Genomic DNA, 288358 nt, shown 5'->3' with positions numbered 1-288358 from the left:
TTGAAATTAAAACTTCCGATGGCCGACTTTGTTGTTAGAGTGACACGTCCAAACACGTATCCAGGCTTTCAGTGTCCAGATGTGACCTGATCCTGGGTCTTCCCACCCTGATCTCCAGCTGCCCACCCTCCTGCTCCTAAACATGCTGGTCATTCGCCCTCTGTGCCTTTATCCTGCTCTTGTCTCCACGCAGACTCTCTTCCCTGCTCTGAATCACTTCCTTCCCAGGGCCCCTCCAGCTGCACTGCTCTGAGGTAGAATGGATCCTTCCCTCCCCTGTCTTCTCCTGGGTCTGCCTCGCTGGGTTACACATAGTTGCTTACCTGTCTGTCTCCCGCACGAAACCATGCGCCTGTAAGGAGAGACACTGACTCACCCTAGTCGTCAGCCCCTGGCACATTTTAGCAGTTGGAGAAAGGCCTGGTGTTTTACTATCTAGGACACCCCAATTATAAGCCAGGGATACATGTAAAGAGTTTCTATGTTGTCAGATTCAAAGTGCCATCCTATAACCTAAAGCCATTAAAATACATGCTCCATCTTGGCTGGTACTCCTCAAATAATATTAAAGGGACCAAGTAACAAGCTGGGCAACTCTTCAGAAAGCTCTCTCTGGTTTTCTCTCCAGTGTTCTCTAATCCACAGCTGTTCCAGAACCCCCTCCTCCAGATCCCTTCCTCTCAAGGCTCTCTGAAGCCTCAGCCCATTCATCTTTTCTGTTCTGTTTCCTGCTTTTCTCTACTCATTGTCCCAATTTGGTGTCTCACAAGCCCAGAAAAGACAGAATGCTTTCAAGAAGGTGAAGGAGAAGGAAAATCTGAGCAGGCAAAGACACAGTTTAGCTCATGGGCCGTGGAGGTGGGAAGGGACTGGTTCCTCTGTAGTTCTTATTCCTTGAACCCCACCACCTCCCTGCTCATGCCCCACCTTCATGTACCTGTTCCTAGCAAGCCTGGTCAGTGCAGACTGCACTTTCTTACTTTCTTTTCTAAACCGTATGGATGTTAGTTTTAACCATCCCTCCCCGAAGCACCCCTCTTCATCTCTGGGCATCACTAATCCTTAGGAATCATGGTGCTATTTCCCTCCCACTTTCATCAGTTCGCGCTTTCTTGTTTTCCGGCTGAGTTCAAATTGGATTTTTTCTAACGTTGTATGAGGCTAGACAATTAGTCTCTCCTGCTAACCTGTTTCCTCGCCTCACACACAATATTTCAATAACACCCTCTTCTCAAGTTTGCTGCAAGGATTAGATGGGATAACATCTGTGAAGTTCGTGGTAAATTCTAAAATGCTTCACAAATACAAGGTCCTCTTTCTCCCAAGCCTCTGAAGACCATGATATGATACATCCATCCTTCACTCAAATGTGCAAGAGCAGAAAAGTTTGATACACCTGTTTTCCACTGAGAATGTTCTCTTCCTGGGATGGCATGGAAAATAGATGAGTTCTGAGTTCTTTGTGGATTGGTGAGAGGGTGCTTTTGTGGAAATCCTACTGTCACCAAACCAGGTTCATTTTGCCTGCCACACAATTATGCCAATCACCAAGATGATGAAAGCAGCAGAGAAAGGGTTTATTCACAAAGCAGCCAAGTGAGGAGATGGGAGAACAAATCTCAAATCTGCCTCCCTGAAAAGTAGGGATTAGGGATGTTTATGGGATAGACGGGTAGGGTGGTCCTAAGTATAGGAATAGATGACTGGAGTTAAGGAAGAGTGAGGTAATTGATGATCTGCGCAATCGTAGTCAAACTTTATGGCTCTTCATAGGACACGTATTTACAAAATGGCAGAGTTAGCATGATCCGAGGGTGGAGTTTTTGGCTCCCTGACATCAGAAGGTCACCTATTGGTCATCCACGCAGGCCCAGTTGAGGCCTGAAATGGACAAGGAGTCAACTCTCAGTTTCTGAAAAACATAAGCACCCATTACCGTGGTGACGCAAGTGGCAGAAATGTTATCTATAGGGTGGGCTTCAGTAATGCCTTATATAACTACTTTTGCAAACAGACAACTGGGTATAGTTAAAGCAAGCTGGCCCTCGCTTTCACTACCAGATTACTTACCCAGAAGATTATGTGCTTCTTTTGACAAGCATACTAGGAACCCATAGGTTATTTGGGTGCCAAGATGTTTTATATTCAGAATTTTCTGCAATGTACTCTAAACAGGTGTCATTTTATTTACTCATTTAAACATCAAACGATTTGGTTCCCCAGTTGAACTCTGGGAGGCAAAGAGATTTGAAGAATGTACAGTAGACTGGTTTTCTGAGTGGGGATAATGAACTCATTTCAACTAGAAGATGGAAATAAATTGAACCAATTCTGAGTAAGAAGTCTCTGTCTCAATTTATCCTACTTTTTCCATGAAGTGCCAACACCCTTAGCGTCAATGCTGCCAGCGTTCTATTTCCAGGTCTTGATGATAATTTATGATAGCTCTAGTGGGATTGTCACATTTGAGAGAATCTTTGAAGTACTTTACCCAATTAAGTTGGGCCCTATCATGCTAGATATGTGTTTAACCAGTGATGTGCTCATAAATGCTTAACCATCTGGCTCTCTAGAGAAAACATATTCCAATATATATGTGCATAAATAAGTAAAAATTTTGCTGACATAAAGGATGTATAGCACACAATTTACAACTAACAATAAATATACAATACCTTTTATTGTAAATTCCATATAGCCAACTGATTCTCACAAAATGTTTTCACTGACTTTTGTAGAACTCTTGATCTGTGGCAAACCTATGCTTGCAGTTCAGCTATGATGTGGCAAAATCAGACAGTGAATAACTGCGTGATCACTATCTGACTCAGCAACAAAGTTGCTTCATTGACTATCAAGTGTAGTTCCAACATGAATATTATTGATCTCTTCATTTGCATTAATGAGTAAGATACAAGTAAAACAACGAAGATATATATTGAAACTTCATTCATGATGCGAGCAACTACTTTACTGAATCAGGCAACAGTTTTCAAATACTAGAATATTTCCTCAATTTTTTACACTGGTCTCAATATAATAGCCACAGACACAACACACTTTTTATTTTATTTTTCTGTGAGGAAGATCAGCCCTGAGCTAACATCCATGCTAATCCTCCTCTTTTTGCTGAGGAAGACTGGCTCTGAGCTAACATCTATTGCCAATCCTCCTCCTTTTTTTCCCCAAAGCCCCAGTAGACAGTTGTATGTCATAGTTGCACATCCTTCTAGTTGCTGTATGTGGGACGCATGGCCGGGATCCGAACCCGGGCAGCCAGTAGAGGAGCTTGTGCACTTAACCGCTGAGCCACTGGGCCGGCCCCAACACACACTTTTCATTTTAATATGCGTTATTAACGTGTTCCCATCACTTTCTTAAGTCTATACAATTTTTTTTTTAAAGCCAACAAATTAAGCCCTGATTTGTAGTGTTCACCAGTTTCTGCGGTGTAAATACTTGGGCCTGAACACACGAGCTAGTCGCTCCAAGCAGATACCAGCAGCTGTTTTGCTGGGGCTTCTGAGAATGAGAAGCATCCTCTCCATCCACTGAGACGCTGTGCTGTAGGGTGTGGTGCTTGCAGCTGCTGGGACCATTTTGTGGCCACAGTAAGCATTTATTAAGCACCTCCTGTGTGCGTGCAGGGCCCTCAACCAGTGTGGATCTTGTGGACAAATCGACGAGAAGCAGAGTGGAGGGCCAGCGAGAAGCTGTGCGGTCTCTCTGGGCCTCTCAGTTACACAAGCCAATAAAGTCTTGCTTTTGCTTGAGCCACTTTCAAGTCTGAGTTGGGTTTCCGGTCTCATGAAACTGGAAAAACAACAGCAATAACAGCCAACAATGGATACCACCTCCATGAGAACCAGCAGCTTCACTACCGTTTCAATCTCAGACCAGTAGTTATGCCTCTGACATGAAGTGGTCTTGGGGAAACAGTGGCAACACTTAAAAAACCATCCCAAGTGTAAGTGCGCTGATGGAGGCTGGAAGGGTCCTCTTTGGATATTGTGGTATAAAAAACATGTATTTGGTCTTTGTTCCCCGTTCCTGGCACAGAGCTCCTAAAACCCTTGGAATTTCCTGAGTGATGGGAACGTCTTTTGTCATTCATAAGGAGCCCCTTTAGACCACACCTGAGTTTGCGCTAATGCGATGATTTAGGGTGAGGCCCCTAGATAACCGCAGGATGGGGCTGGTCACCAGAAAGACAGAGTGATTAGAGGGGTGGGAACTTTCAGCCCCACCCCCACCTCCAGGGAAGAGAGAGAAGCTGGAGATTGAACTTTATAAAAACTCTTGAACAATTTGATTCAGAGAGCTTGTGGGTTGGTGAGCACACAGAGGTGCTGGGAGGGTGGCGCTCCCAGAGAGTTTCCCATGGAAGCTCTGCGCACCCCCTTCCCATGCCCTGCCCTATGCATCTCTTCCACTTGGCTATTTCTGAGTTCTGTCCTTTATAATAAACTGGTAAACATAAGTGGAGTATTTTTCTAAGTTCTGTGAGCTGTCCTAGCAAATTATCAAACCCGGGGAGGGACTCATGGGAACCCCTGATTTATAGCCGGTCAGTCAGAAGTTCAGGTGGCCCGAGACTTGCAACGGGCATCTGAAGTGGGGGCAGTCTGTGGGACTGAGCCCTTAATCAGTGCTATCTGACACTACCTCCGGGTAGACGGTGTCAGAATTGAGTTGAATTGTTGGGCACGCAGTTGTCCAAAGAATTGGAGAACTGTTTGGTGTCAGAGAAAACACACCAGAGATACAAAAGAGGGTTCATTGCCATCTTTCCCCTGATTAATTTCTAATTCTTAGTAAAATTAACTAAGTAAAGAAAACAAAATTAACAACTAGCAGTTTACAATCTACTTGTGATATCAGAAATTGGATTCAAGGATGTCCAGGAAGCACACTCACCTCTCCTTCCCCTCCCCAGAGATCACGAAGGTGAACGTACCCAGAAATCCTGAAGTTTGTGGGGTAAGGCAGACCTGGTTCTCATTCCTGCCTCCACTCCTTGAGACTTGGGCAACCCAACCTCCCTATGTTCCCACTCTCTCCTCTGTACAATGGGGACAATATATTCCTCAGAGAAGCATTGTGAAGAGGATTTAACTCAACAAAGCCTTGTTTTTGTGTCAATGGTACCTTCTTTTCTCCCCAAACCCCTATCATCTGCCTTGCAGGGGAGGAAGACTATCCTCTACCCACTCTGGGTCCTTTCTGGCTGGGCTACAAATTAAATTGACATGAGACTGAATAGCAGGAGAAAATCAAACAAAGCTTTATAACATGTATACATGGGAGAGACCTGGAAAAATTAAGTAACTCGACAAAATGTTGGAGGTTCTCATCTTAAATAGCATATTCAGGTAAAGACAAAGGAGGATTTTGGGGGTGGGGGAAGTCAGCTAGGGGAGATTACCAGAAAAGCACAGTAAACAAGAGTAAGTTTATTATGCAGATTTAAGGCCTGCCTTCTGCATTGATAAGTTTCTAGAGATGAGGTCATCCCTTCTTCCCGCTAGGGAGAGGGAGATACCTTTACAAATGGAGATTTCCCTTACAAATGTAAATGTTTGGTAAACAGAACTTTGATAAGAATGGGTTTAGCAAGGGCCCTCCCAGTCTATCCATACCCAGAGTTATCTATGGTGATGGCCTGTCTTAGCGACAGGTCTTCTATCTTAAACTCTTTTAGGCAGTTAATGGGGGGGAGGACAAAGTTTCTTTCAAAGTCTTCTGAACCTTTATTGTCTTCAGCTCGAAATAATCTGCCTACCAGAGTGGCACATCTTGGAGTGGCCTGCCCTGAACCCTGTCAGCCTCATTCCAGACTCGTGCACTTGCCTGGCCCTTTTTTGAAGTAGATAAGCTTATCAGAGCTTGGAAGGAAACAGTATTTTGTGGCTTCTCCTGTGGTCACAAGACTAGCTCTCTCGCTAGTAGTTTATGGATGAGATACATTTGGGCCTGTTGATGAATGAGGTGGAACAGACCTCAGAAGTGACCAGGCAGCAGAATGGAAAAGTGAGTGGGCACAGGAAAGCCTAAAATCACTCAAGGAAAGGAGCAGATTAAGCTAAATGAGCTCATTATGTGTGTAAAGAACCATGTCAGTCAGTAAGCATTTATTGAGCACCTCCTGTGTGCAGCAGAGCCCTCAACTAGCCCTGGACCAGTCCTGCCCAGGAGGAGAGGAAGGCACGATTCTGAGCCACAGGTGTGAGAACTTGGTTCTCAGCAGTCATTAAACTCGAGTCTTCTCATGGCCAGCTCATCATGGAAATGCTCTTAATCATCACTGGGTTTAAGGGGGAAGCACTTAGGCAAAGCCACTCAAATCAGATTGGAGATGCTGAATTTGGAAACTCCAGTGTCTATTAGGAGGCCAGCCGTCTGCTTCTTTAGGGAGCAGATGACGTCAGGAGAGGGTGGATTTCATCACCTGAGAGGATGGGAAGAGGAGAGGGAGGAATGCCTCATAGGAAGTGACACCTAATTACCAATTTCCTAGCCTGTTCCCAGGCCCTACAGGCAAAGTCCCTCTGGGCGTCTGGTCTACCCTCCACCAGCAAGTGCAAGTCACACACACAGAGGGTGAATCAAGGCCTTTTCCTCAGCTTAATCACAAGCCCTGTAAGAGCAGAAAATGAGTTCCACACTGATGCTCCATCTCCCACTCCTGATTAGTAATTCGGGAGCTGTTGATGGGTGACACTTGCCTTGGTTTGTGGCGACTTTCAATATCCTGAAGTTAGAACTTAGGGAGGGAGTCCTCTGCACAGAATGACAATGCATACTGAAAAAAGAAAAAAGGAAAATTGCTGCCTTGAAAATAGGAATGTATCTTTGATGAGAAAGCAGGTTGCAGATGAGACTCTCAGAAGTTTTGAGGTAATTGTTTCTGAGAAATTGTACTTGTAGACAGGCGGCTATTTTGCCAAAGGACACTCATTGTCTGATTATGAAGGAATGAATGAACAGAAAGGGGACAAGGGGACTTTTCATCTCCTCTGGGATCTGCATGCCCCTCACTTTAGGGAAGAGATGTGTTCTTGAAAAGTTAACTGCAAATTGGAATTTTTATAGCCTCAATCATTTTTTTCCATTACCTTCCTTGCAAAGATGGGTCCACAGAATATTCTTAAGCTCTAGAATGTAATAAAACCACAGCTAAGACTGCAGCAAACCTTTCAACATTATCACTTTCATAGCTGGAACTGACCGTTTTCTTATATTAAAAAAATTACATTTCAAAAAAGCTGAAAAACATGACATAAAATAGCTAGGGTAATTTCTCTCTAGAGTACAATAGTTTCAACGCCAACCACCATTTCCTGGGTAGTTTCTAAGATCGGGGCACCAGGCGAGGCATTTTCATGGTATCTAATTTAATTCCCACAACAATCCTGTGAGCTAGATGTTATTACAGGAGTCCCCCCCCATTCTCGGTTTTCCCTTCCGTAGTTTCGGTTACACGCGGTCAACCAAGGAAGCAGACGATCCTCTTTCTGACATATTGTCAGAAGGTCAACAGCAGCCTAACACTACGTCCCAGATTCACCTCACTTCATCTGATCACATAGGCCTTTTATCATCTCCCATCATCACAAGAGGAAGAAGGGTGAGTACAGAACATATTTTGAGAGAGGGATCGAGACCACATTCACATAGCTTTTATTACAGTGTATTGTTATAATTGTTCTATTTTATAATTAGTTATTGTTGTGCCTAATTTATAAATTCAACTTTGTCATAGGCACGTGTGTGTAGGAAAAAGCATAGTATCCACAGGGTTCGGTACTATCCACTGTTTCAGGCACCCACTGGGGTCTTGGAATGTATCCCCTGCAGATCAGGGGGAACTACTGTATTTCCATTTTTTTGGATGCAATCATCAAGTTTAGGGAGATTCAGTAACCGACCCGTGTTCATGAATGGAAGCGGAAAAGCTGGCATTCAAACCAGGTCCGGATGACTCTGGGTTCAATATACTTTCCCTTCCACCTACCTGGTTTCAAGGTCTAAAGTGAGAAACCAAACAGACAGTGACCGCAACCAAAACAACCTTAGCTGCAACATGAAACTGAACGCAGTCCCGGGTTCTAGTAGGTTCCTTTCTCGAGAGTCCTTTAGGAAGGTGAGAAACCAGTCACACCTCTGCTGTTCAGATCTTGAGTCCAAAGAATTTAGGAAACCTGGGCTTTCAGAAGAGCTTGGGGGAGGCCGAGTGGGCGATAAGACAAAGACCCCACCACTCAAAGCTCCACTGGAAAGGAACAAGAGGGGGGCACATCTGAAGAGTGAAACGACAAACTGCTGAAGCCCCCCAGGGCCCGCAGATCCAGTGACTGGCTTCAGAATTGGATGTTCTAGGGATGCCAGCATTTCTGGTTTGAGGTTGTATGGCAGCCAGCCTCCAAGATGGCCCCTAGTGGTCCTCCCTCCTGGTATTCACACCCTGTGTAGCCCCCTCCCACACTATATGGACGTGGTCCCTCAGTACACCTTACGGCATGTCAGTTCTCGCATCAGGTTATGAAAAGACTACAGTTTCCCTCTCGAGCACGCACTCTTACTCTCTCTTCTCTCAAAACACTCTCTCTGGGGCCGGCCCCGTGGCTTAGCGGTTAAGTGTGCACGCTCTGCTGCTGGCGGCCCGGGTTCGGATCCCGGGCGCGCACTGACGCACCGCTTCTCTGGCCATGCTGAGGCCGCGTCCCACATACAGCAACTAGAAGGATGTGCAGCTATGACATACAACTATCTACTGGGGCTTTGGGGAAAAAAAAAAGGAGGAGGACTGGCAATAGATGTTAGCTCAGATCCGGTCTTCCTCAGCAAAAAGAAGAGGATTAGCATGGATGTTAGCTCAGGGCTGATCTTCCTCACAAAAAAAAAAAACAAAAGAAAAACACTCTCTCTGGGGGAAGCCAGCTGCCCCGTGAAGAGGACGCTCAGGCGGTCTAGAGCGAAGCCAAGGTGTCCTGCCAACAGTCAGCAAGAAACCGAGGGCCTCCTGCCACAACAACTTAAGTGAGCTTGGAAGTGAATTCTCCAGCTCCAGACGACTGTAGCCCCATCAGACGTCTTGACTGCAACCTCCAGAGAGATCTTGAGTCAGAACCACCCAGCTAAGCCACTCCCAGATTCCTGACCCAAAGAACCTGTGAGATGATAAATGTTTGTCATTTTAAGCTGCTAAGTTTCCGGGTAATTTGGTATGCAGAAATAGAAAACTAACACAAGTTTTCTTTTCAAAGCTCCCCCATTGTTGGCATTGAACCTACCTGGCCAGGTGGTACCCATCCTTGACAATTTCTCCCCTCCTTCCTCCTGCTCATTTTACCTTCTCACCGCCTTGATTTTGAATAACCTCCTTAAGGCAATGAATCTCAACTCAGGGCCACTGCATACAAGAGCACCACTGTACTGCGTCAGGGGACAGCAGTTTATGTGAATGGTGCCCCCTGGAGGTGTGAGGTACACAGCCTGCTCAGCTCTATGTGGCAGCCCTGCCAGCACTACACCAGAAAAAGAGCCCGATGCCAGGTTTTTCTGTTGGATGGAGCAAATGGGGCAATTCCTCCAAGGATTACAGATGAGAGGCGCGGTGGTAAGGAAATTCATTTTCACAGGGGCTGGTGGACCCATCTTGAGGTTGCAAGCAAAGCCCAGGGATTTAGGTCATCATCTTTCTTCCTGTCTCAGGAAAGCACTTTCGAGGCATGATGGGGTGGTAGTCATGAGCTTGGGACTGGAGTGGCACAGGCAGGTCCAGTCCCAACTGTCCATGTCATTAGCTGGGCGACAGCATGTGGCTTTGCCTCTCTCTAGGACTCGGATTCCTCAGCTGTCAAATGGGAATGCTAATAACACCCCGCTATGGAGTGGCAGAAGTTACAGTGAGATCACACACGTAGTGTACCTAGTTCAGTGTCTGCCACCTAAACAACAGCAATTGTTAGTGCACAAAATTGGGGTTCTCTGCCTGATGTGCATAAACAAGCCAATTAATTATGGCACCAGCCTTTGGGGGAGAGATCAGCTTTTATTCTGTGAGATCGATCTGTAGGGAGACAGGGGGCATGTGCCCTCAGATCTGTCTCCCGGATTCAGAATTTGGGACAAAATTTAAGAGATTAGGGAGAACAGCTTGGCATGAGGAAATGCTGGTGGGACAGGTGTTGATTGGTGGGCTTCAGGCATTTTTGGTAAGGTTTTAAACAATTATGGTGAAGTTTGAAGGGGAGGAAGACTATCCTCTACCCACTCTGGGTCCTTACAGCTGGGCTACAAATTAAATTGACATGAGACCGAATAACAGGAGAAAATCAAACAAAGCTTTATAATATGTATACATGGGAGAGAACAGGGAAACTGAGTATCTTGACAAAATGGCAGAGGTTATCTTCTTAAATAGATTTAAGTAAAGACAAAGGGGTGAGGGAGTCAGTTATGGGAGATTACCAGAAAAGCACAGTAAGGTTACTATGCAGCCTCACCTTCCACATTGATAAGTGTCTAGAGATGAGGTCATCCCCCTCTCTTCCCAGTACAGAGAGGGAGATACCTTTACAAATGGAGATTTCCCTTACAAATGTAAATGTTTGGTAAACAGAACTTTGATAAGAATGGGCTTAGCAAGGACCCTCCCAGTCTATCCATACCCAGAGTTAAATTCGTCTAGGCAGTTAGTGGGGGAGGTCAAATGTCCATCAGAGAAAATAATCAAGGTAAAGAGACATATTTTGAGGTGGCCAATTTTGATCTCCCACAGCTTCCACACATTTATGATGGGCTTCAAAACATTTATGATGGGGTTCTAAACATTTTTGCTTGAGGTGGGGAAGGAATTTTGACACTGGTTCTTCCCAAATGAGGGACCTCTCACTTCTGATAGGAGTCTGGCTTTCCAGTTCCGGTTGTGTCCTGGTCCTTGGGTTCTGTGGAAGGAGGATCTTTGGTTCCAATGTAGTTTCAGGTCACAATTTCTTCTTTTGTGCACGCCCTGGTTATGTGACTTTGCAGTTTTTCTGAAAAACAATCCTTAACCACTTTGTTGATAAAGATGGGGTCTGTTTGAACTAGCTCTAAATGGGCCCGTGGTTACACAATTATTATTATCTTGTGGTTCTCCCCAGGCGAGACCCACACCCTGCTTGTTACAGAGCAAATACTCGACAAGGATTTCTTCAATTAATTGAATGAAAATCTCCTTTTGTCCAAGAGGGAGACAGCCCTCTAGTTCTGGGTCCATCAACAACCAGCCATAATAATAATGATGATAACAAAGTCACACTTTTAACAGAACAATACAAAGCATACAGTGCAATATGAAGTCTCACAAGCCACAGCCTTAATTCAGTCATTTTTTCCACTCTGGAGAAATTTCAGAAGGAAAGAGACCTCATCCATTGGCAAAAATACGGACTTGGAGGCAGCAGCTGTGCGGTTCCAGATGCCCTGGGAGGGCTCCAGATAATTCTGAGCTGAAGACTCACACACAAACATTCAGTCAATAACTGAAGCCTGGCTTAGCATGAATCAAGCTGCCGAGCACCCAGAAGCTGTAGACAGCCCTGCCTGCGTGGTGGGCCTCCCTCTGTCTCCCGGATTGCCTTGGAAAGTCTCCAAGTGGGAGAGAAGGTGCCAGTTGTTTCTTCTCTGGCTTCAGGACACAGGTCCATCAACGGCTGACGTCAGAGGGGACTTCACTCCCCTGTTCTGGTCTAGAATGTCACAGCTCCTCTGTGCCAGGAAGGACTGTGCCATGTAACGGACACACAGACAGCAGGGCTCGGTGGCAGAGGGAGCTGCCTGGCCCAGACCCACACACCTCTGTTTAGTGAAGATTTAAAAAGAAAAGAGAACTACCCACCTCTTTGCACAGCGGAGGTCCAGTGTCCATACCCGCCTCCCCGCCCCCCCACCCCATCGGGCTCACACCCACCCACCACCCTCCCACCAGCTCCTGCACTGGTCCCAGGCTCCCACAGGCCAGCTCTGTGCTCTGAGTGGGGGCAAGCCATGGGCAGGCGGCGTGAACAAGAGGAGACAGACAACAAGCAGGGATGGTGTTGTGAGGAAAATAAACCAGTTCCATGACCGAGGGAGACCGAGTGTGGCTCCTTTGGACAGATGACCACAGAAAGCCCCTCTGAGGAGGTGACATCTGAGCCGAAAAGGCCTGGGTGACTGAAGGAGCCAGACGTGTCAAGAGCAGAATGTTCCAGGTAGAGGCAGGAGCCGCCACACGATTTGCAGGGTCCCAGGCAAAATGAAAATGTGGGGCCTTGTTCAAAACTTATTAAGAATTTCAAGACGGCGACAGCAGAACATTAAACCAAGCGTGGGGTCCATCTAAGCTCAGGGCCCTGTGTGACTGCATGGGTTGTAGGCCCAAGAAGCGGGCCCCGGTAGAAGGAATAGTCAGTCTGAGAGCCCTAAGGCTTAGAGGGGCTCGGAAAGTTCCAGAATTAGAAAGAAGGCCAGTGTGCCTGGAGAGCAGAGGGCATGAGAGGTGGTCAGAAAGGTGTGTGTGAGGGGCTGGCCCCGTGGCATAGCGGTTAAGTTGGGCGTGCTCTGCTTCAGCAGCCTGGGTTTGGTTCCCCGGCGCAGACCTACACCACTCATTGGAGACCACGCTGTGGTGGTGTTCCACATACAAAATAAAGGAAGATTGGCACAGATGTTAGCTCAGGGACAATCTTTCTCAGCAAAAAAGAAAAAAAAAGTGTGTGTGTAAGGGACACAGATCAGGCCCACGTGAGAGGTGTGACTGGGGCTTTGCACGAGGGAGGGACTTGCTCTGGGTAGAGACTGGTGTGCAGTGGGGTCCGAAGGGAAGCAGGGAGCCAGGCTAGAAGGCAGAGATGGTGGTGCAGATGGGTGGGCTCAAACTGCCTGCAGTGTCTCACGGTCACATCTCAGGGTCTTCAGGCACCCCCTCCCCTCTGTCTGAAAGTTCTGCCCGCCTTCCATCCTCAGGGCATTCGCTTTGCACACTCATACTCGTCACTCAGCTCCACCTCAAAAGCCACCCCTCAGTGAAGCCTGGCTTCAGGCTGGCCCCACCTGTGCCCCACAGTAGCACCCACCCCTAGACAGCACCCACCTCCCCTGCACCGGGAAATACTTTGTGTTTCTAGTGTCCAGCAGAGTGCCCAGCACATAGTGGTTCGTGCTCAATAGCTAGTTGTGAGTGAGTGCACGAATTTATTAATTCGTGTTATAAGAAACAGGGCCCGGCTCCAACCAGGCCAGTCTGAGCCTGGACCTTGACCTGGAAAAGGAGGCTTCTATTTCCAAACCCAGCCCAGTTCCCTCTCATTAGTTGTTTACCAAAAAAAAAAAAGTCAGAAAAAGAAAGGGAAGATGGCATCCAAGGCTGTGGCACCAAAATTGCAGGCTCCCAATTATTGTTTACACTATATTTGTCCTGTCTCTGGGCGTCGTGCTGGAGGACAGGAAGGGACATGCCAAACCGTCCCTCCCAGCTGCAGCACCCCAGGAGGAATGTTGCCCTCCTGCGCCCTCTCGTGGCCAGGATGGACACTGCATATGCCCCAAAGATGAAAGTAGTGGACGGTTTTGATGGTGACTGACTTAGTCGGAAGGAGGGGTGAGCTACCAGAAAGGCTCTGGGAGCTGGGGCCTCTTGGGCTGGTGGCCTCCATTAACCTGGGCTGTTATTTATCCTGGGTCGTCCCACAATCCAGGAGTGCCAAACTGCACAGGAGTTGGATGACAGCTCTCCTGGACAGATGACTTGCAGCCCTCGCAGAGGAAGACAGAACAATTGAGCTTTTACATGGCTTTTTCTGGTCCTTTCACAGAGCTGTTTTATTTACCTGCTGCATGGATGAAGTCTAAGAAAAACCCAGATCTACCATATAATTTGGAGCTAAGTACATGATGGATGCCCAGAAATTTAAAATTAGCCAAGTAAATTTCATACCAGGGCATTATGCTTGCTTTCAAGCGCCTGGATGTCTGTTAGGGAGGCATCACTAGGGAAGGACTCTTGATCAAATAATCAGACTCTATCCTCCCCAGAAATTAAAAAAAAGGACCCTTTCTGAAGGGGACCAGTCGTTCTGAATGTCCTCCAACCAAATCGGCGAGTAGAGCTGGTTGTCCATGTGCATTCATGTCCCACGTGTGGGATTATTTTGTGGTTTCCACAAATTAAAGTGGAGTTTTGGGTGATTTCCAAAAGGTAAATATGTATTTGCTATTTTATAAACACATACCACTTAGCTTTCAAAACTGAGGTTCTCCTCTCTCCCCCGCTCTACGGTAGGGGGAGTGGTAGGTGGGCGGGGGCAAGGAAGAGGCTGGTCCCTCGGCACCTCTTGCAAGTTCACGATAAGAAAAGAGATGAATTCACAGTAATAACTAGCACAGGAGGGAACACTTACCCTTGTGCTCTTTAAATGCATTATTTTATTTAATTCTTACAACAGCTTGACGAGGTAGATGTTATTATCTCCATTTCCTAAATGAAGAGGCTGAGGCTTAGAGTGGTTAAATGACTTGCCCACGGTCATGCACAAGGATGAACGGCAGAGCCAGGATCCAAACTCAGGTTTGCCTGGTGGGTGCTCAAGCATCCTTCGCTACTTTCTCCCAAAGCGGAGTGGAGTCCACCAGGTGTCACACCTCAGATCCTGTCATCTGTTGGAAGTGTAGGGAGCCAATCAATAACACCCTTTCCTCCCCTTTGGAGTGTGCAAACAATTGAGAAATGGAGTGTATTAATTATCTGTTGCTGCATAATAAAATTTCCCAAAATTTAGCAGCTTCAAACAACAATAAACACAGTTTCTGAGGGTCAGGAATCTCAGAGTGGATTAGCTGGGTGATTATGAGACAGGGTCTCTTAGGAGGTTGCGGTCAAGAGGTCAGCCGGGGCCGTGGTCAGCTCAAAGCTCAGTTGAGGCTGGCAGATTTCCTTCTAAGCTCACTCGTCTTACAGTTGGCAGGAGGCCTCACTCCTTGACATGTGGGCTTCTCCCTAGGGGTGCTCATGATATGGATGCTGGCTCCCCCCAGAGCACGTGATGAGGGAGGGAGAGAGAACTCAGAAGGGACATACTATCATTTTTACCACATGCTAGTGGTCACACAGACCACCTCTGACACAAGGCAGCGCTAGATGAGAGCACAAATACCAGCAGGTAAGGAGTATTGGGTGCCATCTGGGAGGCTGCCTACCACATAGAGAGAGAAGTTGGAAAGATGGAGAACAAAATGATAGCTTTAAAACTGAAAAAGCTGTATTGAAGGATGTGGCATAGATGTGTGGCCACAAGGGACTTCTTAATACTTTGTCCCTGAAGTAGACACACTTAGCCACCTGGTCACAGGTGGGGCTGGGGAACCACAGATCCCCCTGCAGGAGCACAGCAGGCCAGGTAGGCTTAACACGTGCAGGAGCAGAGAACACGCACCGCCGATAAGACGTTCTGCAAAGAGAGTGGGCTGAGCTGGGCAGGCTCAGCCACATCTCCCAGCTGCCCAACCCAGGTCATTCCTCCTCTCTCAGGAGGCTGGGAATGCTCCTCTAGTGGACTTGCCCTCAGATGAACGTATGGCCAGGGTGTGGATTTCTCACTGACACCACCCCTGGTCCAATCGACTTCCTGTTCCACCACTGCCTGCTACATCTAATGGAAGTTTTATGGACCCCTGTAGGCAAGGGATGTTTCTCATTGATGTTGGTGTCCCCAGAACCTAACATGGTGTGTGACATGTACCACCATCATCATCACCATCATCACCATCCATCATTGAGTGCCTAGCATGTGCCAAGCAGTGTACTAATTCCTTCACAGGCATGATCTCATTCCATCACCATAACCCTCTGCAGCAGGAACTATTACTGTCTGCATTTAATGGAGAAGACAAGTCAGCCTTAGAAAAGTTAATGTGCCCACGGTCACACAGTTAGCAGGTGGCAGAGGTGGGATTTGAAGCCAGCCAGTCTGACTCCACATCCTTGCTCTTAAACTCTACACTAGAGGGGCTGCTCAGTAAATACTTGTTGAAATAGATTAATGAAAAAATAACTATTGACTTAAGAAAAGGAAACAAAGCCTGAATAAGTAAAGTTGTTGAACCATAGCACGTTTTAGAGAAAACCTAATCCCTACAGTGCTTTTACCAGATCTCAGGAATAAACTTAAGGCTGAAAAAGGAACAACATCTTGCAAAATAAATAATTAGTTTCCAAAAGGCAGAGGCCTGGGCCGGGAAGTGGCTTCCTTTTTGGTGTAGAACTGTTTCTTCTCACTCCCGTTCACTTCTGGAGATGCTGCCTCCATGGTTAAAACGAGGGCTGTCCATGAGATCTTAGCAAAGCAGGAGTGGGTGAGAACTCTGCTCCCCTAAACGTCCACTGGAGGCCAGCACAGTGGTCAGTGCAGGTGGCTTGTTGGCTATAAGGAACAGGAAGTGGGGATGGGTCATATTGTACTTCCCGGGAAACAGGAGCCCAGTGTTTGTTTGTTTATGAGACAAACAAATGAAAAGCCAAGATACAAGATGCTTAGAGTCTTAACGCCTCCACTCAAATTGTTGGTCTGCCTGGGAGCGACAGCCCATTTGCTGTTACTCACCAGTGTCTTGCCTGCTTCTTACGCCCACGCTGCCCCTCCCCTCTGCCAGCTGTGTCCCTCTGGTTGTGCCAACTCATTTTAATGTCCAAACCAAGCAGAGTTCACCAACTGCCATGAAAGCACCAGTTATGAGTAAGACACAGGGCGAGGCTTATGGGGAGATGAGGTCTCACCGGGAGACAAAGAGGTGCAAGGGAACACTTACCCTGTGGGGAGTTGGGTTTGGGTTTTGATTTGGCTGTCCTCAAGGAGCTTGCTTCAGTCTCGGGATGAGTTAGGGGGCATGGCACAGAGTGGAGGGGGGATTAGCAGGAGACAGGCTGTGAGGCACTGGCCACAATGCTTTAGTCACTCAGAGGAGCGAGAGCACATGGGGCTGGGCTGAGGAGGGAAGCTTTTAGGGAGGACATGGGATCTGAGGAATTGGGGAGATCCAGGCCAGTGTTTCCCAAGCTCTATTCTCATATGATTTTTGGAATATTTGGCTACTGCGTGTACTGTGGTATTAAATTCTAGCCAGATATTATTGCTGGTGAAGTCTCTGATCTTAACAGGTGTTACAGAGGTGTTAAAGACACAAGAACACTTAATGCAGACTTTCTCCTTGATATAATCCAAAGATTAAAAGTGAACTGAATTCCTCTTGCAGGAGTATGGCAAATCCGTTCCCCTGAAGGCCCCTCCCACTATACCATAACTAGACCCTTGGAAGATTACAGTAAACATACTTCTATGATTGCTAAGCTTGTATGAAAATAAGGACAATCTCTAAGGTTGGTGCGGGGATGGGAGAGAATACTAAAATGACAGTCGAAGGGGAGTAGTCAGCAAATGTGACAGTGGGAGATGGCGTGAGTACTAGCCCTGGGATCAGGGCACAAAGCCTTGGGCTCTTTGGAAGATGGGAGAGCTAAACCTCCAACTACCATCAGCCCTGATTCTCTGAATGGAGCCCAAGTGTGCCCAGTGTGGTAGCAGCCTCCGGCTCTTGAGAAAAGCAAACATAAATCCTCCCCGGAAGAAAGCATCACCAGCTTAGGCTCTCAGGATCCCTAGAGATTATGTCCAACCAAATATAAGCTCACAATAAAAAATTACCAAATACGCAAGGAAGTAAGCTTCATTGAGTGACATCAGCAGAATGAACAAGATACAGATATAGAATCACATGAATTTCTTTCTTTTTTTGTGAGGAAGATCAGCCCTGTGCTAACTATCTGCCAATCCTCCTCTTTTTTTTTTTTTTTTTTTTTTGCTGAGGAAGACTGGCCCTGGGCTAACATCCGTGCCCATCTTTCTCCACTTTATATAGGATGCCGCCACAGCATGGCTTGCCAAGCGGTGCGTTGGTGCGCGCCCAGGATCCAAACCAGCGAACCTTGGGCCACCGCAGTGGAGCACATGCACCTAGCCCCTTGCACCACTGGGCCGGCCCTCACGTGAATTTCTGATATTGAAATTGTAAAATACAAAATATAAAGTATGAAATGTTTATAGAAAAAATAGGTAATTGAAAAGTGAACAAAGACAAAAAGATTATAAAAATTGACCAGGTAGACTGGAAAAAGAACCAAATAGAACTTTTATTTTTATTTTTATTTTTTTTGTTAATTTTCTTTTTTTTTTGTGAGGAAGATCAGCCCTGAGCTAACATCCATGCTAATCCTCCTCTTTTTGCTGAGGAAGACTGGCTCTGAGCTAACATCTATTGCCAATCCTCCTCCTTTTTTTTTTTCCCCCCAAAGCCCCAGTAGATAGTTGTATGTCATAGTTGCACATCCTTCTAGTTGCTGTATGTGGGATGCGGCCTCAGCATGGCCAGAGAAGCGGTACGTCGGTGCATGCCCGGGGTTCCGAACCCGGGCTGCCAGCAGCAGAGCGCGTGCACTTAACCATTCAAGCCACGGGGCGGCCCCCAAATAGAACTTTTAGAAATGAAAAATATAATTATTGAAACTCAGTGGATGTGTTAAGCAGCAGATTAGATAGAGTATGGGTCAACTAAGAAATAGATGTGAAGAAAGGATGCAAAACAGAGACAAGGAGACAGAAAATATCAAAGATAAGGAAGTTATAATGAGAAAGTTTTATATACATCCAATTAAATACAGGTAAAGCACTCAGAATAGTGCCTGGCAACTAGTATCAGCAGAGCCAAGTGTCGGTTCTTCAAAAAGACTTATAAAAAATTTTAAAACCTCTGGCAAGATGAATCAGGGAAAAAAGAGACGACCCAAATAAACACGATCTGGCATAGAAAAAGAAATGCAGATGTAGCTGAGATTACGATCATAAAAATGTACTATAAACATTATGCCAACTAATTGGAAAATATAGATGAAATAGATAAGTTTAAGAGAAAATATAACTTATCAAAACTGACTAAAGGAGAAATAGAAAATCTGAACAATCATATAATCATTAAGGATATAGAAGTTTGAAATAATAGTTAAAATGGACCCTAAAAGAATACACAAGTCCCAGAGAGATTTATAGGTGAATCCTATCAAATTTTCCAAAAACGGATTATTGGAGGAAACATTTCTCAATTTATTTTATAAGACAAACAAAACTTTGATATTAAAGCCAGACAAGAATAACACTAGAAAGGAAAATTATAAGTCAATTTCACTTAGGAATACTGATGCAAAAATTATAAACCAAATATTACCAAACTAATCAACAATCTATAAGAAAAGTAAGAAAGACTAAATTGGGTGTGATTAAAAATACAAGGGTAGGGGCCAGCCTGGTAGCGCAAACAGTTAAGTGCGTGTGCTCCACTGTGGCGGCCCGGGGTTTGCCGGTTCGGATCCTGGGTGCGCACTGACGCACTGCTTGGCAAGCCATGCTATGGCAGTGTCCCATGTAAAGTGGAGGAAGATGGGCACGGATGTTAGCCCAGGGCTGGTCTTCCTCACAAAACAATATAAATCAATCAATAAATAAATAAATAAAATAAAAGTACCAGAGTAGTTTAACATAAGAAAAATTTATAAGCACAATTTGTCACCTTAACAAATTAAAGGATGGAATCATGATCATCTTAATAGACTGCAAAAAATCATTTGTAAAAGTTAATACCTTTTCATTATTAGAAACTCTCAGCAGATTAGGAATGAAGGAAATTGCCTACAGCAATCATATTTCTAAATGGAGAAACATTGGAAGCATTCCTTTTGAAATAAAGAACCAGACAAGGAGGCCAACCATCCCTGTTTCTATTTAACATTGTACTGGAGGTACTAGCCAGTGCAGTAAGACAAGAAAAAGAAACAAGAACTTAAGGATTAGAAAAAAAAAGTGTCAGTATTTCTAGATAACTAGTTATCTGCAAAGAGATAGCCCAAAAGATTTTCAGACCTAATTATTAGAATTAATAAAAGAGTTTAGCAAAGTGGCTGAAAATGAGATCAATATACAAAAGTCAATTGTATTTTCTTTTCTTTTTTTTTTTTTTTGGTGATGAAGATTGGCCCTAAGCTAACATCTGCTGCTAATCCTCCCATTTTTGCTTGAGGAAGATTATCTCTGAGCTAACATCTGTGCCAATCTTCCTCTATTTTGTATGTGGGAAGCCTCCACAGCATGGCTTGATGAGTGGTATGTAGGTCTGCATCCAGGATCCGAACCTGTGAACCCTGGGCCGCTGAAGCAGAGCATGTGAACTTAACCACTGTGCCGCCGGGCCAGCCCTGTCAATTGTATTTTCATACACAGGTAATGAATGAAAATATCAATTTTTACAAAGATGTCATTTACAACAGCAACAAAATAGAAAGTACCTAGGAATAAATATAACAAAAGACAAGCAAGAAGTTGATAGAGAAAAATTTTAAATTTTTTTGAAAGACATTTTTTAAACCCTAAATAAATATTGTATTATGGTTAGGAATCACACAGTATGAAGATATCAATTGTCTCCAAATTGATCTGTAGCGTCAATGTAATTTCAATCATAATCACAACAGGTTTGTTGGGTTTTTTTTTTTTTTTTTGAGAAATTTGGGGAGCTGATTCCAAAATGTCCATGAAAGAAGGGCAATGGACCCAAAATAATCTAAAGCTTTTCTCAACTGAGTTACTCCCCTGAACCCCAGAACACAGAAAATGATTTTAGTGATTATTGTCTGAATCCTCCCAAGGATGGGAGTAACTAGTACCATCCTAGATGCCTGGGAGAGAAGTAATTCTTTACATACAAGGCGTGCTTTAGGGCATTAGGGTGAAGAAAGGCTGGACAGAAGGTGAAGGTGTAGGAATTTGCCTAATCTCACACCAAGAGTTATTATGAAGTTTATAGTAATTAAGATACTGCGATATTGATGCAATTACAGGCATAATAATCAACGCAACAGAACAAACCCCCAATTATTTGCAATTTGATACATGAAGAGGAGATACAGCAGTTCTGTGAGTAAAGGATGGACCATGTAACAAATCCTGAGACAACTGATTATCCACCTGGGGTGGGTGGGGGAGGAGTCGAACCCTTACCTCATACCTTATATAAAATCAGTTCCAAGTGGATTAAGAACTTAAATGTGAAAGGAAAAAATTTTAAACTTCAGAAGAAAATATGAAAGAATATTTTTATGACCTTGAAATAAGGAAAGATTCTTTTTTCTTTTGGTGAGGAAGATTAGCCCTGAGCCAACATCTGTTGCCAATCCTCCTCTTTTTGCTGAGGAAGATTGGCACAGGGCTAATATCCGTGCCCATCTTCTTCTACTTTTATATGTGGGACGCCTGCCATAGCATGGCTTGATAAGTGGTGAGTGGGTCCACGCCTGGGATCCGAACCTGCAAACCCCGGGCCGCCAAAGCGGAGAGCGCGAACTTAACCACAACGCCACCAGGCCAGCCCCAAAGATTTTTTTTTTATATAGACTTAAAAGACAAACTTGACACATTGCACTACATTAAAATTAATAGTTTCTGTCGATCAAAAGACACCATAAAGAAAAAACAAGCCATGAATTGGGGGATATATTTGCACACATATAACCACAAAGGATTGGTAGCATATAAAGAATTTATATACATATATTAAATTCCTGCAAATCAATAAGAAAAAGACAAAACAACCTAATAATAAAATAGGCAAAAGATGTGAGCAAGTCTTTCATAGAAGAGAAAATATATATGGTGAATAAACATATGAAATGATAGCCAGCCTTGTTAGTAATCAGGTACTAATTTGCATATAGCACCCTAACGGACTGTATTATTTTACACCCTCTAGATCTCCATTTGCAGGAGTGAAGAGCACAGACTCCAGAACTGGACTGGCTGGGTGCCATCCTTGCTCCTCCAAGACTTGGGTAGGCAACAATTCTCCACACCTCAGTTTCCCCTATGTAAAAAGGGACGTGAACCCAGTAAAACCTTATTGAAAATTGGTTGCCATCATCCACCCAGCTTCTGTTTTCATTCCATCAACTCTGTAGTAATACCACACAATTTCTTAAATAATTGGGTTTTGGGATCTCATTTATAGGACTACTGCAGGGTTTTATTGTAGTATCTAATTTATAAGGTTGTTGTGAGGATTGCATGAGAATTAGTATATGTAAAATACAGAACAGTGCCTGATACATAATAAGTATTACATAACAATTAGCTATAGTATTATTGAAAAGTCCGACACTAACATGTGATGACAGCATGTGGAGTACTAGAAATTGTCAGTTGCTGCTGGGGGTAAGGGGTAGGGGTGTCAGTTAGAACAATAAACTACTCTGGAAAACAATTTAGCATTATCTTGCAAAATTAGTGTCTTAGTTCGTTCTGGCTGCTATAACAGAATACCATAGACTTGGTGGCTTATAAACAACAGAAGTTTATTTCTCACAGTTCTGGAGGCTGGGAAGTTCAAGATTAAGGCATAGGCAGATTCAGTGTCTAGTGAGACAGCTGTCTTTTCACTTGTCCTCACATGGCAGATGTGACAAGGCAGCTCTCAGGGGTGTCTTTACAAGGGTACTAATGCTATTCATGACCTAATCACCTCCCACAGGCCCCACCTCCAAACATAGGGGAAATAGGTTTCAACATATGAATTTGGGGAGACACACATTCAGTTTATGACAGTTAGACACACACACGCATATGCATATTCCCTATAATCTAGTAATTCCACTGTTAAATTTATCCTAGTGGTTCTCAAACTTTAGTGGGTATCACAATTGCCTGGAGGGCTTGTTAAAACACAGATTACTGGGCCCCATTCCCAGAGTTCCTAATTCAATAGGTCTGGAGTGGGACCCGAGAATTTGCATTACTAACAAGTTCCCAGGTGATGTCGTGATGCTGGTCCAGTGCAAATGGACTTTGAAAATGATTGATTTAAAGAAATTCTTGAAGGTGGGCACCATGAGACTTGTACACAAATGTGCATAGTAGCACTGTTCATGACAGCAAAAAACTAAAAACCCAACCCAAACATCCATCAACAGCAAATGAAAAATAAACTGTGATATGTCCACACAATGGAATATTACGCAACAGTGAAAATGGATGAACTATGCCGTGAGCAACAACAGGGATGAATAACAGCAACTTAATGTTGAATGAAGAAAAGAAACAAGTTGCAGAAACTATATAATTTAGGAATCTTTTTTTTCATTCAAAAACAAGCAAATTAACTAATCATTGTTTATATAGATATACATATGTGGTAAACCTATTTTAAGAAAATCAAGGGAAGGATAAATAAAAAATTTGTAATAGTGTTAGCTCTGAAGGTTGGCAGAGAGGCTTGGGGGAAGATCCTATAGTATTGGTGATTTTTGTTCTTAAGTGACATGGTGAATTCACAGATGTTCATTTTATTCTAGTGCTTTATAATTTTATTATGGTGCATATAACATATGTTTATGTTATATATTTTTTGCATGTATCAATTATTAAATAATTTTTTATAAAAGAGAATTGAAAAGAGAATAACTTTCTCACCATGTGATTCATTATTATTTAATGGAATGGAAAACACTTTGTGCAGAGGTCAAAAATTAAACACTTCTTTGGGAATAGGTGGAGAATGAAGTTTTCTTCATTTTTTAATAGATGTCTACACGTTGGTCCAGATATTGGATATTAGAGGAATTTAAACACTCTAGTTATTGCTAACTCGATCTCTTCTGGTTTAGAGCAGTCCCCTAACAACATCTATCCATTCTCTTTTGCGGAAATGCTCCGTTTCTCAGAGTTTCTCTCCCTAAATGATATCTGGGTGCAGGGGAAGTTTTCACATCTCATGGGGACAAGGGCGAGTGGCCGTGCTTCTTAAGTATGCTGTGACTGGTCTGGCTTTGTCTTTGGGTGTCTTGCTAGCCTTTGGGCATTGGCCTCTGCCATTGCTGAATTGGCTGATGATGTCACTGGTCCTGCCTGCTCCTAAGCCATGAGCTGGCATCTGCTATTGCTGCTGATTCTCGGCTCTGTCATTTGTTCTGGTCATCAGGTCACTGCTCTCTGAGGTTTGTCCTAAACTGGTCTTCTGTCAGGACACTGGTCCTCTTCTCTTTCCCCCAGGGGGACATGCGGGACTTCTCACGGAGGCGAGCCAGCAGTGCCTTTTCAGGATCACCGATTTGGAACCTATCTGGCGTCAGCACAAATAATCCATAATTAAGCTATAAATCAAAATTGGGGTGAGTTTATTATATGAGCCAATTTGAGGACTATAGCCTGGGAGAACTTTTCCCCCAAGGAAGGAAGCTCTCCAAAGACATGGGGTGTACAGAGTGATTCTATGCCCACCTTGGAACAAAGAACATATATCACATATGACAGGAATGTCTCTTTTGCTGCTGTCACAAGATGCCTTGCTAGCACAGCAGGTCGGTGGTCACAAGGTGAGCACAGCAGGTCTGTGGCCAGCAGGTCAGAGGTCGCGAGATGAGTTAAAGCAGGTTAGTAATTAATCCTTAGCTTCTGGGAAGAAATGCTTATCCTTAAAGAAATGCTGACAGGGGAAGGCAACACCCCTATCTTTAAGGGCATCATTCTCGGCTTTGGGAGCTCGTGAATGTTTAAAGCAGATGTACAAAGCATGCTCAACAGGCCATGTCAGGCCTGTCTGTGAAAACAAGGTCAGGCCGAATTAGTTTAAACCAAATGACTTCCTCCAATACTCCAGTACATCCTATTCCTTCTCATGTATTCACCACTGGACACCTCCCTCCACTATGCACATGATTTCCTTCTTGCCGTATTAGCAGTTTCTGGGAACAGAACCTCGGCCCACATATTCTTGGGAGGGGCCCTTAATCTGTCTGGGGTTTCTGTCTTCTTCCCATCACTTCCTGCCTTCAGTAGAGCCCCACGGGATCCAGGGAGCATCTGCTCTCTCCTTCTGCTCCCTTCTGAAGGTCTTCTTTACTCTTCCCTCTCACTTCAGAAACATCATCACTTCCTCTTTAGGACAGAGCAGCCCAGCAGGCAGCTGGGCACGTGGGTCTGGAACTTAAGTAGAGATCTGGCAGGAGACATCAATTTGGGAGCTGTCAGTACTTAAAAACCGTAATTCTGATCAGAGTAGTTTGCAAAAATATATGCCACTGAGTCATTGGAGCCATTTTGTGCTTCTGGCAAGCACACCAAAAACACATTACCAACACTTATTTATCTATTTTTTGTGTGAGGAAGATCAGCCCTGAGCTAACATCCATGCCAATCCTCCTCTTTTTGCTGAGGAAGCCCGGCCCTGAGCTAACATCTATTGCCAGTCCTCCTCCTTTTTTTTTTTTCCTTTTTCTCCCCAAAGCCCCAGTAGATAGTTGTATGTCATAGTTGCACATCCTTCTAGTTGCTGTATGTGGGACGTCGCCTCAGCACGGCCGGAGAAACGGTGTGCGGGTGCGCGCCCGGGATCGGGACCCGGGACGCCAGTAGCGGAGTGCGCACACTTAACCGCTAAGCCACGGGGCCAGTGCCATACCAACACTTATTAAACGACCCTAATTTGCCTGTCATTCTTTCACTTAAAGGCACTTTAATTGGTTACACTCAACAATCAGTTGAGAAAAATAAAAACATTTCTCATTTCAAAACACCTTTGCCAACATATCTACATAAATTAATTTTATCTTATCACAAGCTTTACATTAGTTTTCACAAAAACCCAAAGAGCTGCAAATTTTGCTCATTGAATTAATGGGAAATCTCTGCCGTGAAACCTAGTTGTCAAAGCTGGTGTTCTTTGTCAAATCAATCAACCAAATCAGATTTTCCTTCTGTCCAGAGACTATCTTTATTCCAATTCAAATGTGTTATTATACATCTTCCTGAGAACTGAATCTTCTGAACTCTAATTCTGACCCGGCTACATGGACACGGCGGGAGCCTTGGCCATGAGTTTGGCTCCTGTTTGAAAGAAGATGCTGCAGCCTCCGTTGGTCCTTTGTGTCCTCTCTTTGCTTTGGTTTCTCCTCGGAGCCATGCATCTGGGTCAAGAGGGTATGGAAGAGGCCAGGTCATAAAATAAAATTGTCATCACTTTCGCCACCTGAATTCAGAATAACCCAACAATCTGGGTCAAAATACCTCAATTCTAAAGCTAGACTTCACACTTAGAAATATCCACACGCCAGGAGAAGATATAAAGCTCTCCTGTGGGCTTATGAAGCTTTGTTTAAAGAAGGCTCTGCACACACCAACATTTCAGCCTGTCCCTTATTTGCCCTTAGAGGGTTTTTACATCCCTTAGGCAAAGCACCGCTGTGGATTAGGGATGATTAAGAGGTTTGTCTTTCTACAGCAAAGTGGAAGACAAACAATTGTGAAAGGGGAGGTAGATCCACCTTAGCAAGAGAACACATGTTCATTGAGAATCTGAAAATTGATGGCCTTTAAACTTTCCTGTCTGTGTGTGTCCACTGGGAGGGTCACCGCTCTGCAACCCCACTTGGAAGACTGCTACTCTGCTCCACTGGCTTATTTATTTTATAACACTCAGCACAACCTCTACTTACCTTATTTATTTCTGTCCCAATCATCTGTCCCCGCCACAGAATGTAAGAGGCTCAGAAACAGCACCTGGATGCCTTGTTCCCTGCTCGTTCCTGGAGCCTAGGACACTGCCTGGCACACAGTCAATGTTCACTAGGTAGCTGTTGAACGAAAGAACAAATCTTCTGTATTGTAGCTCCCTGCTGGTAGTGCCAGAAATAAAAAGGCGATATGGTTCCCTGGCTCTGCTAAGGAAAACAGTTAAATCCCTCCAATGACATCTCCCAGGAATGCCCCTGTGCCTCTCGCCCATCTCCAGGAACCTTACACATGCTGCTCCAGTGCAAGCACGGCTGGGGATCCGGGTGGGGGCTTGGGCTCTGGATTTTGGACTGCTAATATAAAAGCTGTTTTCTTCCAGCGTTATTAACTTCTAAGCCTCTTCCTGTTTTCCTATCATGGCCAAACCCACCTCTTGGCAGACATTAAAGTCTGAACTTTTGAATTAGATTCCTGAACAGCGATTAAACAGATTTGGGATCTCAACAAAAGAGATTGCAAAATACCAACAAAATCCAGACTATTCCATAGGGATTGCACCCAGCGGAGGGAGGCAGGGCAGGCTCAGTCTGTGGGCCTCCTGGCAGCATCTCTGGGGAAGGCACTGTCTGCTCTGGGCAGGGAATTCCAGGCTGGGACGGGACGGGGTCTGCGCTGGTGGTTTGCTGTCATCGCCCTCAGTGTGCGGGCAGGAGCTGGTGGAACACAGGGTGAGGTTGCTCCAGCCTTCAGCTCACAGTCATGCCTCGTGGGTCAGTGTTCTCACTGACACGCAGAGGCCTTACTACCAGCATTTTCACAAGCCCAGTTTCCGCCCAGGGAAACTGAGGGGGAGAAAGGCTGGTATTATGTCTTCAGGGCCACCACCCTTCAACAGAGCAGTAAGATAAACACCAGCCTCCCACCCTGTCCCCACTCGACTTCCCAGCCTCCCACACTGAGACGCATTCATTCAGACTGTTTTCCAAGCAGTGCTGAGTCTTCATAATGAAGGGCTCTCTGAACACACCACTGAAAGGAGCTTTCTGTGTATTGGTCTGATTTATAAAAAAAATCAACGTCTCCCAATGCTTGCCTGTCCATTAAAAACTCAGTGTTGATCAAAAAAAAAGAAAGAAAAATCCAAACAAACAAAACAAACAAAAAACTGACTCTATGCTCCCAACCCATTAATCAGTGACCTTTTCCTCCCCGACAATTCAATACACCTGAATTCAAATCTTCTGGCGGATTCTGCCAACTTTTTCTTTTGTGGGGGAGGGCACCACAATTTGTTGTGGTGAAAAAAAACTACCAGTGGCCTGAGTGAGTTCCTTTTGCGTTTCTTTGGCGCAGTGGGAGCTGACATCAGAGTTAGAGGGTATACAATGGAGCATGTCACCTCCCCGGGGAAGGGGATGTCCACACCCTCGGCCAGGTCAGAGCTCTCTGTTCTAGCATCTGTGGATCTCGCTCTGCGTCTCCCAGAGAGGCCCAAGGCTTCCCCAGAACGACAGAAGCCTGTTGATCCACAGAGTTGAATGTTTTCCTTATTGCTTTAAGCACAAGCCTGATGCTTTTAATAGGCCAGTGAAAACCTGAACATCACACCTTGTTCCTGGTTCCAAGAGCCACAGGGCCCCGCCTCGGCAACCAAGACTCAACCTTCCTCCACCAAAATGAGGGGGAGAGTGGAGCTGTTGACCGAGGGCTCGTGGCATGTAGAAGACGATGAGAGGGTGACCAGCCAGACCCAGGAGGTGTCAGAGCTGCCAGAGCATCCCAAGCGCCTGCAGCAGCTCTGGGCGCCCGTCGGTAAGGAGTTATAACAGCAAATGAACAACCGCGTGAACCCTGAGCTGCTGGGGACCACACAAAAAGATGAAATGGTTACAATGTGTCTTTAGAATCCTGGGGCTTTCTCTTGTGTGTGCTTTTTCCTTGGCAGTATCCAAGAAACTAGTCTCCTCCACACCTTATCAAAACCTGCTCTTGGGAAAGAGAGAAACCCACCCACATCAAACTCTGCAAGACTGTAAGTGCCATCCTTCCCGGGCAATCTTGCATTTTAAAAGGGATCAAGTCTTTATGCTAAGGAGTGAATATCTATGTGTGGAATTTTAGCCATCAGCCTGTTTGCAGTGCGGGAGGGGGATGTACAAAGATTTGGAGAGGTGCCCACAGAGCTTTCCCAGAATTGCAGAAATCTTGGAAGCCACCCGTTCATTTTGACTTTGCATAGTCAGGCTGGACAGTATATCACGTGTCAGTGACTCAATCTCCGGGCTGGGCTTGGCCAGATATGAGTGTGTGGGGGTCCTTGATGGTGAGGATCTTCTAGCAGGCCAGATGAAATCACAAGCTTTCCTTTCACAGGTGTTTATGGAGCATGTGCCAGAGGCAGGGGCTACAAAGATGAAAGTGTCAGTAAGCTCCCGGCTTCAGGGAGCTCACGATAGCCTCAAAGGAGGCGGGGAGACACCAGAGCTTGGAACTCATTGGGCGCAATCCTTTAATGACAGCGGGATGGGGTGAGGTGGCCCTAATACTGGGAGGGGGGTCCAGCCAGGCAGGGGGACGGGGCAGGGGTCTTCAAACCACACACAGAGTTCCCCAGGGGAACGTGCCAGCAACGGATCAATTTCTCAAATCCTCAATGTTTGTCAGTTTTCCTCTAAAACTGCCTGGAGAATGCAACACCTTCACAATAACCCTCCTCCCATTTACAAAAGAAAGCCAGCTCCTTATCCACCCCAAATCTTATTATGGAGCATTTTTCTGGGGCGTAAAAACCTCTGTAGCCCCCAGGTGCCAAGGTGAAACACTGTCTTTGCCTGTTTTGCATACACACTGTTATGGGTGGAGTTGGGGTGTTCCGAATTCAGGATCAGAACGCCTTGACCAAGGGACCAAAGCTCACACTTGCGTGCCCTGGGAACTGACATCCTGACCTCCTCAGGGGACGCACCGAGAAAACACAACATCACTTCTGGGGTCGTCCAGCCACAAACGCATACCTCAATCTAATCACGAGGAAAGCAGAGACGAAACCAAACTGAAGGACATTCTACAAAATAAATAGAGCCTGTGGTCTTCAAAAAGCAAGTTCAAGAAAGACAAAGAAAGGCTGCAGCAGAGTTCCAGTATCTTCCGGAGATGTGACAGCCCAGTGCAATGTGTGGTCCGGGATTAGATCCTGGAAAAAAAAATCATAAAGGACATTATTGGGACAGTTGTCAAAATTTGAATACGGACTGTGGATTGGACAATAGTATTGTTTTAATATTAAATTTTGTGATTTTGCTAATTCTACTGTGGTTACGAAAGAGAATGTCTTTGTTCTTAGGAAATTCACATCCAGTGTTTAAGGATAGAGGGCAGATATTTCCATGACTCTCGAGCGATTCATTACAAAGCCAGTGTGCACATGTACATCAATACAGAGTAAGTGATGAGGCAAATGGAATAAAACCACAAATTGGTGAATCTGGGCGAAGGGTGGACGGGAGTTCCTGGGTTATTCTTCCCGCTTTTCCGTAAATTTGAAATTATGTCACAAGAAGTTGCAAATAAATACACAAGGAACTCTGGGCATATGATAACTTTTCTACATTCCTGTTTTCCACATTTTCCTTAAGGAATGCATATTTTTATAATGAAACATTAATAAATGCACATCATTTTTTAAAAGAATATGGTAGTGATGCTGACTCTTAAGTATAACTGGAAAGTTTTCCAGATCTATCAAAAAATATCCAGATGTGTGGATTTAAATTCAGAGATAAAAATTTTACACAATTTTTTTCATGCTTATTCAGGTGGCATTATCAAATGGTGTCATGAAATATATTTTCCAATTATGGTCAGTCTTCATCTTATTTCTTTTTAGGAAGTCTTTAATATGTTCTACCTCCCACTGAACATATATTTATTTAACTCTATGATGAAAAATAATTGGTACTTAGTTTTTCAAAATTCTTTTAGGGGGTCCGCAAGCAAAATCGTGTGCATCCCACTGGAATAAGGCGTGTGATGGTTTGACTCTGACAATAGGAGGGGGGAGTCAGCATTGGGGAGACCCCTGGGAGAACAATGGGGTGCTCTGGCAAATAGAGGCAGCCCAGTGGGTCAGAAATCAAAGCCAGCTCTCTATGCTTGGAACGGCAGCAGCCAGCCCCCAGGTCCCCGTGCAGAACACAAGTTCCTGGGTGGAACCAGGAGATAATCTGGTTTCCCTGGGCGGACTTGGGCCCAGAGAGCAGGACAGGGATGGGCGGGGGGCGCCTCTCAGGAATAAGGCCAAGGTGAGGGCTGCACTAGCAGAGAGGATGAGTTGATGCTGAGTCCCTGTGTGCTGGTCCAGCTGGGTGTCCTGAGATTGAAAGGAACCAGTACTGTTGGGCCCATGTCAAGAACCTCCGCCCTAGAGGCTGGGGCTGGCCGTGTTCAGGTGGGCACAGGGGGGCACCAGAGGACTAAAGGGGCTGAGAACCAGGCAGGGCCTGGCGGAAACAGCCATCATGGTAGTCATAGCAGTTAGACTTCTTTGTGTGCATAGACCTCTCCAAAGTAGGAATAACACGCCCATTTTAGAGAAGCACAGGCTGAGGCTCGTGTCGCCAGAGACCACCATGGAGCTGAATTTGGATTCCTCAACACTGAGGCTCTTTCCAGCAAACCAAGCTGCCGTAGGTTCCTTCTGTCCCAATGCTACTCCCCACCCACCATCCCCATCCCCAGCCTCACTCCATTCCTGCTGAATACCTTTTGGGCCCAGCTCGTACCCCTAAATGCACGATTTATTACTGAGTCATAGAGGTGCCCTTGATATCAGCGGTCCATCAGACGGTAGCTCAGCTCTGGAGCAGTGCGCATTGAGCAGCAGGAGAAGACGCTGAGAAGTCTTCCCGGGCAGCCTGGGGAAGCACGGCCTGCCGCTCTCAGCCTGCGCAGAGGCCTCAGAGAACGCAGGGAGCCTGAGAGATCCTAACATCCCCCCTCCAGCATTCCTCGGGGTGGCGGGTCCCAGGCAGGGTGCTCTGGCTCCGCTCCTTTTGCTTCTGGACCCTCAGGAGGCCTCCTGCTCCCTAAAAGTGACTTACAGACCTCTTTCCAGATCCTTACCAAGACAGCACTACAGCAGGCTCAAGCCCTGTCACAGAGGGACGGTGGCTCCACGTCTCAGCCTGGACGACCCCGTATGATCCGCGTGGCCTCTAAAGCAGTGGTCCCCAAAGTGGGGCCCCAGGACCGGCAGCAGCACCCCCTGGAAACTTGTTAGAAATGCAAAAATCTCCCCTGACCTGCTGAGTCAGAAACTCCGGAGGAACCACCCAGCCCTCCAGGCGAATCTGATGTACTCAGCTTTGGAAACCACACATTTCCTTGCGCGTAAAATGGGTATTATCTGTTCTTAACCCAAGTATGGTTTTGGGGATTAAATAAAATAGCGCAGGGTAAATGTCCCTGTTATCTTACCAGTCACCGCTTTAGGAGCACAAGCTGTTTCACAAGAATGGAGGAATCTTCTGGCATGTTCCCTACTTGTTTTCTTCTTCCCCTCATCTAGGCTGCTTGACTGCCGCTTCTCTATCCCACCCCTGAGTCACTCAGGTCACCGCTGCTCCAACCCCGGTGCCCAAGGCCGGAGTGCCCTCTCTCCGCTGCTGTTTGCATTGTTGAGGAAAGTCCCCCCAGTAGGCTCAGCCACTCTCCGCAGTTACCCAACCCAGCAGCACCTGGACCCTGTCCATAGACACCCCCCCCATCACCTCCCCTCCTCCATCATGTACCCGAAGGTCAGGTGACCAACCTTGCAGATTCTGGACACATGCCTGGGGCGGTTGGGGAGGAGGGTGGGTAGAGGGGCCTCCCCTTCATTAATAACCTGGCCCCAAGCACTCTCTATATTAGCTGCATTTACCCCATTCTCCCACCTAGGCTTCATTTTGTCTCCTCTTGCAACTGAAGGTGGTCTATCTTTTTCTTTTTCATTTTTGACTTTGGAGTGGATTCGCATCTCTTCTCCACCAGCAGGCTTGACAGACAATATGTGCACCATTCAGTCTGTCGACAAACATTACTGATAATGCAGTAACGTTTAGAAGGTGGGAAGTCAGTTCAGATGATCTTCTCTTTAGTTTTCTCTTTACATTTCCAACCCTTCGACTCACAGGGCCCCTTCCTCCCCCTACTTTGGGTGTCAGCTCCTCTCTTGAACCCCAGGACAAGGCAGCACCTGGGAGATCTTTAGACATTCAGAATCTCCCCACCCCAGACCCAGAGAAGCTGTCCTTGCATTTTAACACCTCCTCCCGGAAATTCACATGATTCATCTGCTCCAGGGTGCCATTGGCTTGAAACACGAACTCCCAAAGGGTCTGAGGAATGAGTTGGGGGTAGACCCCAGGAATCCGAGTTTTTCAAGCAATCTTCTCAGGTGATTCTTATGATAAAGTAAATTTGGAATCAGGGTCCAGGAAAAGGATCAGAAAACAACCCATTTTCACCCCAAGGTGGACCTTTGGGGCATTAGTCTTCAGGTTTTTTTTGCTGAATGGAATTTGTGGCATCCGGAGTGCGGCAGAGGCCACCTCCCCAACTCCTCTTCTTTTAAAAAATGTTTCTTTTTAAATTCCAGCAATTCAAAAGGAAATAAAGTAAAAAATATAAATTCTTTTCCTGTTCTTAACATCCAGTACCTGAGATCAGAACAAGATTGCTTAAATCAGTAAAGTGGGGATCTGGGTGCCAAACTCCAGGGTTAAAAGGGCTGAGCCCCAGCTGGAAGCGGACACGTGTTTGGTGGCCAGGTCGGTCCTCGGACATCCTCGGGCTGCAGCGCCTCACCGGCCGCCCGTGTCGGTCCGTGGGCCCCAGCATCACAGCGCTGCATCCAGTCGGGAGAGGCGGATCTCCAGCTCAGGCTTTTTTCCCAAACTGCCAAAGCCACCGAGTCCGCCAAGCTCCCGGCCGGCTCTCGGGCAGTCCCCTGGAGACCGCCCGCTCGGGTCCTCTGGACAAGGGCGCAATTTACCAGCGCGAGCCGCCCCTGCCCACCCAGATGAGGACGCCCGCTTTTTTTTTATTAAGCCATCAGATTCAATGTTTACAAGAACAATCCCATGCTTAGTTCTAAAATTACCGGCCACACAAGGAACAGTTTACTTCTCACAACAAGAAAAACCTAGGCTTGTGCCTCACTCTTAAAAATCAGAATAATAAATAAAGTAAAATATTAAACAAAATAAATTGCTTATTGCATGCGCCCCCTTTCCCTCCTGCTGGAGAACGGAATAAAAGCCAATTTTGCGGCGCTCCGGGCCCTCCGCGCGCCCTGGCGGCCCCCGCAGCTGCAGCCCTGTAACTTTAAACCTGGCCTGAGGTCATCGTTTTCGCGCGGGCCAAACAGAGCGAGGGGGCGGTCCTAGTGAGCCCCGGACTGGGACCACCTTACAGCGGACCTCTCTCCGCCCTCCTCGGGAGAGATAAATGCTGACTCCCATCCAAAAGTTGCCAGCTGCAAAGTTTGGTGCTCCGGCTGCTTGCGCGGGTGAAGGAAGCTTGGGAACCCATCACGCGCGGGGACTTTCGCTCCTTGCATCTCCACTCGCGCTCCGCCGGGCCTGTGGCTGCAGAGATTTTGATTTTTAATCTTCCTCTAGTTCAGAAACCAGCGGCTCGGCCCCCGAAGAGAACGAGTCAACTAAGAAGATGTGGAAGGTGCCGGTTCTGCTCTTGGTTTTGGGAAGCGCGTGGCTCTGGGTCCTGGCAGAAGGAGGTAAGACTCAGCAGGAGTCTGCAGCTGCTGGTGGGGACTGGCGAGCTGGGGCTTGCTGGAACGCCTGGGCCTGGCATTTGAGGTTGCCGGGGAGAGCAGAGGGGAGCCGGGAGTGCGTGTGTGCGAGTCTGGAGGACCCGGGAGAAGGAGAGACAGAGGCTTAGCTGGTGCCAGGTCCCAAAGAAACAGCTGAGCGGAGTGCGAGGAGGAGCCCCCGAATCCACAGGCAGCAAGGGTGGGGAGCAGAGGGGCCTCCCTCCAGGGCAGCCCACCTCCTTCCACCCCCTGCTCGGGGCACGAGCGCTAGGGCGAAGGGGTAACAGCAAAGAGCCTTCCACTGGCAGGTCTGGGCTTTCCTGCAGGGCTGCGTTCTGGGGGAACGCCCAGGGCCTCAGAAGAAACTGGCCCCATGGAATCGGGAGGGACATTCAGGAGTGCTGGGGTTGGGGGAGGTTTTCCTCTGTATAGTGATCGTCTCCCTCCCGGGGCTGCCAGGTCTTACACCCTGTGCCCCGGCATGTTGGACACACTCAGGCCCCATCAGTGGGGACCAGCTAGCTGGAAGAGGCCTCGGTTCTCCTCTGTAGAGAGGACGGTGTGTGCGGAGAGGACTGAGGTGGAGAGGGCTCGTGAGTGGCTGAAGGAACAGAGGATGACTGTGAACACTGAGGGTTAAGGTGGTTTGGGGCCGTGTGTTGAGCTTGGTCAACAGCATCAATAACTGAGTGAAGGTGACTCCTTAGACTTTTAACTGTCTTAGATCTGATGCTGCGGGCCCTGCCTGCCATCACCTACATCTTCCCTTATCCTTTCCCTCTTCTTCCTCTTCTTACCTCTTTCTGCCCAGTGTGCTGTGTTGGAGGCATCCATGCACGTGTGTGAATATTTTATTTCTTTTCCTGGGGGTTTATTTTGTATCTGTTTTTCCAATAGAATATAAGCTCCCAAGGACACAGCTATGTCATAGCCTTGATCCCCAGGGCCAAAACAATGTCCAGCACGTAGTAGTTGCTCACTAAATATTGATTGAAGGAATTATAAGCTCACTACTGATCCTTGGAGTTGGAGGTTGCTGAGCCAAGCTCTGAAAGGTGAACTTTTACATTCTCCAAATTGAGGATTGTAGTCCCGGTGCCAGAGGACTCCTTCTTGGAGGGAGTGGTTTGAGGGAGGAGTGGACCTGACCTAGGCTTCTATGATTCCCTGCGAAGACAAAAATACCCAGCCCTAGGGAAATAACACAGGGTGTAGTGCTCTGTGCCGGGTGTCTGCTTCGGAGAGACCCAGCAACTCTCTGCAGGGCCGTGGGCTATTTGTGATGGTCCTATCTTTGGAACTTCTCGTTCCTCTAGAATATACACAGCTCTGCATTTCAGTTACATTTCCCTTTTGGCGAGACAGTGTGCAGATGACACCATTTTGTGCTCACCAGGGCAAGGTGTGGGAGGCCCCCGAACTGAGCCGCATCCCAGCTCCGCTCAAGACAGACGGCAGCTGGGCAGCATCCCCTGTTTTCTCTCTGGGGAGGGTTGGCTGTAATTATCTTTAAGCCAGTTCCTGAATGTCAAAGGTACTCCTACAGGGTGGCAGTAAACCTTGTCTGAAAAAGCAGCCACCATTGGTACTAGAAACTAGACTGCTCAAGGCAGAGGCCCCTCCTCCCCTGGCTGTGTTGGGAGCTGGCTGTGTGTGGATGCTGTGTTGTTGGGCTGCTGGCAAGGAGCTGAGGCCCAAGAGGGGTTTTGTCTGAGGATAATGAGTGAGGCGACTTGAATATGGATGAATAACTTCATTGAACTGGCTATTGTTGGCTCTTGTTGGGGAGCTGGGCTGGGGGTAATTATGGTGATGATTTTTATTATCCTTCTCTTAGGTTCCTACTCCCCACTGTGCTTCCCTCATCTAGTGTTATAATCTGGTTCGGTTTTATAATCTGGTCCCGTGTGTTGTCTCTTTGGATGTGAGTGGATTCAGAGGAGCTCTGTTGTCCACACATCTGGCACTTTCCTCTACTGTGAGGCCCCACCCTCACTCTGAACTTGCATCCAAAATACGTACTTCAGGGCCTCTCCGTTAGAAAATCTATCTTGTGAAATTCTGCAGGCTGCTGCTTGCTGCAAACCCACGTGTGCTTTTCCGGGACCAATCTACCCAGGATTAATCATGCGGTGCACAAATTTCCCCGGAACTCTTGCCAGTTTCGGATGCCCTGAAATCTTCATGAGTTGCTAAGTTTTGGTTGCCCTTAAGGCATCTATCAAGCATTTAGTAAAGATCAGGTCTGTTAGAGCCTTTGTGAGGGAGGCCTATCCATTACACTGGAGTACACACACATTTTTAAAAAGTATCCAAGCATGAGAAGGCTAAGTCGGGACATGGCGAATAGGGAGGAACCTGGCTGAACGGAGGTACGCGGCTCTTCTCTTTCTCTGAAAGGAGTGGCCCATGAATGACTCTATACCACAGAGTTATAAAGACCCCAAACCTTGGCGTGACAGTGGATAGGCTGGCCAAGTAGGAAGGGCACTGCTTCCCTCCCATTCCCATCCCCTGCCGCGTGTGAGGAACGTCCGTTATCTCATTTCATCATGACAACTCCTTAAATTATACACTATTATCTTCAGAATGTGCCAGAACTGGGATTAGAAAATGGGTCTAATTCCAAACCCCAAGCTTTTTTCACTACATTACATTGCTGCAAAAAAAAAAGAAGTTGAACTTGAAATTAAAGGTTAACCTCACTTTAAGTTCCTTAAACATGAAAACAAAATATTTTAAGGTATAAAAAGTCCTTTACATCAAATACCATGATACTCCTTTAAGAATAAAAATGTCACAGTACATTAAAAGAAGATTCATAAATTCGTTCCCCAAATATTAATTAAGCGTCTCCCAAGAGCTTGGGCTGGTGCTCAATGCAGGATTTGAACCATATGCATGTTTGAGGGGGCACACCTGACATTATAAAGCGTACTCAGGAGTCTTCACCAGCAAAGCAGTGGACTTGTGCTTTAAATTCCACTGGCTTATCTGAATATTTGTCATATTTCTGGCTTCTAAGAGCAGGCATGCCAGGTTACAACTTGTGGAAATATGACGGGGGAGGGCGTGGGGAGAGAGAAGACTCGAATACCTAGCAGTGTCCTGTGAAACTCATGGGAGGAATGTAAATATGCTCCTGCCAGGCTCTCCAAGGCAGCCTTGTCATTCCTGCCACTCCGAAACCTCTCAAGGAAATACCCAGTGTGAGCGTTTTGTTGGAAGAGAATCATATGATTGGGGTGAACAGGGGTGAGGTGGTACTTCTAAAGCCAAGTGAACAGTTACTGAGTCTTAGGATTTCCGCAGGGGTGGACAGGAGAGAAAGAAACTTTTTTTTTTTTTTTAATGTGTTGTAGAGGAGGAAGACACTTTCCTCTACATTTCTAGGTTCTTCTGGATGGTCTAAGAATTAAATTGACATGAGATAGACTAACAGGAGAAAATCAAACAAGGTTTAATAACGCGTACGTGGGAGAAACCCAGGAAAATTGAGTAACTTGAGAAAGAAACTCTTGATTGGACTTTTGAATTCTTTCCTTACCGATTTCTTGAAACTTTTGTGGGAAGGAAAGTGATTAGGCATTTTATCTCAGGGCTATGTGATGGAGCCAGGTTAGGGGACAACTGGAATTCTGCCAGCTTCGCCCACGGCAGGAAGACAAGGTGTCTGTTTCTTTCCCTCATGTCCCATCCCGCCTGCTGATCGAAGCTCCGAGCTTCGACAGATAGAGTGAGCAGCCTCTCCTGCCTTTTTGTCTGGTCCAGTGCCTTCTCCTTGAGAATTGCTCAGAGGAGATGGGTTTGTCCTTTGTGGGGAATCATGCTAAGTCCAGAAGGAAACCTGCAGACCTGGGCACCTCATTAACCTTGTTGTTTGAGGAGCTACAAACTAAAATTGATAAGGCAACAGTAAATTTCATGGAGGATTAAAAAAACAAATAAACAAAAAAAAAACCCCGAAAACCAACAAACCTACCGAAAGGATAATCACCTTTCCAGAGGAGGATGTGCTCTGGACCTCTGTCCAGAGGGACAGAGCAGCCAGTGCTCCAGGCAGTGGAGAGAGCCTTGCACTGAGCTGCACTGGGGGAAGTGTTGCTGTTGTTACATTTGTAGCAGGCAGGGGAATGCCGGTTCCGTAGAATACAGATGGGAAGCAGGGAAGGGGCATGCAGGAATATGTGGAAACACATTACGGATGAGAATGGCGTGTTTCCTGCAATTCATCAAGGTATCTCCATCCAGGAGAATAAAACAACAAATAGAAGCAAAGCTGTGATCCAGTAAATAGGATCTTGCCCAAAGGTGGAGGGAGTCAGTTTGCCTAGAATCTGGAAGGGGAGAAAAAGGGAACAAGGATTTGATGACGTAAAACCTGCCTTGCCCAAGGAACACATTTATTTAATAAATATTTATTGAGTAACTGCTTTTGTGAGTCAGGCAAAGCGGACGTTATTCCTGCTTGGAGCTACTCTGCGAGCTGTCATATCTGGGAGCTGTGGGATTCTGATCTCTGTCAAGGTGGTTCTATGATGAATCAGGGGTCCCTGTCCTGTCACAGTCTGGAAATGTATTCCACCCCGGAGCCCCACCCTTTGTCTTGTACCTACACGAAACAGTGTCTCAGGTATTTTGTTATTGAGAAGGGCGTGAGTTAGATAGCAAATATGTGTATAAAGCATTGGAAAACTGTTTCCTGTTCTAAATAAACTATTTGGTTTCCTGTCCTCTTGTGAGTTTGGCTAATGTGAAACAGTTTCATCTGAGTTGGATCACCCCATAACAAGATTAAATTTCTGAGTCTGTAAAGCTAAGGGAACTAGAGTCTGGATGGATGGGGTTAATAGCAGTAACTATGTAATAACAGCTGGCATTTACCGAGCGCTTAGCATGTGTCAAGCACTTTCCAAGCCTTGTTTCATTTAATCTGCACAACAGACCTACAAGGTAGGAGCTATTTGTATTTTATAGATGAGTAAAGAGGCTCAGAGAGGTTCAGTAACCTACACATAGACAGAGCAAACAGCGGTGGTGAGACTCAAATCTAGGCAGCCCAACCCCAGAGCCCACGTCCCTAACCACTTAGCACAATAGCCAGCTAGGCTTGGGGTCAGGTCCACCAAAGACACCCAGAAAAGTCAGCCAGTTGATTTCTTCAAGCATCTCTTACAGCAGCAACACCGCTTATTGTTTGTTAGATACATAATTCAGATTGAAGAAGTGAATTGGTGTTAGGGTACTGAATTGAAGGACACTTTCCCAGCCCCCTTAAACGTTTACAGAGCACACGTGTTATTAAGAACTTTGAGAGTTAGAGAGGAAGCATAAAGTGGGACTGCAGCTCACAGAGGCCAGACAGATGTGTATGTGGTGTTTACATAAAAGAACATACGAGGCAGCATAAAATGACACGTCCTGAGCAGCGCACACCATTATCTGCTGCCCGGAGTTTGGAGAGAAGATTCTTGTGGCTGGTGGGAGCTGGTGGGAGCCTTGTGGGGAAGATGGGACTTGATCTTGGCTGTGAAAAATGGTGGGGTTGGTTGGACAAGGTGGCAGAGGATGGCAGTCCAGGCAGGAGAGTCTGCTTGAACAAATGCACGGAAATTAGAACAATCTGGAGGTTCTATGGGAAGAGCCATGAAGGCTGCCTGGAGTCAGGGGGGTTGAGTTGGGGAGTGGCAGGAAATTGGGGAGAAGGATGAGTCCATGTTGAGTAAGAGAGGAGGACCTTTTTCCGTAGGTAATAGGCAATGATAGCAAATGGGAGCAGGGCGGGCCGTGAATAGTGGTTTTCAGAAGAAAAAAATGACGAGGGAGCCATATGGGATTGAATCTAGTTTATGGGACGAAGGTTGGGGGGGCGAGTAGAGACTGAGTGTGGTGACAACAGAAGGCAGGGGTGAGATCAGATTTTGGGGAATAAGAGCCAGCAAAATTCGCAGCTCAGTATTTCCTGATTTCTTATTATTCTTTCCTCATTTCCTGATTTCTTATTATTCACCTCTTACAACACTCATGCCTGTATTAAAATTTTTTTGTTGGTATGTAGTTCACATATGAAATTAACCCTTTTAAATTGAACACTCCAGTGGTTTTTAGTCTATTCACAGAATTGTGCAACCATCCCACTGTCAATTTTAGAACATTTTCATCACTCACCTCCCCCAAAGCCCCAAACCAGTAGCAATCACTCCCATTCCCCCTCCCCACATCCCATGGCAACCACTACTTTGCTTTCTGTTTCTATGGGTTTGCATTCTAGGTATTTCATATAAACAGAAACCTACAACATGTGGCCTTTTGTGTCTGGCTTCTTTCACTGAACATGATGTTTTCAAGGTTCATCTGTGTTGTAGCATGTGTCAGAATTTCATTCCTTTTTATGGCTGAACAATATTGCATTGTATGGATATACCACATTTTGCTTATTCATTCACCAATTTTACATTCCTACCAACAATGCAAACGAGTTTCAATTTCCCCACATCTTCACCAACAAATCTTGTTATTTTCTGTTTGTTTTTTTTAATAGTAGCCATCTTAATCGGTATGAAGTGGTATCTCATTGTAGTTTTGATGTGCATTTCCTTAATGACTAATGATGTTAGCGTCTTTTCATGTGCTTGTTGGCCATTTATTTATCTTTGGAGAAATGTCTATCAAATCCTTTTCTCATTTTAGAGTTGGGTTGTCTTTTTATGGTTAAGTTCTTTATATATTCTGGATACTAGGCCCTTATCAGACATATGAATTGCAAATATTCCTCCCATTCTGTGGGTTGTCTTGTCAATTTCTTGATAGTCCGTTGAAGCACAAATTTAAAAAACTTTAATGAAGTCCGGTTTCTCTTTTGTTGTTGCCTGTACTGTTGGTGCCATGTCTAGGAAGCCATTGCCTAATCCAAGGTCACAAAGATTTACTCTTATGTTTTCTTCCAACAGCTGTGTAGTTTTAGCTCTTACATTTAGGTCTTTGATTTATTTGGAGTTAATTTTTATTTGGAGGTAATTTTTATTTATAGTGTGAAGTAGAGGTCCAGCTCCATTCTCTGGCATATGAGAAATCCAGTTGTCTTTAGCACTCAGACAATTCTTTTCTCATTGAATTATCTTGGTACCTTTGTCAAAAATCAACTGCCCATAAATATATGTGTTTATTTCTGAACTCTCAGTTCTACTCCATTGATCTCTACATCTGTCCTTACACCAGTACCACACTGTCTTGATCACTGTAGCTTTGTAGTAAGTTTTGAAATCAGGACGTGTGAATTCTCTTACTTCATTCTTTTTCGAGATTTTTTTGGCTATTCTTACCACTATATTGTAATTATTTGTATATGTCGTTTGCCCCTTAGAGAAGAGAGCAGGACCTATGTCTAATTTAGCACTTAAAAGAACATGTGGTTGGTACATAGTAAACATTTGGCAGGAGGAAGAGGGAGGATGCCCAGTGGCCCAAGCCTTTTGGCAGGAATGACAGGAAGGCAGGTGATGGAAATATAAAAATCAGGTAGGAGGGATGAGAGGTTAGGAACCAATTTGGTGAGAAGAGTGGGAGTTGATGCACTCTGTTATAGACACAGTGAGTTGGGGGTCATAATGAGACATGCAATTTGATGTGTCTGATGGGTACCTGGGGAGATATTCAACTAAAATGGCATCAGCAGTAGGCCCTGGGGACATCAGGAGTAAGCCCTGGGGACATCAGGGGTAGGCCCTGGGGACATCAGGGATAGGCCCTGGGGACATCAGGAGTAGGCCCTGGGGACATCAGGGGTAGGCCCAGGGGACATCAGAAGTAGGCCCTGAGGACATCAGGATTAAGCCCTGGGGACATCAGGAGTAGGCCCTGGGGACATCAGAAGTAGGCCCTGGGGACATCAGGAGTAAGCCCTGGGGACATCAGGGGTAGGCCCTGGGGACATTGGGATTAAGCCCTGGGGACATCAGGAGTAGGCCATGGGGCCATCAGGAGTAGGCCCTGGGGACATCAGCAGTGGGCCCTGGGGACATCAAGGGTAGGCCCTGGGGACATCAGGGGTAGACCCTGGGGACATCAGGAGTAAGCCCTGGGACATCAGCAGTAAGCCCTGGAAACATCAGCAGTAAGCCCTGGAGACAAAGTTTGCTGCCTAAACTCCCCATTCATCAGAACAAGAGGAGAAAGACGGCAAGGAAGGTCAGAAGAGATCCCCTTAGCTAAGAACAATTATTTTTTAAAAACCTACCGAAGCACACTTCAAACTCCCAAACCAGGCTTAGGATCAAGGCCAAGGGCAGCTAGTGGAAACACAGCCACATTCTGCACATTCCTGCAGGGCCTCATCCTCCTGGGCTCACAGCTGGCCTGTCTGCGAGCTGCATGGGTAGATGGTGAGGTCGGAGCCAAAGGAGCTTCTCTTTTCATTCTTGCAAAATCGGAGTCCGCTGTGCTGACGGCCCCGAGTGAATCAGAGGCTCAGTTTCCGAGCAGATGGAGAGTGTTTCCCAAACACTCCACCACCCCGTCAAGATGCTCTGCTCCGGGAAGCACTTCTAAAGCAGGCTGTGGTGGTTTGGTTCTTTATGTGCTAAGCAGTCCTCCCTATGAGGTGGCTTTTCGAACAGGACTGCGGCCCCAGCTGGGTTCCAGAAAAGTCATTACAGAGGTGTTGATTCCAGTCCACAAAACTGTGAACTCATTTCCTCTATTACTGAGAGCATCCTGCTCTTGGTTGAGAGAGAAACCGCTCCCTGGGTTGAGTAATCTTGGTTGAGGTTGTAATCAACAATCTCTAGTTTTGACACGTGAGGAGTTCTGAGCGCTGTTTGTCATTGGGGGTGAGCAGGTAAGTTGATTCACTCCCCTGAACCATGAAAAGTGGGAATCGTCATCCATCCATTCAGCTGTCAGAGACCGTGCTAGTGGCTGGGCCATAATTTACAGCAGAATGGGCCATTGCCCTCAAGAAGCTTCTAGATGCTAGTAGGGAGAGTGAATGCCAGTGTTGTCAAGTCCTGTGCTAATTTAGAGGAGATGACTTTCTCCTGGCACCTTGGGAGGGCTCTGAAGGAAGAGGTATTTTACCCAGGCCATGAAGAGTGGGTGGGGTTTGGATGGACAGTGATGTTGAGAGATGAACCTGCAGGTGCCCTTGGCATCCAGAAGCCCACAATCAGAGCAGCTTCCATCCTTCTCCAGCCTTTCTGTGTGGAGTCTAGAGGCATATGAGTGGGAGCTGCGGAAAGTGACCAACACACGCGAAGGCTGTGTGACACAGTGGTTAGAGTGGGGCTTTTAGAGCCTGACAGATCCCAGTGTCACCACTTGCTGGCTACATGGGCAGTTTACTCTGAGCCCCATCATCCTCATCTACAAAAGAGGATGATGTTGGTTTGCGAGGCTTTTGTAGAGGTCAACATTTTCCTATAAATTCAATAAGTGGTCGCCATTATTAAAATACCTACCTCGTAGATGGTCATGGAGATTAACTGTGAAGGTTTGTGAAGGGTGTGCAGTAGAACTCAGTTCCTTTTCCGCCATCAAAGGGGAGGGAGAATGGATGTGGTTGGGAGGCCTGCTGTCACATCTTGTGGACTGTATGTCCTGCTCCTTCCACCTGCCAGTAACTCTGTGAGTCCTCGCTATTGAAATGAAAGTAGGTCCTCAGCCATCATGGGCCCCTCTCCATTCTTTATTGCCTTAGTTCAGCTGCAGAGACCTTCAGAACGCTGTATCCTGGGGCGCTGTGCATAACCCCACCCTCATCTCTGAAGTCAGGGTATGCTGTTCCAAATCTTAATGTGTAGCATTTCTTCTGATTTCTCTAGAGGGACCGGTCACACTTGTCTGATCTCCTCGGCCTTGACACGCTTCTCTTGGATTTTATGGGAGAAGCCACGTCCCCAATGCCAACAGCGGGCAGTCAAGTCTCATCATTGGCCTTGGCCTGCAGGGGCTGATGGGACCTGACGCAGTCAGTGGACAGGCTGCTGCTCATTAAACATCAAACGGCAGGGCAGGAAAGTTCATCCTCGTAGGATGCTGTGCTGTCTCTTTCATCAGGGGAATATATTGAACAGCTCTTGGGTGAAGCACAGTGGACAGTGGCAGGAATATTATCATATAAGGGATAATTCAAAAGAAATTTCCTACTTGGCTATACGTGTACTCTTTGTCAGTCACTCAACAAACATCTGCTAAATACTTACCATGATGCCAGACACTGGAATATGGGACAGTGTGGACTTTAGATGGCATGATGCATGCCTGGAGGAAAATTAAGAGAGAGTGCATTTCTGTGGGATGCTGAGTGGCAGGGCTAAGCCTCCTAGGCGTTGCCTAGATTGTCCATGGCCAAATTTTTGATCCAGTAAGCACTTTTCCAAGGTTCCGTGGAAAGAATGGGTGTGTGCGGAGGGGGAGCCCATTGGCCACATCAGTGATTATATGGACCACAACCCAGTGTCTGCCAGGAGCTGGGAGTCTGACACAGAGCACTAAGTCAAGGATGGCTTTCAGTATTGCAAAGAAAGATTTCTACACAAAGTCAGAAGAGGGGCCAGCCTATAGGATGTGAGGAGTAACTCAAAAGATGTGGTAAATAAAAGCAGAGTTTTTTTAACACCTTTATTCCGGTTGCAGAAACCCACTTCATGGGAACTAAGGAAGCACCATCAAATAGCTAAATTTGGGGTGTTTTGAATTGAGATGAAGGATGTACAAAGATCAGAGAACCTCAGTGATCACAGTGGGTGGTCTGCAGCGCACTAGAAAATGTTGAAAGTTGGCACCTTCCTATAGCTCTGGGTGTATTTATTTTCATGCTTCTGAGCACAGTATTGAGACATGATAGAAAAATAATTTGCCAAAGCCGGTGTCTGAGCAAAGGAACAGAAGCGAGCATTTTTATTTTTGTTTTCCAAATAGACGTTTTGACCTCCTTCTAAAAGCATTACTTCATCCCAAATGTCATTGGGGGGGATGTTAGACTCAATTGTTTATTAATTATCCCATAGTTTCTCCTAAGGGGAAAACCAGAACTTCCTAAGATGTCGTAAGAAAAAAAAAAAGAGCGTTCTACTTCTCAGTGGCCACAAAAATCCTTCCAAGGCCACGTAGTCAACCGTCTTCAAAGGCTCATTTGTGCATTTAGATGCTGGAGCAGCTCAGGATGCTAGAAAACACCAGCCAACATGAGATGCCTTAATCTCTTGGCTAACACCACAAGTTTTCTTTGAAAACCCCAAGGGTGACTCAGCTTGTGACTTCTTTATTTTGAAAATCAACTTTCCTGTTTCAAGATAAAATGCTGTCAGAGCTGCTTCTCCAGCTGTCCGATTCTGAAGCTTCAGGTCGGCAGAAAGAGGGCTGCGAGGAACTTCTCCCTCACGTGGGATAGAAGCGGGGCAGAGGCTCTTTGTCTAACCTTAGGTAGGGGACCTCTGTCGCTACCCTGATAAATCAACGTGAACCCAGTAAAGGGCTCAGCCTCATAGAGGAACATCCTACTTTACTCAGTCCATCCATTCATACTCTAAATGTTGTTATCAGCAGAGCTGTAACAGATGATAAAATGAATCCACGGCTCTGAGGTTTCGTATTTATTTCTGATTGTTGGTGGGTAACGACTTCAGACGCTTCCTGGCGATTACCTGTCCAGCTGTTTCACCTCCCTACAGCCGCTGTCCTGGTGCAGGCATCACCCACTCCTGCCTGGACGATAAATAGCCTAAGCGATCTCCCTGCTTCAGGGTGATCCCGGCACCTTCCCCGATACACACACACCATCACACGGCACACGTCATGGTTTCTTGGACTCAGTGATGTCAGTCCCCTTCTCAGAGCATCCGCTGGCTTCCTTCCTTCCTCCTTACAGTGTGCCGCTGGACTGGCCTTCCACACCTCCCCAATCTCATCTCTGACCGTCCAGCCACACTGACCACCCTGTTTCTCGAGTGTGTAGTGCCCCAAGCTCATTCTGGGCTTCGGGGTTAGTTAGCCTGGCTCTTCACCCGTCTGGAGTTCACTCAGTCATTCAACAAATACTTACTGAGTGCCTACTTGGAGCCAGGGATTTTAGGCAAGGGGACATTGAGATAAAACAGCCTTGTTGAGCTTATGTTCTAGTGGGACAGCCAATTAGTGAATATATAGCATGGTGGGTGGTAAGTGTGTGAGTGCAGGGGGGTACTGATTTCAATGGGTGGCTGGAGAAGGCCTCCCAGAGAAAGTGCCCTGTGAGCAGAGATCTGGTGGGGATGAAGGAGCAGCACCTTGAGACTTTCTTGTTTGTCTGCTTGTTACTGATACCAGCTCAAGACAAGGTTGACATAAGGGAAGCCATATTGTAGAAAAGAAAAACTCTATCGTAACTTTGAATGACCTCTGACAAACTAACCCAGCTGGATATGCACCCTCCAGGAGATCTAACTGCTCTGTAGATTTTATGACCCCTGCTTGTGCAGGTACCTCCCAGCTGCGATAAGATGATAACTTTGGTTTTTTGAGTTCCTTAGGAATGTGATGACCCCCGAACAGAGAGTCTATGCTGATAGCCATCATCAGTGAAAACTGAAAGACCTGGTGTGGTGCTCCCAGTCTGTAACACCAGAAGGTCAATATTCCCAACCCCTTCCCCAATAACCCAATGGCCTATATAACTGCTGTAAGATTTCATGCCCCCTTAAGATGGTTCTTTTAGACATGAGTCAGCCATCTTCCCTCTTGCTAGCAAGCTGTAATAAAAAAAGTCCTTTTTCTCCTACCACTTTGCCTCTTCACTATTGGCAAGGCTTGTGGCGAGCAGAAGGCCCCCCACATTGGGCGGTAACATTATAACCCCCCTACGCCACCCCACCAATACCCGAATCTATAGAATAGAGACTTTGCCTTGTTCTCTCCTGTCTCCAGTGCCCAGGACGGAGCCCAGCACATAGCAGGTGTGCAGTAAGTGTTTGGGGTGTCAACACAAATAATCTGTAATCAACCTATGAATCAAAATTGGGATGAGTTTATTATGAGCCAAGCCTAAGGACCACATAGCTGGGGAGAGTACCTTTACAAAAGAAGGAAGCACTCCAAAGAAGTAGGGTGTTCAGAGTGGTTCTATACCGTCTTGGAACAAAGAGCATACATCACATATGACAGGATCATCCCTTTTACAACAGTCATGAAATGCTCTGCTGGCACAGCAGGTCAGTGGTCACAAGGTGAACTCAGCAAGTCAGTAAGTAATCCTTAGTTTCTGGGAAGAGATGCTTATCCTTAAAGAAATGCTGATATGGCGGGGGGAGCCACATGTCTATCTTTAAGGGCATCATTCTTGGCTTTGGGACACTGTAGATGTTTAAAGCAGATGTACAATGCATGCTCAACAGGCCACGTCAAGCCTTTCTGGAAAAATAAGGTCAGGCCGAATTAGTTCTGAACCAAATGGGTTCCTCATGTACTCCAGTATATCCTATTGCTTGTCATTTATTCATCCGGGGATATAGACGTTTACCTGGAAGGTTCCAGTGTTGATCATTACTGCTGCCTTAATTTTTAAAGCCAAGAGGAGAGCGGCTGCTCAAAGAGATACAGACTTTTGTAAAGCAAATTACACCTTCCTTCTAATCTACCACTTCTGAAAGCTTAGTCCTAGAAGGGGATGCATTTGAGGAAGTCAAGATTGTGGTCACTAAATAATTAGATTGGAAGATTCTAGCCAGATGGGATTTCATGAGAGGAGGTGAGATGCCAGAGGAAGCAGTTGCTTCTGACAACCAGGATTATAATTTATGAGAGGATGAGGGTGGGGGGTGAAAAGGAAGAATGTCAGAACCAGGGAGGGGGCAGCAGGCTTTCCAGCCCACGGCTGCCATGACGGCTGCCATGACGGCACAAAGGTGCTTTTTGGGCCCATGTTGGTGAATATATGGATGAGCAGTCAAAACACTTGGCTTTGCATCTGCTCACCAACCAGAGAGCTTGGTAAATCATTTAACTTCTGATCTTGTTAAAGAAAAACTATTCTGACGCTTGTTAAAACAGTTGGAAGACTTTATTCAAGACTATTGCAATAGAGAAGATAGGGCTCAACTCTGAATACAGCAAAGACAGCTGGGGATTTATAGCCAAGGAACAGGGCTGGGGCTAGGGTTAGGGGAGTGTCGGTGGGTGGAAACCTACGAAGAGGAGACATCAAGGGGAGGGGAATTCTTGCCAGACTGGACTAATGGGATTCTTGCTAAAAGCTGGCCAAGGGCTTAGACATCAAAGGTGGGGGATGGGGAACTTGATCAGGTATCATGGGTGGGGGATTCTCTCTAAACTGTCTTAGCAGGATTCTTGCTGAAACTGGACTCTGCAAGGATGGACACAGAAGCTTAAGGTCAGGGCTCAAAGGAGCCTAACTGAAGTTTGGTCAGGGAGAGGCCTTCGTCAGCCTCACTTTCCTCATCTGATAAATGGGGACAGTAATGCCAGTGCAACCCACCCACAGGGCTATTGTGAAATAAAGTCAGTGGAACACACCACATAAACCCTACGTTGCTGAACAAATGTGAGGGAGGGTGTTGTTATAATGCCGTGCCCTCCCACGTTAGGTAGAACCTACAGCTCGGAAAGACCTCAGCGCACTTCTGTTCAATTAGCCCTCCCTTCCTCCTCGCTATCTACACCCCATTTTATTCTAGCTGCATCCTTGGCAGTGATTTAACTTGGCAGCAGTCAGCTGATGTGAGGAGGAAGAGGAAGCTGATGGTGAGGGGAGCGTAGATTTAGGAATTGGCTCTGGAAAGAGTCTGCAGATAGACGGTGGTATATAATGGGGCACAGAGGCAGTGCCCAGGCCATTTAAGCTGGTCCTTGAGCTGAAGGGTTTTTCCCGTGATTATGACACAGTATTTCAAATGAGACATTTGTCTCAATGAGAGCTAGTTTTGAGGTAGTGGGGAAAAGAGGATTTATTGGAACGACAGCCTAATCTTTTGGGGGAAACCACAATATATTCCCATTTTACCTCATACTTCAAAACAAACATGAGATAAATAGAAATATTAAGTGTAAGAACAAAACCATAAGGAAAATAAAGGGGGTGAATATTTATATAATCTTGAGGTAGAGTTTGTAAGTGTGACATCAAAGGAACAAAACAGGCTTAATAAGTTTGATTAGTGACAGAGCTGCAACTTTAAAAAGAGGGATAGAAATGCCAACTGGTAAAAAAAAAAATGTTTGTAGCATCTATTCCAAGGAATATGTTCTTAAGGCATAAATAGCACTTACAAAACTAGAAAAAAGATGAACACCGTAAAAGAAAAATGGTAACAAAAGAAGACATTTCTAATGGCCAAATAGATGAAACAACTCACCACCGCTAATCAAAGAAATGTAGATAAAACCAAAAATTGAGAACACGTATTCAAAAGATGTTTATCAAGGATTTGGGACTGTTACAATACAATTACAATAACAGCATTATTTAACCTTGTATCTAAATTCTAAAGTATTTTTAAAGTAATGCCATCCCATTTAATGTATGTAAATTAGAATAAATTCTTTAGAGATATTAAGCTTTGATGCAAAGATAAAAATGATTCGTAATTAGTGCTTTCACGCCAATAAGCGTGTCTTCCGTTCTTATTTGTTCTGGAACTTAAGAGGCTGTTGACACAAACAATCCATAATCAATCTATAAGTCAGAATTGGTGTGAGTTTATTATATGAGCCAGGTCTGAGGACGATAGCCCGGGGGCTCCCTTCCCAAGGAAGGAAGCTCTCCAAAGACACGGGGTGTACAGAGTGGTTCTATACCATCTTGGAACAAAGAACATAGATCACACATGACAGGAATATCTGTTTTGCTGCTGTCACAAGATGCCTTGCTAGCACAGCAGGTCGGTGGTCACAAGGTGAACACAGCAGGTCCGTGGTCAGCAGGTCAGAGGTCGCGAGATGAGTTAAAGCAGGTCAGAAACTAATCCTGAGTTTCTGGGAAGAAATGCTTATCCTTAAAGAAATGCTGATATGGGGAAGGCAACACCCCTATCTTTAAGGGCATCATTCTCGGCTTTGGGACCTTGTGAATGTTTAAGGCAGATTTACAATACACGCTCAACAGGCCACGTCAGGCCCTTCTGGAAAAAGAGTCAGGCCGAATTAGTTTTAAACCAGATATCTTCCTCGTATACTCCAATACATCCTATTCTTTCTCATGTATTCATCAGGCCTTAAGGTAAAATGCTTTGTCACATCACCTTCTCATAGGTAGTATAAACTTTGGCCTAGCTTTTTTAAGAAAAACACACAAACAAAAAAATTCCAAAGTAAAATGATGGGTTGCTGCCGTATTTGGAAACTTCCATTGGTTCTGACCCACCGCTGGGTGAGGCTGGGTGTGTCAGGAAAAGGTGTTCATGTGAGCGTGAGGGGACACTGCCTCAGTACTGACACTGTTATTGTAGGTTCGTCACCGGGCTTGTATAAACAGTTGTGTGTGTTGCCTGCGCACGCACGTGTCTTAGGAGGAAAAAACCATTGCAGAGCAAAGGTCTCAGTATTTGATGTGAATTTCACCATTCAAAGGAAAAGGACTTCAGCCGCTGGCTGGAAACCCGGCAGCTGGGCGCGGAGGAACTCTTCACCCAGGAAAGCCTTCAGCCAAAATAATAAGAGGGACAATTGAGGATCTCTTGTTCAAGATCTGCTTTCCCAGGGAGCAAAAAGAATGCCGGGGCAGTGAGACAAAGACACGCATCTTAATCATGAGTGTCATTCATAAAACCCCCTTTGTCTATTCAGAGCGATTTTACTACTTGGCTCTGTGAGCCCAGCATAGAAAAGAACAAGAAGGAATTTTTATCAAGTTACGCTTTCAATGAACTGAACCTTCTATGAAAGAATTCAAACCAACTTCATTCAGTACTTGATTTGTTTTTAAGCAATGGTGGGTTTTGTTTTTTAAAGTTAGAGGATGCCATGTAGTAAGTAATTTTGCTGAACAGCTCCAGAAAATATTTCTAAAACTGATGGTTTGTTAACTGTGCTCAGTCCAGGAGAAGAAGAAAAGAAAATGGGATACTTAGTGTTTTTAATAAGGATAACTTGCCTGGCAAAGCGATATTTCCCCTTGCGCTCGATGAATACATTCAACATTTGCCTGCACCGCAGAGTCATAAATTCTTGTGGGAGCTAATCGAGACCTCCACCCCCACCCCAGCAAATGGCCAGGAGGGGAGGCAAACCATTTGCATGCACTGAGGCATTCAGTTATTGCTAACTGGTGAAAGCTTTTTCTCCTGAGATGAAAAATAAATGCATATTCTTAAGAGGCTCATCCAAAGCCATTGATTGGCAGCCTTGGATTAGGACTCTAGATGCAAAGAGAGGGCTCAAGCGAATTTACTTTAGAGGTTTTCTCCCTCTATGCATCAGCAAAGAAGTTGTGATCATATATTTATTAGCTGTGTCTTCGGCTGAGCTGTCGAAGCATAGAGAGAAATAATGTATCTTAAGGCAGGAACGGGCTGCTGACTTGAGCTCTGCCTCCATACAAACATCTGCTCTTTAATTACACAAAGAAGTCTCCAGGCACCCCCTCCCTCTTGCTCCTGGGATGTGTATGCTTGCTTATTTTGCAACTGTATTTAGTCATGGAATTTCCAGAGCCACTCAGCCTGGGGAGGGAGCCCGTGGCCAATGAGTCAGGTTTTTAACTTGTGAAAAGGATTATTTGATGAGTTGAGATGATGCTCCAGCTTGGTGATTAGTTCAGATCATTGCAACAGAGGTTGGAGAAGAGGCCACTGTTGTTATCTGCTTTCTCCCCTGGTGGTGGAATTCAACCTGCTAATCCACCCAACCCATCCCCTGCTCCTCCCGAAAACTTTCTCATGGGCACCACAGGGTCATTCGTCCAGTGTTAATGCAGAAGAGCCAGGGCCGAGGCTGTGAGGTCTCTTGTTAGCATGGCTCTGGGGGCACTAAGAGTTCTATTGGTTATCTAGGCAGCCTTAAGTATACTACTGACCTTCACCTGTAGACATTACCCCCGACTGCAACAACAGAGGTTGAGCTCTGTGTTATCTCTGAGGTCTGTGGTCAGAGCCAATGGTTCTAATCATTCAGGTAGACAGCAGTCTCAAAATTAAATGGGGAGCGAGCTTGATTTTAAAAAGATGGAGGGCCGGCTCCGTGGCTTAGCGGTTAAGTGCGCGCGCTCTGATGCTGGCGGCCCGGGTTCGGATCCCGGGCAAGCCCCAAGGCGCCACTTCTCCGTCCAACGCGAGGCCGAGTCCCACGTGCAGCAACTAGAAGGATGTGAACCTATGACATACAGCTATCTACTGGGGCTTTGGGGGGAAAAAATGAATAAATAAAATCTTTAAAAAAATAAAAAATAAAAAAAATAAAAAGATGGAGACCCCACTTTTGGACATTCTGATTCAGTGGCTTTGAGATAGAGTCTGCAAATTGGTATTTTTAGGAATCTTTCCAGTTGACGTTAATTAAGAATTTTTCCAGGTCTAAATGATGTTCTGTTAACCTTTTTTTTTTTTTTAGGTGAGGAAGATTAGCTCTGAGGTAACATCCATGCCAGTCCTCCTCTTGTTGCTGAGGAAGACTGGCCCTGGGCTAACATCCGTGCCCGTCTTCCTCTTTATATGGGAGGCCGCCACAGCATGGCCTGACAAGCGGTGCGTCGGTGTGCGCCCAGGATCTGAACCCGGGCCACCAGCAGCAGAGTGTGCGCACTTAACTGCTACACCACGGGGCCAGCCCCAATGTTCTGTTAACCTGAATATATTATATATATATATATTTTTTTATAATTTTATTTATTTATTTATTTATTTTCCCCCAAAGCCCCAGTAGATAGTTGTATGCCATAGTTGCACATCCTTCTAGTTGCTGTATGCGGGACGCGGCTTCAGCACGGCCGGAGAAGCGGTGCGTCGGTGCGCGCCTGGGATCCGAACCCTGGCCGCCAGCAGCAGAGTGTGCGCACTTAACTGCTACACCACGGGGCCAGCCCCAATGTTCTGTTAACCTGAATATACTAATTCATCGTATGACACGGCACCAGGAAGAATCTGGGTCTTTACTGAAAAGAAAAGGCGTGCATCCCCCTGTTCAGCCTGCCTCGGGGATAGCAGGGAGGGGCTAGCTGCCTTACCTCTTTGTATTTCCACCTTCCTTTGTTTTGCAACAGAGATAAGCAGGCCATTGTATGTGCCAGAGGTGCAGCAAGGAGAATGGTTTGTGGTAAGCAGGAAAGATGAACCCCACCCCCTAGAAAAATCCTCAAAAGAAATGAGAAAGAAGATAATGTGATTGTAGCTGCCCATTAGGTCTGCCCACACTATTTCCACCTTCAGTCCTGACTCAGTCTTTCTTTTTCAGCTAGCACAGTCGGGCCAGAAGATGCCATTGTGACTACAGGTGTGGAAGATGGCGTGGTGACCCACAGTGTGAAAGATACAACAGTGACCCCAGGTGCCAATGAAGACCATGTGTCTACTGGCTTGCCACCTCTGGTGAGTGTCACTAGGAAGAGAGGAATTTGCTCCATAGGCGTGCAATTACATGCAAGGGTATAATAAATATATATATATATATATATATCGATAGAATCCTCAGTAGCCACCATACAAAGGAATTGTTATGTGGCATGCAAGAAAAGCTGCTTCCCAGTTTCATCCAGCTAGCCACTGGCTGGTGTGCTGATCTCAGGGGATTTGAGAGTATACACCAGGTTTCTCAGACTGATGAGGAAGTAGGTTGATAGATCTGTTAGAGCCCAATTTTCAATACAATAAAAATCTTGGATGTTGCGGCACTGTCTTTGCTATAAAAGTTTCTGAATACGTTATTTGCAGTTTCTTGTCTTATTGTAGACTGGTAATAAACACAGACTAGAACCCATCCACAGACCACACTGGAATAGACTATGTGGAATCTCAATCAACAAATTCCTAACCTAATGAATTGTCATCAATTCATATGTGTCTTAAGCACCTGCCATGGGCAAGACAGGATACCAGGCTCTCGGAGGCACTGAGGAGGCATAGAAGCCACACCTTTGACCCTTGAGGTGCTTATAATTCAGTTAATAACATTAATAATAATTTAGCCTAATAACCGAGGCTCCTGCCCACCCATCTGGCCTTGTTGCACTGGGTTCTCACTTTCTCTCTTTCAGCCATGTTGGCCCTTCTGACCTTTGAACTTATTCCACCCTAGACTTCTGTTTTCTCTGCTTAGAACGCTCCCCAGATCTTTCCATGGCTGACTTTTTCTCATGATTCTCAAGTTCAAATGTTATCTCAAAGAGGCCTAAAGTAATCCTGCCCCCTCCACCCTCTGTTCCCCCTGGGAGGTACCCTCTAGCCCTGACGTCAGCAAACTACCCACCAGATTTGGCCCACTGCCTGTTTTTGTAAATAAAGTTTTATTGGAACACAGCAATGCCTGTTCGGTTGAGAATTACCTGAGGCTGCTTTCCTACTGTAAGAGCAGAGTGGAGTAGCTGGTTGCAACAGAGGCTGAATGGCCTGCAAGGCTGAAAACATTTCCCATGTGGCCCTCTACAGAAAAAGTTTGCCAATCCCTGTCCTAGTCTGTTACCTAGCTTACGTTTTCTTCAAAGCACTTAAAATCATGTGAAATTACCTTTTGTATTTGTTTCTTGTTATATGTTCATACCTTGCCACCCCATCTCAGAATGTAAGTTTCAAGAGGGCAGGGAATTTATATTACTTGTGTTATATCTTCAGGGCTTAGAACCATGCTGAGCACGTAGCAGGTACTCCTTAGCATATTTTTTATTGTGTTAAAAAAACACGTAACAAAATTTTACCATCTTAACCATTTTTAAGTTCAGTAATGTTAAGTAGATTTACCTTGTTGTGAAACAGATCTCCAGAATGTCTTCATCTTGCAAATCTGAAATTCTATACCCATTAAACAACTCCCCTTTTCCTCGTCCCTCCAGCCCCTGGTATCCACCATTCTACTTTTTATCTCTATGATTTTGACTACTCTAAGTACCTCATATAAATGGAATCATACAGTATTTGTCTTTTGGTGACTGGCTTATTTCACTTAGCATCATGTCCTCAAGGTTCATCCGTGTTATAGCATGTGACAGGATTTCCTTCCTTTTTAAGGCTAAATAATATTGTGTTGTATGTATATACCACATTTTGTTTATCTGTCAATAGACATTTGGGTTGCTTCCGACTCTTGGTTATTGTGACTAGTGCTGCCGTGAACATGGGTATGGAAATATCTCAAGACCTTGCTTTCAATTCTTTTGGGTATATACCCAGAAGTGGGATTTTTGGATCATGTGGTAGTTCTATTTTTAATTTTTTTGAGGAATGTTCATCCTGTTTTCCATAACAATTGCACCATTTTACATTCTAACCAACAGTCACAATGGCTCCAGTTTCTCCACATCCTCACCAACACATGATTTTCTGCTCTTGTGATAGTAGCCATTCTAATGGGTGTGATGTGATAATCTCATTGTGATATTTATTTGCATTTTTCTGATGATAAGTGATATTGAGAATCTTTTCATATGCTTGTTGGTCATTGTGTATTATCTCTGGAGAAATGTCTATTCAAGTCCTTTGCCCATTTTTTAATTGGGCTATTTGGCTTTTTGTTGTTGAGTTGTACAAGTTCTTTATACCTTTATCACACATATGATTTGCAAATATTCCTCCCATTCCATAGGTTGCCTTTTCACCCTGTTGATTGTGTCCTTTGATGCACAAAGTTTTTAAGTTTGACGTGGACCCATTTATCTATTTTTGTTTGTGTTGCCTGTGCTCACTAGCTTATTTGTTGAATGTTACATTGGTGTGACCTTTGAAGTCAACAGAACCACTTCCGAGTCTTGTGCTGTCACTTGTCGGCTATGTGATTGTCTAATCTCTCTAAGCTTTGTTAATACTGTAGGACTAATAATAGGATCTACTTCATAGGGCTTCTTGTGGAGTAAATGAGATCCATCCACGCACTGCAAAATGACATTTCAGTTAACATCAGACTGTGTATACAATGGTGGTCCCATAAGATTAGTACCACATAGCCTAGGTGTGTAGTAGGCTATGCCATCTAGTTTTTTGTATAAGTACACTCTGTGATGTTCACACAACGATGAGATCACCTAACGACATATTTCTCAACATGTATCCCCGTCGTTAAGCGACATGTGACTGTATTTAAAAGGCCTGGCACATAGAAAGCCCTCAATAAAGGCTAACTATTATTCTAATTGGGGGAGGGAAGGCATTGAAGGATGATACAACATAATACGTGCCAGGGAAATGTTACAGGGAAAAAGTGCCATTCAAGTTTAAGGGAGAGAAAGAATTAAAGCCTGGTGATCTGGTATTTTCCAAAGAATTAAGACCCTAGGAAGTCATGCTAAACATTTGGCATTCGTTTCTGGAGGAGACTTGGTTTTATTCCTGTCCCTACGCTTGTTGTTTCTTTTTCTTTATTTATTTTCTTGTTTCCACTTTAAATTTATGTCATCATATATTTTATACATTTACCCCACTTTAAATCCTTTTCTTTTATAAGGCAGAGTATATATTTTAAAACATTATGTTTTATTTCTGTTTTGCCTCACTTACACCTCTTAATAGGTGCCAAGAAGTACAAAGAGTCCAGGCGGTCAGATAGAGGATCTGCCAACTGCAGGAAACACAGTCTATTACCCAAAAGAAAGCCGGAGCACCAGAACCCCAGATGTGGTGACCAGCCACACCGTGGGTAAGAAAACCAGTCGCCCCAATAGGGAACGAACTTCTTTTGCATAATCCATGCATTCCAAAGACCATGAACAAATGTAATAATCAGTAGGGCACATGTTGGAATGCAAGAGCGAATTCTGAACCAAGCTTTATGTGGTAGGTTCAGAACTCAGTTTATTAGCTCGCTGAACACAGCTCTCTGCCTTGAATGACAACTAGTGATAATGCCCCTACGAGGGCAAGTTAAGTAGCTACTGGTGTCCTGTTGCTGACCCTAAGCTGATATCATGCTACACTCAGAACTTTGTGTTGACACCCGAGAGCATGAAACTCAGCCAACTTATGTAAATCTTAACCAGTTCTATACTGATATTTGCCGTCTTATATTGAGTTCATGTCGGTCTACATGGAGCAAGGATCTTTTCTAAACCAGCCTTCCCAGGATTGGGGTTGTACTTGTGATTCATAGTTGGCACCTGCAGGAGTGTGACTAGAACACCTTGGAGAGAAAGTTTGGAGGAGGACTTTGGGTCTTTGCCATGTTGTGAAGTGTAGACCATCACTGATGAGAATAAGGAAAGATATTTGGCGTTACAACTTAGCAATAGAAAGAGGTAACTTTCTATTTCTAGAACTTTATTAAGAGAATTCAGTTGTTTGGGATTTTTAAAAAATATGCCTTATTTTTTTAGTAGAGAGGGGTGGGAGAGCAAAGGAACCAACTCTCCAATAACTGCAATGAGTGCTTGCTATCTTGAGCAACTTTATATAAATCATTGAATCCAGATAGGTATATCCATCTTTAAATGAAACTAAACATAAAGACGTTGCCTAAAGCAGTGGTTCCTTACACCAGTTGCACATCTGAACACCTAGAAAGTCATTCTTTATTGTTTGATATACATTTCCAGACCCAATAGCCAATCTGGTTTTAAAAACTCTATAGCACTTCTGAAGATTTAAAAAGTGCTTTATATTTGTACATCCTTCTTCATAGCAGCATTATTCACAATAGCTAAAATGTGGAATTCATCGATAGATGAATGGATGAACAAAATGTGGTATGTACATACAATGGAATATTACTCAGCCTTTAGAAGGAAGAAAATTCTGACACATACTACAACATGGATAAACCTTAATGACATTATGCTAAATGGAATAAGCCCATCACCAAAAGACAAATACTGTTGGTGTCTACTTAGATGAAATACATAAAGTAGTCAAAATCGTAGAGACAGAAAGTGGAAGGGTGGTTGCCCAGGGCTGGGGGGAGGAGAGAGTGGGAGTTATTGTTTTATGGATATAGAGTGTCAGTTTTGCAAGATGAAAAGAGCTCTGGAGATGATGGTGGTGATGGTTGCGCAACAATGTGAATGTACTTAATACCACTGAACTGTACACTTAAAAATGGTGAAGATGGTGAATTTTGTGTTGTGTATTTTACCACAATAGAAAAAAAAAACCTTGGGCCGGCCCGGTGGCTTAGCCGTTAAGTGCGCGCGCTCCGCTGCTGGCGGCCTGGGTTCGGATCCCGGGCATGCACCGACGCACCGCTTCTCCGGCCATGCTGAGGCCGCGTCCCACATACAGCAACTAGAAGGATGTGCAACTATGACATACAACTATCTACTGGGGCTTTGGGGGAAAAAATAATAAATAAATAAAATTATTAAAAAAGAAAAAAAAAAGCTTCATAAAGTGCTTTGAAAATAAAGCCTAAAGGTCACTCCAAGATGCTAAAGAAATAGTTAACATTTAAACACCAGAGAAGACCAAATAGGGCTAAGCAGGGAAAGAATCATCAATATAAGCGGTCATTGGGAAGCATTTCAAAATTTTGGAGAAGTATTGATCATTTGTAACCTGAGTTGACAGCGAATTAGCAGCAGAAAATGGAGCCTTCCAGGCTGAGTATTCTTTCTATCATACCAGGATACCTCTCCTAGTCCTTAAAAAAAAAAAAATCTCAATTGCCTGGAAAATAGTCATGGTTATTTTCTTGTCCTGTCCCCTGCCCCACCATGTCACAAAAAGTGTGACATGTGGCACATTCCCACTTCATACATCAGTGTCCCAAGAAATTTTCACATATGAGTTAAAATTTAATTATAAGCACTTATTTTTTTTTAAGAGGTAATTTTATTAGGGCAGCAGATGTCTTTTCCATGAAACGTCCAAGTTTGATGATGTTCACATGGATGACGCAGTCTCATGATTACAGTCAGTGTAATTGGGAGGGAGCTAGGGAGTATAGACCTAATAAGCTCTAATTTAGTAAGGAATATTCCGCAAACTTTATTTTTGGTAATACGTTTTCTAACCAATGGTGCATTGATGTTGATAATGGTGTTTTAGGAGGCCAGAATTGGCAGTCACCATGTTAAGACCTGATAAACAAATGATTGACCTGTCTCTTCTGGTAGTTGACAGCCAGGGATGACACTTTGGGAGTTGATTTGATGACACCTTTGTTCTGGGCAGGCCTCAAACCCAGCAGTCTCCCCATACTTGTTTTATGACGAGATAGGTCAGTCAGCTTGAGCTCCATTTAAATGCTCCAGAGCCATGGGTTCAGCTCATGAAGGAGAGTAGAGTTCAGGGATGCCTATCCTGGGGCCATCTTGGAAAGGTAAAGACAGCCTTGGTACAAAGGGGATGACTTCTTTCAAACCCAATCATTAGTAAAAGCCAGCATCCTGTAGATGATGATTGGCTGGTTCCACCTTTGATTAGGAAAGCTATTGGACATCTGTGGTATTTTGCAAGTTGTGAACAAAGGTTCTAGGGAAGGGCCTGACTGATTCACTTCTCTCCATTGTGTCATTAAGTCAAGGAATCTTGACTTTTTCTCTATCTGCAAACTAGATAAACAACTACCACCTACAGGAGTTAAGGACTCATTTAAGAGTTTGATCGGAGAAACAAAACGAAACAAAAAAAACCTTTATTTCTAAATAGGAAGTGTGTAAAATTATCTGAAAAAAATAATTTTATTACTTACTTATGGGAAGGCACTCGTAAATAAATGACTTACACCCATACAATAGGTAAGTGAGAATATTCACATTGTAATTATTGGACTAGGTTTGGCTGCAGATAGAAATCCTAAAATATCAGAAGCATAAACACAAAGGATGTATTCTCTCATTCAGCTTTGCCGGGCTTATTGCTGCCCTGTAAGATCTAGATTTTGCTACTCAAGAAAAGGCAAGGAATTGATATCACAAAGTGAATCACAATCTTGGCCACATCTTCTAAAACTAGAGTTGCTCTCAAAATGAAAATCCCTCAAAACAGCCCTCATCACAGTGGAAGAGTTTTCCATGATTTTGACATTGGACCAAGAATCAACAGCCTTGGATTCTTTTGTTACCCAGCCTCTGAAACTTTCTGACCATTTATTTACGATCTCTGTGGGTCAGTTTCTTTGACTCTGCTCTCTAAACTGCATGAGAAAAAAGTAATGTACGCAAAAGTACTGTGGCCCCATAGGTCTGAAGAAGCGTTCATAAATTCAATAATAATAGTTTTGAAGACCAGGTCATGTCAGAGCTTGCTTAAAAACCCACTGATACAATTTATTTAAGAAATTATCCTCTGTTTGTGTTCTGCTACCTTCCACGTAGGGTAAATTCGTCTTTTGCCAATTGTTAAATTATAGTTATTAAATCCTAATAATTCTATATCATTACATCTCTCTCTTACAGGGAAAGCGGGTGGAAACACAAAGACAACTGTTGAGAAAGGTAGGCTAGATTTTGGTATCAAAATATTCTTATGAGAGTTAAAAAAAACAGGTTTCTTTGAACCTAATCTTTGTGATGAATCACATTTTTTCCTGGATTGTAGTCAACAAGAGCAAAACACAGAACCTTCTGAGAACAGGTTTCAAACCTCTTTTAAGACAGAAAAGGGAATTGCCTGTATTTGAAAATAAACCACAAATGAGTCTATTCACTTAATGACAGCTATGGAGAATGGTATCATATCACAACTTATTGTGACTAAGAATGAAAATAGGGGCTAATTTAATAGCCGTACACAAATGCTACCCAATATTTAACAGTGAAGCCACCCAGTATGAATGGTATGCTTGATAGATCCTGAAACCCAGAAATCTTTCCATTCATAAGATGAGATCAGAATAGCCCAAAGTTTCTCCTCTTCTAAGTCAGCTTCCACTGCATACAGGAGAAGTGACATAGAACATTATTTTCTATCTGTAGTGGGGCAGTGGCATTGTTTATCGCAGGTATGTTGTTTATCTGGGGCTCATGCTTTTTTTCCCCTCTCATTCAGATGGCTTGTCGACAGTGACTCTGGTTGGAATCATAGTTGGGGTCTTACTAGCCATTGGATTCATTGGTGGGATCATCATGGTGGTCACTCGAAAAATGTCAGGAAGGTTCTCGTAAGTAAATAACTTACCCCCACGTGGTAGGTAAATGAGGGTGGTCATTTCTAGAACTCCAACCTTTGAACTAATAGAAACCTCTAAATCAAGGTCATGTTCAGAAGCCCCCTACCTTCATAAGTACTACATGTAAAGTTTCCCCAGAAGAGCTGGTGTCTACTTGGGCGTTATAAGTTTCCAAGGAAAGGGTCAGAGCCAGAGGTGGCTCTTGAGTTGACTTCTGTTGAGCTCTGACCAAATTTGACCTCTTTTCTTAATTTTCCAACTAACTGGACTTGAAAGAAAACCCAAACCAGGTTTCAATTTGATATACCCAATCACCTGCTCCCGATCATCAGAGGGAGGTGGTTTCCAGAAGAGCACGTGTTACAGAGGCAGGGCTCCATTCTGATGAGGAATTCTACTGGTGATGGGGTCTCTTTCATCTGGATCCCTCCCTCCACTCCTGCCCTGCACACACCCACACATGCTAGTGTCCTCCTAGCATTGACTGTTGATGAGGGGAAGGAATTCTTTGTCTTTACTAAAATTCCTTAAGAGTTCAGAACATTCAAATTCATAGCCAGAGGAGGACTTTTTCTTATTTCTGTTGGGGAGATGACCTATGACTGGGGGGATGGGGAGAGGAGAAATGCTATACAACAGAGGGGTTGAGGGACGCGATTAACAATTAAGTTGCAGATTTATGTGTTTGGAAGTGCCTGGGAATCTGACCCTGGCTGTGTAAGGACCGGGCATGGAGGAGGAATGAGCGGGGAAAGGAGAAGAGGTTTCAGAACTGGAAGACTTAGACAAAAGGACAATAGGAACGATGACTCACAGATTACTATTCACAGTTCCAGTAAAAGAAGTGACGGTCACCTTTCTCTTTGTTTTCACAGACCGTAAAGAGCTGAAGCATTGTGCCCTTCTGCCAACATGTTGAAAAAGAGAGTTTCCGACTTCCCCATCCCTGCGCATATGGAGAAGATGACCCATGGCAATGCTTCGCCATCCCACTCAAAATCCATGGTGATCCCTCCACTTGCCAAAAGTAACCGAAAAAAAAGATAATTCACAAGACTTACTCCTCTAAGCACTTGTCTTTTCAAAATTTTTTCAAATATAAATTTTGTAAAAGGTGATTTAAAAGACAAAATGCATAGAAAATGGAGCAAAATTATGTAAACTGATTTGTAATTAAGATGGACAATATAATTCAATCAATGTTAGCAACTGTAACCATGTCTTTGTTCTGACCATTCTCTATTATTGTTAAAATGCAAAGGAATCTGAAAATATTTATACCAGTGGAGTCCTTGGGTCTAGTGCTATGTCAGTAAATGGCATAAGCATTTTGCAATTTCTGTTAAAATGTACACCTTGCAATCTAGTTGGGTCTATTTCGAAAGCCTGATTTGATGTGAATAACCAAGTAGAAAATCTAAATTTGGATAATATGTAATGAGCAACTGCCTTTCATTGGTCCAGATAAATCATTTCAAAGGCATCCATTTTAGATCATAAACAGGAATCTATACTTTGGAGAAGGTATTTTGTTTCTCACAACAAGGCCACTGGGCAGCTTCTAATCTTGCTTTACCACCTTCTCCAGCGATGACTTGACGACTCAAAGGTTTGCTCCTACCTGCCCCCTCTGCGTCCCTCAGATGCTGGGGAGCCAGAGCTAAGGGGGCCGCCTTTTCTCTTTCCTATGACGAAAGTCTTCCGATTGGCTGCTTTGTTCTGGAATATGGAGATCTCAGCTCTGGATGCTGAGGGGGCTCCTGGGGGCCCAGTGGTGCCAGAGGCTCAAGTGTTCCAGAAACCAAGAACCATGGTGGTCCTCAAACAGAAAGAAACCCTGTGTGTGCCTCTGGCATGGGAAATAGAACCTACCATTTTCTAACCTTTATTTTCTGCCTCAGAGGAAAGACATGGGAAGCAAAAATAATCTTGTAAAATATCGAGTTCTCAAAAGCAGCTGGATTTAAAGACTTGATTTAAAAATGAAAGATGTTCCCAGTCTTCATGACACCACATATTTCTGTGGGGTCATAATTGAAAAGCTCAAAATGAAGGAGCCCAGGGGCCGGCCTGGTGGCGTAGTGGTTAAGTTTGCGCGCTCCGCTTCGGCAGCCCGGGGTTCGCAGTTTCGGACCTACACACTGCTCATCAAGCCATGCTGTGGTAGGTGTCCTACATATAAAAAAGTAGAGGAAGATGGGCATGAGTATTAGCCCAGAGCCAGTCTTTCTCAGCAAGAAGAGGAGGATTGGCAACAGATGTTAGCTCAGGGCTAATCTTCCTCACCAAATAAATAAATAAAGGAACCCAAGCTGCCATTCTGAATTGGCACCATTCAACTCAGTTCTTCCCATAGGCCAATTGAGTTCTTTTTCCTAAACAAAAAATGTTTATAGTGGGCAGATGCTCTATCATGATTGTGGTTGTGCAATTCTGACATGCTCTAAACATGTAAGAGTCCATAAAACAGGAAAAAGTAAACGATCGGTCAGAAAACACAGCCCATTCCTCCCAATTTTTGCAGTAATATGTGGATGTTGTTTTAAACAGTGTGCCCTTCTGTTGCCCAAATCCAGCTGGTCCACTAGCCCCGGGTCCATATTGAACATCAACTGATTAAGAGAAGCGGCTTTAGAAAAGCTTTATGAGCTTAAATATCCTTCTGTTTCATCACTCAAATTCCTGGACAGGAGTTGGGAATAGTGTCAATTTCGTCTTTCCTATCCTTGCTTTTTTTTCTCACTGTGAAAAGTAACATTCGACCCCAAGTCATACACTGGACCCATCCCCTGCTGGGACAGGACTGTGGGTTTCTTGGTCACATCTGTGTTGGGGGCTCAATGCAGTGTAGACATGTTTTAAAATAAAACAGATGATTGTGCGTAACAATGAGTCAGACCTTTCATTGGAAATCTTGATCAAGTCTGGGTCACACTTAAGAACATCTCCAGATACAATCATAAACGGTGTAAACATCTGCCTCCTGACTTGATTGGGAGTGGATTATAAAAGGTCGTAGGACTTACATCCTTGGGAAAGAAAGGTAACTACACCTTTCACCCAGGGCTCTGCCAAAGCAGAGAGGTTGTCAAGCCGGGGATGGGATGAGAAGACAAGTAGCATCTTGGGACTTCTGCCCTCTGGTCACAAAGGGTTAACAAGGTTTTGCCTGGCTCCTGATTTCTCTTCGCTGAAGGGAGGAGCCAGATGAGGGAGCAGTTACACCTTGTTCCTGCCTCCTCCCTGGGAACCTGACCTCAGGTGTGTAGGGCTTGGCTCCACAAGAACCTGTGAGGGTGTTTCAACTGCCCGTGGGTCAGGGCAGCGTGTCGCTCCAGAATTCCTGTTCCTGGGACATCTCACTGCTCCTTGGCCCGCAGCTGCAAATGCTCTGCCAGGTCTGGAGACTGCAATGGCCAGGTGGCTCTCCTTCTGGCCCTTTGTGCCTCTCTGTCAGTCGATCTGCTCATCTGCATCCCTACTGACACTGCTCCGTATGGATTCCGGGCCACACCTGGGTCTCTGCCCTGCCAACCCTATCACCACCCACAAAGGTTGGATGCCAGGAGCAGGAGAGCTGTTACATCACGCCTTCCTCATAATAGCCAGTTTTTGTTAAATCAAGATTGTTGAATTTGCCAGATCGGGTGCCCGTGTCATAATTGGTGACGCAGTGGAAAAGATCAGGGTTCGAATCCCATTCGGCTACTTTACAGCTATAATCCCTCAGAGGAGTCATTTAACTTCCTTGATTACAGTTTTCTTCGTGAGAACTTCCATGAGATGGTTCAGAGAGCATCCCTTTTCTAGCATAAAACTAACCACGTCCGCCTCGTCCCACAGACTCTGAAAGAGAATGGGGCCCTCGGTTCTGTCAAGTGTAAGTTTATATTCCCTTACATGCTACCCGCAGGAGATGACTGGAAGCTAGGGCTGCCAAGGGTGCTGTAAGTTTAAGGAAACAACTCCATCCACTCTTCCCACAGAGACATCTGGGGAGCAGGCCGTGCTGCCATTAACTGTTGGCCCCATATTAAAGCTCTGTTTGAACCCCTGTTATTATTATTCTTTCTTTTAACCTGGGAGAACCAATTGAGAACCAGGACTTAGTTCTGCTTCATGTGCCGCCTTTAAGGAACAGGGAAAGAGCCAGTCACTTAATCCCTTGCTGTCTCCATCTTTATTTTAATTCTTGTTTATTTAGTATTCAGGGCATGGGGCTGCTTGTGACAAATGCTTCGATGAGGAATAATGCATATTCTGACATTAAAGCTTTTTTTTTTGCTGATTAAAAGTCCAGTGACAGTGGAAGAAGAATTTTCCTGAAATACAGCCGAATATTGGCACACACACTTGGAACACACAGCCATCCACTGAGCATCAGAGGACTGAGCATTCCTTGAAGGACTGTGTTTCTCTTTGCTCTTTCTGAAGCTTAAAATCAGGTTAGAATGCATAGTGGAGCCTAGGTTTGTAAATTCAATGAATATAAATTATGTGACCACAGTTAATGGGCAACAATGCAGAATAAATTTAAAATCTTGGAGTAGAAGAATGAAGACTGTCCCACTGGTGTGAAGAATGTGAGTTCTTTGGCCCATTGGCCCCGCAGATAAGTATCGGCCTGATACAGGCAAAGGGTCAGCCCGGATTCCCTTGTCCTCAACACTTTCACTCTCCCTGGGGGTCATTCATCAGACTGACTCAGAGCCCCGCGTGTTCTGCTTCTGCATCCAAGAGCTCAGGGCCGTAATCCAGACAGTTCCATCCGTGATCCTGAGACCTTGTTCCTCCATTTGTTTCTTTCCTACCCCCTTCTCTCTCTGCCTCTAACGTCCCACTGATGCCAATCTTTCAGAAAACAATCACATGCCGGTCACAGGGGGGATGTTTCTGAAGGATGGTTACCCTCTGATGCTATTGTCTGAAATATGTGCTTAAACAACCAAAACCACTCAGAGCGCCTGTGTGTCACCTCAGGAAGGAGTAAATGTTCCCACTGAAGGGAAAGGTTGACACTTCCTGTTAACCGCCCCCCGCAACCCTGTGGATGAGGACGGGGCTGTGGAGGGCACAGGGCCAGCTGGAAAGGGAATGTATGGTGTGGATGTTTGTCTAGCAAGACCCAGGGGCAAAAGACACTCACGGGTTGACAAGGCATTTGGGGTTGCTGGAGAGAGACTCTCTTGTAGGATAGGAATAATCTGTGTGTTCATTCGTTCATTCAATAGACATTTATTGTCAGGTCCTGTTCTAGGTACTGGGGATTCATAGTGAATGAGACCAACCAAAATCCCTGTCCATGTGGGAGACAGATTGCACCCAAAATAAGCAAGTAAATCATAGAATATGTGGAAAATTAGAGGATAGTAGAGGCCATGGAGAAAACCCCAGCAGGGGAGGAGAAGAGGAAGTGCAGGGTTAAGGGACTGCAGCGTTGACTCTGGTGGGTGGGGAAGGCCCCACTGAGGTTGAGCAAAGTTCTTGAAGAGGCCCTGAGGGAGGGAGCCGAACGGGCATCTGGGGAAGCATTCCAGCAGAGGAACATCTGAGGCAGGAGCGCATGTGGCGTGTTTCAGGGGAACGCAGGGAAGCTCAGAGGGCTGGAGCAGAGCGAGCTCGGGGGGAAAGGTAGGAGATGAAGCGAGAGAGGTGGGAGCCCGTGCAAACGGGAGCCATCGGAAGGTTTTGAGCAGAAGAGTGACATTTCAAAAAAAAAGGTCTGACTTCCATTTCCAGAAAAATCACTCTTGCTCTGGTTGGGAAGTGGCCAGTTAAAAAGCCAGTGTGATAATCCAAGCAAGAGATGGCTGGTGGCTCAGACCAGGATGATAGCAGTGGAGATGGCAGGAGGTGGTTTGGTTCTGGTTATAATTTGAATAAAGTCAACAGAATTATCCGATGGGTTGAACATGGGATACGAGAAATACTGAGAAGTCAAGATGAGTCCAAGGATTTTGACCTAAGCAACTGGAAAATGGAGCTGCCATCAACTCGCCAGGGACGGCTGTGGATGTTGCAGGTTTGAGAAGGAAGATCAGGAGTCCTGTGCTGAACATCTGTGAGTAATCCAGGTGGAGATGTCAAGCGGGCAGCTGGGCATATGAGTCTGGAGCTTAAGGGAGAGATCTGGCTGGAGACATAATTTGAGGTCTCTCAAGCTCTCCAAGTTGCTTAATGCTGGGATGGGGGTGTCCTTGATAGCGGACACAAGTATTCCCCTCACTGGAACAGAATTTCACTCATTGGTAATTGCCTACCTCACATGTGGGCTTATAAATCAGTTTCTTATGAATTTGATTGGCGTGAGTGAGGCCCTAGAGCCTGTTCAGCTCTTATGCAACAATGATTTCAGAATTATAAATCTGAGGACCAGGTCTTTAGAGAATGACAACCACATCAAGTTACCACTGCTGTATTGGGCATCCAACTCTCCTCCCTACACAGCATTTCTGTTGTAAGTGCCGACTGTAGTGGGGCCTGCATGACCTCCCGCAATTTAGCTTCTACCCACTCCATTGAATTACTCTGACCAAGCTGCCAAATGACCTCCCACTTGTCAGTGGGAGGAGGTTGACGCTGCCACCTCTTTTGGTCTTGTCCTCGGTAATCATGGGCAGCAGTCAGCCTCATTGACCCCTTCTTGAAGCCATCTTCTCTGCCTTGGTTTGCGTGCCAGGCTACCATGCTGGTTGCCCCTCCTGGCTCTCAGATTGCTGCTCCACTGGCCTTTTGCTTGTCTTCGCTTCACCCTCTCTCCTCGCAGGCATATCTAGGGCCCAATTCTCACTTCTCTATAGTCTCTCCTTTGGGGAGCTCATCTACTCTCACAGCTCAACAAGCAGAAGCTCCGGGAGGGTGGGAGTCTGTTGGGTTCATTGCCACATCTTTAGCCCCTGGAGCAGTGCCTGGCACATAGCAAGTGAGCAATCTCTCAGCCTTTACATATACACCACCACCCTTCTGGTTCAGATCCTCAACCAAAACCTTCCCCGCTCCAATCTTATCTGTATTCTACCAGTGAGATCTTCCTAAAACCTCTTATTGCACATGTTACCACCATATTCTAAAAATTCCCCAATGGCTTCCTACAAAATAACTTGATGTTCAGGGCTTCTAGACTTTATCTTGAGACCTACATCACATTTGTACATACAGTGTATTAGAGTGGAAAGAGCATGGCTCTAGACCCAGTTGCTGTGACTTTGATTCCAGGCTCTCCCTCTTCCAATGTGGAGGAAATGACTTAACATTTTTGTATCATTAGGCTCTTTTGATTGCAAGGAACAGAGACTTATGCAGGTGGCCTCATGCAGTGCTATGTATTCTTTGGATGTGTGTGAAAACATGGGAGACAAATCCCGTGGGAACCCCTAAGCAGCAGCATACCTCAGCCACAAGGAATTGAGAGTTCTGTAAACAGTGCTGGATTCTGGATTATCTTGACATCTCTATCTCTGTGCTGGAGAGTTTTTATTTGTCCCTCTGGGTTTATTTTCCACCTCTCCCCACCTAGCTCTGTGAAGCGGGAGGCAGACCTGAATGGACTACATCAACCAAGTCCTCTTGCCTTCTGGGTTCTGGTTGGGCTTGCACCATGGGAAGCACTAAGAGGTGATCAGAAGAGACAGGCTGGGGTATTTATTCCTCCAGCTCCTTCCCTGACAGGCCAATGTGTTGCTGGTGGTTTTCCTCCTCTACCAAAAGCCACAGCTCCTGTTGGATGGCCTTTTCCTACAGCCATAGGCCTGGCTGGGTTCGTTGGTTGGGAATTTCTCTGCATATCATTTTATCAGCATCACTTTCAGAAAGCAACTGGCGCCAACCCCGCCTATCGTGAGTTGAACTGTGGACCCCCGAAGAGATATGTCCAAGTCCCGACCCTGGTCCCTGTGAAGATGACCTTATTTGGAAAAAGGGTCTTTTCAGATGTAATGAAGTTAAAGATCTCAAGATGAGATCATCCTGGATTACCTGAGTGGGCCCTAAATCCAATAACAAATGTTTTTATAAGAAGAGGAGGCACAGACAGAAGAGGAGAAACACAGAGGAGAGGCCACTTGAGGATGGAGGCCAAGACGGGAGGGATGCCGCCACAAGCCAACGAACACCCGGAAGCACCAGACGCTGGAAGAGGCGGGACTGCTCCCCTAGAGCCTTCAGAGGGAGATGCGCCTGCCGACGCCTTGAGTTCAGACTTGTGGCTTCCAGAACTGTGAGAGAATAAATTTCTGTTGTTTTAAGCCCTGCAGTTTGTGGTAATTTGTTACAGCTGCCCTAGGAAACTCATACACCCCCTGAGTCACTCATCTGTGAGGGCAGCTCCCCGCTGGCCATCCAGCCCATCCCAGAGGGAAAGCATCACTGATCTCTTGCACTTCGACCTTGGATCATTCCCTGATTCCTCCAAACAATGGATTGGCAGCCACCGCGCTTCCTTTTGACAGACAGATGTTACTAGACCTTCCCATACTGTCATCCCCATTTTTCGCTCATGTTGGAGGAACCCATGATGAAAGAAATGTGGCCTATAACAATAGGCGAAGCCAAGCCTGGCATAACAAACGGAATACAAAGGCAGACGCAGCTGGGTTAATTCCTCCACCCTTCATGGTGACTAACCCTGACATGCCTTCCTCACTCCACACTCACCTTGAATGGTCAGAAATGCTTTAATGAAACTAAAATCCCCGTTGATTGAGTGAGCGTTGAACAAATACGCATCGAGTGCCTCCTGTGAGTCAGGCACTGCCGTCGATGTTAACAGTGACATGACATTATTCTAATAATTTGTAAAGCGTGCCAATGAAAATATTCCTTTGGGTTTGTGGTTAAAGGAGAAACTACTTCTTTGGGGTTTGAGGAGCATTCTTCAGTCATTGATGAGATCTCCATTGGGACCAGCTTCCAACAGTGATGGTGTTTACAGATTGCTGTCGAAAGCCAAATATACAGGAAGACAGTTTCAGAGATGGTTGTGGTAAAATGAAGAACTTCTTTGGCGCCCTGTCACCTCTCCTTTGTTCGCTTCTGTCTGTCAGGCTCCTGGTCTGTGCCCCATCGCCATGGGCCTGCCCTTGGCAGGCTGCCAGCTGCTCCACCTAAGCCAAAAAACCATGGAGAAGAAGGAGTGTGGAGTCAAGGGTGGGAAGACCTAGCTTGCAGGTCATATGCAGCGCGTTACCTGTCTGTTTCCTCATCTGTAAAAACAGAAATAATGACACAGTCCAGCCAGCTCATAAGACTGCATTGGAGCAAATAGATAGTATGTGTGAAAGCATCTTATAAATTATAAAGCAATATACAAGAGCAAGAGGAATTGCTGTTTATTTGGCAACTATCACATCCGGGCACGTGCTAGATTCTCTACATGCGTTGTATCTAACCCTTACAACCCTGAAACGTGGGTATTGCTGTTGCTCTTTTTTAGGTGAAGAAGCCAAAAGTTGGAGTGGTTAAATTGCCCAAGGCCACTCAATAATAGGTGAAGGAGCTGTGGTCCCAAATCCACAGCACTTCCGCCATGCGCTGTACCCCAAATATGAGGTATTACATCTGTAGAGGCTCACTCAGACGGATTTTTATGCCTGGTCTAGAGATATAAATTGTTTTAAAAATCTAAGAATCAGGGGCCGGCCCGGTGGTGCAATGGTTAAGTGCGCACACTCCACTTCGGCAGCCTGGGGCTCGCAGGTTCGGATCCCAGGCATGCACCGACACACCGCTTGTCAAGCCATGCTGTGGCGGCGTCCCATATAAAGTAGAGGAAGATGGGCACAGATGTTAGCCCAGGGCCAATCTTCCTCAGCAAAAACAAAAGAGGAGGATTGGCATCAGATGTTAGCTCAGGGCTGATCTTCCTCATACACACACAAAAAAATCTAAGAATCAAAGGAATATTTCCAATGGTGGAAGTTCAGGAGCTGGGACAGGTAGTAAAAGATCTTTTGGAAAGAGACCCTGCTGGAGTCCCCAAAATTATGCCATGAAAGTGGCCGCCTGCTCCCTGCATGCACTTTGATGTGTACGTCACACACCCGGGACGCTGTTTAACGAGGTCTCACTCCTTCTTGGAGCCCAGCTCACGCTGCCACCTCTCCTATTTAGTAAGGTCAAGTCATTGCTACTGTGAATGCAGCAGCCATAGAGCCCTGAGTGCCGTGACAGGAGCACACAGCCCAGCGGCCCTGCTCGTCATGCACACGCCAGCACACAGGGCTACCCCCTGTGAGCTCAGACGCAAGGGCAGGTGGAGAGTTGGGTGCCTTTGACATGATCCCGTTTTCCTTATTTGGTGGGTGGGGTGTGGCTCCTCCAGGGAAGGACCTGACAGAAGGAGGTGGGGAATCGGGGCAGGAGGGGAGGGGTAGAGGGAGGTTTTGGGGAGGAGAGCTCACTTTGCTAGGTTCAGGCTCAGGTTCCGTTCACACTTCACAGCCCAGTGTCCCAAATTATGACACTCGTATCTCCCAAGGCTCCAAGAGGCATGCAAGGAGCGAAACGCAAACTTACAAGCTTCTGCATTGTCCAGGGCTCTACTAACCTGGAGTCGAGGTCAGGTGTGTGAGGGACACTAGAGACATTAAAGGCTTGATTCCTTACTTTCCAGTCTTAGGGTCTGGTTCGGGGAAGCGACAAGGTAAGGCAGCACTGATTTGATTATACTGACCCAAAACTTTTGCTCCCTAGCAGTAAAAACTCCGTGTGCTGTCATTCCCAATGTAGGATTATGTCGAACCACATGAAATGGCCGTTTTTGTAGAACAAAAAAATAGTCCAATAATGACAATTGCACATTGTACAACCCAATAGTTGTACAATTGTTTACAAATTGTATAGGCGTGGACCTCTGCCAATTTGCATATTGACTATTAGAAAGGCTTCATTTCTTTCCTCTTTGAAGATGCAGTCTAAATATAAAGAAGAGTTCTCGAATCTTCTTCTTGTATCCCAAATGATCATTGTGTGCCCCCCAACTCAGGAGATCGCTACTATAGATGAAGTCCGTATGCACTCTGACATGAAAGAAGGGATATTTGAGCGGAGCCTGAAGAATGGTCTGAATTGCTGAGGCAGAGGGTCCAGTGGAGAGTCTTCCTGAGGAGGAGAACAGCACAACTAAATCATGACGTTGGGGGGCTTGCGGGTTGAGGGATGGGGGAACCGCCTGTAAATGCGCTCAGGCCAGCCAGCAAGCCCACCAGCAGAAACACGGCCAGGACTGAGCCTTCTCCTTCAGCTCAACAAGATAGTTAACCTTTTCTGAAAAACTTCATCTTGTAGGATAGATAGCAATTAGATTTGTTATCCCATATCCTGTTCTCTAACCTTCTTTAAGGGAGAAAAGGTATTGGGAATAGAACCTGTGTCTAGGTGTAGTGGGTTCAATGGTGGCCCCCAAAAAGATATGTCCATGTCCAAGTCCCTAGAACCTGTGAATGTGACCTTATTTGGTAAAAGGATCTTTGCAGATGTAGTTAATTTAAGGATCTTGAGATGAGATCCTCCTGGATATCCACTTGGGCCCTAAATCCAACAAGTGTCCTTATAAGACACAGGAGACAAGAAGACACAGACAGAAGAAGAGGAGGCAATGTTGCTACCAATGTTACCTCACTCCAGTGGGACTCTGACCCACACTTGGAGGAGCTCCGGCCTCGTACCCACAATCTGTCCCTTCCTCAGAGGATTCTTTCCTGTGCAGTGTCACGGATTTGAAATGAAACCAGAGCTGAGCGTTCAACAGCATGAGCTTTTATTCAATGGCCAAAGAATGGAGAAGTGGGAACTATGTCCACAAATCAACTTCTCAGCTCCTGGGGTGATTAGGCAGCTGTTATAAGGGGTCTAGGTAAAGAAAGGGAGGAATATTCATAGCTATTCAGGGAAATGGGCAGGCTTTTCTGGGGACCAAGGCTGCCACCTCTTTTCTTTCCTCATTTAGTTATATCCTGCAATTGCCGTGGCAGTTGTAAACCGTCATGGTGCAGATGGGTGTGTTATGTGGCATGGTGATGTATTACAATGAGTGTACAATGAGCAGAGGGGTCTATGTCAGGTCAAGTCAGACGGCCGTGTTGCCTTCACCTGGTTTTAACTGATTTCGACTATATGTCTCAGCCACCTCCTCCTTCCTCTGTTGTGGTTTCCTGTAAGCTAAAGAGAATGTGTTAGGTTTATTCTGAGCAGGGTTGTGGTTAATGAGTTATGGGGCCAGAGGCCAGGGTAACAACGTGACCACAGAGGCAGAGATTGGAGTGATGCAGCCACAAGCCACAGAACACTGGCAGCCACCAGAAGCTGGAAGAGGCAAAGAACAGATTCTCCCCGAGAGCTTCTGGAGGCAGTGCAGTCCTGCAACAACTTGATTTTGGACTTCTGGCCTCCAGAACTGTGAGAGAAGAGATTTCTATTGTTGTAAGCCACCCCAGTTTGTGGTACCTTGTTACGGCAGCCATAGGGAAGTAAACACCAGGCAAATGCACTTGGACTCCCTGTGCTGGGCTATCTGCTGATGCTACAGTAAAGTAAAACTGGTGGGGGAAAGACCCATTGTTGAAGAGACCCCAAACCATCCCCCAGAGGGCCCTCCAAATGTGATCTTCTTAGCATGACACAGCAGCCTCTAAATGAGGCTGTCCCTCTCCCCCAGCGCCCCACACGCAGAGCGTGACTATTTACGTGGGAAAGATTTGCTCACCCAGGTCAGGCCGTCCTCAGTGACTCAAGCCCTGAAATCAGCTCCCGGATAATCCCAGCCCACCCCGGGTCATCAACCTGTGGGTTATGAAGGGCTCCACAGTGAGCAACAAGATGGGGAACATGCAACCTGGGGGACCACCCAGAGGAGGTGCTGGCAGTGACAAGGGTCTGAGTCACAGCCTTGTGCTGCCCTCCAGCCGTGGCCAGAGCCCACTCAGTAAATAAACCCGAGTCGCACCGGCTATGCGTCTCTTTGTCTGCATCTGTAGATCTAGGCATCAGACCAAACCCACAGACACCCCTCGGTAACAAACACTTGGGGGAATGTACAAAGATCTCCATTCAACCTCCTTGCTTGTTAATTTCTGCACCCTGAGGAGAGCAACACTTAAAACCTGTGTAAATCAAACCTGAGGGCATTTTAACAGGCTGGGCCCTTTCCATTTCATACATTTCCTGGTGTAAGTATCCAATGTCCAGGGGGTTTATTCCCCACACTTCTGGCTGAGAGGGTCTCAGTCCTGATGACTGAGTGTCCTGGGCACTAGGAATGAGCACAGGCAGAGAGGAGCCGGGGACTGCTATTTAATCAGCGGGTTCCTCTGCATTCAGTAAAGAGGTAACATGTTTAGAACCCCAAGCCCCTGCGATTCTTGAAACCCAAACATCTCATCACATTGAATGTGTCTCTGAGAGAGCTATGGAAACCAAAGATATTCTGGAAAGAAAGCCCCAATGTCCTTTGAGAATTCCAGGATCATCTCACAGTAACTGGAGGGAAGCCCCACCAGCTGCCACCACGGGCCTCGGTTTCAGGAAAGGAAGTAAGAGGAACAAGTGGGGCCGGGACCAAGTAGACTCACATGCCCGTTCCTGGATTAAAATTCTCATCGGTTAACCTGGAGCTACCAGAGCAATGGAAGCCAGTGGAAACGATCCTTATAATCAGAGGGTGATTATTAGGATCACCAAGCCAACTGTATGACAGATTTTCTGAAATACTTAGAAGGCCACAGGAGCTTACATTTCTCTCTTCAGTCACCTCCTCCTCCCACAAGCACATGATCATGCCCATCACAATTCCAGGTCCTGGCCCAGGCCTTGGGCAAGACTCTGTATTTCTCAGATAGAAATAAGAGTGTGACAAAGCCTGGGCCTCATGCATCTTTCTTCTCCTTGTCTAGAGCTCCACCCCACATCTCCTCAACCAGCCCCCTTTGTCTAGTCAGCTTCTCCTGTTCACCCTGCTGGTCTCAACTTAATGGCAAATAATAACAGCAAACACACATACAGCCCTTGCTGTGTGCCAGGCATCCTTCTACGTGCTTTACACATCCTCACAACAACCCAGGAGGGGAATACTATTATTATCGTTGTTTTATAGAAGGGAAACTGAGGCATAGAGAGGTCAAATAGCTTGCCTAAGAAAGCACTCAGCACTAAGTGGCAAAGCTGACATTTGAACCCAAATACCATAGCTCTCAGCCTCTGGATCTACTGCCTCTCAGTGTCACTTGCCTAAGGAAGCCTTCCCTGCACCTTTGGACTAGGTCAGGTCCCCCTTTCATAGGTCATCAACGCACCTCCTCCTTCCCAGCATTCATTTCTGCTGTGCACCAATAATGATCTGTGTGATTTATTACTTAACGTCCATCTCCTCTGCTGGGCTGCAAACTCCTGCACTAGTTTTCTAGGGCTGAAGGAACAGATTACCCCAATCTGGAGGCTAGAAGCCCGAGATCAAGTCTTGGCAGGGCTGCTCCACCCCTGCAAGATCTAGTGGTGGCTGTTGGCGCTCCTTGGCTTGTGGCTGCCTCACTCTCATCTCTGCCTCTGTCTCCACATGGCCTTCTCCTCTGTGTGTCTCTCCTCTTTGTGTCCGTCCCCAAACTCCCTCTGCCTCTCTCTTGTTAGGATACATGTGGTTGCCTTTAGGGCCCACCTGGATAACCCAGGATAAATTCCTCCTCTCAAGATCCTTAACTGAATCACATCTTTCGGCAGATAAGGTAATATCCATAGGTTCTGGGGATTAGGACGTGGACAAATATTTTGGCGGTGGAAGGGGCTACCATCTAGCCCACTATAATTCGTAAAGAGCAGGGACTGTGTGCCTCATTCCCAGCCATAGCCCAGTGAGGACGGGGCTCCCTCAGGGCTCTGAGTGCCTACAGTGCATTTCCGTGAGTCTACGGAAAGTTAGGGCCACAGCGTGTATGAATTCTCCTTTTCTACCTCTTTGGTGCCATTATCATTGCCCCCATGGGCTGAATCTCCAGCAGTTATTTCTACATGGAGGGGCAGTGGGGAAAATCCCTCCACTCCAGGACTCACTTCTTGCTGAACCCCACCGGTCAGTGTGTATTTGTGAAGAGCCCAGATCCCCAGGAGGGGTGTCTGGAGAATGAATTGGTTCAGAACTACTATCTCCCAGGCTCATTGACCATCTCTGCAGGGAGCGAGGTAGTGTGTCTTCTGAACAGCCTCTGTCCCCAAGCTTCTCAGGGATTACATGATTGGGGATGCACTGACGCGGTTGAGCTGCCGGCTTCTGGATTCGATGTGCAGTTGGGGTGATTGGAACCCCTGCGCCTGATCAGGTATACACAATGCCTTCAGAGACATGGGGTTGTCCCCCACTTCCCTCATAGCACCCACCTTCCAAAAGCACACAGAGCATCTCGTCTCTTCCTCAATCCCAACTCCCTTCAACAGAACCCTCCAGGCTAATCCATTTCCTTCTTTAAAGCTTCAGTGAGTCTTGCAGAGGAAGTTCACTGTGAAGACTTGTCATGGAAACTAAAACCCCAGCGTACGAGCCAGACTCCCACCCAAGGGGAGACAGTATTTCGGTTCCTTAAGGCTCTGAATGCTTAGGAACAGAGAAGCACGAAGCAGAGCATCGAGCATCCACAAGGCGAAGGAGCAGCCATGAGGAGGAATGAAGAGTCCATTCACTGTTTTATGGACTTCAGGCAGGAGCCCCCACATGAATAGCTCATTTCATACTGATGACGATTTCTAAAAGGATAAACACCGTCCAGTCCTAACTTATGGATGGAAGAAATTCAATACAAGCCAATGATTGCAAGATACAGAGTAGACTCTCTGATGGCTTCAAAAGACTTAAAATTATGTTTAAAACATTATATACACATAGCAAAATCTCATTTTAAGTAGCAACTTGAGAAAACACAATTTTGCATCCAAATACTATATAGTCCAAGAAGGCATCTCAAAACCTCTTCTGATGGCATATGATCCATTCTTGCACGTCATTGAAGCTTGGAGTTTATTTTCTGGGCTCTTTGGCTAATATTTTTATGCCAGCGTTATACTACCTTATTATTTGAGAAGAAAAATAAAATCTTGACCTAAACCTTGAAAGTCAGGGTATGCGTTGCAAAGCCCTGCAGAGGACACAATTTTGTGTGAGGATACAAGCTCAGGGTACTTGTTTTATTTAAAATAAAGCTAGTGATGCTCTATTTTCAGAATTTATCTTCAATCCTTCATCAGTCGCCATTTATCTTGAAAAGCTATAATTGCATTTAAATAATTTTTCAATAGAAGAAATGAAATCTGAATTTTATATGTATTTGGATCAGAGCTGACAAACTAACTTTGAAATAGCCTCCATTTTAAAGTGGCCTGACTGTAGACGACTAGTTTGCAGCATGCGCCACACACAGTTCACCAAGTAAGTTCAACAACACCCAAAGCGGTCATAGCAGAGACTTCCTACTTTCTATAGGCCCTGATTGTGAGCTTGGATGTCACAACAATGTCATGTTGCCATAGAAGTTTCTCAGTGTTTACTCTCATTTTCCGCACTTCCTGGTCATGAACCAGTAGCAAACAGCTCTCAGACTAGCACCATCCACGGATCTCATCCAACTCCCTCTTTTTACAGATGTATTCATTCAATCATTCATTTATTCAGCAGTTGAGTGTCAAGCATGTACGAGTCACTGGAGCTAAAGTGGTGAGCAGTCCAGGGAGGGTCCTACCCTCATGGTGCTTACACTGTTGTGGGGGAGACAAATCAAAGACAAATATGCAATATAACTTCGGGTTGTGACACTCGCTATTCAGAGACACAATGCAGAGGAAAGGCATAGAGAGTGAAGGAGTGGAGAGGGTGCTAGTCCAAAATACAGCCGCCATGGAAGGCCTCTCTGAGGAGGTGGAAGAGGTGACCATCTGAGCCGAGAAATGAAATGAAATGTGGGAGGGAGACGTGCAGGGTTCTGGGAGAAGCTTCCAGATAAAACAGAAAATGCAAAAGAGGTCTTGGGAAGGGAAAGAGTTTGGTGTTTTTGAGAAAGAGAAGAGGGTCCATGTGGCTGGAACAGAGCGAGTGAAAGAGAGATGAAATGGGAAACGAGGATGGAGAGGTAGGGACGGGCTAGATCCTGTGGGGCCTTGAGGGAAGACGTTCGGTAAGGACTTTAGATTTTGTGCTATGTGTACGGAAGCTCTTGAAGGGTCTTGAGCTGGAGAGTGAGTTGGATATGCAGAAAAGGGGCCAGGTCCAGTTAAAGTTGAATAAGTCTATAGCAATGGTTTCCAATGATCCTCACCTTGTGATATTCACACCCTTGTACACACCCCTTCAACATGAAATAGCTCTGACCTGTGTAAGCAACAGAATATTGTGGAAATGGAAGCGTATGACTTTGGAGGCTAGTTCACAAAAGGCTGTGTGGCTTCCTTCTTGTTTTCACTCTTGGATCCCCTGCCTGGGAGAGGGCAGCTGCCATGTCGTGAGGACACTCAAGCAGCCCAGTGGAGAAGACCACGTGATGGAGGACGGAGACCTCCTACAACAAGCAGCATTGACTAGTCAGTCACAGGACTGAGCTGCCTTGGAAGTGGACCATCCAGCTCCAGTCAACGCTTCAGCAGACCACAGCCCAGGCCGACATCTTGACCACATACCACAGCCTCATGGGACACCCTGAGCCAGAACCTCCCAGCTAAGCTGCTCCCAAACCCACCGAAACTATGAGATAATGTGGGCTTATTGTTCTTTTAAGATGCTAATCAGTAATTTGTTCTGCAGCAACGGATAACTAATTCAAGGAATATTTTTGGAATCTTAGAGACTAGTTAATAGATGCAGCTTGGAAGAGAATAAGGGGACTCTGAAAGGGAAGTTTTCTGGTACACGAAGATGAATAGTGTTTTGGAAAGGGAGCCAACCCCAACTCATGTCAGTGAGAGTTCTAGAAAGAAGGATGAAAGGTGCATTAGGGAGGTGGAGGAGAGTGCACACTCTGGCTGTCATATGGAATACTTGGCACAGCTCGGTGAGGATCCAGTTTCTGTATAAGTAATCTCTGAAAGAGAATAATCAACACTTTCTGAGGTGAGGCAGAACTGTGAAGCAGACCTCATTCATTCATTCACTCATTCAAAAAATATTTATTGAGAGCCAACTATGTGCCAAGTTCTCTGATAAATGTTGGGAATCGAGCAGTACACTACACAGACTCGGCTCCTGTCCATGTGGGTATTTCTGTCACGGGGATTGAGGAGACAGACAGTGATCAAATAGTCCCACCAAGAACTGAGCAGTGCAGGTGGGTAAGTACACTGAAGGAGGAGGAGATAAAAATATATGACAGGGACAGGAAAACTAGCTTGGCGAGAGGTCACAGCGGTCTTCCTGAGGAAGTAGTGTTTGAGTTGGCTCTGAGGGACTAGTAGGACTAGTTGGGCAATGACATGAGAGCAGCATTCCAGTGGAGAGAACAGCATGTAGGAAGGCCCTGGGGCAGGAAGGATAGGTTGGAGGAACCCACTCCATGTGGCTGGGGTGCAGAGAGTGAGGGGGAAGAGGCAGCAGAAAGGCTAGGCTAATGGGTGGGGCCAGGCCATGCCCAGCCTCATGGGCACATTAAGGATTTGGGTCTCTACGCTAAGGTCAGTGGGAAGCCTGATCATCCTGGTTCTGCCATTGGATCCCACTAATATCAATTGATACTAGATTGCTCCTCCAATTCACTTTTTTTTTTTTCCCAAACCTTACTTGGCTTTTTTTCCCCTTATTCACTAGCCAAATTTAGAAGGCCAAGTTTAAAAAAAATTTTTTTTAATTTAATTAATTAATTTATTTTTCCCCCAAAGCCCCAGTAGATAGTTGTATGTCATAGCCGCACATCCTTCTAGTTGCTGTATGTGGGACGCGGCCTCAGCATGGCCGGAGAAGCGGTGCGTCGGTGCGTGCCTGGGATCCGAACCTGGGTCGCCAGCAGCGGAGCACGCGCACTTAACTGCTAAGCCGCGGGGCCGGCCCCCTCCAATTCACTTTTGTGTTTTTTTCCCAAGAAAGTAACACATCTACGTGGAACATTAGCCAAGTCCTAGAATGAGAGGATTATTGGTTGATGACGTCGAAGCTGCTGCCCAAAGATCGCCTGTTTTCCTTTGGTTCCAGATCAGCGTGTGCTCTGAGTTACCAATGCCAAGATTCCTCCAGAAATAACACAGCGTGGAGTCTGGGAGAAGCAGTCTGTGGCCTGGCAGCCTTGCTCTAAGTTTGAGCTTCGAGTGAAATTCAGTCCCTCTATCGTTATTTCAAAGAGTCTCCTACAGAATAAAGGCTAAGTGTCTCCAGTCTTGCATTGAGCCCTAAGAACCCAAACAAATATTTGCATGTATTAACTTTCCTAAATTTGTCAGATGACTTTTACCATAACCTATGATTAACGCTAATTTTTCTTCAAAGCAAACAGAATTTTCTTGCCTCTAAATGTGCATTCGGGAAATGGAAACTTGATCATTTCTTCCACTGAACTGTTGCTCTGGAAAATTACAACGTTGCACGATGTTGAGGGGATAGTCAACAGCTGTAGATCTGCATGCTGAGGCAATGTTACCGGGAAATCGATTAGGATTCTGTTGTACTCCCTTTATCTAACCATACTTTATCTCTCTCTCCTTCCCTTCCCTCCTCCTTCCCTCTCTTTTTGTTTTCCTTCAGTAATTTGAAGCATAGCCTTAACACCATGCCATTTCACCTTGAAATACTTCTGTAGATATTTCTAAACTATATAGCCATTTTCCACAATATCATCACCTCATCTAACTTACAGTAAAAATTCCTTTAAAAGAATGATGAGTCCACTTATCCTCTAATTTCTCCACTCATTGCATTTGATTATTATGGCTTCTAAGTCTTTTTATCATCTAGAACATCTGCCCTCCCCTTCCACCCTGTTTATGCCTTGACTTTTTTTAGAAACTGATCAGTTTTTCTATAGGATGTCCCACATTCTGCATTTGTTCCATTATTTTCTTCTGGAGTCATTTAACTTATTGGTTTGTCCCTTGTTTCTCCCGTAAACTGAAAACTAGGTCTAAAGGCTTGATTAGACTCTTTGGCAAGAATAGGTCACAGTGGTACTTTCTACTGTGTTCTATTTATAAGTGTACTTTCTATCACATTTCGTCCAAGATACATAATCTGTTGTCCTACATTGAGCGATGCTGAGATTGGTCCGTGGGTTCAGGGGACGGCAGTCTGATCCCCCCATTGTAAATTTCCCTGTCAACCATTCTCCGTTAGGTTTTTCATCAATTTAATCTCTGGACCGGTTATTCAGTAAGGAGTTGAAAATGGTGATTTTTTTTCCACCATTTTTAATCTAGCATTCCCTCTAAATTTATTAACTGGAATTCTCCTGTAAAGAAGAAATTTTCCTCAGCAACTAGGGGTATTTAGTAACCCAGAAATACAGTTCACATGGAACAAGCAGGATAAATGCATAATTTTTCCCTTGAACTACCAATTATCACGGTAAGGTGTTTGTCTTCATCAGCTCAGGCTGCTATAACAAGATACCACAGACTAGGGGCTTCAAAAACAGACATTTATTTCTCACAGTTCTGGAGACTGGGAAGTCCAAGATCACGGTGCCAGCAGATTCACGGTCTGGTGAGGACCCTCTTCCTTGCTGTATCCTTACACGATAGGGAGAGGGAGAAAGCTCTAGTCTCTTTCTGTTCTGATAAGGATGCTAACCCCATTATGAGGGCCCCAGCCTCACGACTTCATCTAAACCTAAGTTCCTCCCAAAGGTCCCACCTCCAAATATCCTCACATCGGGTGTTAGGGTTTCAACATATGAATTTGGAGGGATACAGAAATTCAGTCCATAACAGAGTCGGTGCCCTAGCTACCAGTAGCAGCTTCAACAGTGTATTGAATTTTTGAGCTGCTATTGCTATTCCTATTTCTTCTTCTTGCTCTTATTGTGATGAACTCATTAATTCTTACATATCTGTCATGTGTTGATCAGTTACAGCCTTTATTCTTTTTGATGCTCAAATTATCCCATCTTAGGCTGTGGTAGGCCAAGTTGGCTTCTTGACGTGACCTCGTTAGTTTTTGATAACTTCCTTGTTTTCTGGCACGAGAAACTCCGGGATCAACTCTTTTATTTTCTGCCTCCAATTTGGACTTAGCTATCTCTCTAAGAAACCCTGTTTCTTTTAGCAGGGTATGGTGTGCTCATTGCTATGGAGGTGTCATTGCTTCTGTTAATTGATTTAGCAAATGCACATTTTTCAAAAAGAAAAAGGCTGAAATATTCATAGTGGTATTTCCACTTCAAATTTAACCTTGTTGAGTTTTCACTTGACTTCGTTAAGTTTATATTTGTGTGTCTTTTCTGTTATGCTAAAAATCTTAATTCTTAACAATAATTTTTATTGCTCCAATAACTTACTAACCTACCACACATGTATAATCATTTTTAAATTACAATACCAATATTGCTACTAACAAAAAGACTATTGAATGAAGTTTAAATTTTCTTTGCAGTTCTTTTCTACCTTAGAATATTCCACTAATGATGTACCGTCCAAATGTTGCATCCAAAAGTAACTTGAAATAGCTCTTTTATCTCTGTGGTACGACATCAGTTTGATATATAATTTAGTACTTGTTTTGATTTGCTTTCAAATTTTAGGAGATGCTTTCCCCCCCTCCTTTTGATTTAATTTTTTCTGAATATGTAAGATATTTCCAAAGTCAAAGCTTTATAGAAGATATATTCAGGAAGGCCTCATTTCCGCTCCTGCTTCTGCCTCTCATTATCTCCCTCTTCTTCCCAATATTTCTCCCACTGGTTTATCCTTCTTGTGTTTCTTTTTGAAAATAGGGAAAATGTGTGTGTGCGTGTGCGTGTGTGTGTGTGTGTGTAAGCATTTGTATTTCCTCCCCTTCTTTTCTCAAAAGGTGGTACACTATAAAATAAAATAGAGTTAAAGGAAAAAAGAAAAAAGGTGGTACACTAGATACACTGTTTTGCAGGTGAGATATATACCAATATATCCTGGATATCACGCCATATAAGTATATAGCGGCATTTCCCCATTCCTTTTTAAGATGCCTAGTGTGCTCCATTGTATGGATTTTTCATGTTTGAATCAACCATTTCCCTATTGATGGATATTTGGGTTGTTTCCAATCTTTTAGCATTACAAATAATGTTGCAATGAATAACTTATGAATACGTCACTTTGTATGCTTCTTTGGGATTGTATCACTGGGATAGATTCTTAGAAATGGGATTGCTGGATCAAAGGATAAATGTATATGGAATTTTGCTAGACATTGCCAAATTCTCCCCCATAGGGTTTATAGTACAGTCATGAGCTGCGTAAGGACGCTGTGGTCAACAATGGACCTCACGGACGACAGTGGTGCCATAAGATTAGCACCACATAACTTAGATATGTAGCAGGCTATACCATCTAGCTTTGTGTAAGTACACTCTATGATGTTCACACAATGACGAAATGGCCTGATGACACATTTCTCAGAACGGATCACCATCATTGAGCGATGCAGTATTTTGTATTCTTACTAATAATGTATGAGAATTCCTGTTTCCCCCACACCCTGTTTTGAATTTTTGAACTTTTGAATTTTTATTAGTCTGATAGGTTAGATACAGTATCTCTGTGTAGTTTTCTCTATTCTCCTTCTCCTGTTATAAGTGAGACTGAGCATCTTCTCATATCTTTAAAGACCACTCACTTTTTATTTTCTATAACTCTTTGTAACTTTCATCCATTTAAAAAAAATCAGTCTTTTTCTTCTCAACTTTTAGGAGCACTCTCTATAAATTCTTTATCTATTATATAAGTTGCAAATACTTTCCCCACTTCATTATGTGTATTTTGCCTTATAGTATTTTCACTGTTTAAAAAGTTTTTGTTTTATTTTGTTTTTTGGTAGTTGAATTTGCAATCTTTTTTCTATCACTTCTGGACTTCAAGTCATCATTAATAAGTTTTTTCTCTACTCCTACATTACAAAGGAACTCACCCACATTGTTTTCTGGTACTTACATAATTTCATTTATAAAATTTAGATCTTTGATCCATTTGAAAATTCTCTTGACATACTGTATGAGTGACAGATGGATTTTCTTCCAAACATCTATGATTGATTGTAGCTTTGACTCAGTTGAAATGACTGATGTTCTGGTTGATTGGATATCCTTAGTTAAAGTAGGATAAGATCTATTTCAAATTTTCAGCACCTTGAGGCTAAAATTCAAGAATATTCTAAAAGTTACAAGTCAATATTATGGGAAATAGTTGTTAATTTCTTTCAGTCTGTTGTTCTAGAGTTCTCTGACTAGACTACTCACATTCCTATCTCAATATCAGTGCGATGCATAATATTATACAGGAAGCCAGGAAGAGTAAACTATTCTTATCGGCTGAGCTGGCAAGATGGACCACTTCCCCTCAATTTCCGATGCAATATTATATACCAGATATAATTGGGGATTGGAGACTCTAATATCTGCTGTTGACAAACACAATGGCTCTTGTGCATCACAAAACATTGCCCATGAGAACACTTTCTCTCCTTGACCCTCATCGGGGGAATGGCTCTACGTTACTTTTAGAAATGCCAGAGCTGACACTTTACATACATTCATTCAGAGGATTGCAAATACTGATATTTCTGACTTATTTCAAAGATTTTTAACGCAGAATTTATAACAATGACAATATAATAAAATGAAACCCAATTTGTGAAATTTTCTTAAGTACTTAGAAGAGTGATATATACATCAAACTCAACCAGAAATGGAATTGTCAGCATATTTTTAGCAACAGATGAACCTTTTCTTCTGTGGTTTTTTGTCATAAAATCTGCTATTCTTCACTTGTTGAGGATAACAGAAGTAACCAGCAGATAGCAGGACATGAACTTCTATACTGTTTTTCTAGTAATATTTCACGAGTCATGGTCAAAGACCCCAGGTTTACAGAGAGACTTTCAGGGACCTGTGAAGGTGGCTGAACCGACGCCATGAGTTGAAGGAAGTTCATCAGCCAAAGGAAGAATCAAAATTTCAGCCTCAGCCTCATTCATGCTGTACTCTAGTCAACCAAACCAACTATGGAATTAAAGTTAAGCAACTGTTATTTACTACCAGCAAACTGATTACTATTTAAAAATGGCAACCAACTTATAAGTAGGCGGTAGTGGTGGGGTAGAAGGATAATCCCACAAAATATCACAAGGAAGGAATAATAATAAAGAACAGAAATAATTGGAAGCAAATATATAATAGAGAGACTCAATAAAGCCAAAGGTTAGTTCTTTAAAAAAATTATAACATTGACAAACCTCTGTGATTTAAGGAAAAAAAGACAGAGACAGAATTCACAAATAACCAATACCAGGAATGAAAAAAGGGATATACTGTATGTATCATAGACATTAAATAGAAAATAGATATGATAAACAATTGTATGACAATAAGTTTGAAAATTTAAAAAAATGGTCAATTCTTAGAAAAAAATAACTTAGCAAAAGTGCTTTGAGAAGAAATAAAGTACTTGAGAATTTCTACAACCATGGAAGAAATTGAATTACTAGTAAAAAGTTTTCCATTAAAAATTCCAGACTCAGATGGTTTTCCTGGTGACTTTCACCAAACACTCATAGAAGAACTTATTCTAACTTCACACACACTCTTTCACAGAAAAGAGGAGATTATTCAAGTCTATTTTGTGAGGCTAGCATCCCCTCAATACTACACCCCACAAAGACAGCCAAGAGAAAACAAAAGCCAGCCAATCTCGTTCATGAACATGCAGGCAAAAATCCTATAAAAAACATTAGCACACCAAATCTCCATTATACGAAATGGATAAAATATGGTGACAAATGTTGGGTTTCTACCAGGAATGCCAGGTTGGTTTATCCTTAAAAAAATTAATTAATGCATTCACAAGATTCGGAAAGTAAAGGAGAAACAACATATGATTGGTTCAGTAGATGCAAAAAAAGAAAACCATTTGGTAAAATTCCACACATATTTATGATACAGCTTAGCAAACTAAAAACCTGAGCGAATACGCTAATGGTGAAATGGAGAAAGTTCTTCCTTTGCTATCAGGAGCAAGACAAGAATATCTCCTGTCATCACTGCTATCCAATGTTGTAAGAGAGTCCAGGAAAATACAGGAAGACAAGAAAAAGAAAAAAATAGTGAATCAGGAGAATATAAATATGGACCAGGGAAAGAGAAGAAGAGCCCCGTGGTGTTGGAGTGAGGGCATAACGGTGAATTCATAAGAAAATATATAAATGCTACAATTACATCATATATAAATGTTCCAGTGTAAAATTGTAAAATAATTAAAATAAAATATCTAGCTCTGTTGCTTCTTTCAAGGAGAATTTTAACAACACAAATTTGGAGATTAGTATTTTTATTAGCACACCTTTGTCTTTAAAATCTCCAGCCAAAAAAAAAAATTCACCATTTATATTATAAGATTCAAAAATAATAAAAAATAAGTTCATGTGTTTGAAGTGACAATAAAATCAGAAAATTCTAGTGTCGAAAGAGAATTTAAAGACCATCTCATTCAGAAGAAAATCTCTTGGGTGTTTGTAAGTGCCGCTGCGCGGTGGCAGACACCCGAGTCAGGAGTGGGAGAACTGCTTTGCCCACAGTGATGAGCCAGACAGTTGAAATGATATGAGGACATGATGTCAAACAAAGAGGAACGACCCACTTAGGGTGACTGATCGTGGCTGAGTCAATGTAATTGCATGCTTACTAAATGGACTCTGAGCACCAGCTAGTGGCAAGATTAATGAAGACATTATTTGCCAGGAAAAATAGAGAGAACATTTGTCATAAGGAAATCCTACATTTCAATTTCTCAACCACTTTTTAGGCGTCTTCCACAGTACATAATTTTTACCCTCTTGACTAAATAATATAGACATCTTTATATAAAATGCTGAAGGGTGCTGCTTCACTGAAAAACAGATGAGCAACTTGCATGATGGGGTTGTCAGAATCCTGGGAGGAAGGCCGAGGATGGGGGTTGGTGAAGAAGGGAAGGAAAAATCTTTTTCATTTGGAAAAAACTACCCTTGAATATACAGGCTTCACAGAGCTTGTGAATACGTAGTGGCTTCTTGGTACTTCACCCTAACTCAGCCTGAAGGACCCTCTAGCTGTCCTTGAGAGCAGTTATGATCCATCAGACTCCAGCCCATTTATCACATCTAACATGATGGAAAATCTGGAATTTCAAACAAACTCATCAATCACATTCTGAGCCAGCTCTGACACTGCCTTGTTGGGTCTATACAGACAGAGAATTAAGGACTTCTATGGCAAATTTGACATTGGTAGCTAGCCTGCTTTGCCATTGTCAACAAAGCCCACTTTTGTTACTGTTTACACACCCAGAAAATCTAATGAGTGCACACAAGTACACAAAGCACTAATGCATGATGATCATGAGGCGGGATTAAATTGGATGCAAGATCTATCTTCTGTGGCTATAAAGAAAAGAACTGGAAAAATGCACCTTTGTTATCCAAGGCAGGTTCCTTTAGAACTAAACCTCCAGGAATGAGAATTATCCTGTTGAAGTTAAAACACATTTCAAAAGATCATTATAAAAAATAAAAACTTCACCAGTGGAGCATTTTGTTCTATAGTGGTGCTGAGATCTAACATATATTTCAAAAAAAGATACACAAACCCATGGTATAATTTGTTTACATTAAGAAACTATATATGTGTGTATATATGGATATATTTATAAAATCCAAACACAACGGAGTTCCTATTGGTGTGCTTTTAGCTGCTGAAAGGTAATTGGCTCAAAGTATGTTGCAATACTTTCTAAACAACGTCCTTTCACGACTGTGGCTTATATGACCTACAGATGTTGAAGAAGTCCCGCTTCTTGTTGAGTTCCTTTGTGGCAGGGAGCTCTTCTGAAGCTCACCTGCTGCTCACAGGTCAAAAGAAGCGGCTCACAGACTCTGCATCTCCAAGAGTCAGACTCACAGGCCCGCGGCAACCCGTATGCCACCCTCCAAGACAGAAACAGTCAAGAGAATTACTAAACAAAGTCAGACCCACACCCAGCACCTGTCCAATTAGAGGGTCCTACACCAGCTGCTGCCTCCCCATCTTCCTCAACCCCCACACTCCAAACCAGGACTCCCAGTTCTTTGAGGCCATTGTCTGCAGCCAGTAGGGCCACAGTTCTGATCACATTCATTCATTGGTTCATTCACTTACTCAACACCTGCTTATTTAAAGCTACTCTGTGCTGGATGCTGATGTTTCAGAGATAAAGTGCCCAGTCCCTGCCCTTGCTGACTTCACAGTCTAGTGGTGAGAAGGAGATGCCAACTGACAAATAATACAGAGTGGGAAATAAAAGTTCTTAAATTCCTAAATTGTGCTAGCACTGAGCTAAGAGATTTGCAAAGATGGTCTCATTTAATCCTCACACAACAATGAGATGGATGCCATCACTCTCTTCATTTTACATAAGCAAAAAAATGAGGCCTCGGAGAGATGAGCGATTTGCTCAAGATGACCAAGCTAGACGTGGTGGGACATAAGGGAGGAAGTCACTCTGATTCCAGAGTCTGCGTGTTAACATGTCTCTGACAGGCATCTTTAAAACAACAAAACAAAAAAGATTTCTTATCCTCTAATCCAGAATAGATTTATTTATTTTTCCCCATTTATTTATATCTATCGGTATGGACTCACGGATAGCTGTGTTAGACTTTGGTTTATAACCCAATACTATCTTATTTCTTTTCTTGTTCACATTGTTCCGCTTTGGCCACTGGGAGATCTTGCATTTGGCTCATGTGTCATCTTGACATGCTCTCATCCTGTGTGTTTTATTTACTCGAGCACTTTCTTTGAGCATGTCTTACTACAAGATGCTCCAGTCTCATCTTGCAAATTTCCCTGTTGGCTGTGTTTAAAAACTAAATTAAATCTATTAATTTGGTCAGGTGAGCTGTAAGCCACTGTGTGTAAATTAGCACAGATTTGCAGCTACACATTGAGCTTTATTTCTATATTTAGCTACTTTATTTCTACTTTATTTCTATATTTCTACCTGCCTTTTGGATGGAGCTGGCAGTCCTCTGGATTTGACCACAAACCTATGATCCTGGATTTGAACCCTTGACTGACTCCCTGAGCTGCACTGATTTACAATAACAGAGTTAGCTCACTTCTTTCTGTTGAGCCCAATAAATTGATGAAATTATCGGTCTCTTAATATCACGCTTCCTATATTCTATATTCTGCTTCTGTTGAACATTCCTGGAAAAGTGTGGATGCCATTCCACTGCAGCAATATGAAAATAAAAACCAGTTGTTCTTCCTCCTTGTTGGAGAAAAAGGAGATGGGAAGAACCCGACGGCTACATGCCTTCTTGCAGGGTTTCTCACCCTCAGCACTGTTGACGTTTGGGGCTGGGTGCTTCCTTGTCCTGCGGGCTGTCCTGTCACGGTAGGATGACATCCCTGGCCCCACCCACCAGATGCCAGTAGCACTCACCAAGTTGTGACAACCAAAATGTCTCCAGACACTGTCAAATGTCCCCCTTGGGGGAGAGGCAGAGGAGCAGAATCACCCGCAGTTAGAAACCACGGTGTCAAACTAATAACCGGAGAGATTTCTATTTGCAGCATTACCCAGAGGGGATGTAGAAACCTTGGAATAAACACCCTGGCCCTTTATCTACGTAATCTGATCAGCTTTGATTCTCTGGGCAGGACTGAACTGAGCAAGTCTTTGCAAAGGGAACATCCAAGGACCAGCAAGGGTGGCAGTTGGGTAATTTGAAGAGTGATTTAAAAGGTGAAAAGTCGCTCTGTTTCATTCATTCAACACCCTCGCGCTGCGAGTTTCCTGTGTGGTCCTGGCCGATTTCCAGCCCAGGTGATTGCAGTCTACCTTTCTTAGTTTTCCTGCCAATTTCCGTTGCACAGGGTGCCTTTCTTTCCTCCTGTTCTACACTGCGTGACTCAACCATAATTATTTTCTTAGCCTCTAGTGATTAGTTAGGGGTATTAATTTGTGATTTGTTGATAGTGTTTAAGTCGGCAAAGCACTAGACGATGAAAAGGATAGCTTGAGTTTCTCACTTTGGCTCTGTGGGATATAACACTGGTTAGGGAAACCTCCTTTAAATGTTCTTGCCAAAAGAGCAAAATTATCCAGTAGTTCAGAAATCTGCACAGGGCTTTCTTTGATGATAACTAGTCCTAGTGGAATAGAGAGGAAGCCAGATCCCAGTGTCCAGCACTTTGCTGTTTAGACATGGTTGAAGGACCGGGTGTTCTTATGTTAAATAACGTCTCCCAACTGGCCCCACCCCGCCCCCGGTCTCTGGTCTGACGCCCTGCTTACACCTGCCCTTTCGGGAAATTGCGCCATTCTTCAGACTTTTCTCAATCTTTGTTCCCATTTAAACCGCCAGCTCTGTATTTTAACCCCTGGAGAGGCTTGGTCTCTGTGTAGCAACAGAGGGAATGGGATAAACGTAGGGGGACCAACTTGACCCAGTTCGTCCAAGATTTGCTGGATTTTAGCACTGAAAGTCCAGGTCCCAGGCCATCCTTTAGTCCGGGCAAACTGAGATGGTTACCCTGACTCCTTAAAAGCAACCTCTCCTGTGACCTCATCCCTCTCCTAACACTTCCCAGCATCAAGTCAGGAAGTGATTTTGCATCTTAAAAAAAAAAAAACCTTGAATGAGAGAAACGGAAATTAACTGCAACTCTCCATTCGGCCACCAGGGGCCGCCTTCTCCCACGTGTGCAGTCCTGCCTGCAGAGAGGACCGAAAGTTCCGGCTCGGCCGTGATCAGGTTAACATGGCCGGGCGGTCAGTGACCGCCTGAGGGGTAGAAATCTTAAAAACGGTCAAGTGTTTGACCGGTCACGTGTCATTCCTGCCCCTTAAAAAAACAAAAACAGTGCTTATGAAATTGACCTTCCGTTCTGAGTAACACCGGGGTCCAGAAGCCTTATATCCCCAATTCCCGGCCCTCACAACCACCTTGCAAAGTGGGAACTGCGGTTAAGTAGCCTAAAGTCACAAAATTGGGTAAAACTTACAAAGACCACCGTCTGTCCACTATAGCACGTCACCATATTATTTTAAACAACCGTGAAATAGGAGACTTACTAACTGTTCCCTTGGCTTAAGCCTGGGGGGTGGGGGGGAGAAACCCTGGTCCATGCCCATCGTGGGGGCAGGGCTGGGGGTGTAGGGCATCACTCCGCAGTGTGGACACCGAGCAGAGGCTGGGTGGGGAATGGGAACACTGGGCCCCACAGTGATGGGGAGGCAGGGATCCCCAGCCCCTGTCCTTTCCGTTTCCAAGACAGCTGAGAGCAGAGGCCGTCACTGCTGCCCCTCGTTCAGGGGCTCCGAGAGCGAAGCAAATGTGATTAAGGCCAAGAGTTCCAGGCCACTCAGCATGAGAACGAACCAGGGAGTCCTTCATGGAAACCGGGGAGAGCAGCCAGGTGGGAGTCACGTCCCCAGGCGCGGGCCACCTGGGACCGCTGCCTGCCAAAAGGAACAGGCAATGCCAACCCAAACTAAATTTAGACCTGAAATACCAAGAATACTCATAGAAAAAAAGCATCTGGTGGTCGTCGTTAAAGCAGAGAAGAAGGAAGAGCATGGCAATTCTATCAATGAGCTGTTCAAAGTCTTAATTCTGGAGTCAGTGCAGAAGACACAATGTTCTAGAAAGGGTTAGGGTGATTGGGTGGGGGGCTTCTCTTAGAAGAGAAATCTTAAATTCAGTGTGATTTCTATTCCTCTGCTGGTTTTTCACACCTATCAGACATGTTCGAGAGTCCTGGGGTTCACTCGTTCTTTCCCCTTTCTTTTTCAAAGAAAAACCTCAGCAATAGGTTTCACTATGACATCGAATTGATTTTTTTGTCAGTCTCTACCATTTTGACAATCACAGCTTGGGAGGGAGACCTGCTGAGCTGTCAGGAAAAGGACTCATCTTTGCATTACTTTAACCAAAACAATTATGGCTTTTAAAACTATAAATTAGATGACTATATTGGTCCCAGCCTACTTGGCTGCCACCGAATGAACTAGACTCACATTTCTGAATTGCAAATAAGCCTTTCCCTGTGGACATATTTTTATCCAGGGCAATATCCCTCTAATTCAAGGCTTGACAAACGAAGCCCACGTGATTCCAAGAAGATGAGCACTGTTAAGTTGTGAAGCATGTTGTAGCCTAAAAAAGAAAAACAGCCTTCCAAGAGAATCATCTCTCCAGTAACTAAAAAAAAAAAAAACTTGACTGACAGCTCTTTTCAAGTGTAAATGAGAGTGACAGCAAGAAGAGGTTTAAAATTCTCATTGATTGGATGGTACTTTTGCTCTTTTAATGTAAATATTGATGTGTAATCTGGTTTTGCCCTGTCAAAAATCACTCATGCATATACCTATGCTCAGAATTTAGTACATGTGTTCTCTGTTCCCTTCTGAAGTCCTGTATTGTTTTCTTTATAACACCCTTCTTAGATGAGCAGAGAGTGGGACTTACGGCCAATTTCAAGATGGCGGCACTGAAAAGCACCCAAAAATCTGCCCATAAACTTTCGAAAGAGCCAGTATGTTTACATAAGTGAAGTGTCATCACGTCCCTGTCCAGTTAAAATTTTTTCGACGGGCTTCTGCAAAAGGAGTCCAAAAGATGTACTTCCATACAGAACTGGAATGGTGTAAATCCACTGTGGAAGGAAGGATGGGGACACGAGAAAACCTCAATTAGGGTTTCTCAAACTAGAGCGTCTGTGGAGTATTTAATGGGGTCTTGGTGTATAGGTAGCTCTCCAAATTTAAGACTCAGTGTATTTTAGAATTCATTATAGTTCTTTGCTATGTAAACAAAATAAAACACATTTTAAAATAAAAAATAATAGTTTATATTAGTGAACAGGATGATGCTGTTCCTTCTCTTTTAAGAAGGTATCCATAGTTTGTTGATGATAGATTGGTTGAGACAAAAGTCTAGTTCCAAATCCAATCGGTTTTGCTTTTTATTTTTTATTAGTTGCTATTTTGGCCAGTGCTCTTTCTCTTGCAGGTGATAAATCTCAAATTAGCTTAATTTTAAAAAGGAATTTATTGGCTTGAATAATAGAAAGTTCAAGGATACTTCTAACTTCAGGCATGGCTGGATCTAGGTGCCCAAACAATTTCATCAAGGATGTGTCCCTCTTCATCTCTTGGCTCCCTCTCTTTCCCCTCACCCCCCACCTCTAGTTTCCTTCATTCTAGGCCCTCTGTCCACGTGGCAGCAAAGATGATCCCAAGCTGCTCGGGACATCCATACCTTATTGCCTATGCTTTCAAAAGGACAGAGTGTCTCTGTCAACAAAAGTCCCTGCAAAAATCTCCCGGAGGACAGATTGATTACAGATCCATCTCCCCAGATCTAAACCAATCATCCTGCCCAGGAAATGCTGGACCCATTGGGAAGGCCTGGATTTGTACCCATCTTCCAAACTTAAGATGGCATCCACCTGGATCACACAGCCTGGGAGCAAGGAGTGGTAACTTCCCAAAGAAACTTTAGGATGCTGTTACTAAAAGAAGTGGGGCATAGTGTCTGGCAGGGAGAAACAACACGTGTCCACTTCATACACCAAATTAGAAATTCCTCAATAACAGTTTGTGTCATCGAGAATGGTGGCAACCATTTGGTGGATCTCTCAGATAGTTATGAATATGCAGCTAGAACCAGGACCAGAAAAGATGGGCAGGTCTCCCAGAGAAGTCTCTTTCCAGTGCTCCATCCCAGGCTAACCCAACCAGCATGACACACTCATTCTGGAAGATTCCATTTCCGCTCGGGAAAGAAGCCTAGTGTGAATTCTTGTCTCTCCTTTGGTTGCTGTTGGCCTGGAAAGCCTTTCTTCTTGTTGCGTCAAACATTTGGATGTGGTATTAAGATTATTCCCAACAACACATCGTTGAGTTATTTCTTCACTGAGGATAGAAAATTATTGATTTTCCGGGAAAAAAGCAAACTGTTAATGGTTGGACCACGTGCACCACAGTTTGGTCTCCTTAAAAATCCGAATCCTTTATAGCCTCAATGTTAAAATCCGTGCAATTCCATCCTCAATAAGAGGTTCCAGCTTGTGGGACATGCCACTCAAGCACAGCACCAGTCGTGATAGAAGTGGCCTTTACTGGATTATCAACATTATGGAGAAATGTTTTCATTATCATCAGTTCTAAGAATTTCTATCAGTTTTAAGAGTTTTTATTTCCTCTATGACCTATAATTTGTTTCTTAATATTATTTAGTTTTCCAGACATATGACAAAGGTCATCCTTTGTTACTAAATTCTAATTTTATTGCATTATAGCTGAAGAACATGGTCAATATGGTGTATGTGAGCCCGTTCTTTTGGAATTTATTAGGGTTTCTTTTATTGCCTAATTCATGGTCTACTTTTTTTTTTTTTCCCTAAGGAAGATTCGCCCTGAGCTAACATCTGTTACTGATCTTCCTCGATTTTGTATGTGGGTCACTGCTACAGTATGGCTGACAAGTGGTGTAGGTCCACACCTGGGATCTGAATCCCTGAACCCGGGCCACTGAAGCACAGCGTGCTGAATTTAACCACTACACCATGGGGCCCACCCCCATGGTCTACTTTTTAAATATTTTTCCATATGTACTCGAAAATGTGCAGGAAATGTCTAGAAAAGATGGTGTATTCTGTTTTTTGGTATATTGAGTTTCCTCTCTCTCATTAACTATATTATACATAGCAAAGATCTGAAAAATACAATTAATAAATTCAAGCTATATAAATTTATATGTGTGTATGTGTATTTATAAATGTGTCTGTATACATGTATATACTTTTTTTTTCCCCCAAAGCCCCAGTAGATAGTTGTACGTCATAGTTGCACATCCTTCTAGTTGCTGTATGTGGGACGCGGCCTCAGCTTGGCCAGAGAAGCGGTGCCTCAGTGCGCGCCCGGGATCCGAACCCGGGCCGCCAACAGCAGATCGCATGCACTTAATCGCTAAGCCATGGGGCCGGCCCTACATGTATGTACGTTATACGTGTGTGTACATACATACATATATAATATATACCTATATACATATAGATTATGTGTACACACACGTATATATATACATATATATTTATATAGTTTGAGTTTATTAACTGTATATTTCATATCTTTGCTATCTGTATTTTTAATCTTCTCGTCCTATCAGTTTCTATGAAGATTTGTTAACATCTCTAACGATATTTCTTGGTTTATCTGTTTTTTCCAATATCATCACTTGTTGCTTGATAAATGCTGAGGCCATGTAGTTAGCAGCATTTACACTTATAACTTAACCTCTTGGAGAGAAACAGCGTGGAGAGGAGGCAGTTTCTCTGGGCTGAGACCCACGAGACCAAGGAGTTTGGAGACAAAAGTGGTGGTGGAGACGGCCACAGGGCAGCCAGTTGGTCCACACCTGCTTTATCCACCCGTCAGCCCAGCAAGGATTTGTGACACCCCAGACACGAGGGGTTTCTGTGGTGAGGGGGGAGATAATAATTGTTCCAAGGCAATTTGGGGAAGAAGCAAGAGCAGAGCTTGAGGTCTTTTCTCCAAGCTGACCTCTTGGTGCAGGTTCCAGCTGCTTCTTCCGGGGCTAGAATCACCAGTGTCCCGCAAGCCCATCAACGCAGCCTTCAGCAGGCGTGTCTGACGTTTGTTGTGTTAGTTTATGGAAGCCACATCCCCCACCCCCCCTTTTTTTTTTCAACAGTTTCTCCAAGGTTGATTTTGGGAAGAAAGAAACAGCAACCTGTGCTGGTTTGCCATTTTGACAGGAATCAGAAGTCACTCCTCAGACCAAGGACGTGTGTTCACTTAGCTTGCCTCTCAGAGTCGTCTGTGCAGCTTGGCCTTCACGCTCAGTCCATGTTAGTGTGCTTACTGCTCACGTCAGTGCACAGTATGCTCCAAGTATGCAATTCAGTGATAAAGATTTGATCGCCTTTGCAATTTTTACAATGAAGGTATAATCCACATAACATAAAATTCACTTTTTAAAGTGTACAGTTCAGTCATTTTTAGCATATTTACAAAGTTGTGCAACCATCACTGCTATTGAATTCCCGAAAATTTTCATCACCCCAAATAGAAACCCCATACTCATTTGCAGTCACTCCCTATCCCTCTCTCCCCTCAGCCTTGGCAACCACTAATCTGCCTTCTGTCTTATGGGTTTGATTCACCTGTTCTGGGTATTTATTATAAATGAAATCATACAATGTGTGGTCTTTTGTGTCTGGCTTCTTTCACCTCGTGTAATGTCTTCAAGGTTCGTTCTTGTTGGAGCGTGTATCAGTGTTCCCTTCTGTTTTATGACCAAATAATAATCCGTTGTATGGATATACCACATTTTGTTTACGCATTCATCAGTTGATGGGTTGTTTACACTTTTGGATAGTATAAATAATGCTGTATTGAATATTTGTGTGTAAATGTTTTCGATTCTCTTGGATAGATATTTAGGAGTGGAATTGCTGGGTCCTGTGGTAACTCTACATTTAACTTTTTGAGGAACTGTTTTCCAAAGCTGCTACACCCTTTTACATTCCCACTAGCAAGGTATGAGGGCCCCAGTTGTTCTCATTGTTCCTTGCCAACACTTATCATCGTCTGCCTTTTGACGCTAGCCATCCTGGTGGGTGTGAAGTGGTATCTCGCTGTGGTTTTGATTTGCATTTCCCTATGACTAACGATGTAGAACATCTTTTCATGTGTTTATTGGCCATTTGTATGTCTTATTTGGAGAAAAAAGTCTATTCAAATCCTTTGCCCTTTTTAAAAATTGGACTATTTTTTCTTTTTATTATTGAGTTGAAAGAGTTCTTTATATATTCTAGATACTAGAGCCTTATCAGATAGATGATTTGTAAATATTTTCTCCCATTGTCTGAGCTGCCTTGCACTTTCATGACAGTGTCCTTTGATGCACAAAATTTTTAAATTTTGGTCAAGTCGAAGGTATCTGTTTTTTTCTTTAGCTGTTTTGTTTTTGTTGTCGCATCTAAGAAACTGTTGCCTACTCAAGGTCACGAAGATTTACGCCTAAGTTTTCTTCCAAGTGTTTCACAGTTTTAGCTCTTCCACTTAGGTTTTCACCCATTTTGAGTTAATTTTTGTGTATGGTGTGAGGTAGGGGTCCAGCTTCCCTCTTTTGCCCGTGGCTCTCCGGTTGTCCCAGCACCATTTGTTGAAAAGACTATTCTTTCCCGGTTGAATTATTGGGCACCCTTGTCAAAAATCAATTGACCGTATATATATGTGTTTATTTCTGGACTCTCAATTCTATTCTATTGATCTCTGTCTGTCCTGATGCCAGTACCACACTCTTGATTGTTGTAGCTTTGTACCAAGTTTTGAAATTGAGAAGCATAAGCCTAACTTTGTTTTTCTTTTTCAAGATTGTTCTGTGTTTATTTGAATGTTTTATGCAAACAGCATGAAATACAATGATATATTTCTTTTTGCTCTTTTTTAAGTAGCTACTAGAAATTTTTAAATTATATATACGGCTTGCACTTTATTTTGATTAGACTGTGCTGATCTGAGGTAGGGCAGGTTCCTGACATGGAGGATCAGACCTGGGTTCCTCCACGCTTCTCTTGGTCCTTCTTTCTTTTGTATGTAAGTTTATGTTCAAGCTGTTTTCATTTAGGTCACAAATGTCTGCCAGGCAAAATTGGGGTGACATGGTTTTTTGTTCACATCTAGCAGGAGAGAGGAAGAGGGTAGGGGAGAGAAAGAAGAGACTGTCTATCACTATGGGGTTTAAGTCTTTCCTTTCACTCCAGTTGTTTCCATAAATGATCATATGCCCAATCCCAGTCCAATAGCAGTTTCCAGGAGGATGACACACACTGATTGGCTTAATTCTGGTTTCTCCACCAAGTATAGAAAAAGGAATGGGATTGTCATGATTGGATTAGCCTAATCTAGCTCCACCTCCAGGACTGGACATACTTTTGGGGAGGCTGCCTGAACAAAATCTGGCTTCTGTTAGGAAGGAGAAAAAGAGGAATAGGCCCCGGGTAGGCAAATAACAGTCTATTCCATCAAACTTTAAACTTCTTTCTTTCTTTGGGTCTTTCTTTACTTTAGAAGGCAAGGTTATTCATTCAATTCATCTTCATATCCCTAGTGACTAGGACAGAACTGCTGATGGTGACGTGAATTATCGGATGCTTGTCTACTGAATTAGTGGCAAAGGTTAACTGATTCTGGTGATGACAAAGCTTCAACGAGGAGTTGGTGTTCCTAAGGACAACAGGAGGATCTCATACAAATGGCTCATGATTTCTCTTTTTGTGTGGGGGTTAGGTTCCTATGGGAAACTCAGGCATTAGAACGGTAGCTTCACAAAGCCCTCTGCAACCTAATGTGCTGGGTGGAAATGGGATGGGCCATAATCCGCCTGGCGCCTACCACACTGGCACATACTTCATTTTCAATTTCTGATTTTTGAAATGCAGCCATCAGTGCCAGCAGGAATTCCTGTCCCATTGCTGGTCTCCACATCAGAATATCCATGTAACTTTTGATATTTGAGAGCCGAAAACTGTGTTAGGAGGGAAACGGTAATCAAGGCTATTTCAGTGAAATTGCAGGTCAGCTACCATAAGATAAATGTTGATAATAGTTAACATTTCTATAAATCTAGTGATTCACATATACTATCTCATTTATTCCTATCCAGCATTTACAGCTAAAGGAACTGAGGCTTAGAGACAATGTGTAACTTACTTGGGGTCACATAACTGCCCATAAGAAGCCAGGACGTAAGTCTTCCAGCCCAGCAGGCATGTCCCCAAACAGCAGACTGTGTGCTCTGAGTTTCTTTCATCAGCAAAACAGGGGCAGTCATCGTGCCAGAGCTCTCTAGATTAATAACTGCAATGAGCTTTAAAAAATAAAATCTATTATAACCAGGAGCTATTCTAGGTGGCTTTTGTGGTTTGCTTCTTTGGCATCTCTCCCCACCCCATCCCATATCCCCACAGAACAACCTGGTCTTCCATTGGGGAATACATCCTTCCCCCATTCTCAGCAATGCAGATTAAATAAGACAATATTTGTACACAACCCATAGTAAATGCTCAAAAATTCTGTCAATTATTACTATTCTTACTGCTATCATTGCAATGATTATTGCTATTTTAAATGTGTTTGTATATTTTAAATTATTATTATCATTATTATTCTAACTATATATACTTAAGATAATAAACTTCTTGAAAGCAGGGTCTATGGCTAACAGGTATCTTAATATCCTGAAGTTACCAGCACGGCACATTAATTGAATTACAATTTAACTATTTTTTAAAAGTCATGCAGCAAAATATAAACTGAATTACCAAAACTGTTTAAACAGGCTAAAACTGATTTTTAAACTAAAATTAAAATACTACACCAATCTTTTAATGTAGTTAATGTAAAGACATTAAAAATAATAAGTAATGAATATAATAAATATGAGTATTGTACAATAAAAATGAACATCTGCATGAACCTGAAAAATACTAGTTATTTATAAAATTGATATAAATAACAGGAGATGATTAAAAATGTGGATTTGACCCACACATGCAGTGATAGCCATCTTTAAGAAAAACCCAAACTAGCCTAAACAGTTAGTGCCATAGGGCCTGAAAATCCTGATTTCTTTTCTTTTCTTTTTTTTTGTGAGGAAGATCAGCCCTGAGCTAACATCCATGCCAATCCTCCTCTTTTTGCTGAGGAAGACTGGCCCTGGGCTAACATCCGTGCCCATCTTCCTCCACTTTATATGGGACGCCGCCACAGCATGGCCTGACAAGCGGTGCATCGGTGTGCGCCCGGGATCCGAACCTGGGCCACCAGCACGAGTGTGCGCACTTAACCGCTACGCCACAGGGCCGGCCCCCTGAAAAATCCTGATTTCTTTCTAAGGTTTCCTACAGCGTTTGTCATGGAATTTAATGCCTGATGCCGACAAGAAAGTGGAATCAAGAAGCTAGGACTGGATTTGAAGGGGCTTCCTTGATGTCTACTTGGTGTTTCTATCTGGATCTGTGGTTTCAAATTCAACCATTAATCTGTAAGTTCACAGAGACCCTGGTTCCACGGTGGAAGGTGGAGGGCAGGGACAATTTGCTCTGTAGATCTTACTAAAGTTTAGGCACAGTCCGGCTTCCGCAACCAGCTTCTCCATCTCCGGTTCATTGGGCTGTCACGTGACGCTGCTTCTTCCCGCAGGCTGACTCCCTTTCCACCCCACAGCCGTGTTCTGTGAGCACTTGCTTCTCAACTTCATTGCCAAATTAGACAGGATTAACCTCAGTCTCTTCTAATCAGAAGAGCAGTTTCTGCAGAAATCGTTTTCTCAGCCCAGGACAGCGTCAGCTTAATTTTCCTGCACCCTTTCTAGAGGTTTGCTAGAATTGCGGATGGCCTGGACCTCTCCTCTTGGTCTCTACCAGCTTCTGTACCTGAGAAGTCCTGGCTGTAACTTGAGCCTGGAAAAAACAAAACCCCACTTTCTGTTCTGTTCGAATTGGTCTTCAAAACTTGCCAGTGTTGCATGGGATTATTCTGCCTGGTTTCTAAATGGAAAAGAAAGTAACCATATTAAGGATATAAATTGGCAACTTGATTTTGATTCTTAAAATTTTTTTTTAAAGAATTTTACCTTAGTGTTCTCTCTGAAATGTTGAGAGAAGTGATAAAAATTAAATGCTCTCACCTGTTTTTATTACCTTGGCAAGATCCATCTCATCTTCAACCATGTCTGGCTTCTTGCTCTGTGCTGGAGGGAGGGATGTTCTTCAGGTTCATATTCAAAGAGATGCAATTTTTACAGTACACTGAACTCATAATCCCATCTCTCATTTATTCATTCCACAAACATGTTTGAGTACCTGCTCTGGGTAAGGCACTGTGACAGATGTAGAGGAGACAGAGATGATATCTCTGCTTAATGAGCATCTTGCTACCGTGCAACACACATTGTGATACGTGCTTTATATACGTTATCTCTAACTTCACAACCTCCCACTGAGGCAAGTATCATCATTATTATTATTATTATACCTTTGGTAGTATTATTGTTATTCACTGAGGCCTAGAAAGGTTTAGTGACTTGTCCAAGGTCACACAGCTAGTGAGTAACAGAGGATTCAAACCTTCAAACCTCAAGGACTAAGTGCAGAGTTCAAAACTGACCCAAGAAGCGGAGCGACTTCTCAGTTGTACAGAGGTGAATGAGACACAGTTCCTACTCTCACACAGGTGACGGCCTCCTGGGGGCAGACTGCCGTATACCGGTAACTAGCTCATGATGCTGATGTGAAGGTGCTTTAAAAGAGATGCACATTCCAAGACACCCAAGAAGAGCTTCCACCTGGAGATCAGGAACATGTTCTCGAAGAAGAAGGAGGCAGGAGGTTGAATCTCGATGCCTGGGGAGCTTATTACAAAGCAGAGAGTGAGGGAAGGGCGTTCTGAAGAGCAATAATGTCAAAGTTCTGCAAGTACATGATGGGTTTGAGGAAAAGTGCAAACTATAACTCTGCATGTCTGGGGTGCGAGGAGCTACGGCTGGGCTGGGAGGTGGGAACAGATCCGTGGAAAGAGTACAAAATCTTCAGCAGAGTAGCAGAGGAGGGAACAGTTTGAGATGTGAGGGAAGGGGAATGGGAGGGGTGCTCATCTGCACATGAGCAAGATGACCGTCAGGCCGCTTCATTACTGTCTCCCTGAAGGTCGATTGGGTCTGGAGAAGGCAGGAGCCGAGGGCCAGAAAAGCTTACTCTGCACCCTTTCAGTTCAAGGTAATGGATCCAGACTTCCATATATGATTGAGATATGGTTAATCAGATCCTTAAATACTTATAGGAAAACAGGATGAAAAGTTGTCATCGCAGGGGCCGGCCCCGTGGCTTGGTTGTTGGGTGCACGCGCTCCGCTGCTGGCAGCCCAGGTTCGGGTCCAGGCGCGCACCGACGCACCGCTTCTCCGGCCATGCTGAGGCCGCGTCCCACATACAGCAACTAGAAGGATGCGCAACTATGACATACAACTATCTACTGGGGCTTTGGGGGGGGGGAAAAAAAGGAGGAGGATTGGCAATAGATGTTAGCTCAGAGCCGGTCTTCCTCAGCAAAAAGAGGAGGATTAGCATGGATGTTAGCTCAGGGCTGATCTTCCTCACACACACACACAAAAAAGTTGTCATTGCAAACATTTACAGAACTAGAATGTAGGTGTTTGCACCCCAACTCACTTTTCAAAACAGATGAAATGAGGGTAAGTGATTTGCCCAAACAAATCGATTCATTAATTTATTCATCCCATAAGCAGCATCTATTGTATGCAGGGTGCTGTGACAGGATAAATAGCTTTGGACCCTGTCCTCAGGTAATTAACAGTCTAGTGGGAGAGATAAGATGTGTATGCAAATAATGAGAATTACAAGGTAGAAAGTTCTAAATGGATAAAAGAGGACCATGAGCTCTAGGAAATACAGGGAGTTGAGAGGTGGGCAGGATTTCTCCCCACCGTGGGATGAGGAAGGACCAGGGAAGGGCTCACAGAGGCGGGAGGAGAGTGAATAGGATGTGAACGTGTGGGTGTATGGGAGAAGGGCTTCCTGGGAGAGAAGTTAGGAAGAACAGTGGGACAGGGTAAGGGTGAGTGAAGGTGATCGAGGCAGACAAGGCTGACAGGTAAGTTAACATGATAGCATGCAAGGCCTTGACTTGCAGACGGGATAGAGCGCTCCTTAATCGGCAGGCTGTAAATCCCAGTCCCATGCAGGCAGGGCCAAGGTCTGTTTCGCTCACGCTACATCTCCCGACCTTTGCCCGGGGCTCGATAAATCTGTGCTGAGTGAATGAATGAATGCAGCCTAAATAAACCTCACTCTGACACCTCGTCAATTTAGTGATACAGGGAGCAATTTTGTCACAAGTCTGGCTCAATTAATGCAAACGTGAACAACGGGGTAAAAACATGCAAACATGAACAACGGGGTAAAAACAAGAGTGCAAGGTGAAAGGAAAAATATGAGGGTGAGGTCCAGCAGGTTCTGTTCCTATAGAAGTCTCAAGAGAAAGGGTAATGTAAGGGAGAAAACAAGTTTTACACTGACGTTACATTTGTGTTCTTATTTTTGCTTTCATACGTAATCTCGTTATACTTTTTTTTCCAGTAAATGCCGTGTGTGTGTTTGCATGCACACACGTGTGCACATGCATGCTGGAACAGAAACGTACTTTCCTCAAGGAATTTGGAAGTGCTTGAGTGGAAATACGTTTCTATCTATTGGTTGATAATGTTCTTTAAACATGTTTATATTAAAAACGAATAATGTATAATATAAAAATAGTACTGAAGCAGTAACAGGAATTCGCCCAGACCTCGTGTCAAGACTTGTCTGAATGCCGCATGCTAATCTGCAGCCAAAGGCATGGAAATTCTGAAAGATCTACAGACATGACTGAGCCTGTCTTTTCTTTGCTTCAATAGGTTTTTTTTCTTTCCGTAGGAATAATCTTCACTTAGAAGTTCACACACACAGAAAAAGAACAAAATGCAACCAAATGCAGAGGATTCAGCAGCAAGGAATTAGTGCCGTCCTTTAGGGAGAAATATTGTAGATCTGTGAGAAACCCAGTTTATCCACGAGCATGGCCTCCATACAGAAATCACTGACAGAAAAAAAGAATTCTGTCTGAATGTGCTGTGATCTAAGTTAATATTACTATAAAACACTTACGTACCAATGCTCCATTTCCATTAATATTAGGTATGCATCAGGTGCCAATTTATAGTATTTCTATATCATCATGATAGTTAATTGTATGTACCAGCTTGGAGGGTGTTTTTGGATGAGATTAACATTTAAACTGGTAATCTTTGGGTAAAGCGGATTGTCTTCCATAATGTGGGTGGGCCTCATCCAATCAGTTGAAGGAACAAATCTCTTTCCCCCCCCCCATCTATCTATTTATCTATGTAATCTCCTTTTGGTCCTGTTTCTCTGGAGAACCCTAATACAACCTTGATTTTATTCTAATCTTAGCCCTTTGCAGAATTGCTTTCTCTGATCTACAGTTTGTTGTTTTGCCCCAGCTTGGGGACATTATAAGAATCAGGTGTGGAATACTCTGTATGTTTGGACCATAAGGAGGCTGTTGAGGTGCTTATATAGAAACTTCTGTTGTACTCACCTCTTATTTTTTTTCTTCCACTTTGTTTTCTTTACCTATTTTTACCCTACCATGCTGTATGCATATATGTCAGCCACTCATATAGTTTTAAGAATGAGACGGAATAGAAATAAACAAATAAATACATTAAGGACTTTTCCTTTATATATTTTGCTCAGAAATCTTAGCAAAAAAAAAAAAAAAATCCAGTGAAGCCAGAAAGGATTAAAATGCCATTACAGTATTTATTAGTCTCATACATACCATCTTATACTTATGCTTCTAGAATTGTAACCACTTGTTAAAATATATATTACAGACTTAGAGAAGATTTTTTTTCTTGCTATTTTCAAGTAAACTTTTGTTCTGTTATTTAGTAATCTTCCAACTCAGGGAGAGAACATGTAATAATTTTTTAATTAAAAAAGATATTATCTTATGTTGTGCATCTAAAACTAATACAATGTTATATGTCAATTATATCTCAGTAAAATATAATAAAGATGATTATTACTGTAAAAGAAGATATGTGATAGTTCTTTTATTCTCTGATTCAAAATAGTGACTTTTGTATATACATATGATATATTTTATATTATGTAAATATATTTGCCTATATCATATTAAAGATTTCATATTACATATTTATGTTTTATGTAAATGTACTTTGTATAATATATATAGTTATATACATATCTTTATGTATTCCCATATATATAAAGTAATGAGTTTGGTTTTTAATCACTGAAAGGACGTCCCTATTTAACTGCAAATGTCCAGATTCCATAGTGACATTTCAAGAGGATACAGCACGAACTCTCTAGTTACACAACGTTATGGCTTTCTTTGTCTTGCATTTTCCCCCATATGTCACCTCTAATAAAAGGTGAATTGCACATGATTTTTACTTAAATAGTTGTTATTGTTGAAAAATGTCAAAAGTTTAAAAAAATGAATGTTTATAAAATTTATTTTTTTGAGTGTTTCTCACAAAATAAGGGATATCCCAACTACTCTATTTTTAACTCAAAATATCTCCCCTTCTCAAATATTACTAGTTTCAGTTTTCTATTATGAAACTTTCCTGCAGTAGTTTATATAAACACAATCAGAATAACAAATTTTAGAACCAGGAGAGATCTTAGGGGTTTGATCTAGCTCTTTAATTTTACAGATATAAAAATCAGGCCCAGAGATATTAGGCATCGTAATTAAGGTCATGCAAATTCTTAAACAAGTTATTAAAAACAAAAACAAAACACTAACATAGTTTTCAAAGGCTGAAAAAATATTTTAAAAGAAACACAGCAGCCAATTTTACATTTAAGAGCCATTTCTAATCTTACATAAAAGATTTGTTCATTCCCTGCTAAAATATTTGTTTCATGCCCCTATAAAAAATGGATGGGGTCTTGTGATTTGGGATGCCACCTAGGTAAATAAGAAACAATTCACAGGAATGTCTATTGCTAATTTTAACCATATCAGAAGGAGAGAAAGTTGGAAAATCTTGCCCAGGGCGTGGAGCTTCCTCTTGCTTTGGTCTCTCTCTCTGAAAGTAGACATAATTCTGACTGGCATAGGAGGATGGTAATGAGGCTTCAGTCTTGCTAGTAAATTTTTTTGACATTTGTTCTCAGAGTAGAATACATAAAAAGGATATTATTAATAGTAAGCTTCCCATATTGCCATCTTTGTGCATTGCATCATGAAATGCATTTAGAAAGAGTAAGAGATCCCTCTCCAGTCCAGATGGAGCCTCAGTTTGTCTATATTTTTAGCTCAGGTAAGCACAGTACGAGGAATAAAAGCTTGAGTTTTCTCATTGTTAGGGAGTTCAGCAGGTCGGGCATGCTGCCTGTTTGGGTCTGCTAAGCATAGTTCTGATCTTATAATGGACAGCCATTTGGCAGGAATAGCGTTCACTATTAAAAATAATTGAGGGAATGACATACTCTGAACACAACATCCCTATTTTGACCAACGTAGTCAACCTTTGTACTAATCAACTTTTTCTCCCTCAATCAGAATGTTATTGACTAGAATTCATGCATTCTCAATGCAGTCAAAAATTGGTTCTTGGGGGATACAAAATTTTAGCCATAAAACATTTAAAAATTCTTGGCCACAATTTCTTAAAAACAAAACACCAAAAAGTTTTCAAAGGCTGAAACAGATATTTTAAGAAGAAACATGGGAGCTAAATTTATATTTAAAAGCCATTTATAAACCCAGAAATTAACCCTCGAATATATGGTCAAATGATTTTCAATAAGAGTGCGAAAATCATTCAATAGGGAAAAGATAGTCTTTTCAACAAGTGGTGTTAGGAAAACTGGTTATCCACGTGCAGAAGAATGAAGTTGAATCTTTACCTTATGTCATATAAAAAATTAACTCAAAATGGATCAAAGACCTAAACATAAGAGTTAAAACTATAAAACTCTTAGAAGAAAACATAGGGGAAAAGCTCCAAGACATTGGATTTGGCAATGGTTTCTTGGCTATAACACCAAAAGCACAGGCAATAAAAGTAAAAATAGATAAATTGGACTACATCAGAATTAAAAACTTCTGTGCATCAAAGGACACAATCAACAGAGTCTAAAGGCAACCCAACAATGGGAAAAAATATTTGCAAATCATATATCTGATAAGGGGTTTATATCCAGAATATATTAAAAAAAAAAACTCTTACAATTCAACAACAAAACAAACAACCTACATAATTAAAAAATAAGCAATGGACTTGAATAGACATCTCTCCAAAGAGGATATACAAATGGCCAATAAGCACGTGAAAAGATGCTCAACATAACTAATCATTAGAGAAATGCAAATCAAAACCACAATGAGGGACTGGCCCGGTGGCGCAGTGGTTAAGCGTGTGTGCTCCGCTTCGGCGGACTGGGGTTCGCTGGTTCAGATCCAGGGCGCACACCGACGCACCTCTTGTCAAGCCATGCTGTGGCGGTGTCCCATATAAAGTAGAGTAAGATGGGCACGGATGTTAGCCCAGGGCCCATCTTCCTCAGCAAAAAAGAGGAAGATTGGCATTGGATGTTAGCTCAGGGCTGATCTTCCTCACAAAAAAAAACGACAACAAAAAAACCACAATGAGATACCTCCTCATACTCATAAGGATGTCTATTTTCAAAGAAACAGAAAATAATAAGTGTTGGCTAGGGTGTGGAGAAATTGGAACCCCTGTGCACAGTTGGTGGGAATGTAAAATGGTGCAGCCACTATGAAAAACAGTATGGCAGTTCCTCAAAAAATTAAAAATAGAATTACCAAACAATCCAGCAATCACACTTCTGGGTATATACACAAAAGTATTGAAAGCAGGATCTTAAAGAGATATTTGTACACCCCTGTTCATAGCAGCATTATTTACAATAGCCAAAAGGTGGAAGCAACCCAAGCGTCTATTGACAGATGAATGGATAAACAAAATGTGGTATATAGATACAATGGGATGTTATTTGACCTTAAAAAAGAAGAAAATCCCGTCATATGCTATAACATGGATGAATCTTGATGACATTAAGTGAAATAAGCCAGTCACAAGAAGACAAATACAGTGTGATTCCACTTACATGAGGTAGTGAGAGCAGTCAAATTCACAGACAGAAAGTAGAATGGTGGTTACCGGGGGCTGGGTTGGGGAGAGAAATGGGAAGTTATATTTTAATGGGTGCAGAGTTTCTGTTTTGCAAGATGAAAAGAGATCTGGAGATGGGTGGTGGTGATGCTCATTGCACATTCACACTGCACAACAATGTGAACATACTTAGCACTACTGAACATTACAGTTAACAATGGTTTAGATGGCTAATTTTATGTTATGTATATTTTACCACAATTTTTTAAAAAGCTGTTTATAGGCTTACATAAAAGATTAGTTTATTTCCTGCTAAAATATTTGTTTGCTCTTCAGTAACTGTAGCCATAGTATTTCACCAGAATGTATAAAGCACAGATAGACATACATTTCATAAACAGATATACAGTTTATCCACGATATTAAAATTTCATGGTGGGGGAGGGGCAATTAGGAAAAAATGTCTAAAAAGGCTTCTGGGTGGGGGAGGTTAACAAAAAAAAATGTTGAGAAATGCTCCTTTTTCTTGACAAGTTCCTGCTCCATACTCCAACTGAGCAGACGGATGTCTAAAGATGAGACTGGAAAATAGATGTAGAATAACCTACAGGAGAGTTTCTCAACATTTTGACATTTTGGGCCAAATCATTCTCTGTCACGGAGGGGGCTTTCCTGTGTATTGGAGAATGTTTAGCAGACTCTCTTGCCTCGCCACTAGAGGCTGCTAGTGTCCCCAGTCCAGTTACAACAACAATTGTCTCCAGACGTTGTGAAATGTCCACTTGAGGGCAAAATCTCACCCCGGTTGAGAACCACTGCTCTACAATTAGATAAGTTAATCATAACTTGGACAATGGGTAGGTCTCGAGTAGAAGCTCAGACAGGTTGATTATGATGCTCATGAATGCAGCTCAGGTGTCTCAGCCCTGGCAGGTATTAGCAGGTGCTATCTTGGCTGTGACATTTGTATGACTGCCTTATATTGTTTAAATGATGACCTCTGTGACAAAGGAATGCCATGCCTCTGACTCTGTTTATGAAGCTTTGGAAAGGTATTATTATTTCTGTTGTTGGCAAAGAATCTTGTGATGATAACAGAGTTTAAATTTTGGGGGAGTGGTGGTGGAGGGACACATAGTTGAATTAAATTGGAAGAAAAGTGAATTCAAAGCGCACGCTCAGATTTCTTGCTTAGCCATGGCTGAAGTGTTTCTATTCCATAGGTTATATTTAAATCACAAAACAGTGCACAAATCTTTATCAATCAACAATATTGACGGAGGCAAGACTTGTGCCTACCATTGTTTGGATAGTGGAGGCATGCACAACTCTGTCTTCACTCTCAGGGGGGTTAGAATATGTTTGGAACTTAGGACATGCATCTGCAGTAATTAGACCATGGTGGGGCAGAGCATATGGATAACTGCTCATGGGGCATATGTAGGGATTCACAAAAAGAGGAAATGATCAGCGTGGACTCTACTCCTATACTGGGTTGAATAGTGTCCCCTTAAAATTCATGTCTACCTGGAACCTCAGAGTGTGACTTTATTTGGAAATATCATCTTTGCAAATATAATTAGTTAAGATGAAGTCATACTGGATGAGGGTGGGCCTTAAACCCAATGACTGGTATTCTCATAAGAAGGCCATGTGCAGACACAGAGAGATACAGGGAAGATAGCCATGTGAGGATGGAGGCAGATTCAGAGTAGGTGCCTCCAGAAGGAACCAACTCTGCCAACACTTAGATTTCAGGCTCCTAGCCTCCAGAGCTGTGAGAGAATTAAATTTCTGTTGTTTGGGGGCCCACCCCGTGGCTTAGCAGTTAAGTGCATGCGCTCTGCTACTGGCGGCCCAGGTTCGGACTCCGGGCGCGCACCAAGGCACCGCTTCTCCGGCCATGCTGAGGCCGCGTCCCACATACAGCAACTAGAAGGATGTGCAACTATGACATACAACTATCTACTGGGGCTTTGGGGAAAAACAAAAAAAAAAAGGAGGGGGATTGGTAATAGACGTTAGCTCAGAGCGGGTCTTCCTCAGCAAAAAGAGGAGGATTGGCGTGGATGTTAGCTCAGGGCTGATCTTCCTCACAAAAAAAAAGAAAAAAAAAGAAAAATTTCTGTTGTTTTAAGCCATCCAGTTTGTGGTACTTTTCAAGGCAGCCCTAGGGATCTAATATAACTCTTATGAGAAGATTTCATCAAAACACTGGCTTCTGAAGAGAGGCAAAATTTGGATGGAGGAGAGAAGGGGTGATGAGTGAATTCTAGACAAAAAGCGAGGTGAAGAAAAACAGAGAGCAGAACATTTCCAGAATACAGTGGGGGCGGTGAGAAGTATGGACTCGGGTAGCACACAGCTCACATGGATGAATGAGTGCTGTCTGGGTAGGTGGGAAGGGACATACTGTTGGTAGATACCCCTGTAAAGGGACAGACAGGAGCTTGCAATCTGGGCAACAAATGCAGGCCTGGGACTGTACCACCTCAGCACTATCTGCATATTCTGGCACCCGATTTATCTTCTATTCCTTCTCATGCTGCTTGCTCTTTCCTGCTGAAAAATATTTTCACTTTATGTCTTTGTTGCCGACCTATATGTTTTATTCATGCTTCCATGGTAGTGTATTAGTGAATTAATTCTGCCTTCAAGGAAGATGAAGACTTTAATAAACTTCCATTTGTATTCTCTAGAACGAAACTACATTGGCCTTTGAGCTTGTTATGCTAGTGGTTCTGAAATAGGAGTGAACGATGCTATTTAGGGACCTCTATGTGGGAAATTCTCAACTTTTTAACTGATTTATTAACATGTTTGGTTCTAAAAATGTAGTGTAAGCAGTGCGATGGAAAAATCTAGAAACAGTGCTCTGAATTTTCTTATAGAAGGGAATACATTTATTTTGGGAGTCATAAATTTGAATTGGTTAAAATGTTAGCATCTTGGAATTGGTTTTCTTTCTCTTCTTTTCTTTCTACATGATTCTTTATTTGTTGTTGTTCCAATCAAGAAAAGGTTACCACACAAACCGCAACTGTATAAAATGCCAATTCACTCACTTTTGTCCAGCCCCTCCCTGACATCCTTCCTTTTTTTTTTTAAAAATGATTTGGTATTTGTATATGTTGTGAAATGATCACCACCATAAGTCTAGTAAACACCCATCACCATACATAGTTACAGAATGGTTTTCCTTGTGATGAGAACTTTTAAGATTTACTCTCTTAGCAACTTTCAAATATGTAATACAGTATTATTAACTATAGTTGCCATACTGTATATAACATCCCCATAACTTATTTATTTTATAACCGCAAGTTTGTACCTTTTGACTTCCTTCGCCCATTTTGCCCATCCCCTAACCCTCATCTCTGGCAACCACCACTCTGTTCTCTGTATCTATGAGCTTGGTTGTTTGGGGTTTTTTTGATTACTCATATAAGTAAGATTGTACAGTATTTGTCTTTCTCTGTCTGACTTATTTCACTTAACATAATGCCCTCAAGGTCTATCCATGCTGTAGCAAAAGGCAAGATTTCATTCTTTTTTATGGCTGAATAATATGGCTGAATAAATATATATACCACATTTTCTTTATCCATCATCCATCAATGGACACTTACGTTGTTTCCATATCTTGGCTCTTGTAAACAATGCTGCAATGAACAGGGGGTGCAGTTATCTTTTCGAGTTTCTGTTTTCATTTTCTTGGGATAAATACCCAGTAGTGGTAATGCTGGATCATGTGGTAGTGTAGTTCTATTTTTAATTATTTGAGGAACCTCCCTTCTGTTTTCCACAGTGGCTGCACCAATTTACATTCCCATCAACAGTGCACAAGTGTTCCCTTCTCTCCACATTCTCACCAACACTTATTATTTATTTTTTTGATAATAGTCATTCTAACAGGTGTGAGGTGATATCTCCTTGTGGCTTTGATTCATATTTCCATAGTGATTAATGAGTTGAGCATCTTTTCAAGTACCTGTTGGTCATCTGTATGTCTTTTGGAAAATGTCTATTCAGATCCTCTGTCCTTTAATTGGATTGTTTGTTTGCTATTAAGTTGTATGAGTTCTTTACATATTTTGGATATTATCCCCTTATCAGATATATGATTTTCAAATATTTTTTCCCACTCAATAGGTTGCCTTAAAGCAATATTGAAAACAACATGGAGTGGGGGGCAAACACTCATGGAGCATGTGGGGAGCATAATGATGCTGTTCTAGTCATGCACCGTGCTCTGCTGTGCTTTGGAGCAAGTCCAGTCTGCTCACTAGATCCTAAGTCCTTGGAGGGCAGGAGTGGTGTCTGTCTCTTTGTGTTCTCCCTAGTGCCTGGAGAGTGTAGCGCTAAGAGCCCCTCGATGACTGGGAAGCAGTCTGGCCAGTAGACAGACCATGGACTTTGACACTGGTCAAGTCCTTGAATCCCGCCTCTGGAACTCCTCAGCTGTGCCCCTCAACAATCCTTGCTTCAACTTTTTCATCTGTGAAACAGCAGCTGCTGTTGTTGCTGTTGTAAGGATTACATGAGAAGGTAACATAAAAGCATCGGTGTAAACTGGCGCTCAATAAAGGTCACCTCCTTTCCCCTTCTCACCGTTAAATCTCACCACTGCTATGATTCCTCTGTACATTTGGAGGCTGCAGAAGTTTTTGCACTGAAATTACACAGCCAAAAGTGTCCATTATGCAATAAGATGTATCTTTAGTCCCCAGAATTTCTATCTTTGAACTTCATTTCTTCATCTCTAATCAGAACCCCAAATCCAAGTTCCAAATCTTTTGGTTGCTGGTATGCTTGCTCACATGTCATTTCTTGCTTGGGTAAACCATGTGGCGGAGGGATAGGGAGGGGGGAAAAGTGAGGTGAAGAAACCAGGAAAAGAGACTCTGGATCTCATTGAAAATGATTTGCAGTCACGAGGAAAGGGGACTCAGGATTTAAAAAAAGTAAGTGATGTGTTATTTGAGCAAAATGCGAGTTCATTTGATGCAGTTGCCCTTAGACACTCGATCCCCTTTCCCCTGACCATGGGATGCTCTTGTCTGACAGTCCAAGGAGAGTATTTAGAGTAGTCTCTTTACGCAGATATAAAAAAAAATACTTCCCAATTCCTACCCCAAGTGTCTCAGTCGAGGAATGACTTAGTAGTTGAGAGCATGTAATGGGAGAGTTGCCTGTACCAGCTCTCAGGCTTTTCCATGTATGTGTGTGGGTGCCTGTGTATGTAGTATAGTTTACTTGTTAAGCCTGTAGCTTACTAGGAAGCTACATTGTCTAGGTTCAAAACCTGGTTCTGTCACCAACTAGGCAAGTTCTTTAACCTTTCCTGGCCTCAGTTTCCTCAGCTATAAAATGAGGATAGTGTTTATCACACGGGGTTGCTATGAGGATGAACCAGATGGTCCCTGTGAAACACCTAGACTAGAAGCCAGCGGAGAATAAGTACTGTTATCATTCGGGGAATTCTAAGCCCACTTACATTCCCATTGGTGATGTGTTGTGAATTCTTTAATCTTGGCGGTAAAATCTTTCATCTTTTTAGGAGCAATGCTATAGGTCTCCTGGCTGCCATGCTGAGCAGCAGTCCTGTGGTTCCTATTATAACCATATGTTGTCTTTTAAATGCACAGTGTCTTTGGCCCACACATATTTGCTCTAATCCAGCCACATCAGAAGAGCCAGGGAGAAGACTTTTTTCCCACTAAAAATATCTATCTAATGTTTGCTATGTGCCAGACACCATTCTGGGTACTGGGATGCTGTGGTGAATGACGATTATTGTCCTCTGTAATGGAATTGCATGCCAAGGTACGAAACCAGCCAGGACCTGTACTAGATGTACCTGTGTAGAGTGGAGTTTCATCCATGCTGTAGCTCTAGACAAAGAGTGCATTTTATACCTCCATCCCCTAATATAGAAATGGCCCATGAGATGTGATGAAATGTCTCAAATTCCTTCCCTCACCCTTTAGCAAAATACATCACCTTTTCAAAGAGGCAAAAGAGTAATAGTTGGCATATCAGACAGATAATAAATACTCATGAAATTACATTGTATTCTCAATGATTTATATCTTTTTTGGATTAAATTGATAAAACATATACATTTATCCTGAGAAGTGGCACAGGTTGAAAAACATAAACATGTCCAGGAAAAATACGTAGATGAAAAATACACGATGGCTGATTAAGGGGGTAATTTAGCAGTGCTGAGGATATACCCAGTGTGGCAGCCTAAATAACGGTCCCCAAAGATACGTCCGCGTCCTAATCTCCATATGGAAAGAGGTCTTGGCAGATGTGATTAAGTGAAGGGTCTAGAGTTGGGGAGATTATCCTGGATTATGTGGGTGGGTCCTAAATGCAATTACATGTATCCTTATAAGATGAAGGCAGAGGGAAATTTGACCACACAGAGAGAAGGTGATGTGAAGATGGAACAGAGAGAGATTTAAAGATGCTGACCTTGAAGACTGATGTGGCCACAAGCCTAGGAATGCTGGCAGCCACAAGCAGCTGAAAAAAGCAAGGAACGATTCTCCCCTAGAGCCTCGAGAAGGAGTGTGGCCCTGCTGATGCCTTGATTTTGGCCCAGTGATACTGATTTCGGGCTCTGGCCTCTAGAACTGTGAGAGAATACATTTCTGGTGTTTTAAACCACTCACTTTGCAGTAATTTGTTACAAGAGCCACAGGAAACTAATACACCAAGTCATTTTAGACTAATGCCAGGGAGAACAACCACTGATTACTGTCAGCCATCTCTTGGTATGATGCTATCTAGTGTACGTTCCGGTTCACTGTATCACTTCTAATTTAACATTCCTTCACATTCTATTGAATGCCACAGGGCATATAGCTTTTCTTTTAAATTTTTGTTTAGTACGTCAGTGTTTTGACTGAGGATGAAATGATGGAGATTCCCCGACTTTTTTTGGAGATACTCCAGATGACTTTGATGCATGGATCACATTGGGAAGCATCGATCTAGGTAAGGGATGGAAAAGTCTGATGTCTGCTCTGACCCACAGTACTGTACACTATTTTAGTGACATGCATGCAAGTATCTCCCAGATCTCTTTCCCTTGAATAGTGGAAGAAATAATCCAACTCTTGAGGTTTGATTTCTTTTTTTCTTAGGCTCTGTGCTGACCCTGTCACTTTTTAAGGCCTGGATAAAATTTACTCTGATGAGGTTATCTTCATTTGTTCACAATATCTGACTAGGTCATTAACTACAGCACCATCCCTTTACAATAAGATTATAACATGATATATATTGATACATCATGTTTTCTTATTAAACCATAGTTACATAAATGGGCTTGTGTGCTTCTTCAAAAATTCCCAAAGCACATCTGCATCTAACTTGGTGTTTATTCTTTAGGGTGGGTCCTTTCCACAGAGGCCTAATGTCACCATTCCATTTAGATTCTTCCTGATTCCATTCTCAGGGCTTTATCTTGAAGAGGTCATGGCTTTAAATACCATCCATATGCGGCAACTCCCACCTGTCTATCTTGTCTCCAGCATGCATCTCTTCCTCAGCTCCAGACTCCTTTCCAACTGGCCATCCATCTCTCCTTGGACGGCTACTAGACATCTCCAGTTCAACCCAGGTCCTCTCCATGAGAGCATTTACTTGTCGTCGTCTCCCCGGCCGTCTATTTGTTTCTTCTTTCTTAAATAATAAGTTCCCTCAGGACAGGGCCCATGTCACGTTCTGTGCCGTGGCTGCAGCCCCTAAGACTGTGCTAGGCACAAGGCAGGCACGCCGTAACTACTCATGTGTCACGAAGGAGCAAATGAACCCAGCTGCATCTGCTTGGAGTTTCATCTTTTTGGGTGAGGCAAGACGGGTCTTTTCGAGAAGAGCGAAGAATGGCGTCTATGTTTATTCATTTGCAGGGACTTAGTGGTGAACCCCTTTCCTTCCTCCTCCGCCTTTTATTAAAGGCTGTGGATTCTTGTAGAAACTCGCAAAAGCGCAGGATCCCAGCCCCCTGGTGCGGGCAGACTGGACGCGGGACGCGCGCTGGCCGCTGGGCTTTTCTTTCAGCGGCGCCGCGCGTGGGGTCCGCGGGGTCCCTGCGAGGCCCGTCCGACAGCGCGAGTCATTCCGGCGGCCAGGCGTCGGGGCCAGTGCGGCCCGCGGTCGTCGGGCCTGCGAGAACCGGGGTCGGTCCACGGCGGCCCGGGGTCGTGGGGGCGTGTGCGGCCGGGCGTCGGAGCCCGCGGGGTCGGCGGTCTCGGGGGCGCGGGCGGCGCGGGCTCGGGAGGCCGCGGCCGGCGCCGCCCGACGTCACTTCCGACCGGAGCCAAGATGGCGGCGGCGCGGCCGCGGGCGCCGGGGCGGGCGGAGCGGCGACGGCGGCGCGGGCGGAGGCTCTGGGCGCTCTGAGGCGCGGGGCGCGGCGGGCGCAGGTAAGAGGCGGCCGGGGCGGGCGGCTTCCGGGACGGCGGCGGGCTGGGCGCCGGGACGCCCGTCCCTGCCCGCGAGGAGCGAGCGGCGGGCGCACGCCGGGGGCCCGGGCGGGCCGGGGGGCGCGCCCCCTGCGAGGTCCCGGCGTCCCGCCCGGCGGGGGCCCCGGAACGAGGCGCGGCCCGGGGGCCCTCCCTCCCGCGCCCGAGCCCCCCCGCGCGGCGAAGTTGCGGGGCCGGCTTTGTCGCCGTTGGGCTGCCGCGCGCCCCGCGCGGGGGACGCGTGTGGGCTGCGGGCGGGCGGGGCGGGGCCCCCCGGGGCGCGGCGTCCCCCCACAGCCGGGCGCGCGCGGCGCCGGGGCCGTCGCGATTTCCAGCCGTTTGCTTTCCTCTTTTGTGTTCCAGCCGAACGTCTTGCACACCTGCGGTCTTCATTTGTTTCGTGTCTTGCGTCTTTGTGTCGCCTAAATAGTTTCTGTGTGGCTTAAACCTGGACATTGCCCCCCCCCAGTATTCCCATCGCAGACCCACCGGTGTCTTTGTTTTAACAGACGTGCGCTCATATAATATTGATTTTGTCACTGACCGTGTCCACGGACCTATTTCTGACGGTGGCAAGTGAGACGTGAAGTAGACCTAACGGGTCAGCGTTGTTCCCAAACCGCCGACCCACGCGGGGACCGGGAGCCACGACCGGCCGCCGTCTGTCGGGCCGCGAGCTGCGGGAACAACCCCACGTTGAACCAGGCAGCCCAGATCCCCCTCACGACGCAGCTGTGATTTCCCCTGGGAGGAGACATGCTGGCCCCCCGTTTTCTTCCGTTCACGGTCGTGTTGAGGTTTTGGTTTTATTTCAGAAGTGGAACGCCTTTCAGTGAATCCCGCTAGGTCCTCAGATCCCTTTAAACAGACACTCAAAGGGTCGTACCCAGAAGGCGACTAAAATATTTTTTCAAGTGTTTGTTAACTGCAGGTTTATTGTCGAAAGCACCCACAACGTTGAACAACAAACGGAACCTCTCAGTGATTCTCTTACCCGCGACGCCAGACTTCATGTTGGTTTGATCAGTTGCATCCAAGTACTGGAAAAATGTCGGCCTTTTTAAATTTTTTAACGTTATGAAATTTGCTATACAAATATTAAGGAGAAACTGAAACACATAATCGTATGTTCTTTTTTAGTGGGGTTTTGTTTTTGAGATGCCATGCAGCTGCTCCCCCATTCTCTAGAAGCTTCCTTACGAACACTTATTTGACCACGTTCTTTTGCGTGTGGAATCTCAGCGTAGCCGCGAGGGGACCTTGAAAGATCGTTTTATTAAGCCCCCTCGTTTCAAGGTATGGAAACCGAGATTGAAATCCGTAGTGGGACCAACACTTGTTCACAGCTCCTGTTCTGCCAGGGCTCTTTCTGTGCATCCTTTTTGGTTTGATTTAAATAAGTTAGTACATTTGAAGGGCTTAGAATAAGCTGCCAGGCACATAATAATAATGCTCAATAAAGGTGGCTTTTGTTGTTTCTGAAGGTGATGTCTTGGATTGAAAAGTTGGCATATTCAGATTTGTTTTTTTCTCATTTTGTGGACAGTTCCAGAAACAGTACGTCCTAAATTTGTAATACTGTATTCATTTTGTAAGCACTGTACAAAACATAGCAAGATTCTCACTGTAGAACAATTTGAAAATAGGGAAAAGCACAAAGAAGGAATAGAAATCAGCCATAACTTTCCCACTCGTCAGATAACCACTGTTAACATTTTGGCAGACCTTTTCATCTCTCTCGGTGTGCGTGTGTGTATTTCTTTACTTATATGTATTTATTCTCTTCTATATATTTACATTTTATGCAGAATTGGTATCATACTGTATATATTTTTTGTAATCTGTCTTCCTTTGCAATGTTGTGAGCCTGTATCTATGTTGTTAAATATTCTTCATTATGATTTTTAATGCTTTTGTGATATATGGACAGGCCATAATTTATCAATTCCATATTGTTCAGTAAGGCTTCTATAGCCTGAGATTTTCTTTTTATTAAGACTTACTTAAAAGGTTTTTCTACTGTGAATTTTAAAGTTCTATAATCGTTTAAGATGTGTGAAAATGTAAATTCTGTTTTTGTCTCTAAATATGCATTTTTCCTGCCAATACAGTTATAAGAAGCAGCCTTCAATTTCAGCTCCCTTTTATTGTCTTCTCCCTCAGTCGGGTCTGTGCAGTTACATACATATATCTGCACACATATTCTTTTGATGATTATTTTATGTTAGATATTTATTTATTCATGGGACTGTTTCTTTAAGCTGCTATCTTTTCAAGTTCAAGATCTGATTTACAAACCTTTTAAGTCCTGTTAAATCATAGACTTTCTGGAATGGAAAGTACCTTAGGTTATTTACTATTTTCATCTCTTCTGATTTGCTTTTCATGCTATTTTTAATACTCATGCAGAAAAAAAAAAAAACCTGTGGGCTGTCGCTAGAAAACTCCGTAGTGGGGAGTGAAAAGGGAGTAGGTGGACAGTAGGGGGAAATTGTCAGACTTGGGTGGCGATGTGTAGCTACAGGGAGTTTCCAGCTGGTGGGGACATTACCTGACAGTCATTACTGCTGATACTGCTGACGTGTGTCCAGTGCTGTGCGGTGTCCATCAGCTATGCTGTCACCCTTCAGAGCGTTTGGTTAGAGGTATGGGGTAGTGTTCTGGCGCTCTCCTTTTGAAGTTAGAAGTATTAGAGCCATAAAAATCATCTTTGTAGAGTGACTGAAAGCTGTGGATTCCATTAATGAAGGCAATACCTGGGTTCCATTAAAGCAAGGTTTCTTAACCTCAGCAGTATTGACGTTTGGGGCTGGGTAATTCTTTGTTGTGGAGGCTGTCCCGTACATTGTAGGACATTGTAGCAGCATGCTGGGCCTCTGCCCCTGAGATGCCAGTAGCACCTCCCCCGAGTCAGGACAACTGATAAAGTCTCCAGACATTGGCAGATGTCCCTTGGGGGGCAAAATCGCCCCAGTTCCCAACCGCTGTGTTAAAGGAAGGCTCCTCTGACTGGATGATTGAATCACTGAAGCAGTTTATGGAATCTCTTTAGTCAAAAAACTGTAAGAGTAGACTATATGGTTTACACAAAGTTCCCCTTGAAGGCGGGGAATGGACTTAGTGGCCTGTGGAAGTTCCTTTCTGCGTTTGGTTTTATGACATTATCGAATGGTCGCTTTCAGCAGTTTTGCTTTTGTGGTAAGAGAGAAAGCGATGTGAGGTAACCTGGAAACTACGAAGGAGTTTTCATGACATATGATCAGCATTCCTAGTGTGTAGATTAAAATATTACGAAATTTAAATAAATTTGCATAGAGTTGGTGCATGGTGAATAATTTAAGCTCATGGTCTATTATACTGAATAGTACAGAAACAACTGTGTTTTCTCCTAGAAAATGAGACTTAAGCACCGCCTAGGAGACTGATCGTAGAAGCCAAACTAGTTTTTCTAAAATCTTTTTTTTCCTAACAACCAATTCAGTGTTTGCACTGAAAGTGATGAATTTACCTTGAGGAGATAATGTTTACTGTTGAAGTGCTTTTGTAACTTTAACTTATTACTTTATAATTGAAAGATAGCTTATTGCTCTTCATGGGGAACATGCTTCATTCATTTAATTTTCCCCGGGGTGAAAAAAGTGTAAGTTGTCACATCCTCATTTGTAATTTTTAAAAGTATAGATAGTATAGATTGAATTTTTTGTTGCTGTTGTTGAGGAAGATTGGCCCTGAGCTAACCTCTGTTGCCAGTGTTCCTCTTTTTGCTGAGGAAGATTGGCCCTGAGCTAATATCCATGCCCATCTTCCTCTATTTTTTGTATGTGGGATGCCGCCACAGCATGGCTTGATGAGCGATGCGTAGGTCCACACCCAGGGTTCGAACCTGCAAACCTGGGTCGCCAAAGCAGAGTGCTCGAGCTTAACCACTATGCCAGTCCCTAGGTTGAATTTTTATTGTGGCATAAGTAATCTTTAGTTAGAACTTCCTGATAAATAAAACATAAAAAAAATGTGCTATTGGACCACATTTGGTAATGTGGTGGTTTTCTGAATTACAGAATATCTGCGTATTTTTGCTGGAATGAAGGCCTGTGTCATTTGAATTTTCTTAAAGAGAATGCCTTTCATTCCTCACCCCCACCTCCCCGAAGCATGAATTAGTTATTGTATGTAGTAAATCTGGTTCATTTGGAGTGAAATATGCTTATAATATTTTTCTCAGAACTGTATAGTATTTATTCTCACAGTCTGGGTTCGTGTCATACCTATACTATATTTTCATTTATTAGTCCTTTGGAACATGCAGTAAAGGAGGTGTCACTGAGTACTTATATAGTTGCCAGCCGTTTTGGTGAATAGCATATTTTGTAGCTCTTGCAATAAATCATATGATAGGCTTTGCTTTGAAAGAGCTAAATTACGTCTTGGCATAGCTTGCCTGAAATATGTAAAGCTAAGTGCAACTGTTAGTTTGATTATGTTGGGCAGCCTGTCTGGAAATTCGTAAAACCTACAGATTTTACATGTGTTCATAAGTAGTTCCACTAAGACTATGGTAAACTCTGGTGGCAAAATTCTGTGGCATTTCCAAGTAATTTAAATGATGTCATCAAAATTTGAAAAGAATTGTGAAATTCACCAAACCCTCATATAGTTCAGTATGAATCCTGCATATTACCTAAGACCTTATTAAGACAATATAAGTTAAGCATAATGTGGAGTATAAGTATTAAAAATGACGTTCTAAATGTTTCTCACTGTGAGGCTTATTTTAGGGACCTTGCCAAAATTCTGAAAGACCTAGTTTTTAAGTACATCTGAAAGTTGGAGTTTTAAAAAGGAGTGCTCTTGGGATAAATTTAGTTGCTTGATTGTGAAGCTCTGTTACATGTTAGAGGTCATTGAGCAGCTTAGTTCACCTGTTTCAGGAGGTAGGTATTGTATCAGTGCAAGCCCCTAGGAATTTAATTGGGCCCGGCCTCAGTGTGCAGAATACACCACATCACAGATCAAGCTCGGAAACTGAGTTATTTCTGGCAGTGGCGGGGATAAATCACTGTCCTCTCTCCCTTCTTCCTATTTGTAAAGTGGGAACAGTGGTTACTTCTTTCTTTCACAGGGATGTTTTGAGATGAATAGATGAAGAATATGCAAGCAATTTGAGATACTTTAGGTTTTTAAAAAATATTAATAGCGTTTTTCTTAAATCTCTCTCCTAATACAATAGATCTTGAGGGATAACATGGCCCAGTTATTGTCGAGAGAAACCCTTCCAAGTTATGTCCGAGTCCTTAAGCTTTTTGGTCTCTCCCCACCTCCCCCTACTGAACATGGTAGGTGGGCGAGTTTTTTTTCCAGTCCTTTCCATCCCTTTCACAAAGCCAAATCCTTGTCTTCTACTCTTCTCTGGATATTTTTTCCCTTGGTGATTTCTTCTGTCCCCAGGCACCCCCTTGCGGCTGAAGAGTTCTGAATCTCCATCTCCGGCCTCAAAGGCAGTCTGTGCTGGGATCTTGTTTTCCATTTGATGGAGGTAGCTTTCCATGCGGCTGTCTGGCCTCTCTTCAAAGTCTCTAAAACGGAGCTCACCACCTTCCCCTTAAATACCATCCCTACTCCTGGCTGCTCTGTCATTAAAATACATTCATTCTTCCAGTCAGGCACATTCTAAATTTTGGGCTCATCTTCACCATCTCTTTTTACCTCCTGTTCAGTTAGAAAACACATTCTGTCCATTTTTCCTCTGTAGTGTTGGTCATATTTTTTATTTCTTTTCAGCTATCATCTGTGGTTCAAACCCTTTTCGTTTATCATCACAGATTCTTAACCGGCTTGTCTAGCCCCAGTCTTTCTGATTGCCCTCTCCGCACCTACGTCCTCGCTCTTCCCTGTCAATTTAATCTTCCTAAACTGTTAGACATTGTTTTGTTGGTGGCACTCCTCAGTCAGAAACTCCTTGTGGCTGCACGTTGCTCATCCCGGGTGGCCGAGGCTGCTTTCCTGATGGCGTGAAACCCCGCTTTCCCCTGGCCTCCTGCCTGCTTGTGTTCATGGGCTCTGCCTTGAAGTAATTCTTCGGACCTTCAGGACTTGGGGAGTGGGTCAGGAGGGAAGATGGGAAGGATAACACATCCTCACACAACATCTGGGGAGCCCTACCCACAGGGTCAAATTTCCCTTTAACCTGGAACTCAAACCCCCCTGGAACTATCCCATCTAGTCTGTTACTGCTCTGCACAGACCCTTGCTTGAGTCGTGCTGTGTAGTCTCCCACAGCTGGTAGTGCCGAGACGTAGTTGCTCATCCTTTCTATCATAAATGGGGAGGCATTTATCTTCACCTTGAAACAAGAACTACAAATAATTTATTTTGAGGAAACATACTTTCCTTTAAAAAATAAAAACCTTGTGTGTACAAGAGCTTCTTAAACTGTAGCGCAATACACAGGCGTTGCTCTGCCAACAGTAGGCATTACTAGTATTTTAAATTACTCTTGAGAACAGAAGTAGTTACATATTTAGAGGATAGACCCTAAACCGCAGATTTTATTTAAAGTAGATGTCACTCCCTACCAAAATAATAAACACCTTAATAAACTCTTGGGGGAAGACCTATAGGATCTTGTAGTGATATAAGTGTGCCTGGCATCTTAGCAAAATATAGTTTAAGTTGTCTCTATCTGGTATAACTTACAATCTTGCTTTAGGTTTGTTCACTTATGAATTCAGGAAGCCTCCTTGTCATTTATGTGTAGTTTGTGAAAGATGAGTTTTCCTATGTATTTTATTGTGTAGGAAAACCCAAAAAAGCTCTGAGCAGCCACTTGCAAGGTGACTTCATTGATGCTTAGAGGGTCTTTACTCGAGAAAGTGAATACTTGCGTGCCAGGATCAGTGCATCATGCTGCTGAAGCTTTCTTCTCTTTTTTACGAAATTCAGAAGTATTTTGCAGGGTTCCTGACAATCTCTCAATTATAAATGTTTAATCCCCAAAGTAACGTCTACATTGGCAACTCCAGTGGAAAAACAGTAACTCGAAGGGGTCAACAGAGAATTCATTTTAATTTGGGAATTGTGAAATGAGCTATCATGGGGCATCATGCTTTAGAAATTTTGTGTTTGAGTTGGAAGATTTGCATTTGAGTGTTAGGAAGAAATTGACTTAATTTTCCTTTTATGATAATTTAACATTTTTACACATGTAACAGGGAAATTGTCAGAAAAGTATCTTTTCATAGGAACTTCTTTGATTTGAATGCTCTTTTGTGGAATATGCAGTCAACAGTTGGTTAAGTTGGACTTTTCCTAGGAGAGATGGGAGTTGTAATAGAATTCTTGAATCTGTGGCACATTTCTCATCAGAGAGCAGGGACTGGCTGGAAAGCTTTTGTATTCTCACCCACCTACCTTTTCATGTGAACTTTTACATCTATCTATCTCTCTCTCTCTCTCTTTTTTTGCTGAGGAAGGTTCGCCCTGAGGTAATATCTGTGCCAGTTTTCCTCTATTTTGTACGTGGGTCACCGCCATAGCATGGCTGACAAGTGGCGTAAGTCTGCACCTGAGATCCGAACCCATGAACCTGGGCTGCCGAAGTGGAGTGCACTGAACTTAACCACCAGGCCATGGGGCCAGCCCCTACATCTATATTTTTTGAAAAGCAGTCTTGAAAATAAGGAAAGGAAATTAACTTTTTGACTTGAGTATTTTTTTTTTTTATTTAGAAAACCTCTACTTTTATTTTTTTTGTGAGGAAGATCAGCCCTGAGCTAACATCCATGCTAATCCTCCTCTTTTTGCTGAGGAAGACTGGCTCTGAGCTAACATCTATTGCCAGTCCTCCTCCCTTTTTTTTTTTTTTTTTTGCCCCCAAAGCCCCAGTAGATAGTTGTATGTCATAGCTGCACATCCTTCTAGCTGCTGTATGTGGGACGCGGCCTCAGCATGGCCGGAGAAGCAGTGCGTCGGTGCACGCCTGGGATCTGAACCTGGGCCGCTAGTAGCGGAGCGCACACACTTAACCACTAAGCCACGGGGCCGGCCCACTTAAGAGTATTTTGATTGGATGGAGTTACTTCATCCAGGAAAATTGACAGTGATTCTTTGGTTTTTAGTAGTGTGGGGAGGAACATCCTGATGTTATAGTGAGAGTAGTATGTTTTAATTTCTTTAGAGGAGCTAGGTATTTTTAATTGTGAGATTAGAGGGAATTATTGTAGAAACCCTAAACAAAACTTGAAATTTGTAATGTAATAAATTACATGTTCAATACGATATAATGACATAGATCAAAAGAATAAGGGGGAACATATGTTAATAGCTGTCCATCAACAGGTGAGTGATAAATAGTCAGCAATTGTTGTACATTTATTGCTAAGCTACCTCTTTATTCATGGATGCTTGGAGCAGTATTTTTTGAAAAATTTCCCTTTAATCTTTTTTTTTTCCTTCAAGTAGAGATATTCTGGGGGAGGAAAAAACCCTTAGAGTGCCATCATCTAAATTTGGATTTATAGTACTCTGATAGCATATCTGCAGATCTCTTATTTAACATTCTCCTATGGTGTTGTTTACCTTATGTCTTTCAAACAAAAGCTCTCATCAGCCTCATTTTCTCTTTGGAGCTCTGCAGCTTTAAAGCCATTCAGAACAGCGGACCCTCTGTTTTCCCCCTCTGTTACGTGGAAACCGTGTTGTCAGTATCAGCTTCTCCCACCTGGAGTAGATTCACTAAATTCTGCTTCCTTGTTTAGGTTTGTGTCAGGACACTGCTCTGTGAATTGGGGGAATCAGGCCCTGGGATATTTGTCGGTGGTGTTCTGGGCACCACTGAGGAAACCGATTTATTGAAATGGGAGAAATTACTGGTTTCTTTGTGAGCATTCTATTCTTTGTATCTCTCATATATTTTTTCTGTAGGGAAATTTGTCTGTGTGATATGCTCTGTTTTACCGTTGCCTTTTGCCTTGGGTAGAAATCATTCTAGAGGGCTAGAGACGTGAGCAATTAGTTTCAAGCAGTAAGAGTTCATATCCTCTGATTCAGCGATTTACCAAATCTTTGCTCTGCTCTAAAGATAAAGTCTGTCTCTTTATCTTTACACATGCACACACACAATCTCATTCTTAAAATGATAAGCATATCATGTTTGATTTTTCACTTTAGCTTATTTAATTTTGTAATGTAGTCTGCCATTTAAAAGGAAAATTGGTATATTTTTAATGTGAAACAAGATGTTATAGACGATTATTCTTGTGAAATTGTATATTATTTTAGAAAAGGAAAATGAATGATTTTTCATTTAGCAAATTCCTTGCAGATTCAGTATTTATGAATTATGTGCTTTTTTGCTTAATCCAAGTAGGCACTAAATGTTTTCATATTGATACGTAGAATTTATAGATTGTAATTTGGTAATTTCATTTTTCTGGTAGGAATTATAAATGGTAGTTGTTTATGATGAGTACATTCGCTGTGTTTGTAAATTAATAAAAACTGCTTTTGAGAAGTTGGCATAGTTTAGATATTTCTATTATTTTTCTAGAAGTTTCTGGATTGCAAGAATCTTTTGGTCAGAGTAAGTTGAGTTGAGTGTTAAACTGAAAGCTTAATCTCTGTGTTTGCTACGATGATATTTATTTACCATGAAAGATCTTATATAGTGATTCATTTTAGAATATTTTTCTTATCCTATGTAGACCATAAACTTTCCAAGACTCCTTTCACAAAATGGTATTTTTAAAACTTTTTTTTGTCTCTAGTCCATGTTTTCAGTGCATTTATGAGCTTTTAAATTTCGATACAACCATACTAGTTCTCTTACTTATTTCTATTTTACTCTTTGTCCGTAAGCGATATGTTGCTTCCTGAGTCTTAAAAGTTAAATAATTTCTTCTGAGTCTTGATGTTATGATGTGGAATTTTTTTGCAACTTAAGAAAGTAATTATAAGATAATTATTATTAGTGACCTCTAAGTGAATGTTGCAAATTTAATTAATTATTTTCCAAGTAGCCCCAAAAGATCTAAAGTGATCCAAAAGAATAGTTGTAAAATAATATCAGTGACTTATAGGTGAATGTGCAAATCACATCAAATAATTATTTTCCTAATTCTCTCCCTTCCCTCCCAGACTTAAACTAATCTTAAAGGATTTGCTATTGCTTTTACTTTACCTTTCATATAGTTTTGTAGATTTTCCAAATCTACAAAGGGCAGACATGACAGTATAATGCGTTGTGTGTGTCGCATTAATGTTAGTGTCTGTCTTTAGTTTAATCTGCCTTATCTCAGAGGATGGGTGATAGAGAGATGGCTGAGGCTGCAGGGCTAGTCTGACCCAGGGACTAGGGTGTCCCACATATCTCTAGATTTTCTGGTCTCTGCCCCTCCATATCAGATGACAGCAGCTTAACAGTTGTTGAGGTTGTCTTGATACTTTAAGGGACAAATATTTGAATAAAGACCCTATTTATTTTATCGTTGCTATATTGATACTGATCATGTATAATCAAATCATCTTTATGATATTATTAAGTTAAATATTTGTAAGGATGATTTGTCCTAGAATGTGGAAGCAACATCTTGAAAAGTTAAGTACGTATATATTATTAAAATGTTGGATATATGAAATCAAGATCAAGCTCTTATTTTTCTAGGAGTGTATGCTATTAGTAAAGTATAGTTGGTGATAAAGATTCAGGTGCTCTCAATTTGTATATCTGCCTAATGTACTTTATCTGGTAAACGTCAATAAGGAGGAATGGGATGGACATGTAGAAATATTCAAGAAGATTTGGTCAGGCATAGAAATCCAAAAAAGAAACTAAGGCATAAGCCAGGGTTGGAGAAGTACTAGGGATTTTAAGATTTTCAGTATTTACCATTGGAAAACCAGAGACACTTAATTGTTTAGCATTTTTAAAAAATTTAATAGAATTGTTAAGTTTCAGTGTTATGTATGGAAAGATTCCTCTCTGCCTCTATGCTGATAGGATTGATAGTTCAAGTTCTCACATCTGATAAAACTTTGACATTGAGGTATCCATATTCAAGTGGGTATAAAAACAGTGCTGAGGTCAACATTGAATATGAAAGTTATGTAGGATTGCCACGACGCTGCCACAGGGGTTTCCAGTCCTGGAGGACTCTTAAGGAAGTTACTCCAATAACAGCTTGTAGAATCTGTAGTTGCTTTAAAATGTGTCATCACATTGCAGCTAGTCACATGACGACTACAGTTCAGAGGGCCTCAGCTGGGAGGGCACTGGAGGCTGTGTGCAGGTATCTCTGATTGTGAGAATGATCGGAGGCACTGCTGGTACGGATTGTGCAGGACAGTGCTGAATGGCCTTGATGGAAGGGACAGTCCGCACAAGGAAGAGTTGCCCAGCCCAAAACGCCGTGGTCTTCTATGGAGAGACACTGCCCAAAGTCTGATTTCTTTTTTTGTAACACTCCTTGTTTTTAGTATAGTTTAATAATCTAATTAAAAAAATATCATTTGAGAAGTCAATATCGGATTTGCAACACTTTTGATATTATAAAATGTTTTAAGTATGTAATTTGACAATGTTGTGAGTCGAGAGGGAAAAAATGAGGGTCTGGTTTTTAGCAATTAGGATTAGAAGTGATAGAGAGGAGGGGCCAAGCATGCAGGTAGGGAGTGAACTGTTAGAAAAAAAGAGGTGTTAAGATCCTCCTTCTCTCTGGAAAAAATGTTGAGTGCATTCCTATTTGGACAAAGAGGGAACAGATAGTGTAGAAAGTCAGAGAGGATTCTTAATCATGTAACAATCTGAATTATATTGTAACTTTTTTATTAAAAAAAAGTTGAGATTCATTGAGGTAACAAATGAAAGAATACAACTGTTTTAAGTACTTTAATATTTTAGTTATTTGGTATCAGATGTCAGGTTATCTCAGTTGTTTGAATTGTGTCTGTGAGCTAGCAGTGACAAAACGAGAGGAAAAGGAAAGGAGAAAAGCTTTAAATAAAGAGGGAAAAACAAATGAAGAACAGATGGAAAGGAGGAGGCAGCATCGCAGAAAATGGCAGCTCCATCCTTCCATGTCCAAACTCTCGTGTCATCCCTGACTTCCTCTCTCACACCTAACATCTAATGTGGCGGCAAATCTTCGGGTCTCTATTTTTAAAATATATCTGGGATCCCGTTACTTCTCACATCTCTTCTACTCCCAGGGCCAAGCCATCATCGTCTCTTACCTAGGTTGACTGGGGCCTTAGCCTCCTGAGAGGTCTGCTTGCCTCCACCGTACTCCCTACAGTCTCCTTTGAAATCTAAGTTGCATTAGGTCACTTCTGCCACCTTGAGCCTCCCAGTGGCTTTCCCTCTCTAGATGGAAAAGCCATAGCGTTCTGGTGAACAGTGCTTACTTTGCAAAGCCTCTATGTAATCTGCCACCCCACCCCACCCTCGCCCCAACGCCTTTCTGACATCACCTCCTCCACTTTCCCTCTCACTCGCTGCGCACCAGTGGCACTGCTGCCCTTGCCCCCATCCAGTCCCCAGGCATGCTGCCATCTGGGGCTTCTCTCTCCGTGTTCCTGCTTCCGTACGGTGCTCCTCCCCATGCCTTCCTGCCTTACAGTCCTCCTTTCTCAGGGAGGGCTCCTCTGACCATACTGTTGGGTTCACAGGCATCGAGATAGAGACAGAGGCGGTACTCGCTATCTCCTTCTCCCTATGCCTTTTATTTTCCTCTACAGCACTTTCATTATCTGACATGCTACACATTTTACTTATTTATTTGTTTATGGTGGGTCTCCTCCCCTCGAGGGCAGGGATGTTCTGCTCACTGTTCAGAAAGAGTGCTTGACCCATAGTAGGTGCTCAAATGGAGGCAGAAGTAAAAAGTTGGTGAAAAATGGTTAAGAAGGAATAGCAGAAACCAAAATTATGAGACTGGCTAAGTTATCTTAACCTCCTTGAATCTGTGTCTTGTTAGTTGAGGATGCTAGTACTTACCTTTGTGAAAATTAACTGAGCTGGTTTATATGAAGGTAGCACAGTGCCTGCTGGTCTTAGAAGAAGCTTCAGAAATGATAGTTCTGATGATGATACTGATGATTCTCAGGAGGAGGAAAAGACAAACCAAAGGAAATGATAAAGCGTTGTAGCTTTTTACAAAGATCTTTCGGTAAAACATTTGCATTTTACTGCGGGTTTTTTTGTTCTGTTCCTCAAAGAGAACTCCCAGTGGCCAGTGTTAGTACATCCATCTAGAAAAGCTTAGTAAAAGGGCCAGTGAAACCTCTGCTATTTTATTCATTCCTGGGGGCCTAAGGTGTCACACAAGGTCCTCCTAGTGGCACTCTGTGGCAGTCAGTAGGCATTTACAGTTGAGCGGGTCAGGCGTCCACACCTCGGGGACCACTAACTTCATCACTGACTGACACCCAAATATACATTTGTAACTTCATAACGATTTCCATAAAAGAGGATCAGTTGTGTTCAATATAGTATGTATACTAAGGAAGGACATGTTAAATATATGTGAGAAAGATGCTCAATACTGAAATTTAAAGGAATGAACTTCATGGGTTAACCTCCAGTTATCTGAAATTGTATTCACTGAGTACTTACTTACTGAGAGTTTATATTGGTTTGGCTAACACTGAGCTCTCTAACAAGATGCAAGTTATGGAATACACTCCCTGTGCCAATTATGAGTGAAAAATAATTCAGATGACTAGGATTTAACTTTAAAATATAGTGCTTTTGATTGTTAAAGGTGATCAGGTGAGTGTTTAACCACACTCAAATAGCTCAAAGAAAAAACCCCAAACTATCCTTATTAAGAAACTGGGGTAAAATGTCAAAGCACTATTCTTTTTTTTTTTTTGTGGGAAAGATCAGCCCTGAGCTAACATCCATGCTAATCCTCCTCTTTTTGCCGAGGACGACTGGCCCTGAGCTAAAATCCATGTCGATCTGCCTCCACTTTATATGGGACGCCGCCAGAGCATGGCCTGACAAGCAGTGCATCAGTGCGCGCCCGGGATCTGAACCCGGGGCCGCCAGCAGCGGAGCGCGCGCACTTAACCGCCACGCCACAGGGCCGGCCCCTCAAAGCACTATTCTTTATGCTCGTGGGCAGGCAATGTATTCCAGTATGAAGAATGTCATTATGTTACACGCTCCTTGGTTTATTAACAGTTAGAACGTAAAGTTACAATGTGCGCAGAGTCTTGGGGGTCTAGGAAGGAGAGATCAATTATTATAAGCAAGTTCATGAAGAAATAGAATTATGCTTAATGGTGTGTGTATGTATACGTGCTGAAAACATTTAGTATATTACAACGGAAGTGCTACTTAAAGTGGCATGGTTTTCACTTGTTATGAAGGACTTCAAATGACTCCTAGGACGTACCTTGCAGAAAGGACCATCTTCATCGATTATTTAGAAAGAAGTATGTCATATGCATTTCAAGAAATGATTTTTGTCGTCTTGTTATTTTACTATATTATGACTATATTGAGCAAAAATTTTAAAGGAATAATTCTAGTTCTTTCCAAACAGCTTTTATTAAAACATTTGCATTTTACTACAAGGTTTTGTTCTGTGCCTCAAAGAGAACTCCCCATGGAAGTGTTAGTAAATCCACCTTTCTACTTCAGGAACTTGAGAAACAAAGTAATGAAAAGGGGTCTAATTGTGTTTGTATTCAACACAGTGTTGATATAAATAAAAGAAGGACATTTACATTGCGTAATCAGTTACTCAGCAATGCTTTGTATTTCTGTCTATTAACAAAGCGAATTTATTTCTTCTTAGGAATGATGCAATTCCAAAGCAAAAATTTGATGTCGTTCTAATGAATCTGCTTTCAATTGTAGAGTACAATGAAGCCCTAGTAAAGATTAGTAAGAAATCTATTTTATTGTAGATAATAAGTCTGCGACGTAAGCTCAGCATAGACTGGAGTTGATCTGGCATGGAGTTACTTTCTGAATAGCCCTTTGAGCAGACTCTACAGTTCTGTATGTGGTTTTAAATCACTGTAAATTTGTAGGCAGGTACATATTACAATTGTCTGTTTTTCTTTTTAGGGCTCATGTAATCAAAGAAGTTTCTTTGTTGTGTGTATCTTTTCAGAACACAACAGGAATTGAAAATGAATCAGGTGAGTTTAAAAATAAGAATTTATACAAATACATTACCTAGATGTTAGACCAGTTCTTGATTTTTAAAAGATAGTAACACACACGTTCATCCCTCCCAGATTTTCCTTTCTGTTTCTCAAACCATTAATTAGTTCATTGCTTTCATAGTGTATGTTTGTTTGTGGAATGGAGTGTGCATTGTTTTGGCATGGGTTGGCGTTTCTGTGGAACCTTGAGTAGAGGACTCATTCTTAGAGACTTTATTTTTTTTTTTTAAAGAGACCCAGTTTTTTTTTTTTTTTTAAATAATTTTATTTACTTTTCCCCCCAAAGCCCCAGTAAATATTTGCATGTCATAGCTGCACATCCTTCTAGTTGCTGTATGTGGGACGCGGCCTCAGCATGGCCGGAGAAGCGGTGCGTCGGTGCGCGCCCAGGATCCGAACCTGGGCTGCCAGCAGCGGAGCGCGCGCACTTAACCGCTAAGCCACGGGGCCGGCCCTCTTAGAGACTTTAGTTCAGATTTTCTTTTTTTTTACTTCTCCCCTGCCACAATCTAGTGTTTTTTTTGTTTTGAAGCTTATTAAGCTTTCATTTTCAATGCTTTTTATTTTGTAATTACCCATTGGTTGAAAAGGGAAGATTGAAAGTTATTTTTAGAGACCAAAACTGATCAAATGGGAAACTTTAAGCATTCTGTCCTTGAAAAACCTGTTCGTAGAATAAAAACAAGAGGGCGAATATTTAAATGTAAGATGTGTTTCTCCTTACAGGATGGTGTGGGATTACCTGGAGATTAAACAGTTCTGCTATGGATATTTCTATAGCCTCAAGGGTGTTCTAATAAGTAAAACCAGTTACGTGGATTTAATATATTCTAAAGTAGGATTCTTATTTGCTGATCTTAATATCATTTCACTTGCAGTTACAGAAATTTTTGGGTATCAGAACTTTTTTTTTGAAATCTTCATAAACACATTTTTTTAAAATATGAAGGACAAAACTTAAAAATATGAAGTCTGTAATTTTTAGTGCATAGCTTAAAACCGTCAGACTTGAAAACATTTTATATCCTTCATCAACTGAAACTTCAGACACCTTTTTATCGTTTACAGGTATCTCTAACTGGAGATCACAAGTCCAGTTTTATTACGTGGCCAAGTTTAATAAGTTCAGTCCCGTGTTGCATTCAGAGATGTGAAATTTTTGGAATGGATTCTTTTGATTTCTTTTCATTACTTTCTTTATCAAAAATACGTTTATTTTAATACAGAGGACCATACATCATAAAAAATGAGTCTGGCGAACACATGGAGCACATGGTTTCTATTATTTTAAAACTTGTAGATTTACTGACATGCTTTTGAAGGCAAATTATTTTTGAAATGGCAAGGTGGGGGAGGGAAAAGAGAACAGAGAGGATTTTCACAGTCATTGTCAATCAAAGTTATGTGCATATATATGTTATAGATTTCATTTATTTTCCTTTTTTAAGATTGATTTTTCATGCCAACCTGGTCACCCAAAGGAACTTGCTTTCCTACTGCCTAGGAACTTGTTCGAGGCGTCTTGATTCTGGATTAGAATGATTGTGAATGTTTCCAAAGTGGAATCTCAATGTTGATGTTGCTTTGTTGCATCACTGTTCAGTAATCATTTATTTCAAATGGCTACATCTTGAACCTTAGGGTTAATAATGCTTTAATTCTTATTCTGTATTAAGCTAGGAATAGTTTATATCTAATGTGTTTAGACCTGTTTGACACCTCACACTTTCACTTTAATATTCCATGTGTATCAAACAAACTTGTGTTTAGAGAAAGTCCACGTGCCATTCAAGAGTCGTAGCAATAACCATGTCTTTTTTTGGCTCTTTTACAATTTCGTTTTGCTTTTGACAAGTTTTAATATCAGATCTGCAGAGGACTGCCTTTGATGCCAAATGCCAAATATCAATTGAAAAGTGTCCTCTTATGTTTCTAATGGTTAGCACATTTCTGATTTGAGTGTAATTTAAATGGTCTGGTAGTAATGAAACTTTTATTTGGATTATAAAAATTGTCCACTTTTTATGAGTAAAATTTTCAATATCTTTAGTTGTGTTTTCATTATTTGAAGAATATTAGTGGTATGATATTTAGACCTGATTATTATGTCATGGCATGAGTGTTTTTCAACAATTATCCCAGTAACTTCTAAAAATTAAGAATTATTTCAGGATGTTTTATGTTTTTCCCTCTTGTATTTATTCTTCTCACTTCAGCCAGTGAAAATGAGCAATAAATCTTGAAAAAATTCAAAATAACTACACAAAAATTCAGATATTAAAAAGGTTTAACTTGAGCCCGATTGATTTTTTTTTTTTTTAATTTTATTTATTTATTTTTACCCCCAAAGCCCCCATAGATAGTTGTATGTCATAGCTGCACATCCTTCTAGTTGCTGTATGTGGGACGCGGCCTCAGCATGGCCTGAGAAGCGGTGTGTCGGTGCACACCCGGGATCCGAACCCGGGCCCCCAGCAGCGGAGGGTGCGCACTTAACCGCTAAGCCCGATTGATTTTTAATTAAAATCTTGATGGTGAGTTTAGGGTTAAATTATTCTCTCTAGGGACCGATCAACATTGCTTTGATGAATTTTAGCTGTCAGGTCTGTCTCTTATGAATGGCCTGGTCTCTAAGACAGTTAACACGGAATCATTCATTCACAGGTGCTTGACAGTTGAGTTTTAGGGACTGAAGGATCCTAGGAGTGAGCATACCATATTGTTTGCAAACGAGTCCTTGAGGAGAAACAACCGAGTCCAGAGACTCCTGGTATTTTAAGCACTGGCTGTTGAAGCAGCCTTCTGAACTGCTCAGCCTTAGCAACGTGTTCCAAGTCAGTCCTGCTGCGGTAGCTCGCCAGGCTCTCCCTCTAACCCCAGCCCTGGGCTCCACAGAGCCCCCAGACCCGCATGTCCCTTGTCCTCCTTTCTCTGCTGGTCTGTTCTTCGCTCAGCACTTAACACTTTCTTAATGTCTCTTATCTTCCCAATTTAGAACCCAGCTTGCAGGCAGGAGGAAGAGTCACTCTGCTCCCTCCCCTTATTCTCCATTTTCTTTTCTCTGCATTTTCAAGTCGTAGATATCCTTTACTTGCTTCATTAACAGTCCACACCCATCCCAATATTTAACTTTTGAGATGTTCCACTATTTTCCTTATCTTTTTTCTGGATTTATGTAGGAGAATCCAGACCTTTATAAGTGGCTCTCTCATTCAATAAAGAGTTTAGAATGCTTTATTTTATAGAACATCCAAGGTGAGCCAAGTTCCGTGATGCGAATATGCTCACAGTAGCTTAAAGTAAATATGCTAGAGTTTAATAAAACACTTCCTCTCTATTGAGTGCTTAACCAACACGCCAGGCCCTCTGTTAAGTATTGTGTGCACATTTTCTCATTAATTCAGTCTTTGCAACCACTCTATGAAGTGTAAGTATTATAACCATTTTATGGGTGAAGACAGTAAGGCCCAGAGAGGTGACCATGCCTTGCCCGTGATCATTCAAATGGTAAGTGGCAGAGCTCTGATTCACAGTCAAGCCTGTCAGATTCCAAAGCCCAGGTTCTTGGTCATCATGCTGTACTGCTGTGTCAGTCAGGATAAGCTGCGTTATGCTGTGCTGACAAACAGGCAGCCGCAGAATTTCAGGGGCTTCACACAGCAACTGTTTGTTTCTTGTTCTCACTACACATCCAGTGTGGATCTGCTGCTGTTGCTCAAGAACCAAGGATGGTGGAGGCTTTGTCTAAACGCACACCACTTCTGCTCACGTGTAATTGGCCATAGGTAGTCATAGGGCCACATCTAACTTAGAACTCGGGTAGGGGAAGCAGCGCGGTCCTGTCAGATGCCTGGGAGGAGAGAACTGTAATATTTGGGTACAGCCTCAATGATTTTTTTCCCAGCTGTATTGAGATATAATTGACATATAACAACTGTGTAAGTTTTAGCCCTCATGATTTAATACAATGGCCTGGATTACTAATTTATTAAGTCACACTTAATTTTTTAAAAAGAATCTTTGTATAACTCAAATTGTTACTGATATTTGAAACTTTATCAATATAGTAGCTTATGATTGTAGCATCTCTGCATTCCAATCAATCATCTATGGCATTACCAGTAACTTGTAGCAAAGAAACTTAGCAGTTTAGCCTTCCAAACTTGTTTTAAAGTTTTATGTAGTAAAATAACAAAAGAAGCTTTTAATCACTTGATGCTACAAATCCAACCCTGAGAATTGCGATAAACCATCCATAGTTCCATTATCTTAACTGTTCCGAATGCTCAGTGATTCCCTCGTTCATCCTGCATAGACGGCATCCCAGTGTGTTATGGATTCTGCAGTGAACTAGGTAGGCAAGGGCTCTGTTCTGTGACTTACATACTTATGGAGGGAGACAGTTAAAAAGCAGGAAGACAAGCAAGGTAATTTCAGGTAGTGAGAAGTGCTGTGGAGACAATGCGTCAAGGTAATGTGATAAAGAATGATGGGTGCAGGTGAGGGAGCGCTCTCTGGATTACATGGTCAGAGAAGGCTGTTCTGAAAGGGTGAGTAATAATACAACAGAGAGTCAAGTAATAAACAAGAACCAGATATGAAGATCTAGGCAAAGAAAATTCTAGGCAGAGTGAACAGTGAGTGCAAAGGCCCTGAGGTGGGAATGAACTTGCAGGTTCAAGGAACAGAGAGCAGTTCAGGGCCTGGAGCTTGGCAAGCATCCCGGACTCTGAAACAAGATGAAGTTGGTGTGAGAGGGAAGGGCCAGATTTATGGGGCCTGAAGGGCCGTGGGAAGGGGTTTATATTTTATTCTAAGTGCAGCAGGAACCTCTGGACAGTGACATAATCTGATATCCATTTTTTGGAACGTCATTCTTATTGTGCCGTGGAGACTGGATCATAAGGGGGCAGGAGTGTAGTAATATGTTTCTTCACTATTGAGATTAATACCATATTTGAGGACCGTTTCTTCAGTTGGACAGCCTAATGGACCTGCCAGCTTTTTGAAAGAGAGTACTTTTTTATGTGTTTCAGAACTGTTTGCTGTTCTTTTCCAAAGGCAGCGTATAAGATTTTCTTGTTCTCTGTCCCCATCTGTTTATTGTTATTGCAGTCTTAATACTCATTCCTTAACCAAATACCGTTTAATGCTATGTCAGTAAACTGAAGCTTGTTTGCTTTTCCCCCCATTGTTTGCCCCCAGAATGGTAGCTAGGAGTCTTGTTTGCAAGTCTAGACAAAGAAGAATTGTTCATAGAATTTAGCGTATTTTAATACTCTTTGATGCTTGCGTGTCTTTTGCTGGTAACAACAGTTACTGTAGTGATTATTGTTAGTCTTTTGTAGTAATGATATGTGTCTTAGTGTGAATATGCTATGATGTGCTCTTAACTATTAAGCAATATTGAATCTAATCTCTTCCGTTACCTGCTGCTGTTGCTCTCCGGTGTTAGTTTTGATCAAATTGATATTTAAGAAGCTAGATGTTTTAATTAAATAGATTGAATCTGATATAATAATTTATGGTCATTCTCTGGATGGAGTGTGTAAAAGGAGTTACTGATATAAATTTAAATGAAATACCAGTAAAAGTTGCTTATTCTTATATTTTTAAAAATGTAAGACGTGTCGCCTTATATAACACATTAGGACGTGTTGCCTGTATAAGATGGTACATGCAGCCTTAGGTAACAGCAGCCAGTGCCGATGCTATGCTGCATAGTGGCGTCACCTTACTAATTCCGCTGCCTGTTTATGTGAGAGTGTGAGGAGAGGGGAGTGGAGCAGGCTGGTTCCCAGGCCGCAGTGTGCCTGGAGCGGAGCAGATGAGGCAGGAGTGACTGTCAGAGAAGTGTGGGGTCAGTCTGTGGTCATTGTAAGGACCGGAGTAGACTTTGCCGGAGATGGGAAACCTTTGAAGGGTTTTGAGCAGAGGAATGCTTTAGTTGGGTTAGAAAAAAAATCTTGATTAAAAAAATTTTTTTTCTATACCATCGATGTTTTTGTCCTTTATTTTCTCAGAGCATTGAAGTTTCATTTGAACATGATTTAAAGAAGAGAGTGTAGGATTTATTTACTTATTTTACTTTAAAAGTAAACTTTGAGTTGTAATTTATGTGCAGTAAAATGTACTCATCTGAAATGTATAGTCTTGAGTTTTGATAAATGTGTACAGTCATGTAACTACCACTGCTATCAAGATATAGGATATTTGCCTCACCCCACCAAGTTCCTTCTTGTTGCTCTGCAGTTAGTCCTCCCCCACCCTACTCTAGGCAGCCGCCGGTTGGCTTTGTGTCCCCGTGGATTGGTTTTTCCTGTTCTAGAGTTTCATGTAAACGGAATCATAGGGTACGTGCTCTTCTGTGTTTGTCTCCTTTTGGTCAGCATAATGTTTTTGAGATTCATCCATGTTGTTGCGTGTATCAGTAGTTTGTTCCTTTTACAGAAGATATTTTATGGGACAACATCGTACCATCTAGAGAAATCTGTTCATAGTTGTATTTCTAAAGATTTGGTGAAACCCTGGAATGGCTTTTTATCTTTCATTTTAGGTGTATCTCCCCCCCACCCCCACTTTTTCCTAATCTTAAATATATATACAGTGTTAAAATCAAAACCACTTTTGCTGTTTTAGCATATTGTTAATATAGAATTTTTTTATAAGTGATTATAAATATAAATTTGATTTTTCAAACTTTTTGAAAAAAGTCTTCCAAGTGAGGTGATTCCTGTCTGTTATAACTTAAACCTCAGTTAATGAATGTATAGTTTAGGAAATTAACATGTTGGATAATGATGGCACTTAAATCTCATTTTGAATCATGTATTGTACTAGATAATTCAGCAATTTTTATAAAATCTGGAACATTGTCTTTCCGAATGAAAATATTAGATTATTTCTGAAATTTGAGAAAAAAATTAGCAACTCGAATAGGATTTCCTTGTATAACTGTGGCAGGAAGTGTGGCAAGAAGGCTTACGTTTTTGTTATTCTGACATTAATGCTTCAGTAGAGAAGGTTGTGGGGTTGTTTAGCTCTGCCTCGCCTTTGCTGTCTTTTGACTTACGTTCCACCTTCAGTCCTAGCTTTGCCACTCCAGCTGTGTGACCTTGGGCAAGTCACTTGACTTCTTGGTGTTTGCTTTCTTAGCTGTTAGATAGGGCTGGTAGTGGTGCCCACCTCATGTGGTTGTGGTCAAGAGTAAATGAGTTAATAAACGTGAGGCCCTTAGACTAGTGCCTAGTGTATAGGAAGCACTGTGGAATTATTATCGTCATCATCATCGTTATTATTTTCAGCCAGTAACCAAGTCTTGATTCTGCCCTTGTAAGTACCTTCTAATCACTGTTAGTGTTTGAGTTCAGACCCAAACATACCTTGTTTGGACTATTATGGAGACCTGCTAACTGGTTGCCTCACTGACAGTCTCGCTTTCCCCATCAAACCATTCTCCATGTGCCTTGAGTGCTGTGTGTTTGCAACATAAAACTGAAATCAGAAAAGTGGACAGTCATCACGAGTTGTTGGGAGTGTCTTCATGGATGAACTGGGATGTGAACTTGACCTGGAAGGATGTAGAAGATATTGACTAGTCAGAAGAATTGAGGGCCAGAAGGACTGGTGGCTTGGGGTCATTATCAGCTGAAAGCCTGAATTGTGAAAGACCCAGAGAAGTGAGAGGGCCTGGTCTGCTGAGGGAAGGAGTAGCCAGCAGTGGTGTCTGTAGGGGCCAGAGAGGAACTTTCAGAGGAAAATGGGGATTTTTCTGTGATTTCTTCCAGTAGATTTTTCTTTTTTCCTGAGGAAGATTCCCCCTGTGCTAACATCTGTTGCCAATCTTCCTGTTTTTTTTTTAAATGTGAGCTGCAGCCACATTAAATGTGAGCCGCATGGCCACTGACAGACGAGTGGTGTGGTTCCATGCCCGGGAACCGAACCCCGGGCTGCCGAACTTAACCACTAGGCCATCCGGGCTGGCCCTCTTTTTTTCAAAAGTAATGCTGTGGGTAGACCAAACAGACTCCATCTCACTTGAAAGGCTGTAGCCGCTACAGTTTGCTTCCTTGGACGAAGGTAGTTTGAGAAGTTGCAGCTCAGTCTCGCCAGTAACAGACTCAGCGGGAGGCAGCAGAATGCTCCTTCTCCTGCTCACCCCCGTGCAGTCCCACCCTGTATCAGACTCTTCCAGACAAGGGGGGGGTATGTCAGGTTGAGAAAGCTCTCAGGTACCTCATTTACTTTGCTTCTCTTGAACCTTGAAAGTCTCTAAAACTAGTAGAGGAATTGCTGGGTTTTATTTAGAAAGTTTTTAAAAAGAGTTTTGAGGCAGATGCTTCAGCCTGTAGATAGGATGATTAATCAAGAAGGCAGAGGGTTTGGAGAAGTTGAATATAGAATAGACTGGATGCCAGGAAACTTTCCCGTCACTTCCTGTCACTGTCCTGCCCCAAACCCTCTAGTGCTGTCCCACCGCTCTCCAAATGCAGTCCCCTCTCCGTACCCTAGCAGAACTGCAAGCTTCTACAGGTTCTGGCGGCGGCCGCCTCTGCTTTCTCCCTGGCTCGTTCTGACCCGGCCACAGTGGCCTCTTTTTGCTCCTGAACGTGCCAAGTCCTTTGTCTCTTCAGGATGTTTCCCTGAAATGCTCAATCCTTAACACATGGCTCATTCCCATCTTTCAAGTCCAAGTCTCTGTGTCATCTTCTCTGGGATGCCCCCGCCCCACCCCCAGGTACCGTAGCTGAAGCAGTGTCCCCTCCTTATCTCTGTCACACTCTATTTCATTGGCCCCCAGGGGAGTTCCCTGTCAGTCTCCCGCGTTAACTGGTGGGCTGCAGGCGGGCAGGATCCCATCTCCTTTTCGCTGCTGCTTTCCTAGAGTAGTACAGTGCTAGCACATGGGGCACTCGTTGGACATTTGTAGGGTGAGTGGAGATGGCTGTGTTATTTCAGGTTTGAAGGATGTTGGTGGCAGTGGGAGCTGGAGAAAGGGATCAGAGACAACAGATTTTGAAGGCTCACCAGCAGCATTTGACTCTGTTGACCTCTCTCCCTTCCTTGAACCTTTTCCTGGCCTTTCTGCCACCACTCTCTTGGTGCCCCTTGTGCCTCTGTGATGACTTCTTCCAGGCCTTCTCTGCTTCTCCTGTACTTCTCATTCACTCTTAGGTAATGGCGTTCTGAGGGCTTTGTCCTTGCTTTTCTCTCGTTGTCTGCTCTCCAATCTTATCCACTCCCATGGAATCCATTACCAGTTGAGTCCATACGCTCTGTCTGGGCGCCGTTTCTGTGCGCCCAGACCGCCTGGCACTTGACTGCTAGACACTTGTTTGTTTGTTCACAGCGACCACTGCTCTGAGCTAGGCATCCTGTGCCAGGGACTGGGTGCGGTGGTGAGGGAAACAGAACCTGCCCTGTGTGTCTGACCTAATCCTGCTTCTAGTGGGGAGGCCATTAAATAAGCCAGCCGGTAAGTGCTTACAAAATGCAGAGTGCTATGAGCTGCAGAGAGTGTGGTGACTGAGTCTTGGGAGAAATCCTGCTAGGGAGGGTAGCCGGGACAGGCTTCCTCTGCTGGAGGCAGAGCCTAGAACACAAATGCAAATTGCTTCCTTAGGTAATCTTCATGCCTTTGTGGGGTCTCAGCCCCACCATCCTGCGGCTTAGAAGCAAATGATAGGAACTCTCTTCTGCTTTTCTTTCTCATCTGTACAGGAGCCCTGCACTGGCATTGACGATAAGTTGTTGCCTTTAATATTTTGAAGCCACTGTCCTAGTTTATTCTAGTATGTTTTGCTTTTTCTCCTTTAGTAATTAGTGGTGAAGCCCTCAAAATAAAAAAATCCCTTGTGCCTGTTTTTGGAGAGCAGCCCCTCCAGTGGTACTCAAGAGGCAGGGGAGGTAGGGCACAGATGTGTGGATCCAGCCTCCTTCTCGCTGTCCCCTCTGATCTCCACCTCTTGTCATCTCTCCTGTTCTCTGCTTCTCAGTCCTGAGCTCAGAGGCCCGGGAAGATCAGAGGCAGCCTCGCTTACGGCAGCAGTCCACAGCTTTTTATTTATATGGATTGTGTCTTTGGATATTTACTATGTTAGAAATTGAAACAAATTTTTTCAACTTTATTAAAAAAATAAATATAGATTTACAAGAAGTTGCAGAAATAGTACAGAGAGTCCAGTGTACTCTTCCTCACTCAGCTTTCCCCTGTGGTGCCGTCTTACGTAACTCCAGTACAGCGTCAGAACCAGGAAATGGACGTGGCACAGTCATCACTTAGACTCCAGGCCTTACTCCTACATCAGAAAATTTTAAAATGCAAGATTAAACAATCACAGATTCCTTTAGCTGGCAGAATGGTGGTATCATCACATGTCATAGCCTCCCGAAAACTCCCTTCTACACACCTGAGAGTGAAAAGGCAGATAACATCTTAGTATTATTATAAAAATAGCTCTGACCTCGTGGACTCCTGGAAGGGATTTGCCAGGCATCCCTGGACTAGAGTGCGAGACCCTGCTGGTTGAACTGTGGACTCTGGAGTCTGACTGTCTGGATTTTGTCTTGGCTCCACCACTTTAAAACCATGTCGCTTGGGAAAGTTACGCTCCCCTGCGGCATATTATTTGAGAGTCCAGACCCTGAAGCCTGGCTGGGTTTGAATGCTCGCTCTGCCACTTACTAGCTGTGACAGTGGGCAGGTTTCAGTTTCATCTGTAAAATGGAGATCATAAAATTCCCCACAGCCAGAGTGCTAGTGTAGAGATTAAATAGGTGACACATAGAAAGTGCTTGGAGTAGTGTCTGCGTAGTGTCCTGAACACTCCGTCAGTGTTAGCTGTGATTATTGTTGCGAGGACTCCGTGAGGTAATGGGTGGAAAGTGCTAGCATAGATCTTGGCCCAGAGGAAGGAGTAAATGTCATACTCCCTAAGCTCCGCCCATCCAGCCTGGGAAGGTCATCCTGGGCCAAAGAAAGGTATTAGGGGAAGGCAGAAGAAGGATCTTTAAGAGGCTCCGCAGCAAGATCAAAACTGGAGAATCACAATCTCTTTAAGGTTTCTTGTGTAAGGAAACAGGAAAAGAGCGGGATCCTGTAGCCAGTGAGCTTCGTGAGCGGGGGACCTTGATCAGCTTTATTAACCGTCGTATCTTCATGGCTCAGCACAGTGCCGGTGTGGAGCAGGCACTCAGGAAGTGTTTGTTAATGACTGAATGATGGGCTGAGTGAAGGAGAGACGCTTGTGGCCATGGATTGGAGAAGGAAGCGAATATTGATTTTCTTTGAATTTGAGGTAGGAAGTTGGAGACATTGAATTAATTAGATCAATTAATAGTTAATAACTAAGTAACTTATATGTTAACTTAAATTTAATACGTTATATTTAATACGTAATGTTCCAGACCAGTTCATTGAAGCATGTTTGGAGACTGTACTTCATTAAGCAGTGAAATAAAGTGTTCTTGTTTCCTATTATGTAATAGGAAAGTAGAGAAGTCCTTGTGACTTCCTCCATCCTTATCTCAGTGATCAGGGTTAGAATCCCTTAAAATGGGAATGTGCCTTTATTCTGGGACAGCAGGGCCAGGGCGCGGGGAGAAGGAGCAGCCAGGGTTCCCTCCTGGAGCTTGCAGTCTGCTCTCTGGTTGGTTCCCTTCTGTTCCTCTTGTTCTGTGTAGTCCAGCAAATGCTGATGCGTTCTCCTAAGCCATTGCTCCTGTCCACCTCTCCCACCTCAGGGCTAGCTGCTTTTCTCTTGCCTTCTCTGCTGCAGATACACTGCTCTTTCTGCCCCTCTGTCCTCTGATCACACCAAGCTTATCCCTAACTCAGGAGTCCATCCCTGCTGGTTCCCTTCCCTGGTATGTGTTCCCCCATGTCGCTACTCGATTCCCTTCCTCCGAGAGAGTGCTTCCCTAAGCACACTGTCAAAATGGCACCCTGCCCCTTCTCCATCACTGAGTCCCCTTCTTGTGCTTGATTTTTCTTCAGAGCGTCAGTAACTACCAGGCTTTGTATATCTTTGCTTGACTCTGTCTGTCCTGATCACTAGAGTGATGCATTGTTAAGGCAGATGTGGTGCCTAGAACATTGCCTGGCCTGTAGTAGGGACTCAGAAATATTTTAATAAATTGAGTGGATGTTGCAATTTCTTTTAGACAAAGTCAATCTGGGAAACATTCCCAGGATCAAGCCGTGATTCTTTAGCGTAAGAACCAAGATGACCCTGTTTAGAATATGATGTTATATCTAATACATCTAATACTATCAGGATATCTATAAAAAAGAGATTCCAGTTTATGAGTGTGTAGGGGAGAGGAATTTTCTTTTAAATGTTCTTTTGTTTGAAAGGTTTACTTGTGAATTGATTGCTTGGAATTGAGAGCATACCACATTTTCTAAAAAAGGATTCTTATAGGGACCCAGAAGTGTACCTACCTCAAATTCAAGGAATTCAGGCACACATGGAGAAAATACTTTCTGATAGATGACCCTGCTATTTTTTGTTTTTATCGCTCCTTTTTCTAAAAAAGATTTGTTAGCCTACAAGAATCATTTGTCCATTCAAGTATTTAAGTGACAACAAACATTTCATGTCTACTGCTAAGCATTGGGAATGCAACATTGAATAAGATGCCATCTTGTCTTTATCACAGTCTAATGGGAGGTACAAATAATTATTTAAAATTGTGATAAGACCTATGAAGGAAAAATAAGGAAGGCGAGAGGGTGGTTCTATACAGGCACGTCATCTCACCTTCTTCTCAAATCACTGATTTTCTAAAACTGTTGCAGACAGTTTGCTTGCAGCCATCGCCACTGCAGTGGAGATTCCAGCCGCTGGAGAGGGGAGAGGAAGGCCCTGGAGCCGGCCAGTGTCTGGATGGCCTGTTGTGGAGTGAGGTCCTCCTGTTTTAGTTGAGTCCTGTTATTGTGTGAAAGATACTAAAATAAACAGAAAGAAAGCTTTCCTCTACTACGTAAATGAGCCCAAGTTAAAAATAATAGGTTAGCAGAAAGCAGGTAAATAAATGCATAGAATTTTCCTTATTTCTTTTTCCTGTGACGGCTCTGCTGAGGTCCTTTATATTCACAGGTGTTTCAGAAATTTTAATACACATTGTCTCCAACTTACACTCAAGTTACAAATTTCCTGTGGGAATGACCGTTCCTATCTTAGGTGCCATCTCCTAAGGTGCCATTTCCATTTAAGTTTGGAGATTTTGGGGCAGAGGTTCTTAGATTATATTTCAGCAGAATCTTTTTTGCTTTTTTGCTTTAATGAAGTATAATTGACAAAATTGTAAGATATTTAAAGTGTATGTCATGGTGATTTGATATACATATACATTATGAAAGGATTCCCACCCTCTAGTTAATAACACATCCATCACCTCTCATTATTTATCTTTTTCTTTTTTTTCCTTTGGTGAGAACATGTAAGTTCTATACTCTCTGCAAATTTCAATTTTATAATACAGTGTTATCAACTAGAGTCACCATGTTTTACATTAGCTCCTCAGACCTTATCCAGGAGAATCTTAACTGGAAACAGCACAGTGATTACAAGCCTGGGCTCTGGGGTCAGACAGACAAAGGTTCAAATCCTGGCCTTGAGCAGCTTAGACAACTTCACTAAGCCTCAGTTTCCTCCTTTGTGTGTGTGTAGGGGTGGGGCTGGGAGGAGGCACCGACAATCCTGCCTCTTGGTCTGTTTGGAGTAAACTCGGTGATGCATGTAAGACAGTTAGCAGAGGGCCCTGCACCGAGGCCCAGGAGGTTCTCAGCACGTGTTAAGTTGTCATTAGTATTACTGTAATAGGGCCTGGAAGTATCAGTTTAGGTTAGCTGACACTCTGTGTTTTCAAAGCCCCTGGGGAGGTTAAGTGGTGTCAAATCAGTTTAGATCTTTGCCTAGGGTCCCATCTGAGAAAAGAGAAGAAAACTCCCTCTTCCTGTGCTAAATGGCCACATGCAGATAGGACTCATAACTCTGGCTATTACTTGTTAATATTGCTTAATTTATCCATGTTAAAAAATTATTATTATATAGCCTAGGATACCAACTACCAATTTAATACCTTTTCCCTCTTTCGGAAAAATTTATTCATGTTTGCAAAAATCCAGTTTATAGATTAAAATTTTAAAAACAAGGACACTATGTTTAGAAGTGAGAAATGTGTGGGCTAGATTTCTTCACACTTTAGCTAATTAAAAATACCATAAGACCATTTTCTGGGGCAATTTTGATATTCCCATGTTTTGGAAGGCGTTTAAATTGGTCTTGTTGATACTGTTGGGACCAAGACTTAAATGGAGCAGGATGGAAGCATTTGTGCTTCTGAAGTGTATGCCTGGTCACTTTGCCCTGTCCAAGAAAGGAACCTCAGTAGATGCTCACTTTTGCAAATTCCAGCTCAAAGCAGGCCAGAGAGTAGGCCTTCATAATGACTTGCTCGTTGCTGTGGGATTTATTTCTCTTGAAGCAGCCTATTGATATTAAAAAAAGATTGAAGTGCTGGGAGTACGCAAATTTGGAAATTTCTTTTCTTGGCATAAAACATTCTGAAAAACTACAAGAGTTTTATTGTTGTGGGAAAATGAATCTTCTTAGGCGCTTGGAGTTTGCTTTTTGCCTATGTTGGTTTCTTTGAAAGTCCTTGAGAAATGTTTCCCTTTGTGGTGAAATAAAAAACACTCAGACTACAAAACCCATCATTCTTCTCAGTGTCATGATGTGCACATCAGTTCTTTAGGGTATACGTGGTACAAGTTAATGGACACTTGGGTTTCCTTTGCTTTGAAAGTTATTTTTAAAATAAGTTTTGTTATACCAGTTGGCTCAAATCTCCCCTTTCTATATACCCTTACATCCATATTGAATAGTAATCTTATTTCTTAAGATTATGATGAATTTTAGCATAAACTTTGGTTAGTAATTATGTAAAATTCTCTCTCTGTTAGAGACTTGGTGATATTGTGGTGACTCTGCTATTTAGTGACTTGGTATCCAGTGGTAAATTACTGTTTCCTGGAGAGGCCGCACTTCAGTGAGGGCCCCTAATAAGCTGTAGTGTTCTTGGTTGGAATATTCAAGCCCCTGTCAAGGGAGTGTTGTTGCCGGGGGAAACCTGGGTGGGGGGATCCGATTGGCTGGCATGGCCTTTTCAGTGTGTGCCAGCCGAAAGTCTTTATTTAGGTAGGGACTGTTGATTTTTTGTTTCTAAATGTTCTACACTGCTGATGGTAGCTTTTGACTTAAAAGTGAGCTTAAGCTGTGTTTTGCTGCCAGATTGTGCGGGAGTTTAAAGGAGTAGGGTGCCAGAGATTTACATGTTTTGAAAATGGCTACAGGGGGCTGGAACAAAATAGATGAACACAGACCTGCTTGAAGGCTGTGTGGTTTCCTTTGGACACTCTCAGACAAGCATCAGAGCAGCTCCTGAAGTGCTTGACATCATGGTCTTGGTGTGGCTTGCCAGTTTCAGGTTTCAGTTACATTTTTACATATTTGCTTATTGGACCAGAAAAAAACTGAAACGCTAACTGGGCTTCCTTCCTTTTGCTGTGATCCTTCTGCTTCTTGACTTGCAGAACGCTCCTGAGCCTGTAGCAGTTGCCGAGACCCTGGCCGAGGTACCTGACCATGTACTTCGAGGACTTCCAGAGGAAGTGAGGCTTTTCCCATCTGCTGTGGACAAGACTCGGATTGGTGAGTGCGAGGGTCACAGAGCAGACGGGGAAGGGAGCGCAGGCTGCAGCGAGGCTTCCTTTGGGGCACTTAAGGTCCAGAGCTCACATTAAAGCAACAGATTTATACTTTGACCTGGAAGATTTTGTGGTATTTATGCATTTTCCAGGGTATACATAGATTATAAAAATTAAACTAGAAATGCACACACACACCCCATCCTTTGTGACCCAGCCTGAGTGTCCCCTTCCTCCGTGTCTCCCTTGGCCTCTTCTTCCCACAGAAGGTATTGCTCCTTCCTCTCTGATTTCACCGTGACTCGAGTGTGATTAAGCTGTGATGTTTATTTCATTATTTTGTACTTGTTCTCACATCTGTCCCTTTCATTGATTGTGAGTACCTGCATTTCTTGTCTTTACGTCTCCAGTACTTGACACTTCATGGACCTGAGTAGATACTTGGGTGAATGATGACCTGAGTGTATCTGAATGCTTCTGGCTGGGGTTTCTCGTTGCATACAAGCCAAGCTTTTGTGTATTTGGTCTTGTTTTTGTGTCCTAATCTTTAGACAGAAGCCTAAGGGAGTAAATTATAGAAGTTTAGTCAAAGTATAGTCTTGGAATATATCATGTTTATATCCTGTTTTCTTTTTTTTAAGAGGTACTACTAATATTCCAGTTTATGTATATACGTGTGTGAATAAGTAGCTAATAAATGCTTTTCCTAGTTCTCATTGAAAAATTGTTCAGTAAGTAATTTGAGCATTTATATTGTATTGTTCGCATGAAAGTGGTGGATTTTATAGCTCCACTAATTGATTATTAGCCACGTTATCAAATGGGATTCATAACAGACTTACAGAAGAGAGAAATTCATATGTCTTAGCTGGACAGGGCTGGCTCAGCCTCCACCCTCCTTCTGTATGTGGGGAAATTGAGGCCAGAAGATGAGGGGCCCTGTCCAGAGTGATGTTGTCAGCAAGAGTCAACGCTGGGCGCTGGTTCCCTTGACTCCAGGGTGGTCTCCTGCCGTTTTGCCCTCTGCTTCTTTTTGTTTTCTCTCTCTTTTTTTTTTTTTTGGTGAGGAAGATTAGCCCTGAGCTGACATATGTTGCCAATCCTCCTCTTTTTGCCGAGGAAGATCAGCCCTGGGCTAGCATCCGTGCCCCTCTTCCTCTACTTTATATGGGACGCCGCCACAGCATGGCTTGACAAGCAGCACATTGGTCCGCGCCCGGGATCTGAACCTGCGAACCCCAGGCCGCTGAAGCCAAGTGTGCGAACTTAACCGCCACGCTGCTGGGCCGGCCCCAGCTTTCTTCATCTTATCTGTTTGCCTTGTGGTCAGTGCAGAGAACATAGAAATACCCCTGAGAATGCCACAGAACAGCAGAAATCTTCGCTGTTTGAAACTCTGAAAAGCACCTTGTTCCAGGAGCTAAGTTTTCAGGAAACTTAGCTAGAGAGGAGAGGGTTTTCTACCTTGAGCAAACAAACTTCAAAAATATTTATTCATAAAACTATATTTGTAATCCTTTATACAAGCAACTCATGTTCATTGGAGACTGTTTGAAATCTAGAAAAGTAGAAAGAAGAGTTTAAAAATTATAGTTTCACTACATTATGATATTTTTTCTCTTTAATTATTGTGATTGTGCTGTTCTCCATGTATTTGTGATTGTATTGTCTGGGTAATTTCACATGTAAAAATTAAAAACAAATATACAAAATTCTTGCCTACTTATAAAACAGTATAAGTTCTGTACAGGCTATTTGGAAAATACAGAAGAATGTAAAGAAGAAAAATTAAAATCCCCATTGCAGACTTGATTTAATTTGGTGTCACTTGATCTTAGTTGATTTAACATTTTCTTGCTTTTAGCCTGTCTTGCCTTTTAACTATTTTGTGAAACTGAATTGATTTTAATGCTTCAATTTTTAAAATAACCACAAAACATTATAAAAATATTGGTTTTATTTTCTAGGTGTCTGGGCCACTAAACCAATTTTAAAAGGCAAAAAGTTTGGGCCATTTGTTGGTGATAAGAAAAAGAGATCTCAAGTTAAGAATAATGTATACATGTGGGAGGTAAGAAAGAATTCTGGTTCTTTCTCAGAGTTCTATACATTTTTTAAGAAATCATTCTATTCTCTCAGGATTTCACATTTTGAAATTAAAACAATCGCCTTAATATGTTCTTTACATTTAAAGATTATTTTTATTAAAGAGAAAATGTTTGCTGGGATACTGACTGCTGTTTACATTTCTATTTTGAAACTGCTTGGCTGTCCTCAACCATAACCGTCAGATCCACTTTTTACGTTGCCTCGTTCAGGGTGTTGAACTTGACAGCCAAGACTCTGCTCTGTTACTTTACAGGCTTCCAGATAGACAGCATAAAAGATACTTCAAGGTGGCTGCAAATAAACACTGTTGGGGTCTTCTCTATATTTTAGAAAGTAATCTCTGTGTTGCTGGAGTAGTCTGAGTTGGATATTTTTAGCACGTGGCACATTTATATAGTGCTTTGAACTTTCCGAAAGGCTTTCACTCTGTACATTTGGTGTTCTCACAACAATCCTGGATGAGCAAGCGGAGCATTAACAGGCTCCTTTCAGGGGTGAAGTGGTCAAGAGCAGAGGCGAACTGCTGCTCTCTGGGGGCCCACATATTGAGAGTGGTGTTGATGCAGAGCTAGAACCCACAGCTCCTGCCTGATGGAGAAGCAAGTAAAAATGTTTCATTGAATTGCCTGGGTCCATATTCTACCTTTAGCTTTGTGACTCTGGGCAGGGTACTTAACCTCTGGGTCCTAAAGCCCTCAATTTAACAAGGGAGAGAATAAAAAATATCTCAGTAAGATAGCTGTGAAGATAAAACGTGTTGTTACTGTTTCCTGGAGAGTTGCGTGCGAATTCAGCATCCATGTTGAGTTTAGTTCAGATTGGTGCCCTTGGGAGTCTCCTCCCGTTATTATAGAAACTCAGTGGTGTGACTCCTTGTTAAACAAGTGAAGTTTTTTGGTGGTGAGTAAAAGCATTTTTATCAGATTGTCGTAAATTAAATCACATCACATTCACACGTAAACATATAAAAGCCTAAAAATAAAACGGGCCTAGAAATGTCTGGACACTTCCTATCAGAAGTTCTGTGGCATTCGTACATTTGAGTTATGTTGTGATTTTTCTCAATGCTATAAGCAGTGTTTCTTAACTTGAAAATTCTGAGTTTCTGCCAGTAATTTTGAGTTTCTTTGTTTGTTGTGAATCCCTTGTAATAAATCTAATGACAGTTAACCCAAGGTACTTGGGAAACAAGGATTTACCATAAGAATAGTTACATTATACTGTTTCACCACTTTTGAGGTGTAACAGCCCTATATTTGTAGAAAAACTGCCAGGCCAAAAAATGATGTTAATTACTCAAGATAATGCCCGAATGATTAAAAATGTCTTGACCACAAAATTATGCTCCAAAAATAAACTGCCCTTCTTTTTTTTTAGCCCTGAGCTAACATCTGCCAGTCCTCTTCTTTTTGCTGAGGAAGACTGGCCCTGGGCTAACATCCGTGCCCATCTTCCTCCACTTTACATGGGACGCCGCCACAGCATGGCTTGACAAGCGATGTGTGCCCGGGCTCCAAACCGGCGAACCCCGCCCGGGCCGCCGCAGCGGAGCGCGCGCACTTAACCGCTTGTGCCACCTGGGCCGGCCCCAAACTGCATTTTTGATTTTAGAGGTTTCCCAAGAGAAACCAACAAATATGCTTTACTACGTTCGCACTAATCTTAGGATAATGTCAGGGAACCAGGAAATGCTTACGCTAGTTCTGTGTCTATAACGCTCAGCTTAAACAAATGCCATTAATATTAAACCTAAGTTTATGGTCCGTCTTTTGCCCAGCGTAACAATTTGATGTTGTTGGGCATGTTGTGTAAATTATTAATAGTGCTTTTTGTAAATTAAGCTTCATTTGTATAGAAATTCATACATAGTAGCTTGGTGAAAATGGTAATTTGGAGCCATGACCATGTTAGGGGTTCGATTTCCACAGTAACTTCTTAACATCCTGTTGTTAACTCCAGATGCTGCTACTTGCGTACTGCCATGGTTTGTGAATCCTTGTGACATTACCAGTTTCTGTTAGTCAGATTTAAAGATTTAGTTCTTGTTAAGGGTGGCTTTTTCTTCTTGCAATTAAAAAAAAAAATCTGGATGTCATTCAGATAGTTCCAACTATGAGGTATATATTCCATACAGAAACCTTTAAGCCTTTTGCTATGTTAAAATAAAATTATGTATATATATGACATTTATACGTAGAAGTATGCATTTGGCAAAGTACAGGAAGCATAAATTATAATGTACATATTTATTCTAAAGAAAATAAAAATTCAGGTAAAATAGAACATTTCTCCATTAATTTATTCCAACCTGGGTCTGTCCTCAGCCTTGCATCAGAATGCCTCTTATTAGTGTAACAGAAACTCCTTATTATTAAAATCTCATCTTGGCATTTGTTCTTCCATCAAAGCCCCTTAAGACCAGCTTATCTTTTAGCAGCTGGGTCTTTTGCCCCAGCTATAACTCCATTTTAAAACTAATCTAAGACAAAGTGTTAAATTGCTTTTTTTGAGCCCTTGATTATCTAACCCAGTCTTAAGCCCTCTAAGCGTCACTAAAATCATTCTATTAAATCCGAAATAGCAGGAGAGAAAAAATAGAGTATCCTCATGGTGAATACACAAAACAGTCAGGTTCTCGAAAGAGGAGAACATTCTTTGATCCGTTTCTGGTGGAAACTGCTAGCCAGCTGAAATGCTGGACTTAGTGTAGTGCTTCCCTTGACTGCCCCTCCCCTCCCAATCTGCAGCGATCTGTAGTATTCTAAAACCGCCTCTGATAAAAGCCTTTTAAATTCACTTCTGTGAGGCTCAAATTGCTTCTGATGAACAGAACTTTTGAGTTGTTTGCATACAAAATATTTTAATAAGTCTTTAAAAAATAGCCTTATTTTTAGAGCAGTTTTAGATCCATAGGAAATCAAATAGAAAGTACAGAGTTCCTATATACCCCAAACCCTATTATTAATATCCCACACCAGAGTGGTACATTTGCTACAATCAATGAACCTGCAGTGACACATCATTATCACTTAAAGTCCATAGTTTACATTTGGGTTCACCCTTGGTGGTGTACATTCTAGGAAGTCTTTTTTAAATTATAAAAGTAATACATGATCATTGCAAAATAATATAAACAGTACAGAAAACTATAAACAAGAAAGTAAAAATCATCTGTGAACGTCTCGGTGAACCTTCTTTTAACTCTCTGCCTCGTTTTTCTTCTGTTGCTCACACACTGGTACATAGAGAAACACCATGTATAGACATCTCATGCCATTGAGATCAAACAGAACATGTAGGTTTGTAACGTGATTTTTGCTTTCCGTGTGTTGTGGAGATATCTGTGTCAAATACTTATCTACATCATCATTTCTTGTGGTTTCCTAGAATTTCATTGCATTCTTCCACTATTTAGCCAGTTGGACAGTTAAATAGTTTTAATCTTTTCATGATATTAACACTTCTTCAAAGTACGAAAGTCTCTGTATATACATATTTGCTGACTTGTCTAGTTATTTTCTTAAGACGAATTCCCAGAAGTATAATTAAGTCAAAAGTTATGTACATTTTAATCTTTAGCAAATTTTGCCTAACAGACCTCCAGAAGGGTTATACCAATTTACATAGCCACAAAGAGTACATATTTCTTCCAATATTTTTAAAACCCAGTATTGTTAATCTTTAAAAAGTCTTCTTTCCCTCATTCTTATAGATGAAAACTGATAGTTCACTGCTTCTATTTGCATGAAGTAGAATTACATTTCAACTAAAATTGATAGGGAAATTATTTCTGTATAATGAGAAGACTTTAATTTTTTAAGGAAAAAATGAACTTTTTATCAGCACTGTTGTGATTAGATATTAACAAGTGAGTTTCATAGTCCTTGCTATCTCAGTTCTTCTAATTTCAAATTATTTCTAAGTTAAAAATGGAGGCACGAAGAAAAGAGCGAGTAGAGAAGTCAACCAGCCGATCCTACAGAACCATTTTTCAGAAACTACTAGTCGCCTCTTACTGCTCTTTCCCGACTGCTCACCCAGAGTAGTACCCGAGGAAAAGACCTGGATCACAGCGGGTATCCAGCCTGCCACCTGCCTTTTACAGCCCTGGAGCTAAGAGTGGTTTTACGTGTTTAAGTGGTTTAAATTAAAAAAATCTAATGTTTTGTGACACATGAAAATTACATGAAATTCAAATTTCAGTTCATGAATAAAGTTTTATTGTAACACAGTAATGCTCATTCATTTATGTATTATGTATGGCTACTCTTGCCTTACAGTGGCCGAGTTGAGCAGTTGCAGCAGAGACCATATGGCCAGCAAAACTGAAAATATTTGTTGTCTGGCCGTTTACAGAAAAAGTGTGCTGAGCCCTGGTCTCAGTGTGTGGAGAAGAGAAGCAGTGAGAATGAGGGTGGTGATGTCTGGTGTCTTAAGTTTACTGTGAAGCTGTGTGAAAGATTGTGAACGTGGTACTTACTGGTGGGCTAGCTGTAGAGTTGGTTGTCCTGGAACTTCGAGGCCGGTCACATTCTTCTCTCAGGAAATGCAGGACAGTTGAGGACGTGGAAGTACAGAGAATTAAGCGGTCTTCCCGAGTAAGTTAACTTGTACTCAGATGGGCAGCTTGGTCTGGAGCAGAAACAGTTTCTCTTGGAGAGTTTATTTATTCACTCACTTAACCCCTATTTGTTAAGCTTTTACCGTGTGCTGGGCACTGTCCTACGTGCTGGAGTGCCAAGCTCGGCATATAACATTTGTGGTGGTGTATAGACTGCACGATGCCTCGTGGAGATTTCTGTTTGTGGAGTAAAGGAATACTAGAAGTGCCCTGAATCTTGCCACGGATGAGAAATCTGAGTGCGAAGTGGCTTGCTTGATGTCTTAAAGCTGGTGGGCCTGGACTCAGGTCTGGAGCCCAAGGCTCTCGGCTGCCTGTTCAGTGCTCTTACCACTGCAGAGCCGAGATTCTTACTCTGTTCTGTGTTGTGGGAACTTTTGAAAATCTCCCCAGAAAATATACAAATGCACATATATACACAAAATTTTGCATATGATTTCTAGGGTTATGTGGAATTCTTAAACAGCCGTGGTCCAGAGTTAGAATTTCTAATTTAAGAGTAAGTTATTTTGTTCATCCAGTGGATGGTGATATTGACAATCCTGTCAACGTTTATTGAGTATCTATTATTAGGAGAGTTTCCAGAAACATTTGTGTAGTTGTAGGTATGAAACTTAATTTCAAAAAAGAGGGTCAAGGGTCAGCGGGGGCTTTTGTAATGATGGCTGTGGGACTGGGCTTTGCAAGCTTGAGAGGCCCAGCTGTTTTAGTTTTTAAATTTATATTTTAAAATTGCCTACAAGTTGGCTTATTGTAGTAAAATGTGCCACCACCTATTAGATTCTCCTTTTTTCCCCTCATTCTAGAATTTTCAGAATATTTCAGATACAGTGATGCATTTGAATAGCTCTTAAAAGAAGCCCCTGGTTTTCTAAAACAATCTTAGGAATGAAGTGGTTGGTATCAAAGATGCATTCTCTGCAGCCACTGGAAAGTTACTTCTGTGGGGTGGCCGTTTTATGATCCTTAACAAGCCCTCCAGGTATCTAGTTTTGTAATTCAAAAACAACTGGAATGTGAACCTACCAAGAAGGTATAGTATTTTCTAGGTAGCAGTCTTAATAAAATTCTTTATATCTTACAGAGATATGACATTTATTAAATGAAGGCTCACTGGAATGCTCTTATACCACAAGGTTATCCTTTTTTTCTTTATCCTCACTTTTAAATGAGGATAACAAGCTCCTCATAGATTTGTTTGGCTACAGATGAGATGATGTATATGAAATTACTTGATATAGAGACTCTTGATATAGGTGACTCTCAGTAAATATTAGTTGAGCCTAAACATCAGAAAAAAAAAAAAACACTTGAAGGATCATGTAGAGGATAAAAACGTTTTTTTGAGTACTTTTTAAAAGATTACCAATCTTCATTTTTGCTTAGAATTTCTTTCACGTCTAATGTTAGAATATGGCCTATATTTTGAACCAAAAAATTAGAATACTGTGTGGGGGCCAATCCTGGAATTGGCTTCTGAAAGCTGAGTTATTGTTCACTTATGGAAATGCATTGGAGGTAAATGCTGTACAAGTTGGGCTCATGGGGATGTTAACCTCCTTTCTCCCCTTCACTCCTCTGTCAGTCTAAACAAATGGAAATATAATTAGATACTTTCTGTCTTCCAGGAGCAGACAGGGAATGTGAGAAATGGTGTATAGATAATAGAAAATACAAGCTAGATCCCCTGAGAAATAAAGGTGAAAAGGAGCCTCAGACAGTATGATGGACTAGAACCACTGGAGTGGAGCTTGGACCTCCAGGAAAGGCTCTGTCTCCATCACTAATGTGTTTGAGCTCTAGGTTACATGCCATTGGAGGGGGAGGTCCAGAGCACCGCCACTGGAATGGCCTTATTACTGTCGACTCTACCATTGGGGGGCTGGTTTGGATGAATAAAAGACTTACCTTACCTTACCTTAGAATGAGGAGGTGTCTTCATTGCCCTGTCTTAATTCTCAGGAGTGATTTCGGTCAAAGTGAGTGGCTACTGCAGGTTGAGAGTGGGTAAGGACCTCAGAGGCAAACAGTTGAGGATTCGCATGATGGTACGTTTGCATTAATTGAATGAGAATTTTTTTTTAATTTACAAATTTGAATTAATACAGGTACAGTTGAACAAGTAAATAAGGAGAGATATAAGGTAAAACCCTCAGCCCGAACCCCTGAGGTAACTGTGTAACAGTTTGGTTTGCTTTTTGCAGACCTTTCTCTATATGTCATGAGGATTTAATTGTGAGTGTTTTTAAATTGGAATGTGTGCTAAAATTCGAATTTAGATTATTTTATGACTATTTCAAAATGACTGGATTAAATTGGATGGAAATTGGGTGGTAGGAAAATTACGTCGTTTGACAGAGAGTTAATACCCAGTCTCTCTGTTTAGTGGTAGGGGCAGAAGGGAGGTCAGGCTGGGTAACTAGGGAAGGTTAGGATGGGAGGAGGGATTAGGAAGGAGGAGAAATAGAGATGGAGGAGTAAATGAGGGGATGAGCTTGGAATCCTGGCTCTGGCTTTTGGTGACTTCAGTATTCTAGTAAAATTGCTAACCTTCCCTGGTGTCCTCATTCATAAAAGGGGCTTAATAATATTTCGTAGGGTTCTTGTGAAGGTTAAATAAAATAACACATAAAGCATCTGGCCCACTGCTTTGCATAGAGGTGCTTCCCTTTCTTCAGTTCTTTCTCTCCAAATAGAGAATTTCCATTTGAAAGTAAACTTGTAAAAATTGTTTTATAATAGTACATAATCAGGTACCCTTGCTTTGTGAAAAGGGACTGTTTTATAGATTGGATCAGGAAAGATTTTTGATTATATGGAAATATTTCTCCTTGGGATCAAGTCAGCTGAGTATTTCTTGGTCATTATCAAGATGTGGAAATAGATTTGTTGTGTATCATTTGTTGAGTTTGAGCTGGGGTGGGAGAATTTTACCTGCCTTTGCATTGTCTTTGTCTGAAGGAAGAGAGTCTATCTAGTTGGTTCTGCACTCTTTCCACTGCCCTGGCCTAGTGGTGTTATGGCAGTTTTACAGTCTGGTAATTTTTAGTCACATTGAACAAAATTCTGTCACATTTTAAAGATTAGATTCTGTGCAACAATCACTGAGTTTAATTCTGATTGGAAACCAAGGTTTGACTGACTAAGGTAGGAATTGTATAAAAACACATTTTCATCCAATTCCCTAATTATGAGGTTAGACTCTCAGTAAAAGTGAGAACACTACATGCTTTAAAGGTGATGGAGGAGGAGGAGTATTTCAGCGTAGCTTTCAGCAGACTGTGGCTACCTTCATTCAAACTTAGGTTTTCATTCAAAAGACTAACTTGCTCTCCCCACCCACTTCCCTTTGTTACTTAGAGCTTATACTAAATCAGTGGAGGAAAGGTAGAAAATTCAGATAAGCAGACGGAAAATAAAAATTATGAATAATCCCACTTCTCAGAGAAAACCATTATTAACATTTTTACATATTTAGTTTCAGATTATTTTTCTCTTCATGTTGAAAACAAAAAATGGTATCACCTAAGCCATACTTTATGTAAATGGCTTTATTCAATCATTCAGTGTATTATAACTATCTTTTATACTGATAAATATATTTCTACAACTTCTGGTTGTCTTTGTTTTCTTCTAATTATAGAAATAATGTGTGTTTACTGGAAACATTCTTAAGGAATACAGAAATATCTGACAGGAAATACAAGTTTCAATGTAATTCAATTAATTGTTTACACAACAGTACTTTTTAATGTCTGCTTAGTATTCTGCTATATGCATGGATTATCATGCTGAGCTGATCCATAGTGTTTTCCATTCAGCAATGAATTGGAAACAGTTGTAGTAAACCACACTGCCATGAACAGCTTTATACATACAACTTTGTACCATTGCCCAATTATCTCACGAGAATGAATTCCTACAAGAGTATATGCCCGTTAAAGTGTGTGTGTATGAGCTGAGGGTGAGCGTGACAGTGAGTGGATGGATGACCTCTCTTTAGAATGGTGCAGATTAGGTGTTTCAGTAAACAACCCATTTTTGAATAAACTCACTGGGAGTACTTATAGGATAGTGAAAATATTCTCCTTGGCACTTACAGTGATTAAATGAAGTGACTACAAAGCACCTTCTGGCATGGTGCTGTCACATAGCAGGTGCTTATTAAATGATGGCAGTTACACATTGGTGTATAATGATAGCCTTTCATTCATTCCATAGTGATTTATTGAGAGCCTACTCTCTGCCAGGCTCTGATCAAAGTATCGGGGGTACTGTAGTGAATGAAAGGGCTAGAATGTCTTCTCCTCATGGAGCTAGTACTCTGGTGTGGAGAGACAGTCATTAAATAAGTAAGTAAGCAGGTGACCTCATACTTTAAAAGAGCATAAGTGCTGTGAAGAAAAATAAATCGGGGGAATGGCTGGGGGTGCTGATGGGATAGAAGGATTTGTAGTCTTAACTAGGATGGTCAAGGAAGGCGGTGATAAGTAGAGGTCAGGCAGATGGGTTTAAGCCCATCTTTACTACTATTAAGTGGGTGATTTTGGGAAAGCTATTTAAGTTTTGATCCTCAATTTCCGAATGTTAGAAAAAGATAATAATGAACCTGCTGCATAGGGTTAAATGCGATAAGATGGAAAGCATGTAGCATTATGCCTGACATGTAACTCCCATAGGAAGGAAGTGCTGTCAGTGTCTAGTAAGGTGGGCGCTGCCCCCTGGCAGTCCCGGGCTTGGAGAGATAGGTATGCCCAGAGAGTGGAGAGTGGAGAGGGGGAGCTTTGTTGTAGCGGGAAAGTTGCAGTGAAGAAGAGTATTTAATGTGGGTAGGAGAGAAAAGAAGTGAGTGATGGGAGTCTCGGCTGTGTATGTGTAGCGAAGAAATGGAAGAATTGAGATTCTTTCCTTTCTTCCTAAAGAGAAAGTAAAAGACTCATTTCTTTTGCTTTGTTTTTGACAGGTCTGTCACCAGTTGACTCTGCAGTTCTACGTCAGTGCCTAATCAAATGTTTTACAGTCTAGTTTTGGGGAAGTAAAACATATATAAATGTATATATATACAAAGATCAAGTTAAAAATAGTTGCTAAGTAGATTTTCTTTACAATGAAGGAGGGATAAGTGCTGGCAGCGTCTGAGAGGAGTTGACTGAGCTAGGTGCTCAGGGAAAGCTTTTTGCAAGAGCAGGTGTGACTGGACTTTTGAAAGAGGGGTCGGGTTTTTGGTCTGTTTTTGGAAGGACACTGATATTTCCAGAGTATGTTCCATAGCACCTTAGTCCTGACAGATGCCCTGGGTAGAGAAGGTTTTCAGGGTCAGCTGAGTTTGCAAAATCATCATACCCTGTCATCCATGTGGAGGTTCCCACTGCACATTCACTTCCAGAAGTTCCTGTCAGCCCTGCAGTAAAGGGACCTGCTGAACTGTGTACCCCGGCACCACTGGGCCCCCACACTCAACTTGCAGAACAACCCAGAAAGCTCAGGGGATTTGGGTGCTGTGGAATACTACTGCAAGCTCACTCTTCCTCTTTGAGTTACACTTGAGGGAATAGGGTTGTCACTTGTCTTTGTGTATACATTTGCAAAGCATTTGGAGATCATTAAGCATGTTTACTATAGCTCTTTAAGTTTAGGAGAAAAAAATTACTCAAATAAGCCCAAATAGAAAAATAACTAATGAGGATTACAGTTTTAGATCTCAGTTTTCATCTTTTATTTTTCTTTTCTCTGTTGCTTATTTATTTTGTTTCTGTGAAATGCTTTATAGAGTACTTGCATATAATGAAAAAGAATCATTTTACAAGTTGAAAATGGGAACATGTTTAAGATCCTCCTATTTTAACAAAGGTGTTTCTTCCCTTCCCAAGGTATATTACCCAAATTTGGGATGGATGTGTATTGATGCCACCGACCCAGAGAAGGGGAACTGGCTGCGATATGTGAATTGGGCTTGTTCAGGAGAGGAGCAAAATTTATTTCCGCTGGAAATCAACAGGGCCATTTACTATAAAACTTTAAAGGTAAGAGTGTTGGAATTTCTGCTGTTAGTTACCTGCGTGCATTTTTGCAAATGCTGTCCTTAGTGGTGATTGACAGTGACGACTCTGCAGACCTTGAAAGGATTATATTTGAAAGTAGTTCATCAACACATTGAAAGGTCTGTGTTTTAAATATCCGATTGCCACTGCTTTGTGTGCGTAAGGGCACTAAAGCATGAAGATCATGTTAAGTAATACATACTGCATCTTTATAGATACTGATGAGTTAAGCATGTGGCAGCCACTTGCCTCCTCCTAAGATACAAATGCATTAGGAACCGTCTGACTGGCAGATTTATCTAGCTGTAAGAAACTCAATAGCTATGGGGGTTCTGTGTTAACTGAAAACACATTCGTAGTCTTCAGTGTAATGTAGCCCTGGATTAGCTTTCCTTTTCCTTAAATCTTATTCAGATTGGAAATTAAACAGAACGTTTCTTTTTCTGCCAAATTTTTATTTGGAAACATTAATCATTGAGACAAAAAGGAAAGGAAAGCCACTTGTTAGAGTTTGTGGTTGAGTCACAGGTCACTGAGTACCTTCAGGGAGGTTAGTATTAGGAGGCATTGAGTGTTGCTGCATTTCTGCAACAAGCGAGCCGATATCTGTCTCCCTTGTTTTCTTGTTCTCTGAAAAGGCAGATCTGCACTCATCATGTGTGGAAATGTTCTCTGAGGCGGAGTCTTGAGGATCTAAAGATAGACGATTGTTGCTTTTTGGAATAGATATGTTTGCTAAAATTGCTGTAAGGCAAATTTCTCTGTATTCACTTACTTCCATTAAAAATGTCATAGACTGGGGACAGTCCATGAGAAAAATTATCTTCATGGAATTAAAAACTCTTGATGAGCAAGCATTTAAGATGCTGGTCAGCTTTTCTGCATGCTGAGTTTGGCCTGTGTAGTAGCACTAGGACTTCTGGAAGTTTAGGTAACATACAGCTGTTCAGTTTTCCTTTGCTTATTTTTCCTATCATCTTTAGTCAATTGGGCTGCACTTTACCTCATGTTCTTGCTTCCAACCCCTATAGGAAATATTTTTTGTGGTACTTCCTCATTTAAAACTTCTACAACCTTCTTTCCCATTTTCTTTCTGCTAGATCATAATAGCATGATTTTCTAGTAGATATTACTATACAATCTTGTTACACTGGAGTTTGAAATTGGATTCAAAATTCGATTCAAGAATTCATTCTGTGTCTCAAATTTATTTAAAGTGAGATTTACATCTGGTTGAATCAGCGACGCATGAATCCTGGTGGAGATGAAGTATGAGCGAGGGGATGAAGGTGAGACTATCAAGGAGTATAAATGAGATTTCAAGGGAGAGCAAGCCCAGGGAGATATTAGGACGCTTTGCAGCTCCTTCATCAGACTTCAGGTTAAAACGTGTTCATCTCTGATAACAAATCTGAGAAACAGTGAGAAGCAAGAGAGAATAATGTTTGGGAGAGTGAACTCGGAAGCCAGACTGCTGGACTAAATCCTCGATTGCTCTGTGACCCCAGGCAAGTCATTGTGGCTTTACTAGCTGTATAACCTTAGGAAAGTCACCTTCCTCTGCCTCAGTTCCCTTATTTGTAAGATACAGATCATTTGAGTATCGACCTCATAGGGTTATCGTGATGGTTGCATAGGTGATTACAGGTGGAGCTCTAGCGCCTAGTAAGTGCTGAATAAATGACAGCTGTTATTTTAGGTGAGGTGGTATAGTGTCGTGGTTAGGAGTGGGGACTCTGGAGCAGACTGCCTTGCAAGCAAATTTTGGCTTCTAGATGTGTGACCATGAGAAGTTACTTAAACTCTCTCTGTCTTAGTTTTCTCATCTGTAAAAATGGAGGTAATGGTAAAATTCATACATACAGTTGTTGTGAAGATTAAAAAAGCTGATATGTGTAAGGCTCTGTGAACAGTTCCTAGTCTAACCTAAGTACTCAAAGTGTTAATCAGCTGTCCTACTACTATTACTTGTACCTGTCTGTCCAAAGTAACGGAGTTGTGATCTTTGCAGACCTCCTGACCTTTGATGTTTGCTGAAGTCTGCACAGGACCTTCAGATTCCTTACTAGTGATCATCTAACGATATTCTTCTAGATTACGCTTTCTCTGGGTTAGGTTTTGTGACTAAATTACATGTGATGTTCTTCTGGGCTCTGTAGCACCTTCTCAGCTATCACTGGGATAATTGGGAAATCTCAACACTGGTTTTGTTTGTAATATGATTAAAAGTATTTTACATTCATAAAAGTTAGCTGTTAGCCTGCTGTCTATTTATTCATCTCTTCATTAGTTCAACAAATATTTATTGAGTGTCTGCCATGTACCAGATATTCTTCTATAATAGTGAACAGAACAGACAAGGCCTCTGCTCTCATGGAACTTCCAATTTATGGGGGAGGAGACAGATAATAAGCAAGTGAATAAGTAGACAGAATAATTGTCAGATAGTGATAAGTGCTCTGAAGACAAGAAAATGGGATAGAGAATGACCCGGTCGGAGGAGAGGTGGGTCGGGTAAGATGAGACATCTGAACCCTTACCGCTGTGGGAAGGAGCCAGCCACGCAAAGATGTCTGCAGGAAGAACAGTCCAGGAGAGGGGCTCCCGCACAAGCAGTGGCCTGGGAGAAGGAATAAGCTCGATTTTTGTTTTTTTTTTTTAAAGGAATAGAACAAAGGCCAATACGGCTGGAGCAAGGAGAGAGTGGTAGATGAGGTTGGTGAGGTGGGCAGGGGCCAGATCAGGTAGGGCCTAGCGGCCGTAGGGAGAAGTATGAGTTCTAGTCTTCAGATCAGTTCAGCCATTTGAGAGCTGAGGCTGTGTGACCTGTGACTTTTAAAAGATCATGCTGGGGGGGCCGGCCCTGTGGCTTAGTGGTTAAGGGCGCGCGCTCCGCTACTGGCGGCCCGGGTTCGGATCCCGGGCGCGCACCGACGCACCGCTTGTCCGGCCATGCTGGGGCCACGTCCCACATACAGCAACTAGAAGGATGTGCAACTGTGACATAGCACTATCTCCTGGGACTTTGGGGGAAAAAAGAGAAAAAAAGGAGGAGGATTGGCAATAGATGTTAGCTCAGGGCTGGTTTTCCTCAGCAAAAAGAGGAGGATTGGCATGGATATTAGCTCAGGGCTGATCTTCCTCACAAAAAAAAAAATATCATGCTGGGAAACAGATAGTAGTTGTAGGTGGGTACACGTGGACATGCCGTGTTCTCGTAATTCTAGAGTATTGCTCTGATTTGAACCTAGTACAGAGATATTTATTGGAACCTTGCCTCTTCCTAATTGGTCTGGTAAAATTTCAAGTTTATATTTACTGATATTTAGAGAAGAGAGTATGCTTAGTTCTCTAAGCCTGTCAGAACCCAAAGGAAAAGTTGGAAGAGTTTCAAGTCTTTTTGCTGTTGTTATTTGTTAAAACAAATATCAAAATGCAATATATAAAAAAAAGAGGTGTTTTGACTTTATTTTTTTTAATGTGGGTTTATATTTCCTGTGTTTAAGGTCATAATTTTTCTTTTCTTCTGAAATTTGACTTATAAAATCTTAAATGTGCTAAGCAGTGCAGAAGAAAAAACAGTTCAGTACAGAAACAATCACTGATTTAAAAAAATATATTATTTCCCTCTTCATAAAAGTCTGTTATTTGTGTAGTTGTTTTAAAATGAAGTTGGGAAGTATATAGCTTAATAATATAATAACCGTCTCAGTTGCTAACAGTTTTGAAGGTTTTTCAGTAGCCAACAAATGAGGTTGCTCTTAATCTAGCTATTCACTAGCTCATTAGCCATTTAGAAATTTTATATTAAATTTGAGGTAAAAACAGATCTGGTATATTTTTATATTGTGTGTTTTGCAACAAGAGTACCCTCCTAAGTAAAGAGTTTGTGCTGATATTTAGCTTAATCCAGTTGCTAGTACAGTTAGTTCTCTGCAGAAGATTGCAGTAGAATGAACATGGAGACTTAAGCTCTGAGCTTAGGCAGTATCTTGAAAATGTCCAGTGAGTATCTTCTAGCCAGTGTTCTGGTTATGCTGTTTGGGTAAGAATAAATTGGGAATACATTTTTCCTCACTCTCTTCCATGTACTTTTTTACTTTGGGTTTATTTAAGACATTACATATTTCTGCGAACCCTGATCATTTGAAATATTATATGACATATGATGCCATTATTTCATAAATATGTGACTTATAACAAAAAAGTAGAGAAGCAAACTATACACTTGGAACTAGAAATAGTTTACTTAAATAAAAAAGCCTGTTCTTCAACAGAAACAGATTAGCTCATCAGAGTGCCAAAAGGCATGTGTAATGTCTATTTTAACTCATTAAAATCTTACATATTAGGTTAAGTTTTTTGATTTAGGTATAACTGATTCAGGAATGAAAAAAATAATACATTGGTTTCAAGATAAGAAAATGGCAGGTTTTAGCCATCTTTGGGGGAGTAAAGGACGGCAGTGGCTTGTTCTTTGAAAGAATTTAGAATATTTTAAAATTTGGATTATATAAACAACAGTGAGTTCTACAGAGAATGAAAGAAAATAATATTTACTTGCAAGGGCTTTATCTAGACTAGAAGGTATGTTGAAGTGAGGAACTATGTTGTTTCTAAACTGACATCTTATGTAGAATTCCCCCCCCAAAAAAACAAGGGCATCCTGTTCCATAACCGTAGTGCAATGATCAAAATCAGGAAGCTAACACTGACACAGTATTTTATTAGCTGATCTGTACACCTTATTCAGATTTTGTCAGTTGTTCCAATCATGTCATTATAGGAGAAGAAAACTTGCATTTAGTTGTAATGTCTCATCAGTCTCCTCAATATGGACAGCACCTTGGTCTTTGTCTTTCACAACTTTTCAATTTTGGGAGAACTGGTCAGTTATTTTGTAGAATGTCTCACAGTTTGGGCTTCTCTTGTGTTTCATTATGATTAAATTCCATTTATGCATTTTGGGCAGAAATCTCCAAAAGTAATGCTATGTTCTCTTCTGTGCACTGTATCAGGAGGCACATGATGTCAATTTGTCTCATCATAAAGATTCTGTTTTTCCTTTTGTAATTAATAAATGTTTTATGAGGAGCTGTTTTGAGACTATGCAAATATTCTGTTATTCTTCAAACTTTCACCTACTAGTTTTAGCATCATTGATGATGATTCTTGCCTGAATCAGTTATTACTGTGATGATTGCTAAGGCGTGATTTTCTAATCCGGTTGTTTCTTTTTCATTGATTAGTTGGGCTCTACTTTAAGGAAGAGTTTTCCTTTTTTATTTATTTACTTGTTCGTTCATTCATTCCTTCCTTTATTCATTTTATCAGTATGGACTCATGGATTCTTATTTTATTCACTGGGTTTTAGGTGGAATTTTACTTGTGTTGATACTCTTGGTACTTGTTGAACAGAAACCAATAAGCCATTTCCTTAAATCCTATTTAGGAGTCCAGTGTTTGCACTCAGTATACTTTTTCTTCAGGATGATGTTCTAGGTGTAATCAGTAATGGTGGATATGTGCTCACTACTCACATGGCTGTTAGCAGCATAATTCATGTGAGGTATTTTTAAGCATTTCCTTCAGAATCTAGAAGTCGTGATGTAAACTCGATGTGTGGTCAGAGGGCAGGGTGGTGAAGTGTCCCCCGTGGGCCGAGCAGCTGGCTGGCAGTGCGCCGATGACCCTGCCCGGACGCCCGCGCCCGCCGCCCGCCTCCTCTCCGGCGTTTCCGTGATGGGGTTAGCGGGCACCGATGAAGGTGCGGCGGCGTCCCCCCTTCCTCGTCATGCTCAACCTGCTCTGGGAATCGGAAACCTGCGCTGGTAGTGAGCTTGCAGCACTTCTCTTTCCAAACCACCTGGTTCTTTGTAGTTATGCTTTAAATTTCTCACCAGCTTAGATTTCGTGGGCAAAATGGTTCCGCGCTTTAGTTTTCCTTCTGCGTGGGTAGTCGTGAGGTTTTGAACGGGAAGATTCGGAGCCCGCGCCAGGTCTGAGTTGAAAGCGCTCGCCCCTCGTCCGACCCGTGCGCCTGCCGCGCGGACCCGTGGACGCGGCGGCGGCAGTGAGGGCCTCCCTCCAGCAGAGGGTCCCTTCCGCGGCCGCGCGGCCCGGGCCGGCGCCGGGGGTTAAGGAGCCCTTCCTGCCGGGCCGGCCGCCGGCGCGCCGCCCCCGCCCCGGCCCGCCCCGCCAACAACCGCCGCTCTGATTGGCCCGGCGCCTGTCTCTTCTCTCCCCGCAGCCAATCGCGCCGGGCGAGGAGCTCCTGGTCTGGTACAATGGGGAAGACAACCCCGAGATAGCAGCTGCGATTGAGGAAGAGCGAGCCAGCGCCCGGAGCAAGCGGAGCTCCCCGAAAAGCAGGAAAGGTAGGAGCCCGCCGCCGCCCGGCGCCCCGCCGCCGCCCGGCCGGGCCGGATCCGGGCTCGGGCGGCGCCCGCGGCTCGCCGTGCCCCTTTCCGGCCCCGGCCGTCGTCCCTCCAGCCCGCGCTCCCTGCCCCCCCGGCCGCTGCTGAATCACGGCCCCGCCGGCCGGGCGCCGCGCTCCGGCTCTTCCCTAACTTGGGCCGGGCGCCCGAGGGCTGGTTGTCCCTGCGCTCGCGGACGCCAGCAGGAGCCGGACTCGGGTGGGAGCGGCGTCTGGTCTCTCCAGAGCCGTGCGCGCCGGTAGATTCTGAGCTTTTTGTGCTGTTCGCCAGCGAAAGCGTCATGAAATGTGTTCCCGGAGTGACATTTCCAGGTCCGCAGATTCGGCGGCCTCGTGTCCACCGGGGCTGTGCAGGAAGGGACAGGAGCTGCAGCGGGTGAGCTCGCCTCCGGGGGGCAGGGCCGGCGGGCGCCGGGCCGCTCTGCTCCGCGCCACCTCACCCCACCCCACCCCACCCGGGGCCCGGCGCGCTGTCGCTCCGCGCCAGCCGGGAGCAGGCCGGGCACTGCCAGTCCACCCCACCGGGGTCCGGCCACTGTCCGCTCCACTGCACTCCACCGGGGCCGGGCCACTCTGTCGGCTCCGCTCCACCCCACCGGGGCCCCGCCACTCTCCGCTCCACCCCACCCGGTGCCTGGCCACTATGTCCGCTCCACTCCACCCTACTCGATGCCCGGCCACTCTGTCCGCTCCACTCCACCGCACCCGGGGCCTGGCCCCTCCTCACCCGGTGCCTGACCACTCTCCGCTCCACTCCACCGGAGCCCGGCCACTCTGTCCCCTCCGCTCCACCCCACCCCACCCGGGGCCTGGCCCCTCTCCGCTCCACCCCACCCGGGGCCTGGCCCCTCTCCACTCCACCCCACCCGGGGCCTGGCCCCTCTCCGCTCCACTCCACGCGGGGCCTGCACGCACTGCCACGCTGTGCCGCCGTAATCCACTCCGCTCCACCCCACTCCACCCCACTCCACGCGGGGCCTGGCTGTGCTGCGCAGGATTGCAACACTCCCGGGATGGGCGAAGGTCTTGGTGAGACAGATCTTCCCGAAATTAGGATATTAACAAGATGGAAGTTGAAGGGTGTGCTTTTTGTCACTTTTGACGCAATTCCAGTAGGTTTTATGATGTTTTTAAACAAAAGGTGAAGCGTAGTCACACTTAGGAAAGGGAGGGGATCATTTCTGGGTAGGAAAATAGTTTGGTTGGATATATCATATTTCCAGCTGACATTCTGATACGTTGTTGGGATTTTTTTTTAAATCAAGAATTTTAACGTGATTCGTGACTCTTTTTTAAAGCCCAGTTTGAATCTATGCCAAGGCACGGTATAGTAGTTTCTTAGTAGTATAAATCCTTTTTTTTTTTTTTCCTGCCAGAGTAAATTTTTGTAGTCAACTTAACTGAGTCCGTCCTTTGCTCAGAACATTGTAAAATGAGTTGTGGAAGTCATACTGTAAATAAAATCATAACGTAAATTTGATTTTGGAAAAATGTAAAAATAATATTTAGGAATGTACGCAAGAAGTCTTTTGATTTTTCCGTTACATAGTCTGTGTATTTCACAGCATAAATGCAAATACAACTAACACATCCAAGGGACAGTTTGTGGGCATTTTACTAAATGCATGTTCTCTACTTATTGAACGTGATTTTGTGGCTGTTTTAGGCCATTAAATGCTTTGATCCTGAATATCAGATGATCAGGATCTAGAAAATTCCCAGGTCTTTTTTTTACTGTTTTAACTGAGATTAACTTGAGATTTTGTTGATATTAGGCTTAGCGCATAATTGTTTGTAAACTCTTCACATAATTCAACTTGTTCCTTTATTTAGTGTTCGTTTTGTTAATAACTAATGTCACCAGCCTCTCCAGGTAAGTTGTGATTTGCAGGGGCGGGGGTTTGGGGGGAAGGGGAAGTCTTTACTCTGCCACTAAGCACAACTAACTCCTATATTGAAATATATTCATAGGTTAATAGCAACTTCACTTTAAGGCTTTTCTCTGTTTGGCATACTTCGGTGTGCATGTTTAGAACATTTCATTAGATTTTGCTTTTGTTTTTTACTTATCCCTTAATTTTCTTTCTCTTCATTTAGTTGGATATGGAGAAAAAAACTGAAAGTAAACTTTTTGTTTCATTAGTGACAACGTGAGCTTACCCATCTTCATTTTTTATACCTGCCTAGTTTGCTGGGTTTTTATATTGAGTTAAGTAGTTCATATTTCTTATTATGCTATTATTATTTTTATAACTACTCCAGGTAGCATATAACCCACTGAATCTTAGGCTTTAATGAACATACTTGCATGAAGCTCACTCTTGGAACTTAACAGCCTGTTTTGAACAGCTTGCTGGTAGAGTCCTCTTTGCTCTTTATGACTTTAAGTTTGGAGAGTTTAAATAGCGAGTCAAACCTTTTTTGTTTTTAAATGACTCTGTGAAAGCTAATTTATAGCTTGCAAAGACCTGAAACGGAGAACTTTTTAAGTTAACTTTGTTCTGTTTAGGTCTTATGTGTGGTCTTATGTGTGACCTCAGACATTTAAATATCTCTTCAGGCAGTGATGTCAGAGAGTAAATCAACATAAATTGCATTCAGTAGTAACGTTAACTTAGTACTTCTGAAGGCCGGACGTTGAAGACATGCAGCTGACAGGTAGATTGACAGTGGACCTAACTTCATCTAGGTTATGAGGCAGGCAGAGAGAAACAAAGGGCTGGATTCTTCCTAGTTCTGGGCCTCGGCTCCTTTGCATGACAGCTGCTGTGCCTACAGCTGTGCATTGCATGTGGTGCCTTTCAGAATTCATCAGATCGCTAGTGGATCATGAGGCATGTTCTGGGCAGTGAAAAACCCCGATTCCTTTACATACAAAGTGGCCCCTTCTCCTCTCTCTCTCTGTCTCTCTGTCTCTCTCTCTGTCTCTGTCTGTCTCTTCTTCATTCATTTAACTAATGTTTGTTAAGCCCCTGCCGTGTGCCAGGCTCTCTGCTAGGTTGTACAGCGCAATGGCAAGCAAAAGAGAAGCAGTAACTCTCCTCATGGTGCCTGTAGCCTAGTGGAGGAGACAGACGTTAAATCACCGAGTTGCTGGTCAGCACCTAGATGGTTGGCATGGACTAGGCCCTCAGTAAATATTCGTTGATTGGCAAAGACTCACGCAAACCTGTAATGAAGGAAAAGAACACAGAGCTGGGAGAACACAGTTCAGATTCTCTCTGACCAGAGAGCGTGCAGTTTTGCCAGGGCCCAGAGAGGTACACACATCGGGCATTTCAAATTAGAATTTTGGATTCTCAGCTTTGTACTTCAGCCTAGTTTCTTACATGTCTGAGCAGCCTCTGTAATGAAATTAAACATGAGAAGTTTCTTGGATGGACAGATTAAACTTTTCAGGTAGAGAGGAAGGGAGGGTTTTTAGTGTCAGGTATTTCACGTTATTTTAATTTGAACCATAGGAAGATTGTAATCTTTGAAGTAACATAGAAAAACCAAATTTAGAAGCATTTGCCGTCTTCTTGATTTCTGTCCCCTGTTACTGTGAGAACTGAGAGCGTGAATTTGCTTGTTAGTAATAAACAGAGACTGTTGGCAAAAGACTATTGGCAAATGTTCTTTTAAAGTATAGAATAGCAGTGTGTGGTGTTGCCTTGCTCTCTCGGCTGCATCAGAGGCTTACCTGAAGTTCTTTCACCCCCAAAGAAACAACAGTGGCTTTATACAAATGGGCTTAGTGCAAGGAGTGAGAAAAGCGGGACCCCTGGGTTTTTACCAGATGTGTGACTGGGCAAATCATGTCGCCTTTCTGGGGCCAGTTTCCATAGCTTTACACGTGGTGTCATAACATGGAGTGGTCCGTGTGCTACCTAACCTCACAGGGTTGCTGTCAACAGCAAAAGAGATAATAAAAAGGAACAACTCTGTGCAACGTGTGGGTCCCTAGTAACTAAGTGCCACCGACAGAACGTGGCTGACAGTCACTTACATGTTTCTTGCGGAGGAACTGCTGAGTTCGTGAGTCAGTGAGTTAGTCAGTGTTTATGGAGCCACCTGGGTAAGCTCAAAATAGCAGTGCGTCTGTCCCTTCTCCCTCCCATGGCAGAGCCTCACTGTGCCGACTTACCCTTGTTCTAACCTGTTGACTTTCCTGTTCACAGCAAATTAGAAGGAGGAAATTAGAAAGAGAGGAGTTATTTATAGCAGCAAGTGGTTTGATAGCTGATAGCTGGACAGTAAAGAAGATGGAAAGTTCGTAACAAAACCAATAATGAACTATAAAGAGCACAGTTCTTAACGTCACTTAACGGGTTCAGATAATCCTTTACAAAATTGTAAATAGTCCCTGAGAATATCAACTAGTTTATAGTATTTACCTAGGTGACTTTTAGTCACCACAGACCAGTTAAGTTATAATCAGCTTGAAAAGGAAATATTTCATCCGTCTCTACAATCCAAATCATTCAAATAAAAAACCTTGGTACTATGAAGAACATTCACGCTTTTTGAAGTTGCACATATTTGAAATTCTTTCTTCTCCAAAGGTGACAAAGTCTATGGAAACTTTCAGTGACTTTAGGGAGGCAAGAGATCCGCATGCAAATTCACTTGTTGGAGGCAGTTAAAAAAAAAAAGTCTAAGTGCTAAACTAATGGTATAGGCAGTAAGGACTGTTGATGTCAGAGAAGGAAAGAGATGCTGGGCTGGCTGGGGGGTCTTTATTTAGAAAGGGGGTGGAGGGGGACATTCAGAATGTAGAGAGGAGCAGCAGGACCATGCAGAGGAGCCTTAGGGAGTCCACAGGTCAGAGAATTTGTAAGTGTATGGATGTGGGCCCCCCCTCCCCACCAGCCGCCTGGTATTTAACAAGTGTTTGCTGTGTCTGTGTCAGACACTATTCTAGGTGCTCAAGTTAGAGCAGAGAACTAAAATGACCAAGGACATTCTAGAGAGTGAGGGGACAACTGGCCAACAGATGAACGAGACAAGTCTTGTTAGTAAAGGGTGTGTGTGTTGAGTGTGGGGTGAGGTATGACATGACTGTAAATGGGTGGCCAGGGGTGGCCCTTGGGAGGCTATGACAAGGATGGCACAGGGGCAGGCCTGGTCAAATTCTAGGGGCTAAGAGCTCCAGGAGGAGGGAACACATTGGGTGTTCTGTTAATAATTTGGGAAGTTTATTGCTGGGGTGGTTGCATAGTGAGGGCCACCTAGAAACCCCCATGAGTAGGATTATGAAACTCAATTCTGTAGATGGACACATTGGCCCCTCTTCTAGCAGGCACTGCGCTTAGCAGCTGGATTGGTAGAGAAGATGAGAGAGATGACTAGAACATCCAGGGAGGAGCTGTCGTCCATTTTATTGCAGCTCAGTGCAGGTCACACTTCCTGGGTGTTTTGGTTGATGTGTATATGGGGCCCGGGATAGGGAGGGGTTGGCAGGAGCCCTTTGGGAGAGGCGGTGATGCTGCTCTGTGGTCACAAAATTGAGGAGGGGAAGAAGGAAAGAGCAACACATGAGTTGGGGAAAGAAAAACTCAAAGGGCCATGGGAGGTCACAGGACACTGTGAGACAACAGGTAGAAGACATGCAGCGAGAGGCTCTGATGGAGACGCAGAGCCGTGTGGGCAGTGGTGTGCGGTCTGCAGCCAGACGCAGTCGTGCTGGGGGGTGCCGAGCGCTCCCACAGGCATTCCTGCTTAGCCTCTCCTGTGGTGTGCAAACCATCTCTATGGTTTGTACCAGCCCCAGAGGAGGAAGTGGGCACTGAGCGAGGTGGGATAACTTGTCCAAGCTTCCTCTGCCAGTGAGTGTCAGAGTCAGAACTTGAACCCAGGTTTTTCATGCCTTTTCCTTTACATAACATGCTGCTGTTGGTCCACTTCTGCCTGTGGTGGGCAACAGCAGTAGAAGTGACAACACTGATTCCATTTAAATTTAAAATTAGAGGATACATTTAATAAAGGCAGAAAACAGGTCGGCTTCACTGGAGTTTGATCTCCTGACCTTCCATAGCAGCTGACAGCTCTGTTTCAGGCTCCTCAGCCAAAGCTGAAGGGCAGAGGCATGGCCGAGGTGCCTGAGGGTGATGGCAGGTGGGCCCTGAACCTTCTGGGTGCCTGGCGGGCAGCTCCTGTGCTCACTTACTTACCGGCACTCACCCCTAGATCTTGTTTGTGGGTGCTGGAGCAGGGTGTGGGACAGTTGGAGGTGGTGATGTTCCTGTGGAAATGTGGCCCCAGCATTAAATACTCCATCGCTTTCGAGCTTGTTGCATTGGACCCAAGTGAGCGGTGTCCTCGTTGGCCTCTCCTGTAGCTCTCGCTGCCTTCCGGCTGAGTGATGCCTTTGCGGAGCTTTCGGTGTCCTTGTCTCCGATGGTTGCCAGCTGGGTTGATTGCTGCTGCTGTTGTGGTCAGTTTTTAAAAGCTCAGTACAGTTTTAGTATTATTTCAGCAGGAGTCAGGGAATTTTTGTGATTTCTAAATCTGCTGCTACTGAATTGCTCCGATTTTAGGTAAATAAGTTGGTCAGAATTTTTGTTTTGTGTCGTTGATTCTTGCTTACGTATAACCTTGTTCATAGGGAAAGTATGTCAATGAACTAAAATTTTTAAAGTATTTTGCAAATTTTTCACCTGTATTTTAGTGGATGCATTTGCAAAAATCCTAATATATGCCATGATTAAAAACTGCTTCAAACGTCGTAATTGAATATATTAGGGAATATGCTATGCTCTGTCTATGCGTACGTGGTTATTCTGTCCTTATGTAAACTGGAAGGCGAGACTTGCCTAACATGGAAAAAAGGCTTGATTATAATTGTTTTCTAAAAGGTAAAAAAAATAACAAGACCCTTATTGTAATGAGTTCAGAATAGTTTAGTTGACTTAAAAAAATCCAGTTGTAATTTGAAAGTAAACAAACAGTTTGCTGTGCTTTCCTTAAATATGAAACTAGATTCGTTTTCTAAATTACAGTTTAATTACTGTTTTTAAAACCCAGTGAGTGTTTCCTTTTCCTGAGTAGTTTCATATTTCGGTTTACGGATGGGCTGTTAGAATACCTGAACTTAAGGTTCATATGAGAGTTAGAGAGAGGAGAGTATAGTTTATATTTGAAGTTGCCTCTAAATAACTGAAGAACTGGGTAAATACTCCAGAACACCGCTATGCAGGTTGGAAATTACTAGCCGTTTCCTCCCGTGAAGATGACGTGGAGCACTGAGAGCTGCGCTGTCAGACTAGCCTGTGCTCTGTTGGCGTTATCTGTTCAGATTTTACGTGCTGTCAAGGACAGTTCTGAGGTTGCTTTTATTAATGTTAATAATTTGGTTGACATAGTTTAGGGAAGCTGAACGACATGGAGAAGCAAGAGTTATTTGAAAACACTACTGTTGTTTCTCAAAATGAAAAAGAGGAATGCTGAAAGCAGCCGTTTTTCTTTTTTACCACTCAGGTTAAACCAGTGTCAGATGTCACAAGGGATCCTAGCTGACTTCATTCATTTCAGTGTATTTTGATATGGACATATTTCATGATTTGACATTTATCAGCACATCATGTCATTCTGTGATGAATCACTGCTTTCTGTTGATGGTGACAATGACATCAGTTACTCGTTTCTTGAGCGTATCTCGCAGGTGCCTAGTGCTGCGCTGGGTGCTCCGTATCCATCATTGCTGATCCTCCCAGGAACCCTGCAAAGCAGGGATCATTCTCCTTCTTTGTAGATGAGGAAACTGGTGCTCAGAGGGCTTCTGTGGTTTGCTCAAGTCACCCAGCTACTAAATTACTGGCTCCGCCTTGCCTAACTCCGGTTTTTATTCCTAATATTTCTAAGTAGGACAGTTACACTGAATAAGTAGCAGTGTTTTATAAGGCTTTGCTAATTAGCCAAGAAGAATTTTCACTACTTACTTTAGAGTTGCCCACTTTAATCCTAAATAATAAGGCAGTGTGATTAAGTGAAGTCATTGGTGTTGGAAAGCCAAGTTATGGCGAGAACTAATGCCTTCAGTTATTTTTGCTTTGGGGGTTTAGGGATTGAATAGATTTATTGTATTCCTTTGAGTGCTTCAAATAAACAGTTTTCAAAAACACTAACATTACATTTTATCCCTTGCTGGCTGTTGTCTGTTGTGTTTTTTTAACGACATATTTGTCGGTTTGGGCTTTTTATGAATAAGTCATTTCTCTTAAGTTTTATATTATTTTTGAAATCAGTTTAGAAACCACAAGAATAGAGTGAGACATTGTCTTTGCCAAACTCCCTCTCCAGTGTGGATGGCAGAGGGGTTGGGTCAGGATCCTGGAGCTCTTTTATTTTGTCTTATTGATGGTTTCAAAGAGCCCATGACGTTGAGCTTCCTCCTCTGCACCAGTGTTCTTTTGTTGAGAATGACTTGCTAAACGTTGAGAATGACTGAATAAAATATAATTTTTAAAGTTTTCGTAATCTGAGTGTTATAGATCATGAATGTGTTTTAATTAACACACACTCTAAAAATTAAATCTAGGAACTGTAAATGCAATTCTGATTTGCTTGTGGATATAAATCAGTTAAATCGTACTTGTTACTTTCTTTCACTGCCTTATAATGTGACACCAATAAAAGATGGGGAATTCGTTTTTTTGTTTTGTCAAATGTCTACTTAGGGGGGCATAGCTTTTTATTTTTTTTACCTTTTCCTTTAAGAGGAACTCATTGGAACTGTTTGAAGCAGTATCTTAAGAGGTTTTGTTTGCTGATAAAGCTGTTCCTGTTCTAGCGGCTTTGACTCATTCCTGAGGAAAAGCACAAAAAGAAACAAAAATGAGAAAGGAGTTGCCCTAACCTGTCTGAGAGCACTCTTGGGTTTTCCTCATGAGGGCCAAGGGTTGGTTTCTCAATGGTTTTGATCTCACGATAGAGTCTTTAGAATATGTGTTTGTTTATAAAATCTTAAAAACTTCTTTCACGTGTAACAAAATGTAATCTGGCGGGTTCTCCCTGAAACTTTTACTGAGAGTGCTTTTTCCCCGTGTTGCTTCAAGATGTAGCGAGCCCACCCCCACGCCTCAGACGCGTGTATAGTCAGCTAGACGGACCGCTGCTTAGTCTAGGGCAGTTTTCCTTTCTGTTCTACCCTTTTCTCTGAAAAGTAGGAGGCGGTAACTTTGTTTAAAAGGTTAAAACTTAGTGCGTATATTAGGAAGAAAAAGTCCTGAGGGATTATGAGTAAGAGACTAGAAAATTCTCAGCGTTCTGGAGCATTTGTTGTAACTATTCCCTCTCCCCATTTTTGTGGTCATGACCCTGAAATTTAAAAAGATTTTTTGATGGAAGTTTTAATAATCTGGTAAATGTGGTATAGTTATTGTAAATGTTCCATGTTAGTTAATATATTTATTTTTAGTATACAGAGAATATTTGAATATTTTCAGAGGCAAGAGATTTATTCTAACCATAAAATAAGGATTTTTTTTGTGTGTGGTATATAAAAATACCGTTGTCTAAAATAAGTTTATGACATCTACAATCCTAGCTAATTTGATACCTTCAGAACTTTCACTTTTATATGTTACTAGTTTAATCAGTGTCTGAATGACCAAAACCTAATTTCAACCTTAATGAATTAGCTATATGTTACCAGCTATGTATAGTTGAGGAAGATTATCTTTGCTTTGGTTAAAAAGAAAAGCAGTGAGTGTTACTTAGGTTAAAATACCCCTCCCCCTGTATTTCTCTGTAAGCCACCATGATAAACAATCTTTTCTCCTTGTACTTATCATCCTCCTCTTGGTGCAGTCTTTTGTAGGTTTCCTGAGACACCACATGCCGCAAAAATGAAGGCAGACTGGTTTGTTCACCAGTGTTTAGAACCCCCAAACTGAATTATGTGCAATGTTTAAAATTGCAGTGCAGTTTCGAGTGGGCACCAGTGCAACTTCTGTGCCTTTTGTTGTTCTTTCTGCTGTTTGGCCTCTTCGGTTCAGTTTTTATTTTCTTGCCAGTTTGAGGTGTAGAATATGCCTTTCTGGTTCTGTTGGCTGTAACGTATGAGATGATCAGAATCTGTTTATGGAATAAAGTGACTGCTGGCTGTAAGTAGAATGTTGAGGTCCCTCTGAGGAATGAGGGCTTCACTGCCCTCTGCCTCTTGCCTTGGTACCTTCGCTGAGCGCATGGTAATGTTGGCGTCAGTGGAGACCTGTCATGTTCATTTCTAACAGGTTCATGCTGCAGGCAGCGCGGTGTTGGTTAGTTGCAGTTTTGATCTTTTACACATGGAATAGTCTCCTTGTCTATTTACCTATTATGGATTGTAGTTTTTGTAGCGTTAACACAGTTTCCCTCTCACTGGCATCCAAAACAAATAATAAACAGGAATAACTATCAGTAGTCTCACTCTTGGTTGGGATTTTGAACAAGGTCTTAAGATTTCAAATTTGCTTGTTTTTAGGAGTTTTATTAGCTGCTAGCTGTATTATCACAGGAAGTATCTTTTCCTTGCTAGGTGTGATCATAGGAATATTTGATAAGAAGATCAAATTTAAGTGTTAAGCTTAATATCTATTTGCAGTTTTGATTCCATCAAAATGGTGAATTCAGGATAGAGAATAATGTAAATTGCTGTCTGTATGCCAAGCTAAATTAAATTCATGGTTGCAGTAGAGTGTAGAAAATATTAAATCAGGAAAAAGTGATGTTGAACTATTTCTGACTCTCTTCAGTTTTAGACAGACAGGGTCCTCTAAATTGCATGGACAGTTGTCAGAAAGGACATGGAATTGGTAAGCTTTGTTTCCATAATGAATGATTGTTGTAATCCTCCCACCCCCAACTTCAATTTCTGTGCTAAAGCACTTGAAAAAAACCCAAAAACGATCTAAAGTTTTTTTAGTGGGGTGGGAGTGTATTGCTTGGGCTTCACTATTACTTCTGTGTTAAGTACACCTTGATCAGTACTTTGCAAATGGATAACTTGTTTAAAATGAGACTGAAATTGTGTGTGCGCGCGTTGGGTGGAGGCAAGAAGGGCAATATTGCTGACCCAGCTATATTTTTGAGTGCTGGGAGATGTACAATATGAGGACTTGATTGTGGCATGTTAGAACATAGCCTTGGAATTACGAGGCCAGATTCAAATCCCAGCCCCAGCAGTTAATAGCAGTGTGACTTTGCATGGGTTAGTCTCTGTGTTTTGATCTTCATTCAGTGTACCCGTCTGTAAGATGGGGATATGACCTACCTTGTAGGTTGCTGTGAGCATTAAGTGAGAGCCTCATAGGAACACGCGTGGCATGCCAACCTTGGTCCTTTCCATTGTCGTTGCTGGGCACCAGCAAAATTAGCTCCGTGGGGACTCTGCCTGTCCTTTCGCTTATCATGGCACTTCTGAACTTAAAAAAAAAAAGAAAAAACAGTTTCAGCATCTTCTAACATGTCCTTTTAAAATCTGTGTATTTTCCTTTGGTGACATGGAGTGAGTTCAGTAGATTGCAAATTTGCTGAGAGTAAAGAGCTTCTTTGGATCTGCAGCTAGATCGACATCAGGATACTAGAGAATTGCCCAGGTGCTAGAGACCGGTGTCTCTTAAAAGCTGTCTTATTTCACTGGTTACCTGAACTAGGACATCTGTGGTTACTGGGTTGATGGGTTAGACAACGCTTGGCATTGATTTGTTGCATGGGCCTGGGCAGAAGTAAACGAGGTTCACTGTCTGGTTGCTGCTCAAGTGAAGGGTTAACTGTTGTCTTCCTGTTCTTCTGTCTTACCTTGATGTGGTCCAGACCACTCATGACTCTATTGGACTGTTCTAACTAAATTTTATGTGGATGATGTTTTGGATGCATTTTTCTTAGATATTAAATGATCAGAGAGCCTTGAAAGTAACTGTGTGGGAGCAATTTCAGTGCTATATATGACAGATTAGGAAATGTCATCTTACATCTTTTTTTTTTTCTCTTTTGGTGAGGAACTGACCTAACATCTGCCAGTCCTCCTCTTTTTTTGCTGAGGAAGATCAGCCCTGACCTAACATCTGCCAGTCCTCCTCTTTTTTTGCTGAGGAAGACCAGCCCTGGGCTAACATCCCTGCCCATCTTCCTCCACTTTATATGGGACGCCGCCACAGCATGGCTTGCCAAGCAGTGTGACCGTGCGCGCCCGGGATCCGAACCAGCGAACCCCTGGCTGCTGCAGCGGAGCGCACTCACTTAACCGCTTGCGCCACTGGGCCGGCCGCTGTCATCTTACATCTTGATGTGAAATCAGGAAAAAACGAAAGTGTGAAAGAGCTGTTTTCTTAGGAGAAGTGACTAATTAAGTTGACCATATCCATTCTAAGGAAACAAATGTCCTGATTGTGCATCATGTTTATCGAGCAGTCTGAGGAGGCGGGGTTCTTTTTCAGGGATCACACAGAGCACTCCTGTTGATAATGAACATTTACAGGAACTCACAACTTGACTCTGAGCCTCCAAATGTTGTGTTTATGTCTATTTGTGACTATCTGGGGAGGGAAGAGGTATTCTCTGATTTTCAGAGGGGTCTAAGGTTTCTTCCCGAAAAGATTGGGAACAGCTAAAGTGAACTAGTATGTTTAATTTTAAAAATTAAGCAGAGACACGGCCAGTCTGGCCCCGTGGTGTAGTGGTTGAGTGCGCGCGCTCCGCTCTGGCGGCCCAGAGCTTGGAACCTTGGGCGCGCACTGGCACACCACTTGTCGAGCCGTGCTGTGGTGGTGTCCCATATAAAGTGGAGGAAGGTGGGGACGATGTTAGCCCAGGGCCAGTCTTCCTCAGCAAAAAGAAAAGAGGAGGATTGGCATGGATGTTAGCTCAGGGCTGATCTTCCTCACCAAAAAAAAAAAATTAAGCAGAGACAGAAGCAATAAAATCAGTAAGTTACAGACTTAAAAAATGAAATATACTCACAACTTCTGCTGTTAGAGCATTAATGTATATTGATGGAAATGTTAGTGAGTGTTTGACAGCCTTCCCTCTTCTCCTGGTAAACTTCTGTCCTCACTGGACTTGTACATTTCCATCATGGTATCAGAGTGGAATCGTGTGAATCAGTGTAGAACAAACGAACAAAACAAATGGATGAATTTGGAATTGTTAGTGGAAGCAGAATGTCATTGTCCTCATAAGAAGGAACACATGCTGACAATTTAGACTTGTAGGCGTGGAGTTTCTGTAATTTGTTTAGGAGAATCTACTGTGGATAATCTTTACAATTGATTCCATTTATTGAGTCTGTGTCAGGCCCAACGACAGTATCAGGTAGTTATTGCCAGCATGTATTGTAGTTAGTTCCCATCTGCCCTGAACAGGATTATTTCTCATTAATCAAATCATGGCCCAAGGCTGCGCAATATAGTTTCAGTTTCGTGAATTTCAGCGTGTGGCTTCTGTCCTTTGAGGACCTGCTTTATTCTGAGTGCTGCCCTGACACGGGGAAGGCGAGGAGAGCGCAGTCCAGTGTCTCACTTTAGTTGGGGTCAGCTCTTTCCAGGGAACATGTGTGACCTTGAGGACACAGGAACCTTTTGGGAGCAGGTGGAATGAGTGGCTGGATTGAGAAGCAGACCCTTTCTCCCAGCATGGGCACTGACCTACGAGGCAGCTGTGTGTCAAATCCTAGTCCTTTGTGAGCTTTCCTCCAGGCTTTGTTCCCTAGGGTCATTATTTTACCTATATTGGTAAAAGAGAGAAGCAGCATCAGCTCGGGACGATGTAGGATAATCCTGGGCGACCAGCACCGAGTAAGATTGAGTGTTTCTAAAAGGCTGCCATCTCAGTGCTGGTTCTGGAGCCTGTTAGCAAAGCTGGAGGCCCATGGCTGTGCTCCTAAGGAGGGTCACAGATTTCAGCTGCTTGGTCAGCCCATTCTCTGAGCATCCTTGCTTTACCTGGCTGGATGGCTGTTTACACCCCGCTGCTCATCTCTCTCCCTCCCTCTCCCCACCTCCCTGTCCTGTCCTTCCCTATTCTTTCTTCCTCCCTCCTTCCTTTCCTTCCCTCCTTCTTATTTTTAATGAAATACAGACTCTTTGGAACATTTTTTTCCCCACTCAAAATTTGCTTCTTGTTGACATTAGTAGGGCCTTTCTGCAAAGGGGCTTGCTTTTCACAAAATTAGACATATAACTTCAATTTTAAATTCCTCTGGGGCAGACATCTTTGTAGTAATGTATATGTATTCTCTGTAACTCTTAACAAAGTGCCTTGTACATAATAAACACCTGAGAAAAATTATCAAAATACTTCTACTTCACCATTATTCCAGAAACTTTACAAAGTACGTAAAGGAAAAAATGTTATAATCTAGCAAGAGTAATGAGCTTGGGCTAAGTTTGAATGGTAGTCTGATATAGGCTAGTATATCTGAGAATGAGATGTGTTGTTAAATAGGCTAGTAGCATTTTGTTTTTAGGTGGAGATCTATAAGAAAAAAATCCGGAATTGAATTTAAATGTAATTTGTGATTTAAAAAATAATGACTTTATGGGGATAACACATTTTAGTTCCTTCTCTGCTTCTTGAATCTGAAAGACAGCCTTGGCAGTTCTGAGTTTGTCAGAGCGGGTCTGCTGGTGCCTGCCCCTGTGCATGTATACACCTCGAGAGGTCCAAGCTCTTCTCCCGTGGGGCAGCGATTTGTCAGTTCTGCACTCCGAGAGGGGCATGTCTGCAGGCATGGAAGGGTCTGGAAAAGGTCTTGGGCAGAAGGGAATGACATCATCTAGCAATAGTGTTGAAGCGTTTTAAAAATTATACTGGAATAAAAGTGTCCCATTTCATGGTAGGTCCAAGTGATTAGGTAGTTTAATATTCTGTAAATTCTCTTGTCTTTATAAACAACTTTCTTAAACCTGTACCAAGATGTGGCATATTCAAATGCCATTGCCTAGTTTTTGCATTTTAGTAGAAGCAAAATAAAAGCTAGTGAACAGTACTCGATTATCACAGTCCAACTGCCAAAACATTGACCCTCAGCTTATATCTGGGAAACACTTAACATGATGGTTTGAAATAGATTTTTTATTTAAATAATGTTGGGTATAATAACCAACTACAGTGAAACAAGACAGAATAGGAGGTGTGTGGCTGTTCAAATGGAGGAGACCAATTAATTTTTGTTTGAAGTAATGTGAGGCATAGGAAAAAGAGTGGAAGGATATACACCAAAAGGTTAGCAGTGGTAATATGAATGTGTAAGCAGTTTTGGCTGTTTAATAATGTCTGTTACTAATAGTTTAAATCCTTTTTAAATCTTTATAACTATGTGTGTGTTGTGGATTTGGTATTTCTGGGGATAGTACTTTTTTCTGGACACTTATGTTGTGGGTGTACAGGTAGGAGATAGAAAACAGAGAAATACTTCAGCAGTACTTTTTGCTGTGCAGGCAAAGTGGAAAATTGAGGCCTTTTCCAAATTGTACTGTTATAAAATTGCTTGTTAATTGCTTGTTAATCTCACCCAATGGAAACATTTTCAGTGGTCTCATTAATTTTGCTTTTGTAGGTGTTGCTTTTTTTAAAAAAATTACTCCTTTATTTTTTGCATAATGTAACCAAATGTTCGTCTAGAAAGATTAGAAAATGCAGACAGATAGGGAGATAGCTATCATACCCTCATCAGTAATTACTGGGAGCCACTTGCCCACATCGTACTGTCTCTCCTTTCGGTTCACGTCTGTGGACACATTGTAGGCTGGTCTTATTCATTAGTGATATGGCTTGACCATTGCTCCTGTGAGCATTTCTGTAAACAAATGTAGAGAATGAATTTTCAGTGTTGCAGTTGTGTCTTGACTCAGATTTATATCTAGATTTTACTTCCAGAAAATATTTTAAATTTTATAGTTAATTCATCAGGGTATAGTATTGTAAAATTTATCATGCGCTTTGAGAGGAAAAAAAGGACTTCCTTTTAGCTGAGAATAACCAAGTCTCGAGGGTGTGGCCGTCCCCTCTGTTTTGGGTGGTTGCCAGGCTCTTATACCGCACCACTTCTCTGCACAGCTCCCAGTCCTGCTTTGTTTGGCCACAGGGGACTGACACCTGAACTTGAATTAGGTTCTTCACTTTGTGGTTGCCAATTCACTTTTTATATGTAAGGTTTTCAGACTTTAGATACATATATTTTTTCCCTGTAAAATAAAAGCTACTGAAAATCCATGAGAAGAACCCTAGAGATTAAAATAATTATAAAGTAGAACAGGCTGGCAGCTTAAGTTTCAGAGATATTTAATTAGTCTCTAAAATCATTTTATTCATGCCACAAGACTTTTTGAGGTTCCAAAGAGTATAAGGAAATGTAATGCTTTCTTAATTTGAATTTATTAAAGTTTATTTGGGGAGCCCTTTCTCGTACTTGGAATTATGCAGTCAAAGCCACTAAAAGCCTTTTTTAGAGAAAGTAAAAGCTCCCTTCAGATGTGATCTTTGCTGTGTCCCATCAGCCTGACATTTGGAAGAGTTGGGGAGCCGGAGTCTCCACAGCGGCAAAGGCTGTGCACCCCCTGGCAGGACACAGGCATTCCAGGAATTTATACTGTGATCTGCAACACTGAAAAATCCAGAACTTTTCCATTGTTTCTGTTGGAAGCAAAGCCTAGAGTCCTGTTTTAATACCACGAGCAACTTAAAACCAGAGAGGTTTTATTTGTGTAATTTGCCTCCAGGATTACGGACGGCTCTTGGTGAGTTTACAGAAAAAGATTTGAAATTATGCCCAAGGAGCTTAACAGAATTTTTTACTATCAGGTACATTTCAAAGTTATTTTAACTGTAAAAGAAATCTAAGGAAAATGTATAGCATATTACTTACATGAAAACCAACTGTGCAGCATCTTACGCCTTCAGACTTGTCTCCTTCAAACGCTGTGGACTGATGGGGCTGGGCCCTGAGTGGCTTGTTTCCTCACTGATCCCTCCTTTGTGACGGCCACTTCTAACCATCTGGTAAGCACGTCCCTTGGGGGGTCACACTGTTGACCTCTGTGGAAGCCTCTCTGGTCACACTTTCCGGGGCGCTGTTCTTTCATCAGTCCTGCTGCCCAGGTTCCCAGTTGTTTTCTCATGACTTCTCATGATTCCACGGTACCCAAGTCATTATCTTCTTTTTTTAAGCACACATTAAGGATATTGAAATGGACCATTAATTCCTTGAGGAAAACTTAGTTTTATATATCAGTTTCCAGCTTCTCTCCTCTCTACTCATCACACCAACTGCAGAACGTTAAACCACCAGCAGATGTAAAACAGTGCTGAGGTCTAACGCTGACCACCCTTTACCAGCTCACGTGTGACATCATTGTGGTCGTTCTTTAAGCTGAGAACTTTGCTCTTCTCCAGATTCCCCTTCCTTACTACCTGATCTGTTGTGGGCTTGTGGGCTTTTTTAAAAATCTTAGTAAAGAAGTCATTTCACGTGCACTTTATGCTTTTTCCCCAGTTAAGCTTTTCATCTTGCTTTCGGAACTCGGACTTATCTCTAAACCGGACGTCCTGAGTGCTGATGTTAGGGCCACGCTGGCCTGCTGTCCTGAAAATCACACCCTTGCCTTTTCAAGATTCAAAAAGATGGATACTGACTTTATATATTAATGATGAATTTCTCAAACTTGCCTGAAATGCAGATGGCACTGTGAATTCTCTTTTTTAAGGGTGCAATTAGACCCCAGAAAGTGTCACTCCCTGACAAGGCTGCTGGAACACAGTGGTTGGAGTAGTGAATTGGGTGGGAATAAAAGCCCCAGTTGTGCTACAAACTTGCTGTGAGATTTTAGGCAATTCATATATAATGAGGTAAAGATCAGAGTGTGTTTGGGAAGCAGACTAAGACCATCTTTAAGGCTCCCTCTCTAGATCTTAGGGTTCTTCTCTCTTACTTTTTAATGTAGCCCATTAATTCCATTATTCCATGTCTATTCTGTTCTCTAAGATCTGTACCTTTGTCGAAGCCTTTCTTTAACCTCATATGAAAGCATGCTTCCAATCTTCAGATTTCCTGGAGGGACCCTCTCATTTAGGGGCAGGAAGAAGAGGAATATTTTGCAAAAGAATGGTCACGAAAGGAGGAGATCCTGGATGGTAGTGTCATAAGGCTGGGGAGAGGAATTTTAAGAATATAAGACCATCAAACTGTCAAATGCAAAGGAGAAACTTGGGGCACGTAAAGCCTGAAGAAATTTTGGGTTTTGCAGTTGTGAGATCAGTGGTAACCGTGGAAAGTGGAGTTCCAGCAGAGTGGAGAGGTGAAAGTTCAGTTGCAGGGATGAAGGGCTGAATGTGGGGTGAGGAACTGGGGCAGCAGGCACAACCTACCTTTGGGGGAGTTGATTACGGATCCCGTTCAGGGCAGCTTATGTCCTCGATGACCTTTTGTGGTACGATTGTGGAACTCTCACAGGTGGGGCCTCACCTGGTTTGGAGTCAGCTGTGTATCTGAGGGAGATGGTGGGCCCTCCAAACAGAGATTGGTAGACCGGCTTCTCTGCACTGATGCTGAATTCTAATTTTATACTCCAGAGTGGGTATCTCCCCAGTGAGGAGGCAGCATACTTTGAGTTACATATGGTTCTAAATTTAATTCATTTAAATCACCAAATGCATGAGCCTTCACTGTTGTGATGAATTTTTAATGTAACTTGAGCAAGCCTTCTAGAATTTTGCATTCTCTCTGATGCCTGAACATTTTTAAGTGAAACATCATTCTAGAATTTTCTAGTGTTTGTCCAGTTTATTAGAACAGTAGAACACAGTCCAGACCTAGGGTAAATTATTCATGTGATGCTTTAGGCAATTTTGGTTTTGCCACTTGCATCCCAGACACTTGCAGTATAATGCTCCACATCGTGTTTAAAAAGTAGTCATTATGGCTGTCAGATTCTCTATATGGAGGCTATTTCACTAGAACATCCAGTTTTATTGATATTATTTAATGGTGAATCATATTTGCTCAGATTGGGGTTCTGTGCTATTGAGCGATACTTGTTTCTGGCATAAGATAAAATTGAAATGGAAAAAAATCTTTATCTAATTTGATTGTTACTCCTTTTCTATAAATGCAGTGGAAGTCTTTATACCACTTTTCTTTCATTTGCCCTTGAAACCAAGTGAAAAAATGGATATAAAGTGCTTTGTAAAGAATAAGATATTCTTATTGTGCCATTATTGGTCTTAAGAAATAAATGTAGTAGAAAGAACAATTTTAGCATCATCCTCCTCGGGTTTTAATTCTAGCTCTAGAGCTAATTTAGTTGTGTGACCTCGGGCAGATGGCTGCGTGTCTCCAGTCCTTGGGTGTCTCTGTAAAGTGAGAGGCATGGATTGGGACTTTCGGTCTTCTAGCAGAAATGGTACGCAGTGGTGACAGCATCAATTTTACAACACAGGCCTGGCACAGGCCGGAGAGTAAGTATACTGCACTGGTCCTGTCAGCAACTAAGAACACACTTAAAGACTAACTTGTGTGTGTGTGTGAGAACCTTGATACAGTAGGTAACTGCTATTTTCCTTCTGTTTCATTCTATTTTCTTCATAACTCTGTGTATTTCTTTTCCTTTTATACATACAGTTTAGTCCTGTCCTTCATTATGTTCTTTGTCGTCGTTTCCATTTCACTTTCCTTGTGTTTCATTCCTGTATCTTTCTTGTTTAGACCAAGTGGAGCACGCAGCTGGCAATAGCCTCTATGTAGGACCCTTCAGGAACCTGATGGTAAGTGCACATGTGTGCTTACCAGGCTCCCAGTGGGCTCTGCCGGACCCGTGCTTGAGGTGCCTCCTGCCGCATAGAGAGAAACCAACGAGTCCCCTCACCCCCTTGTAAAAATCATTATAGGTTGTTTTTGATTATAGGCTTGTTTTTGTTTTTTCTTTTAATTTGATTATAAATAGAACAGAAACCAAGTATCAGGAAAAAAAGTTACTGATTTAAGGATGTGTAGCAGGTTCCACCACCTGTTAGGGCAGTATCTGGCCTTGTGAGTGACACCAAGCATATCTAAGTGTGAGTCAGGACGCCCGGCTCCTAATTTCTGTTCTGTCGTAGACTGATTCATCCCCCTGGGGCCCTGGCCTTCCTTTTCCTTCAAAATAGGTGATTTCAATAGCCCCTTCACCTCTAGTCTGCGGTCCCAATGGGAAATAACTCGGGTGTTAGATGGTTCTGATTAAGATTGAGAAAATCATTTCATGTATCAGATAGTCTCAGTTCCACGAATGAATGATATTTAGATTCATGATAGACTCATTTCCGTCATAGACTAAGTGTGTCGGTGTTCACCAAAGGTACTTTGGAGGTACATTTAATTGTTCCATTCCTTAGTTTTTAGAATTGGTTTATTAGTGTTATTCAGATACTTTTTAAATGTTTAATAGATATATAGACTTCAGAGTCCCTTATGTCTGTAGTGACCCATGTTATGTTGGTTTAGCCCAGTCATTCTTAACCTAGGGAGACACTCCCTCCTCTTGGGAACATTTGGCCATGTCTGGAGACTTTTGCTTGTCACAGCTAGAAGGGGGCTGCCACTGGCATCTAGTGGGTGGAGGTCAGGCATGCTGCTAAGCATCCTCTGACACATTGAAAAGCCCCATAACAGAGAATGATCCCTCTACAAATGTCATTCGTGCTGCAGGTTGGGACAGCCAGGTAGCATGTAGCAGCCTGTGGCAGGGGTACTCTCGTTAGCCCTCCGAATAGGATGCAGAGGTCCCCACCACAAGTGGCTTCTCTTCCCGGGGGATCAGGGTTTCCTGGTCATGGTTTTTAAAGAAGGCACCTAGGGATGGGGAGCCGGGGGGAGGGGGACACTTCTTTGCTGATAGGTTTGGAGAGTCCAAAAATAGACATTTGATATTCAGTGTCAGCTAGGTGTTCTAATATTCTTTTAGGCAGGGAATAAAACTTAAAATAGCAGTTTTACTTTTAGGTAGCTATGTGATTTCATTCTCAGTACATATTAATGAATGGTATTATTAAAGCTGTGCTTCGCTTTATTATAATATAAATCTAGAAATTTCACTTATTTAATGTTCTATTAGGCCAGTTTACTTTTTGTGTATGACCTGCTAACTAGCTTTGCATAGTGCTTGAGAGGTTGCAGAAAATCTTTGAGTTGCTTTTGCAAGGGATTGTATTATAGCAAATTGACATCTGTATTTCTATTAAATTTTACAGTGTGACTTTTTTTTAACGTATGTAAAGTTTGTGCTTAAAGGGCACGGTTTAGACTGTACCTCTATTTTTCTTTATTTTGAAGGCTGCTACCTGTACAAAGTAGAAAGTAAGAGCTCAATGAGAAAGGGTCATATTCCTTGGCTTGTTTGAGGTCCATGGGGTGGTACTGACGTCTATACAATTTTGTGGTTTTGATCCAGGGAAAAACTTTTCTGAATATAACTTGTGAGTCAAGCGTCTTGAGGGCACCAGGAGCCCTTTTCGTGGATCTCATCAGATGTGAACTGCAGTGCTAGAGTAGTTATGTTAGTAGCCAGATAATCATTTGTATTTGCATTGTGTGCCACCAGTAATCTGATAGAGACTGGGCATCACACACAGGGAAGGGCATATGTCCTAGTGAGGATATGAAAACTGGTTGAGAGGGGGTAGAAGCCAAATTCCCTTCAGCACAGCTGGATTCCTCAGGAGCCTTTGTCATCATCAGATGTACGCTAAGTGCTGGGAAGTTGACACAGGGAGAAAGAACTGGAAGAGGAGGTTTGCTCTCACTGTGAAAAGGTGTTTCTGTCTCCTTGCCACTTGCAGAGAGGATTGCCTTATAATCCTGCCACCTGGGGGCCTGAATCAGCCGTTTCCATGCAGACTCTTGGCTTCTGTTCCCTTCAGACTGTGGTTCCAGTGACATGCATGCTTGTGTCCTGAGTTCCGTTTTAGCTGCCTTTGGAATTGAACAGATAGATGTGTTATCAGGAGTTTGAGCTTCGTTTTCATAGTTGCAGAAAACATCTGTTTGTTTTTTTTTACAGGCTGAAGAATTAGGGATTTAAAATGGTATTTTAGAACTTCCTTTTTAAGACTAACAAAGTAAGGGGCTGATTATTAAGTATTTCATACTTTTTTTGTTGCATCTCTTTAATATTTATCAAAATCTGGTGGTGTTTTTTAGGATAAGTATTTGCTTTGTATTGTAATCGATGTTTCTATTTTTAGTCATTATGATCTTTTCAATGATAATGTTTTGTGTCTCTGACCTCATTTTCATCTGTTGTCTAAAGCTCCTCTGTAGTGATTTTCTGATATGGAGAATACCATTTTGCAGAAGCTGTGAGTGGTTTCTAGTTTGTTATTTTATGAATTCAGAGATAAAGGTGGCGAGAGGCTTGTTCCGAAAGAGAAAGGACAGCCCCAGGAGCTATTTGAGACCTAGTCGGGGACAGCATTGCAGAAAGAGAAGGAAATGTTTGAGGACGATGAACGGGAACCCATTCTGATTCTGAAAACTAAAAAACAAAAGCTACCAAGAATAAGAAACTTATAATTTAAAAAATAGACAAGAATAGTCACAAATTCTGGTTAAATCCCAAAGAGACTGTACTTCTATAGAGAATTGTTTATCCTTATTGAATATCTGGTGACTTGAGTTCATTGTTCCAGCTTGTCAGAAATGTGTTGCATTTTAATCTTATCTTCTGAACTGCGGTATCGCTTGGAATGCAGTTAGTGTTTCTTGAATTCCACTCTCTGAATCGTTAATGAAATATTGAATTGTACTGGACCTGGAGTCGAGTCCCTCAGGACCCTCTGAGTGCCATGCCGGCTGACAGTGAATTATTCATAATTACTCTGCATTTGCTATTTAAGCCATTGTGCATGTCTGTCCCTTGCAGTTCAGCAGAATCTCTGCTTCTGTTGTTTCACTTTGACGATTACGGATAATCATATCGTAACTAAAAGGGCCCCAAGTTATACTATATTGTGTTTCTCTAATGTGCTTCTTATGAATAATCAGACTTCTGCCAGTCCCTGTTGTTTGTGTGGTATCGAAACTCAGTGCTGTCCTCTAATTTTCCTCTGACATCAATGTTGTTAACTTTTCTGGAATATATTATTTGTTTGATAGCTATTATAGCTGTGAGGGAACTAATGCCCAAGATTTTAAAAAATGCAGGATTTATGGGTTTCTTTTTTTTCCCCTGACATGGCTTAAAAGTATTCATATTGATCATTCATTCCTTTCTTTAGGAAGCTGAAGTGGTAATTGCCTAGAAATATACAATTTGCTGTGATTGGATTAGTAATTGTCTCCTTCAGGAATTCAGGATAATAGTGAGTGAATGAATGAATGAATGCATAAAGAAACAAACAAACAAATAAATAATAATGTGTTTCAGGGAAGAAAAAATCCCAGGAAAATAAAAACAAAACAAACAAAATTGAAGACATACTGCTGAAGACAAGTGAGCCAGATTTCACCTCTGCAAATATGAGAGATTCTGCGGAAGGTAAGCTTGGTTCTTGGACTTGTCTGATTCCGGTATGTATCACCAGTTACTTCACCTTTGTATCTCCTAGGAATGCCCTTCTGAGAATCATCCAAGAACTATAAAAGGTTAAACAGCAAAAAGGCCACCTGCATGTCATATGGTGAATTGAGCCTTCCACATCCCCCTTTTCTGTTAACAATGAACTTATTCCCTGGTTAAAATAAAGTGAAGCATACTATATGATGCATTTATAAATAATTTATAAAGTTCAAAATCATCAAAACACATCTATGGTGATAGAAGTCAGACTGGCAGGGACGTGGGGGTCTTCTGGAGTGCTAGTACTAGTTTGTCACTGTGCCACAGGGTGGGTCCATCCGTGTCTTTACTTTGTAAACATCTTATCTTGCTGTATACTTATGATTTATATACTTTATGTATGTTTTGCATTTCAATCAAAAATTTACTTAAAATGTCAAACACCTTTGATTTTATATATCAGAATGAAAAGTGTACAGAATAAAAAATGTTTCTATCTTTTGTTAGAATTTAAATTCCTGTTTTATCTCTTTGTGTTCCTCCACACAAAATTTTCTTCTTTATAGAACCATGTGAGGATTCATATTCTAGGCCTTCCATGATGTAAGAATTCACAGAGAGGCATGGATGGAAAGTTAATCAGAAAGGCAGATTGCCCTGTGCCCATTGCAGTTGAGCCGCCATATTGAGACTGTTGATACTAGAAATGAGGGGGGTGTGTCTTAATTTGTTACGTGGCCAATTTATGCGGAGACTGGAGCTTGCTCAAGAGTGTTCATAGTGACCCAAATAGGCCAATTTCAAAGTATAGACTTGTGACTCAAGAATCTTTTGTAGAGGTAAAAAACCTAACAAAATATTTTGGATGCCTTTTAAGCCATTGTATTAGCACTTTTTGTGGTAATGATGTTCCTAAAGGATTGTAATTTCCTGTGGCATTTTATGAAGCAAGAATAGACAGGTTTATTTCCCAGAGCCTCATAAAACTGAGTTCTGCCTGCTGGTAGCAGATTTGCTAAGTAAGACATTTGTTTGGACAACAACAAAAATACAAATACATCACTACCTTTAGTAGCAGAATCAAAGAAGAACATACAACAGCCTCCTCTCCCCTTAGTAATTCAAGAGTTATTTTCCCTGATATAACATCAGGTCCCATGAAAAAAGATATTTAATGTTTCCCTGTTGTGGAATAGCTGGCCAAGATGCAATGGGTTCTGTACAGTGTAGCTGTCGGCCTCTCCTGAATGTTCTGCATTGTCCTCAGCAAGTGGTCTACATACTGAGCAAACAGTCCAGACTCTTCCTCATGTTCTCCAAACCTTCTTTTATGTTTAAACCTCAACAGACCTCATTGGGTATGTGGACACACTTCGGTATGGGCCTTACTAGTTAATAGAGCTGTGCATGTGTTGGTTCATATTACTTTGGACAGTTTTAAATCTGGAATGGTTTACCAGTCACAGGGAAAGAAATTTTTTTTTTCCATTAAAAGAAGCCGCAGATTTTGGCTGAAAATGAACTCTATAAAGAAAGTTCTGAGCCTTGGAGATAGTATTTTCCTTTTATGTTGTCTCATTTTGAGTTTTTTAAGCAACATGCTGAGTCTTTGTTGAAAAGGTATTTCAAAAGGGAATTAGCTCCAAATTTGAAATACATTATCACCATCAAATGACTGATTTCCCAGTTTGTGGAAAACTCATGGAATTTATGAAATTGTTCTAGGGGATGAGAAGGCTAGTTTCTATTTAGAGGCAGAAACCTCATTGCTGGTAAATGTAGTAACAGATGGGTAACGTCAGACTGATGTTCCTAGGAAACAGCAGGAAGGCCAGGCCTGAGTAAGCAAGCTTGTATTGATACCTCACGTTTGCAGAGCCTGGAACCGTTGGCCTTTTTAACCCTCCTTACCCCTGGTATCCAGGCAGTCACCAGGTCTGTTAACGGGCCTCTTCTGTCTGGACAGTCTGGCCACTTTTTTCTGCCTCTACTGCTTCTTTCCATTTACTTCTCTTAGTGTAGGCAGCCAACATCTTCCTTCCATTACCACTGCATCACAGTGGGTCTTCTGCTTGCGGTAGTGTCCTCCTCCCAATCCCTTAATCCACACTGCAGCCAAGTCTCCCAAATGGCACTCTCCTGCTTTAAAATACCTTAATGGATCCCCTTTGCCCCTAGATAAGTCCAGACTAATTTACCATGTGCTACATGTTTTAACTCCTTCTGCTTACTTTTCCTCTTCTATCCTTGACCTTCAGGTTCAGCCTCCTTGGTACTTTCTCTAAGAAGCCTTCCCTAATTAACCAAGCCCTGGATGTTCTTCCTCTGTGCTTCCATAGCAGCATGTACTTCCACAAGCATGACCATTAATTTACTATAGTGTTGCTTCCTGCTTACTTGTATGTAGCTCCTGTTAAAGTGAAGCTCTGTGAGGATAAGGATCTGGACAGTCTTGTTCACCTGGTACCTGCATATGGTAAATATTTGTCCAGTGAGTGGAGGAAGAGCCAGTTAACAGCCAGGAGAAGTCAGAGTAGTGCTGCCTCCTCTGCAGAGCCTTTCTTAACTCTTCAAGTGTGTACAGTAAAAGGGGTGTATTCAACAGAGACTCAGGTGGTACTATGAGAAAGCAGCATTATGGACCATCCCTATCAGCCTTAAATGTGCTTAACACGTTCTCTCTTAGGGTCCCCTGCTGTCCCTGTGTTTCCTTCCCGCCACTACCCCACTTCTCTGCTTTCCTTTATAGCTAAACTTGAAGGAGTTGCTTATAAGTCTTCCTGTCTGTCACTCCTCCTTACATTCTCTTAGGAACTCCACTACTCCACTAAAACTGTTGTGATCACTGCACCTCCACCTTGATAAATTGAATTTTCAGTTCTCATCTGACCCAGCCCATCAGCAGTTTTGTACAGCTGATGGTTCCTTCCTTGAAACTTTCTGTACTTAGTCTAAGGGCCACTTCTCTCTTGGCTTTCCAGATACCTCACTGGCCATTCCTCCAACCTCTTAAGGACTGGAGTCACCTGAGGGACAGTCTTCCCTCCTCTCTCCTATGTTCACTCTCCATATGACCTCGTCCAGTCCCATGCTCCAAATACCATTTCTAGTCTGAGGACTTGTGCATTTCTAGGCTCAGCCTCTTTGTTGAACTTGAGTCCGATATATAACTAACTACTTAATAATTTTACTTGGATGTCGATCGGGTACCTCAGACTTCAGCATATCCAAAGTAAACTCTTGAATCCCACTGCAGTGTGCACACATGCACAGATTAAGCCTGCTTTTCCCTCAGTCTTCTACAGTTTAGTAAACAGGATTATTGCAGTTGCTGTGGAATCCTCTTGACTCCTCTCTCTCACCACACCTAGTCAACAAGCATTTCTTGTCAGCTTCATCTCCTAAGTAGATCCAGAGTCTGACCATTTTCTACCACCTCCCATGCCACCCTCATCTCCCCACCCTGCTCTTCGTCTGGAGGAGTAGTAGGCTCCTCTCTTGTCTTCCTGCCTCCACCTTTGTCCACCTAGAGTTTTCTGTCTTCCTCGTAGCAGCTGGAGTGATTCTTTTGAATATAAGTCAATCATACCATATTTCTCTGTTAGAACTTTCCAGTAGCCCCCTATTTCACTCAGTATAAACGCCAACTGCCTACAAGGTCCTACGTGAGCTGGCCTCTGGTTACCTCTGTGATCTCATCTCCTTCTCTCCTCCCTCCCTCTCCCTCCAGCATCGCCCCCAGCCTTTCTAGCTTCCTTGCTATTCCTTGAACACATCTAGCTCGTTCTTGACTCAGAGCTTATACATCTGCTATTTCCTCTATCCAGAGAGCTTCTCCCCCTCCACCAGATATTTGCATGACTCATTTTCTTTAGGTCTCTGCTCAACTGTCACCTTACTAGTGAGTCCTTCCCTGACCGCCTGTCTGCTGTCTGCCTCAAGTTGGGCTAGGCTGGGTTTCTCCTGGGAATAGAGACTCAGAAGAGACTTCAGATTTCTGTTTCCTGTTTGAGGTACTCCTGAGTTCTTAATAATTTGATCAGACTTGGAAGAGATGATCTCTGAAGTTTCTTTTACTTAAAAAAAATTCTGATCACATGATTCTGGAAATATTTTAGCTTCTAAATATATGGTTTGGTCACAAAGGAGGGAGGGAATCATTTCATTCAGGACAGACTACTAAGATTCTAACCTGGTAATATATTTGGCAGTTTCCTTGTTTCAATTTAGAATCTTGAGAAACTGGAATTCACAACTAGTCTCCTGAAATTCAATATCAGCTACTCCAATACAGTTTTAGGCACTACAATTTCTGTCAAGGAAAATGTATTTATCTATGTGTGACTAAACACAAAAGAATCTAAGCTCCATGTGGGCATTCTTTGTTCACATGTGTATCCACGTGCCCAGCATGTTGCCTGGTACATAAAAGGTGCTCTATAAATATTTGTTGAATGAATGAATGAATGAATGAATGAAATGGATTCATATCCAGTACAACTTTATAAGTGAGAAAGTAGAGCTCTTTATTGTTAATCATAATCTCCCTTACACATTTTAGGTGATAAGAGAAATAACTTAAATAATAAGAATTGATCATAAAGTGGCCAGTTTTTGCCCTCACTTCTGTGCTTTTGCTTCTCTGTGCTTTCTAGGTCCCAAAGAAGAGGACGAGAAGCCTTCAGCCTCAGCAGCTGAGCAGACAGCCGTTCTTCAGGAGATGGTTCGTCAAGATGTGCTTCCAGAACTAGTAGTCCCTCCCCCTGCCTGCGAACCACAGACAGAACCAGACGAGAAGCTAGAAGCAACAAATTGTGAGGTGAATGATTTGGAGGAAGAGGAGGAGGAAGAAGACGACGAAGATGATGAGTTGGAAGAAGAGGGGGAAGAGGAAGCTGACACGCCAAATGAAAGTTCTGTGAAAGAGCCAGAAATACGGTGTGATGAGAAGCTAGAAGATTTATTAGAAGAACCAAAGAGTATTTCAAAAGAAACTCTTGAAGACTCTCCAGAGGTAACATCTGTTATCAGAATTCCCAAAACGAAAGAAGAAGCCAATGGTGATGTATTTGAAGCATTTATGTTTCCATGTCAGCATTGTGAAAGGAAATTTACAACCAAACAGGGGCTTGAACGTCACATGCATATCCATATATCTACAGTCAATCATGCTTTCAAATGCAAGTACTGTGGGAAAGCATTTGGCACACAGATTAACAGGAGGAGGCATGAGCGTCGCCATGAGTCAGGGTTAAAGCGAAAACCCAGCCTAACACTACAGCCATCAGAAGACCCAGCTGATGGCAAAGGATCTGGAGACAGTGTTCCTCCGAAAGATGACTCCAGTCCTCCCAGTCTTGGGCAAGACTGTCTGATCTTGAATTCAGAGAAGGCTTCCCAAGAAACAGTAAATTCTTCTGTTGTAGAAGAGAATGGAGAAGTTAAAGAGCTTCATCCGTGCAAATATTGTAAAAAGGTTTTTGGAACTCATACTAATATGAGACGGCATCAGCGTAGAGTTCATGAACGTCATCTGATTCCCAAAGGTGTACGGCGAAAAGGAGGCCTCCTCGAAGAGCCACAACCTCCAGCAGAGCAGGCCCAGCCCACCCAGAGTGTCTATGTACCAAGCACAGAACCGGAGGAGGAAGGGGAGGCAGATGACGTGTACATCATGGATATTTCTAGCAATATCTCTGAAAACTTAAATTACTATATTGATGGTAAAATTCAGACCAGCAGCAGCACTAGTAACTGTGACGTGATTGAGATGGAATCCAGTTCGGCAGACTTGTATGGTATAAATTGTCTACTTACTCCAGTTACGGTGGAAATTACCCAAAATATAAAGACCACACAGGTCCCCATAACAGATGATCTTCCTAAAGAGCCTTCCAGCAGCACAAACAGTGAGTCCAAGAAACGGAGAACTGCTAGTCCTCCTGTGTTACCCCAAATTAAGGCTGAAACCGAGTCTGATCCTGTAGCAGCCTCGTGTTCCTTAAGTCTGCCTCTTAGCATAGCAACTACAGAGGCAATACCTTTCCACAAAGAGAAGAGTGTATATTTGTCATCGAAGCTCAAACAGCTTCTGCAAACCCAGGGTAAACTAACTCCTGCAGGAATTCCAGCAACTGAAATACCTAAGTTAGGTCCTGTTTGTGTGTCCTCTCCTGCTTCAGTGCTGCCTGTGCCCTCGAGTAGGTTTAAGCGGCGGACCAGCTCTCCTCCCAGCTCTCCACAACACAGTCCTGCCCTTCGAGACTTTGGAAAGCCAAGCGATGGTAAAGCCGTGTGGTCTGACGTAGTTCTAAGTTCCAAAAAACCCAAATTAGAAAGTCATAACAACTCACCAGCGTGGAGTTTGTCTGGGAGAGATGAGAGAGAAACCGTGAGTCCGCCATGCTTTGATGACTATAAAGTATCTAAAGAGTGGGCACCCAGTTCTACTTTTAGTAATGTATGCAACCAGCAGCCGCTGGATTTATCCAGTGGTGTAAAACAAAAGGCTGAGGGTGCAGGCAAGACTCTGGGCCAGTGGGAATCTGTATTAGATCTCAGTGTGCATAAAAAGCCTTGTAGTGACTCTGAAGGCAAGGAATTCAAAGAAAATCATTTGGTCCACCCAGCCTGCAGTGCTGTGAAGAAAAAGAAACCAACCACCTGCATGTTACAGAAGGTTCTTCTCAATGAGTACAATGGCATCGATTTACCTATAGAAAATACTCCAGATGTGACCAGGAGTCCGAGTCCTTGCAAATCCTTAGATCCCCAGCCAGATCCTGACCTGGGTCCTGACTCTAGTTTATCTGCTCCTGCTGTCGAGTCCCCACCTGATGTTTCTCCTTCATCACCTGCCCGACAGACATCTTCCCTTTCTTCCGGGCAGCTGCCTCCTCTCTTGATCCCGACAAATCCCTCCTCCCCTCCGCCCTGTCCTCCTGTGTTAACTGTCGCCACCCCACCCCCTCCCCTCCTTCCTACTGTACCTCTGCCAGCCCCCTCCTCTGGTGCATCTGCTCGTCCATGCCCCTCTCCACTCTCGAATGCCGCTGCACAGTCCCCACTTCCAATCCTTTCCCCTACAGTGTCTCCCTCACCATCTCCCGTTCCTTCCGTGGAGCCTCTTATGTCTGCTCCTTCACCTGGGCCTCCAACACTCTCTTCCTCTTCTTCCTCCTCCTCTTCTTCATCTTCATTCTCTTCTTCATCTTCCTCCTCTTCCCCTTCGCCACCTCCTCTCTCAGCAGTATCATCCGTTGTTTCCTCTGGGGATAATCTGGAAGCTTCTCTCCCCATGATAGCTTTCAAACAGGAGGAATTAGAGAATGAAGATCTGAAACCCAGGGAAGAGCCCCAGTCTGCAGTTGAACAGGACATTGTTCAGGAAACATTCAACAAAAACTTTGTCTGCAATGTCTGTGAATCACCTTTTCTTTCCATTAAAGATCTAACCAAACATTTATCTATTCATGCTGAAGAATGGCCCTTCAAATGTGAATTCTGTGTGCAACTTTTTAAGGCTAAAACTGATTTGTCAGAACATCGCTTTTTGCTTCATGGAGTTGGGAATATCTTTGTGTGTTCAGTTTGTAAAAAAGAATTTGCTTTTTTGTGCAATTTGCAGCAGCACCAGCGAGATCTCCATCCAGATAAAGTGTGCACACACCATGAGTTTGAAAGTGGCACTCTGAGGCCCCAGAACTTTACAGATCCCAGCAAGGCCCATATAGAGCATATGCAGAGGTTGCCAGAAGATCCTTTAGAAACATCTAGAGAAGAGGAGGAGTTAAACGATTCCTCTGAAGAGCTTTACACAACCATAAAAATAATGGCTTCTGGAATAAAGACGAAAGATCCAGATGTTCGATTGGGTCTCAATCAACATTACCCGAGCTTTAAACCACCTCCATTTCAGTACCATCACCGAAATCCCATGGGTATTGGTGTGACGGCCACAAATTTCACTACACACAATATTCCGCAGACGTTTACTACTGCCATTCGCTGCACAAAGTGTGGAAAAGGTGTTGACAACATGCCTGAGTTACACAAACATATCCTGGCCTGTGCTTCTGCTAGTGACAAGAAGAGGTATACCCCTAAGAAAAATCCAGTACCGTTGAAACAAACTGTGCAACCCAAAAACGGTGTGGTGGTTTTAGATAACTCTGGGAAAAATGCCTTCAGACGAATGGGACAGCCCAAAAGACTGAACTTCAGTGTTGAGCTCAGCAAAATGTCATCGAATAAGCTCAAATTAAGTGCATTGAAGAAAAAAAATCAGCTTGTCCAGAAAGCAATCCTTCAGAAAAACAAATCTGCAAAGCAGAAGGCCGACTTAAAAAACGCTTCTGAGTCCTCCTCACACATCTGCCCGTACTGTAACAGAGAGTTCACGTACATCGGAAGCCTGAATAAACATGCCGCTTTCAGCTGCCCCAAAAAACCTCTTTCTCCTTCAAAAAAAAAAGTTTCTCATTCATCCAAGAAAGGCGGACACTCATCACCTGCGTGTAGTGACAGAAACAGCAGCAGCAGCCACCGCAGACGGACAGCGGATGCAGAGATTAAAATGCAGAGCACGCAGGCGCCCCTGGGTAAAACCAGAGCCCGCAGCTCAGGCCCCACACAAGCCCCCCTGCCCTCCTCGGCCTTCAGGTCCAAGCAGAATGTCAAATTTGCAGCTTCGGTGAAGTCCAAAAAGCCAAGCTCCACTTTAAGGAACTCAAGCCCGATAAGAATGGCCAAAATAACTCATGTCGAGGGGAAGAAACCCAAGGCTGTGGCCAAGAATCATTCTGCTCAGCTCTCGAACAAGACTTCCCGGAACCTGCACGTGAGGGTACAGAAAAGCAAAGCTGTCTTAAAAAGCAAATCCGCTTTGGCCAGTAAGAAAAGAACAGACCGGCTCAATGTCAAATCTAGGGAGCGGAGTGGGGGGCCGGTCACCCGAAGCTTCCAGCTGGCAGCTGCTGCCGACCCGAGTGAAAACAGGAGGGAGGACAGCAGTGGCAGGCAGGAGCTGAAGGACTTCAGGTAAGCCGCGTCTTCAGGGCCAGAGGAGTTCAGAGCTTGAAGGGCGGGGGGAAGACGGTTGGAAGAAAACAATGTACTTGCCCAATGGCGTTTTTTTCTTTTTCCTGTATAATTTTGACATAAAGCATTTAAAGGAAATAGCTGTTGCTTAAGTTGTAGGCATGAAGAAGGGTCACTGCTTTGGCTGTTTGTGGAGATAAATGCCTGGCTTTTATTTCAGACCTAGGACTCACAAAGTGGTACCATTTCTTTAGTAGGGCCAGTTGTGAATTGAATTTGAAACCGTGTAAAGCTCTCAAAAGTACCCTATTACGAAAAAATGAAATTCTCTCAGACTTCCTTCATATCTTGGGTAATATCTCAGTGTCACTTGTATTATTTCCGGATCATATATCACTTATGTTAAGATAAATCACAAAGTTCATTAAAACTGCTTTGCAACCTTGTGTAATGTTTCTGCGACCTAAGCGTAGTTAAAGTAACTAAGAATGCTTGTATTATTCATGCTTTCTTTTATTGTGTTTTAATTTAAGAAACTTGCCTCATTGGTTGTAACAAAACACAACACCATTATTCCTTTTCAAATGCCTCATGTGCCCCTCCTCCTGTCTTCAGGTGTAAGATAATAAAGAGGCCAGTTTCCCAAGGAGAAGAGGAGGAGAGAGCGCTCAGAGCCCTGCAGTGGGGCATCCTCGGGGTTCTCTCAGGCACGGGTGGTACCCAGGGCAGGTCGGCTTCATTGGTCGGTGCCTTGGTTCCCCAGTGATGGTGTGAGAGCTCCTCTTACATCTGAGGTGATTTTACAGCCTTATTCTATGTTCTCCCTATGTTAAGAACTATTCTTAGTGACAGATAAAAACATAGGGCAATAGTTAAATTTGTTACATTGAGTCCTCAAACTTTCTAAGTTACTTAAATAGCCTGAGTTGATGTGTGCTCTTGGAATTCCTGCTCTTTCCTGAATAATGCCTACAGGTCAATCTCATGTGAAATTATTCATTGTCAGATAAAATTTCTGCAAAATTTTGAAAAATCTTGTCCCTTCAGAGTGAGCTGCCTGACTCTAGGCTTTCTTGGCTATACCTTTCAGTGTCTGAAAATTCTTTGGTGTTTCAGGCCAACAGAATTAGTGTTAATGGGGAGCGACTGCCGTTCTGGAGGGGCCGTGAGAAGGGGAAGGTGCTGTTATCACAGCACAGTTGCCGAGGTCGAGTTGTTTGTGCTGGTGCCTTAAGTCACGGCTACAGAAAGATGTCGAGAAGAGCCATGAGCTGAAGCTGATGGGAATGACTTACTGTAGGATAAAGGATCAGGTTTTTAGAAAGCTACTTCCTAAATGTACTAAATAATCAGTTCCCGTAGATCACATTCAATATCTGGTCTCTGGCCACGGCACGTGCATGTGTAGCATTTGGGAACTTAGCTCTGGTGAAAACAAGCACCTGTTTATCAGCTGATAAAGCTGCCTGCCTGTAGCAATTTCGCTGTGTACCTGTTTGTACCCCGTCTGTGTTCTTGTAGTTCCACAACGACAGAATATTCTTAAACTGAGTCCTTTTCAAGCTTAAGAACCAGAATATGCCTCTTTTCACAGATTGTACTAAAAAATATCTCCCAGGTGGTTGATGCTTTAGAATGCACTAGGTGTGTCCCGTTTTGTCTCCAGTACTGTCTGAAAGAATCACTCATTTTGTACTGATCCCATTTATACAGTTTAAGGGTAAAGTCGATATGAAAAATACAAGTACTATAAAGAAAAGTGCTCTGAGTAACTATAAATTTATGAAGTTCCTTCAGTTAGCCTCTTACTCATCCAGTGCTTTTTGAAGAACCCTTAAGACCGCAGAGGACCAAAGTGCCTATTAAGAGTATGTCTCTTCTTTGCTCCAGTTAATTTTAATTATTTTGCTTTGCGTGATAGTTAACAGAGGGTTACATTGCTGGAATGAAATTTGGCCTAAAAGGAAACACAGAAGAATCAGATAAGAAAACCTGGGTATTGTTCTAAGTGGTAGATGGTAGCAGCAGGTATCCAGGGTGGCTGTTCTCCTTCGTATGAGTCACTGGAACTGTGCAGTGGACGCATCTGAAGGATGTGTGTCTTACACAGGGGTCCACTTACAAGTGACCATAAATTTGCGAAGTATTTTTGGGAATTAAAACACAAATGTTCAACAAGATAATCATGTTTTGATTATCTGAACACAAGAGTGGGCATTTCTTCAGAGGGTTTGTTGTAGTCTTCTTGTACCTTGTATTGAATTTGGTGTAAAACCGGGATTCCTGAACTCAGGCCTGCGGAATGTGGTGGTTCATCAGCACCCAGCCCAGGGCTCTTAGAGAGTAGACCTGGTCCTTGGTACTTGTGTTTTAACTATAGTCTTCTTCTGTTTTCAGTATGTTGTTTCTACTTGTAAGTTTTATTCAGGGATGGCTTCATGGCGCATTTTTAGAAGTACTCACTTTTCACTCTCTTTTTAGTGATTTTGCTTCACTTAGCCCACTACATAGTCAAGGACTTACTGCAGAACTGGCAGCACCTCTTTTCCTGTGTATTTCATCATAAGAAACTGTGATTAAGAGCTAGTCCCCAACACTCAGACATTTTACATTTGAATGCCAGTTTAGAATTCCACAGATTTTCAAGTATATCCTTGCAGTCAGCCATGTGAATGAAGTCATACTTTTCCATTTAACACTGAGGGCTCAGCAGAATTTGCCAATTGGTCATTTCCTGGAGAACAGGCCATTGTGCCAATCTGGGTATAAAAAAGACATGTGCTCCAAATCCTTTTCTTAGGACAAAGCAGCAAAGGACACCAGGCGTACCACCCATCTTTAGAGTCTCCTGTTACAGCTCTTAATCCAGTGACCCCTGTGTTGGGCTCACTGTCCACAGTTAGCCGTTGGAGCCTACGTGTGGCTTATTGGTGGGACTGAATTTAGATCTGTGGCTGAGGGCTCGTTTCCTTGGACTATAAGACAAAAAGAGGGAAAGAGGTGCATTCTCTACTCTACTCTGATCCATCTTTGGTTAATCCCAAGGTGTTTTTACATTCTTTAATGTTCCTTTTAGAGCAACTTCTTTTTTAATACTGTGTTCCCAGTGTAGCCAGTAAAGAACACTTAAAGATGGAGAAGCAAAATGAAACTCCAGACCAAGTTTTCCCATTTACCATGAATTGATTAAAAAAATAAAATGATGCTAATTTCCACACATCCGTCTCTGCCACACCACTCCAAATAGACCTGCTTGTGGTTCCTCCCAGCACACGTCTTTTGAGTGGGATACTCAAGTTTCTGCATACCTTCAGAGTCATTCTGTTGCTGTCTGAACATTTGTCACATGGTCTACTCACCTTTTCTTTAACATGGTCAATTCATATAAGGTTATGTTATGTTGTCATTTATCTTCAGTTTTCTTATTTTCTAGGAACTTCCTGTAGAAAAGCCCCCCAAACAAAACAAACCTTAATTGACTAAATAAAGATATTGCATGCTCAACTTAGGATAAGCACTACGGCAAAGAATACGAAATCTACCAAGCTTGCAAGACCCAGTTGAAGCTGACTCAAAAATGCTCCCACAGCCGATTGCCAGCAGGCTTCTTGTGCTGGTTAGAGGCAGGCATCTGCTTCTTCGCTGGTGCCCATCACACGTGCTGGGCTCTCGGGTGATTGGCTGTAGGATGGGCTAGATGAGCTGGCTCGTCGTCACGGGACTGTCGCTCAAATCAGTGTGGCCCTGGTTTTTGGCACATAGCAGAGAAAGGAATACTTTGAAGGTAACCTTGCAAAGCAAGTCCTCTGCTTTATCAATAGTTTGTTGTAGATTTCAGGGATGACAAATTGTGATGCACTCATTTTAAGACGTTTTGGTCACACACCAGCTCTTGATGCCTTTCTTTTAAATGAATTGTAGATAGAAAGAGGTATTTAGCTTCTCTCTTAGCCTGTTTTTTTATCACAAGCAGATTGCCAGCATAATAGAGAGGAAGCCAGATTGGATATGGACTCTTTTTATGCCTCTTCCAGTGTCATGTTTATATATCCAAATGGACAGTATCCTCTCAGATTATTATCTGGCACTAATTTATAACTATTATATTATCGAAGACTATGTAGCAATATATCAGTGCCCAGGATGGATCACAGGCCTGTATAGATGTGGGTCTACACGTGAGTATAAATGAATTTACACACCAGCTTTTACACTTCAGTCCCTAATAGAGATTAAAAACAACACATTGGCCCCTTCCTGAGTATATAAGTATCATTTCTCCGTGCATTGTATGCCTTCCCCCTAATTAATGACAGTTGGTGGAAAATGGTTAGGTTCATTCATGTTGTTTTTTTGTTCTCAACTTTAAAATAATCTACCTCTTAAAATCTGTAGTTTAATACTTGTTTGGTGAATTTGTGCCACTTTAACCCTTTCACTATCATTCCCATTTTGTTACATTTCTGTTACTGGGACTTTGTGTTGAAATATTGTGTAAAGCATTTGTAGTAGTTTAAAAATAAAATATTTAAAATTATTTAAATTGTTTTGGACGCTTCAATTGTATTATATGTGATTTACATTTTACATTTTTGTTTGAGTTGTTAATCTGGAGAGTGTACTTGTATTGAAGTTTGCTGTTAGTTATTTTATTGTTTCTTGTTGGAGAGTGATATAAAAGACTATTCTAATGAAAACATTAAAATTTGCGATTTGACTTACAAAAGGGGTTGTCCGTTGATTTTAACCGATGTAGCCTTGAGAGAGAGAGGTTCATTATTATAGACAGACAAGTGAAGAGTGCTGTTTGCTGTTTCTCTCTCCCCTTCCAGCATGAAATAAACCATTTGAGTTTGTCAGATGTATAAAAAAGTTTTTTTATGCTCTTGCTAGCAAGCACTTAATAACTAGGGGGAATTCAAATGATTCATTTTATATAATTGTAACCAATAAAAACACTTTCTAAATGCTTGTGAAAGGACTGCATTTTGTACATCACTGGGAGCAGTTAAGGGAAGGAAATGAAGGGGCACGTAGGACAAGTGTTCAGAGGTTGCACTCTCACAGGTGCAGCGTGGAGAGGCCACCCAGACCTCTTTTCACTTGTTTCTGTTTGGCATTAACTGAATATTTGTAAATTCAAATGGCTTATACACCATCTAGAGGGTAGACAGGCGGTGGGATGGGCAGTGGTGCTAAGAAGGACCTTGTGCACTTTTTTGATAAGAGTGAAAATAAAGAGTTTCCTCTGGGCTCTCAGCTTCCTCTGTGCTTGCTAACAGTTTGCTGTAGTTTGGGGATTTTTATTTTTATGGATCCCTGAAGAATGAAACAAAGACATTGCAACATGTGTATTAAGTTTTTCTGGAGTTGCTGTTTTTTTAAGATTAAAAATGGTTGGATCTAAGTGGTTTATTTCATAAAGTCCTACATGATAGCACTTGTTTTTCTCATACTTTCTGTATATCTCTGTGTCATTCCTTCTTAGGGAAAGGTGGTAAAGCTGAAGATACGATCAACCTCCCTTGGCCAAATGTTCACATTTCTTGCTTAGGACGTTCCTACGTCAGAAAAGCCCAGCGGGGAGGGGCAGGGGAAGAGGTTGACGAAGCTTTGAAATGGCTTTCAATGTCAATTGTGTTCAGTGCCCCACTAGACGGAGTACTGAACACACACCGCACCCTGGGAGGAGTTGGATCTGGGGAGATAGAAAGCTCTGCTCTGGGAAGGAGAAGTGGGTTCCATCTTGGCCCCTCTGCTCACCGTTCTTCCACCCCTCTGTGCCTCCAGTGAACAGGCATCTGACAAGCGCCTTCCAGCCGACTGTGTCCCCGCCGTTGGTGGCTTAGCCTTGGGCAAGTTATTTTACTTTCTGGATCTTAGTTCCCTATCTGCCAAAAGTGGGGAAGGGACTAGATGGTCTCTGAGTTTTCCTTGTAGAATATCTTTTTGTCCTGGGTATAGATGCTGACAGACTGAAAGAGCAGGGCGAGCGAGGTCTGTCTTGTGTCCCGGATCTTACAGCAGTGTCTGAGCATGGCAGACGCTCAGCTGTTTCCTTAACGGAGGAGTGCCCAAGAAGTCAGGTAACTTGCATCTCACCCAGAACGAGCTGCCCCAGTTTGGTTGTTTTACTCTTTATGGAGTAATTTTAAAAATTCAAAAAGCTAACAAGTAAAGCCTTATGTCCCTGCTGCTATTTTGGAGTATCCCACGGTGTTTCTGATTACAAATCCCTTTTTAGGTTGGCTGTATTTTATTTGGTTACTACAGGTACTTTCTATAGCAAGGTGTTCTACAGAAGCACATTAATTTATTGAGCACCTATTTTGTACCAGGCTGTGTTCCAGGTGCTAGGTTACATCAGTGGACGGAAATCCCGACCTTTGTGGAACTTATATTTGTGTGGTAGCTTTTTCCTCTTTTATACTTCATATTCAAAATCTCTTCACTTTGTCACAACTCTCCAAAGACTAGGTGGTCAAGAAGATGCTTCTAGCTTAATATTTGAGGGCAGATATCTAGATGACTGCAAACTTAATACTTAGTTAAAGTGACTCTAAAGTTATAGCTCATTTAATGCATTTTATATTTATGTGGATTTTGATTTGATATCAAACCTCACTTTGCAAAGATTGACCTATATCCATAAGAAAATTTATAAAGAGCAATTTACATTGAAGAGTGGATGAGAGGAGAGGTGGGTGAGAACAGATTGACTCAGGTTTAAAGGCCACATTTAAAGTACTCCCGAGACCAGGCTGAGAGCTAAGATGGTTTGCCTTTTCTGTCCGGCTTTTGGAGGCCCAGCAGCCCACGGCCTCTTCTCTCCCCGGTGGCACCAACCCTGCTCCTGCCACCTCCGGGTTTGATCTCTCAGCAAATGTCCTGGTGAAGCACTGTTGAGGGTGTATTTAAGAGCCTCGAGAGTGACCAAGCCATTCTGAGAGGTGTGAGAAGGGTGGGAGAGCTGGAGGTGACCTCTTAGCGATGGCTTGGTGGCCAGGCGCCAGGCCCTGGCTGTGAACAGACGAGAGCCGCAGCCTTGCCCTCGAGGACAGTGGTTCTCAGACGTGACCCAGAGAGGTGGTCAAGCTACCAGCTCCAAGGCCCTACAACCAACCATCCTTATAAATTAGACTATTGGGGGCGGGCCCTGGGTAGTCTAGTTTAAAGCCCTCAGGTGATTTCAGTGCACACTGAAGAATTTCTGAATGTATGTGGAAAAAATGATAACGAATGTGTGTAGCTCTTAATTGCCAAATACTTGTGTATTCTCATTTGAGCCTCTCAGTGTCACATTTAATCCCTACACTCACCTTGCAAAGTAGGTACTTACATTGTTCCATTTTTCCGAAGGCTGGAGGGGCAGAAGGTAAAGGGCTATTCTGAATCTAGTCTTGAGCCCTTGTCTGTAGAAAGGTGTATGTACTTGATGCTAGACCTGGAAGGGAGGAGGAACAGCAGCCTGCTGTGTAGTTTCTCACCGTGTTTATTCCAAGGCCAGAGCTCTTGGTGGGCCCCTCCCTCCTGGGGCCTTGACCCTTCCTGGGAGTTTGCCTACAAGATGCAGGGCCTTAAATACACAGTGCTATGAGATTAAAAAATATATAATAGAAACGAGGGCCACATTGGTGGGAATGATGACATCCATCTTACCAGTAAAAATTCTTTATAGAAAAAAATAAAACATCCAGTGTCAAAAAAAAAAGGTTGAATGGAACAAAACTTGAGGTTTGAGTGGGTGTGATGTAGGGAAAAATGTGGAACTGCGATTATTGGTTGATGTGTTCAGGCTCAGTGTCCTAGTCTCCTGTTTGGGGACCGCCCAGGCTACCACTCCTCGTCCACTCTTCGCCTCTAGCCACAATGGTCTACTTCGCTTCTTCCTCCCACTCCTGCCCTTGTGCTGCTCCCTCTCCAAGTGGTGCTGGAAACGATCTGATAAGCTCTAGGGAGAATTGGATGTAGCTGTCAGGTGCCTTGTGTGCGCGAGGTATTGTGCTAAGCATTTTTCACACTTGACTCTTGACAATAACACTGTGAGGTTGGTATCATTTACAGATGGGAAACAGACCCTGGGGAAGTGATTTTGTTCAAAGGTCAACGACTCTCAAGTGGCAAGCTAGAATTTGAACTACCTCCAAGCTACGCCATCCTGTTGATCATTTCTATATATTTTTTTTTTTTAAGGCTTCATTTCCTCTAAATGTGGTGTACAGGCCATGATACCTTCTCTGTTAAGGGTTTTTCTGGCATTAGTGAACACGTAGAATCGTCACTTTATGGGCAAACCTGGTGCAGCAAGACCGTTGATTAGTCAGAGCTGCTCCTGGAACAGTCTTGTCTAGTTCCTCTCTTGACTGTGGGATATGCCTCCACCCCCATCGTAGACCGCTCAGGTCCAGTTGGCTTCATAGATCGATTGTTGATTAGTCAACAAAAATCTGTTTAATGGAAATCAAGCTCATTATCATAATGCCCTTTGGTTTTGAGAGGGGTTCTGAAGAAGGGGCCTGGGGGTGGTGGCGAGTATCCTCAGATGTCACTTGAGAACCTGGACCTGTTGGGCATTAGCCCAAAAAAGAAGCTTGGTTGGGCTTGCCTTCTCACCTCAGCAAATAGTGCGCTATGTGCAAAGCAAAGGGTTAAGTTTCTGCCAATAGTAAGTTGTTTTTAAAGTATAGGATTAGAGCCTGGAGGGTGTGTAGGTTTTATTTACCTTCTGGATTAAGAATAAGAATTGGAAAAACCATTGTGCCTCTGCATTAAATTACTTGCAGTTTCAAAAATTACATTCTATTGTGAGCTGTTAAAAGGGGCTCAGAAATACTTTTATGAGAGAAAACTTGAACTATTAGGGTAGTAGGATTTGTACATGCTTCTCTTTTCTGCCTCACTTGTACCAGCTGGATTCCGTTTCAACTATCTCTTATGGAAAGTGACCCAAAGTTCAAGCGGATGTTCCAGAGAACAAGAACATTTTATGGAAGAAGTTAGTGCCTAAATGGGCCTTCCGATGTCCAGTTGATAACCCACAGAGGGAAGCCACACAGAGAACCCACGTTTTTGAACCTGCCGTGATGGGTGCTACCTGAGTTACTCAGTGAGAGGAGAGAGAACTGGGCTGTCATTTCAGTAATGACAGAAAACTACAGATGGATTTTAAATTATGGGTTTATGTTCTGAATCAGAGCATATGTAAGCTAAGAATATTTCCATATCAGTGTTTAGACAGGAGCCTACTGCATAATTTGGTCTTAGATAACTACTGAGTCATAGCATTAAATCTGAATGTAAATTTTAAATAGGTATCATTTGGAAAAGACCTGGAATTTGTTGCCCAGGTAAGTTAATAACAAAAGGGGGAGTTAGGCCTTAGGATACAGTTGTGGCAACTTTACTTTTTTAGCTTAATAGAATTTCAATTTAAAATAATTGCATTTGTTTTAGTATTTAATAATTGCCAAAAATATAATATTTTAATATTCTCTATTGGAAGGAAGTTATTTAAAAGTCATATGGATTCAATTTTCCTTGCAGTAACGTTCTCTTCTCACTTGCTTTTTATAATCACATCCAATCCTTGCCAACCCAGCTCGAGTTTAGGAACATTTTCAGATGGCTTCTATTTCCAAGCTATTATTGGACTTGTGAGTTCAGGCACATTCTCCTGTAGTGATTCAGTCAGTCAGCCATTCAGAAAACATCTTTAATGGTCAATCTGGATCATGACGGTGTCAGGCTGTAGATCTGATGGCCTCTGGCTGTGTCCTGGAACGTTCAGAGGACCCTCGGATGTAGCCAGCCACCGCGAGGGGGCTGAAAACACTCCTGGCCGTCCCTACGTGCTGGGCTCTGTCCTGAGCGCTTCACTGGGCTTCACTCCTCGGAAGCTCTCCGCCACCTGGGGGAGACGGCTTTCTCCTTGTTTACAGATAACCAGGTCTGAGAGAGGTGACATCACTTGTGTCCCATAGCTGTAAGCGGGGACCCCAAACGCGACCCTCTGATTGCAGAGCCGCTCTCTTACCTGCAGTGTGCAGCCACCCAACACGCTGTGCCCTTGGGTGTCACGTAGCTCTTGTGTCCCCAGGTGACTGATGCTGATGTCACTGCCCAAAGGGGGTTTTGTTGCAGAGAAGTTGTGCAGTATAGTGGGAATAAACATTGGCCTCGAACTCCTAGCGATCTGTGTTTTAATTCCCTGGGCACCATCTGTAACCGAGGCAGGGCACGCCGCTGGCTGAGCCTCGGCCTCCTGGTCTGCAAGTGGCCGTATTAACGGAAGTAGCGTGTTTCCTTGTAAGGATTCGGTTGCTGAGGGCTGTTGGGGTGGTGACCACTAACCTTTACATGGTGTCAGGGCCTTGAGTCATCACGATAGTAGGCCTGGGGTGGCCCCACTGAGGAAACTGATGGGGTTTAATAACCATCCTGTGGGAAGGGGCAGAACTGGGATGACGGTGATCGCTGAGGAACTTTTGGAAGAGGCTGCTGAAGAAACTGCTCGTGCTCTTAAAGGCTGTGAAAGAAAAGATTCCTTCATGGAAACCGACAAACTTCAATTTGTATTAGTTTCACAGAATGGCTGGTTAGTGCCTTTGGTGAGGATAGAAGTTTAGTCAGAATGTTAGAAACACCCCTAAAGGCTTCCAGGATGCTCTCCTTCCCTCTCCATCTGGGCAGAGCAATGAGCGGGGTGCACCGAGGGTGCAGGGGTGCCCAGGGAGCTCTTCATGCCTGGCTTCCTGGAAGCCCAGGAGCCCCTCATGGGAGCAGTGCGAGTCCATGTGGAGCCTCGGTTCAGGAGGGCCCGCCATGATTACACAAGAATGGAATGAAAAGTTCAGAATTTCCTGAGGGCCTCTTGCCTTCCACAAAAGAGCGAGTGCAGTGCAGGCCAGCACTGGCCTGGTTTTGAGCTTTTGCTGTGATTTCATTACAGGCAGTGGAAAGTAGGTAAGGCCATTCGTTGGCTTTGGACCTAGAGCGGCTAATCAGCTGTCACCTCCTCCCAGAAGCCTTCCCTGACCAATGGATCTGAAATACTGCCCTTGTCCCTCTCCATCTCCTTACTCTGCTCTGCTGTTCTTGGAGGCACTTAACTCTTTCATACATTCTGTTATCCATTTGTTACATTGGTTTACTGTCTTCCCTCCTAGAATGAAAGTTCTCCCGTGGCAGGAACTTGGTTTTGTTCACTGCTGCATTTCCAGCATCTACAGCAGTGCCCAGCTTGTAGTAGCTGCTCAATAAATATTTGTTGAACAAATAAAATAATTTGAATCCTGGCTTTATCACTGACTAGCGCTTACCTTGGGCAAATTACTTAACCTCTCTGAGCCCCAGTTTTCCTTTTCGTAAAATGACATTAATGATCAATCTGACCACAAAGGATGGTTTTGAAGACAACAGATAAGCCTGTGAGGACCACAGAATGCTGCCTGCCTTAGTAAGTGTTTTTTAACTTTAGCCGCTATTATTATTATTGAAAGATGTACTCTTGACTCTCAATTTGAATTGGATTAAAACTTGTGGCTGTTGCTCAGAACTGACTTGCCGCATAGGAGATTTCATGACAGCACAGGTTGCAGTAGCCGGAACATTCTCGCATCATCTCTTGCCTCTGCACAGAAAGAGGGCTCTCAGGTGACTCCTAGTTCTGCCACCAGTGACCCCAGGGGGCTTAGCTGTATCTCAGCCAGGGCTAAGCTGTTCATATACGGACCAAAGCTGCTCTGTTTCCACGTCAGGCGCTCCTTCCCATCAGAACTAAAAAGAATGGGCTGTAAAACAGAAAATCATTTTTCAAATCAAGGTGAGAAAAAAGATGATTCTTATTCTATTACTCCTCCATATAACTTTATTTCTCTTGGTTTTGCTTTTCAAAGCACTTTCCCCCATGTAACTTTTTATTTCTCTTGGTTTTGAATTTCAAAGTCAAAGTGTAAATTCTTTTAAAAGCTAGGTTCAGAAGAAAACATTTCATTAGCTCTATGAAATCATGAAAACTTAATCAAGGAACCCCAAATTATTGAAATAATAGTAACGTAAGAATGATGGCCGGGGGCCGGCCCTGTGGCTTAGTGGTTAAGTGTGCGTGCTCCGCTGCTGGCGGCCCGGGTTCAGATCCCAGGTGCGCACCGACGCACCGCTTCTCTGGCCATGCTGAGACCACGTCCCACATACAGCAACTAGAAGGATGTGATGTGCAACTATGACATACAACTATCTACTGGGGCTTTGGGGGGGAAAAAAATGAATGACGGCTGGTACTTGGGGTAATATGTGTAAAGCCCTTAAAACAGTGTACACATATTACCCCAGTTAATCATTAAAACAACCCTATGAAGTAAATACTTTTTATGTTCTCCCTTTTTACAGATGGGGAAACTGAGGCACAGAGGTTAAGCAATTTGCCTGAGGTCACAGCTAGGGAGAGTTGAACCAGGAAACGTGTCCAGGCAGTCTGGCCCCACCTCTCATCATAAGTCTGTTCGGCCTCTTTGCCCACTGATCTGGGAGTGAAGCCCCTGGTCGTGCCTGGTTGTTCATGGTGGCGTCTTTAAGAAGCAGAGACATGGCTTGTTAGTATGTAGCTGAGCGAGTGTCAACAAGAAGCACTAGCTGATGGGAAGGAGTTGGAGCGTGCGGGAGGTGGACGCTGGTCATGCCCTTCCTGGCCCTGGTACATTTTGTGTGTTCATGGGAGACCAGACTGAGCGGTTTCAGCCCGACCTGCGCTGGTGCCTCATCCGCCCGGCTGTGTTAGGGAGGGAACAGGTCCAGATGCTGACTCGTCCAGGGAATTAAACCTCACTCTCTAGTGTCAGCTTCTTTTTTTCTTTTTTCTGTTTTCATAGAAGTGTTTCCAAACCACGGTTGGCAGGTCGGTGTCCATCTGTACACAGGGAGCAGCTGCCCGGGGTGCTGCATCCCGCTGGATCTGGGGGCAGGGTCACGCCCAGGGAACGAGGGCCAGGCTGAGTGCCCAGTGTCTGCTTTGGACGCAGGAAGGGGGACGGCTCTGCAGTGCGGGTGTTCGCTGTCTGTGGTCTACTGTGTCTGCTACTTCCCTGCTTTTATAGTGGTACCCTGGCGCAATTGCACCTTTCCTTGAAGGCTCGAGGTACCGTCAGTTAATACTTTGTTGTGGAGAAGCGATGCCCTCAGAGATTGTACAGGCATACGGGATCCAGAAGCTTGAGAAGTGACTTAACGTGTTTTGAGAAGGATGTACTCCTCACTGTCTCCCTTTTCATCTATCGTTTATGGATATATCTGCACTCCCTGGCATCCTTCAGCGAGGCGTCTGTTAATCATCCATGGGCTAGGAAGCTAGGTAGCGGTCCTATTAATAGTACGTGTAAATAAAGAGGCAGGCCCTGAGAGAACATCCAGGGATCTCCCTGGTAAGCAAAGGGCACTAGGAGCAGCGAGTGGAGTTTTGGGCACGGTTTGCTTACTCGTTAAAAATATGTCATGGCTCTTGGTTCTTTGCTCGTAAACGATGTTGCTGGTCAAATGACCTCTGGATGGGAGAGTGTCAAGTGTAAAAATCACATAGAGACTGCCCTTTTCTTTTAAGCTCGTAGAACACACGTGAGTTAAATTAATGATTTGTGGAGAGAAGGAAACGAAAGTTTGGGTGAAAGCGCACACAACCTCTTCCCTGGCGAGGATGTGTTGCCGGGTTGAAGTACCTTAATTCTGAAACAGAATAGTTTTCTTCTCTTTGCCTGGTGCCTGTGTCCTTTATGTTTAGAATAAATGTTTTCCTGGTGCCGAGTGCTGGCGAGTGGTTGACTTTAAGGCCGTCCCTGGGGTTCCTTCCATCTCATTCCCTGTGGCCTGGCTCCTGCACCTGCCCGTTGATGTGATTTCCTCTCTAATTCAGGGTAGTACTCCAGAAGTTTCCAGAATTCCTCTAATCAGTGCACAGGTTTATAGGTGTTTTATACTCTTCTTCATTCAGGTGTAGGCTCCTTTTTTTTTTTTTTACTTTTTATTTATTTATTTATTTATTTTGTGAGGAAGATCAGCACTGAGCTAACATCCGTGCCAATCCTCCTCTTTTTGCTGAGGAAGACCGGCTCTGAGCTAACATCTACTGCCAATCCTCCTCCTTTTTTTCCCCACTAAAGCCCCAGTAGATAGTTGTATGTCATAGCTGCACATCCTTCTAGTTGCTGTATGTGGGACGCGGCCTCAGCATGGCCGGAGAAGTGGTGCATGGGTGCGCGCCCAGGATCCGAACCTGGGCCGCCAGCAGCGGAGCACGCACTTAACCGCTAAGCCACGGGGCCGGCTCAGGTGTAGGCTCCTTTGGTTGAATGTTACGAGTGAGTTTGGTGAAAACAAGTCCATGTTGACTTTGCCTTCGTGTAGGAGCCGACCATCTTGATGCCCCTCAATAAACTGGTGTCAGATATATATTTATGGCATGTATGCCATATATTTATGGCATGTCATTGACGCATGCACTCTGTTGAATTATTTCATCACTATACTTAATCATGTGTTTATATCCTTGAAACCATTTATAAAAACTACAGACACAGGGGCTGGCCTGGTAGTGCAGTGGTTAAGTTCGCGTGCTCCACTTCAGCAGCCAGGGATTCGTGGGTTCAGGTCCTGGGCGTGGACCTACACATTGCTCATCAAGCTATGCTGGCGGCGTCCCACGTACAAAATAGAGGAAGATTGGCACGGATGATAGCTCAATGACAATCTTCCTCAAGCAAAAAGAGGAAGATTGGCAATGGGTGTTAGCTCAGGGCCAATCTTCCTCACCAAAAAAAAAAAAAAAAAAAGAAATTACAGGTACATCCCATTAGTGCCAGCTAACAGCAGGTTCTGTTAAGGTGATGTCCTGAGTTGTGCTGGACAGTGCTTAGATGAGGGGAGAGGGTTTCGCTGGTCCAGTAGGTGTTGTCTTGTTCATTTCAGCTGGAGAAAGTGAGTTTCCCACCAGTGTTCCCAGCTGTGCGAAGGGGCCCTAGTTGGGATTATCTCCCCAGGATGTTCACTTGGTGGACCATCTGCCTCAAAGACCACCCAGGAGGCTTATTAAAAATTCCACCCCTCCTAAAGCGTAACCTCTGATGGGGGTCTTTGAAATCATTTTTATCAGCTTCTCAAATGAGTCTTACTCAGATTTCAGAATTCATCTTTGGGTCCTAAAAAGAAAAAAAAAAAGTGACGTGGTATCACGCCATCTTATCATTTAATTTGCATCCGGTTTTCATTTTATTTTCCTTTGCTTATTAACAATCTCTTTGATATATTTATGGCAGTTTTAAATTCTCAGAACACTTTCATTTATATATCTCCTTAATCCTAATAACCACCCTGTGACAGAGGAGCCAGGGCAGCCCAAGGGTTGGGGATACTTCTCATCTCCAAGGATTCCCTGCCTTGTCCATCATTGCTCTGTGTGTGTCTTTTCGAGGGGTTTATACAACCTTTGACCAGTAACTAGGACAAGCTTGGTGTCACACAGTGTCCTGCCGGTGTGCGATCACCACGCAACCCAGCACCTACTGCTGTGCCCAGCCATAGTAGGTACTTGCTCAGCGATGGTGGGATAAAAGGAAAAAAAAAAAGAAAGGAGGAAATCTCCAGGAATAATAGAGCCAAAGCTACCACTCCACTGACCTGTTCTCTGACCCTAACTCATGACTTTTTGGCTTAAAATGTGAATTCAAGGGCACTTAATTGTTGGCAACTGAATAGAAAGTGTCACTGGGTAACTAAATGATCAATTAAAATCAGGTTGAAAGAAAAGGATTAGTTATTTGGTGATAGTTAAAATCAGCATTAAAGGGTTACTACCTCGGGGCACAGTCCTCAAAGTTAAGGATGCGAAATGAGAGCTGATCAATAAACCAGAGATGCCAGAAGGAAATTGTGTGCTAGAAGTCAGTATAGCACGGCTCATTAATTCAAAGATATTGGTGAAATTGTGTTCTCCCCTCACCAGTCTACACTGGTACACACACAGGCTGTCTGTGACTATAATCAAGCATCCTCTGAACTTGATGGGGTAGAATTATCCAAATATCTCTTCACATTTTTAAATCCTTTCCCCCAATTTTTGGTTCTGAAAATAGGTCACCCTCCCTCTGTCACCAGCTTTAATTCTGCCTCTTGATATGTAACATCTCCTAAGGGGTCCCTCTCCCGTAGAGCCTTCAAAATATATGGCAGTAGACAATTTTCCTTGTGTGTTTTCTTATTTTTGCTCAAAATGACAAATCCCTTCCTCTTAGATTAAACGCTGATTGATTTCATGATGTCATATGCACTTCACTGGGCTGAGTGGAACAAGGCTGTTCCCCAAACTGGATCCGCAGCACGAGCATCACTCACCTTGGTGATTTCTCCGTCAGGCTCATGCATCAGAGCTGCTGTGTAATGGGATCCAGCTGACGAAGTCAAAGGGTAGCTCACACGCACTTGATGAAGGAAACAGAGAGGTCTCCCATTTGCACATCATTGCATCATCAAGTCCAGTGGGTTCACTTGTCCCCAGGCGATAATTGACGTGAGAGCATTTTGCCAAGTACAGGGCCCGGGAGGGTAGGGGGTACCAGAAATCTTTCTGAACTTTTGTTAGGATACCAACTGCGCATACAATGAAGTACAGTTGAAGCTCAGTTGATTTTCATTTAACCAACCCACCATATTCATGGGTGCTCCTCATCCTCTCTGGAAGGCATCCTGACGACACCCGTGGGGAGAGCCCGTGCGCTTCGATTCCCAGCAGTCAAGTTAATGCCAAAGGTCAGTTGTATTTGTTCCCAAACCTGTTTATGCCACTCGGTCAGTTGTATTTGTTTATCATTGTACTTGTGTGACATAAATAGGATCCAGACACATGAAAGATGATCGTAGAATTGTTTATGAAAAACAAATTGAATGCTTAGAAAGACTCATAGTAATCTGCTTAAAAAATGCCATCCAGTTAGGGGTGGGTGAGAAGCAATTAAAAATTTGCACAAAGGCCTGGAAAGATTCTGCACTCAGATTGCTTTTATAAGTGTCTTAAGTTCTTGCCCCACTTTAAGCAATAACTGGAGATCACAGATGTTGCATTATGGGTGTGATTTAGTCAAGAAAGACAGTGCAGATCTCGGCCCTTCATTCATTCATTTATTCATCCATTCATTAATAATGCCTGTAGGGCCAGCGCCTGCCGTCATGTGCCAGGCGCTGTTTTAGGAGGATGGAGCAGTGAACCCAATGGACAAAATTCCTGGCCCTCATGGAACTTACGTCCTGTGGCAGGGGAAAGACAATGAACAAGCAAGTAACTATGTAGGCTGTCAGGTGATGAGTGCTGTGCGGAGAAGTAAAATGGGGAAGAAGGAATAGAGAGCTCTGAAGTGAAAATGGGGGCTACCATTTTAAATATGGGGTCAGAGAAAGGCTGACCGAAAAGGGAAATTTAAGCAAAGACTTGGAGGTGAGGAAGCAAGCGACGTAGGGGAGGAAAGAGCTTGGCAGCGGGAATAGCAAGTGCAAAGGTCCTGAGGTGGAAGTATCCCTGGCATGCTCAAGGAACAGTGAGAGGCCAGTAGGGTGGAAGGGGAGAGGAATAGGAGATGAGGTTGGGGGTAACCAGGGGTGTATTGTATTGGCTATTGGAAGAGGAGACAAGGTTGGGGATAATCAGGGGTGGATTGTATTGGCTATTGAAATAGGATAAGAGGTGGGGGGTAACCAGGGGCCCATTCATATTGGCTAAGGGAATAGGAGATGAGGGTGGGGGTAACCTTGGGTGGATTGTATTGGCTGTTGGAATAGGAGATGAGGTCAGGGGTAACCAGGGGTAGTTTGTATTGGCTATTGGAATAGGAGATAAGGTCGGGGGTAACCAGGGTGGATTGTATTGACTATTGGAATAGGATATGAGGTCGAGGGTAACCAGGGGTGGTTTGTATTGGCTATTGCAGCCTTTGTAAAGACTTTGCTTCTACTCTGAGGGAGTAGAAGTCACTGGAGGGTTTTGAGGGAAGGAGTAATATGGGATGACTTGCCTTTTGAAATGATCACATGGCTGATCTGTTGAGAATAGACTGGAAGGAGCCAAGAGTAGAAATACAGACTAGGAAGGGAACGCAGTAACCCAGGTGAGAAATGATGGTAGTTGGGCGGAGTAAAGCAGCGGAGGTGGTGAGTAGCAGTGGGATTCCAGATGTATTTTGAAGGTAGAGCCACAAGATTTGTGAGGATGGGATGAGAGAGAGAAGTCACCGATGACCACAGGTTTTTTTGCCTAGGCATCCAGATGGATGGATGGAGGTGTCATTAAGTAATGAGGTGAAGACTGTAGTTGGAGCCAGTTTGTGGGGGGCACGGAGGGGAGGTGGTAGTGTGTGTGTTGGAATTCAGTTTGGGGCATGTCAAGTTTGAGATGCCATTAGACATTTCAGGGGAGATACGGAAGGGGTAGTTGAATATACAGGTGTGAAATTCAGAGGAAAGGATCCAGCTGGAAATATAGATGTGTCCTCAGAGTACACTTGATATTTAAAACCACGAGATTGGAACCCCCAAGAGAGTGAGTAGACAAAGAGAAGGAATTAGGTGTGGGGGCACTCCAATGCTGAGAGGTTGGAGAGACTTGGAAGATACTGGAAGTGTTCTGGGCGGATGGTGTGGAATGGGACGATGTGACATCTGAGGGCGGTGGTGGTGGGTTCAGACGGGGGCCTTCATGTGCTGGAGGTGCCTCTCCTGGACTCTGCATTTCTGAGTAGCTTCTCTCTCCACCATCGTGGGACATTGATTGGGCCCACACAGCAGGTGGAAACGGCCCCTGACTTGTCTGGGGAGACGTATCAGGCACAGTCATCCTCCACTCTCCCACCGTTCTCCAAGTGGTGGGCCGTTTCCATCTGAACACCCATCTCTGCAGCAGGCCAAGCATGACCCCATCGAAAACCCAGGGCCTGTCCTCAAAACTTGCTTTGAGTCTCAGGCACAAAAAGAGGGCAGGAAAGATTTGGGGGTGAGGGTGAGTAGTAACAATGTCTCCTTCTGTCCCCAAGGAGTGGCTTTCAGGGACAGAAATGACCTCTTCTAGAAATCCTTTCTCTTTCTTCCTGGGGGAAAAATAAGTTATGCATTCTGTGCTCTCTTTTCCTTCCCTCTCCCCCCTCCATAAAGTAAAGCAAAGGGCAGCATGGTCCAGTGCAGCAAGTCCTGAAACGTATCCCATATGTCCATGGAACCCAAGTCTCAGGGTGTAAACAGAAAGTAAGCGTGCACGCACACACACACGCATGGTGCTTCTGTGGTCAGGTCCCTTGTTCTGAGCTCTGACAGCCCCTCTTTTTCCTCCTTAGTGCAAATCACAGGTTCTAATTATGTATTTACTTCTGTATTATGCAAATAATGAGTTTCCCCTTCTAGAACACAGGCCCCATGAGGGCAGAGACCGGCTCTGCTTGGTTTACTGCTATGTCCCCAGAGCCAGCACAGGAGCAGGGACGTGATGGGTGCTTGATTGATCCGTATTGGTAATAATCGTTGGAATGCCTGGTTTTATTTAGTGTGTGGACAAGAAGGTTTGCACACCTTCACAGCCCTGAGGACATCTCTCCGCGATGGCACATGTACATGTGCAGAGTTGGAAATCGGACTCCCAAAGAGAACACTAAAAGTTTAGGCCACTCTGCTTCATAAGGCTGATTTTAGAAAATTTCTGTCCAATGAGGTTAAATTAAAAAAATTTTTTATGGTGCTTAAAGGGCTCCCCCTGAGGCTCGGCACAGACCATTGACAGAAGCCATCCCTGACAGGATTTTCCTTGTGCCTTCAGCCAGCACATCTGCCTGGCTCCCCACTGTGGCCCTCACCACCTGGCAGAGCAGGCAGTCAATAAATAGTCATCAGATCAGTGGGGGAAATAAGTTTGGGGGTAAATGACAGCCTGGATCCTCCTCTTGGGAATTTACACTGCCTGTTAGCACATTCAAGGCTCAGAAATCCTGCAGAGACTCGCCTGTTTGGCTTCACGAGCCCATGCCCTGGGGGTCAATGGCTCAGGCTTCAATCCCAGCGCTGCCTCTTGCCAGCTGTGCGTTCTTGGGCAAGCTGCGGAAATTCTCTGTGCCATAGTTTTTCACGTGTGAGATGTAGTAGTACCCATCTCATACAGTTCTTGTGAAGATGAAAGTCATTGTTCCGAGTCAGACATCGGGCACAGGCTTGGCACATGGTAAGCATGGAAATGTTAGCTGCTCTAGTGCAGAGGAGAATGAGGAGGACGCAGGCCGTGTCTGGGCAACTACTTCCATCAAACCTTTGTCTGGGAAGTGTTGGTGACGTGGAAGAAACATTGGGAGGGTTTTCATTCCACGTCTGCCCCTGCCTCGGCGTGAGTCCACGGGCTCCCCAGTGTCTGGCTGGGCCAGGTGTCCGTCCTCTGCCTGGAGGGAGCCTGTGGGAAAGGCCTCCATGTAGCAAACAAGCGGTTCCTAACCAAATGGAGTGCAGGATCCTGGGGAGGCCCGAGCGGCCCAGAGGGGAATCAGACGGCCTGGTCCAAGTCATTTGGTATCTGCAGGCCTCCTCTGTCTCCCCGTCTGTGAAATAGGTTGAACTGACCCACTGTGGGGTCTAGCCACCCCACAGCCTGTTTGGGATCAGCTGGGATTCAGGGTGAGGGCTCTGGGGGTGACGGGGCAGGGGTGGGGAGAAGGTTTGTGAGCAGACTGTTGTCCAATCCCCTGCACCCTTGAGGTGAGGCCTCCAGGCCCGAAGCCCCCGGCCCCTCACCCTTTGTGCAGTGTCATGACCCCATTGACTAACACCCCGTTCTGGCGCATAGCGAGCGTGCCTTTCCCATGGCGGTGCCAGCCCGCGTCTGGGGCACCCCACCAGCCAGGCACACCCAGGCCTCCTGAGACGAGCTGGCTGAGACGCCCCCGAGCCCCCACAAGCCTTCTCCACCAAGGCAGCTGCTTCTTCTGGTTCACATCCTTGGACGGGCGCCAGACGTCCAGTTCTAGAAATCCTGTGACCAGGGCAGATGCCACATAGAGCTTATGAGACTCGCAGTCCCAGTGACTCCAGACCGTGCAAGGGTTTGTCCTGGAGTTGGCTTAGTCATCTTTTTAACTTCTTTGGCCGAAGTCAACTTTAGAAGATGGAGTGGTCATAATAATTAAGTCTTAGCGTCCTTCTAGAATTTTACCATCTGGGCCTCATGGGAGGCCGTGAGTCCCTTTCTGTCCCAAGTTGGAACCTGCTTTGTGTGCGTTCATCAGTCGTGTCACACTCGTATTTGCTCGTGTTTTCTTTCTGTCCTCCCTCCTGTTCTTAGAAGTTGCCTTTTGAAGAAAGCAGACTATTCCAGCTCAGCTCGAGGGGAAGAGAAGGGACGGCATTTGGGCCAGAACTGGGTGGTTGCAGGAGTGCAGTGAGGTGGGAGCTCAGCGGGGAGCTGCGCTGGGGTGTTGACGGAGCTGTTCCTCCAGCCCGCTGGGGCTCCCCGCGCCCGCGCTGGGCCTGTCACGGGCAGCGACTGTGTTTCCTGCAGGTGTGACGTTCTCTGGACGTGTGCCAGGCCCGGAGGCAGGCGGGTGAGTGGGTGAGACGTGAGTGGACTCGGACTGTCCTCGCTGGGGCTCGAGTCCCGTGGGGGAGGCGGGTAGGTGGAGGCAACGACAGAGCTCCAGATGCCCTCGCCGAAGGGGCACCTGCCTCCCAGGGTCCCTTTGCCCAAGTCCCTTGGGGCTTCACTCTGCTCTTCTCCCCATCATGTGTCTCCAGATACAGTCATGTCCCTTCCCTCTTTCCCAAGAGCAACTTGCTGTGTGACCTTGAGCGAGTGACCGCCTCGCTCAGGCTCAGTTTCCTCGTCAGAGTGAGGGGCTGCGTGCACAGCCTCCGGGCTCCACTGCCCCTCTCCTGTCCTGCGGGACAGGAGGTGGCCCCGGCGGAGATCTCCCCGCTGGCAGCTTCCTTTGGTTGAGGTCATCGAAGGCTGGCCGGCCTTCCTGTTGCCTGGGTCGTGTTATGAGCTGTCACGTGCCGGGTGTTTGGAGTTCAAGCCAAACAGGTTTGGGGAGCTAATGGCCTCTGAAGACCTCAGAACCTGGCAGAAAGCCCCACGCGGCAGGGATGTGATTGGTCTTGGGGATGTGTGGACACCAAATCAGGAGCCAGCCCTGGGCCCCTGGCCTCCCTCGGAGCTGATGGGAGGGACGGAGAATCTGCCTGCTAAGAGGCAGACCAGCTCTGGAGTCAGGTCCGTGTGAGTCCCGGCTCCCACCTTCCTCCCCTTTCCTTCCTCTTTCCCTCCTATTCACGCCTTTCTCTGTGACATTACATGCATTCCTTAACCTCTCTGTGCTCCTGTCCCCTCATCCATAAAAAGGGCGCAGTAACCCATCTCACATCTCACATGGTTAAAGGGAAGATTAAATGAAAAAACTGCCTGAGCACTGCCCGCAGGGCCCGCAATGCCAACCCCGCATGTGTTAGCCTCGGGCACCCCCCCGCCGTCGGCCCCCGCCAGCCCCCAGCATCTCCACTTGAAGGAACCTCAACGACTGTCCTGGCTGGTGGCTTCAAGCCTCTGCCCCTGCCCGCCAAGGACCACTTTCACTTTCCTCCCCTCAGCCCTCACGTTGGGAAGACTTTCTCCACAAAACTTCACTCGGTCCTCCCAGGCTTCAGGACCAGGCCTCTCCCAGCCACCTGCACGCTGCCTGCACTTGACTCTGCTGAAGGCGGCCCCCAGCCCCACGCTCCGCCAGCGTCAGTGTGCAGATGCCTCTCCAGGGATCATCTTAAAACGCAGATTCTGAGTTGGAGGGAGGCCGGGTAGGGGCCCAGCGTCTGCATTTCTAACGCGCCCCCAGGGACACCCATGCTGCTGGTCCGCAGACCACACTTTGAGTAGAGGGGTCTAGACCAGTGGTTCTCAAAGTTGGCTTTTAAAATTTTAAGGCCCGGGATGCAAACCGGATAAATCAGCGTCTGTAGGGCTGAGGAGCAACGTCAGGACTGTTTGCATCTCCCCAGGTGACTCCCGTGAGCATGGAGTCGGAGACCCCCACGCCAGGCCCCTCTGAGCCCACCTGTCCGGCCCAAAGCCAACTCCCAGCTTCGTGGGCAGCTTGTGCGTCTGTTCTGTGGGCTAAGGGTCAACCCCTTCTGGCTTTTTGGAATATTGGAAAGAGCTCTTCACCCCCATCACCGCAAAGATGTGTCAGGGAGGGGGACCAGGCTTTGGTGTCACATGGTCCTGGATTCAGATCTTGGCTACACCCCTACTGGCTGAGGGAAAATGGACGTTGGGCTTCCTCGCCTCTCTGAGCCTCCGTCTCCTCCTCTGTAAGATGTGGATCATCATGGTCTCCACCCAGAGGGCTGCTGGGAGGGTTTGAGGAGCTCCCATTAAGCACTCGAAGTAGCTCCTGGTGCGTAGGAGGCGCTGCACATTTTTTTCCTTGCTTGACATCCTCATTGTACAGGCAAGACTACTCTGGCTCAGAGAGATGGAGGCATTTTGCAGAGGCCACACAGCAAGTCAGTGGTGGAGGACCAAGGGCTGAAACTCCGGGCTCCTGCATCCCAGTGCTGTGTCACTCTTCCCACCCCTGACTCCCATCCTGGGGGCCTCAAGGTGTGAGAAGGACCCCCTGGAGCGGAAGGGGCTCCCGCTGTGGGAGGGTGGAGCCTGCCTGGGATGCTGAGCGTTCCTGGAAGCGTTCACTGGCTGGTGCCAGGAAGCAGGGAGTGGCTCCCAGAGCTCCCACCTGCGGGCCTTCCCCCAGCTTCCAGGGAATTGCAGCAGCATCTCAGGTTGTCTTACCTGGGCGCGGGCTCCCCGCCCTGGCCTGTCCCTGGCCCCCGGCAAAAGTGCAGGACGTCAGACACTCCGAGAAGTTAAGGCGAGTTGTGTAAGACTCCTGCGGGGCTGTGTGGTCTGACCAGCTCGGGGACTGCGTTCCAGGAGATCCCTCCTGACACAGGCGGGGGGAAGAGGTGAAGGGGGACGGCAGCAGCTGGGCTCTCGACTCAGAGTGCCTGGGCAGCATGGCGGGCAGCGTGCAAGAGCGCCTTGGCCCCGTGGGGACTGGAGAGCCCTGGAGAGCGCATCCTGGAGCCGGCAGCTCGCTCTCCCAAACCCTCCTCCTCCCTGCTCCCCTGGACCAGGACCCTCCCTGATGGAGTTCTCCTGCCTCTCTTGAGCTCGCTTCTTTCAGGCCTTGGTCTCTGCCTTGTCCTAGAAGCTGCTGTTCCCCAGGTTACCAGCAGCCTCTAGGAGGCTAAATGTGGTGGTCAGTTGTTTCTCAGTCTGGTCTTCCTTGACTCATGGGCAGCGTGGACGCTGTGAATCCTCCCTCTTCCTGGGTGAGCCCGTCGAGTCCACCTAGACACTGACCAATCCCAAATACATTGGAGTCATATTTCCACTGCCCACCTGACTTCTCCCTTAAGTGTCTAACAAACATTTCACACTTAATCCTTCCAAAACTGATTTCCCACAAAGCCTCCTCCCACCGTCTTCCCATCGCGGTTAAACGGAAACCATCCCACCCTGGAGTCTCTCTAGACTTCAGGCTCTTTCTCAGGCCCCTGCCCCAGCCCCAACGTCCAGTTCATCAGCAAATCCTGTCAGCTCCACTTCCAAAATGTATCCGAGATCCAGCCCCTCCTCTCTCCTCCCTCTCCTCAGCTGGCCCTGGGGTCCCGGCTGCCATCATCTCTCGCCTGGATGATGGCAGCCACCTCCTTACTGGTCTCCCCGATCCCATTCTTGTCATCCTGCAGCCTGTGCCCAACACAGTGGCCATATCAGGGCATGTCACTCTGCTGCCCAGAAGGACAACCTGGCTCCCACCTCGCTCAGAGGCTTATGAGACCCTCCCCTCTGCCCCCTCTTACTTCTCGGATATTCCAGGCAACTTTCACCTCAGGGCCTTTGCACATGCTGTTCACACCGCCTGGAACACACAAAGCCCCGGTATCGCAGTGGAGCCGTCGCATTTCTGTGAGGTCTTCCTCTTCCTCCTTGCTGCCTGCCCGCCCCCACCGCGCTCCCGAGCTCTTTCCTCTGCCTCGCTTCTCTCCACAGCTGTCACTACCGTCTGACATGCTTCTTGCTCATCCGTTCACTTTCTCTCTACGAGGATGTGGCCTGGGACCCGCTTGTTCCCGCTGTCTCGTCAGTCAGTGCGCACACCGTGCTGAGTGGTAGTGACTGCTCATCTGGGGGCGAGATAAACAGCTCTGACGGGGACTAGCTGGAGAGCTCAGGAGGAGGGGCGGCGGGCACGGCCTTCCCAGTGGCGGGGAATTGGCGGTCCTCACCCCCTCACGTGCCATTGCCTGTGGCACCACATATGTGGCGCCTGTCCCCAGTCTGACCAGGGACTGTGCTTTCTTGTGTTAACGCTCTTTTGGACAACAGCAGAGAGGCCCAGCATCTTTTATCTTCACTGGCTTTGGATTTGCCTGTGAATTGCCTCTTCATGTCATTAAGTTATCTGGTCAATGATCCGGGAGCCTTTGCCCATTTTTATTTAGTTTTTGTTGTTGTTGCTTCAGTCCTTCTCCCTGGCCCCCACGTCCCCTGTCCCCAGGAAGGCCCCGGAGACGAGAGGCTCAGATGTGGCTGCAGCTTTGTGACGTCACCTTCTCCCCAACTCCCCAACCCCAGTGAGCTCAGAGCTCCAGGAAGACCGCCAGAGCTGGGGGCGCCTCCTTCCCCTGGGGCTCCTTAGCTCGAGGACACGCCTCAGGCAACAGACCAACCCTGTTAGATCCCTACTGGGTCCTGTGTCCCTCTCTTGGCTCAGACTTGAGCTGGAACCGCCCCCTCTTGGAATCCTTCCCAGTGTCCTCATCTTCTCCCTGACCCTGGCCTTCCCCCCTGTCTCTTCAGTTTCATTTCTCATGTGTAGCTCAGTGTATCTGGAGATCTCTTTTACCAGAAACAGCGGGAGCTGAACGGGAACGTGGTGGCCCGGCAGACAGGATGCCCGAGCCTTGGCCTGTCGCTGGCCTCAAACTCCCTCTGGCACTGACCATTTTTCCCCTCTGGGCTACACTAGGCCACACTCAGACTGCTCGAGGTGAAGAAGTCTGTATGCCCTATTCACCAAAACTGCCTCCGCAAAGACCCTGGCAGGCAGTAGACACACCGTTCGTCCAGCAGAGAGTGAATGGCTCCCTACGGTGTGCCAGGCACTGGTCTAGGAGCTGGGGGTGTGTCGGTGACAAAAGCCTCTGGGAGAATCCATAAACAACCCAGGAGACACAGAGTGTGTTGGTGGTAAATAAAGTAAAGAAAGTAAGTGGACTGGAGGCCGGGATTTTAGAGGAGGGCGTTTGCATCTCAGAGAGAGTGGTTTGGGGAGGCTCGTTGAGAAGGAGGCTCTTGGCAAGAACTTGAAGGAGGGAGGGTCGAGCCCCGAGATGCCCTGGGGGGAGCCTTCCAGGCAGGGAACAGCAGGTGCCAAGTGCCTGCTGCAGGGCTGGACCACGGGAAACATAAGTGGCTGAATGAAAGGATGGGTGCGTCCTCCCGTGCCAGGAATAGAACAGCTCTGCCCTTTTGGTACCTTCAGACTATTGAGGGATTCTGACAATCGGGAAATTATCACCCAAAGGAGACGAAGCTACAAGGGCCACCATTTATGAGCCCTTGCTATGAACCCAGCACAAGCCAGGTGTGTTAGATACATCCTCTCGAACGATTCTTCCCAGCCTGTACAGATTGGGGATGGGACGGGATCGTGTGTGAGATCCCACTGTGCTTTAAAAGTCCGTGAGTTTTTGTTCCATTTAAGTGAAATTTGCAGAAAGCCCAAGAGAGCATTCTGCAGGTGGACGGACAACTCTGAGCAAAGTCTGTGTGGAGCCCTGAGCAGGCCCCTCCCGGCCCACCACTGTTGTATAAAAGTTAAACCATGTTGTCTGAAAATCTTATAAAAGGAGTGCCGTGCTCCCTGCTCTTTAAAAAGCGGTGGACGCTGAGCTTGGTCACCCCTTTCCTGATGCCTCAGACTTAGGGTTATGGGTGTTGTCCGTTACTGGGCTGTTAGGAGGGATGTTCGAGGAGGCGTGTTAAGTCCGCCCTCTGGCCCCTGCACTAAACGGGCGCAGCTTTCCTGCTGTCCGAGAAAGCCTGTGCAGTGGGAGTATCGCGGGGCCTAGAATCACTCATTGCTTCATTAGATTTTGAGGGTCTACTATTCACTCACTCAGAATTAGGAGTTAAGGCTACAATGATGAGCAAACCCAACCGAGTTCTGCAGTCACAGACCACCGTCTCCCGGGGAGACCCGCATCCATCACACAATCACGTAGATAACGTGAAACTGCTCGGGTAGGGGCGTGTGCTGGGAGAGGACGTGGCCCAGGGCCGTTCTGCCTCATGACGGTGGCCTGGGAAGCATCTCCAGAGCAGTGGGTCCCAACTTTGGCCCCACACTGGAATCACTGGGGAGCTGAAAATACGGATGCCACCTCCAGCGATTCTGCTGTCCCGGGCCTGGCCTGCAGCCCGGGCCGCCCCAGGTGAAGCTGCCGAGTAGCCGGGGCTGAAGGCCCAGGGAAGGGGCTCTGCGTGGCCGTGCTGGAAGCAGCCCAGCGTGGCGGGGGTAGCAGGGCCGAGGGAAGTGCGACAGGCTGGGGAGGACAGTGGGGCTGGGAGGTCAACGGGGCTGGACTGTCTGTGGAAAGAACTTGGTGCCGTGTGGGAGTCTGGAAGTGACAGTTGCAGCAGGGGCGTGTCACGATCCGATTTGCTTTGGGAAGGGAAGGTCACTCCTCCGTGGAACCGAGGGGAGGAGAGCCAGCATGGGAGTGAGGGGGCCAGTGAGGGGCGGGCCTTGTAGGAGACCAGGCGGGGGTGGTAGAGGGGGACGGAGGCTGATGGAACCCCGGGGGGCGCTGGCGGGGCTCCTGCTCCGACGCTCCTTGTCGTCACAGCACTAGGAGATCCCACGGGTGCTGAGTGCTCAGAAGACAGAGTGCTTTCACAGCCCATCCGGGGCTCTTCCCAGCCCTGTTCTGCGTCGCAGGCCGGCAGGGATTGTCCATTTTACAGGTGAGGAAATGGAGGTTCCGAGGCCGGGCGGCAGGGAGGGCCTGGGTCACACAGGCCGCGAGTATGAGGATGGGAACTCGCACCCAGGTCTCTAACGGCCATGCTACCTGTTCTGGGGTGATGACATCTCGGGGTGTGTCACACTGTCTAGGATCCTTTCACTTAGCAGGGCCACCCCGCTCCCCTACCTGCCTAATCCAAACACTGTGTTTGTAGATATTGGGGAGCCAGTAAGAACTGCCCTAAGAGCTTTCTCTAATTTAATCGTCACAATAACCCTATGAAATTACTGTTCCCATTTTGCAGATGGTGAAAGCAGAGCTCAGAGAGGTCCATGACTTGCCGAGGTCACACAGCTAGTGAGTGGGAACAAGGAATCATGAGGTCTTTGTGCGTTAACCACCACTGCGCTGGGGACTGGAGAACTATCTGGTTCCAGGGACGCTGTTCCTCAGCACTTAACTCCTCAGCTCCAGGCCGCCTTTGATCAGAGAAAGAGTTTCATGATCAGAAAGGAGACTGTCCTGCTGGACGTCACTGCCCTAGTCCTAACGGGAAGCAACCAGGTGGTGACCTGATGTCCCCTCAAAATCGTGCCCGTGGATCTGAAAGGCCTGGGCTCTGCTCCTCCAAGAAAGTCTCCACGTGTCTGAGCCTCAGTTTCCTCATCTGTGAAATGGGTATAAAGGCACTTGTTCTTCCTACCTCCTGAGCTGCGGGGAGAGTCCAGAGATAACCACTGAGAAAGTGCCTGGGGATCACAAGGCCGTGTGCCTGTCAGCTGGCGTTGCCCTCCATTGGGGCAGGCAGTGTGCGGAGGTGGCAGGAGGGACCTGTCCTTGCGGCCATGCCCCTGACCGTAAGCGCTTTCCCCACGTGGATGCCTAGGGCCGGGGAGAAAGCACGCCCCCTAGTGGAAATGGCCGTGGCTGCCGCGGCCTCAGGAGCTGAGTGGATCAGATGGGAAAGGAGCAGAGAAACCCAGTAGCTGGGGAGGGCTGCGAGGTCCGGGGTGTGATCTTTGTTTGATTGATTTGGTTTTTGAATGTTTAATACATGTGTGATGGTGGTAACAGACAGGAAGAAGCTGGAAAATGATGACGCAGGGCCTGGACGTCTCCAAAGCTGCTGCTGGTCCGGCTATTCCCCGCTGGAGATTCCGCCCCCCCCCGGAGGGGGGACAGTGTGACGGGACCCGTGGTGTGCCAGGACTGTCCCTTACTCCACAAGACAAGGGTGTGCAAGTCGTCCATGTTTCCAGGCAGCCTCGCAGCTGACTGTCCCCACCCACAGTTGGGACAGCTGGCCGAGGGGCCGTGCTCACACTGCAGTGCCAGCCAGCCCGTGGTGCCCCCACAGGCCTCCTCGGGGACCTCGTGATCCCTGCGGGCCTTGGTGGACCATTTAGGGCACAGGCTTGCCCCTGAGCACCGGGGCTCGGTTTTCTGCCTTGAATCTTGCTCAGGTAGTAGAAGGTGCAGACCACAGGCCTTGACTGCACACTCGAGGAGAAATTCAAACGGAACCCTGAACCTTGACGGAGAGCCAGGCCCTCACAGTCTGTTTGTACATCTGTCTGTTCATGCATCCACTTATTGCTTGTATTTTAATGAGTGTGTATAGAGAGAACCTCGTCAGCTTCGGCACTGTGAACGTTTTGGGCTGGAGCGCTCTCTGCTGTGGGGACTGTCCTGTGCCTTGTAAGAGGTTTAGCAGCATCCCTGCCCCCACCCGCTAGATGCCAGGAGCAACATCCTTCCCCTCAGATGTCACAACCAAAAATGTCTCCAGACGTTGCCAAATGCGTGTCCTGTTTGAGAACCACTAATCTCAGCCCTGATGGTGCAGTTCGGACGCTGGCCCTGCTCCCACCTCCCGCTCGCTCACACAGAGCTGGCTCCGGGAGGCCGGGAAGTTGGTGGAAGTGTTCATCCTTCCCGCTGTCCCCCCGTCTCACGTCCCACCTCTCCTGACCGGAGGGCCTGCTCACTTCCGTTCTTCTATCTGGAGAGGCTGACCTGGGACCCGGGACAAGTTACTTCACCTCTCTGTGCCTCCGTTTCCCCATCCTTTAATTAGGGCTAATACGGTATCCACCTTGGTAGATTGTGGAGTAAGATACTGATACACGTAAAATACTCAGCACAGTTCCAGGTACGTCGTAAGTGCCATGTGTGTTGTTCTTATTCAACAAATATTTACTTCTGTTGTGCTGAGCTGGGGATGCAGCAATGAACAAGACAAAGGCCCCGACCTTGGGCTCTCACAGCTCAGGAGGGAGGCAGACACGTTGTCCTGCTATTGTGACTCAGTGCAACAAGTGCTGTGATGGGGAAGTACGAGGGGCAGCGGGGGCCGCAGGAGGGACGCCTCATCCAGGAGTTAAAGAAGGATGGCTTCCTGGAGGAGGCGGTATCCCAGCCGAGACCTGAAAGATGAGTAGAAATAAGCTGAGCGAAGGAAGAGGAGGAATAACGCCTGGGTTACCTATCTTTAAAAAAAATTTTAAGTGCTTTCCAGAAAAAAAAGTCCAATTTAATGGGCTGTAGTAGCAAACAGGGCCAAGTGATGTCACAGGATCCGGGGTCACGTCCCCTCTGAGATCCTGGACATGAAAGGGGTGGGCACAGTGAGGCCAGGATAGAGGCGAGTGTGGCACCGACGCCTGGAGGGGACCCGGCCCTCCCTCCTCTCCCCACCGAAGGGGATGGAGTCACTTGGTACCAGAAACCTCCCCAGATGCTTTGGAGGGGAGAACGGTGCCTGGGGAGGCGGGTGGGGGAACGGTCAAGTTGCTGTCTGCACGGCAAGGGCAAGCGTTCGTCCCCAGGTCGCCTCCTGGGGTCCCCAGGACGGCCCTGCTCTGCGCAGTGTCTCAGACGGGCTGGGGGGCGCTCGCGCTCGCCCGCGGCCTCCGAGGGGAGGGGAGGTGGTGGACGGAGCTCGGCTTGATAAAGTTGATACAGCGCGCATCCCATTGTCCTCAGGGTGCCTGGAGGGGCGGGGCGGCACCAGCGCCTCCCGGGCGCTGTGGGCACCAGGCCGGGCCCCTGGTGACGGGTGTGTTGTTCCTCTCCCCGCACAGCTACAGCCTCCGCCTGGCGTCCCGATGCCCGCCGCCCGCCGCGCCCTACATCACCAGGCAGTGTAGGAATGTCAAGGCCGCGGCTGCAGCCCAGTTCCAGGGGCCCCTCTTCAAAGAGTAGACCGTCGCCTGCTCCCTGACAGGTAGGAGGAGGCTGGAGCAGCGCTGGCACCGGTTGGGCGGCTCTGGGGGCCGAGGGGGGCTGGGCTTGGGGCTTGGGGTGGGCTGGGAAGAAGAGAAGGGGGTAGGCGTGATCGCTTGTGGAGCACCCGCTGTGTGCCAGGTGGGGCACCGGGCCTCCTGCACTGGGTTCAAATCCCAGCTCTGCACCTTACTGGCTGTGGGCCTCAGCAAGTTACTCAACCTCTCTGAGCCTCAGTTTCCACATCTATAAAATGGGACGACAATAGTAGCTACTTCCTAGGATTGTGAGAATTACAAGTGTCGAATGTATACAGAGCGCTAAGCACTAGGTAAGTGTTAGCTGTCATTATTGTGGTCATAATAATGGTAATAAAACATAGCACTTAATTGGCACCTTTAAGCCCAGAGAAGATTATGGAGTCCCTATTCCCACAATGCATTTGAAAGTGAAAGTAATACTAATGTGTACAATATAAAACTTAGATTTCTGTTGAACCAGAAGTCTCTTTCTAGATTTTCTGATGGTAAAACCTGAATTCATTCATAGAAGCTGGACTTTTCATCTTTGGGGGCTGGGCTTCGTCAGTGATCAGGAGCAGGCTTGGGTTTCCCTGTTGGTGACACAGCATGTCTTCTCTCATTGTGTCCCCGAGACCAGCATCTCAGGCATGATTGGAGAACCCCGTGCACCAGTACATTGGGGCACCGGTTAAAAATACAGCCCCCAGGGTCCCACTGCAAATTTACTAAACAAACATGCTGGTGCGTGGGACCTGGGAACCTGCATTAGCAGGTGGCCCTGTGGCTTGGGACACACTCAAGATTGGGGATGCCTGTAGGGTTGTTTGGATTGAGAATGTGGTTGTTTAAGGTGAGAATGGGCAGAATTCTGAAATTCCAGGCTCTTGTATGTTGTACCTTCTCTGCTGTCTGCCCTCCCACCCTGATCACTCACTTGCTCCTCCCCTCCTTAGCCGGTGGAATTTCTGGGCTTGCCCTTATTTCTCTGGTGGTTGGGGAGGAGAATGAAAATAAAACCCACCTTCCCCAGAGGCTGTAGTCTGCAGCCGGGACTGAGCCCGCCGCTCGGGACCAGGCACCTGAGAGGGGACGTGACTGAGCTGGGAATGCTGTGGAGTAAAGTTGAAATGGACGTAAGATAGCGCAGAACTGGAAGGGCCGAGAGGTCATCCCTCCCCCGTCCCATTCTACAGACAGAAAGAGTGGGCCTGGAGAGGGGCGGCTCGGCTAGAGTCTCCCGGAGAATGGGAGGCAGCGCCAGGATGAGCAGTTCCCAACTCTGGGTCCCATGCTGTCCCAGGAGCCTCCCTGTGGTGGCGGAGGGAGAGCCTGGTGCAATGGGCTGATTCCCACACAGACTGGGCGTGTCTGTCAGCCATCGAGGTCTCGGCGATGATGACGTACAGCGACATTTGCCCAGTCTTGCTAATTCAAGCTGTCCCCCGGGGCCAGGGCACGACCCTACACGGGTGCATTCTTTTCCCTTATTTTCAAACATGTGCAGCTTTCCAAGCTAGACGCTCAGATGAATAGAGGCCCAATTCAGTCTGCATCCGCAACTCTCAGCTTGTGTTCGCTCACCAACAATGAGGATTCCACACTCAACAGTTTAATTTCTAAGGGACTGAAACTTGCTCCTTAAAATCTTATTTAATTTTTTCTATTGTTCAAATTTGTATTTACAACAAGCATATGCTACTTATTTTATTTTTAAATGACTTAAAAAAGAATTCTTACTTACACTGTTTGTCCTAGTCTGCTCGGGCTGCCATAATAAAAACCACAGACTGGGGGAGCTTAAACAACAGACTTTTATTTCTCACAGTTCTGGAGGCTGGAAGTCTGAGATCAGGATGCCAGGTCGTGTTCTGGCGAGGACTCTCTTCCTGGCTTGCAGACAGCCCCTCTCTTGCTGTGTCCTCCCAAGGTGGAGAGAGGAAGCTCTGGTGTCTCTTCTTATAAGGGCACTAATCCCATGGTGAGGGCCCCACCCTCATGACCTCATTTAACCCTAATCATCTCCCAGAGACCCCACCTCCAAATACCATCACATTGGGGCTCACAGCTTCCACATATGAATTTTGGGGGGATACAATTTAGTCCATAGCACTAATGCAGATCCAGAATGATTTTTAAAAATGCCGTGGCAATGGACTTCAGCATGAGAAGGGATGTCAACACCCTCATTTTACAGAGAGGGAAACTGAGACACAGAGGGGTGAGTGGCAGACCTGGGAGCAGAACTGGAGTCTTCTGACTCCCAGAATGGACGATGGATTTTAAGTGGTCTGTGCCCCCCACCCCGAAATCATATGCAAAACTGCACGTGTGTATGGGGTCTGTTGTGAGAAAAGGATGGCATCCTCAAAGCACCCAGGTCACCCTGTTGCCCTTGCCTGATCAGAGGCTCTGTCACCAGTTTACTGGACAGTCTGAGCTGGCTTTTCTCCGGTGTCTGCCTTCCACTGTCCTCTGTTGAGCCTCCCTTTTCTGCGCTCTAACGATGTCTCAGGCAAAGCCCAGAGCTTTCTGTTCGCTTTTACGGGTAAGTAAGGGCTGCACTGCCTCGTCTAGCGGGAAACTTGCATTGCACATCCTGTTTCACCTCTGTCTCTTTCCGTTCCTCGGGCCAGCTGGACTCGTGCCTGAGGGTCAAGGAGGGGAGGTCCAGGGAAGAGACTGGACCTCTCAGTTGTCTTGCTGCTGCCATGATCTTCCTCTGGCTAAGACCAGCCGGCCTTGGGGCAGGCTTCCCGACGCTGGCCCTCTCACGGGGTCCCGGAGTGGGGTGGGTGGAGGGCCTCCCTGATAAGAGAGCTCCCTCTGGTGCAGCCTCCCCTCAGCTCCAGCCCCAGTGTCCAGCCCACAGCCCCTGCTGCTGGGCCCCTTCCTGGCCGGCTGCCTCTCGGGTGGGGGCCTGGCAAGATGGCTTCATTGTGGATCCCACGTGTGACCCACAGGACACGTGCTAGCCACGCCAGACCACGCTGGCCGTGTCTGCATCGTTTCCTCCCTCTGCTGGGGCTCAGATGGGCATGGGCACAGGCAGGCCTCCCCTGGGAAGGGGGCTCCCTGTCTTGAAGGCACCCTGCTCCACCACAAGCAGCTCTCCTTCCAGCCTTGTCAGGAGGTTTCGGGGGGTTGGAACTGACATGGTGTAGTGGTGAAGTGCACACTTTCTGGAGTTAAATCCTGGCTCCGGTAATCCTGGCAGGTACTTCACTTCTCCGTGTTTCAATTCGCCCATCTGTAAAATGGGTTGATAATAATAGTACCCTGTCGTAGGTATATTGCCGGGATGGCATAGGTTAGTTCATGAAAACACTTAGGAAAGTGCCTGGTGTGTAGTCAGCCTTCCATAAATCTGTGCTGCCGTGATTATCCTTCTCATTGAGTTCGTATATTATCATCAGTAGGAGTAGGAATAGTAAGGAGGACCAGGTCCACTGGGTGAGAGAATTCAACCCCTGAACCTGGCCCCGCACAGTTCCAGGCTCACCTTCAAGCCCCTGGGGCGCACGGGATTAAGCGCTCTGTGCCAGGGGCTGTGAATGGTTTCCGTGGAGGAAGCGCGCGTGCTGAGCCACGCCCTCGGGACAGAAAGCACATGCGGGCTCTGGGGTGAGCCTGGCCTGGCTTCCAGGCCCACCTCTGCCCCTCGTCATCAGCCCGACCTTGGAAAAGTTGCTTCTCCTCTCTGAGCCTCCATTTCTTCCACGCAGGACGGGGATCTGTGTCACCTGCCCCGAGGGTTGTTGTGAGCATTAATGACGTTCAGTGATAGTGGTGCTACTTTGGAAGCTGTTTGGCAGTGTCGACTGATGCTGGACACACGCACACCCCGGGACCCAGCGAAGACACTCTAGGGATACACTCAGTGCCAGAGCACACATGCAGGAGTGTTCATGTGATACACGCACACCCCACTACCCAGCATTTCCACTTGGCAGAAATATGTACACGTGTGCACCCCACGTGTCCTCTAGACGTTTATCAGAACATCCCAGCAGCATTACCCGTGATGGCCGCAGACTGGGCCTGCTCAGTTGTGCACTGGGAGTGGACCAGGCAGATGTAGGGGGCCTGACCCTACCATGGACCCTTGTACAGCAAGGAGATTGCAAGAACCACAGCCACATGCTCGGAAGAGACAAATCCCACAAGCACGTTATGCGGAAGAAGCCAGAAGCAGAAGGATGTGTACTGATTGATTCCATTTATTTAAGTTAAAAAATGAGCAAAATCCATCTGTGGTGGTAGAGGTCAGGACAGTGGTTATTCTGGGGGTGAGGGTTAGCGGTCATCCTAAAAGGGGGCGTGGGTCAGGGCTAAGCGGAGGTTGGTCGTGTTCTGTGTCCTGCTCTGCGTGCTGGTTACACAGGGGTGTTCACTGTGAAAATTCACCAACCTGTGCTTTTTTCTGTGTGTATGGCATACGTCAATAAATAGTTTAATTAGAAAAATTAACTGGGCTAATGCTTGAACAGCCCACGTGGGCACTGAATATGCGGCCTCCGTTATGATTTTTCTTTTCTCTTTCTCCTCAGCACCTGAAGTGACCTGGAATCAGTGAAGCCAAAGGGACGAGCCTTCTGCCCTGCAGGGAGTACCGACTTATCCCAGTTCCACGAGCCTGCGAGAGAAAGGGAGGGAGTGCGTGTGTGCGTGTGCCTGCACGTGTGCGTGCGGTCTTCAGACGAGGGTCCTGAGCCCCCGGGAGGCAGGAAGGCAGCTGAGTGCACACCATGGATGACACGTGGGTCAGCCCCTGGGACCGTGTTCTGCAGCTCAGCCTTCCTGTTGGCGTGGGGCCTCTCCTACCTACTATGCAATTTTTCAAGAGCTCCTTGATCCTGCTTTTTGCTTCTCGAGTTGTCTTTTGCCATGACAGGGACTTTGGTCTGGCCCAGGGGTCAGCCCCAGCCCTGTCCAAGGAAGGCCTTCAGGAGGACGCCAAGTTCCCCTTCCAACCACCCTCGCCCCCCACCTTCCCTCGCCCCCCACCATCTCTGGGAATCAATAGTGTGTAGACACGTTGGAGACTCGCTGACCATCCTTCTGGCCTGTGCACTTGGAAAACCCCCTTCTTTGCCTGAGCAACCTGAGCTGCTGGCTCTCGAGTCATTTCCAGATTTGAAATTCTAGTCAGCCCGTGTGCACCCGGGAGAAAGCCCTCGTCCCCATTTATAGATCAGGTCTCTCCCTTGGAAGAGGCAGGGAGGGGACGGCGTGTGGGGGCAGAGGGGCATCTCCCGTGTGCTTCTTTGCCTCACTTGGTGGGACCATCAACACTTAGTGTCTGAGCTTCTCAAATTAGCTGAAAAGGGAAACAAACAAATAAGCAAAAATTAGGAAATGAAAAATAAGTTGGAGGATTAAAAAGCGTAGGAGGAAGATAAAGAGATTTCCAAAGGCCATCAGTCGCCTGCCAGGGAATGAGGGAGTCGGCTCCTGCTGTCTGGTGGCACAGCCCACGTCTCGGAGAAACGGGTGAGCTGAGCTAGGAGTTCGGGCCCAGTTCAGTGAGGGCCTTGGGCTTTGTGCCTTTGGGGCAGACCCCAGACGAGGATGTCGGAGGCCACTCTGGCGCTGTTTTCTCAGCTCCATTTCCTATAGAGATAGATTAGTGGAACTTTAAAGAGGACCAGTGGTCACACAAAAAAGGGACTTTTTTTTCAGGGCTACTATGGTTGATCTTACAATTCTGTAAATATGTATGTAGACACTTTTAAAAGCACGTATTTATGTCCCTGACTGTAAATGCCCCGTTTTTAAAGTTTTATAACTTGTGTTATTTAATTACTGAGTCGACTGGCTGCGGTGTGGCGTCTGGTAATGGTCCAGGAGAAAGGTCTGTGAGATCCTCACGTGGGCAGAAAAATGCCGATAGTTGGCCCACGTCACACTTTCCCCATTTCCCACCCAGCTAAAAACCGTTGTTTGTTTGAAATTTTCATAAACTGGAATCTTTTTGCCCGCTCCTCAAATTAACCATCACAAACATGAAGAACTGTGGCTGTTCCTTATCCCGACGATATGATTTTGTCCCGTAAATTTTGACACTTACGAACTGTACCCCAGTCTCTCAGTTCTTGAGGGTTTTCCCCCTTCAGCAGCAAGGAAGGCTCACAAACCCAAAGCTTCCAAAGTCACCTTCAGCCAATGGCAAATTCCGGAAGATGTCATGGGGCCCCTGGGGACGCTCATTTTTTGCATGTGCAAACTGTGCTGGTCAGCCCGAAACATGCTCAGACTAGCAGGGAGGTTGTTCCGAGTGTTCCCATCATGAAAGGGGAGGGTGGTTTTTAAAGAGTGCTGTTTCCTGGTCAGTGATGGTTCTCGAGCGTGGGTTTGGATCACAGAAGAGGACGGTTCTGTATCTGCCACATGAAGAAAATTAACAATAAACGTGTGAAGTGCGATTGTAAGGAACAAGTTTAGGAGTGATCATTTTGGTCTCTGTGTTTTATGTCTTCCGTTTTCGTGGTTTCTGTGTCGGTGGGTGGGAGTGGGCTGGGGGACGGGGGGTTCCCTGAAGGCTCCATTCCAGCAGCGAGAGAAGCCTAAGGTGTCGAGGAAGCTCATGGTGGAAATATCCTACCTGGTGAGCAAGGTTACTGCCTTCAGCCCCTCTCCCACCCACCAGCCAGTAAGTTAAACCATTTTGCTAAGACTAGAAAGGTCTCCTGTGATTGTAAATATATTCTTTAAACAGCTTCATTGAGATCTAATTCACATACCATACAATTTACCCATTTAAATGTACAAATGGTTTTCACTATATTCAGAGGTGGGCAACCGTCACCACTATCAATTTTAGAACATTTTCCATCACCTCGAAAAGAGACCCTATACCCGTTAGCAGTTGCTTCCCATTTGTCCTCAAGCCCCTAGCCCTAGGCAACCACAAATCTACTCTCTGTCCCTGCAGATTTACCTATTCTGGACCTTTCATATGAATGGAACCATATGATATGTGGTCTTTTGTGACTAGCCTCTTTCACTTCACATAATGCTTTCAAGATCATCCAGGTTGTAGCATGTGTCAGTACCTCATTCCTTTTTATGGCCAAATGACCCATTGTATGGATATATCACCTTTCATTTATCCATTCTTCAGTTGATGGACTTTTGGGTTTCCACTTTTTGGCTATTAAGAATAATGCCACCATGAACTTTCCTGTAGAAGTTTTTGTGTAGACATAGGTTTTCTTGGGTATATTGCTAGGAGGGAATGGGTGGGTCCTATGGTGACTCTATATTTCACATTTTGAGGAACTGCCAAACTATTTTCCAAGTGGCTGTGCTATTTTACATTCCCACCAGCAATATATGAAGATTCCAATTTCTCCACATTCTCACTAGCACTTGTCATTGTCTTTTTAATTTTAGCCATCCTAGTGGGTGTGAATGCAAATCAGTTCTTTCGGAGGGCTAACCATCCATCCGGTCACATATCCTAGCAGAGTCAGATACCAGGGCCGTGAGAGGAAGGGCATGAGGACAAGTGAATTTTGATGGGAGGTGAGAGACAAGCATGTTCTTGGGTTGAGGGTGGGTAGATGGTTGGAGGCCCCAAAATGGTCTTTGCCCGCATCCAAATATTGCAGAGGGGTAGGAAGAAGAGCCCAAAGTTCTGTCTTCTCGCTTAAACCCTTTCTCTAAAAAGAAGACGTGATGCTAGTCAGAGCTCTCTAAAGAAACAGAACCAATAGGAGATATATGTATGTATTTATTATTGGCTCTCGAGATCACAGAGGCTGAGAAATCTCACAATCTGCCATCTGTAAGCTGGAGACCCAGAAAAGCCTGTGAACCAGAGGAGCTGATGGTGTAAACCCCAGTCCAAGGGCAGAAGAAGATGAGACGAGATGTCCCAGCTCAACAGGGAGGGGAGCCAGTGTTCTTTGTTCTATTTAGGCCCTCAACAGATTGCATGACGCCCACCCACGCTGGGGAGGGCCTTCTACTTCACAATTCCACCAATTCAAATGTGAATCTCACCCGGAAACACCCTCACAGACACACCCAGAAACAATGTTTAATCCGGGCACCCCGTGGCCAATCAAGCTGACACAGAATTAACCCTCCCACATGACTTTCCAGTCTCTGGAGGAAACTTGTCTAGAAAGCAAACATAGTAGAACCTCCTAATGAGGTGAAATCCGTGGATCCAGCTCGTCGACCTTGGCTGATCGCTGGTTTGGGCACGCAGAGGTGAATTTCACACCGGCCTTGCTCTGGAGGGACTCACAGTGGTGGTGAGGGAAGCAGGAGATAGATGGAGGAGGAAGGAGACCATTTCGGGAAATGTGAGGGGCTGGTGCAGAGGCCAGCCTTGGGGGCTTGAGAGCACAGAAGTGGGACCCGTCATCCAGCCTGGGCATGAGAGAGGGCTTCCTGGAGGAGGAGGGAACACAGAGGACTCTTGCAGACCCTGACAGTTCTCCTCAACTGATCTCCATGTTGAGCCGTAGAAGATTCATGAAGTTTTCTTAGTTACTGCAAGTAGCCTGGAATTAAAATGAAAATGACAGCGTACGTTAACGGACTGCTTTTCAGCTCCATCAGGTGCTCTCACGCATAATTCCATCTCATGCTTCCAAGATGCTTTGAGGAGGGCGGGTCAGGTCTAATGTCTCTCCCACCAGATGGAGCTCAGCCAGCCGACGACTCACCCAGGTCACACCTGGTCAACGTCAGCCCAGCCCTGAGCCCGCCTCTGGCTCCAAGCCCAGGGCTGTCATTCACGGGCACCATTTACTGAGCCCTGCGATGCCAGATGTTCCCCGCTCGTTCCCTCTCATCTCACAATGACCCAACAGCATGGGTGCTTCGATAGCCACTTCACAGATGAGGAAACCGAGGCTCAGACATGTTAAGCAATTTGTCCAGGGCCACACAGTTGGCAGAGGTGGGTGACGAGTTGGACTCAGGCCTTTCAGGCCCAAAGGTCAGTATTTCCTACTCACCCTTCCTGACCCCTTGCAGCTCCGTCCACTGCCGCCCTACTGGTTCCTGCAGCTCTCAGGCCACCTGCAGGTGGAGATATTGCAACAGAGGTCAGCCTCAACCCCCCAGAACAAAGCAATCAGTTGCTGGATTTTTGCTCCCCCAGATGCGTGGCCATAAGAGATGCATACATTTAAAAGTTTGGGGTCAGGGGTCACCGGGTCTGGGTTAAATCCTAGCTCTGCTCCTTACTGGCTGTGTGACCTTGGCCTGGTCACTGATCTCAGCTTGGTTCGTTGTGTGTACAAGGGGATGAACCACTGCACCCCCTCCCTAGGCTCTAGTGAGGATATAAATTAGCCACCACTGTGTCTCCTTAAGGTGGGTTAACTTACCTGCCTCTGGAATCACCTGGCTCATGGTTACCTGACAGATTCTTGGCCTCCACCCCCACATCCACTGAGTCAGAATCCCGGGAGAGGGGTCTGGGCCACACGCACTGTCAACAAGCTCTGCGCATCCCACCAAGTCTAAAGCCCGCTAAGATTGAGGACTGTGGCTTAGCAAGGACTGAAAATAGCATTCCCGGCCTCGGCCAGACCACCGGGTCAGGGGCACCGTAGCGGGTCTGGAGTGGCTTTAACCAGCGTCTCTGGTGGTTTTTTTTGAGCACCAGGCTGTGCCCAGTGCTAGGTCACCCCTAGGAGAGGGGAGACGGCCTCCGGAAGCGCACAGCCTCCAGGTGCTTCGCAGATCCTGTTAAACCCGCCACCTGTGTCCAGTGGAGAGCCAAGAGGCGGGCGGTGTGGGGGCAGGGATCAGGAAATGGGGAGTCCCACAGACCCCTGTGGCAGCGGCACACGGAACAGAGCTGTCTCGAATTCCCGGGACAAGTTAGAGCCCAGCGGGGATAGTGGTGGAGACTCCAGGACTTGGGGAGTCGGAGGGTGAGCATACAGCGCTGAGCACCAGGGCTGTGAGGGGGTCTGCCCAGGGATCCGGGGCCCCGGTGCACACCGCTGACCAAACACAAGACTAGCGTGCCAGGGGGGTCAGGGCATCTTCCTGGGCACCTTGGTGGAGCCAGTGAGGGGGCCCCACAGCTCCCCTGAGGCTGTGATGCTGACAGTCACCAGCAGATGGGGGCCCTCCCTCGCACCAAGGCTCCAGGCCCCATGGTGAGCCAGGTGCTCCTGGTTAGTGCTGATTAGGGTCAAAAGGAGACTTGCGGCCACACAGCCACTTGGCTGAGGGGGTGGGAAGCAGGTTCCCGAGCTCCCTGGCTTGGGCCCCGCACCCCCATCTCAGGTGTGAGGTGAAGGCAGAGATGCAGTGGTCTGGGGCCAGGTGTCCAGCTCCCTCTGACCCACTGCGTCCTGAGGGCAGAAGTCCACTAGGCCAGGGGACTAGAAGCTTCGGAAGCCCCAAAAGCTTTGCCTTGCCATGGCCCAGCTGAGAAGACGAGCTGCTGACCCCCAGCTGGTGGATACCTGTGCTCCAAGAGGACCACCCGGCCCTGGGTCCGCCCCTTCTTTACAACAGGTCAGTGGGGTGGCGCATGAAACGCCCGGCCCAGTGGGAAACGGAAGCTGCAGCCTGTCCCCAGAGGATGGAGCGCACAGTAAGATTCTCTCTTCTCCTCCTGATCTGCCCACAGCAGGTCAGGTAACGGGCAGGTTCGCTGGTGGGGTGAGGCACGAGAAGGTCACTCCTGGTCATGTGACTTCCGGTCCGGGGAAGGGGGCCAGGGGCCATGGAGAGTCAGCACTTACACGAATCTAAAAGTGAGAGTCTCCTTAAAATTTGCACCCTAAACTTGCCTTATGTATCTCCTCCTAGCCCTGGTCCTAGCAGCCTATGATGCTGTGTGTTTCTCTGGGCTATGTGCACATCTCTGAATCCAATCATGTCACTCTACAAACCCTCCAAGGACTTCCTGAGCACTTGGAATAAAATCCAGCTCCCTTTTCTGGTTTAGAAGCCCCTCTGGCCCCAGCCTGACCTTGCATCCCACCATCCCCCTTCCTGCCCTCTCTGTTCCAGCCAAAGCAATTGTCTTTCTGCTCCTGGACTATGTAAACTCTTTTCTGCCTCAGGGCCTTTGCACGAACTAATCCCTCTGCCTGCAATGACTTTCCCCCCAATAGTCACAAGGCTCTCAGCTTAAGTGTTGTCTACTTGGCATCCTTCTCTGACCACTCAGTCTAAAGTGGCCTCCCTGTCACCTGTCACTTGGCCTTTTTGATTTTATTCACTACTGAGATTTTCTGGTTTCTCAGCTTCTCTAGAATGTCAGCCCCAGGGGAGCAGACAGACCTTACCTGTCTATCCCCTTGTCGGCTACTGTGTCCAGCACCCGGTAGGCCCTCAGGATTCACTGTGGGATGCGTTGAGAGGCATCCCTAGGGGAAGGTGACCTCAGAGAAGCCCTTGATGAATTGGGATCGAAAGCAGCTGTGAGAAAGTGGCTGGTTTGCAGCTTCCGAGCTGGGTGGAACATTCTGCTCAATTCTCAGCCAGGACCTGCTTCTGTGTAGGAGTCTCTCTGTGCAGACGACTTTCGTGGCCAGAAGGGGAAATGAAGGGGCTTTTATTTTAAACGTCACTGCTGCAGAGAAAGGGTTGCCAGGTAAGATCCAGCATGCCCCGTCACATGTGAATTTCAGATAAACAATGAGTAATTTTTCCTAAGTATATCCAGAATTTTGCATGGGGCATACTAAAAAATTGCTTGTTGTTGATCTGAGATGAAAATGGAACTGAGCGTTCTGTATTTTTATTTGCTGTATCTGTGCCCCTATACAGAGGGCTAAGCCCGTCAGCGATGCCCTTCTCTCTGGGACATCTTGCCGGGTTCCAGCTGGTCACTCTGAGCGCTCATCAGCCAGCCCTGGCCCTCCGCCCGGCAGCGGGGGCAGCGGCTCCCCCTGCTCTTCATTATAGCTCGTGCCTTGGATGCGAAGGTCACCGATGTCAAGTGGGGCCTTGAGGACTCTAAAGAATATTCGAGTGGCTCTTGACACCTGCCTATGTCTTGGCGTTGTGGCTCTGACCTTTGCTGGCTGCATAAGATTTTTTTTCTTTTTTAAATAGACCATCTTGCCTTTCTTGCCATCCGACGTGAAAGATTCCTTGACAGAGGGGCAAACAAGTGGACCAGTTTTGGCATTGGTTGGTAGGACCTTGCCAAATGCCATCGTTCTTGGGCAAGGAAGGTTTCTACAGCCGTGGGCGCCCACCCCTTCCTGGGGCCACGCTGGGTTAACCCTTCCAGACCCGCTGTTGCGTGGTCCACATCTGCTCCATCTTACCCAAGCGTCATTAGGTGCTGCTGGCAGGGCTAAGGCACAGAGCAGAGAGAAGGCAGGGGCGTGGTGGGGCCCAGGGAAGGGCGGCCTGCACTGTGGGCCGTCCCTGCCTTCTGGGACTGCTTAGCCCAGGGGTGTGCCCAGCTCCCAGGAGCGCTCATGCTGCCTCAGCACCACTTCTTGCCTTGGGCCCAAGTGCGTGATTCCTTACACACCGAATTTTAAATTTTTTAATTAGACAAAGTACATTATACATTTCTAAAGTATAACTTGAGAAAATCCAAAGAGATCCCTAGTCACCGATGGACTCTTTCGTGCAAAATCCTTCAGATTTTTATGTAAACAAGTATTAACAATATTCATTCTTCCAATCCATTAGCATGACTATCTTTCCATTGATTGTGTCTTCTTCAGTTTCTTTCATCCATGTCTTATAGTTTCAGTGTGTAGGTCTTTCACCTCCTTGGTTAAATTTATTCCTAGGCGTGTATTCTTTTGGAAGCAATTGTAAATGGTATTTTTTTTTTAATTTCTCATTCTGACATTTCATTATTTGTGTATAGAAACACAACTGATGTTTGTGTATTGATTTTGTATCCCGCAACTTTACTGAATTCACTTACTAGTTCTGATCAGGTGTCTGAGGTCCAAGGCTCTTCCGGCTTCCTAAGCCTCTGCAGTTTGCCTGATGCCACCCAAGGTCCCCACGTCCATCCCCTCTAAATCAGGTGATGCTACAGGACTCCTGCTGGGAGAGGGTGGGAGGGGCTCTGAGGACGTCTGAGAGCAGGGCCCTCCTGGCACAGGGCGGGGTCCAGGTGAAAACCAGCTGCCCCGGGGTCTGTTCCCAACTTGGTTTGCAGTATTGTGGAAACTACGTCTTTACCGAAATGCCCTCAGTCTCCTGGGAACAGCTCCCTGGAGGGAGGCGTGGGGGGAGCTTGCATGCAGGGGGCTGGTGTGGGCCATCTTCTCCCTTCCTGGTGACAGCTGGGATCCAAGGGGCCTCTCCAGCCAGGTGTCCCAGGTGGGCTTATCTGGACCCAGCTCCATGCACATCTGCTCTGCGGACCCACTGCTGCTTCCAAAGATCTAATAAAGATCTCCAGGCTCAGCATCTCCGTGCACGTGCCTGCTGGGGAACAGAGTGTCTGGTGAGGGAGGGTGTAATAAAGGAAGGATGTCCGCAGAGGGTGCCGTCAGTGTGACAGAAGAGCCACACCTTAGATGGCCAAGGCCAGATCTGCTGGCTTTGTTCCAGCTTCCCTCCCTCTTCCCAACACACATGCTCACTGCTCAGGGGAACCTCCAGGCACGTGGTTGCAGAGACACTGTGTCCCTTGCTTGACCGTGCTAAGCCGGTGGTGGGGAGAGCACTCTAGTTTTCTCTTTCCTGCCAACAAGATGGGCCTGGGCTGGTTACAGCTCCTTGGGACTCCATTCCCTCCTCCTGAAGTGAGACCTGCTCTCGTCTGGTACGTCTCTTCCGTCCCTCCCTAAGTCCCCAGTGATGGCTTCAATCCACAATCCACATAAGAGCAGCCATGGTGGGTGGAGCCCTGGTCCTCATAGGAGGAAGCGGATCTTGTTAACCTGGAGAGTGTGAGGTTGTCTGATGTGTGCGCAGGAAGGATGGGGACACGCAGGGCTATAGCTGGGTGTAATTGTCCCCAAATGCTTTAGATGTTCTCCCCCATAGCAGGACTCCAGGTGTGGCCTCAGGGCAGGCCTATGACACGTGGCGTAGAAGATGCAAGGGAACAGATTTGCTTAATGTGAAGGCTTGATTGCCCTTTAATTTAAAAATATGCCAGTGATGGAGTCTTTTCAACGGCCAGTTACGACCTTGAGCTTTTCCGCCTTCTCAACACCACACTGAGGTCAGTGCCATCACACGGCCCACCTGTGATGTGGGGCAACACGGGTGCAGGGCCAGTCCCTGCCTGGCTGTGGGTTGTTGGGGTTTAGGCCTTTCAGCACTGCCTGCCCAAGAATGGAGACCAAACGGCTACTTGCTTTTCTTTTCAGCCTTTCGTAAGTTTTTGTTTTTTAAAATCAGGCCCCTTTAGCATACATGTTTGTTACAAATGTTTCTTATAATTGGGATGCGGTCAGCCCTCTGAAAAGCAAAAGGACCCCATCGTGAAGGTGTGCGTTTCCCATCAGCTGGACCAGTGAGAAGGGTCGGACCACCACATGGTGAAAGGATGGGGGAGCAGAGACGCCTTTTCTCAGTCGAGGAAGAAACATGAGAGGTGGGACGGCTGTTCTTCCTGAGCTTGCAGAGGGGAGTGTCCCTCCTGGACGAGGTCTGGATTACCCTCCCCAGACCTGGGTAGCCCTAAGGACCCTTGAAACTTGTCAGAGCAAGCTAGGTGGCCCCACTCCAGGAGGGGGCTCTCCTGGAACGCTGTCTGTTTGGAAGGCTATGTGCGACTTCTGGCCGCTGGGTGGGAGGCACGGCCAGCCCCCTCTGACACTGGACAGGTGGCACGAGGTGGCTGGTTTGTGGCTGCACCTGCTGATTGCACGATGGGAAGCAGCTCCTCCCCTACAGTTGGAGGTGAGGGTTCAGACTCGAGAGAGACTCGAGAGAGATGGTAGAGGTGATTCTCTGCTGGTGGAGCTGCTGCCACTAACATTCCCAGTTGTGCTCCTACAGAAATGGTGTCTTGGATATGCTCAGTGCTTCTTCCAGTCTCCCGGTTTATTTTTACCCCTGTTGGGTAATGCACTGCTACCCTAGTACCCCCACCCCCCTGTGCCCACCACCCACTCCCCTGCTAGGGGAGGCTCAGCGTTGACAGCAGCAGCTTGAGATCTGAGCTTTGGGTCATCCTGGGTCTAATGCTGGCTCTGCCCTGTCTGGCCATGCACAAGTGACCCCTCTGTGTCTGATTCCCCTGTCTAATGTGGGGGTGTTCTGAGGATTCAGAGAATGTGCATAAAAGATGCCACTTGGCAGACGTCACATAGCGAGCCTTCAGTGGATGGGAGGCCCTGCTGGAACGTAACGATCTGTTATTATTGGCACACGACCATTTTCTGATGTTTTAACGGGCAGCTTCTGTTCTGGATTGTACTCGTCTGCTTGGACTGCCATAACAAAGTACCACAGACTGGAGGGCTTAAACAACACATTTATTTTCTCGCAGTTCTGGAGGCTGGAAGTCTGAGATCAAGGTGCCAGTGAGGTTGGTTTCTCCTGGGGCCTTGCTCTTTGCCTTGCAGGCGGCCACTTTCTCGCTGTGTCCTCGCATGGTCTTTTCTCTGTGCACATGCACCCCTGGTGTCTCTCCTTCTTCTTATAAGGGCACCAGTCCTACCACATTAGGGCCCACCCTTATGACCTGATTTAACTTGACGTCTTTAAAGGCTCAATCTCCAAATACAGTCATATTCTAAGGTATTGGGAGTTAGGATTTCAACATATGAATTTGACAGGCGGGTGGGGGACACACAACTCAGTCCATAACATGAATATTCTGATATTTTTCTGTCCAGTTGAAATTACAAGGGAGGTCCATGGAAGAGAGAGCTGAGGATGTACAAAGTGTGGGCCTCCAGTGTATGCAGGAAATTGGTCTGAGTCCTTGCTTTATTAACCTCATCAAACAGCCCCTCCAAGCCCTCTCCAAGAGCACACTGCCATTCCTTGCTAGGTTCACTGTTGGTAACCCACCTCTAAGTCCAGACAGCTTTCCCTTTATACTCTCCCTCTGTGTATATATCAGTCAGGATGGGCTATTTACGCTGCAGTAACAAACAAGATCTGGGTTGCTGTTAACAAATGCTTATTTCTTGCTCATACTACATGTCACTGTGAATCGGCTAGGGACACTTGTCCCACATTCACGAACTCCTGGGTGGAGAAGGACAGAGCAGCTGCTATCCTTTTTTTTTTTTTTTATTTTAACTTATTGTAAAACAAAACACAGATACAAAAAAAATCACACAAAACAAATGCATAGCTTGGTGAATTATATAAAGTAAACTCCCTCCTAACTACCAGCCAGGACAGGATGGAACTTTGCCAATCATTCAGTCCCAATCACAAGAACTTTCCTTCCAAAAGTAGCCACTGTCCTGACTTCCATAGTGATCACTTCCTTGTATCCTTTTTTTGGTTTTAATTAAACTTTTTATTTTGAGATTAACTGTAGATTCACAAGTAGTTGTAAGAAATAATGCAGAGACCCCGGTCTCCCCCAATGGTGACTACAGCACAATACCACAACCAGGACATTGACCGTGTCAAGACAGAGCATCCCCATCACCACCGAGATCCCTCACTCTGCCCTTTTAGAGCCACACTCACTTCCCTCCCTTCCCCGCCTCCTCCTTAACCTCTGACAACCACTGATCTGTTCTCCATCGCTATAATTTTGTCATTTCAAGCATGTTATATAAATGGAATCACATGGTGTGTAACCTTTTAGGATTGGCTTTTTTCACTCAGCATAATTCTCTGGAGATTCACCCAGGTTGTTTTGTGTATCTACAGTCTGTTCCTTTTTACTGCTAAGGACTGTTCCATGGTGTGGCTGCCCCACAGTTTGCTTAACCACTCACCTGCTGAAAGGCATCTAGGTTGTTTCCAGTTTGGGGCTATGATAAATAAAGATGCTATAGACTCCGGTGTACAGGTTTTTGTGTGAACGTAGTTTTCCTTTCTCTGGGATACATCCTTGGGTGCGCAATTGTGGAGCCGTATGCCTACTTTTTTTTCTTTAAGAAATTGCTAACCTGTTTTCCAAAGCAGCTATACTGTTTTATGTTCTCACCAGCAATGTCTGAGTGATCGGCTTTCTCCATGTCCTTGACAGCATTTGCTGTTGTCACTGTTTTTTATTTTAGTCATTGTGGTTTTAATTTGCATTTCCCTAATGGCTAATAATGCAAATCTTTTCATGTGCTTATTTGCCATCTGGATATCTTCTTCAGTGAAATGTCAGCTCAGGTCTTTGGCCCATGTTCTAATTGGACTGTTTGTTTTTTTATTGTTGAGTTTTGAGAGTTCTTTATGTATTCTAGACGATAGTCTTTGGTTGGTTATGTAGTTTGCAAATATTTTCTTCCGGTCTGCAGCTTATCTTTTCGTCCTTTTAACAGAGTTTTCCACAAAGCAAAAGTTTTTTTTTTCTTTATTGTGAAATTTTTGTTGTACATTATTGTTTGTCAGTCACCATATAAATGCATCCCTTCACCCCTTGTGCCCACCCCTCACCCTGCTTGCCCCTGGTGACCACCAAGCAGTTCTCTCTGTCCGTGTGTTAGGTTATCTTCCACTTATGAGTGAAAGCATGCCGTGTTTGTTTTCTTTTTATGGCTTATTTTGCTTAACATAATGCCCTCCAGGTCCATCCATGTTGTTGCAAATGGGACAATTTTGTCTCTTTTTATGGCTGAGTAGTATTCCGTTGTACTTCCTCTTTACCCAATCATCAGTCGAGGGACACTTGGGTTGCTTCCACTTCTTGGCTATGGTGAATAATGCTGCAATGAACATAGGGGTGCATAAGCCTCTTTGGGTTGTTGATTTCAGGTTCGTTGGGTAGATACCCAGTAGTGGGATAGCTGGATCATAAGGTATTTCTATTTTGAATTTTTTGAGGAATCTCCATGCTGTTTTCCATAGAGGCTGCACCAGTTTGCACTCCCACCAGCAGTGGATTAGGCTTCTTGTTTCTCTGCAGCCTCTCCAGCATTTGTTGTTTTTTGTCTTGGTCATTGTAGCCATTCCAACAGGTGTAAGGTGATATCTTAGTGTTGTTTTGGTTTGCATTTCCCTGGTGATTAGTGATGTTGAGCATCTTTTCATGTGCCTATTGGCCATCTGTATATCTTCTTTAGAGAAGTGTCTGTTCATTTCCTCTGCCCGTTTTTTGATCGAGTTGTTTGTTTTTTTGTTGTTCAGTTGTGTGAGTTCTTTATGTGTTGTGGAAATTAATCCCTTGTCGAATATATGGTTTGCAAGTATTTTTTCCCAGCTGGTGTGGTGCCTCTTCATTTTGATCCTGGTTTCATTTGCCTTATAGAAGCTCTTTAATCTGGTGAAGTCCCACTTGTTTATTTTTTCTTTTGTTTCCCTTGTCCGAGTAGACAGGGAATTTGAAAATATCCCATTATGACCAATGACGAATAGTGTTCTACCTATATTTTCTTCTATGAGTTTTATAGTTTCAGGTCTCACCTCCAGGTCTTTGATCCACTTTGAGTTAATTTTCGTGTATGGCAGGAGAAGATGGTCTACTTTCATTCTTTGGCATGTGGCTGTCCAGTTTTCCTAGCACCATTTATTGAACAGACGTTCCTTTCTCCATTGTATGTTCTTAGCTCATTTGTCAAAGATTAGCTGTCTGTAGATGAGAGGTTTTATTTCTGAGCTTTCAATTCTGTTCCATTGATCTGTGTGTCTGTCTTTGTACCAGTTACCATGCTGTTTTGATTACTATTGCTTTGTAGTATGTTTTGAAGTCAGGGATTGTGATGCCTCCAGCCTTGTTCTTCTTTTTTAGGATTGCTTTAGCTATACGGGGTCTTTTGTTGCCCCATACGAATGCTAGTATTCTTTGTTCTATTTCCGTGAAGAATGTCATTGGGCTTCTGATTGGAATTGCATTGATTCTGATTGTAGAGTGCTTTAGGTAGTATGGACATTTTAACTATGTTTATTCTTCCAATCCATGTGCATGGAATATTTTTCCATTTCTTTATGTCATCAATGATTTCACTCAATAATATCTTATAGTTTTCATTGTATAGGTCTTTCACCTCCTTGGTTAAATTTATTCCTAGATATTTTATTCTTCTTGTTGCAATTGTAAATGGGATTGTCTTCTTGAGTTCTCTTTCTGTTAGTTCGTTGTTGGCTTATAGAAATGCAACTGATTTCTGTAAGATGATTTTGTACCCTGCCACTTGGCTGTAGTTGTTGATTATCTCTAATAGTTTTCCAATGGATTCTTTAGGGTTTTCTATATATAAGATCATGTCATCTGCAAACAGTGAGAGTTTCACTTCTTTGTTCCCTATTTGTATTCTTTTTTCTTGCCTAATTGCTCTGGCCAGAACCTCCAGTGCTATGTTGAATAAGAGTGGTGAGAGTGGGGTCCCTTGTCTTGTTCCTGTTTTCAGAGGGATGGCTTTCAGTTTTTCCCCACTGCATATGATGTTGGCTGTGGGTTTGTTGTATATGGCCTTTATTATGTTAAGATTCTTTCCTTCTATACCCATTTTGTTGAGAGTTTTTATCATAAATGGATGTTGGATCTCATCAAATGCTTTATCTGCATCTATTGAGATGATCATGTGGTTTTTAGTCCTCATTTTGTTAATGTGGTGTATCACATTGATTGATTTGGGGATGTTGAACCATCCCTGCGTCACTGGTATAAATCCCACTTGATCATGGTGTATGATCTTTTTAATGTATTGCTGTATTTGGTTTGTCAATATTTTGTTAAGGATTTCTGCATCTAGATTCATCATGGATATTGGCCTGTAATTTTCCTTCTTAGTATTGTCCTTGTCTGGCTTTGGTATCAGGGTGATGTTGGCTTTATAGAATGTGTTGGGAAGTGTTCCATCTTCCTCTATTTTATGGAATAGTTTGAGAAGGATAGGTATTAAATCTTCTTTGAATGGTAAAATTCTCCAGAGAAGCCATCTGGTCCTGGACTTTTAGTTTTTGGGAGGTTTTTGATTACTGTTTCAGTCTCTTTACTTGTGCTTGGTCTAGTCAGATTCTCTATTTCTTCTTGACTCGGTTTTGGGAGGTTGTATGAGTCTAAGAATTTCTCTATTTCTTCTAGATTTTCCAATTTGTTGGCATATAGTTTTTCATAGTATTCTCTTATAATCCTTTGTATTTCTGTGGTATCCATTGTAATTTCTCCTTTTTCATTTCTAATTGTATTTATTTGAGCCTTCTCTCTTTTTTTCTTAGTGAGTCTGGCTAAGGGTTTGCCAATTTTGTTTATCTTCTCAAAGAACCAGTTCTTTGTTTCATTGATCCTTTCTACTGTTTTTATTGGTTTTGATTTCATTTATTTCTGCTCTGATTTTTATTATTTCTCTCCTTCTGCTGACTTTGGGCTTTATTTGTTCTTCTTTTTCTAATTTTGTTAGGTGTAGTTTGAGGTTGCTTATTTGGGATTTTTCTTGTCTGTTAAGGTGGGCCTGTATTGCTATGAGTTTCCCTCTCAGGACTGCCTTTGCTGCATCCCATATGAGTTGGTATGGTGTATTTTCATTTTCATTTGTCTCCAGATATGTTTTGATTTCTCCTTTAATTTCATCAATGATCCATTGGTCATTCAGTAGCATGTTTAATCTCCACATCTTTGTCATTTTCCTGGTTTTTTTTTCTTGTAGTTGATTTCTAGCTTCATGACATTATGGTTGGAAAAGATGCTTGTTATAATTTCAATCTTCCTAAATTTATAGAGATATCCCTTGTTTCCCATTCTTGAGAATGTTCCACGTGTGAGAAGAATGTGTAATCTGCTGTGGTTGGATGGAGTGCTCTCTATATATCTATTACATCCATCTTGTCAAGTTTTTCTTTTAAGTCCACTATTTCCTTATTGACTTTCTGTCTGGATGATCTATCCATTGATATAAGTGGGGTGTTAAGATCCCCTACTGTTATTGTGTTGTTGTTAATATCTCCTTTTAGGTTTGATAATAGTTGCTTTATGTACTTTGGTGCTCCTATGTTGTGTGCGTATATATTTATAAGTGACATGTCTTCTTGTTGGAGTGTTCCTTTTATCATTATACATTGCACCTCTTTGTCTCTCATCACCTGTTTTATCTTGAAGTCAGCTTTGTCTGATATAAGTATGGCAACACCTGCTTTCTTTTGTTTACCATTAGCTTGGACTATTGTCTTCCATCCTTTCACTCTGAGCCTGTTTTTGTCTTTAGAGCAGAGATGTGTTTCCTGGAGGCACCATATTGTTGGGTCTTGTTTTTCAATCCATCCCACCATTCTGTGTCTTTTGATTGGAGAGTTCAGTCCATTTACATTTAAAGTAATTATTGATATATGAGGGCTCAATGTTGCTATTTTATCACTCATTTTCCTGTTTTTTTGCATTTCTTTTGTTTCTTGTCCTGTGTGTTTTGGCCTACCAATTCAATTTGGTAGTTCTGTATGGTGATTCTCTTAGTTTTCTCTTTATTTATCGTGTGTGACTCTGTTCAGATTATTTGATTATTGGTTACCATGAGGTTTGTATAAAAAATCTCGTGGATATGGTAGTCCATTTTCTGATGGCCTCTTACTTCCTTAGACTAAGTCAATTTGATCCCTTTCCTCTTCCCCCTCTAAGTTATTGTTGTCACAACTTATTCCATCTTGTGTTGTGAGTTTGTGTTTAAAGTGATGAGGTTAGGGCCGGCCCTATGGCTTAGCGGTTAAGTGCGTGCGCTCCGCTGCTGGCGGCCCGGGTTCGGATCCCGGGTGCGCACCGACGCACCGCTTCTCTGGCCATGCTGAGGCCGTGTCCCACATACAGCAACTAGAAGGTTGTGCAGCTATGACATACAACTATCTACTGGGGCTTTGGGGGAAAAAAATAAACAAAAATTAAAAAAAAAAAATAAAGTGATGAGGTTATATTTATTTTTGGTGTTTTCCTTCCTTTGATATTTAGTTTTATAATTAAGTGTTTGCAAATCTATTGTGATAGAGAGCTGCAATTTTTCTGGTTTTGTCTACCTATTTTTCTCCTTGTTCAAAGCTTTGTGTCCCCTTTCTCTTTTTTTTCCCAGGCATGAGGGCCTTCTTGAGCAATTCTTGTAGTGGGGGACTTGTGGCAATGAACTCCCTTAGCTTTTGTTTGTCAGGGGTAGTTACTATTTCTCCATCATATCTGAAGGACATTTTCACTGGGTAGAGTATTTTTGGCTGAAAGTTTTTGTCTTTCAGAATTTTGAATATATTATTCCACTCTCTCTTAGCCTGTAAAGTTTCTGCTGAGAAATCAGCTGAAAGCCTGATGGGAATTCCTTTGTACGTTATTATTATTATTTTTTTTGTCTAGCTGCCCTTAATATTTTTTCTTTATCATTGACTTTTGCCAGCTTTACTACTATATGCCTTGGAGAGGGTCTTTTCATGTTGATATATTTAGGAGATCTGTTGATTTCATTCACTGGTGTTTCCAGCTCATTTCCCAGGTTTGGGAAATTCTCAGCTATTATTTCTTTGAACAAGTTCTCTGCTCCTTTTTCCCTCTCTTCTCCCTCTGGAGTACCTATAATCCTTATATTGCATTTCCTAATTGAGTTGGATAGTTCTCAGAGCATTTCTTCATTTCTTTTTAGTCTTAGTTCTCTTTCCTCCTCCATCTGGAGTATTTCTGCATTGCTACCCTCAATATTGCTAATTCTATCCTCCATATTGTCAGCTCTGATCCTTAAAGTTTCCAGATTTGTCTTTATTTCCTCCATTGTGTTTTTCATCTCCAAGATTTCTGATTGGGTTTTCTTTATAGTTTCAATCTCTTTTGTGAAGAAATTCCTGATTTCATTGAATGATCTATCTGTATTTTCTTGTATTTGATTGAGCTTTTTTATGATAGCTATTTTGAATCCTCTGTCATTAAAGTTATACATTTCTGTGCTTTCAGGGTTGATTTCTGGGTGCTTGTCATTTTCATTCTGTTCTGGAGATTTAATATATTTTTTCATAGTGCCTGATGGTGTTGCCTTATTTTTCCTCATATTGAAAATATCTGGTTGCAGTTTCCTCCTGCTGCCACTAGGTGGGGGTCAAGAACTGTGCGTTCTGAGCCTGCCTTGATCTGCAGGTGCTCTGGTCGGCCCATGACTGAGCTGAAGCACGGCTAAGCTGGAGCGTGGCTGAGTGGAGGCTGCTGGGGATGGAGCACGGGAGCAGCTGGGGCTGGAGTGCAGCTGGGTTGAAGGAGCTGGAGCTGGAGCGTGGCTGAGTTGAAGCAGCTGGAGCTGGAGCAGCTGGAGCCTGAGTGCAGCCAAGCTGAAGCAGCTAGAACTGGGGCGCAGTTGAGCCAAATGTGCTGGGTCCGGGGCATGGTCGAGCCAGGGAAGCTGGGGCCTGGGTGTGGTCAGGCCCGAGCCACTGGGTCTGGGGCACCAGGCAGCTGGAGCCACTGGAGCTGCGACGCTGGGGAGCCGCCACTGCTGGGGCCAGGGCATGCCACAGCCGCTGGGGCTGGGGTGTGGGGGAGCCGCAGCTGCTGGGGCCAGGGCACTGGGGAGCCACTGCCACTGCTGCTGCTGGGGCTGGGGCTGGGGCTGAGCTGAAGCCCCGCTGAGCTCAGGCTGCAGGGCCGCTGTGCTGAAGAGCGAGGTGTGCCTGGGGGAAGGGGCGCTTACTTTCGCCTCCCCGATCCCAGAGTTTTCTTGCTTCATTGTCATTCTCTGCTCTCCTGAAGTGCTAGCTTGTCCAAGGCACCCACACAGCAGTTCCGCTCCCTCTGTAGGGGAGTTCCCCATGGGCTGTGAGGGATCTTGGAGGGATCTTGGACAGTGATGGTTTTCCCATGGAAGGCCGCCCCTCCCGTCCTGAGAGCCGGGTGGTCTCGGTCTCAGGGTCACAGTCCTTGGGGAAGGGAGGGAGCTCCTCTTACCTCCCTCCACTTCCTCTGGGGATTCCAGCACCTCTGCCCTCGGATGTATGGCTGCATGGGTCCCTCAGAAGTCTGTTGTGTTGTGTGAATGTCTTCTGTTGGTACATGCATCTCCTTTCTGTTGTGTCTTAGACGGCGAGAGTTCAATAGGGGAAGCTCACTCTGCCATAATGCTGACATCCACAAAGCAAAAGTTTTTAATTTTTATGAAGTCCAATTTACCAATTTATCCTTTTATGATCATGCTTTTGGTGTTGAGTCTAACAACTCTTTGCCTAGCCCTGGATCCCAGAGTTTCTCCTATGTTTTTTTTCTAAAAGTTTTATAGTTTTACATTGTACATTTAAGCTGGGGATCCATTTTGAGTTAATTTTTGTATAATGTGTGAGACTTAGCCAAGGGTCTCCCCCCGCCCCATGAATATCTACTTACCCCAGTATCATTTGTTACAAGGCTCCATGTTTCCTCCATTGAATTCCTTTTGCATATTGTCAAAAATCAGTGGGGCATATTTGTGTGAGTGGGTGCATTTTTGTATTCTCTATTCTGGTCCACTGATATCTGCATTATCTTTTTCCTTCCTTCCTATGGGAATTGGCAATTGACTGTATGCTAGTATCACACAGTCTTGATTATTGTAGCTATACGATAAGTCTTGAAATCAGGTAGACTAATTCCTCCAGCTTTGTTTTATTTTTTTCAGAATTGTTTAGCTATTATAGTTCCTTTGTCTTTTCACATAATTTTAGAATTTTAGAATAATCTTGTCTATATCTACAAAAAATCTTGCTGAGACTTTGATAGGAGTTGTGTTAAACCTACGTATCAATTTGGGGAGAATTGACATTTTTACTATGTTGAATCTTCCAATTATGAACATGATATATCTCTTCATTTATTTAGATTTTGATTTTTAAAATCTGTGTTGTATAATTTTCAGCATATAAGCCCTCAACATGCTTTGTTAGATTTTACCTAAATATTTCATTTTTTGAATGATTATAAGTGGTATTGTATTTTTAACTTTGTTCATGTGTTCCTTGCAAATATAGGAAAATACAATTGGTTTGGCATGCAGATCTAGTATCTTACTACTTTGATGAATTCACTTAGCAGTTCTAAGAGTTTTTGGTAGATTTCTTGGGATTTTCTGTGTAGACAATCATGTCATCTGCAAATAGGGACAATTTTATTTCTTCTGATCTGTGTGCCTTTTATTTCCTCTTCTTGTGTAGAATTGGTATTAATTCTTCTTTAAATGTTAGGTATAATTCTCATGCAAAACATCTGGGCCTGGAGATTTCTTTTTTGGGAGGTTTTTGCATTATGAATTCAATTTCCTTGATAGTTATAGGTTATTCAGATTATCTACTTCATATTGGGTGAGTTGCAGTAAATTGTATTTTTAGATGAAATGAATCAGTTTCTCAAAGTTGTCAATTTTTTGTGTATATAGTTGTTCATAGTCATCCCTTATTATCCTTTTGATCTCCTGTTTCACTCCTGATACTGTTTCTATTTTTTCTTTGTCAGGCTTGCCGGAAGCTGATCAATTTTATTGATCTTTTCAAAGAACCAGTTATTGGTTTCATTGATTTTCCATATTGTTTTTCTCTTTTCAATTTCATTCATTTCTGAGCTTTAGTGTTTCCTTCCTTTTGCTTGCTCTGGGTTTATTTTGCTCTTCTTTTTCTAGGTTCTTGAGGTAGGAGCTTAGGTTGTTGATTTGAGATTTTCTTCTTTTCCAGTGTATTGAACTTAGTGCTATAAATTTCCCTCTCAGTATTAGCTGTGTCCCAGAAATTTTCATATGTCCTCTTTTCATTTTCACTTAGTTTAATGTATTTTAGGTTTCTCTTGAGACTTCCTCCTTGACCTATGAGTTATTTAGAAATGTGCTGCTTAGTTTCCAAGTCCTTGGAGATTCTCCTGATATCTTCTGTTACCAATTTCTAGTTTGAGTCCATTTAGTCAGAGAATACACTCTGTGTGATTTCAATTCTTTTACACTTGTTGAGTTTTATTTTTTTCAGTTTTTTTTGAGATATAATTGACATGTAACATTGTATTAGTTTTAGATGTACAACATGATTTTATATATATATGAGATTTTATATATATAATTGCAAAATAATTACCACAATCTGTTTAGTTAACATCCATCACCATAACATAGTTAACAAATTTTTTTTCTTGTCATGAGAACTTTTCAGATCTACTCTCTTACCAACTTTCAACTGTATGATACAGTATTGTTAACTATATTCACCACGCTGTGCATTATATCCCCTGAACTTATCTTAGAACTCTAAGTTTGTACCCTTTGCCCACCCCCACCCACCACCTCTGGCAATCACCAATCTGTTCTCTGTATCTATGAGTTAGGTTTTTAAAAATTCTATGTATAAGTGAGATCATAAGTTATTTGTCTTTCTCTGATTTATTTCACTTAGCATAATGCCCTCAAGGTCCATCCATGTTGTCACAAATGGCAGAATTTCCTTCTTTTTTATGGCTAAATATATTCCATGGTATATATAATATATTCCATTATATATATATGTGTATATATATATATATATACACATACTACATTTCCTTTATCCATTCATCCGTCAATGGACACTTAGGTTATTTCCATGTCTTGGCCATTGTAAATAATGCTGCAATGAACATAGGGGTGCGAATATCTCTTCAAGATAGTGATTTCGTTTCCTTTGGATGTATACCCAGAAGTGGGGTTGCTGGATCATATGGTAGTTCCATTTTTAATTTTTTGAGGAACCTCCATACTGTTTTCCATAGTATCTCACCAATTTACATTCTCACCAATAGCACACGAGGCTTCCGTTTTCTCCACATCCTCACCAGCATCTGTCTCTTGTCCTTTTTGATAATAGCCATTCTAACAGGTGTGAGGTGATAGCCTCTTGTGATTTTGATTTCCCCGATGATTACTGATGTTGAGCACCTTTTCATGTACCTGTTGCTTGATCATGTGTCATGTTGCTTGATGCTATTCTGATTTTTATACCTGTTTTTCTCCCCCTCAGAAGTTTTTAGGATTTTTTTCTTTATCCTTGATGTCCAGAAACCTCACAGTGTGACTAGGCACGGCTCCTTTTTTCATTTGTTACACTTGGTGGGTACTCTCTTGGAAGTTTGAAACTTTCCTAATTTTTTAATATTATAAAAATATTTCTTTTCCCTTTCCAGAACTTTTATCGTTTTGATGTTTAGCTCCTGCATTGATTTTCTAATTTTCATTATTTTTAAATTTTGATCATGATTTGTTCTATGTTTTTGTGAGACTTTCTTAGTACCACTGCCCTTCTATTTATTTTTAACTTTAGTCATTTTTAATTCTTAAGAGCTGTACATTTTTTCTCTTCTTTTGTATTAGCATCCCATAATTTCATGGGTACAAAAGTCTCCTTAACTCACTTTTTCTGCAGTCATCTTATACATCATGCACTGAGTGTTTCTTCAGAGCTGCTTTCTTAAGCTTTTATTTAAACATTACTTAGTTCTTTTATAGCCCAGGCACCATTCTAAATAGTTTTACAAGTATTTACTTGCTTAATCCTCCACCCACAAGGTAGGTATTGTGAAGTGATCTGAAGCCATTGTCTGAGTCCCCCAGGTGGGGAGTGGCAGAGCTGGGATTTGAACCCAGGCCTCTGGCTCCAGACCCCACTCTGGTTGGGGACTAGAAGCTTCCCTCAGGGGTCAGCTGGTTTCGAGATGTCTTGTGATACTTGGGTGAGGGTCTACAGCTGACCGGAAGCTCTGTGTGCACGGGTGATGCTTGTCTACTCGCAGGCCTCTCACACGGTGTGTGGGTAAGGCCCTCGACATTCAGCAAGGAGTCCTAATGTCACTGTCTGTAGGTTTTTCCTTTGGGATGATTAGTTTTCTCAGGAGAATCCTGGGAAGAGGATGTGTCAGGCGATGAGAGACTGGATCCAGCTTTCCAGGGGCAGAGTGGGGAAACACAATGCATAGACTTTCTCGTAATCTTCCTGCCTTCATTTTAGCCCCTGCTCTTGTGTTTTGCTGTGGTTGGCATTCATGAGTCTGAGGACTTGCTGCTGCAACTGCTCCCTGGAATGTACTTGCCATTTTCTGCCACATTAAGGAAGGGATGTGGGCAATCTAAGCGTTTCTCAGGAACTTTCGATGCACCTTCCTGTTTTTCAGCCCAACTGCATACCCCTACCTTCAGAGATGGCTGGTACCTCCAGTTCTGAGGTTTTCTGGATTTCCATGGTGTGGGTTGCAGCCTCCTGTTGACTACCTTCCACTCCTGCCTGCTACCTCTGCTGCAGGCTCCCTACTTTCAGCTTTCTCTGCCTTAAGGTGGTTATCCCTCGGGCACCACTCTTCCTGCTTCCAAAGTTTGTTGACATTTCATCTTTCATGTCTCTTCTTTGCCTCTGTGGGTTTCTACCTTTTAAAAAAAATTACTTTATAATTCTATTGAAGTTTTGGAAAGGAACTGATATAAATGCATGTTTAATCTGTCATATTTAAACTACTACTTTTAAAATAAGGAAACATTTCATCCTTACAACAATTCCAGCCTAAGCACATACGTGAAGATGCCTTGAAAAATAAGATGCAGAAGTGACAGGCATTTAGGATTGGCAGCTTTGCACAGTGCCTGGTACATGGTAGTAAGTCACATGTCATCTCTATGGAGAAGGCATCACTCTGTGTTGGAAAAGAGGGAAGGGAGGAAAATGATTGACTCTGATCTGGGAGAAATAAAAGATGAGACAAGTGTGGATTAGGGAATTCTGCTGCTTCTAGGTTTTGCATTTTCCAGCCAGGTCCCTGGGAACCTGTTTCTAGCATAGGGTGTAATAGATGTGTGGAGTCCTGTTTGTGTGTGAAATAAGTTTTTACATGCTGTAGTTATTTAAAATATGTTCAATCCAGAGGTACCTGGAGGATAGAGCACCTATTTGTGCTTGAGACTATAAGGAGAAAAATAGTCTTCATAGGCTTTCAAAGGGTGAACCTTCATGAGGTGGGATGGACCCTGGCAGTTTTTGCCAGCTCAATGCCCTTTCCCTTTCCTATCAATATCTTGATGCTCTGAGGGGATAACTTCTCCCCCGTGTGGGTGGTTTAGTTAGGACACGGACAAGTTGAGTCAGTTGTTTGCATCTGTTTAGTCGCTGATGGGGCCATGTCCTTTCTCTCACCATCCTGAGCACAGCTTGGAAGTGAGGAAGGGGCCCAAGTTCTGCCCACTGGATGCCCTTGTCTGAGACTTTGAATTCTGAGAGAGTGTAAAACACCAAAAAAAAAAGTTGGCAGTCATGCATCTCAACTGTTGTCCCCTGACTAGACACTTGTGCTTTGATACGGCTCCCGTAGTTCTTGCTTCCGAGTCCCTGGAGATGTCTTAGATGTTCTTGTGTCATTTGGAGTTTTGGTTGCAAGCTGTGGTACTGACTGTGGCTTTCTTAAGTAAAAGCAGGGTATCTATTGAAAGGATATGGAAACTAGACATTGGTGGAAGGCTGGAGGACCAGACTTGGAAGATGGGCATGGACCAAGGCTGTTCTGGGGGGTCAACAAAGAAGAAGCATGAAAGTCATATTTTAGTAGAAACAGTCCACCAGAACGAATTTGCAGCTGCATGCTGCTATGTCATTGGGCTACCCCCACATAGCTGCTCTGGAATTATTCCTGTTTGTCCCTTTGTCTCTACTACTCTCTCCAGATTCAAACTCTCAGTTGGGAGGGTGGGGTTTGCCAAGCCCGGGTCACATGCCTGCCCACGGATTGCCAGGAGCTGGGGGAGAAGAAGAAAGACCCCTCTTTTTGGCTTCCATAGCTAAAGATGAGGTAACTAACACTACACATGATGGGAATTGTCCCCGAATAAGAAAGGAAGTTGGATTCTAGACAGCCAAAAAGGGGGGAGCCCACCATGCTGCTGATTTCCATTCCAGGTTTCTGCACTTTTATACGGGTTCTGCAAATTTCAAAATTCTTTCCAATAAATTCTCTGTTTACTCGCCAGAACTTGTGTCTTGTACTCAAAGATCCCTAACTGTAGTATGTCTCATTGCTCCCATATAAACTCTGTTTATTGGTGCATTCTAGAAGTTTGGGAATCTTGAAGTCTTCGTTTCTAATTTGTTCTTATTGCATCAGCGTGATGATAATGTTTAGGGGAATAAATAACCTGCATCTCTTGCTGATAGCAGTTTGGCGAGGACTGCCAAGAGGAGCATTTTTCATGTTCTTGGCCAAAGAGTGAGTTGATTGCACCGAAGTGTCTTTATTGAGCCAAAGCACCAGCGCTTGGATATGGGGCTGTGGAATGAGTCAGTCTCGCCAATCCATTCCAATTTGGCACATTCAAGCTTGAGGATTTTTCATCAAGGAGTTCATTAGTGTGGGCGTGGGGAGGCAATTTCACGTGAAAATGAACACGAAACCACTTTGCCCACTACTATGATTTGGTTAAAGAGACTTATCCAGCTCTGGGGGACTTGATGAAGCTGTGTGTAAAATGTTCTTGGGCATGTATGTTTACTTTTTGGAGGAGAGAGTCCGTGGTTTTCGGGAGCTCACAGGGGTCCACAAAACCCAAAAAGGTTGAGTCATTGACTTGTTTCTCGAATTCTGAAGTTCTTAAAAATGACCTTTTAGCTAGTGGTGATGGTAAATAACTCTGAATTTATTAAAAACCATTTAATTGTATACTTAAATGGGTGAATTGTTTGGCAATTGAATTGTATCTCAAAAAAGCTATTAAAATCAATCTTTTAGTGTTTAACCTATTTTTAAGCTGGGGAGTGCCTGAACAATGGGCTCATCTTGGGTCCTCAGTGAGTTTGGATATTATTGAGCTTGTTTGTATGTAATTGCCTGTTTTTATGTAATGCTCTGTCTCCAGAGACACTCAACCACAATGATTTTGTAGGGCTTCTAAGTGAGCTATTTGGCCTCTAATCCTGCACTGAGGACCGTGTCTACTTCTATGGTGGCTAAAGCTGGTTCTTATTTCATTTATTGCCCTATAAACTGTGCTGCTTATAGTAATGGGAGAGGACATGAGCACAACGAAGGTTGAGCCAAGTTTAATGACCCCCAGTTCCCTCCAACTGGTGTTCTGCACTCTAAGTGATTACGTGTTAAGTGATTGTTAAGGGTTATTTTGGGGGAAGTGCTAAGTGGCTACGTTGGGACTATCGTTCTAAAACTGACCCCAAAGCAAAAGAAAAATGAGTCTGGGACTCACTCGAGGTCCCACAGAACACATCAGGAAATAAGGAAGTCAAGGTAGAAAGTGTTAAGTAAAAAGAACACAGTTGTACTTGCATGTAGCTGCCGGAATGCAGGCCTGACCGTGTCCTGCTCCTGGTTGATTCTCAGATGGCTTCTCATCACAGCTGCAGAACATATGTGCCCCACAGCAGGGTGTGGGTGGCCCTCGCGTCCTAGCCCAGCGCTCCGTTCCCTTTGGCTCCACGCATCCTGCCTGTCCCAGCCCATCATGCTGGTTTTCATTTTTGAACCTTTGTTCGTGCTGCATGAGGACCACGTCGAATTCTACAGAGGGGAGTTGATCCCCCTTCCACCTGGGTAGCTCCTCTTCTGTTTTCCTCTGTAAAGGTTTCTCTGCCGTTGTCTCCTCTGGGGTCCTCCTGTGGCCCTGCAGAGTGGCTTAGGTGTCCTGCCCCTGGCTTCACGCGCTCACTTCCCTTGCCATCCAGTGTTGTTTGTAATGTTGCTCCCCCACTCCCGCCCCATTAGACTGAGTTCCCTGAGATTAGGGGGTCTTATCTGATCACAGGGTCCTCAGTGCCTGGCAATTGCGACCCGTGTGAACGGCTAGACAGGAGGCTTTTTGAAGGGGCCCTAGGTTACTTACACAAAAAACAACAGCAGTGGCTGTCTGCCGTGTTGAAGAGGTAGTCAAGGGCCCAGCCAGCCTAGAGACCGGGCAGGGGATGTTTAGCTGCTCCGCCGACACCCGCCCTCCAGAGAGCAGAGGCTGGATTCGTTTCCCAAGGCTAGCATAACAGATGACCATCACTGGGGGATTTAGACCAACAGAAATGTATTCTCCCACAGTTCTGGAGGCTAGATGTCCTAAAGCAAGGGGTCAGCAGGGCCATGTCCCTCCAGAGGCTCTAGAGAGGATCTCTCTTTGTCTCTTCCAGCTTCTGGTGGTTGTCAGCGATCCTTGGTGTTCCTTGGCTTGTGGCCGCAGCACTCCAGTCTCTGCCTCCGTCTTCACGTGGCGTTGTCCCCTGTGTGTGTCTGTCCAAATTTCCCTTATAACGGTACCAGCTACTGGATTACGGTCACATCCTGGTGTGGATGTGGCTCACTCTACTCCAGTATGACCTCATCTTCACTCTAATACATCTGCAAAGACCTTATTTGCAAATAAGGTAACGTTCACAGGCTCCAGGTAGACAGGACTTTTGGAGGGGATACTGTTCAACCCAGCGTATGAGCTGTTCCTTCCGATGCGCGCTAACTTGCTCCTGCATCCTCTTGCTTGCCTGCTCGGTGAGCGTGGGAGTCATTCGAATATTCTTTCTTCACCCCTTTGCATTCTGCTTCTAAACGTGTCGCACGTGTATCCGTCTTTCTGACTCCTTCCCCACCACCGCAGCCTAAGCGACCATCCTCTGAATGACTAAAACGGCCAGATGGGTCTCCGTGCTCCTCCCATATTGCCCTGCCGTGACCCGTCGTCTCTTCTGCAGCCAGGGTATCTCATTGAAGCTCAAATCAGGACACTCTTCGGCCTAAACCCTTCCCACGCCTGCCCATGTGCATAAGAGAAAACCCCGAAGCCTTATGGACCACGAGCCCCTGTGTCGCCTGGCTGCTGCCTCTGCCCCAGCGTCATCTCATGCCACTCTGCTTCTGGCTCTGCTCAGCTGCAGTGACGGCCTTTCAGTGCCCAGAACACACTTGCCGCTTCCCTTCCTTAGCACGTGCTCTGCCATTCATCCCTCTCACTGCCCCCTCCGCCCCCATGCCTTTACCGGCTAATTCACTCATCAGTTAGGTGTTTGCTTAAATGTCGCTTTCTTGACTTAAACATTTCTCTGACCCCAGAGTCTAAATCTGGTCTGTTGACCCTGTTGATCTCATCGTACCCTTTATTTTCCTGTACGGCTCTTATCCCTTGCAATTATGCTTTTGTGATTTTCTGTGTAATCTATGTCCACCCTATTAGACTCGGAGCTCCAGGAGGGCACAGGCCATCTTGTTCACAGCTGTACCCTAGGCTCCTTGAAGAATGCTGGCGAAGAGCAGGGGCACAATTATTGGAATTAATCTTGGCCATCCCCTCCCTCCCCTCTCCCCAGTTAATTATTCATCCTTTAGGTATTTGAGTGCCCACAATATGCCTGGCCTTATGCAAGGCACTGGGGAAAATAGATGTGTAACCTAACTTCATTTCTGTGCTATGTCTTGCTTCTTCCTTTTTATTCACACAGTCCTGTGGCTGGTTGGAAGCAGACCTCAAACTGTAGAAAAGAGTGAGCAAGCTACCTGTGCCTTATTGCTTCAGGCCCACACGGCATATTTTTCCACGCGGTCGTTGGGGAGGAAAAAAAAATTTTTCCTCCACCCTCTTGGGTTCATGAATGGGGCCCTGTAAATTAAACTGACAAAAGACAAATTAACAGTCGCAAAGGGTTTATTTCTTATGCATATGGTATGGGGGGGTCCCACGGAAATGAAATGAAAAACCCAAAGAGGTGGTGAGACCTGGAGCCTTATATATCATTTTAACAAAGAGTGATACATCTGTGAAGAAGTGACAAATGAAAAAGGTTTCAGCCTTCTAGGGGCGGCCAGTTGTTGGAAGGTAAATAGATGGGGAAACTAATGGAAGATAAGAATTGTTACGCATATTCCTCTGATGCCATCTCTGGGCTGAGAAGAGTCTGGAGTCCTCTCTTCTGCCCTTCCTGATATGAGAGTGGGGAGAGGGACGCCTTTGCAAAGGGCAATTTATGCCTGACTTAGGCAGATGGGGGAGGGTGATGACCTTTATTTTTCAGCCTGCTATTTCTCAATTGCCTTTGGCTCAAAACAGTCCTTACACCCAGGCAGCACGTTTTGGGATGGCACATTTCAATCCCACTAGCTGTTTTAGGTTCTTTCCTACTTGGCCCCTCGTGTGTCTAGGACACTTCTCCTCTCTCTGGGGTGGATCCAGGAGGCGTGGGTTGTGACCCCAGGGACCTTATTCTGGAATCTGGGCATCATTGGCTGTTGCTCTTCTCGGAGTCTGGCACTGTACTAAAAATCCTGCAGGTTTATTTTGTGCATATCCTATTAAAAGGCATTGATTGTTTTCTAGGTAGGAGGTTGAGGCCTGGAAAGGTTGCCCGAGTTTCACACTGAGTGGCCCAGCCTGGTCTGGCTGGGGGGTTGACTCTGGGGATGATGCTCCTGACTGCTCTGCTGTCGCCGTCTGGGTTCCCTTTATAAGCTCAAGTTCTAACCACCCCTTTAAGTTCCTTATCTCTGAGCGCTCCCACACGTATGCATGATACACATGTCAGTAAGCTTCTGTTTGTTTTTCTCTTGTTAATCTATCTTCCGTCAATAAATTTGCAGAGCCCTTAGGTTCAGCCAATGAACCTAAGATGAGTAGAGGGAAAAAGAATATTTCCCCCCCTACATTTGGAAGCTGAAATGGCCCATCAGAGTGTCCCACATTGGGCTGGAATGGCCAGGCCTTCATATTTCCACTGTCATTGGTCATGGGAGATGGCCAGCCCTGGAAGGACACGACCTTGGGCCTCTCTGCAGTGCAGACAATCCTGCAGAGCATGAAGCATCATCAGCGGTGGGGGCAGCTAGTCCTTCCTGGAAGGGTGGGACTGGGGACTCCATTGCTACACTCCCCTTCTGCTTTCTTTCTTTTTTGTGGGTAATTCTAAAACTTTCCACAGCATATCTACAAGTGGGATTTTCCCCAACTTAGGTGACTGTTGGAGTTCTTGATAGTGAAATATCCTTTCATTTCAAGGATAATCTGGATGAACCAGCCTTATTGTCCCAAACTTTTAGATGAATTTATCCCTAAAGGCTAGCGGCCATCTGCTCTGTGTGGCAGAGAGGGCTGTGTTGCAGGTTGCAGACCAAGACTCTCAATAAGCGCAAATTAAAGGAGATTGTTTGCAGTTTACAGGACCCTTAGTCTGAATGCAGACCTAAGCCTCACTAGTTAGCAAGATGAATAGAAAAGGGGCGTTAGGGAAAAACGGCCGAGTTTCCGCTGCCGAAGTAGAAAGTTGACAGGACTGTGCCCAGTACAGTCTAGCTGCCCTGCTGATCTATCCTCTGAAAACTGTCCCGTCTCCTCCCACCTCCCAGGATAGCTTAGGAAGTCATTCTTATCCAGGAGCTCAAACACAATTCTTCTTTATCAAGGCTCAGCAAATTCGTTCTGTAGGTATATGGTTCTGTACATGCATTCTGTAAATATATGGACATTCTTGAGGCTAACTGGCATTTGAAAAAATGGGGATGTTCTGTTCCTTCCCTGTTGTGACCAGCCACCATTAAGCTCTTGCTAGGTGTCAGACTGTGTTAAGTGCTTTAAGTAGGTTATTTCATGTAACCCTCACAACTAACCCTTACAGCCCCAGGAGGGAGGATATACCCATTTTGCATAAGCGAAAGCCAAGGCTTAGAAAAGTTAACTGAATTGCCCAGGGCTAGACAAATAGCAAGGAGAAGTAATAGAATAATCTCCTGCCTCTAATTCCACAGCTTTTAACCACTACTACCCGGCTGCCTCTATTCTAGAGTATTCCTCTCTATGATTTCTCTGGAGGTTCCTTCCTGTTTGCAGGTTCCTGGGGGTGCTTTAGCTGGGAAGGGGAGTGAGCAGCTAACGGTGGTCATTGGGTGCCGCAGATGAGCGATGAAGCCACCATCCAGATAGGGGCCAGCAAACAGTGGCCAGTGGGTCAAATAGAGCCCACAGGTCTTGAGCTAAGGATGGTTTTTACATTTTTAAATGGCTGAAAAAAAAATCAAAAGAAGAAGAAGAATTTGTGACACCTGAAAATTATATGAAATTCCAATTCCAGTGTCTATAAATAAGGTTTTATTGGAACACAGCCATTGTCTATGGCTGCTTTAGTGCTACGATGGCAGAGATGAGTAGCTGTGGCAGAGACTGTATGGCTTGTAGAGCCTAAAATATTTATTATCTGGCCTTTTGCAGAAAACCTTTGCCAGCTCTGGATCTAGATGAAGAACAGTTTGCTCTCCAGATGAGAATGACTTCCTAAGCTCTTCTGGGAGGTGGGAGGAGATAGGACAGTTTTCAGAGAGCAGATCAAAAGGGCAACTAGATACAAAGCTGGATCAATTGAATTATATGCTTATCTGCATTGTTCTGGAACATTCTTTGTAGTCACAATGTACTTGCTCTCCAATGGGTCCTGGTGACCCAGGGTACTGTTCATGTCCTGGACAGCTCTAACTGGATGCCTGGACCCCTGGGTCATCACTTCTCTGTATGACATGAAGGGGTTCAGGGTATACAACCGCAAAATATGCCACTTTGACATAAAGATTATTTCGAGCTGAAGGCAATTGAGAAGAAGCAGACACCAGAAAAACACTCTGCCTTCTCCTCTCTGCAATTCTTAATCACTGGGGACAACTCTTGACTCTTCTTGGTCCAGAGACAGCACCAGAGGAATCTATATGACAGACTTTACTAAAACAACCCTTATCTTCCATTATTTTCCGCCTATATTTACCTTCCCATAGTTTGCCACCCATAAAAGCATAAACCCCTTTTCTTTTGTCACTTTTCTACAAATTTATTGTCCTTTGTTAAGATGCTACATAAGCCCCAAGTTCTAACCACCCCTTTGAGTTACTCATCAATGAGTTTCTCCCATGTGTATGTATACTGCACGTGTTAATAAGCTTATATTTGTTTTTCTCTTGTTAATCTGTCTTTTGTTAGTGTAATTTGCTGGGCCCCAGCTGGAGAACCTTGGAGGGTAGGGGGAACAAGTTTCTCCTCCCCTACAGACACTAGACTAGTTAATGGAGATGGAGGGGTTGGGGGCAGTGGGTTTAAACTAAGGTTCTCCTAGCACACCATGGTTATGCTTTGGGGAAAAAGCAGAAGGTTGGACACACCCTCTGACTTGAAAGTGACTTGATACACACGGAACACTGACTATGTTACGTGATTTACTTGGTGTTTAATTTAAGCCTCAATAGTCTGGAGAAGGAAATGACATTATCTTCCTGTAATGATGCTGCAACAAGACCCTGACATCAGCTGACACATGCTCAGACCCATTTACTTCTTGAGCACCTGCCCAGGTGCCAGGTACGATGCTGTGGATACAAGGAGTTATACCTAACACGCGCTCAGGTGTGCATCCAAATTCAGATCTTGTGCCTGGAAGCCTGATGTGTTTATGCTCTATCACGTTTGTCTCCTGGTGCTTACATCCCTGAGCAGCCCCATCAGGACGTGTTGCCTGCCAAATTGACAGCTCTTGACACAGCCCATCAAAGCAGCATTACTCAGTGATTAGCACGAGGAGTTCCCACTCAGTAAACCAGTGAGCAGTTTCCGTGTACCAGGCCTTGTGATAGGAGCTGAGGGTGTGAAGATGAGTGACAGCCACTGTTCTTAGGCGGTCACTATAGAGTGATGGGTGGGATGGTAGAGGACCTCAGGGTTTTTGATTGTAAGCAACGGAAGCCGACTTTGGCTAAGCTCAGCCAGAGACAGTGCACCGGGAGGCTGTGGGATGGAGCGCAGGACTGGAGGGGAAGCTGAACGGCTGGACTCAGAAGGGACAGGAGTGGACAGCGGCTGTGGGCGTCTGAGGAGCGGGAAACATAGACAGTTGATGCCTTTGGGACAAATCGCTGCTCATCATTTTCAGCATCAATCCTCCGCATGAGAATTTGACTTGACTTTGGTCCTCTGTCCACTCCTTTGGCTAGAAGTGGACAGGACTGCAGATTGACAGCCCACCAAGGCTGTGTGCCGTGGTGGAGGGGACCTCCCAAAGGACCTTGAGTTTCTGGTACTAGGAGAAGGGATTTGCTGTTGGGCAAATGGAAGCCAGGGTCCCTATGTGCTATACATTATGGGAGCATGGAGGAAGATGGCCAACCCAGCCCTGGGGGTCAGGGAAGATCTCCTGGAGGAAGAAACAACTAAGCTGAAACTGGGAGGACAACTGAAGGTAACCATAGGCCAGAAGGAAGAAGACATCACAAGCTAAGGGAATTGCAGGGGCAAAGGCCCTGAGGCAGGGGCAATTACCTCATCTATGGAATAACGGCTCTTCCCTGCTGGTTTCTAGGAGGGACAGGTCATTTTGCCCAAGGACTTGTGCTTTTAAAGATCAGGGTCCATGCTCTCCCTGTCCCACTCGAGTCCTTGAGCTTCCCAAGGTCAACTGAGCATCGTGGAAAACCTCAGGCCACGATTCCCTCCTTCCCAGGGAGTCTGCAGGATGAAATATAATCTGGAGCCCTCCTGCACTGAGAGCTGCTACGAAGAAAAATGCCAGCATGGCCTTGAGTGTTTTTATTATTCCGCCTGGCTTCAGTGGGGGAGGCCTCTGGTCACGAGCTGCCTGAACCGATTTGCACTGGCCTTAGTCACAAATTGTGGCTTGACGTTTATAGCAGCTGTGATCCCTGCGTATCGATTATTTAGGAAAAGGAATGCAGCCCAGAGGGCCGAGCAGCTGCCTCGTTAAAAATCTGCTCTTGTCGCATTTCATCCTGATGGGAGAGGGGGCTCACACTTGGAAGGGGCAAAAGACACTATCCAGTTCAGATCCTGCTCGTGTCTTGGCAGATAGCAAGCAGCTTTTATTCACCTTCTTTGATTAATCAGCTCCTCTTTATTCATGTGAAAAATCCGCGGTCACCCAGGGGCTCCTTGGAAGGAATTACTGTTCTTTGCCTTTAATGCTCAATTGCTTCTGTATTGTGTTCGTTGGGCTAACGGAAGCCAAGCAAATGTCTCTGTTGCCTGTGCTTTGATGAATTAGCACTTAGTCTGCAAACTGTATTTCTCTGATTAAGCTGATGAGTTTGGTTCCTCCTCCCCTCATTATGAGGTGGCTTCTTCCATGCTAATGACCGTGGGAGCTGCGGAGAGGGGAGTTTGGGCCTCCTTCACATTCAGGGAACCCTTGGCCACTCCATGATGGTCCAAGTTCAGAGGGAGCAAGCCCAGAGATAGAAACAAGAGCAGCTCCGGTGTGGGCAAAGCCCAGTTCACACCTGCAGGTGATGAGCTAAAGGGCGCCCAGTGACTGTGTCCTTCAGCTGTGTTGGGGGGCAGGCAGGCCCCAGCCTGGGTGGGACTCTAGGCCGAGTTCTGCTAGAACCAGACAAGGTCCTGGCTCTCTCTGACAGAGGCGCCCCTGTAAAATGAGAGGCCTGACTGGGTGACTGTATCAGTCTGCTCCGGCTGCCATAACAGAAGACCACAGACAGAGTGGCTTAAACAACAGAAGTTTATCTTCTCACAGTTCTACGGGCCAGAAGTCCAAGATCAAGGTGCCAGCAGGGTTGGTTTCTGGAGAGATCTCTCTTCCTGTCTTGCAGACGGCCACCTTCTCACTGTGGCCTCACATGGCCCCTCCTCTGTGTGTATACTCCCTGTGTCTCCTCCTCTTCTTATAAGGACACCGGTCCTCTCAGATCAGGGCCCCACCCTATGACCTTGTTTAATCTTTTTTTTTTTTTTAAGATTTTTTTTTTTATTTATTCAGTTTGTCCCCCCAAAGCCCCAGTAGATAGTTGTATGTCATAGGTTCACATCCTTCTTGTTGCTGTACGTGGGACTCGGCCTCACGTTGGACGGAGAAGTGGTGCCTCGGGGCGCGCCCGGGATCCGAACCCGGGCCGCCAGCATCAGAGCGCGCGCACTTAACCGCTAAGCCACGGAGCCGGCCCTGACCTTGTTTAATCTTGATTACTTCTTTGAAGGTCCTGTCTCCAAATATAGTCACTTGGGGGGTTAGGGCTTCAACATGTGAGTTTGGGGGAGTGCTACAATTCAGTCCATAATAATGAGAAACTAGCAAAGCAAAAGGGTGGGGGAGATTGTTGACCCCCTCCACCTAATTTTTGGGTGATGGGAGAGGACTTTTTTCCAGCTATACAATCTCGCCGACCCCATTCCTACTTGAAAAGCCCAGGCCATATTGAGCTGCTCTCACTGATGGTCATGGTCTTTCTTCCACGTGCTGGGTTGTAGCAAACTCAACCGGTTGCCCACACCAAAGCCTTTTACCCCCTCTCCTGTGCTGGCAGAGGTGTCCACCCAGGGCTGCGCTGTGTCTTTCGTGGGTCCGAGGCACTTTGCCTTCAGAGGGCAGCTTTCCTCTACAAAAAATATTTGACAATTACATAAATGACAGTTGAAGTATACATCTCACTTATTGCGAAAAGTAAAACATTTTTGTGGGCCCCGAAAAGTATTATTGGCTCTAGGCTCTGCGTTTACTCTGCTTAATGGATAACTCAGCCCTGTGTCCACCTTCTACTCACTTTCTTTAGGGAAGGATGACCTTCCACCCAGCTCCACAGACAAATCTTGAGTGAGGGAACACGATTCCTGTTGCTGGTGATCTTAGCCATGGGATGCTATGTGGCCAGTGAGGTGTGAGGGAAAGTTCTCGAGGGAGCTTCTAGAAAGGGTTTCTTTTCTCTTAATAACGTATCTGAGAGAGAAACAGTCCTTCTTCCCCTGGACCTTCTCCGGCCTGTCTGTGGCAGCCGTTTTGTGATCCTGAAGCAAAGCTGACTCACTGAAGGTGGCGGAACAGAATGGAGGAAGAGACCTGGGTCCCAGATGACGTTGTCGAGCTGTGGAGTCAACCGTCACCGGAGCTACCCTATTGTGTTAGTTTGTTAGGGCTGCCATAACAGTGTCACACAAAATGAGTGGTTTAAACAACAGGAATTTATTGTCTCACGGTTCTGGAGGCTAGAAATCCAAGATCAAGGTGTCGGCAGGGTTGATTCTTTCTGAGGGCTGTGAGGGGGAATCCGTTGCCTCTCTCCCAGTTTCTGGTGGTTTGCTGTAAATCAGGGCTTCCCTTGGCCTGTAGAAGCATCACTCGAGTCTCTGCCATCATGTTTACAGGGTGTTCTTCCTGTGAGCCTGTCTGTGTCCAAATTTCCCCTTTTTATTGGACACCACTCGTACTGGACTAATGATCTCACCTTAAACTTGATGACCTCTGTAAAGACCCTGTCTCCAAATAAGGTTACATTCTGAGGCACTGGCGGTTAGGACTTCAACATATGAACTTTTGAGGGGGGGCACAATTCAACACATAGCACCTACCTTGGGACTAGTTATGTGATGATAAGTCCTCTTATTGTTCGAGCCTCGTGAGTTGGGTGACTGTTACCTGTAGTCTGCCTGAATTGCTGAAAGAGATCCCAATAGGGCGGCCGGCTGTAACCTCTGGCAATGTGGGTTGTGGGTTTCCCTTCTCATTGTCGGGTCCTGTAGGAACTGGACTGTCCCGTTTTCTTGCTTTTGGAGATGTTCACATGTAGGCCCAGGAATGAGAGCCCTGCGCCAACCTTCCAGCTCAGGGGAGCAGCACACACAGTGGTCCTGAGGTAGGAAGGGGCTCAGGGTATTTGAAGCAACAAGAAATGAAGTCGTACTGGCGTCTGCTGGGAATACCAGTCTCCCTGTGCGTGGTTGTCATACCCTCCTTGTCCTCATGGCCGGTCAACGTGGCTCTTTTCACTGTGTCCCCTGGGTGTTTTGTTTATACCGTGATTATGGTTCTTGGTGTCACTGTGGTGTGGCGAGGAAGGATCCTTGCTGTGAACTTGGGGGCCCATGTCAGGTTTGTGCTTAAAATGTATGCTGCGTGAACACAGTTTACCCCACTGGCCTAAAGGGACTCGAGGCATGGGGCCGGGTGAGGACAGAGCAGTGGCACTGGGTGAGAAGGACGACTTCAGTGTCAGGTGGGAGGAAGGGATATGGTGGGGGGACAACATGTGAACACCAAGAATATGTGTAAAACCATGCGTGTTTTTCTGAAAAAAGGCTCATGTTTTTCATCAGATTCTTAGAAGGAAGGATGGGACTCGAGCCCTGCCTTGGGCAGTGTTGTGGATGGGATGCTGGTACGCTAGATGCAGGATGTTGGTTCTTGTTGGCCTTGTTTAGGATACAGATCTCAAGGGTAGGGTCAGGTCCAGCCGTATTAACATGGGCCCTTAGAGCTTGGTGCACACAAGGATTGGTCAGAGCTCAAGATGAGTGCAAACCAGGTGGTCCCTCTCAGGAAGAACCAACACCCATCATCTCCTCCCACAGAAGACAGCATGGCCAATGATTAATTAAATGCACCACTAGTTCTGGTGTAGAACCTAGATTTGAATCTGAGCTCCTCCCCTACTAGCTGTGAAAATATGAGCAAGTCACTGTTTTTCCAAATCTATTTTTTCATGTGTAAATGGGAATAAAAATAGTTCCACCCAGGCTGGTGGTGAGCATGAAATAAGATCATGCCTGTGAAGGGCTTGTGAAGGGCTTGATTCTATGCTTGGTACCAAGTGTTCAGATGGTGGTGTTACAAAGTGAAGGAAATGTCAAGAGGTTTAGAGGCCATCAACCTGGCTTTAAACCTCACCTCTGTCCCTGACCTGCTAGTTGTATGGGACTGGACTGCACTTCAGTTTTCCCATCTGTAAAATGGAGCCAAAATAACCTTCTTGCAAAGCTGTTGGGAATACTAGTGATAATACAGATGAAAGGTCAGGCTCAAATGAATTCTCCTAAAGCAGATGTGCATATTACGCCTGAGTCAGGTTCTTTTAGATGGAGAGTGTATCAGTTTCCTCCTGCTGCTGTAACAAATTACCACAAATTTAGTGACTTAAAACAACGTATTTATTCTCTTACAGTTCTGGAGGGCAGAAGTCCTGAACAGTTCTACTGGGCTAAAGTCAAGGTGTCAGCAGGGCTGTGTTCCTTCTGGAGGATCTGAGGGGAGAATCCATTTCCTTGCCTTTCTCAGCTTCTAGTGGCCACTATAGTCCTTGGCTTGTGGCCCCTTCCTCCATCTTCAAAGCACATCACTCCAATCCTGCTTCTGTCATCATATAGCTGTCTATTATCAAGATCCTTGTAATTACATTGGGCCCACCTAGATAATCGGAGATAGTTTCCTCATCTCAAGATCCTTCACTTAATCACATCTGCAAAGTCCTTTTTGTCATAAGGTAACATGTTCACAGGTTCTAGGGATTAGGACGTGGAGATCTTTGGGGGACCATCATTCAGCCCTCCACACAGGGTTAGACCGTCAACTGCGTTGCTCTATTTTGTAGTGTGATGGCTGCTTAGAAGTGAGTGCTTTTCTGCCCATTTCTGCTCCTGGCAGAGAAGTAATTATTTTTCTATACCTTACTGTGGGGTGGAGGTGAGAGGGAGGGTAATATACCCTAAAGCAGAGGTTCTCAAAGTGTGGTCCCCAGATCAGCAGCATCTGCATCACCTAGGATCCTGTTAGAAATGCATTTCTCAGGCCCCACCCCAGACCTCCCAGATCAGAAACTTGGGGATGGGATTCAGCAATCTGTACCCTAACAAGACCTGTCTTGTGATCCTGCCTTTACTTTAAATTTTGATATTGTATTCATCATGAAATTTTTTGCATTCATTTTGATTTTTAAATATTATTGCATTAAGATATATTATTTGTCTTGACTACCAAGATTTTTGGTGCCTCCTTAACTTTTGTGCCTGAGGTGAGTGCCACGCCCTAGTTCTGGCCCTGGAGAAAACAAAGGTTATTGAATCTCAGATCAAGATCTGAGTCCTCACGGGTCTGAGGACTGTGTAACAGAGATACCTGACCTACTCGGGGCGATCAGAGATGTCTTCCACGAAGCAGTGATGTCAGAGCTGAGAGCTGAGGGCCAGAAGGCGTTAACTCAGTGAAGAGGGGGTAGGAGCATTTCAGGCACAGAGAGCAGCAGGTGCAGAAGCTGGATGTTTGGAGGGGACATAGCAAGTAGGAGGGACCGGAAAGACCACTGTGCCCTGTGACTCCCTTAATAAACGTTTATTAAACTCCTACAGCAATCCCTTGGGTCTCTTGGCCTTGAGCAGTCCAGACGTATTGACTTGGAAGAGCCTGAGAGAGGCGACTAGAACAAAGGTTAAATCTCGCATGCCTGTGTGACGTTGGCGAAGCGTGCCCCAGGCAGTCTTCCTCCCAGAAATGGTATTTGGCACCCGGCAAACAAGGCAGGAAAAGTACAAAAGGCCGTGAGTCTCATAAAAGATACATTTAGCACAGGTTTCTATTTCAGAGCTAAAAGCATTAGCTGTTGGTAGAAAGTAAGAGAACACAATTATCCTGTTTTAATCACAAGGTTGACAGCACAGCTGTAATCCCGGAGGGGCCTTGCTTTACGTTTTGAGATTTTTCCGGCCGGTGAGCTCTCGGTACAGAGCTAGCCTGTAACCTCACCTCCCAATTTGCCTAGAATGGTCCTGGTTTATGCCTGATGTGCCAATATAATTGCGAATAGCATCCCCTTTCACCTTCAAGTGCCCCAGTTTGGGCAATAAATGACATGATCACTATACTGACACAGAACTGAGAAAACTAAGCCCAAATTTTATGATGGGTTCCCCACCAGCTCCTTTGAGAAATCCTCCCTAGCAAAAAAAAAAAAAAAAAAAAAAAATCCACTAAATCCCCAATTTGTCCATTAATGTTTGGGGGCCTTTGCATGCCAGGTACTGTTCTAAGAACCAGGCAAAAATACTTCCCAGGAAGAGATACGGCGTTTTTGTTGTACTCAGGGAAAAGCTTGAGTAAAACAAGGGGAAACAGAGACATCACAAAGATAGAGTAGTGTTCATTTCATTTAATAGCTCACTTCTCAGATGTTGAGCTTTTCCCAGTAGCAGTGATTGGGGAATAGAAAACCTTCTTGAGGAAGCTAATATATCGCCCCAACTCAATGTTCAATTAATTTAAAAATTACAACTTTGTTAGAGACAACTTGAAGTAAAAATGAAAGTTCCCTCAGTTGTCCTGCACTCTAGGGTGAGAGTTGTTAAGTTTGGGGTGTATCCACCCAGACTTTCAGAAGCGACTTTTATTGAAGTCTAATGATAACAACAACAAAAAGAGCACAGAATCTACGATGGGCTCCTGTGTTGGGAGAACATTGCAAGTCCCTAGGTGTCCCGCTGGAGTCTTCCCAATCACCCCTGCTCCCTCGTCCCTAAAGATGAACACTATCCTGACCCCTTATACCAATGATTATGTGAAGTTCCACAAGATAAAACTAAATAAGACATCCCTGTATTTTCTGTCTGGCTTTCCCTTTCAACCTTGAGAATCATGCATGTTGCATGTCGTCTGTCCACTTTCATTCCTGTGTATATTCCACTGTACGAATATACTCATTTATCGTATTCTGCTGTTGACGAAAATTTGGGTGGTTTGCAGTTTGGGGCTGTAATGAGTAATGGATACTTCTGTGAACCTTCTGGTAATATGCTGGTGTACATGTGCATGCATTCTGATAGGTATATGCCTAGGAGTAGAATTGCTATCTCAGAGAGTAGGTGGATGGTCAACTTTAATATAACACCAGACAGTTTTCCAAAGCATTTGCAAAACTACTTACTTCCACCAATATTGTATGAGATTCCTGTTGCTCTACACCCTTGCCAACACTTGGAATCGTCAGTCTTAAGTTTTGGTTATTATGGTGGATATGTGTTAGTATTTCATTGTGGTTTTAATTTGCTTTTCCCTTTTCAAATACACACTTTTATGAAGTGCTTGTCTAAGTCTCTTGTCTGTGTTTTAATTGAGTTCTTTGTCTTATTGATTTGAGGGCATTCTTTCTATGAGAGTAGGAATCTTTTCTAGGCTATAGGTGATACAAATTTCTTTCATCAAGAGGTACTATTACAAAAGTGAAAAGACAAGCCACAGAATGGGGGAGGTTCTTGACTTTGATTTCTAATTATCAATCTTTTCCTTTATGGGTAGTGCTTTTTGTGTGCTGTTTAAGAAGTCACTGCACACCCCAAGGTCATAAAGATAGTCCCTATTATCGTCAAGAAGTTTTGTTTTAATTTCACATTGAAATTTATAATCCACCTATAATTGACTTTGTGTATGGGGTGAGGTTGGGATCAAGTTTTATTTTTTTCCCCTGTATGGATTTCCATTTGATTGAGCATCACTGAACATCTCCATTGCTCAGCAGTGATGCCTTTGTCGTATGCATGGTGAGTTTCCTTCTGGACCCTTTCTTCTTATCTATCATCTATTTGTGTATCCTTGGGCCAGTATCCTACTTTCTTAATTACTGAAGCTTAACAATCTGTCTGGATAATCTGGTAGAGCAAGTCCGCTCAGTTTTGGTGGTTTTCTTCAAGAGCTTTTGGCCCTTTGCCTTTTCAATTAAATTTTAGAATCATTTTGTCAATTTTCACAGAAAAATCTGTTCAAATTTTAATCAGATTAAATCTTTAGATCAATTTGAGGAGAACTGAAACTTTTATGACATTGGATCATTGAATCCGTGCCTTAGTGGTGTATTTCTTCATTTGTTTAGGTTTCTTTATTAAATTTTATTTTCTGTTTCATGTGTAGAAGTATGATTTATTCTTTTATATATACCTTATGTCTATCAACCCTGCTGAAAATATTCTAATAATTTGTAGACTTTTCTTTTTGGATTTTCTGCAACAGTCATATCATGTGCAAATAGGGACAATTTTATTTTTCTATTTCAAACCTCAAATCTCATTTTTTTCTTTTACTTCCAGGATAAAGTTGAGTAGAAGTGATGATAGTGGTCATTCTTATCTCAATCCTGATCTTAGGGGGAAGCTTTCAATATTTCATCATTATGAATGATGTTTTCTATGGGCTTTCTTTTTTCTCTTTTGAGTTGAAAATGTGGCCTCTTTGTTTATTTGGCTATTTCTGTCTCTATCCTGGCTGGGAGGAGCCTGGTTAGATTTTTTTTAATAGACTAAGTTTTGGAGCGGTTTTAGGTTCACAGCAAAATTGAACAGAAGGTACAGAGATTTCCCATATACCCCCTGCCCCTACTCATGCACAGCCTCCCCCCTTGTAAACATCCCCCACCAGAGTGGTACATTTATTGCAATTGATGAACCTGCACTGACACATCATTTCCACCCAGAGTTGATAGTTTACATTAGAATATACTCTTGGTATTGTACATTCTATGGGTTTGGACAATTTTATAATGATATGTATCCACCCTTATAATGTCATGCAGAGTATTTTCATTGCCCTAAAAATCTACTGTGCTCCACCTAGTCATCCCGCTCTACGGGCTTTTTAAATACACATTCTTTATCATATAAAGGAAGTTTCTTTTTATTTGTTTGACATTTTTTTGAGACTTGAATTAAAGTCTAGCATAGGGATATTTTTGTAACATTCTGCACTTTTTTTAAAGGATGTATATTCTGCAGTTGTGGGGCACAATGATCTATATACGTCCATTGGTCAATATGTTAATTATGTGCAATTTTCTGTATTTTCTGCTTTTTGTTTAGCTTTTCTATTTTTCACTCATTCTGGATTTATTTTTCCTTATGGTTCATCAATTTTTTTTCTTCATGTTTTGAGGCTTCTTGAATTGATCGTTTTGTTATTATGAAGGATATTTTTGGTTGCTAGAACTGCTTTTTTCCTTCTTTATGTCTACTTTGATTGACAGCAACATAGCCACACCAGCTTTTGTTTCAGTTCCTTTTTCTCTCCTTTCCGACATCTTTTGGATCGATTATTTTTATATTCATGTTCCCCCTCTATTAGTTTGGTGATTGTATACTCTTTTACTATAATTTCGGTGGTTACACTAGAGATCACACCATGCATTCGTGACTTATCAAGATCTAATATAAATTAATACTCCTATTTTTTACTGGACAATGCAAGGATCTTAGAACATTCTAATTCCATTTACCCTCTCTCAATTTCTAAGCTATTTTTGCTCTATATTTTGTTTGTATATGTACTTTAAACCCAATAGTGCATTATTGATATATTAATATATAATAAATTAATTGTAACCATTAATAATTATAAATTTGTGTGATTGTATATTAATATTACATGTTAATATTAATTTATATTTAATTTAGATTTAGCAACAATTAGCCTTTTCACTGCTCTTTGTTCCTTCCTACAGCTCTGAGCCTACATCTGGGTTCACTTTTCTTTTCCTTGAAGAAACACCCTTTAGTATTTTTTGGACTGGGTCTGCTGATGATAAATTTTCCTAGATTTCTTTCATCTGAAGATGTCTTCATTTCACCTTCATTCTTGAAGGATATTTTCAGTGGGTGTAAGATTCTATGTGGCGATTATTTTCTTTCAGCACTTTGAAAGTATCTCATTAACTTCCGGTTTCCCTGGTTAGTGTTGAAGTCAGATGTTGGTCTCCACTGCGCCTTTGGAGGTAATCTGTTCTCTGCTCACCCCCACCTCCAGCTGCTTTTAAGACATTCTCTGTTACTGGTTTTCAGCATATGTGGTGTGCCTGGGTGTGATTTCTTTTTATTTATCCCACTTAGGATTCATGAACTTCTTCAATCTTAATCTGGTTAGTTTTAAAAAATATTATCAATTATCTTGTCTCGTAGTGCTTCTGCTCCATGGTCCTCACTTCTCTCTGGAATGACAGTTAAACCTATGTTAGATGTTTTAACTGACTCCTCATGTCTCATTCTTTCCTCTGTCTTTTCTGTCTTGTTCTCTATGCTTCACTCTGACTTTCTTCCAACTGGTTTTCCAGTTCACTAATTCTTTCTACCTGTGTCTAATATCAATTTGGTTACTTACTTTTTCAGTTTGGTAGCTATTTATAGTTTCCACTTCTCTGCCAAAATCCTTTACCCTGTCCCATTTCCCTGAGCATATGAAGCAAACTTGTTAGAGTCTGTATCTGATACTGGAGTTGTCTGGATTACTCACGGTTCTCTGTCAATTGTGTCTTTCTCTTGCTTTTTGGTCATGTTGTCTTTGTTATGTCTGGTTATTTTTATCAAACCTACAGAAAAGCTGCCAGAATAGTACAAAGAAGTTTTTCCTGGCACACCATTTGAGAGTATGTTGCAGACATGATGCTCCATCACTCCCAAATATTTTAGGGTGCACGTCCTACACATCAAGGGCATTCTCCTATTTAACCACAGTACAACCATCACGCTCGAGGAGTTAACACCAATCCATCATTACCATATAATCCACAGACTCCATTCAAGTTGTATTGGAACAGTTCAGGATCACAGTTTGCATTTGGTTGTCACTCCCTCTTTAGTTGCTTTCCATCTGGAATAGCTCCTCAGATTTTGCCAACTTTTATGACCTTGCCCCTTTTGAAGATTACGGGACAGTTATTTCGTAGGATGTTCCTCAGTTTGGGTTTCTCTGATTTCCTCATGATTAGATTCATGTAATTCATGTAATTCCTTTGTTAGGAATATTGCAGAAGTCATGCTGTTTGTCTTATTGCACCCTATTCAATGGTATGTGATTTTGATTTATTCTATTACTAACGATGTTAATTTTGGTCACTTGATTAGGACGATATCACTTCTTTTTCTCTTTGTAACTAATAAATATTTTGTAAGGACGTAGTTTGAGACTATAAGTCTACTGCTCCTTATCAAACTTTCATCCACTAGTTTTAGCATTTGTTGATGTTTCTTGCCTGACTTATAACTTTGAGTGGCTGTCAGATGGCAGTTTTCCAATTACACCATTTTGAATACATTTATTGGTTGGCATTCTGCTATGAAGAAGAGCTTTCTCTCTTATCTATCTATGCATTTATTTATGTATTTATGTATGTATCCATCCATCTGGACTCATAGATTTCTATTCAATGGATTAAATTCATTATTTTTCTTTCTTTTGCTCAAATTATCCTTGATTGGGCCAGTGGGAGCCCCTTTAAGCTGGGTTTGTGTGTTTTTAGAATGTCTCCATCCACCTTTGAGCATTTCCTTACTTTTCAGCTGAACAAGATGTCAAGCTCTCCTGTGTCTTCCTTGCCCCAGTCCTGAAATCAACCAGCTCTGGTTCCTTTTAGGCAAGAATGGTATTTAGAACCTAGACCTTGTTTTTTATGAGATCTTATTGCTGTCGGGGTGTCACTGCTCTCAGGCCCTCCCAGTGGACAAAATTAGGGAATATGGCATGTATATACTGACTTACTACACATACACACACATCTAAATCTAGATTTATTTCTTTACTGTATAGGTAGAGATTGAAAACAATGAATTCACACCAGTACTTATAATTCCTATTTGACACTGTAATTTTCATTCTAGCTTTTCCCTCTTCTCTAACAGTGAGAAATCCGACTCCCATTATCTTCAGTATATTTACTTATTTGCTCTATACCCCTTGTATAAAACCAATCTCCTGTCACAGCTGCTTCTCCACGTGATGGCTTCCTCACCTCCCTGGGGCTCTGACCCTCCTGCCCTCCCTCCTCACCTTACAGACGCCCCCTCATCTTCCTTGGGCTCTGACTCAGCATTGGGCCCCGCCACCCACACCTTGGGCATGGATTTTTATCTGTCTTGTCCCATTTTTTGGATTGAATGGAATTATTCAGAATGGAAGGAAGGAAAACAGATACCTGGTTGTTTTTGATTTAGTGCTGGAAAGTACCTATGAAATTATAGAAATAATTTAAGACCTACGATTGATGAGATTTAATTTAAGACCTATTCCTCCAGAGAAATATTACGTTTACTTCTACAGGTTCTGTTGTGACAGAATATGAGTACAATATTATCTCTTTCTGGCCTGAATTCACTGATCAGAGACTTCTCCAGCAGAAGATAGGGTTACCTTTCTAAATGAGTTTGTTTAGAAATTTAATTAAGCTCCTTTTGAGCCAATTACTATTTTAGTCTTCGCTACCTTTAAGGTTAGTAGAATAACTTAGTCCCTTGTACTACGTCAAGCCATGATTGTATAACAAGTGTTCTATGACTCATATGAAAGTCCAAAATAAGGCCATTTATAGAGACAGAAAGATTAGTGGTTGCTTAGGTTAAGGGGAGATAGGTGTGTAGAGGATGATAGCTAAAGTGTATGAGTTTCTTTTTGGGGTGATGAAAATATTTTAACATTGATTATGCTGATGCTTGTACATATTTATGCATACACTAAAAGCCATTGAATCGTACACTGTAAATGGGTGAATTGTATGGCATTTGAATTATATCCCAGTAAAACGGTTTAAAAACTTTGTAAAAATAAAGACATTTATTGTGACTTGCGGGGAACCTTGAGTCAATATAGAAGACTTTGTGGAATATAAGTCAACAGCACAACTTTTCACTGAAATAGGTGGTAGCTAGTCGCAAAGCAGAGAACCAGCAGACCATTCATCTTGTAGATTACCTATTAATGGCCGTATAATTTTCTGGCTGTGTAATCTTGGGCAAAGTACTGGAATTTTCCTAAGCCCAGGTTTTCTCATCTGGGAAGGGAGCATATTATTCTCTGTTATTAAATGAGAATGTCTGTGGAGCTCATAGTATGGTTCACGGCACATAGCAGCCTCTACTCAGTGGTCATTTGCTATGAGATATGAAGTGTCATAAAACAATTTGCTCTGAGCTCAGTGTCATGTTTTCCTAAATTCTTCTTCACTTTGCCTCTACCTGTCTATAGCTCCTGGCTGTGGTACTCTGCACCTTTTGGGAGCTGTGGGTGATAACAGCTGATGGATTGAGGCTGATGGGTCAGAGAATTGACTCTTAACTCCTCTGAGTTAAGAGGAGAACATAACTGAGAAGTATGAGTCTCAGCAAAGTCAAGGGAGCCCTCTGGGGCAGGTCAGTTTAAAGTCTATAGGACTGAAAAGGTACCATGGGAGATCTTAAAACTATAGATATGACCATTGATTTGAAGTAGAGCAAATGAATATCCTTCCTAATCTAAAGAGCCCTAAGTGGCCTTGAAAACCTTTCAGTATAACAGGACATTTAAACTAGCCTTTCCCAAATGACTTGCTTGTGCCAAAATCCCCTCCCCCAACCCAATCTTTTCCTTCTACTGATGGAAATCCCACTTCTGTTCTTAGATCCTGCTCTAATACTCCCTCCCTTGAAGGTTTCCCTGAAGGCGCTAGCTCTCATCTATATTGGAATGACAAGACCTTTCATGATCCATAATTCACAGTGTGTTCTCGCTTGTTTGGTTAATCATTCTTAGTGTTGATTGAGTACATAGAGATTATGTGTTGTTTCTCCCATTGTCTCCTCCGCCACTTTCCATGTCCCGTCCCTGTTCCATCTACCTGTGGCTAGCATAGCATCAGGAATCAAACAGATATTTAATAAATGATCTTTATCAGCACCGAGGTAGCAAGAGTCCTATAAGTCAGTTAATGTCTACTCTGGTGTGATTTTCTTTTGACTTTTATCTTTGGAGATGTTTTTGATACCTGACCACATCTCTATGAGGAATAGGTTTATATTGTAAATGAATGCAGACTAGGTTTGGTGCGACAAGAAGTCGTGTATCCCATATAAATGGGGCATCTGCTGTTCTAGCTGATTGCTAGCATGAGACATACAGCCTCAATCCCATCAAAGTTCACTTGTCTTGAAAAATTTGAAATCCAGACTTCTTAAATCAACAGGACAGGAGCAAGTTCAAGAACAGATCCAGGTATGTGGAAACTTGAGAGATAATGATAGTGGTCCACAGTGGGGAAAGGATGGGTTGGGAAAAGATGGTTTTGGAAAAACTGATTCACCATCTTGAGAAAAACAAAACTGGACCCCACCTTATACCAGATATAAAAATAAGCTCCAGAAAGATAAGGATAAGTGTGAAAGGTGAAACTATAAACGAGGCTGACTCTGCTGCCTATGAGTAGGGAAGGATGTTTTAAGCAAGACCCTTAAAATGACTGTAAGTCAAAAGAGCAACGGAGGTGATCACATTAAAATGAAGTATTTCTAGTCAAGAAAAGACTCTGTGGGCAAAATTATCAGTCAGATGACTGATTGTGAGGATATTTTGGCAAAGTCTAAACAAACATCTAGCAAAATCAAGGAACCTGTGCAAATCAACGAGAAAGTCATAAAATAGAAAAACGCCTGGAAAAATGGTCAAAGGCTATGAGCAGGAAATTTCCTGGAGAGGAAACCTCAATGGTGAATAAGCTTTTTAAGGAGTGCTCAACTGACTAGTAATCAAGGAAAGACAAATCAAAACAGTGAGCTATAACTTTACACCTATTAGATGGCCCAGCTTCCTAATTTTTGCCAACAGTTACTGGAAAACGGTAATGAATGAAATCAAATTTGCATATATCTTTGAATAATTCCACTCCTGGGTATGTAGCCCGGGAGATTCTTGCACAAACACATCCCTCCTAGTTTATGCCACTTATCCTGGTGTAATTATTCATAGTGGTTCCTTTCGTTCAGTGTCCTGACTTGAATGATATATTGATGACTAACCATTAGGTGGCATCATTACTGTGTTGTTTACAGCAGCAGGGCGTAGGAGGCAACTCAGGTACCCGATGCTAAGGGAGCAGACAGAGTAAAACGTGGTAGATTTAGTATATGAAACACCATGTAGCAGTGAGAAGCAATGGACTAGGTGTACAGAGAAGGGAGGAAAAAAACCATGGTTTTCCAAACAAAAGACATCTGCAGTTTGAATTATTGTATAAAGGTTTGCCTTGGATTTTTTTTAAAAAGACAAATTTTTCGAGCAATTTTAGGTTCACAGCAAAATTAAGAGGAAGGTACAGAGATTTCCCATATACCTCCTCCCCCACACATGCGCAGCCTCCCCCATTATCAACATCCCCCATCAGAGTGGTACATTTGTTATGACAGATGAACCTACATTGACACATCATTATCACCCAAAGTCCATAGTTTACATTAGGGTTCACTTTTGGTGTTGTACATTCTGTGCGTTTGACAAATGTATAATATGTGTATCTACCATTATAGTATCATAAGCAGAATTTTCACTGCCCTAAAAATCCTCTGTGCTCCTCCTACTCATCCCTCTCTTCCCTACAACCCACCTTGGATTTTTTTAGTGGCAGCATAGCTGTCCATTGCTAGGATGCATTAAAACTGACACAGACCTGGGAAGCTGATCCATTTCCCATCCTGCATGGGGTTTCTCCAGTTATCAAGAGATCTGCTCTTCTCCCAACCTTAGTCCCTGATCTTCATCTTAGACCTCAGTTGTCAGAGGGAATGGTCTCTGATGTCCTACAATTTCATGACTTAGAGAAGAATCTCTTCCATGCAAGAAAAGGGATACACAATAGTTCAAGCTACCTTAAACCATTAACAGGAGTAGACTTCATTTAACTCTTAGAAGTATTTCCAGACTTCCTCTGTCTTGCCTTAACCATCTCAGGTAACCCTCCAAACATCACTGAGTGTATGTCTTGCTGGCAAAGAACTCAAATGGAGAAGGCTTCTGGTTGAGAGCCTTTCTGGCCTACAAATCAGTTGGAACTTGACCTTCTGTATCTTAAGTACAGAATAGGCAAATGGCTTTTCAACCGAAGTCCTCCTGGGGGAACAGACGTGGGTGCTTTGATTGCTGCTGCTGTGCTGTATCCCATTCTCTCTCTCCTGGTGGATGTGGTGCTGCCAGCGTCCTGACAATGTTGCAGCCAGATCCGGGAGGAAAATATCCAGAATGCTGGCTGGTGATGATGCAGCGTCTCTCTAAAGTTAGCACCTTTGTGATCAGCAGATGGAGTAGCAAAATAGAGATGCAGCATCCATTAAAACAGCTGTTGTAATCACGTGAAGGTATTTCTCCCTCCCCTCCCTTTTTTCCAGAGAAACTGCCCCTTTGGGGTGGGAGCAGGGGACAGGTTGTTCTATGCACAGAATAGGTCTGGTTTGGCAAAGATGAAGCACGCAGACCATCTCTGTGTCACCCGAGTGCCTTGGGGGATGTGTGGCATTTTCCATCTCATCTCTTCTTGATCTTCGCATTTTATTGCTGGCACACTGCTCTCCTGTGTCTGGCACTTCCTGGGCTGCAGGCACGAAGAGGTTACAGCAGCCGGGAGCCTGCTGGGCTGAGTTAGCACTTCCCTCTGCATCCAGAATATCTCCAAGTAAAGGCCCTTTTGCATCATGAAAAAGGGGTGGCGGTGCGTGCTGGGGGGCCCCCTGCAGTAGGTGGGAGCAGGGGCTCTTTAACCTCGTCTCATTCCCCTCCCCACAGCCCTGCGAGGAGGGGGACGCAGAGAGAGAGAGGCATCTGGAGTGAAGGATGAGCCAGGGACACCTCGGTCCCGAGCTGCCGAGTGCCCGCGCTGCGTCCGCCCGCTCTCCCCGTCTGCGTCTGGCTGCCCAGGGGCGCACGGACCCGGGACAGCAGCGCTCCGGCTCCGGGAAGACAGAGAGCGGGGCTGGAGCTGCCGGAGCCGCGGGCCTGCGAGGCCAGCTCCCCGGGGAGCCCGGGGCAGCCCTGCTCGCTGCCCTCCTCCCTGGAAGGAGACGCCGCGGAGCCGGCAGCGCTTCTCCTGCTGCTGGCGCTGGCACGCGGCTGGGGCCCGCGCTCCCTCCGTGGACCCTGCCCCTTCTGACGGCACAGAGGTGACCAAGTCCCAGTCACCCCTCCTGGACAAGGGGAAACGACTCCTGTTGGATAAAACTTAGAATTTCTTTGCATCTAACTCCTGAAGCTGTGCAAGATCTGCCCAACCCTATAGGGTTTCCTTTTTCACTTGATTGGTGTTTGAGAAAAACTGCAAGGAGTGGGTGGTAAGAGGAAGAAACATTCTAAACTTTGGGGAGGGGGCCATCTTCTTGGAAGTGACAAGTAGCCTCAGACCTACAGTGCCTGCGCCAGCGACGTCATCCGTCGCTTGGACACTCTCAGGGGTCTGGACGCTGCTGCATGACCAACACCAAGGACCCCAGAAGAGCCATGGAATCCACGCTGGCGACATCCAGTTCGGCCACAGGCCCGGTCACCTTCTCCCACGTCTTCGGTCAGCAGTGCCAACTCATGGAAGCAGGTAGGAAGTGTGTCATGTGGGAAGTGGGGTGATACCCAGGGTCCCCCGTGGTGGAGGCCCGCGTGCATGTCTGTCTGCCCCATTGCTCCCTTGATGTAATTTGAATACAAGATTCAACTAGGCGGTGATGCAATTGCCTGGCATATTCACTTCAAAGTTTTAAGGACATGCCACGAGACTGAATGTGCCACTTGGGCAGGGTAATGAGGGCGCATGTCTGTCTCTGGTCATCTCTTCTCTGTGGCTCCCGGAGGATGAGGGAGGGTGCGTCAGGAGGCATCTGATGACGTGGTGACTGTGGTCATCTTTTGAGGGCACGTGCCAATCCTAGACTAGTTGTCTTTCCATCAGCTTGCCTCTCTCTGCTGCTAAGAGTGGTGGTTAAGCCATGCTTCTCCAGGCACTGATGGATTAACGAGATGCTCACGACAGTGTCCTCCCCGAGCAGCCTCTCCCGCCCTTGGCTCTCCTGTGGTGGTTCCTCACTAGCCTTTGCTTGTGACTGTCTTCCAACGGGCTCATGTTTTATACAGAGGGGAAACGTGGTGTGGGCTGCAGCCTGATGTGCATTTGGTTACAAAGAACACCATGTGAGGGTGAATGGCTTGGCGTAAACAGTCAGCGTGATGGAGCCTGTGAACTGGTGCTTGATATGTGCTTACAATTATGTTAGAGTCACACGAGAAGTTGGATGCCTGGTTCTCTGCTTTCTCGGAGTTCTTTCCTGTTGTTGGGAAAAGGACCACGTTTCTCCAGTGGTTTCTTGGGTGTTAAAATGTTAATTGTGCCTTTTGGCAGGGAGTCTCAGAAAGATGGTGAGAAGAGCACTATATTAGGATTCTGGGGGCTTGAGTTGGTGTTGATCTTTCATTGGGTGGTTGCATAACCTTGGAAATTGCAGATCATACCCCTTCCCCCTGGGAATCTGTTTCCAGCTTCAAAACAAGAGAACTGGACTGGAGGCTGCCTGGTCCATCCAGGCCTTCGATTCTGTGAGCTCAGAGGAGCCCAGTGCAATGGAGCAGAGAAATTGGAGCTGGTGTCTAAGGATGGGATGTGCCTGTGCAGGGAGGCAGCCCGTGGAGTGGGGGAACGAGGGCTCTGTTGCTCGACTGCCTGGGTTTGAGTCCCAGCTTCGCTTGTTATAAGCTGCGTGACCTCAGACAAGCTACTTAGCTTCTCTGTGCCTCAGTTTCCTCATCTGTAAAATGGGGATAGTAGGCACTACTTCATAGGGTCATTGCAAAGATTAAATAAGTTAATAAGTGGAAAACCTTAGAATAGTGCCTGGCACCTAGCCAGCACTATTTTAGTGTCAAGTGCTTATGAATATTTTTAGGGGATGTGGGGGATGCTGGGC

General features: G+C 44.2%; 2 protein-coding genes and 1 long non-coding RNA gene across 12 annotated transcripts; 2 read left to right on the top strand and 1 right to left on the bottom strand.

The window, feature by feature from the left end:
- Positions 1-22874: 22874 nt before the first annotated feature.
- LOC147914143 (uncharacterized) lies at positions 22875-32273 on the bottom strand. 2 transcript variants are annotated; one of them, XR_015555850.1, is made up of 4 exons: positions 32097-32273; positions 29636-29814; positions 26603-26740; positions 22875-26074 (listed from the first exon to the last, which is right to left on the bottom strand). It is a non-coding gene; the product is annotated as an uncharacterized LOC147914143 (long non-coding RNA). The 2 variants fall into 2 exon arrangements; XR_015555849.1 differs by lacking the exon at positions 32097-32273 and adding an exon at positions 31743-31889.
- Positions 32274-34131: 1858 nt separating this feature from the next.
- On the top strand, positions 34132-64488 carry PDPN (podoplanin). The gene is made up of 6 exons (XM_014783878.2): positions 34132-34398; positions 53809-53942; positions 57069-57195; positions 60887-60925; positions 61479-61590; positions 62475-64488. Exons 1-6 carry the CDS (start codon positions 34332-34334, stop codon positions 62479-62481), a joined length of 486 nt encoding a protein of 161 aa, XP_014639364.2. The 5' UTR covers positions 34132-34331; the 3' UTR covers positions 62482-64488.
- A 52417-nt stretch (positions 64489-116905) lies between these two features.
- On the top strand, positions 116906-237416 carry PRDM2 (PR/SET domain 2). 9 transcript variants are annotated; one of them, XM_087446774.1, is made up of 10 exons: positions 116932-116987; positions 132100-132173; positions 147799-147916; positions 149880-149983; positions 160513-160665; positions 166934-167060; positions 190477-190587; positions 195264-199647; positions 230814-230956; positions 235526-237416. In XM_087446774.1, exons 2-9 carry the CDS (start codon positions 132165-132167, stop codon positions 230932-230934), a joined length of 5127 nt encoding a protein of 1708 aa, XP_087302900.1. In that variant the 5' UTR covers positions 116932-116987; positions 132100-132164; the 3' UTR covers positions 230935-230956; positions 235526-237416. The 9 variants fall into 9 exon arrangements, 8 of the variants coding, with proteins under 8 accessions (XP_087302902.1, XP_087302905.1, XP_087302900.1 ...); XM_087446773.1 differs by lacking the exons at positions 230814-230956; positions 235526-237416 and adding exons at positions 200263-200441; positions 203081-204184; XR_015555848.1 differs by lacking the exons at positions 230814-230956; positions 235526-237416 and adding an exon at positions 186780-186838 and having other exon boundaries at positions 116916-116987; positions 195264-195412.
- The last annotated feature ends 50942 nt before the right edge of the window (positions 237417-288358 follow it).

The sequence above is a fragment of the Ceratotherium simum genome, chromosome 22 (assembly GCF_057802395.1).
Source record: "Ceratotherium simum simum isolate JZ-2026a chromosome 22, ASM5780239v1, whole genome shotgun sequence".
NCBI classification, from domain to species: domain Eukaryota; kingdom Metazoa; phylum Chordata; class Mammalia; order Perissodactyla; family Rhinocerotidae; genus Ceratotherium; species Ceratotherium simum.
This window is presented reverse-complemented; position numbering and strand designations above follow the sequence as displayed.

Bases quoted from the DNA above. Each gene is read 5' to 3' on its own strand.
- PDPN (XM_014783878.2), top strand. From the start codon at position 34,332: ATGTGGAAGGTGCCGGTTCTGCTCTTGGTTTTGGGAAGCGCGTGGCTC. The intron at 53,943-57,068 runs GTGAGTGTCACT...ACCTCTTAATAG, and splicing joins CTACTGGCTTGCCACCTCTG to GTGCCAAGAAGTACAAAGAG. The intron at 57,196-60,886 runs GTAAGAAAACCA...TCTCTCTTACAG, and splicing joins GGTGACCAGCCACACCGTGG to GGAAAGCGGGTGGAAACACA.
- PRDM2 (XM_087446773.1), top strand. The intron at 167,061-190,476 runs GTAGGAGCCCGC...AATGTGTTTCAG, and splicing joins CTCCCCGAAAAGCAGGAAAG to GGAAGAAAAAATCCCAGGAA. The intron at 199,648-200,262 runs GTAAGCCGCGTC...TCCTGTCTTCAG, and splicing joins CAGGAGCTGAAGGACTTCAG to GTGTAAGATAATAAAGAGGC.